This window comes from Haemaphysalis longicornis, unplaced genomic scaffold, assembly GCF_048455015.1.
Source record: "Haemaphysalis longicornis isolate Haplotype H1 unplaced genomic scaffold, Haemaphysalis longicornis Haplotype H1 scaffold_10, whole genome shotgun sequence".
Lineage (NCBI taxonomy): Eukaryota > Metazoa > Arthropoda > Arachnida > Ixodida > Ixodidae > Haemaphysalis > Haemaphysalis longicornis.
This window is the reverse complement of record NW_027526204.1, coordinates 133,929,394-134,173,186: the sequence shown is the minus strand read 5'-3', so window position 1 is coordinate 134,173,186 and position 243,793 is coordinate 133,929,394. Positions and strand designations below refer to the sequence as shown.

General features: G+C 47.1%; 1 protein-coding gene and 1 long non-coding RNA gene across 6 annotated transcripts; both read right to left on the bottom strand.

Annotated features, from left to right (window-relative positions):
* Positions 1 to 3,167: 3,167 nt before the first annotated feature.
* On the bottom strand, positions 3,168 to 229,210 carry LOC144159365 (peroxidase-like). Of its 5 annotated transcripts, XM_077690796.1 has the most exons (17): positions 229,181 to 229,210; positions 220,837 to 220,881; positions 115,748 to 115,833; positions 32,466 to 32,629; positions 30,719 to 30,860; positions 28,793 to 29,010; positions 26,205 to 26,402; positions 22,868 to 23,023; positions 17,004 to 17,105; positions 16,682 to 16,795; positions 13,444 to 13,576; positions 11,514 to 11,723; positions 10,127 to 10,255; positions 9,088 to 9,306; positions 7,869 to 8,038; positions 6,543 to 6,648; positions 3,168 to 3,532 (listed from the first exon to the last, which is right to left on the bottom strand). In XM_077690796.1, exons 1-17 carry the CDS (start codon positions 229,193 to 229,195, stop codon positions 3,475 to 3,477), a joined length of 2,265 nt encoding a protein of 754 aa, XP_077546922.1. In that variant the 5' UTR covers positions 229,196 to 229,210; the 3' UTR covers positions 3,168 to 3,474. The 5 variants fall into 5 exon arrangements, with proteins under 5 accessions (XP_077546922.1, XP_077546921.1, XP_077546925.1 ...); XM_077690795.1 differs by lacking the exons at positions 220,837 to 220,881; positions 229,181 to 229,210 and adding an exon at positions 118,408 to 118,616; XM_077690799.1 differs by lacking the exons at positions 115,748 to 115,833; positions 229,181 to 229,210 and having other exon boundaries at positions 220,837 to 220,859.
* Positions 135,114 to 169,907, bottom strand: LOC144159366 (uncharacterized). The gene is made up of 4 exons (XR_013320283.1): positions 169,643 to 169,907; positions 168,334 to 168,432; positions 164,720 to 164,827; positions 135,114 to 135,574 (listed from the first exon to the last, which is right to left on the bottom strand). It is a non-coding gene; the product is annotated as an uncharacterized LOC144159366 (long non-coding RNA).
* Positions 229,211 to 243,793: the final 14,583 nt, after the last annotated feature.

Here is a 243,793-nt window from a genome sequence, read left to right as displayed (position 1 = left end):
CAAACATCCGTCCTGTATGTTGTTTATACACTCAATGTACTACATCAATCCAGGCACCGAGCGCGGTGAGCCATAGCGCTGAATCGAGCCTCGTTCCGATTGTGCGACGGAAAAAAGAGACGTGTCCCAGTTCTGTTCTCTTCTTGCCACTGCCTTCTTCGATCGTTCGCGACACTATTGAATGGGACGGAGTGGACGTCCATGTGGAGGCGGCCAGATTTTGTCTAAATCACTTTTCCTATCATCTTGTTTTTTTTTTCTTTGAGGAGGAAAAATGGTGTAGCCAGCCGCATGGTGTAGCCAGACTAGAACGACCGTTGATTTTCCAGAGGATGGTGACATAAATGCATCATTCCCCCTTATTTGTTTTGCCTTGACCCTAACTTGGAACGGGATGAAGGAAGTGTCGAACTGCGCAGTGGTGGCGATAGCGACGACAATGTGAATGCTGTGACGTGCGTACGTACGGCTAATTTTATACTGTAGATTCTTGATAAACGGAACTTCAAGGGACCGAAAAAACTAATTCCGTTTAACAGGAGTTTTGTTTACTGAAATAGATGTGTGAAAGTGAAAATTCATGTGTGTACACACCCTTAATACCGTTTCATAGAACTTTAAGCACTAGAAGGCGAATGTAGATGATAGTTTTTTTGAAAGCAAGAAAACTACAAGAGGTTTAGTCACAGCGTTCAAAAAGTTGATTTGGCAACAATGAGTCGCTGTGCACTACAGAATGCATAAATTATTTTTATTTGAGTCCTTGCAGCTGCATCTTCACGGAGGCTAGAGGGCAAAACTTCACGAGTGCTTACGAGTTACTGAATTTAGAAGACAGCAACGCTGTAATGAAGCGCGAATAGCACCCCGATGGCACGAACGAGGCGGCAGGAGCTGAGCCCTGAATCCTCGGCGTCTTGAATCGAGACCGAACGACTGGAACAAGAACTGCGATGTTGCATTCGTTGCGCTAGCACGGCTCACCACTAACGAGACTGAGCTCACGAGGCCAACGAGGCTAAAAAAAAAAAAAAACGGAGGAAAAAAAAAAAAAAAACGAAACAGCCTGAACTGTAGATTCTCATGCCACTGGGTTTCACAAAAAGTTCCGTTTCTGGTTCCATTTACACGGTGACGCAGAAATTTTAGTTCCAATTACCGAGAGTTTTTTTTTTAAACGTTATCTCAATATTTGATTTGATTGATTGTAGGGTTTAACGCGCCGACGCAACGCAGGCGATGAGGCGCGCCGTAGTGGAGGGCTCCGGATTAATTTTGACCACCTGGGGATCTTTATCGTGCGCCGAAATCTCGTACACACGGGCGTTTTTGCTTTTCGCCTCCATCAGAAAAGCGGCCGCCGCGGCCGGGAATCGAACCCGCGACCTCGTGACCTCGTGCGTTATCTCAATACAAAACCAACCAACTTACAGGCTATTATTCCGTTTAAGCGGCAATTCGGTTTAAGCGATTTCCGTTTATCTAGATGCTACTGTACTCGAGACCAGACACGCATTTCATTGTACGACACACTAATTCAGTCACACTGAAATCAAAGCGGCCTTTGTTGGTAGGCAGCGGCGTGTTTGCGTGCCACGTTCTCTGCCCTGATTTCGCTCAACGCCGCATTGTGTTCGATGGTAATGTTGAAACAAATTTATTGTACCTGGATTTCTAAATCAGAAAAAATTCCCCCGCATTTCCCCGAGGGGGAGAATGTGAAAGTGCGAATGCACGGTTGTCGGCCCGCTTGCGGCGCTTGCGCTCGGCCCCCGCAGCCCACCGCCTCGCCGCCTTCTCTTCCATCTCTTCCATCGGGTTTGTAGTATCACGTGTACACCACGCAGTTATCAAGCCGCTATAACGCCGCTGAGTCGCCAACGCACGCCGCTGACGACGTAGTTTGAATGCGTTAAAGATATAAGGCGCGTCACTAACACTGATATCAGCGTCGCGTCCGTGACTTGGTCGGTAGAGCGTCGCGCTGCGGCCGCAAAGTCCTCGGATCGAAACCTGGCGCCGGATGCTGTTTCTTTTTTAAATATAGAGGAGCACTGCGGACGCCGCCGCCGCCGCCGGCGGTGGATGGTTTGGGGTCGCTTATAAAGTGCATTCGCACTTAAAAAAGTACTCATGTAGCTTAAGGTTTGCCTCTTCAGATGAGTCAAGTGTTATCCCGGATGCGTGCCTTTGAAGTACGTATCTTGCCTGAAAAGGTTCTTCCGAACCTTTTGCGCCTGAGCACAATTTGGATATGTTTGTATTTTAATTGAATGAATTTATTTCCACTTTTTGCCATCCCACCCGACTCTTAACCCTATCCACAACCATTCTCCTGATTAGTGGGAGTTCCTGCTGACCAGCTCGGACCGTACGCTGACCATATCTAGTTGGTTATCACCATCAGCGCTGCTGTCAAGGCCAAAAAGCACCTGGACTGAGTCTAACCCATCCCGTCGTGTGACGGCCCCAAGTTGCGGAATAAAACGTTCATTCTCGCTATGAAAGCTGCATATCTCACATAACTTCACTAATCTATATATCACCACCATTATTATGGTCGTCGTTGTCACAATCACCACCGTTTTATTTATGTCCGCTACGAGACGACGGCCACTCCCATCCAGGTTGCAAAATGCGGTAAACGATCGCGTGGGTTATTTCCTAACCAAGCCGTATTTTGCTCGCAGGCTCTGGTGGCGTGTCGCAACATGGTTGTGCAAACATCGCAAGCAACACACGAATGTATTATTTTGTAATGGTCTTATCGCCAAATTTTCAATAGGTAAAAAGTGCGAAATGACGTTTCTGTCAAGCTCGTTACGTTGCATTGCCGGACGGCTTTGTGGCGAAGGCACCCTTCAGCATTTCTCTTACCGTTGCGGTAAGGTCACGCCATCTATTCAAGAGAGCTTGAACCTCCAACATTCGTTGCCAGCAGGTCCTGTTGGATCTGGCTGGCGCGACATACAGCGATATTCAAGGTGTAAAATGCGCGCACGCAATGCAGCAGTAGTCGCCAGTACTTCCAAAACTTAAAATAAGCTAATTATTACATAAACCATAGCGAGGGACCGACAAGCGTTAGTGGCAGTTAATGTCAAACGCTGAGGATAAGTGGAAGCAGTTAAGCATAATAAAGAAAGACAACGTAAGCGGTGCAAACGTCTTTGGTTGTTCCGTTCATTTGTGATTGTAATTTATTCCAAAACGAACATGCGTGATAAAAAAACACGGACACATCTTTTGGCCGCGCTTACATGTAGTTATACGTATATTCTGTGAACTGAGACAATTAGGAATGATCGGTTCTTACGGTGAGAAAGGGAAGTAGTCAATAGTTGACATTTATAACAGCCTTTAACCTTCTGACAACCATGCCATAGCACTCATTTGAGGAGCATTGGAAGCTAGTTAATTTGTTCATTAGGCGTATTAGTCTTCCAGGTGGGGTCAGTTGCATCTAAAACAGCTTCAGAACCATTTAGAGAGGTCCGTTTGTGGAATGCTCACACAGTTGGAGACCGTATTTCTGAAAGAAAAAAATGGAAGAATGAGTTAGTAGAGTTAATAAATGTTACATGAAAAATGTTTAAGGCATGCTCAGACTGTTAAAAAAATAAGCATTTCAAGAGTAAGGTATCAGCAAACGCCTGACGGCGGGATTTTTGAAAGCGTTTTATATTTTTTACGCCTGCTAGCAGCATAGGAGAAATCCCGGGCCGTCTCCCCTAACGTGAAACGTGGGGAGGTGCGATGCACGTTGTGTATAAGTTTATTCTTGGCGCCTTGGCATTTTTGCCAATAGAGATGAAACCATTGGGGGTAGAGGTATACAGCTTGACTGCAAAAGTCTCTTGTCTTTGAAGCACGAAGCGCTCCAGCGAGAGGCGTAAACGAGTGTTCCGGTGTTTTCTCAGCACGCGTTGCGTTGTAGCGCCAGCGCGTAACGAGTTTCCTGGTGTTTTATTACCGTGGTTACAAGAGACGACGATTACTACGACGGCGACTGTGACGAGGACAACAGGAGACGCCAACAGCCCCAGCCACTAAGGCGCTTCGCCCCCTAAAAATCCCTAGCCATTACCGCCTGTGAATGCAGCAAAGCTTTTTAACATGCGACATTGATGTAAAACAGGGTCTAAACGAAAGGTATGAGTAAATTTTATTTTGTAGAGAGTTAGTGGCGGTCATGCCTAAGAGAAGCACGTACATTGGCGCCCGCACTTTTATTTGAACTCTATTGATATTGAATATTGTACCTGCTGATAACTAATACACTAATTATGCATATCCTAGCAGCGAGACGCATAAGGTTTGGATCTAAAACATGTTTTGATCAACCAATCTCTCAAGATTCATATCACAATAACGGGACGTATAAGTTCGAGGTCCAAATTATGCCTTGAATGGTGTGGAAATTTGGTGGTCGCTCGCTCACAGCACACACACGCTGCGCTGTTCTTTACCAAACCCCTCGCGCTTAAAAAAACGCGGGACGCCTCCGGAGCTGTTCTTCGTAGACATGAACACTACACAGAACCTTCGCCATATAAGCTTTCCTCGGAATCACCTCGTGAAGTCGAAAGCGATCCGGCTTCAACCACAACCCACAAGGCACTGCTGAAAACATTAATCCGCCTCTGTGTGCAATACCCAAGTGGAATATGGAATAAACAAGCGCTTTTTGCCCCAGTAATTAAACGAGAAGGACAAGTTTAACCGTTTCTATCCTTATCCTGTTCACACCAACCTCCCTGGGCATTCTACGGAGATGCGAAAATTCTACCGGCACTCCTAATATGGGGTTTTCGCAGGACACAGTAAATGGCAGTGGCTCCTTGCAGCTAACGTTTAAGCCAACTTTGCGCTATAACTCATAAATCACGGGCCAACTGCAGAAATTTCGTTTCAACCTAAGGAGGTGCTGGTGACCATTGCTGTGGCACAACACCGACTGCAGGGGTATACGCGTGGAGACGGACGACCAGCCCTTGAGAATAGCGATGCATACGCCAGAACGAAAAGAGCGATTTTTTTAAAGCTAAATGTTTCTTAGTGGGTCCGATGGAGTCCTGTCAAAAAAACTAATGCGTTTCCCGGTAGACCGGTTCGTCGACCAAAAATCCCAGATAAGATATCTCGACCCACGGCGTGGGCATAAAACCGGGCCTCCATTTGTTCCAAAACGGCTACTTGCATATCGTGGAAAACAAACGGTTCAATATAAGAAAATACTCGCATCGACCACGACGGAAGAGCACAATAGTATACCTTTACCTCATAAAGCACGCATTGGTGTACATTTAGGTCGTTCGTAGATACGGTTACTTAACGCAGGAAAAATGGTCGCGTGGGTGCGTTCTTAGTTTGCGATTTGGATCTTTGAAGGCTTGACGATTTGTTGAACGCACTTTCAGCGAAGTTTCGACGCTCTTTTAGTTTGAGCGGTTCTTTCAGGTTTCTTTAGGAAGGGATGCTAAATTTTTAGCAGCACAGACGTACATATTATCCTGTAGACAAAAAGGTAAGGACGACTAGTCCGTAAGATTTGCATTGCATACTTTAGGCCGTACGGAGAGAATGTTTTAACAGCAATGTTTTAACAGAATGTTTTAATGTTTTAACGTACATAATATCCTATACAGAAAACTTGGTCGCAAATTGCGCTTTTGAAGGAATCGGTAGTGACGAGTATGGCTACATGCGACGGATGTATTCGTAGGTAAGTCTCTCGCCGTAATTTGTTTTTTACCCTTGTAGAGACGGGGAGGCACACATTGTTCCATCTAATATCCCTCCTTTCGGGGAGGGGGATTAAGATACCTCTCCCGCAGAGGAACAAAAGTGCTCATACTGCGCACTCTGTTTTCTACTCACCCACTACTACCTGTCTCGTGACGCGCGGTCCACTCACTGCTCAGTAATAAACATCACTGCCGGTTCCGGAGGTTCATGATTCTGCACATTTCTGCTGCTCACTCTATCGGGTGTGGCTAATGATGAAGATTATGAGTGCGAAGGGGCGCCATGACGCACAGTCTCTGTCAAAATATTCTAGTCCATGCCAGGAGTTTCTGGGCCGAAATGTATTCTTCACAGCAAAACCTTAACGCTCAAACGTGATTGAGCCATTTGAAGATATTAAGCAAGATAGGGGCTTTTGAGAGCTTCCCGGACTTAAAACGTCTGAGATTAAACTAAGAGGTGACCTGGAATTTTAAAATTTTTCTGGAACAACCACTTTTGGCACGACCTAGAAAATTTTCACGAAGACTGTACTTAGGCACATAATGGGACTAACCATAGTGCAAGAAGTAAAGGCTTTTGCCCCTTTTTTCGACAGCCTAAAGCGGCAAGATATCGCTTCCTATCGGGTGTACGTCTGCGTCAACGAACTGTATTAACATGACGGAGTAGCCATGCAAACCGAGGTGCCTAACTTGTGTACCGCACCAGAAGATATCGCAGCAGATAGGGCTTCGTCTCATTTCTACACTTCGATTGTAAGAAAACGACCAGAGGCGTTAGGTTGGGCTCACCCTGAACCGACGGGGATGAAAACGTTCTTTGGCAGGGACGTTATGGAGTCACTGTTGTCGCACAAGATTCTGGCGAATGTCGTCTTTCGAATTTCAGTCAGTTGGGCTGCGCACAAAAAGCACAAACAACGACAGAAATTAGGGCATAAATTGGGTTATGTTCGATAATGCAAAACAAATACGCATGTCCTTTCTTTATGATGGGTTCTTTGTTAGGGGCATGGAAGGCGTATTCAAAGAGTACAAAAAGTGAGAAGAACACCTATACACACAAGCACCAAAACAAAAAAAATTAACTGCGTGCCGCACAGTTGAATTTTGGATTTTGTTCCTCTGTGGTCGTACAAATGCGCCTTCACACTTTCTGGGCCAATCTATTGATTTATTGCAATATTATTCCACGATAATAAAACGGATCACTTACTTAATGATTTTTCCCCCGGACAACCTCGATAGAAGCCCGCCGCTGGCTGTTTTCAATCAACGACGTCAACATGTAAAATTTCGACCCTCTCAGCCATTCATTGTTTAAGTGTTCTGCGGCTCCTTGCAGCCTTCCATTCTTGACCGTAACGCATGTGTCTTTAGAATCCGCCGATCAATCAGTAAATAAGTGAATCAAAATTGGCATGTTACAATGGCAACGTGATGCCAATTGTCAGGGTCAGCTCTGTGGGATAAGCCGTTGATACTGCGTTGTCATTTTACTTCGCAATGCGTTGATGTAGCGTCTTCATTTTACCTACTAAATTGTTAAAATTACGCTCATGTTGTGTTTTAGCAGAAGGGGGGTTCACACGGTCTTCCCGTATTACCCCAATCGGGCCACTTTTATTGGTTAGCTAGGCCCTTTTCCCTTTCTTACAGCTTATATTTATACATAAACCATCTGCTGTCCTTGCTATAAATGCGCTGATACGCTTGTTTGTAAAACTATGCCCGTAACATGGGCTTTATTTCTATATATCACGACCCCTACGCTGTAACATTGCAATCCGTGCATCTTATCGGATCAACCGCAGTTTTTTTATGATTATTTTGGATCGATCACAAATGAAGCTTCCACTACATCAACACCATGGGGGAGCTTCACCGCGTGACGTGCGAGCACGCAGTGAAGCATGCTTGGGGTTTTTTGCTTAAGTTAACCAAAACTCGAAGAATCCCTCAGTTCAGCTATCCCCCCGTCGTAAAACGTGTTTCCGGGTGCGCTAGTAAGAACCCCGGCTTGCCAAAATTAATCCGCACCCCTCTTCTCTAGCGCGCATCAAAGCACAGGTGTAACTCGGCCTCGTTTAAGGCTCGATTAGGCCTGTTTCAGCTTACCGGAGGTGAACGAGCCCGCCTGGTTTCCGTGCTCGTAGTAGAAGCGATCTCCAAACTTGGTCCTCCTGAACAGGTTGCCGAGAATGCAGGCGAAGGTGGGACCCACGATGCCACCGGGCACGTGGATTTCCGAGATGCCGGCTGAGAAGAGGTCGATGTCCTTCACGTTACTGCAGAAGCGGGAAGAAAACGCGAAACATTATTTTGAGATTAAGCTCTACCTTGTCATCTATTTCAACGACACGAAAACTTGTTTAAGCCAACGGCAACGTTGAACCGACTTGGAAAGAAGAGGAATGGAGCGGGATACTGCAGGATAGGAAAGGTTTACGTTCGACAGGATAGGCCTTGGTTCTGCAGTGGGCTTAAATATCATGACGACGACGATGATAATTTGGGTGGAAGGAAACGTTAGTAGACAAAATACCACAAGTGGGGGCCACGAAATGCTGAGCAGGAGGCAAGGAGTTTTATTTTAAAAGGTAGTGGGAAATCTCAAAATGTATCAGCGCTTCAAAACATAAAAACATAACACTACACACAAAGAGGACTAAATTCTGCTCTGAATCATATGAATTTAAGGTATCCGCACAGCTACTGCGGGTTACCACAGAAAACGTGTACACAGCCTGTCGCAAAGTTAAAACGCCACATGTTTTGATTGTTGGGAATTCCGGGAGTATTATTTTAACGATAAGTCAGCATACATTAAAATTATTAAACCACAAGGCAGCTGGCTGCTGATATGGGCTTTTTTTGTGTTGGAGCAATTCATTCCAGCTTTCAATTGCGCTTGCTAGACAAAGTTATCGCACTTCGCTTTTTAAAGCGCCAAGAACCAAGCGTAATGTTATTAAGATTCCCTGGCCTACTTATATAAATTAGGCAAATGTAACCTTTTAAAATTGGGGATTTATACCTAAATATATTTTTTGTTTTCTGGCACCTTGTCACCCGTAAGTACACACACACACACACAGAAGTATAAATATATCATATATACATCACATTATATAAGCTGTAAATTTTCATATTTCGTAATATTTTAAATATATTCCATTACTCAGAATACTTAACGCTCATAATACGAGTTAAAGAGGACACAGACAGCGATGGAAGTTTTCATGCTGACGGTCTCTTAACTTTACCATCGAAAGGTAGTGGCATCTTTTGGAGTACAGTATGGCAAAATGAAATTGGCCAGAGAGGGAATTCTTACGCGTAGATTGTCTTGTAAAGATCCACGACGCTGCCATCGATGTACTTCTTGAGGCCATCGAACGACGTGATGTCGTCATTGGTGCAGAACTTGAGGTAATCGACGTAAGGTCGTATGCCGTGCTCGCGTGCTCTTTGGATGTTGAGGGTGATCAAGTCGAGACCGAAGGACTCATTGCGAAGGCGGTACAGGTGATTCGACACGCCAGTCGTCACAAATCTGTCAAAGGGAGGGACAAGTTCAAGCTCGACATCGCGTCCGACAAAAAACTTCAGCCATACGCTACACGGCCGTTTTGAAGGCCTCTTGAAATCTTTCGAGCGCATCGTTTATCGAGTAGCGTATTGTCTATGCATGTGGCGCCCTTCTAGGTATGTAGTCGAGTATCAATTGAAAGTTTTTGAGCAGAACAGGTAGCAGTCAATACAATGGGGACATTTTTGAAATTTGATGGTTCGGAAAAGTTGTACAGAAAGTTTAAGAATCGTCTACTAGGACTTTTGCATTTTTATGGTGCATCGCCGTTCCAACAAGCCGTTCCTTTAATGGAAATAAATGAACACGTATTTTTTCTTTAAAATTTTTATATTTTTTCTTTAGTTGGTATGTTCTTTTTAATCATTTAAATTAAGGCGCTAGATTGCACGGACCTTTGTGAGACGCACGAGCCATTAATGATGCGCCCCTTCAACTGTCTTTTTCGACGCTTCGTAAGTGTCTACATGAAAATTTTCAACTGCACCGACTCGTTAAAAAGTTAACTACATCGTTTTAGATAATTTCTAAGTAATTAAATCTTAAAATATAGTGCGAGATTGGGGACGCCACCATAATTAATGATAATCTTAGGTTTCCAGAACATATTACGTTTCCAGGGCTTAATCTTTGGTCGATGGGAAAAGCTTTGCGGAATATTGGTGGTTTTTTTTTTTTTCAAAGTTTATTCTTTAACATCCTTAGCCTGGTATACCGGGCTAACTTATAATAGTTCCGCTGTGCCCAGGGACAAACATTTGGTGTTCAAATCAAGTTTTCTTACTTGTCGAACGTCTGAGCTCGCTGCTTGATGAGTCCCAAGAGAACATCGTCCAAATCACCATTGTAGAAGTTAAACGGGAAGAAGTAGTTTTCCTTGAGCTCGAACGTGAATTGGCCGTTCACCGTGTCTCTGCAATCAAAACAACAAAAACTTTACCATCCCTTCCTCAAGGAAGCTGAGAGAGCGCGCAAGCTCTCTCACATCAAAAATGCATCGAAAGTGCGTCAAAACATTCTCTAGAAGCGCGCCCGACCTTTGCTGTAAGTGCGTCCAATCGATCATCAAAGTTTCAAAGACCCAAAACACAAACGGCCGGCTGCGGTGATGAGGTGCAAGGACAACTTCCATCGTCGCTTCTAAGTTGTGCCTGAGTATTGCTTGTACTTACTGGCAAGGTGCGCAAGCAGGCAACCGTGTGAGTGAACCTTCACTCGTTACGTCGGGCTCCGCGGGATGGCGGTACTTGTCCGTGCTAAGCACATGACTGTGTTGCACGTTAACAAAATCTACCGCACCGAACGCAAAGTATTGCTTCGAGTCAAATGTGAGTGCGATTAAGAACAGCCCTGTTGACACCACCGTTGAGAATCGGGTTGAAACAGAGCAGACGACGCACGCCGGCGTTTTTTTGTTTTCTTCGGCGTGCGGGCGCAGTGGCCCAAGCCGCGCCATGTCCGTGGCGCATCGGCCATGTCTGTGGCCGTTTCCAGTGTTGCCAAGCGAAGAAATTGACAGCTCAACTTTTCCCCGAATACCACCTATAGCAATGGGGACACAGCTTTAAGTTCAAGCACTGTAACAATGCAGTAATGCTAGCCTAAACAAGAGAAAAAAAAAATTAGGCCCCCTTCGCCATTGAGCTGCCACGACTGTGGAAACAACGGAGCGAGTGGTCTTCACTGGCTTTAACTCGACTTTTCCTATGTCTGCCCCTTTCTTAAGAGGAAGGTGGGCAAAAAAGCGAAGCTTTCTCCATGCGAACTAAGTAAAGTCAAAGTCCACAATCCAACCCCCTAAATTCCAAAATTCAAACAGCCAAAGTCCACTTCAACTCAGCGAAATCCCAAAGCAAACGCCCGCGTTGCGAACCGACAGGCGGTGCGGTGCGCCCTGAATGCGATGATAGCACGCTCGAATAGACGTCACTTTCTTAGCGCGAGGGGCCAGGTTCGATTCCGACCGCGGGAAGCTTTTTTTTTTTTTTCTTGAAGTACGCACTCCCAACACCTGCTGGTGGGCTCCTTGCCTCCTCGTCACTTTCTCTCACAATTCGTGGCCTAGCTATTCCCCCCTCTCCATCTCGCCGAACAGAGTTTTGTGTTAACGTTCGGCACGGCCAGAACGCAAGTTTAAAAAGTTTTACAAATGTTAATATCGATGGTCTCACAGCAGGAAGCTTCCGTTGATGAGCGTATGGCCCAGGCGAAAGGCGGCCGCCGCAAACTCGTTGAGCATGGTGGCATCCACGTTGGGGTCGTAGGTCGTGAACCCAGACGTCAAGGGGTTGAGCTGGTAGGTGGTCATCGCCGCAGGCCCGATGACCACGGGCAGCCACTCCTTGTAGACAATGTGCTGGAACTGCGATTCCACAATGCGCCTGCGCACAACGTAGGATGCACTCTTGAGACACTTAGCAAACCCGACTGTCCAACATAAATAACACCAAACATGTTTGTTTGGCCTCGATTTACATTCAAGAAACTTTGCAACACGTTTCTTAACTTTTTTTTCCTCCATTATAAATGTTTTTAGAACGTGGTCAACATACACATTCAGTACTTGAAATAGAAGGTCAGAAAGTACCTCAGCCAAAAATTAATGCTTTGTGCCCATCAGAAAACCAAGAAACTTGCTCAAGAAAAGTTTCTCTCTTTCCTGGTCTTGGCGTTCTCTGAGCGCTCTAATGACGTCATTACAGCCGTTTAGCGGCTATTGGCCGGCTTTCTTCAGGTTTTAGCGATACACTAATTCGACAGACACTTTTAAAAATGAAGCCACAAAAGCAAAGTTGAAATGGAAGGCGGATCTGTTGCCCCGAGCAAATCAAGCAGTGTCGCTGCGCGCTGGCGATAATTATAGTTTCGCAGTGCTTCCAGATGTGAAGGAAAGAGTGGAAGCCTTTATCGGAAGTGTTGCAGAGTGTCTTTAAGTGCATTCATGATAAAAAACTGCTGCGATATTTATTTTTCGCGTTCATTTTATTGGATGACATCGAACTAACACGACGCTGTATCTAAACCCAACGCAGCAGTACTATTGGCGACGTAGTTATTTTGGCGTTAGTCAGAGAGTTACGCCTGTAACTCCAGATAGAACATCAAGAAGTATACATAATATTGTTTCGCCATGCTGAAATTATTCCATGTATGACTTTCACAGGTTTTGTAGGGACTTTACGCGATAACGTAGAGAAAAAAAAACGGTGGCTTTGTGCACTTTGTACAATATCACTTTGCGAAAACGTCTGGTGTGAGGACACACAGCGCGGGGTGACAAGCATGAACGGTCAAGTTCTTAGGCGATGTACAGTCTTCGCCAAAATTTCTAGGCCATGCCAAATGTGCATAGGCCACAAAAAATTCAAAGTACAAGATTACCTCCCCAGCGATGCCGAATCGATTTATTTCGTAAAGTTGGAGAGAACCAGTTCCTTTCAAACTTTAATAAAATAATTGATCGAACTTTAAAGCTTAAGCTTTCGTTAAACGTTAACCTTTCGCTTTGAGTTATCTGCGACCCAAAAACCTTCGGTATGACCCTGAAAATTATGACAAAGACTGCACATATATATATTGGTTCCCTGACCCTGCGTTCAGCTGAAACATTTTCCGGATGGTACGCATCAGCTTACACAGGCACCCCAACATTTCCTTTCAAGATAAAGGTATTGTTTTAAAACTAGCGGCATTTTCTCAGGACAAAAAAAAAACCTGTTTCCAGTACCTTTTAGTTTTGCATTACTCGCACCCCAACAAGCACTCTTCTTTCTACGCGTTAGCGGTATTTGTTTCAAAACCACCCGTCTGTTGCCGTGTCATAGACAGCTGGATGGAGATCAGATGTGTCGTCGAAAACGCCAAACTGCCAGGCGTCTCAAATCCAAAATGAGTCGTATAGTAACTATTTCCACTGCTTTATTCGACCTGAAATGACATAGCTTCCTTGAGCGGATTCGAAACAGTCGTTTTCGTGACGTACACCACTCATTATACCACCCCTAGCTGTTTAATACTATACTTTCGCCTTGAAAGCTACCGCTAACGCGTCCGACGTGTCCGCTCGACGCTGAACCAGCAATACGCTTTCAGAGTACTCACTTGACAACCTGGAACAGCGTCTCGTCGTTCAAGTTGAGGGTCTGTCCGAGGAAGTCGGCAAGCAAGTTGTGCTGCCTGAGCCACACTGTGTGCACCGAAGTGAGTCCGGGGTGCTCGTTTACGCGTTCGTCACCTGAGGGCAGGAGGCGGCACTTAATTGAGAAGGTAATGGAGGGTATTAATATGAGACGGCTGTAAAAAGGTAATAGGCAGCACTTAATGAAGCAGAAAAAAATGTTTTATTCGCGCAGAGGGTAGGGCTACGGAAGGATTTGAACGCCATGGAGTGCTTTGTTACGATTCAAATAGAGATACAGTAAAAGCTCGTTAATTAGACCTCCAAAGGGACCATAAAATTGTTCGAATTAGCGGGCGGGCGCTAGAATAAAGGTACATTGCGCCACGCTGCGCGGGCAGAACACAACGAAGGCGCCTCTGGACTCGTTATCGCCAATTAGGTGCTACTACACGTTTGTAGCGCCCTTAACTGCCTGGCGTGGGGTGTCGGCACCCACCGCCAGACAGTTTCGGCCCTTTTCTCCCCTCTTCCCCCCCCCCCCTTCCCCCCCTAAAAACCTCATCGCATCGCATCGCGTCCGCCACGTGATGGCAGGCCCAGATCAGCGACCGGGGCACTAATGAAACCTTCAAAGGCATGCGCCGTTGGAGCGAAATAAGCTATCGCTGCAGCGTAGCGAGCGCGCTACTCTGTTGTTTTTCTGTTTCGTTGTGTTGTATCTCTAGCAAATTTGGTTTGTTTTGGAGTTGCAATACATTGTAACCCCTCTGGGCCGACGTCTTCTGCAAGGAGCGATGGAAATCAAGGGGTCCGAGTTCGAATTAACCGTTCCGGATACCGCCGAGTTCGAATTATGTGGAGTTTTCCCCAATTGAAATATACAGGGCAATGCCGCGGCCACGACGTCAGTTCGAATTGACCGTAAGTTCGAATTAACCGAGTTCAAATTAACGAGCTTTTACTGTATTTGTTTGTTCATTCCGGTTGGAGAAGAAATAGGGCCGTCACTGCGAGAAAAAAAACTCCCACCTCCCCTCGCGGGAACCCCTGTGTAGATGCGACGCATAGGCGGAGCGGCGAAGGGAACGCGTTTTATAGCGCGCATAACGTTGAGAGGACTGCGTAAGCTGGTCCCAGTCGATGACGACGTTGGCGTACTTGTAAAGCGGCGTGGACTCTAGGTGTTTGAGCCAAGCGTGGATGTTGCTTCGCCGGAGAACGGCACACCGGTTATATGCGCAGCGCGCCCGAAGGAGAGGAAACCGCGGAAGAGAGAGTACTGCACATGCGCCGGCCCCAGCGCGTCTGCCGCGGCTATGACGCAACGTGCCGCGGCTATGACGCAACACAATCCAACACAATCCACTTTAATCCAATCCAATCCAAATCCAATCCAACCGAATCCAAGCCAAGCCAAGCCAAGCCAAGCCAAGCCAATCCAATCCAATCCAATCCAATCCAATCCAATCAAATCAAATCAAATCAAATCAAATCAAATCAAATCCAATGCCCCTCGCAAGAGAGTGTTCGTTATCGGAGAGGAGACGGGGTGAGCGGCGGAGAGCGGCGGAGAGCGCAGCTCGCGCGGCGAGGAGAATGGCAGAGGGGTGGACAACGCCGACAACAACGACGACGACGCCGGAGGGACAAGGCGAGTGAATCAGATGCTCTGCATCTAATAATCCGAACACGCTGCGCTGAGCAACAGAGCGCAGCGACCCCGAGCCACCATCTCTGAATCGTTCCCTGTCTTCGTTACAACAGCCAAGTCACCCGTAAGGGCTAACTGTGCTCCTACTTCTAGTGACATTGGGATGACTGTGAATATGGTTTGGAGAGTTCGTCTTTAATAGGCTAGTGATTAGAAATAACCAGCTCTTGAACTGCCTCGAGTTTTTTTTAATTCGAAAGTACAATCTTTCGAATTATTAAACGAAAAAAAAAAATTCGCGGCATTTCAAAAATTGGTTAGTTACACAATAAAGAAAGAACGACATTAATGAAATTATGAAGTAGGCAGGCAGCCGACTAGCTCAACTGGTCTCGGTAAAAATAGACTATTACAGACTTCTTCAAAAGACTGAAATAGGGTGTCTCCGTGCTAGAGCCTTATAAGCCCGACGTCTCGTGTTCGACTTCCTGATAACTAAAGCGCTAAGTTGGGCGAGTTGGTTACAAACTAGGAAATACATCGTACTAGCGAACATTAAGACAGGGACCAAGTTAAAGAAGAGACGAAACACACGCTAGAACTTCAACTCGGTTTATGCCACAGAAACAGGGAAGCACGGCGCTGTCCGCAAAGGAAATCAATTTTTGGGAGAGGGGAGTTGGTTGCGCATGGGAGATGGGTGAATTCTGTACAGAGGTGTAGGTTCAACTTATGCCACGTGATACGGGCCGGCGCTGTAGCATAGCTTGTGATAGGAGCAAGTGCGACGTTTGCGATATTGTTTTGTTTGTTTTCGTTGCGCTTTTATGGTTACCCTTTCCACGTATCATGTACATATATGTGTTTTATGTATTTCTTTGGCACAAACTGAGTTGCAATTCTAGCGCGTGTTTCGTCTCCTCGTTAGCTTTGTCCCTGTCTTAATGTGCGCTATTACGATTTCCTGAGAAGCCGGTTTTCTGACAGAAACCAGTAAAAAAAAAAGTCTGGCTGTACGTAAGGCATTTTGCGGCACGTTAAATATACACAAGTTGTTTAATTCTTTTTGTGGCTTTGCACCGTGACGCGCCTGATTGCCCAGGTGTAGTTTCCTGGCGTGAAAAAGAAATTTTAACATTTTATTTCCTCAATGACCGCGCCGCTCGGCACTCGCTGATCAGCAAGACAGTACTCAAGCTGTGTATCATTAAGGGACAACAAGGCAGCATTGTGGGCCCGGGAACAAACGCGTGTGAAGGACATATTAGTAGAAACTAAGAAGAAGCAATGGGTGTGGGCAGGACATGTAATGCGAAGGCAAGATAAGCGTTGGTCATTAAGGGTAGCAGAGTGGATCCCTAGAGAAGGCAAGCCTGGCAGGAGGCGGCCGAAAGTTAGATGGGCAGATGATATCAAGAAGTTTGCGGAGATAAATTGGTCACGGTTGGCACAGGACCGGGAAAATTTGGAGATTTATGGGAGAGACCTTTGCCCTGCAGTAGGCGTAGATAGGCTGATGATGATGATGATGATGATGATGACTCAAGCTATGGTTAGTTGATACTTACCGGCCCTGAAGCAATACTGGTTCTTGCTTGGATTGCTGCACCTGTCCCTAGTAGGGTAAAAGCTTCTAGGGAGAAGTTCCCCGGCGGCACTTGTCTGCTGGTATTTCAGGAGGCCTGCAAAAAAAGGCGCGAAACTTGAGTTACATTCTTGGGAGACAAAACTCTTCGTGTCGGTCGGTGAACTGTTGGCAGAAATACGCTGATGTGTTTCACATGAACGCATGAAACAGTAGAATTGTCGTGTTGCAAAGATTTGACGATTACGACCGCGGCCATGTTTTTTTGTGTGTATAAATATTCTTCAGCGGGGAAGCCTACTAACCTCCTTGAAGAAGGCGAAGTCGACGAGTGTCGTTGAGGCTGCTGCCGTAAATCTGGGAGCCGTCGAGGAACGACGTCAAAACGTCCTGCTGCTCGCGGTATCCTAAAAAACAACAACAAAAAACAAAGAACAATTACGACTCTTCAACTCAACCTGCTAGTCTTGATTGTACCCTCGTTCCCAGGTTGGCCTTAAAACTAAAACTACGAGGCTCGTTCAGCAGGCCAATGCATGATTTCGCGTACATTTGATAGAGGCACGAAATGTTAGTTAAACAGAGCGAAGCGTGGTGCACTCATATCTTCGTGCAGCTCTGTGATACCCCGGAAAAATGGCCAGAGTATGAAGTCACAAGTGTCTATGTGCAATCCAATTTAGTTTCCCTGAGCAACCACGGTGGTGCATTAAAGGAGTACTGACACGAAATTTCTCGCTTTCAGTTTTTATGCTGTAAAGAATACCTATTGGCCCAGTAATTACGAAAATCGAACCGAAAGCCGTCAGCCGCCAACACAGAATTAATTATAGCACGTTTATTGCAACCAATTTCAAATTTGGTCGCCGCGCGGGAAAATGGCCGTTCGAAGGCCAGCCTGCAAGCGGGCCAGCCTTACGTCACGGTCTCACCCGTGACGTCAGGGACGTTTTTCTTTCCTCCATGCGTTCGCCGCATCGTCTGCTACGATTGCACATGGTCCGCGACTCGCCCGCGCAGTCGACATGTCGTCTGAATCGTCAGACTCGGATGAGTCACTGCCACCCGACAGACAGAACAACTTTATTTGGCCAGGCGATTAGGCCGGCGATGTCTTCGCCGTCGTCCGTTTTTTAATATCACTGCGGCTCGAACCGGCGCAGACCGTGATAGCAACAGCTTGCCACCACTCTTCTAATCAATCTGATCACGAAAAAGAAGCTCCACATGCGAGAAAGTAGATGTTAGTGCGTTGAAAATTGTGCTAGGAGTTGTTATCAGCGCTGAATTTAAAAGTGGCGTTCAGATATTTGCCGCGATGGTAAGCCTACGCTGACCGGAAGCGGAGGTTCGGCGCTCCGACCCAGCACTGCCGGCACAGCGGTGCGGCGAGCGGCCGAAAGATGGCGCCACTTGCGCGTTAGAACCAAAACAGGCCGCGGCAGATGTCTTGGTCACCGATCGCCGAAACGGAGATTATTGCCAAAATAAAGCTCCATATGCGAAAAAGGGGATGATAGTGTGGTGAAAAGTTGTGTAAGGGATGTTCATTCGCAGTTGTACAGATACCAGCGATCAAATAGTCGCCACGATACTAAGTTCCCAACACCCAAGGTGACCCGTGCAACCCCGAGCCCGCTGGCTTGGGCGACAGTTCTTGCGGCCGCCGGCGCGCACGAACTCAGTCCACGTTTAGCGCTGCATGTCGTCGCGTGGAAAATAATGCATCTTGGCGTCGTCGTCGATTTGCTTGGACAGGCTTCTAGGAGCAGTACTTCGCATACCGCGAGCTTGCCATCGCACAACTTCGGCGAGCTCGGCGACGCGCACCGCCGCGTCGCCGCGGTGCCCGTCGACATCGCGCAGTTTTCGGCACCAGTGCCGAACACCATGCGCCGGCAACGAACTGAAGAGCAAAGACGTCGAACACGCAACGTTTACAAGCATTGCTCACACAGCTACGCCCACGTCTCCTGCCCAAACGAATACCACCGACAACAGCAGCGCAGGATATCGTTTCCGGTTCTGAAAACAACTATATGACGTCACCCTGAACCGGCCAGACACGCAGGCCAATGTTTCGTCACGCCGAAAGCGATTGCGCTAGTGCTGCCAATTTGCGGAAGCTCGTGGCCTGGACAATCAAAATCGATTTTAGATGTGATTCCGGCCTCGGATCGCTGCAAAAATTTCTGTGAGGCATCTGTACTTACTACTGAAGCCAATTATATCATTTTTTAGGTATCAAAATTTGGTGTCAGTACTCCTTTAATATGTCGATATTTGCTAGTTACACGTGAATGCAGAAAACGAATGTGTATACAGAAAGGAAATAAGAGTAGGTTACAAAACAAGACCAGACTAGCACTACATTAAGTTTAAAAAGAAATAGAAACTATAAAAAAAACGTATTAATAACCCATAAATAGTTGAAAGCAATTTTAAAACACAACCGCCTAGCTTTAAAAAAATATTCGTTTTTTTTCATGTCTACACATCAGCAACAAACCACAAAATAGACAGAAAAGAAGTTAAAGCGAATTTTAGCTCACGATGCTCAACGTGGGTGGCAGAGCATGTCGTAGAGTTAGGAATTGGATTGTTTGTAAATGGAACGCCCCACCACGTGGGCTAGCGCTCCCAAACACGCAAAAATAAGTCCGTAACCATTTCTTTGCAGATACACAAACCTTCGATACGGGTAAAACGGATAATACGCCCTGATGTTTCCTTGAGAACGCATTTGGCAACGTTATTTGCAAAAAGTGCTTGCCATCACTTAAAAACGTTCCAAACGTTCGCGCCGGGGCGCGCGAGTCATCAAAGGTTGAATTCTCGCGGGAAAGTAGCGTCATCTCTGGGGCCATCTGGCATTTGTCACGGCGACCCAGACACGTTTCCTTTGCACTCGTGCGGATAGGTGACGCCAGCTGTTCCCTCGCACGCGAGCACCAACGGCTCACTCGCCTTTGGTGGACAGAACAGACTCAAAAAATCTGAAGCCATTCCAATCTACCGAGGTGTATAGCCAGTGAAGCTGTTTAGCAGAGGCCCCAAAGATGACACAGAATTTGGAACAAATGCGCAAACTCATACATTCTGAACTAACTAAACAGACAAGAGAAATGAAACTCCTCGTAATGGTGCAGTTGTTATAGCGCCCAATTTTGATACACTAGCTGGTGGTAAAGTTTGGGTAACACAGAAGTTGCAGCCGTTTTCTGTAACCACGCTCATCCCGTATATGCCCACGCATTGACAGCAGGTGGAAAAATTTTGTAACATTTACAACATCATCGGGAGCTAACTAATAATGACAAATAATTGAAACTTAGAGAAATGACAGGGCAGTCTTGGCGGCCAATTGTTACATAATCGTTTTCGGGAAAGTTCTAGCAAACCAAGAGTTACTTATGCTGAGCATTCGCGATAAAGTTGAATTTGCCGCACGGTCGGTCGCGCACATTTGAAATGCACGAAATCTAGACATACAGAGCTTGGCTTAAAAAAAAAAAAAAAGCCTAGTTGACCAAGCTGCAAAATACTGCGCGCAAATTGGGTTTGGCAAATTCATTAATTAAATCCAATTGCTTTCTAATACTTGCACCGAATGCCAAAATAATACTACTTTGCCTGTAAAGGATGCTCTGCCTTACATAGACTCTGTGTGCTGTGAAGCAACCCATCAAGGGCGAATAAGCAATGCTTTAAAATCCGCAGACGGGAGGGCTGCTGGAGGGACCGTAATTTCCCACATTTAGATAGACGCAACACCAGAGGCGGGTTGCTTGAGAAGTGTTAGCGCAAGGAAACCGACTTTATGAAACTTCCAGCCTTAATAACGGTTTCAAGGACAATTTACAGTGGTATTAAGTGACACTTACTAAGAGTAAACTGGTGTTGATATACTTGAAGTCACTTAACCGTTAGCTCGTTTAAGCCTTTCTTCTGTCTTCGAACATTCGCGTTCGAGTATGATTTCCCATTCATGTCAGGACACATCCGAGGAAGTTCTTTAATAGGGATTTAATAGTACTGTAGTCTCCGCGAAAGCGTCATATTGTCAGGGTTCGTTTTAGCTGAGGCGGTGCTTGAGTAGCTAATAACTGGCTGTATTTCGTGCTTACTTTCCTGATAAACCTAGATCAGCTTTAAAGAACCGCTAAAGTCCTAAACCTAACCTTATTTGCTTCTAGCAAGTATGTTCTAGCGGTGGCGTTACCTTGGAAACAGAGTTCAATTCAAGGTGATACCTTCGAGAAGGGGAAGCGGTATTTCTGCTGTGGATATCACAGAGCGTTGTGAGGGGGAGAAACTGGGATGATACGCACTGTAGGCTTTCCAATGCTGTTTTTTGAAATCCTTATGGGGGGTTCGTTCTCTCCCTGGAGCAGCTACTACATGCAGCAAAATATTTACCCGGCGATAGGCGTACATGTGTCATTGTCGTTGAAATTATTGTGATCAGGCGTCTAGTTTTGGCTTTGCAGGGGGGGGGGGGGGGGGAGGGGGTATCTAGATTTTGTTTATCCTTCCAGCTGTGCCGCTTTGATTCCGTAACCATGTGCAACATACCATGTTTATGCCACCTCACCCTGCACTGAGCATTCAAGCGTTGGTACCAAACACTAAAAGTATTTTATTTGTTGCTGTTGAAGGTAAAAGCCACAGCAAAAGAAAGAATAACTGGATTTACTATTAGTTTAGGCTGAATTCATTGCTCCTATGCAGATGGCGTCTGAGATATTCTTCTAGTTCTTCTGTGGCCTCATAGCTCCCCCCGATTATTTTTTCTTCATTTCCGTTACTTTGCTGTGTTCGATAGAATAAAATGCATCAGCTGCCGCCGCAAATAGGGGAAACTCAACCTTACATATAAATACAGCGAAAGTGAAAGGCAAGTGATGTCTGTGTAGGTTGCCGCGTTTTTCTCAGTATATTGGTGGATGACTTTGGTGGGTGCAGAAAAGTTTGGTACGGGATATGAAATAGCCGGTGGTTTATGGTTTATACACCCCTGGAACTAACCGGTATTAGTTGCTTCCCTTGAAACTCTAAACAGTCCGTCTTTGCACAAATGAAGCCCCAACTTCTTTATGAACTTGTTTATCTTCGTGCGTTACAGGGAAGCCGCCGGGTATCCCCCCTTTCCACCAAACTATCATCATCAGCAGTCACATGATCCATGGAGGGGTGACAGTGACAATTTGTTGTAATTTGTCACAACTTTTGACGATGATGCAACGCGAACGTTTAATAACCTCATTAAATTCTAGAAATCATCGAGAAAACTATATTTATTACTTTAGACTGCTGCTAACTATCCATTAAAACGACACAGCTCGTAAACACGAACCCGACGCAGCGTACTATTCTTTAAGCCATTCAGATAGTTATACTCGCAGAACTAGAACCAATTACGGAAAACAAGTGTTATAATATCAAATAATTACACTCCTAAGTAAACTATCTGACCAGATGGACTTTAATGCCTCCATTAAAATACCAGTCAAATAAGAGATCTCCGGCTAAGAAAGAACATTCGGTGGTTAAGTCGAAACGCCCCATTTACATGTAATGCATTTTTCTTTTTTCCTTTTAAAGTCTTTCATTTGTTTTTTTTTTTTTAGGAATCCCACAACTAGAATTCTGTAAATATAACAATTGAGCAATCACTTGTCCGCAAACGCTATTAAATCCATTCTTACCTGAGTCTTTCGTATGTTTGCAATAGTTTTTACAATACAATACCAGTTGGTTTTAATCCCTTTTGTAAACCCTGCGTCATATTTTTTTATTTCTCAAAATCACGTTCGCGCAGTTTGTTGCGCGCCAGTGCTATATTGTTTGTCTAACGGTAGTGTAGATGAGTGTATAAAATAGTATGAGAGTTGCTTGCACATGTTTTTAATGCGCTGTACACCTGCCAACAGGGAGACCTATGACTCCGTCAAGCTGGTTTTCCTCCGCTTTTTCTGTAGGCCTCCAGCATCATGTCCCTTGCGATGCAAAATAAACACTTCTATTCTATCTGCTCTAGCTCTTCCTTTGCCGAGTTGTTCTCCCTGAGCTTGGACTGGGGAAATCTTGTCAGAAAAGCAACTGCCTAAAAATTGCACGCCCTGACTTGGCCGCACAAGACAAAAGGTAAAGGCGTCGTGTGGCTTACCCAGGTTGCAGCGGGTACAGGGCGCCGAGCGGGGCATGTTCATGCACGTCTGTCCGAAGGCAGCGAAGAAGGGATCGCCGGAAGGAATGGTGATGGAGAAGCACTCGGACATGTTGCGTCTGGACGGCGAGCAGCAGTCGATCGGGTTGTTCGGATCTGTCACGAGGGGGCAGGGAAATAGCTTCAGACATCAACAAGGCGTTGCTCACACCTAGCCGCAAAACCCATTGGAATGCAAAGCATGAACTGAATGGTCGATGAAGGCAAAACACAACGTTGCTCAGTTTGGTAACTCACTCAACTCCATTCCAGCCACAAAAGACGTTTTCTTAACCGATTAAATTGAAAAAAAAAAGTATAACAAAATTTTAAATTTAGCGCCACAGTGACGTAATATGAGCTAGCACTAAATACCTGCTTATCAGTGAATTAACTGCTTGTTAGTATTCAAGTGATATGATCAAAACGAACTAGAGGCTCCACTGCACTCGCCCAGTCATGTTTCGGGCGCTTGGCTTAAGTCGCCAGCCGCGAATTCTGTGACGTCATAGAGGGCTGATGTCAATTCTGTGACGTCTTAGAGAAGTCGCCGCAATGTGACTGGGGAGTACCCACTGCTTCATATGTTTTCTTTATTATCTCGATTATTTTTTTGAAATTTGTGATAACATTGGTAACATTGTTGACGAGAAAAGCAACCTGTCTAATAAACCAAACTTGTATTTTGCCTTCTGTCCCCGTTAAAAGGGCCATGCAGGCAAAACATAAGTTTGGTTTATTCGAAAGATTGCCTCGTAAGAGTCCTACTGACACCACTTTTAACGTAAGCTTTGCTCAAATAAACTACACAATTAGGAAAAAAAAAAAGGAATGGCTTTGCGAACCACTGGCTCATTTCCCGCAACAGAACCTACGATGTCATATGCCCAGCTCTGCGATTGGTTGGGGTCGGAAAACGCAAGCGCAAATTAGGCAGGGTTTATAAGTTGCCGAATAAGCTATTTGCGTTCATTGGATTTAGGGCACATTCTTTTAATAGCAGTAAGAATGGTTGGGTAAACAGTGGAAGTTACGGAAGTTCACGTAAACATAAAAGTACCGATGCGCACCGCACTTGGTACTGCGCCCACTGTGCGTGTTTTAGCTGCACACCCTCAGACAACACTGGGCGATTGGGGTAAGCGACGGTGTCTTACGTGACAATATTTGTCGAGCGAACCCCATGTTTCACGAAACGATTATTTTCTACCTTAACAGAAGCAAGCCCGGTACAAGTACGGCCAAAATCAAAGCAAAGGCGGAAAATATCCCGCAGCTGTATGGTGGCGCCATCTAGGTTGACAGACAGTAAACAAGGCTCCGCAGCCAACTAGGTTTAGCTTAACGACCTGCTCTTGTGATGTCAATGCAGACGTGAGGGCATAGGTCAGGGAAACACAAGATTTGGCGGGAGAGCCAACATTTAACTTCAATTAATTTCTCAGCGATTCAAGCATCGTTTGCTTCCGGACAAGCCATGGGTGCACTACAAAACACGAAATATTTCGGGTAAACCGAACTTGCTATTTGTCTGCATGGCCCCTTTACGGTAAACAACAATCGTGGTGCCCACCTACGGTCACATCTGACCGTTTCAGTTTAGGTCCCTTTTCCATTGTGGAGGAGTGACATTCTGGCATTCTGGCTCCCATTGTGACAAGGAGCCAGAATGCAAGCGATGGTTGGTACCTGGGCTTACTAAATAACGCGTTTCGCTACCACTACTACTTCTGTACTTATTTTAAACAGATCCAGCTTTAAAACACAAAACAAACGTGGAAACCAACTGTGTTCCAGTGATTGTCCATTGTTCAGCCGCTGTCCTTACAACATAGCTTGGGGCAGCATTTTCTCTCACTGTTTAGATATACAGGGTGGTACGACGATAAATGGAACACTTCAAAAATTTTTCCTGGGCGACCCGTCACTCTGTTCGTGTCCAAACTTCACACGGAGGTCGCCTTTTGTGGTCTATTTTGTGTGACTCAGGAAACATTGACGGTACTTACCTGTTCATTCTGAAAATAAATAAAATCAATTTTCGCCTATGGGAAAATGGCGGCCTATTTGAACCTGCGAGCCAATGCAAGCTGATCCTGGAACGGCGGAGCCACCCGGGGTATGCAGAGCGAAACGGACGATGGGGATTCACGGTAGGAAGAAACCAAGTGAGGTAGCAGACGACCAGAAAATCTCTTCCGTAGTTTACGATGGTCACAAATAGATGCATAACAGCTGATACCAATCACAATAAAATATTCCCAAGGTTCATCGTTGCCAATAATTTGTTTCCTCACCTTCTTTCATATTTCCTGATCGTATGCTGCCACATTTGGCTCCTTACTGCCGTGGAAAGCAGAGTTACTCAATATAGACAGTTGCGAAACTCCGCTTCAGAATCCGGGCGGCGCTAGCCCCCCCCACTCCGTGAAAGCTAAGGGGCAAGTCGACGCGCGCGGCACCTAGGAAATAAAAACGGAACTTCGCTAAACTATTATTATTCAAAATTCTTCTGTAAATTAAAGATTGCTTTTTAAATTAAAACACAACAATTACGTAAAATTTATTTGCGTTTTTGCGGCTTTTCTTTTTATGACTTACGGCAGCAGCCGCAAGCACTTGAGTACTGCTTCAACGTCCTGCCGACAGACGACAGGCTAGTCAACTTGCCCCTAAGGCAGGGACCTTACTTGCCCCGTGCTTGCCCCGGCGCAGGGGGGCAACCGAAGACCGGCTTTCGATACATGGGGCCTATGGGGAGTTTCGCAACTGTCTATATCCAGAACTTTTTCTTCCTCCATGATATCCAGTAACTCTGGTGGAAAGAGCGTGAATCCCAATCGTCCGTTTCGCTCTGCCTATGCCAGGTGGCGCCATCGTTCCAAGATCAGCTTGCACTGGCTCGCACGTCCAAATCGGCCGCCATTTTTCAACAGCCGAAAATTGTTTTATTTATTTTCAGAATAAAAAGTAAGTACCGTCATTGTTCCCGGTTTCAAACAAAAGAGATCACAAAATGTGACCTTCGTGTGAAGTTTGAGCGCGAACCAAGCGGCGGTTCGCTCAGGAATTTTTTTTTCTCCAATTATCGTCGTACCAACCTGTAGATACCATCTCTTGACTAGCACAAAGCCATCCATTAGTGCTTATTCGTGCCAAACAGTCCTATGATACTGACTGCATGCATAGAAAATGGCCAGGAAAGGCGATACAAGCGCTGGTTAACTAAAAAAAATTGGGATAAATGCCCAGAAATTTGTTTCGAGGAACTCCAGCCGCACCCAGTTGCCGAACTTACTTCCGAGGTTGACGATTTCCTGCGGGTCGGGTTCCAGGGGTGCCAGGGCGAAGTCGTGGTCGATGAACTGTCCCAGCTGCATGACCATGTGCGTGATGTCGGTTGCCGGGTTGTTGGCGTCGGGGTGCACAGTGTAGGATATGTACCGGGCGTTGGGCAGTGCCGCGCCGTTGGCTGCCACCCGTGGTTTGCTGATGCCTGCAGGCGACGACAGTTTTTTAACAGCGCATCGGTTGTATGAGCTGTAAGTTCGGTGTTGCAGGAAGAAATACCAAGAAATTGCAAAGTGCCCGTGAGCGTGTGCATCGCGGCTTTAGCAAAAAAAAAATAAATAAATAAAAGCTCCAGCGCTGTCGTCAAGCGCTAGCGCGCATGTAATGCTTGCATGAGGAACGCGGCGACATCGATGCACATGACGATCATTACTACTAGCACAATGCAAAGCAACGATGGAACATGTAAATAAACAAGTTAAAACTTGTACAAATGCGTGATGATGTGTCCTTCAGGTCTCACGTAGAAAGATATCTCGCAGCTTCGCTATCTTTCAAGCCTTGCGTGACTTAGTTCAAGCTTTGTAAGTTGAGCTGGTGAAAGTCTACAGTGCTGAGGATGACTGTGCATCCACCACTTGGCGAGGAGAAGACGACAACCTCTTCGATGCATATGAAGACGATTACTAGCACCGCAACAATTCAAATAAGCAATGAAACTAAAACTTAACATATATGTGTCCGGCAATGCGCCCCTACAACAATCTTCGCCATTCAAGTCTTGCGCGTTAGTGCTAGCTTCGCTGAATTTTTTTTCAGATAAGCGCCCCAATCAGGCTTTTGTCCAAGGCATGGAAAATGACGACGCGGTGCTGGGGAGCATGTCTTTGCTCCGAAGCCACACGCATAAACGGTGGGACACAATGTGAAAGGAATTGGCACCGATTACTGTGTAATGTGAACTTCACCTGCCGCACCATTCCGTTTTCACAGCTTATACGTAAATTGAACGTAATTAACAGCAGCGGCTTCAAAAGGTGCTAATAAAGACGGGAACTTCCAATTCTTTAAGAGAAAAGCAGTGTTAAAACTGCTTTTGCTCCATGAATTTGGACATTTCGACAGAACTTAGGTGTTGCTCATGTAAAAAGTGAACTATGCTTAATTCAGTTCTTCTCGGAATAGGGCACAATACGTATTCATAGCCGCAAGAAAATTTCAAAAAACTGTTTTTTTACACTTGTTGTTTGGGGGGTACCCGAAAGAAAGGAGCGAAGACAATTTAATAAAACTCGCTCTCTCGCTCACGAACTTTTACTAACTATGAAAGGGCGTCACGTTACAACATTAATGCGGAGTAGCAGAGCTTGCAACAGTCGTGTTAAGCCACGCCCGCGCAATTAGGTGACAGTTCCCCAGAGAACCTTATCCGACGTGTTGTCTTTCGGTAGCGACCAGAAGACTCAACCGCTGTCTCTTGTTAGACACAGGCAGCCGCTGGGCGACATACGCTTGTTGTTATGAACTTCGCAGAAGATGCTGGCGTGCGGGGCACTATTTCATTGCCAGCCTGAATTTACGTGCGAGAATTGGAAATACGGCGTTCATTCTGCAGGCGTAAAACCTGGACCATAAAGCTGTGTTTGTGCGGGTGTTTTTATGTGTGTGTGCGGGGGAGGGGGGGGGTGCAGGGCATACAACTTTCAAGCAAACAAAAACGTCCTATTTCCTAAGCCATTTATAAACCAATGATGCTTTGAGAAACAGTCCAGCGTAGAAAAGACGCATTCGCAGGGTATCTTTTGTTGCTTAGCGTGTCGTCGGAATATTGCTACTATACTAGGGTACAACTCAACTTAAGAACGGCAACGGAATTTGCCGCTGTGTCTCATTACCGCGCTGGATGTTACTGCGCGCAGCGCAAGTAGCGCGTTACTGGGAATATTTTTAGCATGGCACGAGCCATTTGACTGATATTTCTGGGCTTACTATACTTATAAACTGCTGCAGCGACGACAAACAAACTACGTGAGAAAAGGCAGACGATATCACGCATTCATAGCAATCTCCTTTCAAAACGCGCGCGCCCGTTGACATCCGGGTGCGTCGCTTAGGTGGAGTGATGCCGTACATGAGCTACTGCCATTCTTAACTTGTTCCCGACTATAATGGCCGACCTCATTTCAGTTGCTGCAGTTACAATTAAGGATAACTTTTTCAAAGCGCCCCGCCATGAAAACTAAGTGAGGATATTTAAAATCTTGTGGAAACCTCTGTAGCTGTGGCCCAATCACAGAGTGAGTATCGTTATCGCTTTCCCAGTGCTCCTGCTCGGTACCTATATCAATATATACTAGAGCTAATATGCCTGTATAAGTAATAAGTTTGCGTATTGAATTTATACTAATACGTTACGCTGTGCTCTGAATGCAATAAAATTTGACATTGCTTTTGCAAGGAGGAAAGAGACTAGGCTTTAAGTGAGCCTTGTTTCACCGCACGTTGAAGGCATGAAGGGGCCAAATAAGAAACAGGCGAGTAAGGCGCTGACAACAACGCATAAAGAAATCGGCCTCAGCGAAGCCCTTCACCCACCATCACTGTAAGCCGGAGGCAAGAGTCGGTTCATGCAGGATCCAGCACGTCCCCAGCCTGGGTTCTGTAGGTTGTTGCAACTGCCGTCGGCCTCGCGGAAGGGCTTCGTCGGGCTGCAGACGATGTTCGGCTGCGGACACTGATTGGACAGGGTCGTGCCATCTAGGCTGACGGCACCGATGTCGTTCGTGTCCTGGCGGGACCCCTCAGCTGGTGCGCTGGAAATAAAACCAGAAAAAAGTGCACTGCAACAGATACGCCTCTACTGGTGTTGTGACCAGGGCTACGGCAACCTGGACAGCGCATGGGCTCCTGGACTGCGGAACCACTCTCACATTATTGCGTAGTAAAGCTCTCTCTCTCTCTCTCTCTCTCTCTCTCTCTCTCTCTCTCTCTCTCTCTCTCATTTATAAGTTTGGTTCTATTTAATGTGTACAGTATAGACACTATGTACAATAATTGGGTTTTATTTGGTACGTTTTTTTTTCTCTCACGGTCCCCTAAAAATTTGTGACCGAAGTTTTGCTCTGTTAGTTTGGCATAAAAATGGCCTGCTCAAATTTACGCAAATACAGGTTCTCGTACAATCTGATTTAATTGAATGTGGGGTTTAACGAGCCGACGCTTCACAGGCACGCTGTATGAGGCACGCTGTAGTGGAGGACTCCGGGTTAATTTTTTACCACCTGGGGATCTTTAACGCGCGTTGCAATTTCCAATACACGGGCGTTTTTGCTTTTCGCCTCCCTCCGAGAAGCGGCCGCAGCGGCCGGGAATCGAATCCGCGTCCTTATGCTTGTTGCACGATTTGCTTCCAGAACAGGAGCTCTTTGTCGAGCAAGAATCGTTCGCGGAAAAAATAGAAACCAGCAAAATAGAGTGACAAGAAGGACCTCCGAGTATTGGACAAGGAATATATGAAGCATTCAATTAATTAGAGCGGGCGTAAAGACCTTTGCAGTGAGGGATCGTCACTCTCGTTGTACAAAAACAGCTGTTTGTGTAATAATTAGTATGAGCTAATCTCTACGAAGCTGGTTTACCTTACATCAAACGTCCTTGGACAAAGAATTAGGACGCATGAAAAAATAGCATACACAAAAAAAAAAAAAAAAGACCGCCGAACTGTGTGCCGAAATTACTAGCCGCAGTGGTGTGCATGACGTGACCCCTACCACGTCCGCAGCGCCGTTTATTCATATAGCGGGGAGGGCAGCCCAAGGCAGTTTGCTTTCTGTTTTTGCTAGTTCAGCTAAACGGCCGGATGCCGAGCACAGTTTATCAAACCAGTGTCGTTTAAACCAGCCGTATGCAGTGCCATTCAAGCCTAAATCGCCAGACGCAGTATTTTTTTTTGTTTTGCTTCTGTTGTGTTTGGCGAGACTCTCTAAAGTGCGAGGAGGAGTGTTTTTCTTAATCCTTTTATTTTGCTTTTCTTCCTCCGGCGTCCTTTTTCAAGCTGGGTTTTAAAATTTATTTTCGTAAAAACCGACCAAATGCGAATTTGGGATTAAAAGAACGTTGAAACGTTCATTCATGTATTTTTGTTTTGTCTCAAATATCTCTCAGGTATGCTTTGCATTAAACAATGTTCACATCTACAAACCGTGCCTCCAGAGTGGTCAGTTTGGATATGTCTTGTCTATACGTTTCGTGTTCGCGCTGTTCGGCACGGCCAAATGCCTTTGCTTTCAACGAAAGCGGAAAAGCACTTGAAAGGTACAAAGTGACGCCAAAAAAATCTACGCAAAAGCCCTGGCGATTCGACAAGAGGAACTTCGTATTTAAAAAAAAAAAAAAGAAAGAAAGAGCAAAACGTCGGAGCAGAAAGAGCAGGCGCCAACAATCGTGTCATAACTGTAAACGCGTAGAAAATATCGAAGACAAGTGTACGAGTCAAAGGCTATTCAACATCGGCCTACGTACCTCCTGAGCAATTCCCTGGTGGTCTCTTCAAAGAGCCTGGCAACCTCGGCGTGTTGCGCGGCTTCCGGGGTGGCGCGCCTTGTGTGGGCGTGACGCTGAGACGCGAATGGGCAACCGCTGGATCTCCCGGATACGGACGTTTCTGAAAAAAAAAAAAAAAAAAAAAAAAAAGGAAAAACTTCCTGGTAAGGCGTTTCCACTCGAATGGTTGTGTTCAGAGTAAGGATTCTACTGCAACACTAACATAGACACAAGTTACCCTGGCCTTGTTACGTTTCTAATTTAGGTACAATTACCCGCCGCGGTGGCTCAGTGGCTAAGGCGTTGCGCTGCTGAGCACGAGGTCGCGGGTTCGATTCCCGGCCGCGGCGGCCGCTTTTCTGATGGAGGCGAAAAGCAAAAACGCCCGTGTGTACGAGATTTCGGCGCATGATAAAGATCCCCAGGTGGTCAAAATTAATCCGGAGCCCTCCACTACGGCGCGCCTCATCGCCTGCGTTGCGTCGGCGCGTTAAACTCCAGAATCGATCGAATTTAGGTACAATTATCAACGGATTCACTTCAAATCTATGATTGGCAATACTATTGCCTCGATATCTCGTCACGATTAAAGGCGTAGCAAAATAGGATGCTATCTACGGAATGCTGCCTAGCTGGAGATCTGTTTGAGGGGAAATTCAGGCAGCGGAAGATGACTTAAAATATGCCCGAGTAGTGACAGTGCAGTTGATAAGGCATATATGGCTGAGCGCGCAAAAACTAAAATTATAATGAAAACAAAAAATAAATAAGGCCAAGACTGCCATAGTGAGTAGCATTCCTTGTTCTATCGTCTGTCACGCTTTTTCTTCAGGCTGCGCTTTATTACGGTGCTGCAAGGTTCTATAAGGAACACGCGACAAAAAAAGAAATGCGCAGTGAATATTTTGAATTATCGACATGTGCTAATAAGTGCACTAGCAACAGCGGTTTCGGTCATGTGCCTAGTTTGGTTGGGTCATGTTCGAGTTTGGGTGATGTGAAATTACAGCGCACGACAGTTTTTTTCTTTCTTTTTCTTTTTGCTCAGTTAAACGCCGAGCGGGTGGACTTGACCGGACCTCCGTGGATTAAACGAGCTGGACGAAACGGTTGCCACCAGTCTAGCCAACACAGCCAGGTGGCATCCTTTTATTCGTTTTGTTCTTGTGGTTGGCGCCCCTCGACACAGCGCGAGGCCCTGTTTTTCATCTTCTGATTTTGTTCTGGAGTTATATCGCGTCTCTTCGAAGCCGTGTTATTAAAATACTTTTTACTCGTGTTCGTGAAAATCAACCCGACGTGAATCTTAACGAAAGAACGCTGTAATTTTCGTTTATAAAATTGCGTTCTGCCCTATGTCTACCCATGGCTGACTGTGCGCCAAGAAATGTTAGCATGTCTGGTTAATTTATCGCACGGCTTGTCGTACTGGTTAATTTGTCGCACTGCCTTCTTTCTGCTGGAGCATCTCGTTCGCTCGCTCACTCTGTTACGCGGACACCACCGCCTTCGCCGCCGCCGCCACCGTCGAACGCCTAGGTAGAAAGGAGCAACGGGCACGGGCGCTGGCCAAAAAAAAATTCCCATCAAATCTGACATTATGTGCGTGGATGCGGCAGAATATCGCCATCACGACGCATGTGCCCTCGCTGTAATTAATATCCCGAGTGACCCCCTGTTAAGCCTCTAACCGTCCGCACTAAATCACGGGGTTTCATGGTCTCACCTCCTGCCTCGCGTCTGGACCGGATCCTGTGCAGGTCGGCATGTCGCTTCGCGCGCAGGTTCTCCCTGGCGCGCTCTGTAGCCGCGTCGATTTCGGCGCGGCTGAACTCCCGGCAGAGTGCGGCACACAGGACAGCGCTCAGCAGGACAGCCCCCGCCAGGAGCCTGCGAACAAAAAAGCGACGAATGGGTTGCTCGAAATGAAACTGATTTTGTGGATAGGCACGCGTTCTGCCAACACAAAACTTGTGCCTTGTCCGACGTTGTCAGTGTCGAGCGAATAACGGAGTGAAGCTAAAGAACGAATGAATGGATGATTTTATTGTTATATAACATGTAGAGGGAAGTCCACCAGCAGGCGTAGTTTGTCCCACCTAATGGTGGACTCCGAAATGCCTGCTGGTGTGGTGGATGGGGAAAACAGGCAAGCAGGAAAAGGAGACGAAAGAGTGAAAGATGATACATACATACAGGACTATACACTAAAAAACAAAAAAAAAACCATACAGAACAAACAAACAAAACACGGCCACGATCAACCTTGCTACCCGGATAGAAAACGCAACGCCGGGAGGAACGCCGAGGCGTCCATGTAAGAACTGAGGGCCTGATGGACTCCGTCTAAAGAATTGGGAAAAGTGGGAATGTAGCCCAGTGTTCAAAGTGCTCCCTGGGTTGTGCACGACGAATAAAGTTTTCGAGAAGTGTCAGGGAAAAGTAGGAAGTAGAATGACACGTAATCTGCAAAATGACACGAACTATGCCGTCCCTACGCAACGTTTTTTTTTGTTTTTTTTTTTGTGTTAGAAGCCTTCCAACTTTAAGAATGAGTTGTTTCAGAGAGATGCATTATTGGGAAACTTGTAACTTGCAACTCGTGACGTATATGATGCTTAAACATCCGCTGTCGGTACTGTTTGCTTGGTAATATTGGTTAGCGCCGTAAGAATACATAAAATTAGTGTGTAGTTTACTCCGTTGGTGTCTGGGGCATCTGAATTAACATGAAGACACCGACGGAGGAATAAACCAAGGGATAAAAAAACATTTGCCCTGCAGCCTAGTTCAAGCTATGGAATACCAACTCGCCCAGACTGCTGCTCCTGTGAATATTTAACTTATTAATTAGTCCGGCTGGTGCTTTGCAACTAATTGAACGCTGAAATAAATACGGCGGGCCAAAACGATAACGACACGTCGTGCCTCTGAATGGTGTGTAGAGGTTCGCCACGTCTAGGAAAAAGGTCACACGCAAATACACTGAAAAGAAAAAGTTGGCTATCGCTGTTTATGTAGTTGGCAGCATAGCGACGTAAATGCGTTTCTAAACGCGGAGTTGTTATAGGTGTACTCGCTCTTCCTTTAAGTCTTCAACAATTAATGTCCACCCGCCTTTACCCCCCTCCTCGCTCACCAAGTTCATACCAAGTTCATTTGATTGATTGATTGATTGATTGATTGATTGATTGATTGATTGATTGATTGATTGATTGATTGATTGATTGATTGATTGATTGATTGATTGATTGATTGATTGATTGAAGTTAAGTTGAATGCAGGTGTGCCCTCATATGGGCACAATAATATCTTTGGTTGAACTTTCCGTTTCTAATTTCTGTAGAAAATCACTTAGTACTACTACTCCCTTGTTTTTTTGTTTTTTTTTGGATGCGTAGATAGAGAAAAGTCTCTCCTTTACTCCCCACTTTGGCGCCCCCTCACCTGTCGGCCACCTGCTCACCCCCGGCGCTGCATATTTTGGTATAAGACGCGGTATTTTGCCGTTAAAAAGTGTCTTCCTAACGATAAATTGGAGTTTAGAAACGAAACCAACTACAAGATTGGTGTAAGCTTGGTCTTTGTAAGCTGCCTTTCCCACATTCTGAATTTCAGATTGAAGCCGACTCGTAAAGAAAAAAAATAGGCAGCAGTGGGCGCGAAAATGACGGAAGGAGTCCACCGACGACGATCGGGCCGCGACCGGCAGGCGTAAGCGTGATGCCCGTCGGGACCCCGAATATCGCGACGCGGAAAACGCAAGACAACGGCGTGGTTAATTAATCCCCCTGAACGCTTCCCGGTACGATGGCGGGGTTTAAGAGGGAGTTTGGTACCAACCAACAAACTACGAATAGCTCTGCTGGTCATCCACAAGTGCAATTGAACTGGTCTTTTTGTTTCTTTTGGAAGCGACATCAAGTTATGGTTCCGAATGAAAAAAAAAAAAAAACGCTCAAAATCACGTCACCGTAGGAAGAGACGACGGTCGTATTCAACTACAAACTCCCGTATGAGAATTACAGCGGGAATGTCGGTGTCGGTTTGAAAACAAAATCTAGCGCCCTGAATAGTGACAGTTAGGCCTCTCATCAATAACTTCTATCGGACGCAGGGCTGATGCTATTTTGTGCATAGCCCGGAAGGGTGCTGGGATTGAGGTCAGATGAAAAAGAATTCAAATGTTTTAGCTCATGGAAAAGATCGTGCGTCCTAACTTAATCAGCTCATTGATCGATCGATAGGTAGATGGAGTGATTGATTGATTGGAATATGTTTTTTTTTAATTTATACAGTTCCCTATTTCTATAGCCAGAAAGCTTAATGGATCACGTAAAATTAAAAGTTTGTACTTATATCAGTAATTTCTTCTATAATTCATAATTTATACTCTGCAAGTGATCTGTCAACTGAAAGGAACAAATTCTGACACTTTAAACGCGTTGTAATGGATCGCAAAGCAATTCCCTATTGATTGAACGACATACCTGGTGAACGAAGCAGCCGCCATAATTCAGCCGGTGCGTTACTCTGCCGTAGCGTAAAACGTGAGCCGGTATTTAAACCAGCGACACGTGAAGCCACGAGCCGATACTGGCTTGCGATAAAAAGTAAAAATAGAAGTCGTTTGCACAGTGACGCCGAAACAAATTTTACCTTAGTCAGAAGTCAGCTACACACAAGTGTCTGGTGATTCCTGGTATCTCGCGCAGTCGTTCATTATACCAGGCAAAAAAAAAAAAAAAAACACGTGTGACGCTGAACGTAAGGTGAACCCACTGACAAAACGGAAATATGGTCGTTGATTTTTTTCACGTGGAGATAAAAAAAGCTACACAGGCAATAATGAAAGAGATAAAATTTTATGTCAACTTTTAGGCGCAAGTGCATGGCACACACAAACAAAAAAAAAAACACAGAACCAACCACACACACACTCATACATAGAAAAGGCAAACTGGATCAGACCGGCTGTTCTATTGTTAAACAGTGTGAAATGCAGTGCACGCTCGTGATACAAGAAAAGAAAGCGTAATACTATTTAGGTTCAGGACTCTATGCGTAGAAGCTGAAAGTGACATTTGAGAACAATACCAACTGTAAGCTATTAATGAGTCTAGAATTCTTCCGGATAATTTTGATTGAAAGCAGCAAAATCAGTAAAGTGCTAGGCTGTGCGATTTCAACTAAATACCAGTTTCCGGAAGGACTATTTCGTATATTCGATCACCAAAACAAGCTGGAGAGAACCAACTTATAGGCCTATTCCCAATGACTCTGCTGCCCAACATTATACAAATTAGTTCGATTATTAAATATGCTCATTACTGAACTGATTTAAGAACACTGAAATTTAATTTACACAGGACCACAAACGCTATCAGTGTTTTTCTTTTGAGTTTTGTTAATCGGACTCAAAAAAATGCTCTAATCACATGAAGCAATTTCCTAGAAATACAGAGTGCTTCGAAATTCAGTTTAATAAACTGCATTGCACTATTAGAAGATACTGTATTGTGCTGCAACGTACTTTATTAAGGCGAAAGTCTTAAATGCCCCTTAAAATGCCCAATGATACCGTAGTCGTTATTCGTAGATACAAATGGTACCCTAATGTCCACCTCTGCGATGAGAAAATAAGCAAATAACTGAACACGCATGCTACTACCGCGATAAACGGGGTGGAGGTTTGCTGAAGTCAATCCAATTTTCCCGCGTTATACTGCTCGTGCGCTACCTCTTAAAACCTTTACTTACTTTTGAACTTGCCATGTTGCCACGAAGTGTAGGCTACAGTGGGAGCTTTCTTAGCATTCTTGGATGAAAATATTGTTTTCGTCGCCTATTTTTTATGCGCTATCACAAATATCAAGCGCAGATCAATTTTACATTAAAAGAACATTGCGAGTACCAGGTGTGTATTGATGTTATGCCGCAAATATATCGGATATTTTCTGTTTATTAAAGAATGTTGACACGTATTAGGTTCGTTTCCGGATTCAGTGGTTCGGGAAGGTTATTGCAACATAAACTTCTCGTTCGAGATTTCTTTTAGCATTTGGCCGGATGGCTGAACATACAGAGAGACAGACAGGCACAGACAGGTAGAAGGAAGGATGGACGGACGGACGGACGGATGGACAGACAGACAGACAGACAGACAGACAGACAGACAGACAGACAGACAGACAGACAGACAGACAGACAGACAGACAGACAGACAGACCAAAATTTTTAGGTTCAAGTAGCACAAAAAAGATTATCGTCTGTAAAAATTCAAAAGAAATCATGTCCCAAAGAAGTAGATGTCTACCGATGTATGGCGTTGCGCTCGCAAAAGATTACCAATAAAATTGTTCACCTGCGTCCGACTTCAAGGAGAGAGCACAATACCGCTCGCGCGACAGACACTTAGTTCGCGAAGCGGGTTGCCGCCGGTTCTAGCGCGTGCGGGCGTGCTCCACTTAGGAAGGAATGTGAAAGCCTGCGGACAAAATGATCCGGCCCGCCAGTCATGCACGAGGAAGACGACGATATAGATGGATATGACGGTGGCTATCACTACCACAGTGAAAAGCGACGACAGAACATGTAAATAAACGATTTCAAACCTAATGTAATGCATGGTGGTGTGTCATTCAGTGCTTACATAAAAAGAAATCCTCCGGATCCGCCATGGTTCACGCTTTGCGCAACGTATAGGGAAAACTTTGGCAATTCTTTTTTTTTTTTGCTTGCCGGGGGGGGGGGGGGGGGGGGGACACACGTGACACTGCGCTGTAAAAAAATTGTCCGTGCACACATTCGAGTGCGCGTCAAAGCACCGACATTGCCGTAACCCATTCCATAACCTAGGGAATCAAAGGAAATGAACGTCTCCTCCACACCTCAGTTACACTTATTTGGAACCCCAAAGCTGTGAGCAGGATTGAGGTTTTGTGGAGAAGCCGGGAGAGCCTTCCCCAAGTCTTCAAGGTGTGTAATAGACCGAAAGTAAATTACAATGCCACGTAGGTCACTAAAAGGAGAATGGACTGTTGGGGAAGGAAAAACAGGTAAAAAGACGCAACGCAGAACAGCTACGACCAGTTTTGGATGGTACTGTTAACATTGAGGAGCAATGCGTGGTTGGGATGTGGCCCTACTCCAACAGGTCGTTACAAATCGTCTTAAGTGTCTGATTCCTAGCAGCAGGTTATCTTCCCGTCCTTAACTATAGCTTCCAAGAAATAAGGATTTTAGACTTCAGCCGCTACCGCACTGAAATCCACGAGAAATCCTCGAACCTCGAAGTACCCCCCGAAGTACGAAATTCATGCGAATACTTCGCCTGATGCATTGTTTCCGCGAATAGAAGTCAACGGGTCAGGTAGTCAGTACCGGTGACACAGGCCTCGCGTCCTCAATAAAGTATTTCACTCACTCACATCATTACATTAGTGCAGCGGCAGTTTATACTTTTTTGCAATGTCGGTATTTAGCCTGTGAGAGATTACTCAGCTTGGGTGAGTTGGCATGCCGCAATTGGAAAATAGTGCAACCGGACGAATACACAAAAATAAAAATAAATACATGGCACTAAGCCAAAACAAAAGTTTATCTTTTCAAATGCAATGTAAATGCTCATGGTATCAACTATAGAAAAAAATAACCCCATAAAGACACAAAAGAGAAACACGTAATAACACGAAACATTGCAATGATAGCGGTCGGCAACGTTACGTGTGCGTCTGGTTGACACTTTGTAACCGCGCATCTAGGAAATCGGTGTTTGTTTGTGGACAAGGAAGTGAACGGTAGGGTGGCGCTCATTTTACCCAGTTCCGCAATTTAAGACTGCGTGTAGAGCAATAAACTTTTAGTTGTGAGTCAATGCCGTATTTGTGTTCTTGTTGTGGGTTGGTGCGATTACTTTTTTTCCAGTTTCGACTCCGCTGTCAGTGTAGGCAACATCCACTACCTGATATGGGCACACCCTGGCACCCAGAGCGTCACAACTGGTGCACTCTAAGCAGCCGGGCGGTTTCTAGCTCATCAGTCAACCTAGAGCAAGCGACTCCACGATATTATAGGCAGCCGCCAAACTTCGTCCGCGACGCCAGTTTAACAACATATACAGTAGCCGACCCCCCCCCCCCCCCCCCCCCTTTGTTTTGGACTCCGAAAATTCGTACTTGTTGGATATTGCGGACCGTGCCGAGAAACCACCAGTTGTCTCATCACAGTAATATATATGATCAACGGATATTTCGGCCAGAATAAAGCCAAAAGTTCCATTTTCGGGACAAAATTATCCGCGACAGAGCTCCGGCGCCACACCAGGACGACGCCATTTTGAGTCCTAAGCCACCTGGCTATCTTCGAATTGGATGGGGTTTCTCTTGACTCCTGCCAGGGTAACAAACTTTGATCTTGGCTGTCATAATTTTGCATTTAGTCTGCGGCGTAAGCAGCACCAAAAGCCGGAAACGGGCTGTACATGGGCGGTTTTTTTTCCTCTGGACGCCACTTTTTTGGGGGGCACCAGATGATGCTGACTTATCAGCAATAACATCATCAGGTTTGCCCTGCACAATTTGTGACTTCTTCAGTCTTATTTAAATGAACGAAAGTTCGTTTTTGCGACTCGCAGATTTTTCGGACTGCTCTTTTATTCGGACTATTTTTCGTTCCCCTCCAGGTCCAAAAAATTGGTCGGCTAATGTATTCAATATTTCCTGGTATACATGAGTGAGTACTCATCTTAATGCGTACGCAATAAATGGCCCGTTGGTAAAAAAAAAGCCGGCATCGGAGTCGGCGTCTGGGACAACTAAACTGCTACCTAGTAAGCAGTTCATCGCACGGGGCATTCCGTAGCGCGAGGGATTCCATAGCAGAAGCTTAAAAACCTCGGAAGTTGCGAAAAGCGGCCTCCACGCCAGCAAACCGCAGGTGATGGGAGCGGAGAATGCCGTGAAATGACCGACCAGACAAGCAGCGAAATTCACCGTCGTCGTCGACTATCCCATTGCAAGGAAGCAAGAATGAGCAGCGGCGTAACGTGTAGGAGACAGATAGAAGCTACTTAAAAGTATTAAGGCGGGTTTCGAAACAAAGTGTCTCCAATGGCAAGATTACAAAGCCCTTCTAAAACGCGAGGCAACGGAAAGGCGTCACAAGCATTCACGTGGGCATTCATGCTTTGCCCTTGACAATCCCTAAGCAGTGCTTAGGTTCCCTCGGGATTTTTTCTATTAATACAAAAGAATTCTGCTATGTCTTTCTACCAGCAGAAAGTTATCTGTCAGAAGCCAGGTATATCTTAAGAGTGTTACCCACCAAGGATTCGAATAGCCGTCATATTTTAATGTTTTTGAACATTCTTCTGGAATTTATATTACCGCTCACCTTGATTAGTTGAACCTGCGCTCAACCTATACTTATCCTACACTTAACAGTTGAAGCTAAACTTAACCCCACACCGTCAGAAATTAACAAGCTTTTGACGGTGTGGGGTTGTAAGCCTCTGCTTTGGAAGGCAAAACAAAATTTAGTGGTGTGCATCTCCCATTTCTAGTACAGTTGCATGTAGCAATGAAAAACAGGCGAAAACTTTCGTTGAACTGTCACACACTTTCTTGGGGGATGGCATGTAGATGTTCTATGAGGTTGCGCAGGATGAGTAGGAGGGCACGTGTGACCCACATTAATTCCGACCCCAAAGGGCTGTCAGTGCCAGCATGACACTCGTTTCCTGTAACACCACTTTGCGCGGTTGTGTTTTGACGAATTATTTTTTTCCAGGAACGGTCCCTACTGTAGGTTGCATGGCGGTTTGTACGGAAAACCAGCTGGAGTCGTTTGTTTGATTTAATACTTGCGCAGAACCTGCCAACTATGCTTACGTCAGCTACGATTTTTTTTTCACAGGTGTACGAATCATGCAACCGCTGCACAAGGTGCTTAGTTCCTGTACTTATGTATCGTGAAATAGTGTTAAGTAAGAAAGCAATGAACAGATTTGAAGGAAGCAACCATTTTAGGATGTTGTGCAGCCGGTAAGGTTGTAGTAACTCCGAAGTGTATGCAGGCAGATTGTGGCTATTGCAGCCATGAGCGGATAGAAGCGGATGTAAAAACAGAAGCTTGTTCTTGAAATACTGCCCGAGTATCTGCTCAGTTTGGCGATAATTTTGTCCGAATATGGTCTCCTGCTGCCCCTTCCACGTAAATGCCTCACTTTTCTAACTCGCCCCCCTCTTCGCACCTCCACTCCAATCTCGCTTCTCCGAAGATAAACACGGTGGATGTTCGTTCAAGTCAATTCATTTTTCCCGCGTTTACTTCTCGCGCGACATCTATTGGGGCCTTTCTTTACTGTTGGACTTAAAATTCCGGCACATGGCCTACGCTTGGGTGCGAGCTCTTTTTGTACTATTTGGCGATTGATTGTAGGGTTTAACGCGCCGACGCAACGCCGGCGATGAGGCGCGCCGTAGTGGAGGGCTCCGGATTAATTTTGACCACCTGGGGATCTTTAACGTGCGCCGGAATCTCGTACGCACGGGCGCTTTTGCTTTTCGCCCCCATCAGTAAAGCGGCTGCCGCGGCCGGGAATCCAACCCGCGTCCTCGTGCTCAGCAGCGCAATTTTTGTACTTCTTGGTGATAGTGTTGTTTTCAACGCGTATTTCTTTATTGCTATCGCAAATATCAAGTGCACTTTATTTTTAGTTAAGAGAAGACTGCGTAGCACCTGTTATGTTTTGATGTTCTGCCTAAAATATGGCTGTTGATTTTTTTTTGGCTCAACAATGTTGACAAGTTCGATTGACGGCACCAAATTAGGTTTTTCCTATATAAACTTCTCGTTCTAGAATTCTCATATTTTGGCCAGACTGCTGCATCGCGTGGTGGACGGACGGACGGACGGACCGACCGACCGACCGACCGACCGACCGACCGACCGACCGACCGACCGACCGACAGACAGACAGACAGGCAGGCAGACAGACAGACAGACAGACAGACAGACAGACAGACAGACAGACAGACAGACAGACAGACAGACAGACAGACAGACAGACAGACAAACCGACCAATATTTTCGGGTTTAAGTAGCCCAAGACTACGTTCTTTAAAGCAATCTTTAGAACGGTCTGATTTGGATTGAGACACCAGGTGCCTACTTAGGTCATCCACTACGCGTTGCAGCAAACTGCTTTTTACAGCGAAGCTCTGTATGGCTAGCTTCCAACTAAACTTCCGTTGGTCGACAGAGCCGTATAGAATACGAATTTGCCTCCAGAGCTAATGTAAAATGTTTTGTAGCTCTCATACCAACGTGGGTATGTTGAAAAGAAAAATGAGACTGGCCGCTAAAATGACTCAGTCACTAGGCCGAGTTTCATTTATACTTGTCATGATGAGTTAGTTCAAAGTAAAGTTGTAATCGTTAGAGTAATTACCGTCTGATGTCAATGCATGACCGTCTAAACAGATTGATTGATTTGATTGATTGATTGTGGGGTTTAACGCGCCGACGCAACGCAGGCGATGAGGCGCGCCGTAGTGGAGGGCTCCGGATTAATTTTGACCACCTGGGGATCTTTAACGCGCGCCGAAATCTCGTACACATGGACGTTCTTGCTTTTCGCCTCCATCAGAAAAGCGGCCGCCGTGGCCGGGAATCGAACCCGCGACCTCGTGCTCAGCAGCGCCCGTCTAAACAGAGAGTATACGGTTACAGAAAACGGGTGTACCTCTTGTTTTATTGAAACTATACCACAGCAAATGGTTTCAGTTTTTCAGTTTCAGTTTATTTTCCACAAGTGGATGGTTCCTCGGGTAAAAGCCACTTTTGCAGCTTGACAAAGCCCGAGGTATGACAATAACTCACTTAGACGCTTTAGCAGTAGGCCGGGTTTCACTTATTTTTCTTAATTAAGTAGTTCACAGTAAAGTACATTTTGTGAAATCCCCGCTTGCAACAGTACTTTGCCGTTGTCGAATTCCATCCGCACAGTAGTAGTGGAAGTGCTCTAAGTTTTTTTCAACGACGTCACGGGTTTATTTTCCACAAGGGGCTTTAAACTAGTCGCATCACTGCCTTTCCCTCCGAGCCCCAGGAATAGGTGACAGCAGACGCTCCGTAAACACGGCATCCACATCCGGTGGGGACGATAATAAAGGCGGGGAAGTGAAATTTACGGCTTCCAGGTAACAGCGACCCCTGTTTGTGAAGCCGTCGGTCTCGAAGCCATGCTACAACGCCACGTGCGGGGGTCGTGGGTGAGCCACGTGCGTCTGGCTGCCATTAATCATGGCGGAAGCCCTGCCCGGACGGCATAGCGTGGGCACACGCCGGTACACAATGCCTTGCAGCGTACACCCCAACGGATACATCTTTATTGGCAATAAAAGAACAAGTAATGTTCGACTGATTGAAAGTTAAGCCTATTTACTTATTGCACAACCCCCGGAAGAAAAAATCATGCACCCCTCAATGCAACGACGACGATGGTTGAATGGGAAGGGAGGGAGGAGGGAGGGAAAGCGTTTATTTGTATTTTTTAGTGGTTGGGCGGCACTCCACCGAGGGCTCGTGCAACGTGCGACAGTTCCCAAATTGGAAGCTTTCTCGAGGTGGCTTCTTTGTTTCGCCTATTCCCCACTGCGAGTATGTGCTACTCTGGGGGTACCCACCACTTGCTGTAGAATACCCAAAGCCACTCTCGGGTGTGCACTCCGTAGGCCTAACGGTTGGGTTTGGGGTGCACAGCGCGAATCGGTACCTGCTGCTTGGCGTTCGCTTCGGCCATGCCGAAATGGAGCAATCGGCTATAGACGCCGGCTTGATACCGCGAGGGACCCAGGTTAAATTCCGGCCACGGGAAGGGTTTTTTTTTCTTCCACTTCACCCACGATCTTTCATCATTATCGTCAGAGAAAGTTGTCTTTCCCGCAGAGCTCACTGGCGTACGACGGCATCAGTGAGGACACCAAAGCTTCGCTTTAAAATCTAAACCTCTTTCTTCAAACAAAGATGGTTAAAACACGAAGCTTTCTCTTTCCCGTGCAACCTGAGTGAAAGTACGCAATCCAAACTGGTTCGATCGTGCCGGAATGGCGCTGGCGGACAGACAATGTCGGCTTCATAACGCGAGGGACACACGTTCGATTTCGACCACGGGAGCAGTTTCTTTCTTGGGGCGCTTGATCTGCCTCCTCCTCCTCCTCCTCCTCCTCCTCCTCCTCCTCCTCCTCCTCCTCCTCCTCCTCCTCCTCCTCCTCCTCCTCCTCCTCCTCCTCCTCCTCCTCCTCATCATCATCATCATCATCATCATCATCATCATCGCTTTGTGAAACCCATTGCGTTAAGTTGGCTTTTCTGCAGATAGAATGCCATATGAGGCATACAAACCATCGCTTTATAACAACGGCTCCGTGGTACCTACAAGATGTCGCTCTTGACAGAACTGTCAACTATGTGTGAACTATCTTTTTACCGATACATATAACCACTGTGCGTGCCCTTGCCCTGGGGAGGTATCGGGGGCACCTGTTCAACTAATGCGCGCTTACCAGAACCTTTGGCTTAGATCTAAAGCTCGAAATTTTCGTACTGCCTAGCCGCATGTTGAATATCTGTGGTTCAAAACATATCACGAATTTATAGAGCATAAATTGTCAGCCTAGTCCGGCCGGTTTACATCAAAGCCGTTTAATTTGGAGTCATTGCTTGTACCGAGGAGTGCGAGAATTATTCAAAAAATTTCATGCAAAGTGCAGTACAAGGAGGTTGGGCAGCTTTACCAAGCTCAATTATCTAAAAAAAATTGGCTGCGTATCTGCTCCTTCCGTTGCAAATTCCGTCAAAAGACGATAGTCTTTATCGGCTTTTGCGAAGTAAATGCCTCCCTTCGCTTTTCCGCTCACCTCTCATGTTGTTCCTCTTGCGTCGCGCTCCTCCCAAGGTAAAGACGCCAAACGTTTGCTTAAATCCTTTTAAATTTCCCGCGTTCCACTGCTCCAAACCGGGTTTCTCGATGCCAACGCTGCCGTGCGGCGAAGACGCGCGTTAATCGAGGCGCCCTACTTCAACGTTTATAGAACCGCGTTTCCCTACTCCACGTGCGTTGCAAGCAGAACGTGGAACCTATCTAGTGGAACCTTGCGTAAATGTTGCCGGTTGATTTCTTAAAATGGCGCCAGAAGCTATAGTGGCGCGGGGGACAGCAGGCGACGCCGGAGTGAATTCTTTTTCTGCAGTTGATGAAGTATTTAATTTCGCAAAAGTAAAGCATGTTTCATTTTTTATAATGGAACACTGCTAATATCACTTCTGTATTGATTTGTTGTCTCATATTTGCGTAATGCCTTGTTCTTCTTCAACAATGTTGACAAGTATGAACATTACACCGGACATAGACGGATAGATTTAGCTGTGACTATATAAGACTATTGCGCAGGCATTGTTTTGCTTTGGCCGGGTGGCTGAATCGAGTCACAGACAGACAGACGGACAGAGAGACAGACAGACATACAGACAGACCAAAATTTCTGGGTTTAAGTAGCCCAAGAAAGACTATCGTCTTGAAAAGTCCGCCATATCGAAGAGCAAGGCAAACCATTCTATAGGGGTGCTTTTTCCGAGCACGTGTGTTGGCGCTTTTCAATAGCCTGCCAGTGAAGCTTGATATAGATGCATCGCCGCAGTCGTGTGGTGTTCAGCAATCGTGGACGTTGGGGTTCCGGCTACTTCGACGAACCCGAATTTGATGAAGGCTACTTTGATTAAGCCGGGTGCGTGTACGATCGAGCCCTGAGCCAGACCACGAGATTAACAACGTGATGAATAAAATTATCAGGCACTGAACCCAAGTAGAATTTAAGTTAATCTATGTTTTTGTGCATTCTCTCGTGTTTTTTTTCGCACCCCTCCCCCCGTTTTCCGGAAGCCTAGGCATATTTAATAAAGATACTTGTTAGTTGCTCTTCCGTGTATAGGTATTGCGAGTTTGTCCGTCCTTTTCATGGCTTTGCTTATTCATCGTATGTTCACACTGGAAAATTAGCAATAAATACACTGTTTACAGCCCTCGTAAAAAAGCAACACGTTCTTTTCTTTTTGCAGCAAATGCTCGCAAACGTTGAAAAATTGCTTCATTTACCACTTGATTCTTTTATGGCAGGATTAGAAGCTGGGGCAGAACTTCAGTATACGCTCGTACAGAATGCCTGACCGTCCTGAACGCCCGTGTGTTCGATGTTTTGACACATGTTAAAGATCCCCAGGCGGTCAAAATCAACCCGGAGCCCTCGACTACGGCGCGCCTCATCACCTGTGTAGCGTCGGGGCGTTAAACCACAATAAATAAATAAATAAATAAATAAATAAATAAATAAATAAATAAATAAATAAATAAATAAATAAATAAATAAATAAATAAATAAATAAATAAATAAATAAATAAATAAATAAATAAATAAATAAATAAATAAATAAATAAATAAAAAAAAATAAATAAATAAATAAATAAATGTCTGACCAGCCCAGAATAAATAGGTCGCTGTTAGTAATTCACCTGGACTTCTTTCGGGCTCACTATAGGCTCAAACTGCCTGCTGGGAACCTAAAACCAAACGATTTCGTTAGCTGTTGATGGTCCTCGTCTTATCAGCGACTTATAACTGGGGTTGAAAATGTAAACGGTCTTCAGGTGCTCAGCGAATAGCTCAACGCGTTGATGCGTCCGTTGGGAGCCGCGCACAATTCTGCCGTACGATTCCGTAAGAATACGGGCGTTGTGTTTTGGTTTAACGCCACTCTGATCCGTTGCTTGACTCGACCTGAACTCGCAGAAATTTTAAAAGGGTACTCACTATTCCGCGGAACGAAATTGGTGTCTGAAGACGTGTCCGGAGCCAGATTGTCGTATTTCGCAGCAAAACGGCGACATTTGACGGCAGAGTTTCTAGCAGACATCGAAGTAAACTTTGGCAAATTATGGCGAAGAACGAGCTTTAGGTGCAAAACGAAACGTTGGACGCTTCAGACTACGAATTGCTGCTTCGAGCACATTACGGGTGGAATTAAGAGCAGGCAGTTTCCAGGGGCGGTATTCCCGTGTTTTGTCCCTTTTGTGTCCCTTTCAAAACTGTCCCTTTTGAGCGAGCCCTGATTGGCTACAAGCGTACACCCTGATGTGACGCCATGCAAGCACGGCGGAGCTATGAGCCGTGGCTACTCGGAGCAGACGATTTGGAGCAGACGATTTTTCGTCGCCTTATTGTTGATTCGCTCGCGGAACAATAAACACATAAAATATACTCTGATACGGTTTTAGTTCTTTAAAATGCGTTTGCAAGACCAGTTACGGTATTTGAATCAAAGGCCCACTGCTTAACCGGAAGTACGTCACGATGAAAGGACGCAAAAGGGACGTTTTCAAAAGGGACAGTTACGAGAATACCGCCCCAGGTCACTGAGGCGCTGAGTGTGGTCGCGCGTGTTGACGCGAGTACGATATCGCTGTCAGTCCTTCATCGCTTCGAGGTAAAGTAGAGGAATACTTGACACCGTGGCTTGCAGGATTGCCGAGCAAGAGCCGGACTGGTGCGCATACAGCCACCCGGACTTCCTCAATAGATTGCTAGTCCCGTACGTCGTGGTTTGGGAACGCGTTGCAGTCTTGTTTGTGTTCGTGGAGGTCTGGACGCATTCTTGCTGTAAGGTGGGTCTTATTAATGAGCTGGATTTCACGGACAACTTCCCTGACATCGCGAGATGACGCTTCAAGACGGTTCGCTAGGATTCCAAGCACAGGTGCCGTCATTTCTTGTTACCATGCGCTCCATGAGGATCGAGCGCTGAGTCTTTTGATTGTTCTTGAGAGGTTTGGTGGTGACCTGGGCTAAGGCAGGTTTCCCTCCTTAACTCTCGCTTGAGATCGATTGATTGATTGTAGGGTTTAACGCGCCGACGCAATGCAGGCAATGAGGCACGCCGTAATGGAGGGCTCCGGATTAATTTTGACCACCTGGGGATCTTTAACGTGCGCCGTCTCGCTTGAGATCGCCGTGAGACCACGATTCACCTTACGGCTTAGTTATCGTCGTCGTTCTATCCTCCTCCCGGCGTCTCGGTTGAATTTGAAGAACGGAGAACACTTCAACACGGCCGAGGACGATTCTGATGATCATCCACAAATGAAGGGCGCGTACTTACTCAAGGGAATTGGCCTAGCCTTGCCGCTGGCACGCGTAAAGTGGCTACAAAGGGCGTCGTTTCCTACTGTTTTCACAACAACCAGTTTCAACCTTGTTAAATTATATGTCTTGCTATTGTCGTTAATCAGCGTTCGAAGACAGATTGAAAGATGGTCATTTATTTTGTATTCCTTGTGGTCGTCTGGAAAACGGGCGAAGTTTCATGCGCCACGGAGCGGATGAAAACCAACCAAGCATATATTTTCGCATTTTACTCATCTTCATCTCATGCCTGAATATAGTTAAAATAACTGGTACGGTGATGGTAATGATGCTCACATGAAGCTCGCTACTAATAAAAACATTTTCAACTCATTTATTTCCCTTCCACAGCATGGCTGCTGATGATTATTTACATAATCAGTTGCCGTCAATGGAGCATGAGAGGGCATTTTGAAGCGGAAAGGAACGTACGTGTTGAAAGGAAGATTAACTAAAATGAATGGTATTTTATTAGCGTCATGTGCAGCACTAGAAACATTTTAAGGTTGAAGGGAAGGTATCTAAAAAGGTACACAAACAAAAAAGTATGGTATTTGATTAGGCTATGGTAAAGAATAACTCTTACCATCTTCCCATGTGTCCCATCATTATCGCCATCAGTTCGCCGCAAAGCGCAGCGCAGCAGCCTCGCGGAGGGTGACCGCTGAGCCTCCTTCGCAGCCGCCCCTGCCAAGATCCGGCGAGAGTCGATATTCTCCATGCGACCGTGATGCAAGCGTCGAACGCAGCGCCTTGCGAGAGCGGCTCTCCGAGCGGCCGGATCTCGGCAAAGCTGGAATCCGACGGCGGGGAGGAGCTGGCTGAGCCACCGACAGGGTTAGGCCTAACGCTGGACAGCTGTCCCGGTTCCTCGGCGGAAGTCCAGGAATCTACGGCTGGCCCGATCACCCGTCAGAGAGCAAGGCTCAATCGAAAAGAAGTCGCCGAAGACGTGATGACGAAGGAAGAGGCGGTGACAGCGGGTTCTGGTCGGCAAGCATCCAAGCGCGCTCCTTCCGAGAAGACAGGCAAGGCGAAACCCGAACTCGAGAAGAAGGCCGCCGAGAAGGCAGCGCGTGGACGTAAAGCCAAGCGATCGTCGTCGACTCAAAGTTACAGCGACAGCGAACCGCCAAAGAAAGCTCGAAGAACTAGGCGTAGTGAGCAGCCCACTAGAGGACGCAAGAGCCGATCCTCCGACACGCCTCCGAGAAAGGATACGACGCTGAGGCGGAAGGCAACTTCAAAGAACACGACCACAAAGACTACCTCGAAATCTGTTAGCTCTCGGAGCCCCGCCGGGAAGGCGAAGACAGGACGTACGCCCAAAACGCCATCGTCAAACCGCAAGAGCGGGAATAGTGGGGTTATCAAGAAACCTGCCTCGGGCAGCGCCAGCGACGGGAAAAAGCGGCTGACTAAGAACTCCGTGGGCGGTTCATCAAGCAGCAAAGGAAGTCCAGCACAAGCAAGGAAAGGGGCGTCGGCGACGCCGAAACGTAGGTCTTCGAGTGGCTCGAACAACAGCGCAACTCCCAAAACTACAGGTAAACGAAAAGTTCATGCCACGTCGACTGGTCTTCCAAGTCCAGCAAGGAAGAGGACGAAACCCGATTCCGCAATACCAAAAGGCCTGAAGAAAAGCTCAAATGGTAGTAATTCATCTAGTTCAAAAGGACAAAAGAAGCCAACCAGAACGCTGAAGAGGCAGGTCGTTGACAATTCTTCAGCAAGTCGCACGCCAGTACAGAAGAGGCGGAAGACGAGTTCCAAGAGCGAGAAAGCCGAATCCGAGCGCAAATCCAGCAAAACCGCAGCTACTCCCAGGGCACAGAAAAAGCAACCGAAGACTGCGCATTCAAAAGTCGGCAAATCATCAAATCGGCCATCAAGTCCATCAAAAGAAAAAAATAAATCGAAGCTCACCGATTCCAAAACACGCGGGAATGTTAGCAAATCCGTGAAATCGACAAGTACCGCAAGAGCTAAGAAGACCTTGGATGCTGACCCACCGAAACGGCCCCGCAAGGTTACACGAACGTCAAGCCAATTGTCAGTTCGATCGAAAGAATCTGGCAAGAAGAGATCCGGAACCAAGGCATTAAAGAGCATTAAATCCAGCCGTGCATCGAAAAGCAACATCAAAAGCAGTAGTACCCGCCGGTCGGCTCCAACAAGAAGCATAGCAGAAAGCAAGACGTCGAAGAGCGCAGTACCGAAGGTGCGGCTCAAGATAACAACGACATCTAGAAAGTCGGCAACGCTGTCAAAAGAATCAGGGAAGAAACAATCTGGAGGCAAATCCTCCAAGAGCAAGAAATCAGGCAATACAGGATCTCCACGTGATACATCCAAGTTGACTTCAACCCGCACGCGGGAATCGACGATGAAAAGCAAAGCCAGTGCGACCAAGTCGCGACCTTCTGTAGGCCGCAAAAAGGCTGTCGTCACGCGAAGCAGCTCCTCGTCCAGCAACTCCGACAAGTCACAGAGCGACTCTCCGAAAAAGCGGAAGTCGGCTGTGAAAACAAGTTCAGCAAAGGCCACTCGCAAAGGCTCCTCAATGGTGGAAAATAAGGAAAACGTCAAGGGTCCAAGCGAGATCGAGAGGACAAACTCGAACCCGCCATTACAGCAGGCTGACGTAGCGACCTCGGCGGAAGCACAGGACCAAAATGACGGAACTGGCATTTTGAATTTCACTGAAGAAAATACCACCGAATATTTCAGTTGTTTTTCCCGGCATGCTGAAGAGGAGAATGAGGCTCCAGAGCGTGAAGAGAAAAATGCCCGCGAAAACTCTTCTCATCAAAATGATGAACGTAGCCAGGGAAGTCAACACAGAAAGGGCGATCATCGCAAAGGCGCCTCAGAAGATTTTAAAGATGGCGGCGCTGCCTGTAGGCAGCCAGAAGAAAAGAGCGATAACGCGTCCCCCCAGGGTGACATCCGAGGCTTGAAGAGCCAGGAAAATCGGAACGAACATTCTGATGGTTATCAGCAACACCCTAGGGATCACAGAAACGACACAACTAAACAAGAGCAAGAGGGCAGCAACGACTCTTCGCCTCAATATGACGAGTACGGCCAGGGAGGCGACGAAAAGAAAGAGAAACAGCGCGACGGTGGTTCGCGGGATACCAAGGAGGATGGCGCTGTTCTTGTGCAGGCGGAGGAAAAAGCTCGAACAAACACGCTACCTCGCGATGACAAGCCTTTCCAGGTACAGGAAGGAGGAAGAGGTGCAGACCGTGAAGATTCGTCACATCCCAAGCACGAGAGCACCCTTCCGGAAGAGCCAGAGCGGAATGCCAGCGAAGAGATGCCACCTCAAGACGACGAGCGCGGCCAAGGAAGCGACAGAGAAAATGGGGCGAATCACGAAGGTGATTTGCAAGATCCCGAGAAGGAAGACACTGTACCGGAGCTGCAGGAGCCAAAGACAAGCGCAACATCTCCACCCTGCGATGACAAGCCTGCTCAGTCAAAAAGTGATTGCCAAGATACCAGAAAGGACGGCACTGTGCCGGAGCAGCAAGAGGAGGAGGTAAGCGAGAACGCGTCACCACGCGATGATAAGCGTGACAAAGAAAGCAAAGGAAAAGGCGATCAGCAGGAAGGCGGTTCGCAAGATGCCAAGAAAGAGGAAGGAGGTAGAAAAAAAGCGCCATCGCGACAAGGTGGCGACCGTGGGCATGGGGGTTCCGACGACAAAGAACCTCCCCCAGATGACACGAAGGACGCGAAAGGCGGCGAGAGTTCGAAACACCGTGACGATTGCTTATTGGCCGTCGAAGAAGCGGACGAGTTCGAGGACTTCCCCGCTGATGAGGTGGAGCCTGGTGATGACTTGTGGGAAGAAAACTGGGAGGACTATGACGACGATTGGGAAGAGGACTTCAGCAAGCGCCTGAGCGCAGAGTACGACAAGCTTCGCAAGAAACGGGATCCTTCGAAGTGACCCAGGTTTAGAAGCCGTTCAAAGCGCTCGCAAAATTTCCGTGACTAAAGTTTAACCTTCTGGAAGCTTACGCAATAAACCGTCGACCACCGGAAAGCCTGGTAGAGGAGCAAGTTTCAAGCTGATTCGTTATTCTCACAAAATAAAACTGGACCCTTCTTCAGGATGACGTTGTTTCTGTTACTTCGCAGTTCTTAATTAATAACCAATCAGGCATGCCGTTGCCACGTCGGTTATTTTATGACGCGCAAGTTGAGTTCCCCTGTGGTACCGCCCGAGACGACTTTGTGCCATAAGTATAAGTACTAAGCTTGCACGCACTAAAGATATGATTTCGTACACTAGATCTACGATATGAGCTTTGCAGGGAGCCGCAAGGTCATATTTTAGCCAACGCTTTCTTCGTACCGTAACAGTATTAATAACTCAATGCATCTTCCGGAGCAAAACCAGACTCAGCCTCCTCCAATTGATAATGAATACAGAAAAGTGCTATGGGTGTACCCCAGGGTACACCCCTAGTAAATGATGGTGGGGGAGGCCGATGCCAACGGTTGGTTTCTACACTATTTGCCCTGTTTTATATAGTATTCAGTACGGCTTGAGGGCAAGCTGAACGGGCTGGAAAAGCCACTGCATGTACAATCAATTTTCAGAGCAATTTCGGGCACACCAGGGTGTGCCTCGGCACCGCTGTGCTGGCCTGATTGTCGGAAGCATGCTTACCGCAAGCTCAATTGTGTGTTACGTGATATAAGTTAGGAGGAAAGGGAAAATTGTTGGCTCTAGTCTATTCGCAGATGTGACATTCCTGTCGCCTGATGTCGCCCCACGTGACGAGAAAATTGATCAGTTGTTGTTGTAGTAGCCGGTGTTGCTGTTGTTGTTTGTTGATGATGATTTCTAATTCGCACGTGCTTTTCCAGTAGGGTCGACCAACGATAATTTTGACAGGAAAGCTGTTTAGGCCGACACAAATCCGTGCGGCGTGTACAGAAAACCCCGAGAGGATTTGAGCGCATGCCTCGCGGCGACTGCCTGGAGTCCCCATCGCGAGGCGCCGGGTACGACCTTCGTTCACTGGCTATAGCAAAAAAAAAAGAATACCGAGCGCACGTGAGCGCTTGCCTCGCGGCGACCGACCGGCATAGAGTTTCATACTAATATACACTAGAGGGAAATGTGGCGCCACTGTCTAGGGGAGCCGCGCTTCAGCGAGCGTTCCGTCACGTACCGGGCAGGCACGTTCCACTTGTCCATGACATGACTCATGAACAGGCTGTAAAGTTGCCTCTGGCTGCAAAAATGCAGCAATATTACTGCAGAAGATTAGTCGAATTTGTTTCATTATTATAAAATAAAAGCTCCAGAAAGATGTATTTGTCAGGGATTATTTAGAAGCTTCATGCAAGATGAACAAAGAAAAAAAACAATGTTATCCGTTTTTATTGATTTTGGCTTCAAGACAAAAAAGAAGCCATGTGGCTAACCAAGCCAAGGAGGCGAGGCACGTCGCTAGCTGCAATGGCGCCGCCCATTGCGGCCCGCGAATGCAGCGCCAGATTTCCCTCTAGTGTATATTAGTATGAAACTCTATGCCGCCCGGCGTAGTCCAGGCTTGCCTGCGGCCCGCGGGCTTACGCCACACGAGAGCCCCCGCTTTAGTCGTCGTCGTCGTGTAGCTACCGGCGCGACACAGGTTTGCCGCGCCGAAGAGAATGGCGGCGAATCTGTCAAGCCATGCCTTCACAATCCACACGTGGAGACGGCCGTCAGACTGCAGCTGACGAAGAAGTGGAGGTCTACCGAGTCGAGGACGCGCTACGAGAGGATTTGCCCAACGCGGCAGCGCCGTCGGAAGACGAAGACGAAATGGATGACGACGATTGCTACTGAACAAAACACTGTGCATACTTTAATAGTCTTTGCTTTGCAATGCCGTCTAAAAGGGCTTTGCACTGCTGGGGTCCCTCTCGTTGTCAGTGGAAGGAGAGGCTGGGTCGGCCCCCAGCTCCACTGTTTCTCCAGCCTTGCGCCGCTAGTGCAAGCTGCACCGATTTTCAGATGCAACTGCATCTCATTCACTCGCCTTGTCCATGCAGCGTCGTCGGCGTCGTTGTCGTCCGCCCCTCCCCTATTCTCCTCGCCGCGCGAGCTGCGCTCTCCGCCGCTCACCCCCTCTCCTCTCCGATGCCCCTCTCTCGCGAGGGGCAGTGGATTGGATTCGAATGGATTGGCTTGGCTTGGCTTGGATTGGATTGGAATAAAGTGGATTGTGTTGGATTGTGTTGCGTCATAGCCGCGGCAGACACACTGGCGCCGGCGCATGTGCAGTACTCTCTCCTCCGCGGTCTCCTCTCCTTCGGGCGCGCTGCGCATATAACCGGTGTGCCGCTCTCCGGCAGCCTTTCGGTCGACGGTTGCTCACCGCTTGCGCTTGAACCCCCCCCCCCCCCCCCCCCCCCAGCGTCGCATCACACCAGGGTTCCCGCGAGGGGAGGTAGGCGTAATTTTTATTGACTCTACTGTTTTTCGCTTTATTTTGGTTAAAGGAGCACTGACACGAAAATTTCATGTTACACTTTTATTGCTTTTATCGATGCTTAATGGTCTGGCGAACCTGAAACAGCACTTCAAATACTTTAGCGCGCGATAGTTAATTACATTGAACGGCGTGAAAATCGTTTGTTTCAAATTCCCGCGCTTTCATCCCGAACGGCGCATATGACAGAGTCCCGGTTTGACCTCACCGCTTTGTGCGGACGTCACTGGCGCCCGCTTGAGAGGGTGTTGTGCCCGCTAGCCGCTCGTGGGGCCGTACGCGTGAAGTGACGTCACGAGTTTTTGACCAGCGCTGTCGCGTCACTTCTTTTTCCTCTCCTGGAGTGATGTCACGCTGATGTCTATTTGCTGAGTGCCGCTCCGCGCGCTGCTCCGTCGGCGCGATAAATGAGATCCAATTGAACTATGTTCTTCGCGTCGCAGGCCGCTCATATTTCAGCCAGGGTATTCTGTTGAGTGAAGGAAGCGAACTGTGCAATAATATTAACGCCGAAAATTGGTGTCAGTGCTCCTTTAAGGTGCTTTCTGGGTTTGAGTTAGATGGCATATTCAGGCTTTCATAGTTGTAAAAGCATCGAACGTGATGTGTAACTGATTACGTACCTGCTTGAACATTTTGCACCCTTCGTCAAGATCGTGATCGCGACTCACTCCTGGATCTCCCACTTGTCCTCGTGCCATTAGAAAGACTTAAGAGATTATTGAGATCTGATGAGGGAATAAAGACATCTGCATATCCCCCTTTTGTGCCCCATTGCTTTCCTAACGAAACCCCGCGAACGCTGCCATCATCGAGTGCTACCACGTCATTCATGCAAATGCAAAGGCCAGTGTTTCTGCAGCATCAAGGCGCGAATAGCTCGTGGGAACTCTGCACTGCAAAAATGCCGCATCACCAGAAGAGTTCTCTGTTAGCAAAAAAAAAAAAAATGGTGATGCCTATCTTAGAGTAACATTGGTTGTGACGCTGGCATCACGTGCCTGGGACAGGCACACTGGCGCTGCTGGATTCTTGGTGCGAACGTGGCGTCTTTTGCTTTCGGTTCAGCACTGAGTATTCTCATTCCACGGACCAGCACGCTTGCTTGCATCTCACGGCCGGAGCAGCAGCCCCTGTGATGTAGTTCGTTCGTGCGCCCAGATGGAATACCTTAAACTTCGTGCGCCCGACTGAAAACAACGTACGCTGCCGGTGTTTTAAATTAAGCACGAAATGAGGCTTAAAAATGAAGGATATATTTTTTTAGCTTGAATTACGGATAATATGCACTGATTGGTCCACTGCAAACTTCAGGCACATTCTTCGATATTGTCAAATAGATGCACCTACGCCGCTGCGTGGTTGGTTGGGCCGCATCAGTATGTCATTACTAGCCAAATATCTTTAAAGGGACTCCCCCACCCTTTCGATAAACCCTTTCACTATTTCCTTTGCGTCCAGAAGCACTGCAGAAGCTAAGCTATAGTTAACGCCAGCACGGAGAAGCACTGCGTGATTTGCTCGTCGCATCAGATACGCCTTCCGTTTCTACTTCGCTTCTGTGGCTTTATTTTTAAAGTGGCTATCGAATGCGTCCATTGCTGCAACTGAAGGAAAGCCGGCCAATAGCGGCTGCACTACTGTCATGACGTAATTGCAGCGGTCGAAGAACCCTAAGACCGCGAAAGAAAAAAAATACTCTTTTGAGCAAGTTTCTAAGCTATCTGATGGGCATGGAGAAGCAATTTTTCGGTGTGGTTCTTTGCGACCCTCTCATCTAAGTACTTTATGTGTTGGTTGACCAGGCTCTGCAAACACTTAAGATTTAAAAAAAAATTTAAAAAGTGTTGCAGGGTCCCTTTAACCAAAAGTCCTTAGATTATTTCTTTTTCTGTCCCGACACATTTGCACGGAAATCATCGCCTATGGCCACAGGAGAAGAGCCATTGTAACTAACTCGCATCCCGAGCACAGTCCAAGGACTACTATGCTATTCTTAAGGGTTACTAATGAAAAAGCGTTATTGTGCAATTGAACGTGTTTCGTATTCGCACCGCGTTCTCCAAGGACGTGGTCCTCTTGCCGCGTGACACGATTTGTTTCACGATCCGCTTCCGCCTATACGCTTTCGAATGGCTTCCATCGGTCTCCTATGCGTTGCACCGCTTCTTGTTCCCTTTCACTACAGCCGAGTTAAAGCTCGTGTTATGGAATGCTTCGTTCTCTGAAACGCTGTGCGCTTCCAAGATACGTGGAGCCTAGGGCGCTGTATGAAAACATATCATAATACAGCTCTTCTGTAAGATCCTTCGGAGTTCTAGCCATCATCATCATCATCACCAGCCTATCTACGCCCACTGCCGGGCGAAGGCCTCTCCAATTAATCTCCAATTACCCCGGTCCTGTGCCAACTGCGACCAATTTATCCCCGCAAACTTCCTGATCTCATTTGCCCATCTAACTTTCTGCCGCCCCCTGCCACGCTTGCCTTCTCTAGGGATCCAGTCTGTTACCCTTAATGACCAACGGTTATCTTGCCTTCGCATTACGTGCCCTTCCCACGCCCATTTCTTTTTTTAAATTTCTACTAATATGTCCTTAACACGCGTTTATTCCCTGACCCACTCCGCTCTCTTAATGTTACACCTATCATCTTCCGTTCCATTGCTCGCTGAGTCGTCCTCAATTTAAGTTGAACCCTCTTAGTGAGCCTCCAAGTTTCTGCCCCGTAGGTGAGTACCAGTATGATGCAGCTGTCATACGGAGTTCTAGTACAGATGCAAAAATCTGCACCATTTAGCTCCCGCAACTGTTTACGTGTCTCAGATTTGTTATTCCGTCCCTCATGTGGCTCACGAGAGTAGAGGTATACAGACGGTAGTTGCAGTGTAGGGTATGCCAGGATAAAAGCCATCCCGCACATGTCCTGCTAGGTGTGGGCGAGAAGTTTGAGGACAGAGGAGGCGTGACATTTCGAGAGGAAATGCAACCGTTTTCCAAGAAGAGGCAAACAAATCCAGGCTTATATGTGTGCCACCTGATTAATAACCCTGTCGCGCGAGCGACAAGCGGTGACACTCCCATTTCCTCTTAGCTAGGCTTTGGCGGATGCAGTGTGGTGGTTGCGCGTAACTATAACTAGAACGAAACATTTGAGCTCGAGTTTTGTGAATTACAGTCCATCGGTCTTTGTACGAGACCATCGTAAGCACCTGTAGAGGAAAAAAAAAACCTTGATGGGACTTTTTTCCTCATCCGTCGTTTGCAGACACAACTGTTCATACTTCCCCTTGCACCGCATTGCCAAAGCATAGCAAAGATGACGCTCTTTGCGTGAATAATAAGACCGCTTCACACTTGCGGTGGACGAGCAAGGTTTTCAAGAAACATATCCAAGGAAGTTTGTTTGAAGTGTTAAAGACAAAACACAAGTTTGGTTGAATTAAGAAAACTGCCTCGTCCTGATAACAATGCTACAAATTTTCTCGATATCTCCAAACATAAAGATAACATGCTAGAGGTTCGCTCAAGTCAATTTAAATTTACCGCGTTCTACTACTCCAAGTGATGTCTCGGAGCCAGCTCTGCTGTACAGCGGAGACGCGCGTGATTCGAGGCACCCTAGAACCACGTTTTCCTACTGCATGTAGTACATTCCAAGCGGAACGTGGAATCTATCTAGTGGAACCTTTCGTTACTGTTGCCGTTTGATTTGTTAAAATTCCGCCAGGAGTTTTAGTGGCGTGGGCAACAGCAGGCAACGATTTTCTGCAGTTGATGTAGTATTTCATTTGGTACCGCAAAAACCAAGCATCCATGAGCGTTTTAATAAAGGAACACTGCAAATATCCCTCATGTATTGATGTTATGCCTCACATTTGCGGAATGTTTTGTTCTTGTTCAACAATGTTGACAGGTGTGAAGATTGCCACGGGACTGAGGCATTTACATTGGCTGTGGGTATATAAGACTATTGGGCAGCATCTGTTTCACTTTGGCCGGCTGTCTGCATCGAGTGACAGACAGACGGACATACAAAGAGACAAAAATTTCTGCCTTTAAGTAGCCCAAGAAAGACTATCGTGTTTAATAACCTGAATATGAAGGGAAACATACGAAGCAGTGGAGACTGTCAGTGACCCACCGTCTGGCTGTGTCTCTGTGATGTCACAGAATCTTGTTTATGAAATAGGCATCACCGCCACGAAACATGACTTTTAGAATGTAGTAGGGCCTTTACTTCCCTTTAATTAGATCACTTTAATGCTAACTTGCAGTTAAATTAAAACCCTGATAACCATTTTGTTGGTGTTCCCCATATTGCGTCGCCACTGACATCCGGTGGCGCGAAATTTGAAGGTTTCTCAATATTCAATGCGTTCTATCGGTCAAAAAACGTCTTCCGCGGCAGAAATTTGACTGAGTGGGGCAATAATACTGTTCACCAGAATCACCATTGTGGTCATCGCCGTTAACAGCCACAACGCTGCTGACATGGCTAGGTTGCCCTGAATGTTAGACGCGTTTGCCGTAAACAGAATAAACAGAAAGCGTACAAGGCGTTTCGAATGAATCGGTCATTAAACAAGAAGAAAATTCCAGGACATGGTGCGTATATGATGTGATCGATTTATAATACCCTACCGGCAGGGAAAACGAAACATACTACTCAAACCATCCCATACAAACCGAGGCGCAGTTAATATACGTACTCTTAGTTACAGTTTTCATATATAGACGATTATGAACGCCTCGTTATAAATTCATGCGCGTGCGCAGATTTACATAACGCTCTTTTTCACAATGCTCATAATTAGAAATCGGAAATATTTATAAACATTGGAATTAATGAAAGTGCAATAACTTGCGTATGATTTGAGTGTTAAAAGTGAGCGGAGGTTTCTGGGTGTCCGTCTTGTCTTGCCATTGTTTCTTGATACACTTCGGGGAGGTCCTCTTCCGATTCGTAGTAATGATGTTTTGTTATAAGTCTCCTGAGCTAATACTATGTGGCTGATTTGAATTTCTTGTTGTCGAAGAGGGAAGGGGCAAATGTCTTATACGTACGGTGACAAGGTGACCTTGGACAAGGTTACCTAGTGTAGAACTGTAACCAGTTCTGCTGGCCAAGCTGGTTATCTTATGTGACAGCTTCTTGCGTTATTTGGGCGATCTTATCTAGAGATTACGACTGGAATCCAGGTTTGTCCTACTACGTTAGCTGAGCCCTGCTTTCCCTCCTAAAGTGCGGGAGGTGGGTGGCCATTTTTGCGCAGTCTTGGGTCAACGCGAGCTCCTTTGTGGGTTTTACAGCGGCTCCCAGAATTACGTTGTCTACTAGATCATTTGGACCGGGTTCGTGGGTGATGTTTTCCAGAACTTCCGCCACTTTTCAAGATGGGCACTTCCTGAATTTTACATACCGACAGCGTAGCACATGCCAGCAGGGGGGTATTGGTCAACAGAAACGTATGCTGCTGTAGCACACAGAGGCTGGCGGGGCGTCCATTAAGCAATCAATGGATAAATTCATCAATTAGTCACAGGGTAACACTAGGAGGTCCGATCAGGGTGTCGAACCGGTATTTTTTCGGGTTCGGTTCGGGTTCGGGTTCAGGCCTTTCGGGTTCGGTTCGGGTTCAGTTCCGGCGCACCATTCTGTTCCGGTTCGAACCGGTTCGTACCGGTTCAAACGGGTTCGACCGGGTTCGGAGAAAAAAAAAGCAAGCGTGTTTTTTTCTGTTCATTTTTTGTGCTAGTGTTGTGTTTCCTTGTCAGGTTTCCTTGTCAAAAACGAAGCCATAATGTAGGTGTTTTTGTGCAAGTGTTTTGTTTTGACCAAAAATAAGTAACCCTACAACACTTTTTTCAACTTTGTTCGAAATCTTGAATGCTTGCAGAAAGTAGTCAACCAACACATCCAGTACTTAGATCAGGGAGTCGGAAAGTCCCTCAGACAAAAAGTACTGCTCTGTCCCCGTCAGATAACTTACAAACTTGCTTGAAATACTTTTCTTTCTTCCCCAGTCTTGGCGTTCTTCTACCGCTGGAATGACGTCATTACAGCGATGTAGCGGCTATTTGCCGGCTTTCCTTAAGTTGCGACATTAAAATGAAACCACAACAGCGAAGCAGAAACGGAAGGCGTATCTGCTAGGACGAGCAAATCCCGCACTGCTCCTCTGTGCTGGCAATAGCTATAACTTTTGCAGTGTTTCCAGATGCGAAGATAAGAGTGAGAGCGTTGATCTAAACTATTGAAGAGTTCCTTTAACTGTAAAATGTACTGCAAGTTTTCTATAGTAGGTCTACGATTACAACATTAACTGAAGAGAAATGAAAAATTCGCTCGGACACATAAGACTGCGTATTTGTAAGAATTTGAAAGCCCTGCTTTTTTTGGCCGCAAGTTTATTTTTATTGATTTAGTTTCTTTAATTTTTATAATTTAATTTAATTTATTCTTGGATCATAACGCTGCAGTTTTATACCCCGCAGTTGTTTTCTTGAGGAAGAAAATGACGGACGATTACGACACTCGCTAATGCGAAATTTGAGTGCAGCGCGAACTGTAGTCTTCTCGGCGACGGCGCATAGATGCTGTGCCTCAGGAAGTGGTCGCGTCATCAGCTAATGCACGACGGCGCGCGGCATACTCTGTCGTTATCTCGTAAGGGGTCGCCACTGGGAAGCACGTCTCGCACGGTCACAGAATTACACCCTCCCCCTTACACTTTCGTCATACTTGCAACCTCCGTTTTCCTGCCAGCTCTATCTTCGGTGGCGTTTTCTTTCTCTCGGTTACAACGAGTCCAACGCTGAGGGACTACGCGAAACCACAGGAGCGGGTGCTTAAGGGCTGCGCTCTAACGCATGGCTCTACGTAGCCGCTGTGCAGCCATGTGATCCACTCCCTTCGCCGACATGTGACGGGCCGCACATCGTCTCCAAATAATGCGTTCACGCCACAGTCTTCTGGAAGGCAAACAGGTAGCCTCCTGACCAGTGGGCAGCACACTGGTGCCTCCGACGCCTCCCCCTCAATGCATCTTCGCCAGAATCTTCTGGTAATGGGCAGCCTTCCTGCAGACGGCCTATTGCCCCGTCCTACTAAGCAGACGACCCGTCCGTCCACAATCGTTTTAACGCGTACCATTCTTTGCCCACAGCAAGGACCGTGTAACCCCCTTCATTTCCACAAAAATACCGATTTCAGCGGGAGTTCTACCTGTAATCGCTATAATAGCGTAAATGGAGATAACTGGTCGCACAAAATTTCTGAAAAACTAAAAAATAAAAAAAGTAATAACCGAAACTGGCAAACTGTGTGACACCCTGCATTTACACAATAATGACGATTATTGGAAATTTTCACCTGTAATCGTTATATAGGGTAAATGGAGATAATTAGTCGAACAAAATTTATAAATGTAAAAAATAAAAAACTGTAAAATAATTGCGGGAACTGGTGAACCGTGTAACACCCTGCATTTCCACAATAAGGCAGATTTCGCGAGTTACAAATGTAATCGTTATAATGGCGCAAATAGAAACAATTGGTCGAACAAAATTTTGAAAAACTATAAAATAAGAAAAATATTAAGCAATTAAGGAAAATGGGAAGCCGTAGAACTGCCTGCATTTCCACAATAATGGATATTTCACGAATATTAAATTTGTAATTATAGCAGCGTCAATTCAGATAATTGGTCGGACAGGATTTATAAAAACCAAAAAATTGGCTGTAGAAACTCACACTGAGGACAAGCGGCGTAGGAATGCTACGCATTAGTAGATAATTGTTTGAATTTCAGCAGAAATTTTTTAGTACCCTGGAGTGTCGCCATGGTACAGTATTTTGCGTCTCCGCCGCCTCCCCCCCTCCGCCCGGGCGTCTCGTGGCGGGCCGCCCCTCGTCCCGAAATCACGCATCCTCGCAGAAATCGCCTGCCTGGCAGGCAGCCAGGCAGGCAGGTAGTTTACTGGCGAGCGGGAAATCTTTTTGGCGCGCAGGAGAGCCTGAGCGCCCAACATCTTTTTTGGTTCTACCAAATGTCTAGGCACGCACGCGCGCATGCACCCCTGTTTCCACACAATGAGGCAAATAATTTTGCCTTTAAATAAATTGATTGGTCTGCTACGCTTTTCATGTACCCCTTGTTTCAACGGCGCTTTAGCTTTAACACGAAATCATTAGCACTGCTAGAAGTCGAAAACAGTCCCGCGTCGGCGTCAACCTCCGACTGTCAAGCGTGGCTGGTGGCGTTTAAAGCGATTTCCTTCTGCTCATCTTTCGTATGCTAACGTACCAGTTAGAAAGAAAGAACGGCTTTAATGACTCATTGGACGCCGTGTACAGGATGGCATTAGATAGGGAACCACCGGAGATAGGAACTTACTACATGGCACTTCAGCGACAGGTGAGAGCGGTTGGGCTCTACGAAAGATAATAGCTGAGTGAAGTCACAAGCAGCAGTAAATATCCCTCGCAGAGAGAGGGAAAATGAACTTTAAATGAACTTTATCAGCATCAACGCACATAGTCAATAACATTGCACGCGCTTCGCATTCTTTCTTCTTGTACCCGGTAACGCCTATCGAAGTCCGCTCAACAATCATTAATCTTAAAAATACCAGCCCCGGACACGATAAAATTCACGCAACTTGCATCAAAGAGAATGTAGATGCCATAAGTGATATCTTCACCCATGTAGTTAATCTTATTTTCAAATCTGGAGTATTTCCCCGTGAACTCAAAAAAAGTTTGATAATTCCTGTTTTCAAAAAAGGCGATAAGGCAATAATGAATAACTACCGCCCGATTTCAATCTTACCATTTTTCAGCAAAGTCATCGAAAAAATCGTAGAAAAACGCCTCTCATCATATCTAAATAGATTTAATTTTCTAACACCTAGGCAATTCGGTTTTAGGCCTGGTTTATCCACCAACCTTGCACTCATAGCTCTGACAGACTATATTAAACACAAAATTGACCAGGGCAAGTTTGTGGGGGGTATTTTCATCGAATTTTCCAAGGCGTTTGACACCATTAATCATGACATCTTGTTTTCGAAACTCTCCTTGTACATATTAACGGACCGCCGCTGCAACTATTACGAAGTTTCTTATTTAATCGTGAACAAATTATTAATATTTCTGGTACACTCTCTGACACTAAAACCACTAACGTAGGCGTTCCGCAAGGTTCCATTCTCGGCCCTCTTTTATTTTTATTATGTATCAATGACCTTCCTACCTGCCTCAAATTGTCTAATTGCCTACTCTATGCTGATGATACCACCATCTACTCGTCACACTCATCTATTGACATCCTTACTACAAACCTCAACATCGATATTAGTAACATTTGCTCATGGTCTCAGAGCAATGGTCTATTAATCAATCCTTCCAAAACTAAATTTGTCGTATTTTCGTCTCGTTTGAAGACTCTAACTTCTATTGCTCCTGTTTACATTAACTCTGATGCTATCCCACCGTCTGATCAATGCTCATTTTTGGGGGTTGAACTTGACAGCTCCTTAAAATTTATTAACCACATAAACTCACTAAAAAAGAAGATGGCTTATGGGATCAGAGTATTAATTAAGGCAAGAAATTATTTCCGCCTCACTACGCTTCTAACGCTTTACTATGCTTTTATTTACAGCCATATAAACTATTGCATTTCATCCTGGGGTTTAACTTACGATATTCATTTAATCCCTTTGAAGCGCATTCAAAACCAAGCCATTCGAATCATGACCTTTAGCTCTTTCAACTCCCATGTCACTTCTGTATATCGGCACCTATTTCTCCTCCCGTTGGATAAACTTATTTTATATAATCTTGGAATGACCGCCCATAGATTTGTTACTGATAAGAGTGTGCTTTTTATAATCGGTAGAACTGATCTGACTAACCACAACATGACGCGATTTGCATCACAACATAATTTCTTACTCCCAAAAGTTAGAACAAACTATGGTAAACAGACAGTTGAATTTGCAACCATTAAATTATGGAATAACTTGCCTGTTAATGCTAAAAATCAATTAAGTCGCTCATCTTACAAACAATCAATTCTTAAATTTATTCTCGAAGACCCGCACTTCTCATTTGATTAGTTCGCACGACTTCGATGTTTTTTTTCTTTTTGGTTATGCTCACTTTTTTTTCTCTTTTCTAATTCTCACCATTTTTTTTTTGCCTCTTTTGTCTTTGCACTTTTTTGTATAACTGAGACGTGTGCTTGCTTTATGAACAAAGTTATTCTGTGTCAGTGTTGTGTAATGTTGCAATAATCCTCGCACAAATTCTTTTTTTAAGTTCCTTCTGTTGTGATTGCTTGAACGTTATATTGTCATACTGTTCATTTACAAGAGGTCCCACCGCAGTGCCGCACTCCGGGACCTCTTTCTGTAATATCAATCACCATGCACTGTACCTTTGTTATCGATTACAATAAACTGAAACTGAAATAAATCGAGGAAAAGTTTCAGAGAGGCGTCCTCATTCGAGAGGTAGAGTCGACAGTCGTTTTCATCAAGAGAATCTCCCAGGCCGGAGCTGGCCAAGGCTTTCTCCCAAATCTTTATGGAAACGTGTAGGTTGGATGGATCTAGGGTGGACTTGTCGCAGCCGCCTACTGTGTGTGTTAGGTTCCCAGGCTCCCCACGGAAGTGACGAAATGGAGAGAATTGTGTCCCGTCAAAGAGGTGAAGACTGGTGATGTGTGGGAAGGTGTTAATCCGCAGTGCACGAAATAATCTTTCCTGGTTATTCGCTAGCGATTTGTGCGGGAAGGAATACGTTCTACGGGAGAGCCTATAGTGCTAATTAATTTCCTGGTGGATGCATGCGCTCGGGCTCGGCTACATCAGCGCTGGCTAAGCGGGTCAAATGTCCAGCCACGAGGTTGGTGATCCTGTCTGCCGGCGATGCCAGTATGAGCTGGTGCCCATACAATCCTGGCTGGTCTCGTTGGTGGTCTCTGCTTGTTCATTCGAAGTGTTGTAACATGCAATAGACTGTTGGCAAAGTTGCGCCACGCCTGATAAGAGTCTGTTATTAGACTTCTTGCGGCCCTTTGGCTAAGCGCACGTGCTATCGCCTCTTCCTCAGCTTGGAAGGGGCTGTGTTCGGGGGTTGAGATGCTACACCTGCGGAAGGCTGCAGAACGGTAGCACGAAGAAAGAGAAGGTATCGGAGCCTGCTATCGGGCGTCTTTCGCATCAAACCAGTTGATCGTTCCATTTTTTTTTCTTTCAGTTTAGTTGCTTCTTAGTCTTACCTCCTATATATACACATTTTGAGAACCTTTTGGTGAATATAAGACATGCATTAGGCAATTAGTTTTTAACTTCATTGCGAGATGTAAATCTTACGCGAGAAATAACATAAGAGCGTAATACGTGCATAAAAAAGGCCTTTTATAGCATTCAGGTGGTCGACACATAACTTTCCGGCTATTTTGTGCGTAACTAAATTTCCTGATTGGGCGAGAAAGAGAACGCTGCAAAATTTGCAAATGCCAAGGACCCCAAATCTATCATGTTAGGTCCAACCCTCTAATCCGCCTAACTGACCCGCTAATTCCTCTAATCCATATTAATCAACACCGCAGTCCCACTAATTCACATTAGTTCATTCACTCATCTCACTGGTGTTACCACCCTAGTCTACCCGCTAATCCGCGTTAATCGACTTAAATCCATGCATCGAAATGCTATCGCATTTACTTTAAAAGTGAAAATGAGAAGGCCCCAATTTTTTTTTTCAATTCTCATGTTCTCCTAGGGCAGTAACCAAAGGACACAACGGCACTGTACAAGAAAAAACATTCCCCGCATTTACCCGAGGGGAGGAATGTGAAAGTGCGAATGCAGGAGTTGAATTTGCGCGGTTCGGTAATGTTCGCGAAAGAGAGATCACACACACACACAACTACAAAGAAAGAAAGATGCATTTATTCACAGACACCTATTTATGTTGTCGTTGTACTTGATTGCTAGAGCGTATCTCAGCTTTGAAATTTCGTGTCAGTACTGCTTTAGGCGGGTGCATTAGCCCTTCTCACGCCCGATTCCTGGCCAATCCCCCACGTGGGTATGTGCCATGTCAGTGGCCAGGCAGCGCGCGCCCATCTCCCCCCGTTGCCAAGGAAGACGAGGAGATTCCTGGCCAATCCCCCACGTGGGTATGTGCCATGTCAGCGGCCAGGCAGCGCGCGCCCATCTCCCCCCGTTGCCAAGGAAGACGAGGAGCGCGCGCACCCGCAGCTGTTGCTATGCGGACGGCGGCGGAATGCGGACGGCGGCGGACGCTTCAGGCTCGCTTAAGAAGTGCATTCGCACTTAAAAGTGATGGTGACGTAGAGAACTGTGAGTGTTTGTGTCTCAGTGCTGTTTTTATATAAGTGCCCACTCAAACTAAAATAAGTGGAAGATACGGATTTATTGTTGATGGTGTCCCTGAAGGCCTTCACAAGCGGACACGGATGCATTCGAATTAACAACATGAAAACTTCACACGATTTTAAACACACTGCACATAGAAACCATAAAGAATACCCCATGATATGTTGCCACGGAATATGCGTTCTAACTTAAGTTATTGTAAATGCAAAAAGATAATTTGGGGAGATGGGCAATACCTAAAGCAAACTAATAGTGTATACGGACTTGCAGACGTAACTGCAGACTATGCAAAATATTGCGTGGTGCCGTCTGGCGAATGGTAAAAGTATCTTCGGATGCAAGGTAGGGTACCGAGATGGAAAACTAGAAATCAGAGTTTTGAGGCCCCGGAACCGGTTCGGAACGGTTCCTTCAATTCGTTCCGGTTCGGGTTCAGTTCCAAAATGGCGGAAAAAATACGGTTCCGGTTCAGTTCCGGTTCCGGGCAAAAAATCGGGTTCGGTTCCGGTTTTCGGTTCGGTTCCGGTTCCGGTTCGACACCCTGGGTCCGATACTATAAAATCTGTGCGGGTACTCCGTACCCTGTATGCATACTGGAAGGCCTAGAAAATGGTTACGTATACTCCCATAAGCGCACACTCCCCCTTCGTATAGCTGGAGTGTGTGCTGCTTTCACAGTATACTGCGTAATTGGCGCGGCAGAACCGTCAGTGAAGCCTTTTTTTTTTTTCAAGTCAAACAAAATTTTTCTGCGTATTTAACACTGGCGCCAGTTACGCGATGAAGAAGCAAAAAGATTCTGAACAGCGCGAGCACCATTCACCATCCCTGTGGCAGCCACGGTCTGTGGCCGGCGGGCCCGCTTCATTCGATGCCGGGCCTTCTCACGCAACGACCAATTCCCCTCAAAATTCCTCCATAAAGGCGCCATACCACTGAAGGACCTCGAAATGCTCTCGCTGGAAGATCTGCCGATCAACCTCGGCTCAATCCGGACTCCGTCCTCCGAGGTCAAGACCACAAGTGACCGACCCATGGCGGCAGGCAACAGAGGGTCCGTCGACGCTGGCTCCGGCGAGGTGTCGACCAAGACCGTCATCACCGTGTCCGTGGTTCTCGGTATTTTCCTCGTGGCGAGTGTCGTCGGCGCCGTGGTGACGTTCGTCGAGACGGAAGCCAAGGACGCTTCGAGGAGCCACAACCAGTCGGGGCCCGTAGTGGAGTACATCCACTTCGCTCCCAACGACACTTTGGCGCAGCACCCGCATGGGACATCAAATGTCACCCATGAGCCAATCGTCGCTGACCGACCGTCGACTAATTCTAGTTTTGCCAGCGGCAACGCCACCTTCTCTGCCGGTAGCCTGCTGGAGGTCCTGGTAGGAGGCAGAATGGCCAGGACGCCTGTGAAAACCGTGTAATGCTCTTGAACCCTTGTTTCATGGTGCTCGAACATCATCCTGGAGACGCCATCTACAACCTGGGACAATTCTGCGAGCATGCACGCTTTTATTCCGTGGCACCGTTCTTAGGTCACGGCCAACACATCTTCAGGCTCTGGCGAGCGTTGCCTTCGCCAGGCACCTACCGGGATCTGTGCCCTAAACCGTTCTGCTGAAGTGGAATGGCTACATTATAAAGCAAATATAACCAAATTACTCTTTAAAAATATGGAATAAGCTATGGCTCTTTATTCTTTTTTAGGGAGGCTTCACGCAGGAGGATTTATTCACGCAGGATTCCCGCAGGACCTCGGATTTATTCCGCAGTCACCTGCCCGATTGGTTGCAGTTTACAAGTACGAATGACTACCGATCGCCGACAACGAACATTTTATGCGGTATCCCTCAAGGGGCCATTTTCGGCTCAATGCTGTTTATTTTATGCATTAAGGACGTAGTACAGTGACGTTTAACTCCGGTTATCATAGTCTATTCCGAAGACCCTACAGGGTTTTTTTTTCATTCATTTTTTTTAATTTCCAAATCATAATTCGGTAAATTGGGCACTAGAGACTCCCAAGCCTGTTTCCAGGCGCTTAGCTGCACCGCGCCTCCACGTGACCTGTGTGATTTCACTTCAAGCGCCATTTTAGAAAATAACTGCCAAGAAAGGCCCGCTGTTCGAGCTATACACGGCTGTGAGGTAAAATGTAGGGTGCTGGTTTTCCTATGTCTGAGTCCCAGCGGTTCTAATTATTTCTTTGTTTCATTAAAACACATCTGTTAAGATCAATTCTACACGTTGTTTCCCCTAGAAATGGCTATTTGGTACGCTTTAGGCCGCTTTAGGTTCGTGACGCAGTCTACGGTCACGTTTAATTAACATCCCGCATCGCGCGAAGTGGCATCTCACATACCACGTGGGGTTGCCCTGTGAAGTGAGGCATTTGCATATACGCGCACGGTCCCCCAATTGGGTATGTGTCAAAACAAAAGGAACAATAATAACAACAGCAACAACAGCGGAATACCGCACCCGTTCTAATTCCACTGCCAATAGCCTTCTGCCAGAGGTCGCTTGAATTGCTGAAGAATACGTAATTAATGGGTAAATGGGGTTTTAATCGCAACGAACTTTCATTTCATTTCACTTTCATTTCTTTTTTCAGAAAATAAATTAGTATTTCAAGGTCCTATCGAATTGCAAGAAGTGAAATAGCTCTGGCCAGTCTATCCTTGTAGGTAGTGCCACAAAATCATAATAATAATAATAATAATAATAATAATCAGAATCATAACCATCATCCTCTTCTTTTTCTTCTTCTTCTTCTTCCTTGGCACAGCTGTCATCATCATCACCAAAAGGCCACAGGGAAGAGAACGCCGTGGGCTGGCGGAGGCCACCCCGGGCTGCCTTCGTCGCAGCTCCCCCCCAGATCCGGTGAGATCCTGGAAACCTCAAGCGCCTGAGCCACGGGGTGACTAGGGAGGCCCATCCTCGAAGTTCCCGGACCCTCACGAAGGGTGGGACGTCACGGCTGCACGCTGCTGCCGCAGCCAGACGATCACTTCAGCCGCCCAGAAGACAGTGCTCCAGGTTCATCTGGCGAGCGGAAAAGGACAATGGCTGGACCGACAACCCGCACCCGCAAGAAAGTGAGTGGTGAGCAAAAGGAAGTCATAGAAGAAGTGATCAGAAAGGACGTGGCGCATTTCACTGGACATGCTAGCCGGCGTAAATCAAAACGCGAGCCTCCCCAGAAGTCAGGCAAGTCGAAGATGGAGTCGTCGAAACGAAAACGCATGACAAGCTCCGCTGAAAAGACCACCCGCGGACGTACAACTAAACGAGCCCCATCGGCAAGGTCTTCTAGCCGAGGTGTAACCCCGCAGAAAAATCGCCGAATTGCTAAATATAAAGAACTGGGAAAAGGGCGCAAAAGAAGCCGGTCTTCCGAAAAGCCGACGAAACAACGTACCCCGAAAGCCCAGAAAGGGGACCGAAGCAGGATTTCAAGAAAGACAACTGCAGAGGGCCGAACTAGATCGGGTAGCTCGGAAAGAGCAGTCGGAAGAAAACGGAAGAAAACTAACTAATTCGTCGACTGTTCGACGTTCCGAATCATCGGAAAGTAATATTAGCGTGAAAACTAAATCGACAGCGACACCCAGATCTGGAAAAAAGGCCGAGTCGAGCCGCAAAAGCCGATACCCGTTCTCTACTAGGGACACAAGCCGGGTAAGCACGAACAAAATTACCCCAGTCACGCGGAAGCCGAGAAGCCCGTCTCAAAGTCTCTCAAACACATCTGCGCCACCGAAAGGGAAAGTTAAACGGAAAAGGGATGCCACGTCGAGTAGGTCGTCAAGTCACTCACGAAAGAAGACGGGACGTAACAGCGCAAAATCAAGGACGCCGCAGAAAGAGCCGCGGTCAAGCAAGTCATCAAGCGCAGCAAGAGGCAGGAAGGTCCATAAGCCGCTTAAAAGGAGGATCGTTGACAGTAGCTCTCCGACAAGACAGAAGAGGCGGAGTAATGTTTCCGCCGGCAATAACGCCGCTGCTCAACGCATATCCGGCACCGCCAGGACAAGTCGAAAGGCCCAGACAAAAGAATTCAAGGCTACAAAGCCAAGAGGCACGAAGAAAGTCGGCAGGTCATCGGGTGGGCCATCAAATCTATTGACAAGCAAAGGCAGATCAAGGGCAGCTAAATCGAATGACCGTTACAATCTCGGCAGAACAGCTCGTCCAGCAAGACCATCAACACAAAAGACGACTTTGAAAACTGCACCGCAGAAAGGGCGACGTACAATTACGAAAACGCCAGGCAAGTCGTCAACGCAATCGGTATCCTCCCGCGAGAAGGTTTCGGGAAACAGAGCGTCAAAAACAATGAAATCTTGCAGCGTATCAACCGTCACGAGCAAATCGAACTCCACTAATCCGAGAAACCGAAGTAAAATCAGCATGCGGAATCGATCTGCAAGAGGAAAGAAAACGTCTAATATTGCGTTAATAAAAGGGCGACGAAAGATTACAAAGGCCTCAAGCAAATCATCAATGTCATCAAGAGAGCCTCGCAAAAAAGGATTGGGGAATAGAGCTTCGAGGAGGAAGTCTGGCAAAACGGATACCAGCTTCTCGGCTCGGTGGCCGAGTAGAAAAAAGAAGGCAAGGAGTCCCGGAGAACCCAAAGGGAGACGTAGAATAACGCGTTCATCAAGCCTATCGTCAACCCGATCAAATGGATTCCGCAAAAAGACAACCGGAAACAAAACGTCGAAAACCAGAAAGTTTCGTAGCAAAATGCCCCTCACTGATGCATCAAGATCCACTTTGTCCACTGACAGCGAACCAAAGGAGCGCAACAAAGGAAGCACTAGAAAGCCCCGATCTCCTGGAATAATGAACAGGGCCGTTCTCCCCCGAAGCAACGTTTCTTCGACCAACGCGAACGAGCCACGAACTAAGAACAGACACCCACGAAAGCTGAAGCCTACCGAGAGCACCAGTTCACGGAGAACTACCAAAAGAGGCTGTTCAAATGAAGGCAATGCCAAGGCCCCGAATGAAAGCGAGGAGAAAGGTACGAGCACGAAGACACAGTTAGCCACCCTTACGACCTCAATGGAAACGCAAGCCAAAGCTGGCCAAGCGGAGACAAGCCGAGACATAAACGCAAATGCTGCCAACCGTACTGAAGGTTGTCCGGAAGATCCTGACGTCGGTATCGGCGGTGCGGGGCACCATGGGAGAAGAATAAACGAATCCGCATCGCACCAAGACATCGAGCACGGCCAGGGTAACGACAATGAGAAGGATGAACATCGTGAATTTTGTTCACAAGATCCGGGAAAGGAAGATTCTGCCTCGCAGGAGCGAGCGCAAGAAGTCAGGGAAGACTCGCCATCGCAGCAAGGTGACAACGCAAACAATGGGAGGTCCGACCTAAAAGAACCACCACCGGAGGGTACAGAAGAACCAAAAGGGGATGAATGTGGCAAGGACGATCAGGATTGTTCGGGAGACGTTGAAGTATTCGACGCCTACATAGACGTTCAAGCTGATACTTTGGAGGTGGCTGCCGATGGTTGGCAAGAAAACTTGGAGGGTGAAGTTGGTGGAGGCAGCAAAGGTTGTATGGAGTAACTCAGCAACGCCACTTGAAGCTGCGCACAAAGCAACATGCGATTTACCAAGTAGGTTCGACTGCAGCGCTTCGAAATTGCTTCGCCCGTAGACGAATTGCCAGTAAATTACAAGGTGCAAACTGCCTGTGAGCATGCGGCGCAAGAACAGCCCCAGGGCAATGTTGATGACGATTCGTTATAAGATAAAAATTAACTTCCTGCTTTACTTTAGCAGTCGAGGCTGTCGCATCCTGATGTATCTGAATAATATTCTCTTAATTAAAGCATGCCACAAGCACACCCGTTAAACCACATGACTCGCCGATTTTATGAACGCGGATAATCATGCAGAAATAATAGATGCAGGGTCGTCCACAGACTCAGCTGGTGCAGTAGATTCGAATTTAGCGTGGCATATCCCGAAAATTCCGAAGAAAGGCTCTTCAAACGAATGTGTAGGACTTAAGGTAGCCCTTAAACTTGAGGGCTAATTTCCTTTACATCAAGGCAGGAGAAGATAAGTACGTAATGCGTTGCTCCAGCTAAGACAGTGGACGACTGAAGCAACATGTGCTAAGTGAAATCGGCATGCCCGTGCCTGAAGCCACCCGTAATTTCCAGTTTATAGCTCACTTGCGCGAAGGTTGAGGCGCAGTAGAGGGACTGGACGCCGCGCGTAAGCGTCAGCCCGATATCAAGCCTACCGTCGCGCTTTAGTTTGACGTCGTTATTCGGTACCCGCAGCTATGCGCACGATGAGTATGACCACGCTTGGCTGATCGTAAGGCGGAACATGTTGGGATCAGCGCTGACAAATTTTTCCGAGATAGTTATATTCATGCACCTGCTCAAGCATACTCAATTGCGCATGCTTAAGGTGGTGCTTTCTACGTGTCTGTTAAACGTTATTCTCCTATTGACGAGGCTTCTGAGTGCAGATAATTTTGATAATCACATATCAGGCTTAGTAGATTGTTCTGGTTTCGTTTCAAGTGTAGAATTGACACACAATTCTATATAATAAGGATAAGTCCACCGCGAATATACGCGGTATTGTTCCCAATTATTCGTTTTCACTGCCCAAGAAACTGTTCAAACTGTCTAAAGCTTTCCAATACACTCGCTGCGAAGACTTGTCCTCTGAGTTTACCAAAAGCATATACTTACATGTGTGTTACCCTTTAGGTCTTACGGTAAATTTTCGTAGCAAGCTAACACTATTTTTTTAGTTTCCCCACCCGTTTTGCTTGTCGGCAAAAGGGCATGAAGTACTTCCCGCAAGATCCCGGGAGACCAGCCAGGGAGACCAGGGCATCCCGTAATAAGAACGCTTCCAACAGGGATAATGTCCCTGCACTCTGCACTAAATGCTCACTTAAAAAAAAAAGTTTATTCCTCGTCTCCGCAGGTGGCATTTACAGAACAATGATAGCGCACTTGTATTAGCTGCTTACGGTCATACTACCCAGATTATACCAGGCTGAATGGGAACGAAGACAGACGCGGCAGACATGCTCCTTATAGCGAACCGATTGCTTTATACCTGCTTTGAAAGAAAGGCTATCTATAGGGCGACAGTATAGAGTAGCGCATTATCCAGGCAAGCACAAAGGAAGTGCGTATGCAATAAACAAAGCTGCGCAGGAAAGATGAGCTGGAATGAATAACATTAACAAAATGCTCTTCGTGCTAAAGCACACTCAACCTTGGGCGGGAGCCTATGCTGATGTCTGCAAACAAATCGAGGCGCACGGTAGCCGCCCAAGTGCGGCATCTGCTTGGAGGCATACGGCCCCAATAAGCCATACCGCGAAGGAAAGAAGTCGAACTATCGTAATTAGTCTTTTCTTCTTGATGAAGGAGGAGTTAGCGTTATTTAATAGCAAGGCATTGCCTTATCCTATAGGTGATTTCATCATTCTGGCAAACCATGATTCCGCACTGCACGTCTCGCCCGCGTTCCCACGATAAGCTGGTCGTTGGAGTCTTTACTTGTAAGCAGAGCCTTCAGTTGGACCGCTGTCCCTGTTTGCTCTTGGGGAGTCTTGGGCTGTTTCTTGCATTTTAATACCACAAGGTATGAGTGTTAGAACGTCCGGGTAGTACTTGCAGTTTCCTGGGTATGCGCTCGGATACATCGCGTGCACAAATGTGCCATTGGGGAACTTTCCCCTTTGCAATCTTCTCCAGGTAACTTGCTCTCTTCCTCGGTGAGGTTCTTATGGTGAACTTGGTAGTGTTTTAGTCTCTATTGCTAATTCTCTAATATATCTGTACATTATTGTTGGTGTTCTCGTCGTCCTGGGAGGGCGGGGGTCGCAATCCTGCGGGAATGCCCAGCGTACAAGTCCTCGACCCTGCGAGGTACCCTTGCAGGGTTGTGTGACGGAAAAAAAAAATTGAGACATTACCCTCTGGCGTGCGCCCGCATTGCCAGCTGACAACTGACAGGTGCGTTGAATCCGTTTTTTCTTTACGAGCCTTTGCCGGGCATTGTTTTAACAGCGACCCCTTGGTAGGCCACACGGGAAAAAGACTTTTGTCGAATATGTTTCATTTTGTTTTGTTTGTTTTTTGCTCTGCCTTTAGCCCCGATATATGTTCCCGCATATTCAACCCTACTTCGTGGAGGAGTGAGACCGGCGCACTGTAAGTCACGTGAAAAGGCTTGCGTTTTGTTAGAAGCACAAGACAGCGCCAGTACACCAGCCTAATCGTTTTGCAGCAAAAAGGATAGGATTCCCCGCCCATGATCCGCACTTTGAACAAGGTATAAGATGTGTATCGACAGGTGAGATGTATAAGGTCAGGTAAAGAAACCAACTTTATTTTCCATTGTGCTTAATTCACACCCTGTATTTTTCTTATCATATTTATTATTTTTTAGAAAATGAGAGGTAAAATCTGCGATGTACGCTTCCCGCAAAAAGAAAAAAAATACGGGCTATCTCTACTGACATGAAACTTGGGGGTGGAGTGAAGCGTGCAATGTATAAGTGTATAATGCGGTTTCGATGTAGGATGCGGTTTCGAAGTTATGATGAAGTGTATAATGCGGTTTCGATGCTGAGCGCTCGGCGTCTTAGTCCTTGGGGCCTCGGCGTTTTTGCCCACGGGGATGAAACCGTTGGGGGTAGATGTATACAGCTTTGACGTAACAGTCTCGTGTCTTTGAATCACAAAGCGCTTTAACGCGAGGCGCTGGAAAACTGCGGCGGTGTTCGAGTACTGTGACTACATAAGACGCCGACAGCCCGAGCCCCTGAGGTGTTTCGCCCCTAAAAGGCTTGAGGCAACATCGATCTTGGGGGGATGATTGCCAACGCGATTAGCCTTGTAGTGGCATGGTAAATATGAAAACGCGGTCGTTACCCACAGTTGCGTACTTTACTGCTGGATGTAGCTTGCGTTCTACCTTGATGATGATGGTTGAATTCGCAAGCTAGGTCAGCTAGGGCAAAGAGCGCCAAACAACCGCTCTAACGTCTGTGGTCAAGCGTGCGATTGCTAGAGTTCGGGAGTGTTTGCGCATGCGCATTTAGCCATTTAACATATGATCCTATCCCGAAACATGGTGATCGTGGGGCGATCGGGCCGATTGATGCTGTTGAGTCTGCGATAGCGGCGCGATTGCGATTGTGCGAGGTATTCGTGCTAGCGAACTGAATTCACATGACGCTCTCCCCTCTTTCGACCCTTCCCCTCAACTCTCTTTCCCTCGTTCCCACTCTGTCCCTTTGCACACTTTCGGTAAGGCTTCCCATCCAGATGGCTCGGTGCAAGTGGCGAGACAGGAGCCTCTACCGCAAAGTAGGGGGAACAGGCCAAGACGGCTAATCGGATTTAAAGGCAAATTCACTTGTCGAGAAATCGCCGCCTTGGAAAACCCCGCGACTGATTAGCTCCATGCAAATCTCACGCCGCCTAAAACAGCGGAGCCTGTTGGCATGTACCTGCGTGAATTAGTGCTGTGGGTGTAGTGGAACCTTGTTACGCCGTAACTAGCTGAGTGGCAGTACTAAGCACAAAGCGTTAAAGCCGATTAACCGCATAGAAAAAAGGGCGAAAATTCCGGTTTAGGGGGATCATCATGACCACTTTATAGTCACAAGCTGCAGGTTTACTGGCTATGTACAAAAGAATATTCGCTGCCGTGTTACAATAGGTTGCTGTTCTTCGATAAATAGACAGGCTTCGGTCAAAGCTGGGAATTTTCATTCGAAGGAACCTCGACGACGGTGCGTCTAGATTATCATGGTTGGTTGCTTGCACTGAAGTCGCCCAATATAGCGAATAATTTTACCCCTTTGATGCCCAATGTTGCTCAGGAGCGACCACTCAAACACTATTTTTTTTATCTCGCACTTCGTGGTTTTTTCGACATTAAACAACATCTGTTAACACAAAAATATTCCCAGACATTGAAAAAAAAAAAAAAAGAGAGGGCAGCCCGTACTTCCGTGCTCTAAGAAAAAAGTCTTATTTATGCGTGCAACTCACATCGAGCTCACTGGGCTAGTGACAGGTAAGCGAAATTGTGCAATTCGGTTGTTATTACAAATGAGAGCAATACAAACTTTACGTTATTGTCTCCACTAGAACCACAAATTATGCTTATCAAGGTAGCTCTCTTGTTCAAGTGGGCAGCCAGTGCCCAGTGGCTCGTCCGTCCTAATGAACCAAATATTTTCCTGGCTTCATATCTGTGACGTCGGAAGTTCGTTTAGATCATAAAAATGTTTTAAAAATCTTAAGCGAAAAATTAAAGTTTTGGCCATTAAAGGGTTGAGAGGGTCGCCAATCACGTACTCTAAGTTCCATACGGAATCAAGTACGCATGTGTGTAAGGGAATTGCTGAAACTGCGTTAAAACAAATTTCTGAGACTGCGACCACTTGAAGAACGGGTTGTAACATCGTTGGATTGGATAACTTTCTGCGGGACTATTGCTGCACAGCGGTACGAGTGTGCGCAGTCCTTTCTGTCTGTTTTTTTCAATAGCGAGTAACACTTGGAGCGGTAGCGTTTAGTGTTTAAACAGTGTGTCGTTGCAGCAGGCACTACTTGATATCTATAAACGACAGCATACATTACTGTGAGTTTTTCATTGGGGCACTTCAATTCCCCTTAACAATGTTTTGCACAAATTTCACTGTTGAAAGGTATGCTATTGGGGTCGCATGTGTTTTGTGTGGGTTTTCGGCTTGGGTCAGTGAATTTGGTTTAGAAGCAGTAACTACTAGCCATGGTTTCTTCCCTCGGACTGAACCGCATTATTCCTTTGGGCACGTGTTGGTTGGAGATGTTGCGCGAGACCCATCTCACGACTTGAAACTTGCAGTCCTCAAGGAGGTTTATTGACGGCGACCACTATGAGGAGTGCTGCCTGCACGGACCGTGAGAGCCCAGCGGTCACAGGCGCTGGGGTAAGCGTTTAAAGGGGCTCTGTAACATATAAAAAAAAAACACTTTCCCCTTTCCATCGCACCTGGAAGCACTGCGAAAGCTGTAGTAATCGCCAGCACGGAGCAACACTGCGTAATTTGCTCGTCGCGGCAGATGCGCCTTCCGTTTCTGCTTAGCTTTTGTGGCTTTCTTTTTTAAGGGGCTATTGAATGCGATCATTGCTGCAAGTGAAGAAAAGGCGGGCAATAGCCTCTACACCGCTATAATGACGTAATTGCCGCGGTCAAAGAACGCCAAGACTTGGAGAGAAAGGAAAATCTTTTGAGAAAGTTTCTAGGTTATCTGATGGGCATACAGCAGTCATTTCTGGCTGAGGTACTTTGCGACCCCCTCAGTATAAGTATTGAATGTGTTGCTTGACTATGTCCTGCAAGCATTTAAGATTTCGAAAAAAAGGTGAAAAAAGTGTTTCAGGGCCCCTTTAAGGGGGTGCAGGCTACACCATGTTCGGGATCGCCATGCGCTGATTTGTACCGACAAAGTCAAACCGGAAACCGTGGCTTACTACCGATAGGGGCAAGCGGTGGAGTTTCTATTCCGGTGGGGTTCTGTGGTGGGAACAAGTGAGCGACGCCGCACTGAATTGCCACCCACACCAGACGACGGTCACAACATTATGCAACTAAGCTCAGAAACTCGGGTATCTGCGTCAGCGCACCTTGAATAAGATGGTATACTTACTGGACGCCTCCTGGTAAGATCTGTTTTGCGGAACTTTGGGGTTTGGGATTTTCCTTTTTTACTTCAAAACTTTCTTTATACTGACAGTACGATGGGTTTGGTTGTTTATGATTAGAATATCTCTGTTATTTATATAAAATGTTTAAAGCGGTGACCATACTCTGAGCATTTAGAGTATGTTATGCCGCCAGCTACAGTAGTTTTCATATACATAACACTGACATTTTCCACGGCGGAGTGGGTTAACGATGTGTAGCTTCACATGGCAGTGAATGAATAGCGGCTCGATTGATCCCAATATAGTTTGTTTGGTTAGTAGTAGGCACTCGGTTTACCCTGTCGTTCTGCCGCGTCCAATGGAGGTTTTTTTTACTGCAGTTGCTCTTCAATAAAGCAAGGTTTCAAGTTAGTCTTGCTCACTTTCTTTTACTCAGTTTATTTCCACAGATCACACCCCGTGAGCTGTTTAGCGATCGGTGAGCTGCGACGACAACGTTAGGACTTCAAAATTTGACAATAATGATGATGATATTGCTCCGAAGTGACCGAGAGGGATAGAAATCGTTCTCTTCCCTTTCAAAAATGACATCTTCGTGTATTCGCTTATATTCAAGTATCCCATATGCCGACTTGCCAAACAGCCACATGACCGCAGAAAATGACTAATATACCATGTTATTATAATTATAACAATTATATCTAATGCGAAGCTCGGACACGGGAGACTAGGAGCACGCGTTTAATGAGGACGCAACCTCGGCGAAAAGCCTTTTTCAAGGGAAAAACATGATGACGAATGCGCGAGACTGGGTGATAACATAATGGTGCATGCATCTCAGACTCTGATGATGAGGTGCAAGGCGGTATTGACCAGTTGAGTAGCCTGCAGGAAGCTATGACGCTTCCGGTGCTCATACTTTACAGACATTCCTGATCGTAATCATCGAAGCGCTACATGATATATGAGCAGGGTAAAAGCAGTATTTTTCTAAGGCTGTCTGACTTAACTGTCTCGATTTTTGTCGGTATGGCACAGCTGCCATCATCACTACCAAGAAGCCACAGGGTGCGAGAGCGCGTCGGACTAGGAGGGGCGACCCCGGAGGCGCCTTCGCCGCAGCCCCCACCTAGATCCGGTGAGAACCGGGACACTCCTAGCGCCAGATGCACGGGGCGACTTGGGATACCCACTTTTGAAGCTCCCGGATCTCATCAGGGGTGGCAACCCACGGCGGGGCGCTGCTGCCGGAGCCAGCGATCCCGTAGGCCATTCACCAGACCGTGTTCCAAGTTCATCAGGCGAACGGGTAACGTGAATGGCCGGACCGACGACCCGCAAAAAGACGAGTGATAAACGAAAAGTTCTACGAGACGTGATTGCAACTGACGAGGCGCATTCAGCTGAAAATGCTGACCCGTGCGCTCCTATTAAGAAATTAGCCAAGGCGAAGCCCGAGTCGTCTAAAGGGAAGAACATGGTGGGACCCACTGAGAGGGCAACCCCCGGATGCAAGAGCAAGCGAGCCGCGTCGACGCGTACTTCCAGCCACGATGAAACACCGAAGAAAAATCGAGGAGGCGGCAAAAGTGAGGACGCAAGAACAAGCCACAAGAAGAGCCGATCCTCTGAAGCGTCGGCGAAAAAACGTGCGCCCAAGCTGCAGAAGGGTGGCCATAGCGGTGCTTCAAGGAAGACAACCACCGCCCCGGGGGAAGCTAAATTGGAGAGTTCGGAAATACGCTTTAGAACAACGGTGAAGACAAAGTCTGTTGGTGATTCTGCGACCCTTGAGAATTCCACATCATCGGGAAGTACTAAGAGTGTGGAAACTAAGCGTAGCGCAAAACCTAAATCGGGAAAACCTAAAGATGGAAAAAAGACCAGGCTGAACACAAAAACGGCAAACCCATCCTCAGCGAAGAGGACAAGCCGAGAAAGCCCAAAGAAGCTTCCTACAGCCAGGAGGAAGGCGAGAACTCCGTCGGCAAGTCATTCAGACACATATGTGGTACCCAAAGTTAAAGGTAGGCGGAAAAGGGCTGTTACGTCGAGTAGGTCGTCAAATCAGTCACGAAAGAAGAAGAGACGCAACACCACGAAACCCAAGGCAGAGCATGAAAGCTCTAAGTATAGCGAGTCACCAAGCCCTGAAAAAGGAAAGAAGCAAGACAAGACGCAGAAAAGGCAGCGACTTGAGAGTAGGTCTTCAGCAAGTCCCGGACCTAGCGACAAGAAAAAGAGGGTTTCCACCAGCAAAGACGTCGAAGGTCAAAGCAGATCTTGCACATCCGCGACAAGACGAAAAGTACAAACAACAGAATCAAAAACCACGAGATCAAAAGGCAGAGGGAAAGTCAGCAGGTCTTCAAGTCGGTCAAGTCCACCGAATGACAAGAAAAAATCTAGGGTCTCTAAGTCTAACGGCCATTCCAACATCAGCCATACAGTTCGTCCAGCAAGCGCATCAACAAAAATGAAGGCAGTGAATACCGCGCAACAGAAAGAGCGGCGCACGGCAATAAAGGCATCAGATGAAACATCAACGCGACCAAAGGAATCACCCAAGAAGAGCTCCAGGAAGAAAGCTTTTACTTTGGAAGACCGGGGAAGTGTTACCAGATCGGTTCGGTCGCCGAGCACAGTAAGAGGAAAGAAAACATCGAATCCTGCGCTGCTTAAGGGGAGACGCAAGATTACAAAGGCATTAAGTCACTCGAAGCGACGAACGGAACACCGGCTTAAGATATGCGGAAGGAGAGCCCCAAAGCGTGCAAAGTCTAATAGCGCACAATCACTTAGTGATGCTTCAAGGTCCATTTCCAGCAGAAAGAGTGAACCAACAGACATTAGAAAAGCAAGCACAATGACGTCCCCTGAAATAAAGAGAAACCCTCTTCGCCCCCGAAGCAGCTCCGCTCCCACCATATCAGGCGAGCATCAAACTAATATAAGGCCTTCGGGAAAACGGAAGCCCGCGGAGAAAACCAGTGCCGTGAAAACTATCAGGAAAGGCACTCCCGAGGAATACAATGAAGTTAATGCCAAGGGTTTGAATGAAGGCAAAGAGAAAGGTACGAGCATAAAATCACAGAAGGCTGAGCTGAATACCTCGGTGGAAACGCTGGCCAAAGCTGGCGAAGCTGGTACCGGTAATTTCATCGATGCCAATGCCGCTGAACGTCTGGAAGGTCGGTCTCGGGATCCTAACGGGGACATCGACGGTGCGGATCACCGTATGCGAACAATCGGCGAACATTCGCCGCATTACGACTGTGAGCCTGGCCAGGGAAGCAACGGCGGAAAGGGTGCACACCGCGAACGGATTTGGCAAGATACCGAAAAAGCAGACAATGCCCCGGAGAAACAGGGGGATATGGTCAAAGAAAGCTCGCCAGTACAGCAAGGTGTCAAGGAAGACCCTTGGATGTCCGGCGAGAAAGAAACACCACCGCAGGACACGGAGACACCAAACGGTGACGAATGTCCGAAGGACGATGACGATTGTCCCAGCACGGCATCTGGATGGAGGTTTATCAAATGGCCATGGTCGTTTTGGAACCGTTGAACGATTCGACGACTGCGAAGCTGACACTTGGCGGGGGTTGTCCATTTGTCGCGACGAAGCCGAAGGATGTAAAGAGGAAAAAGTCTTTTGTAAGTGGCTCAGCGAAGGTCACGAGAAGCTGCGCGCTATACAAGATCCTGGAGGCGGAAGATGTTCGCGTGCAGTGGTCACGAAATTTCTTCGCGGCAATTAATTTCCAGAGCAGTAACTCTTGCTGCAATGTTCTGGACGATTTGTTATGGCAATCGAAAATAAATTACTCTTCCCTTTAAAGGCGACGCTGTTTACTCGTAATTTGTCCGAATGACGTGTCGCGGTGTAGGCCGCATACGCACCGGTTTAGCCTAATGGCGCTCCTGTTTTATGAACGCGGACGTTCCTGTGTGTGCCTTTTGGTGGATTTAGGTATGTTAATAAATCATAAATAAAATAATTCATTCATCTAGCAGCCCGAGGTATCCTTGGGCTTTAGTTCCCGAGGCCTTACTAATTACGATTCGGTGTGGTGCGTGGTATATCTGGAGTGATGTTCACACGAAAGGGTGGACGGGCGGAAGGAGCGCATTAAAGTAGGAGGTGGTGGCTCGGAGTATGATCGCAAGGATGCGTCCTTGGCACGCACTCTAACCTTGGTTATATAGAGTGCGCGCCAATGGGCTACTAGGGATTAGTTCGCTGCTGGTTATTATGCGCGTTTACATAAATGCGATAGCAGCTAGCGAATGCCATTGGTTTTTAACGCATGGCATACATTTGAGGGAGAGAGAGAGAGAGAGAGAGAGAGAGAGAGAGAGAGAGAGAGAGAGAGAGAGAGAGAGAGAGAGAGAGAGAGAGAGAGAGAGAGAGAGAGAGAGAGAGAGAGAGAGAGAGAAGGGAGGGAGGGGGAGAGGGAGAGAGAGGGGAGCTTTATTCCTGCCTTGGCCTAGGCAAGGCTAAGCCGCGAAAGGCAGCTCTGGTGGCCCGAGCCCTGTCGACCAGGGCGCCCCGGGACTGGGCGTCCGAGCGCGCGAGGGCAGACGGCCAGGTAGGACAGCCAGACATCCAGGAGGAGGAGGGGGAGGGGCGTTGGGTAGGTACTTGACCAATGCCTTAGGAAGACGCACCCCGCAAATACGGTCTCAGACGGTGGTAGGTAAAGATGGCCGATGTATCAAATTAGATGCGCTAGGAAATGCGATGAGATAATATCGCAGCCGGGTAAGCGGCCTTGTGGCTAGCTTTTTTTCTGCTGTTAGCTTCAAAGTGTAGATGCAAGTATGCCCTTTATCTTGACGAAAACGGCGAGATAGAGGCAGAACTTGAGGAGATCGGTCTATAGCCATTAGTCAGCGCATGCAGAATGTGCTTTGAATAGAGTCTTTTTAACCTGCACTCTATAAGCCCCCCCCCCCCCCCCCCCCTCCCTCCCGCCTTCCAAGGCGTCTTCCCCACAATGCTCTTGAACGACAAATTGAAATGACAGTGCGCAAATGAGGCGAATGGCGTGGCCGAGAGCTCAGTTTGAGGGAAAAGGGCATCTGTGCTGGGACATTGCATAATGCAGAACGCCCTTCACGCCTTACGTGTTGTCCCTGCGCACATGCTCTCTTCTGGTCAAATGATATGTTTGGCTTCGTCCTTCACCGAATTCCCACGCAAGGCCACTTCGATTGGGCATTGGGAGCATTGCGGTGAAGACGCCCTACGGGGACTTTGAATGTGCGGTGCAGGCTTTACTGGAAATACGGACGAATATTTTGATTGAAAAGAAGCATATTGTAAATGTTGCGCGATGACCTAGGTTGGCGAAACCACAAAATTCCGTTGGAAAGTAGTGCAGACCAGGTCGTTCCTGTTTCGTTCAGAATGTCGATGGACTGCTGTGCTCGCCATGGCCAACCCAAAAAGAACCGAACTACCCTTATTCACGACAACTGTAGGGGGCTGAGGTAAGATACTTCGTTTTAAAAATATATAAAATCACGGGAATTGGAACACAATTATACCAGTTTGTGGGGTTTGACAGCAGTCTGTCACCGCAAGGTCCAGTGACCGTACCTTTAGACAAAGGAGGGCGAGCAGCAGGTTACCTTTAGAAAATGCTCGAAAGAGCGGTGGGAATGTTCAAAGAGCCAGAACATGGCACTAGGCGCTTTGCTAAGTGCGACGACGATATAAGATGAAAGTGTTAAAGTAAAGAGTCCTGCAAAAAATGCAGTTTAGTTGAAAAAATTCCCTCGCACTTCCCCGAGGGGGAGAGTGTGTAAGTGCGAATGCACGGTTGTTGATTGCGCGATTACGGTGGATATCGTGATCTTGGAGTGGAGAGGAGGCGCCCAACACCCGCAGTCACTGATCGGAGAGAGGAGGAGGAGAGTAGCGCCCGCCGTTACGGCGAGGGCTACACGAGCGCCCTCACGCGTCGGAATGCGGAGCGCCCGCTACGCGAGCGAGAGCTCTCCCACCCGAAGTGGAGAGGAGGCGCCCAACACCCGCAGTCACTGACCGGAGAGAGGAGGAGGAGGAGAGTAGCGCGCGCCCATCTCCCCCCGTTGCTAGGGAAGACGAGGAGGAAGACGAGGAGCGCGCGCACCCGCAGCTGTTGCTATGCGGACGACGGCGGCGGACGATTCAGGCTCGCTTAAGAAGTGCATTCGCACTTAAAAAAAACGCACGAACGTGTAAAAGAATGGCTATAGGCAAAGCAGGGAAAAGTGGCTGCAGGTCAGCTCAGCTAGCCCTGAATACATTCACCCGCCGCGGTGGCTCAGTGGCTAAGGCGTTGCGCTGCTGAGCACGAGGTCGCGGGTTCGATTCCCGGCTGCGGCGGCCGCTTTTCTGATGGAGGCGAAAAGCAAAAACGCCCGTGTGTACGAGATTTCGGCGCACGTTAAAGATCCCCAGGTGGTCAAAATTAATCCGGAGCCCTCCACTACGGCGCGCCTCATCGCCTGCGTTGCGTCGGCGCGTTAAACCCTACAATCAATCAATCAATCAATACATTCATCGTTAAGCCAGGAATGACGGCTGTGCCACGGCCGCTCGATGGAAAGGAGGTCCTTTTCATCGACTAAGGAAGAGCGAGCCGTTTGCCTCGCAAAGCGCCGGGAGTGGGACTACAATGCAGCCACGGCTCGCTCTTGTTTAGTCTCCTAGCTTCGCGCGCTTGCATTCCGGACCCTGTCCAGTGAAGCAGATTGACTCGAGATCTTACTGTCCGAGCAGGCCCTTCGGTTACCCCTAACCACGGAGCGAAATCCACTCGAGATAGCCTTATTACGTACCCGGCTATCACCGCGCACTACCGCCTCCTCCGCCAGAAATAGCCCCCAGCCCACTCCTCTTAGTTTCTACAAAGGAAGAACACTTGTGGCGGCTCCTTCAAACTAATACCCTTCCGTGCCGCGCCAGCCTTCATCGCATATACCCCGATCAGTACCCATCACCCCTATGCCCCCACTGCGGAGATGTCTACACCATCTGCCACGCTATGTGGGCGTGCTCTCGAAACCCCTTACTCCTAATTCCCTCAGTTGATTAATGGGAGGCGGCGATGGGCGGCTCTGACCCCGGGGTCCAGAAATCCTTGGTGGAACGTGCTTCCGAAGTCACCGCTGGGCTGCGCCCAGTGGTCACCACCCGCCCCTAAATTGCATACTGCAATAAAGTTTATTCCTCCACCAGTGAAGCAGCTCGCCGGGTGCTACCCGTGGGGTGGTCAGACGCCGCTTGCCGACGACGGCTAAAAACGTCCAGCGCCCGCGCGACGCTCAGAGCAGACGGCCCGGCCTCGCTCTCATCAATGGCCAAGCGCATTCGCCAAGCCGCTGGCGGCGCATGCTCGGCGCAGCGAGTCACGTGATGCGCTCCCAATGCTAGGACGCGGCTGCGGTCAAATGGAGGTGAAATTGCTGGCGACGACGAAATTCGGCTCGACTAGGTTAGTAAAGCAAACTTGGTCTCGTATTTTCTCACTTCGCTAGAACATGTCGTAAGATGATAGTGTCCTGCCGCCCCTGCCACGTCTATGTATGCCTTCTCTCCCGGTCCATCAGTCACACTTTCCCCCTCCGGTTTCTCTCATCCCACGATAAGTTTTAGAGGAGATTTAGTTGCTAAGGACAACTCAATTTTCCTGCGTTCGACTGCTCACGCGCATCTATTGGAACCTTTAGTTACTGTTGAACTTGGAACACGCCTTGTTGGTCAGACATTGTATTTCAAAATATTGTTTTCAACACGTGTTTTTTTATTTTATAGCGCAAAAAAGAGCAGACATGTATTTTTAATTAAAACAACGCAGCAGATACTACTTATGTATTGATTTCTCTCCTCATTTATGCCGAATATTTTCTTTTTGCTCCAAAATGTGGACAAGTATGAGCTTTGGCACCAGATTTAGTAGTTGGGAAACGTTTTTCCTATACAAAAGTCCATTCAAGAATTCAGTTAACTTTTGGCCTGGCGGCTAAATCGACTGACTTGAATACATACATATAGACAAACCAAAATATCCGTGTTTAAGTAGCCCGAGAAAAAGTATCGTCTTTAAAGGACGGTGAAGCGCATGGACACTTAGGAGATGCTCGGTCTGCATTAGCGCCGTGTATGCTTTCTAACAATGAAGGCACTCAGCGCCACGTTGGCAACCGTGTGTGAGTTTTGGGTGTGGCACAAAACAAGAAATCTCGAGGGTAAGCGTTGGCCAATACACCTATATGTGGGTATGTGCTAAAGCCCCCTTAGGCTTAGCGCAATTTAGTCCTAACGTTAAGCCTAGCGATGCGCCACGCGACGTCAGACTAATGTATGTCGAGCATTGGGTACATGGTTAGCGCCCTTAGAGCTCAAAGCTTTACGTTAGGCCCAACCTATAGCGGTTCGCAAGCTTGCTTCCCGTCTTCCTGCTACCTCTCCACTCACGCCGCTTTCCGCCATCTCTCTGGCCGCTCTCCCCAGGAGGAGAAAGGTTTTACCACACCCACCATTTGCCCTCCCACCCCACTTTGCTACCAAAAAACCTTCCATTACCGCCAGTCTTGGCTACACTGTGGACGTCCCCACCCTTCACTCAATCTACACGAAGCGTGCATATATGGCGACGACTCCAAACCCATACCTTCTAGAATGCTCGCATCCTTCCCAACATATCCCCCGGAACGGGCACCTTCAAATACCCAACCTGCGACGACCAGGGCTGCACAGTCATGAACAAATGAAATGAGAACAGGAAAATATGAACCAGCACACGCAGAATCAAAGAATATGGACAGTGGAGACAAATAATGGCTCGCTAGTGGTATATTTGAAAAGACACATTTTCAATCTCTAATAAAGCCACGCTACAATTTCCGTTGCGCGGAAAAAAATCGCGCTATTTGTGTGTTCTCGTTCATATTTTCATCTTCGCGTTTTATTTGTCCATGACTGTACGCATCAGATCATATGGGAACCTCCCCCACCACCCACACCCTCTCCCCTCCGCTTCCCCAAAGCAGTGGGCGAGTGGGCTGGCCATCTCACGCCTTCAAGACCAGGAACGCGCCATATCAGCGGCGGCTAGCCCGCGGCCTTCTACAATGAGAAAAGCCCCGTCCTTCGGCCCTTTCCTTACCAGAAGGCATGGGAGGCAGCCCTGCTCAATTGTTCGGGGCTGGAGTCTCATAGGGCTCTAGCTCAACGGGCGAGAGCGGTGGCCTTGACCAATGGGGTCCCGAAATAGGGACGGCACCTGTGCGGCCGGCCACATGCCCTGACTCTCTTTTATTCTTATTATAAAACAAAGTTTTACTCCTCCTCCTCCTTCCCTACCCCCAGCCATGTTTATTCTATTTGTCTGGGATCAAACTTTTTCACCACCACCACTCGTACAGCTGTAGGGTCTCACGTATATATCTCGTCGCTGCGGAGGTGTACCGCAAGGCGCTGTTTTGGTGCCATGGTCATTACAGGAAATGCATCTGCTATATCTGTTTGGAGAGTGAGCTCATCTGTTCGGCTTCCGCTCGTCAATGCTGCACCCGGCAGCTGGACGTCGTCGTGATTTCGCCAACTATTGAGGACGAGGTTTGACCGGTAGGTGTTATTTTTACAAAGCCCGCATCCACTCGAAAAAGCCACGGAACGCTTTTTTCGTCACTCAGTTGCCATTTTTCTTGTAGGCTCGGACGTCTAAATTGGGATATTAAAAATACGGCTGGACGGGGGGGGTGTTCAGGACATTTGGGCATCCCCCGTGTATCGGCATGTGATAGTAATTGTTGACGATTTAGGTAAAAAGACTGAAACCTTGATTGGAAGAGCCCAAATTGGCTTTGATTTAGGCAATGAACAGCAGATAATGTGCTACTTGAGTGCTGAACTTACACCGACCCAAGGAGCCGCTTACAGCAGAACGTGGAATGCATAAAACCTGGACCAATTAGGCTAAGCCTTATACTTGGACCATGGCAATCTTTCTCCTTTGAGAGCAAAGTCCTGGACGCATTATTTGACTGGCTTGAAGATATTTGCGTCGCTACACCACTATGGCCCCCCGCAGAGCGGACAGTTTAAGTTGTATTCAATGCCCCTGAACAGGACGACTTCACCTCTTATTTTTTTTTTCTTTCTTCGGCTTCTCTCATTATTATTCTACTATTTCTCGCCATTCCCCTTCTTGCAAAGTAGCACGTCGGTGAACGCTTGTCGGAAAACCTCTCCGAACTTTCTTCTTTAATAAAGAGCTGAGCTTCTCTCTCTCCCTCGCTATCTCACTCTTTCGCTCTCTTTCTCTGTCTCTATGGGACAACGAATACCGAGTCTGATGTACGCAGACATGGTGTTACTAGCCCATATTGCTGAAGACTGAGAAACTGGCCAACATCTGTGCGGAAGAACGAAGCTATCTGGAGACAAATGTTTGCACACGGAAATCACGATTCGTTATGCTTAACTGTAAGGCAAATATCGCGACAGTAAGGATTCAACAGAAAGCCATAGCGTCAGCGAGGTATAACAACTTGTCGATCTGGCTAAAGAAAGGAAACTGCTACCTAAGTATCCACTAAAAACATATTGAAATACTTGAGAGCCAACGTTGAGAATCGGGTTGAAACGGAAAAGACGACGCGTGCCGGTGTTTTCTTATTCTTCGGCGTACAGGCGCAGTGACACAAGCCGCGCCATGTCTGTGGCCGTTTCCGGTGTTGCCAAGCGAAGAAATTGACAGCTAAACTTTTCAATTAATGCCACCTATAGTTTCTCGCTCAAAAAAACAAAACAAAAAAAACATAAACCATTGCGGCACAAACAGCATGGATGACCGGACCCACCAAAAATTACACCATCTTCCCGTAGGGGAACCCTGAATAGTATGCGATGCAGCCATGGGGTCGACTGAAGTCCCCATTAGTTTTCAGTTCGTCGTTTCCGTTGACGTTCAGCTGCGCGTGCCTTCGTTGTATCAGTAGCTTCTTGACGTTCTTTGAATGAGTGAAGGACATAAGGCGCGTTCGTAGCACATGCTCCCGTCTCGGTTTGTAGCGCAGTGGGAAGAGCGCCGCGTACCTCCCGTTGCAGTCAGAGAGTCGTGCCATCGAAACTATTTCTTTTTATAGTGGACTGCGCTGACGTCAGCCCAAACGCTGACGGGGCTGAAGAGACGCGCATGCGCAGTAGAGTGCGGACGGCGGACGACGACAACGACAACGAGGGAGGGAGGAACACAGCCCAGAGCATGAGATGCTTCGCATCTAAAACACCAGGTAGTGGCTAGCCGAATGATGTATGAAAAAAATAAAGCAGCTTCACTAAACATGAAAACTGTCACGTGTGGAGCAGTGATTAGCTAGCGGGGATGTGGTGCCCTCTCCTGACTAGTTTAAGAACCAGCCTGGTATTCATACCGCACGTACTCACGAGAGGGCGCCTCAGACCACGGAAAAAGTCTGTAAAAAGATACTAGATTGAGTTTTCATTAATTTCGGATACTTAATGCGTTAATTCATGATTTTTTGCGTATTTGGTATTATCGTGTACTTGTTTGCGGCCTAGCAACGGCCCCCTCTGTGTCAGCGGTGCAGCACAAAGGTCACCTTCGCACCTGAGAAACCTGTGCTTGTGTGGCGCAACGGATTGACATCGGCTATGTAATGTGAGGGAACCGGGCTAGATCCCGACCAGGGGAAGCAGCGGTGTTTTCGAAGACCCTACTTGGGAGCGTGACGCCGTGTTACGCGTTAGCTACGACGACAACCCGGGCCCCTAAACTGCTTTGCACTTAAAAAGTTGAAAGCAGCTCTGCTCAATATGAAAGCTGCCATGGGCGGACGTGTGATTCGCCAGAGGTGCTGTGGCGCCCTCACTCTCTTCCCCATCCTACCTCACTACTCTCTTGATGAAGTGAACAATGCTTTGTTCAATGCAATTCAAATTTTCCCGCCTTCGCAATGCTCGCGCGCTTTCTCCTGGGACGGCTGTCATTGTTTTATCTTCTGTTTCCCGTTCTGCCTGAAACAGTACGAGCAAGAGCTCTGTCCTTTTAGATGCAGAGCATCTGATTCACTCGCCTTGTCCCTCCGGCGTCGTCGTCGTTGTCGTCGGCGTTGTCCACCCCTCCCCCATTCTCCTCGCCGCGCCAGCTGCGCTCTCCGCCGCTCACCAACGCCACCTAGAGGAAATTCTAGGTGGCGTTGCGCTCACCCCCTCTCCCTCCGATAGCAAACACTCTCTCGCGAGGGGCATTGGATTGGATTCGATTCGATTGGATTGGATTGGATTGGATTGGCTTGGCTTGGATTTGGATTTGGATTGGATCGGATTGGATAAAAGTGGATTGTGTTGGATTGCGTTGCGTCATAGCCGCGGCACGTTGCGTCATAGCCGCGGCAGACGGGCTGGGGCCGGCGCATGTGCAGTACTCTCTCTTCCGCGGTTTCCTCTCCTTCGGGCGCGCTGCGCATATAACCGGTGTGCCGTTCTCCGGCGAAGCAACATCCACGCTTGGCTCAAACACCTAGAGTCCACGCCGCTTTACAAGTACGCCATCGTCGTCATCGACTGGGACCGGCTTACACAGTCCCCTCAACGTTATGCGCGCTATAAAACGCGGTCCCTTCGCCGCTCCGCCTATGCGTCGCATCTACACAGGGGTTCCCGCGAGGGGAGGTGGGAGTTTTTATTTGTGCTTGCTTTCATCTCGCACGTGATAGAGGCTTTGTGCGCCCATTTCGAACGCGTCCTGTTTTTCTTTTCTTCCACGGCCACTTTTTTTCGCTTACTATCGTAAAAGGCAACTCAACAAGCATTCGTAACTTAATTAACGTGGGGACTGCCGCTTCAGTAGATATATTTTGCCTAAAATGTACCTACGGTTGTTTTCTTTGCGCTAAATAATGGGAAGATGTATGACAAGCGCCAGCGGTTTCAGGAGTTTTGAACGATTCTGCCGATATAAACCTGTTGTTCCAGGATCTCCTTAACTTTTGCGGAAAGGATTGATCGAGGGACAAAGGGTGCCTTCTCGAAGCCTCTTTTTGGGTGCGTGAAGCCGCGTGACACCGTGAACGCGGACCAGCTACGACAAGCCGGCCTGCGTGTTTCCAAACGCTTCGCTGCACAGAGCACCCACGTGACATGTATGTTCGCGCGATGGCGAACGGTACAACAAACAGACCTGCTGGGGCTCGAACCCAAGCCGTCAGAGACAGTACTCAGTATTCTACACCAAGGCCAGAGAGCCCGAATGGTGGGCTCGTTTTAGCAGGCGCTCAAAAGAATAGCGCCCGCAGTGACATCACACACGTCACGTGGGTGTTCTGTGCAGCGAAGCGTTTGGAAACACGGAGCCGGGGCCGCTAAATTGCTCCGCGCTCACAGAAAGAGTGGTCGCGCATGTGCTCGCGTCGCTGCAAATGTCGTCGAAAGGCGATAGTCTTTGCCGTCCCTGCACGTAGCTGCCAGGGGTTTATGCAGAATTTCGATTTGGGGGGGGGTGTCAGTGGGATGTTTGGGGGGGTGTTGTATAAATCCCTAGGCAGGGTGCTTGTGGTTGTGGAATCTTTTTGGGGGGATGTCGAAGTCCTTCTGGGGGGGTGTTGGGGGGGGGGAAGTTGGGGGGGGGGGGTGTTGGGGGGGTTGTTAGGGGGGGGGTGTATAAATCCCTGGTAGCTGCCTCTCCTCTTTTCGCCCACCTCTTTCCCTGTTCCCCTTCTGTTTGTGTCCACCCATATGTGGATTGCTGAATTCAATTTTCTCAGCTTCGCACTACCAGTGTTCCCCGTATTGGGGCTGTTGGGAGCTGGCACTCGAGCCACAAGCACGAGGCGTGGCCGCAAGCTTGTTTTGTATTTTGTTCTTGAAACATTTTTTCCAACTCGTTTTTAAAGAGAAGCTTGAGCCTCCTCACTGAAGCCGTCGTACGCCAAGACGCACTGCAGGAAAGGCAACTTTCTCTGACGGTGATTATGAATGATCGTGGGTGAAGTGAAGAAAAAAAAAAAGCGCCTCCCGTGGCGGGAATCGAACCTGGGCCCCTCGCGTTCTGAATCCGGCGCTTATTCGATTGTTTCATTTCGACGTGGTCGAAGTGGTATGGAAAACTTAGACGACAACCAAAGTATTCGTCACGAGAAGAATGGCGTTGCTCTGCGTGCCGTAATGCTCTTAGCCACAAGACGTTACGCCTAACTTCCCAGTTTGAAGTTTAGGACGTTATGACTAACGTCAAATCTTGGGGTTTAACACCTCAATACCGGCAACCTCTCGAAAATTTCTCTCTGAACGCCAAGCAGCAGGTACCGACTCGCGCCGTATGTACCAAACCCAAACGTCAGGTCTATAGCGCAGCGCACAGCGGAGAGTAGCTCTGAGTATTCTTGAAAAGACGTGCGTACCTCCAGCGGAGCACATACTCGCAGTGCGGGATTGGCCAACCAAAGAATCGATCACGGGAAAGGTTCGCATTCATCCATCGTCGTCGTTAGACGGAGGGGTGCATGATTTTTTAGTTAGGTTTGAGCAAAAATCGAGCACTCATTTTTTTTTACCAATGAAAGAACACGGCAGGCACCAGTTAAGTATTAATGTTTTTTCTCAGATGCCTGATATTTTCTTTTTTCTCAACAATATGGAGACAAGTGGAGTTTGTTTCTAGATTTACTAGATTGAAAATGTTTTACCTAGATATACTTCTTATTCGGGAATTATTTTAATTTGGTGGGGTGCGGCTTAAACGAAAGACAAAGACACACAGACCGACAGACCGACCAAAATTTTCGCGTTTGAGCGGCTCAAGAAAGACTATTGTCTTTATAAAAATAAGGTCGTTTTGAATGAAGACATCAACAACGCCAGGTCTCCTGAATTATTAACACCGCCGAGCGAGCAGCGCGTCCAGACACGCCCATTTCCTCTTCGCCAAGCTCTGGCGGATGTTGCCTGTGCGACCTAGTTTTCGGGTTTAAAAATGAAAAAAGGAAATGTTCAATCGTGCATTATAATTATACCTTCTGTCGCCGTGAAAAATGTCATCCGAAGTTTGAGTGAGGAAGAAAAATGATCGAATACATTTCATTTGTTCAACATCCGGTTAAAGATGCACACCAACCGTACAAATGCAGATCGATGTGGTAGTACGAAGGTCAACCCCGCCTGCATGAATTGCAGCCCCTATTCTTGTCTTATTATTGAGCATAGAAACAGTTGATTTATTTCTGTGCTTCAATGTTATTCCAACTTTTGCTGTCTTTTTAATGTTTGTGTTCCTGCCTTTGCCCTTTTTAATCGCCATTATTGCCATTATTTCTTCTTCTTTAGCTCTCTTTAGCGAATCTGGAGAAGCCGAAGTGGAAGGAAGGAAGGGTGTAGAAGGAAGGCAGGAAAGGTAACCTGGCTATAGAGCCTAGTTTGCTATCCTGCACGTCGGAAAGGAAAAATAGGCAAAAAAGAAAAAAAAAGAATGAAGAGAAGTTGGAGTAGACACGTATGCCCAGCGCTAAAGCACTAACACTGACTGACACTGGAGGCGTTCAGTCTATAGTCTGGTATCCCCCATAGTGGTGCTAGTGGTGCTAACTTCTCCTGTCTTTAGAAAGCCTTCTCTCTTCCGTATTTTCCGGGGGCCATTTTCCATCTACCAGACCAGCGCAGTTCTCACGCACACAAACCGCGGGCTTTATTTCAGTGCGTAGGCATTTTTTGGTGACGCCCACGCCAGAAATCGATACGTCCTTCTGCCCGCCTGTAATGCGGGACACAGTGGTTCACACAGGATTTCATAAAACGTCTTCTAATAGAGGGCCCTTAGCTCAAGGGCCTCGGGCCTACAAGGCGAGCTTACGCAGAGGCAGGGGACTATCCAGAAGGGGGGGGGGGGGGGGTAGTTTTGGTGTCAGATCCCCCCCCCCCCATTTTATGAGCATCCCATCCCACCTTCCCCCTCCTTTCGCCAATTTTTTTTCCCATGCTGTTTACACACACAAGGAATACATTTTAATGGGAACGAAAAATAAGAATATCGTGGTTTTTATTAAAGCCGAGTTAATTTTTTTTTTCGGTGAGCAGAAATCTTTCCTTTTGTGTTTTAACCGGCGGTCAATAATAAAAAAAAGAGGGGTTCCTACTGGAATGGTCTCCTCGAAAGATTGCGCGTGCACTAACCGACAATTGCTGCTCGGGAGTTTCTACGACCTCTTCTCCCGAAACTTTTCCCTCTCTCCCTTCGTTCGACGTGGGAGTGTACCAAAAGCACTACGTGCATGAATATTTACAGGATAGGCATCACTGCCACTCGTGGAAACAGCGAGCTCCACGTGTTAGCCTGCCTTAGCAATATGGTCACAAAGGGCGCAGTGGTGGTAAAGTGAGCCTGTCAATAGTATACAGCTACCATTACAAACCACTGCGGGAAAATAGGCTAACAAACAAGGAGAACATGCAAGGCCGTACCACGCGTAACTGCGACTGTAACTGTACATCCCTAAGTTTGTAAACCATGTTCTTGTTTAAACACGATATTTGATTTGATTGATTGTAGGGTTTAACGCGCCGACGCAACGCAGGCGATGAGGCGCGCCGTAGTGGAGGGCTCCGCATTAATTTTGACCACCTGGGGACCTTTAACGTGCGCCGAAATCTCGCACACACGGGCGTTTTTGCTTTTCGCCTCCATCAGAAAAGCGGCCGCCGCGGCCGGGAATCGAACCCGCGACCTCGTGCTCAGCAGCGCAACGCCTTAGCCACTGAGCCACCGCGGCGGGTTAAACACGATATTTGATCAGTGCGGAAATCCCGCAGCAGCCTGTGACGGTATCTGCAAAAAAAAAAAAAAAAAAATTCTATTCGACGTGAGATATGGTAAGGCATGAGGCCGAGCGTGGGGCTTTCAGTTTGTTATCGGGCCTACCCGCTCCTCGTATCGTGTTATGCGGTCTGTTGTCTCTTTATGCCACCCTTTGGCGTGTTCTCCCTTCCCGGTCTTGCTGGTACATGTTAAGTTTCTTGTCTCTGCTTAGGAAGCGTGGTCAGTTTGCTTATTTGCCTTTCCAGGGAAAGCCTAGCACTATGTATTCTACTCCGCCAACAACGCCAACTCTATGATAGTTGGCTAAAGAAACCCTGAGGGAACGATAACGAAAGTACAGAATAGAGCGAGCTCTAGTTTACGCGAGACCCCCCCCCCCTTCTATTTCTTTAATGAAACGGGCAGCACTGGTCATTGTACCACTTCAGGCGCGACCAAGCTACCAAATCATGTTTCGGAGTACCATATTTTCGCGCGTATAACCCACACCAAAAATGCGAAAATTTCAGCGGCAAAGTAGGGATGCAAATAGTACGCAGGTTTTTTTTTTTAGTGCACCTTCACTGCAATGCGCGTTGTGCCGTGAAGAGGACCTTGTGTACAACAGCGAGGACTTGCAGTGACCCTGAGTGAATTGTGACTTATTCTACTCTGCTTGCAACGCACGTGGAGTAGGGAAACGCGGTTCTATAAACGTTGAAGTAGGGCGCCTCGATTAACGCGCGTCTCCGCCGTACAGCAGCGTTCGCATCGAGACACCCGGTTTGGAGCAGTGGAACGCGGGAAATTTAAAATGATTTAAGCAAACCTTTGGCGTCTTTACCTTGGGAGGAGCGCGACGCAAGAGGAACAACATGAGAGGTGAGCGGCAAAGCGAAGGGAGGCATTTACTTCGCAATAGCCGATAAAGACTATCGTCTTTTGACGACATTTGCAACGAAAGGAGCAGATACGCGGCCAATTTTTCTACTGGCTAAATATACGCTTTTTCTGTCTACATAGTATGTGATGTGTTGTTTGAGCAGTAGCTTTGGTGCAGCCTTTCCTGTATCAAATGTGTGGGCAAAAAAAAAAAAAAAGGATTTCTTTTTTTTTTCGGCAGTGGGGATGCGGAACATATGCAGGGACGTGTTATACGCGCGAAAATACGGTAACCACCACTCGATTCAAGTAGAACATGAAATTCATCCACAACAGCAGTCAGGAGGTTTTTCCGAACCTGATAAAATCTGCATGAGGGTCAGGGTCAACAACATCCGGTACCTTGGACGGGAAGCACGGCAGCCCATGTTGTCGCGCGTGGAAACACTAAAAAGGTCTGTGCCTCTCACATTTAGCGCATGTTCGCTATCTAGGTGAGACTCCAGAAAAAAAAGAAATATATTTAGCTGGGTTTTGGCCGAAATGTTTTTGCACCACAGACACATGTAACCGGTGCATGCTGCAATTTTTTTTACGTTTATTTTTATTCAATCTATTCACGGCGCAGCAACCGGATACTCCGACCTAAAAACGGCACGGGCACTAGACCTTTGTCGCTTTGTCAAGATAATTAGTTTCTAAAAGCGAATGTTTACATGGCTAGGGTTTCGAGCATTTTTTTTACGTGCGCGAAAAAATACTCCCGAGGCTCCACATGTCTGTGAATCTCGAAGCGCTTCATAGCTCACGCTTTGCAAAAAAAAAAAAAAAGTAATTGATATTAATAAATAAAAAAAACGTTCTGGTGTGTATGTTATAAGCACGCGGCCACCATCAAGGTCGCCAGCCGCTCAAAACATGACTTGTACCTGGCGCTTATCCGTCTCAACACTGCTTACGTGGGCACCGCCTTCTCTTTGCCGGCGTTCCAAGCGCTGGGGTTTCTATAGTTCATACCACAAGCTAGGTGCAGCACTGTTAAGGCTACATAGTTGTCAACAGTGCGCCCACTGAGGGCGCCTAACTCGCCGTGAAGGGGGCCCTGAAAGGACGTTCCTTTCTCCCCTCTCGGCAAGTGGAGCCGCGAGGCCCCAGCGCCTTTTCTCGCTTACTTCGCGGTGAGTTAGGCGCCCTGAGGGGGCGGGCTGTTGACAACAATGTAGCCTCCACAGTGCTGCACCTAGCTTGTGGTGTGAACTATAGTTTCCTCCGGTTCCGCAGACCGGTGGTCCAGTCGTCAAGACAAGTTCCCGCTTTCCGCTCTGAATTTCACGTCTCTTCGGACGTCGTCGGGATGGGGAGGATGCGTATAGCTCGGAGTCCAGCTTCGCTTGTCGTCCGCCTTCGTTCGCGCTTTCTTGCTTGCTCCGTACTCGATCCGTACTCGCTTTAACTTTTGAAATTTGCAGTCCTAGATTTCGAATTTCACTTCTCCTCCGTCTTCGTAACGGTGATGTCGCATATATCAGCGCGCGCCGTGTGGAAAGAGAGAGACTTACAACTTCGAATACACTTACACACTATAAGCTTTGCTCCTCCCCAGTTTTCACGGTAGGGGAGATGACCCGGATTTTTTTCCCTCGAGGCGAGCACTCACTACATCTGCTCATCGGCTCCTCGCCTCCTCGTCACTTTCCCTCACACTTCCTTGACCCAGCATTTTCCCTCTCTCCACTTTGCGGCGCCGAATTATGAGCGACGCCAGGCACGGATGGAACTCAAGCTTACACAGCTCCACGATTAATAAAGTACACTGAGTGTAACCAGATGAACCGCGTACATTCTTCCTTCACAGCTATTATCAGTGATAGTCTTCTGCTGCTTCTGCCACATAACCCCTTTTCCTCTTTTACCCTTCCTTTTCGCTCCTCCCATCAATGCCGCAATAAATGTTTGCTCAACGCAATTCAAGTTTCCCTTGTTCTCTTTTTCTGTCGTGTTTCCGTTTGTGTTCCCTCTGTTTCTGGTGAGCACAGAACAGATCGAGCGGACACCTTTTGTCTTCGTATTTATTTTTCATCTCACCTATGTTGGACACTGTTTTTAACGCTTTGTTTGTTTTCTATTTGCTACTGTAAATGGTAACCAAACGTGTGTTCTTAATTAATTAAAAGTGCACTTGGGTGCTCTTTTGTCAGCTGGTGTATTCTGCAAAGGGTGCCAGGTTTTCTTTGCGCTGATAATGTGCACATGTGTGGCTCATGGCAAGTTTTAGTACTTTGGAACGGTCTTGCTTAAAGTACTTCGGGGACAACCATTCATTTACCTGTTTTTTTACTGCGAAGCAGCTTAGGCCGTATTTACTGGTGTGGCGTGCATGCCGGCAACCATGTTTGTCACCTTCGCAAAGGGGACCCACAGGCTCCGGCATGGCGAGCTCAAAATGACTGCTCCCACAGAGCTCACAATCATCACCTCGACGGTAACTACTGTTTCGCGAGCGTCCTAAGGCCTACCGGTCGCAAGACATGAATGAAGTCCTAGGCACAGGTTTGTTGATTGCCATGCAGTTGCCGTGTTTTTGTATCGGCCACTGATTGCTCATATGCCGGCGAGCGCCTCCCATTTTGGCTGCTTGCAGATGGATGTCGCTAGTCTCCCAGCTTACAATGCGCGCACTGCTAGGCAGCCGTCATTGCTCGCGCCGATGCACGTGAGAATTCACAATTTCTTCGAAAGCCTTATTTGGCTTTTGTACAGAACGACTTTGCCATGGGCAAAATGCGGGCACACATGTGTTGATATCCCTGTTCACAGGCAACTGCGCTGCAGCGTATATATATAGGCATCTCGTACGTCGGGCCGCTTCCTTTCGCATACGCGGCTCCATTTTCCGGTGGTGATGAGGAGTTCGGGCAAGTAGAGCATCACCACGCAATGTGGCTGCGATTATCCATATCTGTTGCACAGTGGCCGATAATCGGATGATAACGGCGAAGACGACGGGCGCCTGGGCCTGTTTTTTTTTTCTGCGAGATGGGGGCGCATGCGCAGACACGGTGGGCACTGACATGACGATTTTCAGTTTTGCTAAAAGAAGAAATCCCGGTTAAACATCTATGAAAATACCATCTGTATATCTAACCCCACCCCGTTTTCATTCCGGCGAAAACGCTTTACTCGGTGCCGCTCCGGGGCCCCTGCTCGCCACCACCGACCCCTCTTGCACAAATGTTATTGATGATTTGATTGATTGATTGTAGGGTTTAACGCGCCGACGCAACGCGGGCGATGAGGCGCGCCGTAGTGGAGGGCTCCGGATTAATTTTGACCACCTGGGGATCTTTATCGTGCGCCGAAATCTCGTACACACGGGCGTTTTTGCTTTTCGCCTCCATCAGAAAAGCGGCCGCCGCGGCCGGGAATCGAACCCGCGACCTTGTGCCCAGCAGCGCAACGCCTTAGCCACTGAGCCACCGCGGCGGGTTCAAATGTTATTCCCGCTCACCACCACCGATGCATCTTTCACGAGTTTTGCAATCGGCTAACAATGGTGGTAGGGCCGTTATGACGTGACTGCAGAGAATCAACAGAAGCGCGAGTGGGCGTACAAACGACCGAAAGCCGCCGCTGCCACCGCCGAACATGCAGCCGCTGCCGCCTGAAATTCCTCCTCGCCGAATAGCTATGAATCCCTCCCGGTTGAAGAGAAACTTGCCAGGTTGGAACGCCGGCGTGAGCCCGCAATTATTCTTCAGCTTGAAAGGCCTTCCGAGCGACATTTTAGCCGGCGCATTTAGCGCCCAAGTGTACGCCCATCACCGGTTGCTGGTTTATGCATGCACGCGTTTGGGGTCGGGGGAGGGGGTCGTGTACACAGAAGTTGGCTTCATGCCGCTACCGATGACATGCCCGTTGTGCTGGTGGGAGATTGAAATGTGGAAGTCTCATGCCTCAATGCGCCCTGTCGGCTGTCCTGCGTAATCGAGTGGTCTGGCTCTGGGAATTGGTGGGCTACATAGACAGTAAGCTGCCGGCGACGGAAGCAGGAAACCGACAGTCACATGTTTGTCCACTAGAAAAAAAGCTCGAGGCCTTCCAGATTTCAACTCGCTACGGGACGGGGGCATTTCGTTCGTTTGGAGGAAGAAAAGCGGGAATTGAAGAAGCGTTGGCTCGAACAGAAGCGCGAATGGACGCGAAAACAACAGAAAGCCGTTACCGCCGCCGTTGCCGCTTCAAGTTCCAGCTCGTCGAGTAGCTGAGAATCCCTCCCGGATGAACAGCAACTTTCCCGCTTGGAAAGCCGACGTGAGCCAATATTACTAATTTAGGTAAGGGCCTTCAGATCTCCATTTTCGGCGGTGTCTTCTGCTCCTGGGCATGCGCACATAACCGGTTGTCGGATTATGCGTGCGCGGGTTGGGAGTGGGGGGGCGGGGGGAGCGCGCAGGCGCAGCTATAGGTTTCGTGCGTTTACTGATGGCATGTCTATTGTGCTGGCGCGAGGCTTAAACGTGAACGTCAAACGGCCCAATGCGACCTGTCCGGCGCCCTCCTATAGTGGTCGAGCGGATGGTGTTTGTGTGCTACACGAACATAAGATGCCTTCGACACGGGAGGAAAACAGACAGCTCCATCTTTGTCCGCTAGAATACAGCTCCGGTCCGTCCAACTTTCATTTAGCTCATTTGCTAGGAAGTATGCTCAATCGTAAATTACAAACAAAGGAGTTTTGTTTCGTGCACTACGTAGACTGCGTCCAGTTTCGCAGGTCACCTTTCTTCATAGAGTGGAACGTGTCACAAACGCCTGGCCAGAATACCAGTATATATTTGTGCCATTGCGGCTGCCTTCCCCGGACCCTGGGGGCTGCTGCGGTGCCACCAACCCGCAGTCCCTGCTAAAGTGGCCAACCAAGCCGCAATGGCGGACATGCCAACAAATATATACTGGCATTCTGGCCAGGCGTTTGTGACAGAACGGCAGTAATTTTTTTGGTCGGAACAGATAGACAGAGAGACCAAAATTTTCTTGTCTTTTAGGTTGCTTTAGGTTTTTCCTTTGGGTTGCTCAAGAAAGAGGTAGGGTAGAGGTAGAGCACCCGCCTCGCGTGCAGAAGGACCGTGGCTCGAATCCCGGGGCTGCACAATTCCCACCGGATTAAAAAAAAAAAAGAAAAAACCGCGTGTTGATGGAATTGCAGAATGAGGCTTGGGGTGTGGCCTGATCCCGGCGACCATTGCCGGTAACGCACTCCCTCACCAGAGCATGACCGGTCACCCTTACAGTGCAACCCGGCAGCATGGGCAAGCGAGAGTACAGGCATAATTACTAAAGTGCGAATTCAAGTGATACGCATACATCACAAGCATATGTATCAAAACAGTAATCACTATGCACAGCAACAACAACAACAACAACAACAACAACAACAACAACAACAACAACAACAACAACAAAAACGATAGCCACGAACAGCAGAGCACAAAATTCTTTTTCGTGGAAGGAAAAACATTAATAGGAAAGAATAACAATATAAAAGCTCCCAAATTGCTTCATAAATTGCTTCACCACCGTGTCGCCAGTACACTTTCGCGGAAACACGCTTCGCGCGTATTTCCAAACGCTTCTCTGCACAGAGCACCCACGTGACATGTCTGTTCGCGCGATGGATAACGGTAATTTGTCGGGGTCATTGGCTGCGCCGCTAACCTAAAGCGACCTAAAACGAGCCAAATCAACATTATTAACAAAAACAACGCGTAGGTTTGAGTCTAAAAAAATCAACTAAGAAAAAAAAAGACAATAAAGGAACTAAGAAATTGACGTGCTGGGGCCCGGACCCTAGCCGTCAGCGCCAGTACTCAGCACTCTACATTTAGGCCATAGAGCCCGAACGCTGGGCTCGTATTAGCAGGCGCTCAAAAGAATAGCGCGCGTAGTGACATCCCACACGTCACGTGGTGCTCTGTGCAGCGAAGCGTTTGGAAACACGCTTCGCGGTCAGCCACCTGCGTTATATGATGTAATTTGTGGACATAACTGTAAGAGCCGGCGTCATTTCCGGGGGGAGCGACCACGGGCTTTCCACAAACAACTCTTGCTGATGCGAGCTGAGTGCGCTTTCAAAAAAAAAAAAAAATCAAAAAACATTCGACGGAGTGAACTTGAAAAGCGTGGACACGCAGTGGTTAAGAAAGACTAGAAGGCTAACGACGAAATACGGAAAGAACAGTGGAGAATCCAAAACAGCCAAGGTAACCAAAAAAGAGGCAAGGCAGATTGAAACGAATAAATGGAGGGAAAAAAATGGAAGCTAAAACGTCGTTAGAGATGTACAGGACTGAGAAATTGAACATCAGAAAGGAAAATTTCTACGATAATTCCCAGGGCAGTGCTTTGCTTTTTGAGGCTAGAGCAGGTTGCCTGCGAACTAAGAGTTTTGTGGGGAAGTATTCACAAAATGATGGGGTATGCGTGGTCTACGGAAAAGAAACAGAAACTATGCGGCACATAGTGTTAGTATGTGAGGGTATCCATCCAAATCTACATTAAGGGAATATTGGGCTTCCAGAAGCCCTAGGATTTAAGGGTATCACAGAGGAAGGTAACTTCGAGGCTGTCGAGGGGACGAAAAGAAGATTAGAATGCTGGTGGGCGGAAAGCAGAGAGGGGAATATTGCCTAGGACAGTTACCACCTGTAACAGGGAAAGAAAAAGTATTTCGGGCCTAATAAGCTTTAGTGCCTGCCCTAAGCAGCGCTAGTATTAAACCAAAAGTGTAAAACATGATTATGTTAGTCCTTTTTGGTAAGATGACATGTCATCACCCCGCTTCAAAGGGGAGACCAATAGCAATCATCCTCATCATCGGAGAACAATGGACAAAATTGTGGTGCTTAAAACCCGACCAAGTTCGCCAAGATAAGTTTGGAATAAGAATACCTCGATGGATTCCAAAACACCACGCGTGTATGTGTCGTTTAACTCGCGGCCGTTAACGACACATTGGACTCATGTCAACGCCCTGCGACAAAAGCAAGGATGTTCACTTCACACGTGGACATTTTATTCCTTCCTGCACTTCTGAAGCCTTCCCGTATTGCCCTGGACAGATTTTTCTTTTTTTGGGCTCCGTAGCTGTTGTAGCGGGCTGAAATTGATTACCCGTGAAAATAGAACGTAAAAACATGGCAACCGGGTACCCAACTGTAAAAACATTAATGTTTATCTTTAGTTCAACTCTCGTGTCGCACACGCTATGAACGAGGCGTACGACACGCGGAGACAATGCCAGCACGCTTTGTCGGGCCATCAGAAAAAACACTTGCTCTCTTTCCTTATTACGTTTTTTTCTGGCAATTTCCTGTTTTCAACATGGTTTTAGTTGCAACGCAGGTGTTCGCTTAGAGAGCAAAATTTAACCGCAGTTGCTATGATTATTTTGTCTTATTCTCTGTCTGCGCCTGATGCATTAAAAAGCTGGTTCTGTCAGGCTGAACCGACTTAAACGTACCTAGAGTTGCGTGAGAATTTTGTGAGAGAAGTTAGCCACATTACTGCCTCCCTTAGGCGACCTCTTATATCTGATTACGTCCTGCGAGGTCCCCGGCCAAGCTCGACGCATGCGCACAAGTTGCCCAAGGCTGTGGGGACGTTTTCGGTGAAGCAGCGGCTTGGCAGCAAGATTGTTTTTCAAGCCCTGTCTTTGTAGATTGTTGTACATGGACTGTATATAGTATCGACAAACATGTTTTGTATATTGCCACGCCGTCACCTCTATCTCCTGTTCTTCATACGTGGAAGCTGGCGTTCTCTATCTACGCTTTTTAGGGCGGAGCCTCTAAGGGGCTCGGGGCCGTTGGCGTCTTATGCCATCGTGGTAACCATCGTCTCATGTTGTCACGGCACTAGAACACCGATACCCTCGCTTACGTTTCTCTCTAAAATATAACGCGTACAAAAAAACACTGGGACACTCATGTACGCCTCGCGCTGTAACGCTTCGTAACGCGTACTAAAAAGACACCATGACACACGTTTACGCCTCGCGCCAGAGAGCTTCGTGCTTCAAAGACAAGAGACATTTACAGCAAAGCTGTATACCTCTACCCCCCAATGGTTTCATCGCCGTTGACAATAACGCCAAGGCACCAAGAATAAACCTACACACGGCATGATTTGCCCCTCCCCAGGTTTAACATTCGTGGAGATGGCCCGGAATTTTTCCCCCTAACGGCGTGCAGAATACATCACCGAACGACGTGTATCAGACTGGCATCTCTACCCTCCAAATTACGATCCGTTCCTCCCTCCCTCCCTCCCTCCCTCCCTCCCTCCCTTTGAGAATTTAGTACAGTTCAGTTTCATGTTTTTGGGGCACGAAAAGTGAATCGGAGCTCTGTTTTGCCTCATTTGATTTCAGCGAGAGCTATGGTTTTGCAACACAGTGGACCCGTATAGCCGGTATTCAATTGCGTGGAATGCATGCAAGCAACCATAGGAGTGCGCCGCCATATCTGTGGCCAAGCGTCTGTTGCTAGGCGACGTTGTGCGCACGGCCCCCAGATCAGGCACCCCTCTTCTCCTCCATGCAACCGTGTGAGTGCGCCGTCACTCGTTACGTCGGGCTCCGCGGGATGGCGGTACTTGTCCATGCTAAGCACGACTGTAAAACACATGACTGTGTTTCACGTTAGAAACTTTTCCGATCGCAAAGTATTGCCTCGAGTTTAATGTGAGTGCGGTTAATAACATCTCTGTTGACACCACCGTTTAGAATCGGATTGGAACGGAGCAGATGACGCATGCCGGGGTTTTTTTTTTCTTCGGCGTGCGGCCGCAGTGGCCCAAGCCGCGCCGTGCCCGTGGCGCATCGGCCATGTGTGTGGCCGTTTCCAGCGTTGTCAAGCGAAGAAATTGACTCTAAACTTTTCAACGAATGCCGTCTATACATCGATAAGGGAGGGTTGAGTTGACAGACGGATTCAGCTTGCCTCAACCGTTCCGCGTATATATCAACTGTGTCCGGAGTGTCGAGGTGACAGGCGATCGCAAGGGCGTTTTGTTTTGTGGTAAGCTGGCCAAACGCATCTACTGGTTTCTTTACACGTATACATGGACTCGACTAGGGAAGGTTGATTCTAAATAGACAGGTTTTTCTACTGAACCCGCCCACGTGTAGGTTGCATTCACTGGCGTAGCACGCGTGCAGGCAACCATGTGTGTGCGCCGTCACTGGTTACGTCGGGCTCCGCGAGATGGCCGTACTTGTCCGTGCTGAGCATACGACGTGTGTTTGATGCTTCAAACTGTCTCCCACCCAAAGCAAAGTAATGCCTCTGCTCCAATTTGAGTGCGATAAATAACATATCTGTTGATACAACCGTTGAAAATCAGGTTGAAACGGGGCAGACGACGCATACAGGTGTTTTCTTTTCTGCGAGGCGCGGGCGTAGTGGTACAAGCCGCGCCATCACTGTGCCGAAGAGGCACAGACATGGCCGTGCCTATTGTTGCCAAGCGAAGAAATTGACAGCTAAACTATTCAGGCAATACCATCTATAAGCGGACGTGTTGAGGCGAAAAGCCGTCGAGGAGAGTCCGTTGGGCTCGTGGCTGGCTCGTCGGGCTGGCTTGGAGGGCTGTGAGGGGCTGAATAGATTGCCTTCCGCAAACCCCTCCGGTTCACACCTGCTAGCACCATTCTTAGTTGGCTGAATCGACGGGGGCGGGTTAACGTGACTCCATCCAAAGATTCGGGTTCGGCAGGTTCGGCATGGAGGGGTTAGCTAGATGGCATTATCATTCACCGCCCTTCAAAGGGGGGAGCGAGTAGGAAGGAAAGGAGGTATACAAGGAAGGTACAAAAACTGGTCTTCATCATGGTCTTCATCATAATCACAAGTATCATCATCATCACCATCATCATAGTCGTCATCGTCGCGAAACGTTGAACAGTCAAATGGGATACCTTGACCAGAAACTACTATACGAGCGTTTGCGCGTGATTCCTGGAAGTATTTTTTCTCGCTTGCATTGTTACCAGTTGCATACGAAGCGTTGAAAGACGAACCCGTATTTTCCATTCGTTACGGAAAATTCGGAGGAAAAGATTGGACTAGGGCAGCGCAGGATAGAAGCGGTTAGAAGTCAGTGCGAGGGGCCCTCATCCTGCAGTGGACTTAAATAGGCTGATAATGATGACATAGTACGCGGTTTCGTGTTGGATTAGGGCAACTGATTCCACGGCTTCGACTATATAGTGAAATCGCAGTTAGAATGACCGGACTATTGCAGCTGCGTGTGGGCGCCGACGTAGCCGCAGACACACAAAACGACTGAAGTGAAACTTTGCTTCATTCAAACAAACATTTCGTATTATTAGTTTTCTAATTGAAGAAATACTGCGCGTGCGCACTTCGTCAAACTGATTGCCTTTAAGTGTGCGGTGTCACGCATCAAACAGAGGCTTCAAAAAGATCACAGCTCCCCCTGGTCGGGAAAAACCTAGTTCCCTCGTGTTAGGAAGCCGACGTCAATCCCATTGCGCCACACGGGCACACGCTACTTATATGGAAAGTGTTGGGGGGCGATCTCTGCGTCTCGCCGTTGCTAGGTGGCAAATAAGTATACAATATTATAAAATCTGAACTAATCATGAATTAACGCATTAATTACCACAAAAATATTGAAAACTCAATCCAATGTCTCTTTATATGCCTTTTCGGGGGCTGCGGCGCCATTTCTTGACTCACTTGAATATTGAAGCGGGTCTGCTCAACGTGCAAGCTGTCAAGTGCAGAGCACTGATTCGCCAAAGGGGCTGTGGCGCCATCTCTTGACTAGTTTCAGTATCATCGTGCTGTTGATACTAAACTAATCAAGAGAGGGCGCCACAGCCCCTTTGGCGAATCACTGCTCCGCACTTGACAGCTTGCACGTTGAGAGGAACTACTTTAATATTTTTTCTTCTCGCCCCACCTTAGGGGAGTTGTTTTTGCTGTAAAAAGAGAATTTTCGGTATTAGGCACACTCCCTGAAGGAGTTTCTCCTTGAACAATCTCGAAGCAACATGAAAGAACGATGAGGCAGTCGACTTACGTCTCGGTGCTTCTTCTCGCTGCCTAAGACGATAGGTTGCGGTGTAGCAGTTGCAGTAGACAGCGGCACGTGAACACCTAATTAATCGCAGTGCCCATTTAGGATTGGCGTTGGCTTTTTTCATTCGGCTTGATATGTCCCACCTGAGCTTCACATTATGTCCACGAGGACAAGTGTAAAAAGTCGAATGTTAAAATGTAAAATCTACTTTTCAAATGAAAGCAGCGTTACAATTTGTTTTTATATTGCTTTCGTCTTTGCAGGATCCTCACTTACTTGCTTACTCACTCACCTGCTCACTGAGTAAAAAATAAGAAACGAAGTAAGGAACTAACCAATTAACCAACGAATAAAAAATAACTAACCAGCTTACTAATAACCCAATAACTAACCAGCTTGCTGACAACTAATCCGCTGACTAATCGACTGAATCATAACGAGATACCCACTTAAGTAACTACCTAACTAAATAACTAATTACCCGATTGACCTAATTACCCGACTGACTGAACCAACAAACAACCAACTAATTACCCATTGGAACACACTAAATAATCACTTAACTTGTTTACGAATAACCAAATATTTAACCGCCTATACAAAAATCCAGGAATTTAGCCACAAACAAAATAACTAACGAAGTTAGTACTGACTAATACCTATGTATCTAATTGAGAAAATATCTGAATACCTCAGATAAATAAGTAACGAACGTACTAAAACTAACAGAGTAACCTACTTAGCAATATATATCTTACTTGGTAACAAACTAACCCACTCATTAACAAACTACATAGAAAATAACTTCATTACTTTTTTCTTACTATCGAATAATTAACCAACCAACTATCTGACGAACAACAAACTATTTAACTACATATACATTAACCAACTGTGTAATATCTAACTCCCCAGTTTGTTAATAATTAAGAATGTAATTGGCTGACTACCTAGCTAACGCACAGACAGACAGACAGACAAAAAGACAGACAGACAGACAGACAGACAGAACGCCAAACAAAATAACCAACCGGAATCCTGCAACCTCCATCGCAGTGATTTAAACTATAAGGAACCTGCCGGTAGATGTGTTGAAAGATACTGCAGGAACGCAACGCCGCGAGGCATACTAGTCATACTTTGATCTTGGCCACATATCCCTCGCGTAACGCGCCCGAAAACGCTGACGAGGAGGTTACGCGCGGAAGCGCGGTTTAGAATTGCCCAGCGAAGTGCGACTTCTAGTTACGACGTAGGGTAACGTCCATAGTTCTCGCTCGCCTATTCTCGCCCACAAACAAGCAGGCTCCTCATGCCTTTCTGCGGCGTTCTTTATCGCCGAACTGGTGAGAACATAACTGAGGTGATTAGACCACGTAGTGTTACTCACAGAGCCTTCATCATCATGGGGTGGAGGGGGGGGGGGAGGTTTAGACTACAAAACAAAAATAGTACTGCGCACATCTATTTTCGGTCGCCCCGCACTTCTTTGCTTCCACGGCTGCAATCATGCCCTAAATATGGTTCTTCTCTGACAGCCACTCCCCTAACTTCCTCTAGTTGCTTGCTTTCGCTCACACGTGCACGCGAATGCAATGCCACCAAAAATAATGTTACACCGCCGCCATGTCCCCTCACATCAGTGTCACAACATCCGAAACATTTTTTTACGACTTGCGTGTGGAGGGGCTATAAAGAACACGTTCAGGTGAACAACCACAAATTTAGGTTTTCTTTTTTTTCTCTCCGATGTTCCGTTTTATCTATTTCCGGTGCCATGTTCGCCTGTTTGGTGACTAAAGCGTAGTGATATTGTATATGCGTGGTGAGTTCAAGGGCGCAGAACATCACATGCGCAGTGAGCACCTTTTCTAAAGCGAACGGGGCCGCGTTTCCGGCGCGTACAAGGTCCAAGACATGAACAAAATGAAGAAAAAGTTGGGAACAGGAACCATAAAGCTGAGCTGGCAGGGAGGCCGACTGATATATAATAGTAGCGCTCATTCAGCAGTTTTAGTAAACCGGAGCTCCTCCTGCAGTGATGGACTCCCGTTGGGGGTGAGGTGGAGAGATTTTCTCACGAACTTTTGTAATATCCTCACGGCCGCAATTTAATTCAACTTGGCAACGATCCTTGGTTAAATTTCGGAGCTATCGTTCCACGAGTACTTAGAACTTTTCATACCGATTCTCATTAATTGCAATCAGAACAACGGTAGGCCCTGCAATATCTTTTACGTGTCTTCAAAAAATTCGGCTTCTTCTATGAGCGTGGCTGTCACAAAAACTATTGAGCTACCAGTGAAAAATGAAAACTCTTCAGATCTTTTCATTTCAAACTACTTTTGCTTCATTTGAATTGAATTGGATAATCTTGATTGGGATTAGGAGGAGTTGGTAAGGTCAGGGAGTGATGATTAGGGCTGGTTGTTGATGATGCGTGGTATCTTCGAAAAGAAAGTGTAGGCCCCACGTTGCACTCGCCTATCCACTCCCTATCTTGCCACGCGCTTTCCATGCCACTCACAATGTCCTCGAAAACTAACTACCATAGATAAATGTCCTTGTTTCAAAGTGTGACCATTAGCGGCAGCGAGCCAAAATTATTTGATTCTTTATGCATCGCAAAATGTCAGCCAAAGGCAAGGGTAACTGAAGAAAAAAAGCAAAAAATACGTTCTATCAGTTTAAAAAAAAACACTAACTTGAACGCGTTTTTGTATTTATTCGTTCTTTTATTTTCTTTTGCCTCCTGTGCCTTGAGACGGGCTACAAAATTTGAACAAAAAAAAAAACTGCTTGCCACTTGCGAAGATTCATGAGGGAGGTAAAGTTCTTTAACGTCACTCCAAACGACGCGGCATCCTTATAATTTATACTGCCCTTTTCTGTGGTCCCCGGGACCTAACAAAGGCGACAACAATTCACTTATTACACAAATATGTTGCCTTTATGTCACGAGTTTTTGATGGAAAACGTCTCCGTGTGCGGTTTGAAAATTAAGCTTCTTGTGAACGAATGACTGGGTACTTTACACATGTAAAGACAAGTTAAGCCCAAGCAAAGAGAAAGCAGTATGGAGACGCTGGGGATAACATTGTTTCAGGGGGGACATAAAGAAACCGGCAAAAAGAGGACTGCGACGTACACTGGCCAGAGGAAACCCCACAAACGTAATCGCGGCTAAAAAAAAAAAAAGAGGACGTACTGTAAACCCTCGTCAACACGAGTTCGAATATCACAAAATGTCGGTTAAGTGTAAAAATTTTCTCGCAGCGTGTTTACCTTCTTTAGGCGCTACGTATTTGCCCGACTTTATATCAAAAAGTTTTTTCAAGGGACCTCGGATATCCCGAAATGTTGACAGAGCAGGCACAAGGCAAAGTTCGCCCCTATCTGGTCTCCGATACGGTCTCTGATAAGGTCTCCGTGCGGACGCTTCCCTCCCACTACGCGCGGAAAGCGGTCGTGAATGGCAAATTTAAAACTCCCGCCGCCGCGACGGTTTCCTATTCAGCGTGTAAAGGAACTCGAGAGCATTTTTCCGGGACCAAATGCGAACGCGAAACAGGCGAGCATCACGCAGTTCTTACTTCCATAATATCAAAAACTAATTTTTCCAGGGAATTATTTTGTCTTTATTGCGAAGACTGCCCCTTTCAGTGGAGCTTTTTGCCCCCGGCACTATGTCTTATTTCAGTGACCCGGCCACAAATTATTGACATTTTGCTTAGCTCAAAACTCTGCTTATCTCGAAATGTTTAGCGGATTTTACGACTTGGAGTTAACGAGGCATTACTGTACATGAATTATGGCATCAAAGGCCCCACAAAATAAATAAAACACAGGGAGAAGAGGGGTGTAACGACCTGCCGTTAAAAATATGCGTCAAACCCGTTTCACTCGTGCACACAATGCTCGATAAATGCGTCATGTGTTCAGCAGAAGTCTGCTACATAAAGTAGCAAAAAACTCCGAGGACACCTGCACACTCTTTATGAGTTGCATGTGCGACAGCATTCTGTTTTGAGTTTTCCCGCGGGTATTATAGCTCTGTTCTGGCATGACGGTCACTTTTCGTCACTACGAGGTTGAGCGGCCGCCGGCGATGTTTACGCTTAAAGGAGCCACCAAGACAAAATACAAGCTTAGTTCATTAAAAAGTATCTCTTGTTCGAAAGAAATGCACCACTTTTACTGCAATCTTTAAACAAATAACGGAGATTTTAAGGGAAACACGGGAAGAAGTGGCGACTCCCCGGCCACTTTACTGCAATTTCTTTGTGACGTCACAAAACCTCGTTTTTGCTATTGGCTGCCGGCGACGTAAACCATCGCCAAGAAACACGGCTGGGCGATCGTAGTGGAGCCGCTAGTTTCGTTTTGTTGCGTCACTTGCATGCTAACGTGCAGTAAACGCGCTGATAATTATGCCTTGACTGCTTTACCTTACTACTTCACTCTTGCCCACGTCACTGCAGCGCCAAATTCAAAAGTTTTTCTCCCACTTCTTGAGTTTTTTCGGTTAAAAAAGTGTCGTGGCTCGAATGAAGCTGAGTGGGGTGCTGAAGCGTACTTTTAAATTGAAAAAAGGTTGTATTTTGTCTTCAATTGAATACGTCCGGGCGCGTAGTGCGGCCTGGCTGGCTGATGACTGTTGCGCCGTCGGGTGGGGCGGTTAGGTACGTGCTGGTGTGTGGGTATAGAACAATCTGTGATTATTGGAACCCGCACGAACAGGACAATTCCGGGTTAAAGGGGGGGGGGGGGTGCAGAGCTGGTAAGCGTTCGCCAATTCATCCTACGAGGACGTGCTTTGGACCTTGCTTGGCTTAACTTTAGGAAACCCTAACGTTGAGCTTAACGTGTTCAGCAGCGTCAAACCAAGTATACGTCAAGTTGCAGGTATTTGTCAGCGTTGGTAGACATCCAATGGAAACTTTAGGCCAAATCTTTAAAAATCCCAAGAAACCGTTGGTTAATAATACACCTCTGTGGTATGTGTTATCGCCTAAGTTTGGCTTATCAATCAATCAATCAATCAATCAATCAATCAATCAATCAATCAATCAATCAATCAATCAATCAATCAATCAATCAATCAATCAATCAAATCAACGTTATTTGCCTTACAGATGGGTACAGGGAAACGTTGTGTATCCTTTACGTTAGGTATCCATAGCGTTGAGCCTAACGACGCGTCCAGCAACTTCAAACTTACTCTACGCCAAGCTGCGTGCACCTGTTTATATCGTTAGAAATTAGCGCGAAACGTAAGGCCTAATGCCAGGAAACTCCGGAAAAACCATTGGAAATAAAAAAATTGCCCCCACCTCCCCGACGGGAATCGTGAGGAAGTGTGAATGCATTTCTTGCGCCGAGAGTACACGGCGTAGTAATTGTGCCATCGCCTTGAGAGGCGCAGTACCGGCGAGGGGGAGCTGTCAGGCGAGGGGAGAGGCGCGCGCCGAGGGTGAGTGCAAACCTAACGGGGGGAGAGGCGCGCCAGCTGCAGAGCATGTGACGTCACGGCGCGAGGAGAGGGGGAGCAGACGCAAAGGTGCCAGCGCGCGGTCACGTGGGAGTGTGACGTCACGGCGCGAGGAGCGGTGCGGGAGCCGGCGCGGGCGCGCGCAGCCATGGCGCGGGAGGCGGAGCGCGCGCGGGTCACGTGGGGTGTGACGTCGCTGCGCCGTTGCTACAGACGCTCCTCTCCGCTCCTCGCGCCGTTGCTAGGGGAGAGGAGGAGGAGCAATGCGGACGGCGGATTCAGGGTCGCTTATAAAGTGCATCGCACTTAAATTATTTATTAATTCACAGTATGGTGCCTTACAGTCTAATGGTTCCTGGGAATCGCAATGTGATCACACGGGGGAGTTTACGTTAACTCACTGGCGAATGCCAACGGATTTTAACTTTACCCCCCTCATAGCATCACCCCGTGCATTCGCACTTAACCATGTTCACCCTCGGGGAAATGCCTGGGAGTTTTTTGACATAGAAGGTTCGGGGTCGCTTATAAAGTGCATTCGCACTTGCCCCCACCTCCCCGGCGGACGATTCAGGCTCGCTTAAGAAGTGCATTCGCACTTATTCCTGGCCAATCTCCCACGTGGGTATGTGCCATGTCAGCGGCCAGGCAGCGCGCGCCCATCTCCCCCCGTTGCTAAGGAAGACGAAAAGCGCGCGCACCCGCAGCTGTTGCTATGCGGACGGCGGAAGGTTCGGGGTCGCTTATAAAGTGCATTCGCACTTAATACAGTTCTCCGGGTATGTGTTAGGCGTCAGAGCCATAGGAATTTAAAACTCTATGAGCAACTCAAAGTAAAACTCCATGAAACGGTAGATATTTTGGTAGCCTTTTCAGTATTCATAAAGCCTTTCCGCCTCTCTGCTTCTCATATACCCGTAAAAAAGTTGGGCCTTTACAGTGAAAGCGGTCAATGGTATATCATACGGGTGCGTTTTCCTAGGTGCGTGCGTGTCTGCTGCCGTGTGTGTGCTTTAGAGTGTCCGCCGCTGGTATCCACACTATCAGCACGCATACGCCGCCAAGCACAGATGTAAAAAACATAACGATCGGTCAGTTTGAAAGTCCTGAGGATCGAAATCAGGCTACCTGTGCTTCTGAAGCCCAAATCATTACCACAAGTCCCCGAGTCTTTTTCTTTCGTCTTGTTCAATGACGAGCCAGCAAAAACACAGGGCAAACATCGTTATGCGGACATTACACCGAAATGCATCAGGCAAATAAAGATAGACACACATCCGTGTTGCGTCAAATTTCGGAGCGAATGCATACGCATCCAAGCAGTCATTGGATTGTTCTAGGCAACTACGCACACTCTGTACAAAGGCAGCCCTTCTCTCTAGTAATTAAAGCTTAATGGAAGGCTTTGTAAGGAATGCATTGATTAGTCATCTATTGTCCACTTTTCTACAATTATTTGCTTCATTGCACGATGGCCCATATCGCCTGACTTTGCAGACTGTTTCTGGGAGCGTTCATCGCCTTCGCCGTGGTGTCCACCGCCGGCGAATGGAGCCCAAGCGCAAAGCAAGTGGACGAGGCCATGGAAAGGGCTTTGGAGTCTCTCCGCGTGAAGAGGCACGCCGACCTGCACTCGGTACTGCGAGCACGTAGGGAAACCCATGGTGAGCATGGTGCGGCGCTTCCTTCGTGAACTTCTCGGGATGTCTCGGAGGCATCCCGTGGCTAGCTGTCCTCATGTCCAGTCTTACTGCGACAGCGTATTACATACCCCGTCAATTGCACTGAAAATTATTGATTGTTCTGTGGCGGTATTTTCGTGTTTGTGCGTTTTGAAAAGATTCGTTTTGCGTCCGTTTTATTGTGACGTACTTCCAGTTGTAGGAGGACTGTGGCTTGACTTTTGCGAAACTGCCCTTGTAAACACATTTTAAACTACTAAGCGTATTTGAACTATCTTTTATGTGTTCATTGTTCCGCCAGCGAACCAACAACAAGGCGAATAAAAATTGTCTGCTCCAAATCGTCTGCTCCTAAGATGCCGCGGCTCATAGCTCCGCCGTGCTTGTATGGCGTCACATCCGGGCGTTCGGTTTTAGCTAATCAGGGCTTGCTCAAAACGTACACTTTTTAAAAGGACACAAAACGGACAAAACACGAGAATACCGCCATGTAATGCCTTTCTCGGCTGTTAGAGCTGAACTCAAGTTAGTAGTAGCAGAGTCCTTCAATGCTTTAAAGGACTCTGGTAGTAGTAATGAAACTAGTAAAAATAAAATGCAGAGTGTGATCAACCTTGGTTTACGAGGACGCAAGTTGGCCCTCCTTCTAGGGCTCTTGTCACCAACGCTTGTTTCTGCTTTGTCGATGACTTCGTCGAGTGTTTGGCAATCCTGGAACCATAGACGCATCACTACTAGCGCCATCTACAGGCTTGCGTGAAACACTCGTTATATTCTCTTAACTTCGGCTTTGGTGGCGTCCTAATAGAGCCGCAGGCTTCCACGCCAGCGGTGTGGGTTTGAGAAACAGTGCTTAGTGTTGTTTCAAAAAGACCAGCTATTTTTTCCCTGTAACACGTTTACTTAGGCAAATGTACCGCATTCTTTAAGAAAATAAGAATGGTTCGGCATCTTCTCGCTCGGTTTAGCCTACCAACAGATTAAATAGCCCTGTTGTTCTTCTATTGCCACGCGGGAAAGAGGCGCTCGTGGGGTGCGTGCAGGCTACCAGACTTGTCAAACGCGTGACCTGGTCAGTGCGGGCTCTCAAATTCGCTTTTGACCAAACTTATGCAGCTCCTTCTAATCCACTGCTTACACGATTCGTCATTTGGATCTCACCACGTTCTTCGCAGAGGGAGGGCGTTCTGCAGGCTGTCCGCGCGCATCGATGCTCCACCAGCACAGCCGACGCGCCACCAAGGAGGCTGCGGAGCACGACGAAATGGCGCGGATCTTTGAGGAGACCACGAGAGAGCTGCTCAGGAGGTATGTGGTGACGAGAAAACCGTAAGAACGGCTGAACTTAAGGAGAAATCACCTGATCACATTCCTATTCATGACTCATTAAAAACCATCGTGCACCAATAAAAACCTTTTACCGACTCACGGAAATGTTCCTCCGGGCCTAGTTAGCTTATTTTAGCAATATATCACTTCTGCGCTGAAATAATGGGATAAATTCATGCTGCTGCTGCTGAAAAGCTTTGACTGAAGGGAGGGGGGAGGGAGGGTTGGTGGTGGGGGATAAACTTTAATTACAGAGAGGGGAAGAGGGTAGCAGATAAAAGAAGAGGTAGAAGATCAGGGGAAGAAGCACACGTCTAGGGCTCTTTAGACTAGGCCCCTAACCTTCACCCTCTCGACTAAGTTGAGCTGATCGCAGAAGGATGAGCTGGCCAGGGCCTCCTCACAGTCTCTGGAGTATTAAAAAGCGCCCGACCAGGTCGATTCCTCGTGTCTTCGTTCCTTTTCGCGAAGTAGCTTTTTTTAATATGTACTACACAACACACTCTCTGGAGCACTGTCGTTCCTGGGCAGAGTGGTGGGAGAAAAATATAAGCTAGTGCAATCTAATGCAAACTGGCTAACCAAACCTTCGTTTCTTGTTTATTTTTATTTCAGTATAGCGGTGATATGTTTCTGCAATAAGCAAGCTAGACCGTTAGTAATATTTTCATGGAGCTGTAAAACCTTTCGCACTGGAGCACGATGGTTTTCAAGCCGTGGGTCATGCATTAGTAAGTTCCTTTTGAATGTGATCCGGTCAGTCCCCCTTGGCGTGTTTAAAATGTTCGCCGTCCGCATGCTCTGTGAACATGTTAGCGTCGGAATTGTGAAATTTTTGAAAATTAATTACTTCGAAATTTTCAGTCGGCATCGAGCACTAATAAAAACTGAATAAGTCTTTTTTGTAAACTACATAAAAACATTGGCAGCATTAGGTTTTGTTGCTCAATTTTATAGATACCGCTTGCAGACAGATCAGTGAAAAGTAATTCACGTACTGAGTACAATTATTACTATAAAAAATAATTAGATAGAGGCATAGTCAAATAAAGGCATAGGCAAAGGCATAGGCAGATAAAGGCATTGTACATGTCGCATACAACCTATTCAATTCGGCTGTCGAAAATAAATGCCAAAAACTGATCCCCAATTCACGGAAGCACCTCTGAGCTGTTTCTTTTTGATATTTAGCATTATGATTGATATCTTGTATGTTAAATGGAGTTTCAAGTTCGGCCACCATGATGAGATTACCAGGAGGGGGATTGGCGCCCCAGAACAACAAAGCAATTTCTCATACATCATCATCACCATCACCACCACCACCATCATCGTAATCATCATCATTATAATAATCATCGTAATCATCGTAATCATCGTAATCATCATCATAAGCGACAACAACATTTTGATGATGCCCAGTGCATGACAAACCCTTCTTCCATAGCTCCTCACGCTCCATTTCAACGTATCCCTGAATTTTCTTCCTCAAGCTCTCCCTTCAGCTTGTCCTGACGGGAAGTACAAACATTGCAGCTACAGCGAAGGGGACTCTTGGAGACAGGACGAAGTGGAAAGGATGACCGAGGTGAATCTCAGCTCGACCGCCCTTTCCGGCTTCTGTCCCCTGACAAACGTCACGTGCAACGCCACGAAGAAGTACCGGGAGGCTGACGGACGGTGCAACAACCTCCAGAACCCGGGCTGGGGATCGGCTGGCTCTTGCATGAACCGGCTGCTACCCGCCGCGTACGCAGACGGTGAGTGCTCCGCCTTCCTTGCACAGTGCCCGGTATGTCAGAGGAACCGTAGAGCCTTGGAGCTTAACGTCCAAAGTGTTGATGGTGCAGAAGCCAGGCCACGTCATCGCTGTACTAGAAGTACTTCTCACACACAGCGCTCTCGATGAAGCAGCCTTAGGTTAGGATGACTTAGCCGCCCGACAGTGTGCAAATATGTGGACTGACATGAGTCATAAGCGCCACTGCGCCCATGATAGCAAAAATGCCATTTTTGAGGACTAAACCTAAAGACGACAGAAGGGATATTATGTGTGCAATGTAACTGCAACCTAATGCTGGATAGCACCACCAAGCTGATACGACTGTTCATTGTCATGACAAATATAACGAAGTCACCTTATTGTCGCTTTTTAAGCGCTATTTTCTCTCTGTAAGGTGTGACAACCGGCCGAAGTAATCAGGTTATCATCCTTCAGGTTATCATCCAAGGAAACGAAGTAGATCTTAAGAGATTATCACGAGGCCTGGTCGCGTACCTTAGCACGTGCTCATTGGTTGATATGCGTGACCTTTTCCTCATCATCATTATGCTCATCATCCTATTTAAGTCCTCCGATGAACGTAGCTAGGCCCCTCCAGTTCACCTCCAACCACTCCTATTTTGAGCTACCCTAGTCCAATCTTTGCCTCGGAATTTTAGTATTTCGTCCCTACACCTTACACCCGCCTCCCTGTAGCCTGAACCTTTACCTGAACCAAAGTGTTCCGCCGCGTCTGTCCCGCATACGCAGGCGTCTCATCGCCGCGTGTGGCTGCCGACGGTGGTCCTCTGCCCAACGCTCGCAAGATCTCGTACACCATCCACCCGAACGTCAGCAACCCAGCCACCAACATCACGCACCTGGTGATGCAGATCGGACAGTTCATCGACCACGACTTCGCACTGGCGCCGCTGGTGCCTGACCCGGGAGAGATCATCAATCTGGGAAGTGAGTCGCCCTTTCGTGGCTCACAGGGCTTCTGCGCCCCGTTGAATGTTGGCCTCCTTGAACGTGACATTCCCAGCCTATGTAGCCCCGACTGAGCGAGAGCCTAGGTTATGGGCATCGTCATTGAGAGCAAAGCGCGGCTGCATTTCATTGCGAGAGCTTTGTGGGCCTCAAGAATAAAACAATCCGGGGTTATTTGCCACCCACTGCGGATGTTGTTAAAAATTGAGGAGGCACTGCGTCTTGCGGTATCGAATGACCAGCGAAACTGTCGGGAATAAGGCCATTTAGTTACGCACTATTTAAGTATTAACGATGGTAAACAGCATGCAAGTGTCTTTGTGACTAACCCTTAAATGTTGGTTGCAAGTAGGTCGCAAACGCCCTCTAACGTTGCCCGGGTGGAGGGGGGTGGGGAGACGGAGGGCGTTGTAACCAGAAAATTTGTGATGCGCAGAGCTGTCCATTTTATCAAATCAAATCAAATCAAAGTTTACTTTAACATTTATTACAATGTTATGGCCTCTCTGGCAAAAAGCTGTAAGAACAGCTGGACGAGGCCACAGAGCCGTGATACTTGGGTAAACAGCACATGACGGCACTTTGAACTGAAGTGCATCAATAGAGAAAAAAATGGATTGCGGTATCAAAGTCATAGAATTAAGCACTCCCCGTCTCCTATGCCCTCCCATCTCTCGTTCCTCTTTCGTTCTACATTGGCTGCTCCGTTGACGCCCGATCATGTCCAAGAATCGACGGATGACTGTGCACGTGTTTGCGCGCGTGGTCTCAATTGAATTAACAAAACTTGTTGCTGATCTAGTTGGTACATTCTTTAAAGGAGCCATGAAGACAAAATACAAGTTGGGTTTACTAAAAAGATGGCTAAGTCCCGGTAACAATGATACCAATATCATCGCAATCTTCGAAAAAATAACGGAGATATTAAAGAAAACGTGTGAAGCAGTCGCGACCCCCTAGCCAATTTCCCGCAACTTTTCTATGACGTCACGGAACCTTGTTTGTGCGATTAGCGGCCGCCTAACTGACCTGTCGCGACGACACATGACTGGACGTCTGTAATGGGGCCTCTAGTTCCATTTGACCGCATCACTTGAATGCTAACATGCAGTTAACGCACTGAAAATTATGTTTTATTGTTGGCCCGTATGACGTCACTCTTGCTCATAACACGTCACTGTGGCGCGAAATTTGAAAGTTGTTAAATACTTCTTGCTTTTTTTGCGTAAAAAAAACCTCTTTTCGGGCTGTAATGGAGCTGAGTGAGATACTGAATCCTAGTTCTTTCAAATGAAACGAAGTTGCATTGTCTCTTCATGGCTCCTTTAAGAGAGAAGAAAACGCGGGGCAAACTAGACGTGGACGAAGAAAACATGGTAAGACATATACAGGCGCCTGTATATGTCTTACCTTGTTTTCTTCGTCCACGCCTAGTTTGCCCCGCGTTTTCTTCTCTCTCAATAGAAGCTGTGTTAGAGAGGCGTTTTATCAGACGCTACAAGTGGTCGTAGTCGTAGCTGCCGTCGTCGGCATCAACACAGACGGTACCAAAATGGCCGCTGCTGCGAATAAAAAATAAATTGGGTTCATTCGTGATTTCAACCCGGGGTCGGAAGAGGAGCATACAAGTGCTTCAACCACAGCGCTAATCCGGCATCCTGTCTGAATGGGACAAGAAGTAGCTTGATGCGTTCGCAACGAAAGGTGCACGTGCCGGCGCGTGAGTCGAACGGGTGCACGGGGAGGGAAGCTCTGACTGCGGGTAAGCTGCCGCGTGAATTGCGGCCGACCTGCCTGGCCGAGTAATCCACGTCGAAAGACGAAAAAAGAAATTCCCTGGCGATTACAATGCTCCCTAATGCGATATTTGGGCGCAGCGGCAGTGCGCTGAGGCAGCACTCACTCGTGGGTTCTCTCGACGGCAGAGATGATGAGCCACTGTGTCGGCGGCGCGAACTGCGTCTCAGGAAGGGACCGCGAACTGCGTCTAAGGAAGCGAGCGCACATCATCGTCACTCGCACGCCCCCCTCACGTTTTCTCCGAGCGTCGCGCCGTCGAGCGCCTCGTGCGGACACAGCATACTGCCGCATCCCCTCCCCCACTGCACACTTGTGGAGAGGAGAGCCCTGGCTCGCGCCGCCACGGCGAACCACCCTCCCCTCCCAATTTCACGACACTTTCCTCCTTTACTTTTTTTCATCGCTTTTTCTTTCACTCGTCGGTCTAGCCATCGTTCGCTCGATCACGACAACGGCGACGCGGCTCAGCCCACGAACGGGCGACAAAGGGCTGCGCCCTAAAAAAAGGGAAAGCCGCAAACAAGTTTCAGCAGTAAATAAGCCTTTGATAATTGCTAGAATTTTGTTTTCGATGATGATGGTTTGAGTTTAACGGCGCAAGGCTGACAAGGGCAAAGAGCGCCAAAATTTCGTTTTCAAGCCAGGTAAGCCGACTATATATCGCCCGAGAATTGTTTTATTGAGCTCGGAGACATTTTAACGGCGGAGCTGTTCAAGCCGTAAGTTCGGTGTGGGAGCCAAAAAATATCAAGAAAATGCGGAGTGCTCGTGAGCGCGTGGCTCGCGGCGACCGCCGAGCGTTTGCTGCACGCGCAGTGGCTTTAGCGAAGGGGAAAAAAAAGCTCCAGCGCTGTCGTCAAGCTATATCGCGCATGTAATGCTCTTCACGAAGAAGACAGCGATATCGATGCATATTGTTACGAGGACAGAAGAGGCAACACAATGTATTCACACTATTACAGTATTTACTGTAGATAGCAAAGCAAGCCGGAATCTGACGTGATCCTCGTCTTCCTTCCCGAGCACAAAAACGCCCCTCCTCGTCGTCGTCGTCGCCATTCACGACACCGACGGGTAACAATATGACGATGACTACTATATACTAGCACAGCCCAAATTAACGACGGAATATGTAGATAAACGATTTCTAACATGTACAAATGCGTGGTGATGTGTAAGTCAGTGCTGACGTAAAAAGAAATCCCGCAGCTTCACTAGGGTTCAAGCCTTTCACGACTTAGCGCAAGCTTCTCCAGTTCAGTTGGTGGAAGTCTGCCATGGTGAGGATGACTTTGAATCCACCACTCGCCGCGAAGACGACGACAACCTCTTCCATGCATGTGACGATTACTAGCATTGCAATTATGCAAATAAACAATTGTTCTAAAACCTAACTTAGTGTCCGGCAATGCTCACCTACAACAGCTTCGCTATTCAAGTCTTGCGCGTGAGTGAAAGCTTGCCTGAATTTTTATTTATTTCTTACTTTCAGCTTATTCCACGTTTTTTTCCTCGTTTCATTAGAAGAGTTTCTGCCTGCCCCACCTTTTCTGTCAGATGTTTGCGTGGTCTCCTTTCGGAAGGTCAGTGGGGAGGCACCCTGTATGACCCTGAGCGGCGCGTGAGAGGCTGTGTCGCGTTCATTGGCTTTGTTTGCTTGTTTTTTTTTATTTTGGTTTGCCCGATCGCCCGGGGCACATGAGCGACTGCGTCTCGTTCATTCTCTTCACTTCTACATCTTTCTGCAGACCAAGGTTACGAAAAACTCTGACCAATGACAGGATAACTGCATCGATTGAAAAAACAGTTTGCTTCATCGGTGCAACTACGCAACATCTATTTTTGTAAAGAAAAGAAGGCGCGGAATCACGCCTAGATAGTATACTAACGAGCTCGTTTGCTTCCTGCAGACCCGAACAATGTCATCGACTGCTGCTCACCAAGCCGTAGAAACTCCTCGGATTGCTTCTCCATCGACCTTGGTCCCGACGATCCGTTCTTCGCAAGGTTCAACCAGACGTGCATGAATTTACCACGGTCCGCTGCGTGTACCCGTTGTACCCTAGGCAAGTACAAGAGAAACCATTATCTCATTGATTAATTACAGAAGGGAGGGAGGTTAGAAAGCACTGCGAAAATGTGGATCAAGCTATAACAAAATAGTGAGCAGCTATTCACTTAAACAGGCTAGATAATATGCTCGAATGCTTAAAGGAGTACTGACACAAAATTTTGTGTTACATTTCTTTCGTGTCTCTTGGTGTCTACGAGCCAAGTAATCATATAACGGCACATTATATTATTGAAGGCAGCATAGATCATTACCTACAGCTCTGTTTATACGTGTCAGTTTCAATTTCGGTGAACCGAACACCGAGGCAGCCGCCATGACAGGAAGGCGCCCTTGACGTCACTGTTGTCGTTGCACCACAGATGGGGGGCGCGCGCGCCGTAGTCGCACGTGACGTCAGTCCCCCAAACTGTGACGTGATGCATAAAGCAGAAGAGCGCCCGCCAACAGCACCGCGGCCGCCTCGATACGTTACGGGAGCGCTGACGTCGGCCGTTTGGGTCGAGGCTCATTTGGCGTCATGAGCTTGCTCGATGGCGCGGATGAGCTTTCTCGTGCGCGCAAAGATTAAAATGGGTTTAAAATGTGTTCTAGTGAACGGTTACGGCTTAAACGTCCGAGGAGGTATCTCCATACACATAGGAAGCGTTACACGTAGGTGACGGAGCTTTGAAATTCCGTGTCAATACTTCTTTGAATGAGAGGTCGCTTTGACGCAAAACGCATTTTTTGTTGAACTGTACATGACAAGCACATGTGGTATCTAATGAAATTTTACTCCGTAAGGTCCAAGAACATTATTAAGCAGGGCAAAACTCAAGAAAAGGGTAAATGCGGATTTGTTAGAGTTTGCGGACTGTGTGTGACCCGACATCGACTGAACTCCATGAAGCGTCCCAAGACATCTCCCCCATATAAAATAAGTTCAATTAAGGCAGAGCGGCACACGGTCCCAGTTTAAATTTACTTGTAAAAGAAGCCTCAGCAGATTCTAATAGGAGTCCCTCTGTCGAAATCAGGCCTGGCGTCAGAACCTCATTCCAGAACTATGGCTCGTGCAATGAATTACTTGGGAATAATATTTCGCATTGATTTATTCAATAGTCCGTTTTACTGGTTCATTTTATAGGGCAGCGACAACAGCAGGACGCACTAACGTCTTACCTTGACGGTTCGCAAATCTACGGCAGCTCGGCAGCTGACACCCTCAGACTTCGATCAATGTCGAACGGTAAGTGAAAAGTTTTCCCACATGTTACACGATTCACCGCTATTAAGCTGCCTGTTGTCGAAAAACAAGATCGCTGGGATGAGCCCAGCAGGCACCAGGAGCTTATTATGATCAATGGAATGGAACTGAAGAGCAGTAGGTTAAGACCTGCGCTACACTATGAATTGATACACCCTATTTTTGTGTGTACAACCAGCCCCTGCATATAACAAGGTGCCGCATATTACATTTACAAAAAAAAAAATGCTGGTGATTACTATACTCCCTAATGTGAAATTTCTGTGCAACGTGAACTGCAGTTTTCTCGGTCACAGCGCATAGCTCCCGTGTCTCAGGAAGTGATCACGTGATGAGCGAACGCACGGCGGCATGCGCTAGTCTGCCGTTATATCACAGCGCGTCGTCGCCGCCGAGCATGTTGTTGTAAATCGTGTTTGAACCTCCCGCGCAAATGTCAATGATGGTAAGCCTCTGCGTCGGCGGCGCGAACTGCGTCTCAGGAAGTGATCTCAATCTGCGTCTCGGGAAGAGACCGCGAACTGCGTCTCAGGAAGTGAACGCGTCATCGCCGAGCGCACGACGGCACGCACTGCTATGGCGCCATCTCGCAGCGCTTCGCCACCACCCAGCATGCCTCACTGCCTCCCCCTCACACTTTCGCCATAGGTCGCCGCTGATGAGCGTCTCGGGGGGGGCTCAACGTACTGCCCTCCACATTACACTTTCGCCCCACTTTCCTCCGCCTTTTTTTCTGTCTTCGGTACTCCCTTTGTTCGCTCGGTAACAAGGCCAACGCCGCCGTCAAACTACAGTAGCGGGCGCCCAAGTGCTGCGTACTAAAAAAAAATATTACCACGTGTTCCACACACAGTTGACTATGTAATGCAGCCTTTCCGTCATAGAACGAGTTTTTGGAGAGGATTTGATTCTAGACGCCATCTTGCGTACTACCTTTAGCCGTGAGGTGAGCGCAATTAGGCTTAAAATTGGGCAAGTTAGTGACTAACTAAGGAATGCATCGTACTAGCGAACATTAAACTGGACGAAGCGAAAGAAGGAACAGGCAAACGCTGTTTTGTGTATTCTGTGCGTTCTGTCCGGTCCTTTCTTTTCATTCACCCGATTTGATATTCGCTAGTACGATATATTCCTCATTGAGAAAAATTCTTTCTTCAAAACTGATACCGTTGCATAAAAACAGCAGAACTGCCACTAATGTTCGGCTTGGCAACAAAAGTTCAAATTTCGTTCGCTTTGTTTGATAATTCGCTATACCAGTGTTTGTAGTAATAAGGTTCGACGTTGTAGGCATTCAGAGTGGCGGTCCCAGTAGTTATCACGCGAGAATGGCAGCGGTTACGAAAATGCAGGCATTCCGTTGGTGTCCGCCAGCGTGCATACAAACGTGAGGTAGGAAGCAATGACCAATACAGTTTTGTACCCACTTAGCCGCGCTTTTTCTCTGCACAGCTGTGTGCGCAAAAACTACTCCTAACATCTATCGCGGCAGCGATGGCAGCTGATCATGCCTTTCCCTGCAAAAACAGACCTTTGGCGTCACGCGGGCAATGCTAGTGTTTCCGGTGGAGGCGCGAAAAAAGAGCTGGACGAATGTTTCAAATCCTGCTTAGAGTAACTCACGCGGCGTCAGTGTAACCTAATGGTGTCACGTTAATGTTCGCAGGTCTCATGAAGAATCAACTGGACTTGGACTCCGGGGAACTGCTACCCAGGAGCTTCCACGTCAATGAGGACCGGTGTAGTAACCCTTCACTGGGGCAATATTGCTTCAGAGCGGGTGCGTTGCATGCAGCACTTTCTTTTGGGCAAGTTTAGTGCTAAACCAAGCCTGCGGTTTTGACTTCGGCCTATGTGGACAGAAATCATACAGGTTAAAGAAAAATTTACATATCTGTTCGGTTGACACAACTGTAGCAAGTGGTTTCTTTATTTTCGCGACATTCCGGTTGCCGTAAACTGAAATGATCAACTTTCTGCATCCACCAAGAAACACACGTACCAGTGATTCGAGCGTTTCTTCTCCCCCAACACAAAGGGCAAAACCTGCCAAAGATATTGTGGAGTCTGCGTAATATTAACGCCATGGCCTAATATGTGAATTGTCTCATAGAAAAGCTCCTATAAACACCTTCCGTGTAAAAATTCCTCGTCCACCTACATGTACGCCCGCCAGACTTTCCGAGTGTTCGAATGAAAATCACCGGACGGAACTACATGCGAGTCCCGACGTACGCCACACAAATCGGCATCAAGTTAAGATCCCCTTGAGCCTTTAACGTGAATTAACCATCGGGTGCACTGTTTTTATTCTTTCTTCGCGCGGGACTGCAGGCGCCAAGACAAACTTTGAGTCCAGTATGAACCTCTGAGACGTGTCCGTGTAATCTAAGAACTGATTTGATAGGACTTTCAGAATTACTGGCAACTGAAGCAAAGCAACCGCTTCCATTGCCTGACTTGTATTCTATTCAACGTGCGCCTGGTTGCTATGACAACAGGCCATTTGGCGCTACTGCGCGCCGAGTAATGTGCTAATTTTTGCAAGCACTTCTTTAATTATTCATGCTTCGCACCCCATGGAATGTTTTTTATTCAATAAGACTAAGTATATGACTAACCACCGCAGTGAGCGCGTTCAATAGTAATTTTTTGTTGCGTGTTCGCGCTTTACTTCCAGTGCATGGAGTATCGACAAGCGAACATAACAAAATATGAACAACACAAAAAATAAATGATGCAAGTGTCTGCAGGCAAGCATAACATTTCTAAATGCCGTAAAATTCTGTTGCGGACAGAGGTGTTTTTATATTTCCCGGCTACGTTCACCAAAAAAAGCTTTTTAAGCGTCGTGAATGGTGAATTTCGTTCGTAACATCGAGCTCACAAATTCATTAAACCCGATCACCGGGTGTCGGGGAATCAAAGTTATTTTTTTTTGCTAGATCCTACAACTCGGAAAGCTTGGTATTTCTAAAAATCAGGCAGTTTGTAAAATCGCAAGGATCAGGTTCCAACTGCGCTGAAATGCGCTGCTCTTGCGTTTCCTTTTTCAGGAGACGAACGCGTGAACGAGCACCCGGGTCTGACGGCCATTCACACGCTCTTCCTGCGACAGCACAACCGCATCGCGCGTCGTCTCAGGCTGCATAACTTCCGACTCAATGACGAAGAGCTGTTCCAGAGGACCAAGTAAGGCGATAATCTTCGCTTGAATATATTGAAAAAAAAAATTAAAGCAGTTCCACTCAACGTGGAATGTGTCTGAAGTGCGGAGCAGTGATCATGACACAAGTGGCGTTGCTCCTACTTTCCCATCAAGGAAGTCTGTGGCGCCCTCTCTCGACCAGTTTCAGTATCAGCCTGGCGTTGATACTGAAAAAAGTCAAGAGAGGGTGCGTAGCCCCTGAAAAGGCTCATAACAGGCCCCGGCTTGAGTTCTCATTAAGTTTTTGTGTAATTAATGGGTTATTTCATGATATTTTGCCTATTTTATGTTATTGTGTACTTATTGGCAGCCTAGAGACATCAGCGTCCGCGGCAACGGCGCAGCGCAAAGATCATCCATAACACCTTGCATACGAGTGAAGTCTGCGTCTGCGGCTCCCTGGGATACACATAAGCTTCGTAACGCGAGGGACGCACGTTATATCCCGACCAGGGGAAGCGGTTTTCTTTTTGAAGCTTCTGTTCTGGTGCGTGACGCTATGACACCGGACGAGCTACGATGATAAGCTGGGCCCGTAAAGTGCTCCGCACTTAAAAAGAGCGACATACAATAGTTCAGGTCATTTTCTCCCTTCCAATAATTATGACGTCTTAATGCCATGGTGCGCGCTGAACTACCGGGGTTTGCTTTTAATACAGCCCGCCATTTAGGCCTTCCCCTCGTTTCTTTATATAGCTAAATCAGGAGTCGGATCAACGCTATACCGCACCGGATTACTTAACTTCGGTCCGTATACTCCGTATTTTTACAAGCATGGGGGCGACATCAAATCTGCTAAAGCAGAACTATCATCGCCGGCCTGTCCCGTGTTTTTTATCAAGTAACCTAACAGGGCTTTCAGCATCCCTGCTTGCATGTTGGTAGCAAGTGAGCTTACAGTAGCGAATTCGACCGGAGACCATTTGATCCGAAAGATAAACAATGTTTCGAGTAAAGCTCTGAACAGTGCCGCCATGTGGAAGCCTAAACGTCATTTCAACGCCTTTTACTGATTTTAGATTATTTTCTTTCCCTCTACGACAATACTGATTGAGCGAGAGGTTGACTTAGCCAAAAGAAATCCTTACTGCACTTCGAACTGTTATCGTCTACTGCCAGATACGTTTGCTTAACGCGCAAACCACTGGAATAGGAAATCAATGCTTCAATCGAGCATTCGCCGGTGCTCATTGCTGTAGGTAGGAAAGCACATTCTACGTTCACCCGCGGTGGCAGCTTAGCGGCTTAGGCGTTGTGCTGGTGAGCCCAAGGACCGGAGTTCGATCCCAACCGCGGTGACCACTTTTAAGATGGAGGCGAAATGCGAAAACGCCCTTGCGTCAGGGTTCCGGAGCACTTTAAATATTCCCAGGTGGTCGAAATTAATCCCAAGAGCCCCGCACTACGGCGTGCCTCATAGCCCAGGGGTCGCTTAGGCCTTTTGTTGCCCAAAACTTTAATTTTGTTGCTTAAGATCACGAAAAAGTTTTTGTGATCCAAAAGGACCCCAGACATCCCAAATATGCAGTCATAAAAATTACGTTTATTGGGACGGGCCCAATGGAGGGTTGCTCCTGAGTAACACCGGACACTTGCTACTCCATATATCAGTTGAGCAAGAATGCTACCTTGATGTACACGCTCAGTTTGTTGATCAAGTCGAGATCACAAACATTATCTTTGTAGTGTTATCCTTTGTTATAACAACGAAATTGCGCAATTTTGCTTACTTACCACGAGCCCATCGATCCGCCGGGCTCGATGCGAGTAGGCACGCATGAACAAGTCTGGCTTTTTAGCGCGCAATAGTACGGGCTGACCTCTTTTTTTCAATATTTGAAGGTCCAGGTACCTTCGTCATTCAGCATATGGTGTTAAACGTTCGAAGAACCACGAAGCGATTGCAAAAAAGAACTTGTTTAAGTTATTTCTCCGGGGACCAAAACAGCCCACCCTCCCCAGAACAAGAACTGGCCTCCCGGTTTTAATATTCGGCTGAAACCGCTTAATCATCGTGAGGGGTCTTCAGCCAGCAGTGATCATAAACAGGCTGATGGACGAATGAAAGGAAGATTTATCTATGCGATACCGCTGTTTGGTGGCTGCGGCCGTATGAGCATGACTACACGCATGCTGTTTTCCCTCATACACCGTATAGTACCCGTTAAAAGCCATGTAGCAGAACCACAGTCACGAAAGTGCAGAACTGAGTACAGGTAAACCTCCTTTCCGCGCTTTCTAAAGCGAAAGCTTTCATAGCGGGACTGATGGCGTCCTGTAAGAAAGCTAATGCATTTCCTCATAGACCGGTTGGTCGACTGAAAAGCTCTGATAAGATCTCGGTACACACTGGGCGTGGGTGAAACAACCGTACTTCCATTGAGTCAAAATGGTTTCTTGAAAACCGCGAAAAAATAATGGTTCTAGATAAGACAATTCACGCATCGATCATGAAGAAAGAGTAGAATAGCATACCTTTATCTTATAAACCCCGTATCGGTATACATTCAGATCGTTCGTAGATGCGTTTGCGTAGTGCGCGAAAAATCGTCGAATGGGTTCGTTCTTCGCTTGCGCCTTCGGAGGTTTGACGATCGATTGGACTCACTTTGAGCGAAGGTTCAACGCAGTTTTAGCCAAGGTATGGCGCACTTTTGACGCACTTTTTGATGCGCGAAAGCTTTCGCGCTTCTCCCAACTTCTTTTCAGGAAGGGATGGTAAACTATTTTGTTGCCAATGATACGCAGGCGCATTGTGGAGAGCCAGTTCCAGCACATCGTGTATAACGAGTGGCTCCCGATCGTCATTGGGCCAGACGCCATGACCAAGTTCCGCTTGACCCCCCTGCCTACCGGCTTCACAGTGTACAACTCCAGCGTGGACGCGACCATGCTGAACTCGTTAGCATCTGCGGCCTTTCGTCTAGGCCACACGCTCATCGACGGCACATTTGAAGCGTACGTTGTGTCCCGTGTTTTCTCTGTACGTTCATTAGTACACGCCTGAAAACTGCCAACCTTATTTGCCGACCGACTGCGTGGAACGTCAAAAAGGCGACGGGTATACGTTGCACTTCATTGATTCACCAGTACTGAATAGTCTATGGGCAGTCCGAGGACATCCTTCCCACAGGGGTTACAATAGGAATACAGTTCAAACACAACTTAACGAAGTCACCGGGAACCGAAAATTATTTCGTTAAAATAGAAAAGAGTAATTTGCTCGGTAGCTTTTAGTGTCCACCATTGAGTGTTGAACCGTCATCGTACCTCTCGTCCCGCTGCACCAATTGTAAATAAAAAGAGAGTGCAGAAAAAGCACATTCTTTAACAGCCCAATTTTCGCGCCGGGTGGAAACGCGGCCTTTTCGTTTCAGAAATTACTTCCTCGGTGGCACCACGTTCGAGCTCCAGAACAACTACTTCTTCCCATTCGAATTCTACAATGGTTTCCTCGAACCTGTCGTGCGGGGACTGATGCAGCAGCGCGCCCAGACATTCGACAGGTGAGGAAATGAGTACACGGCTCAAAAACTGTCATCACAAGTCTCACAAGTGAGACGTTCCTTATTCTCTCTAGCACTGTCTGTCCACTTTTTTAAAACCTTTAAATAAATACGATCGCAGAGCAAGGTTGCGGATTTCCCCGCGATTTATTTACCTCTGGAAGGCCGCTCGAAGCAGCTCCCTATTTTTGCATTTTCATGCGCGCTTTACACAGAAACGCGCGCTTTGAACCGAGAGCCCAAGCAATATCGCTGCTCTAGCGTAGCATGACACCTCTCGCGTATAACTACCACATGACCACTAGCTTTGCGATGGTGCAATCTGCTGTTCTCCCCTTGTACCTTCTATAATGCGGCACCTTTTATTGTTCTTCAATGTGTTTTTTTTACTCAAGAGCACTACCCAAGAACTGAAAACTATCACCTTTCAATAATATGTAAACCTTCCCCCCCCCCTTATCCCCTTTTCCTCGCCAGGGCTTCTTGCCTCTTTCTTGTTAAAGCCTATCAATCAATCAATCAATTGTTAGAGGAGCAGTATGCCGGCGGTCTTCTGCGGAAATTCATCAAGAAATCTGCAAACATTTGTTGTGCAAACAATCCGTTTGGAATCTCCGAACTGTGCAGCATTTTAGGCGAAGCCCGTTAGGGGCTCGGGCTGTAGGCGTCTCCTGTCGTCGTGGTCGTGGACGTTTCACTTAGTCACGCTACTACAACACCCGGAACACTCGTTTCTCAACGCCTCGCGCTAGAACGTATAACGCGTACTAAAAGAACACACCGGGACTGTCGTTTTCCAACGCCTCGTGCTAGAACGCTTCGTGTTTTTTTCAAACACACGAGACTTTTACAGCAAAGCGGTATACTCTACCCCCCAACGGTTCCGTCCCCGTGGGAAAAAGCGCCAAGGGGCCAAGAATGCACTTATACACTGTGTTTCGCACATCCCCAGATTTCACGTTAGTGGCGATGTCCCGGGTTAGTGGCGATGTCCCTGGCGATGTCCTGTGCTCTATTTAACCGTCATAATTAGTTTACAGGGATGTTCTAAATGTTACAGAACTCCCGTCTGCTCTACATGGCCGCGCACGGGGAGTGCGTGGATGCAGAAAGCGGCTGTAACTTTCGTTTAATCAAAAATATACCGAAACAAATTATATGGCAATTAGCAGTGAAGACGACTCGAACATTACATTTTTTTTTCTGCTTTTTACCATTAAGTACTTCACAGTAAAGTTGGATTTCCCGCCTGCTGTCACTACATCTACGCGAGGAATACGGACAGCTCTTTGGTTGCCCGCTAGAATAAACTTTAGTTCCTCCAAGTTTCATTAATCTGATTAAGTAGGAGGTATACGTTCAACCACAAATGACAAACGACGCGTTTGTTTCATCCACTCCTTGCATTGCACCCTGCTGCATCCTAGTGGAACGGCAGTGGGCGTTTTTTGTTTTCGGTATACCCAGCACTTGTATTCACAAATGTAGGATATTAAAGCATTTTCATGTCGTCACAAGCAGAAAACATTTCAGTCCGCTGAAACATTTCACATAGAAGCGGTTAAAATTTCACTCTGCATCGTGTGCGTGTGCACGCTGTGGGGCCTGATCGGGGACCATTGCAACAACATATGGCATGGCAACCGCAAACTTGTTGATCACTACAAATAGCTATCTATAATAACTCTATAAACAACTTCCGAGAAAGTGCTGCTACCACTCTTCATGCTCGCACCATTCTTGAGGCGGTGGTCAACCTTTCGTTGATCGCTGACACACCTTAGTTTCAGTTGTCTCTCTAAGCTGCTGAGACAAGCCGACTTCATAGCATCATTGGCAGGTCTCTTAATTCATCAAAACTAACGCCCGCAAGAGAGTTAAGAGGAATTACGACAGCGGAGACACCCAGCCGCGCAAGCTCTGCCAAGTCATTCAGGGGAGTCGGTGCGAGCGGCCGAACCATCGGCTAGCACTAGAGTTCCTGTATATAGCTCCCCTAGGGGAGTATACAGGAACTCTAGCTAGCACCGCCACCTCGCGCCACGTTGCGGAGTGAGCCGCATTAAAATGTTTTTACTGGGGACGCGCCGAATGAGACGGCAGGAGCAACGGCACGCCGGCGGCAGCCGATCTCGGAGGCAATGATTAAGGGCCCGCCGGAGAGGGCGAAGTCGGCGCCCCTCTCGCTCTTACTCCGTGGCGGGGACCATCTGTACAACCTGGACAAATCCGAGTGTCCGCCGAGTGCACTTGTGCCGGCTGTATCGCACGTTTACGCACGGAGGCATGACGTGCGATCACGTGATACCCGGCGCGGACGGATTTTATCCCCCATGTGATTCACCCTTGAGGACCGCCCGACGGATCTCCGATTATTTTAACACGAGAGTGTTTTATGCCGGGATACACCAAGATTTCACTAACGTCATATCCGTCACGAAAATGACGCAAGTACACCTTTGCCGAAACGACCCGCCAGCACGACGTCGCTCGCCAAGCGCACCCACAAGACAGTCGCCAACCCGCAAATCATGCTCAGCTGCAGATTTCGCTGCACATTTCCCTTTCGTGTTTTATCGATTCCTATGACAGAGGAATCAGCATAATGGTTTTGTTGTTTCGACAGGGATGTGACGGACGGGGTGACCAACCACCTGTACCGGCTCCGGAATGACAGCTTCGGTCTGGACCTCATTACGCTCAACATGCAGAGGGCCCGGGAGCATGGCGTGCCACCCTACGTTAACTTTTTCCAGTTTTGCTCGGGAGTCAACCTAACGTCGTTCGACTCTCTCAAGCCGTACGTGGACAACAATGTTGTCGAGGCGTACAAGACGCTCTACAAGTGAGTAGGCCTCCGAAATAGTGAGAAGCATATACGTGACGAAAAGCGCTTGGCATGTGATATGTTCGACAACGTAGAAGAGTGATCCACCAAATTAAATGTTAATTCACGTGCTTAAACAAGTTTAGTGATGTGTCGAAGTGGGGTTATTTCAATTACTGATAAGTATAGAAGTTGATTACGGTTTGAATAGTGAGAGCACTGAGCTCTACGTTTAAAAAAAAGGATGTGTTGGAATGCCGTGTGGAGGCACCTAATTTCAAATAATAGCCACACATGCTTTCCTTGTGCTGAAAGCCTGAGGACACAATTTGCATTCGGGCTTGGCAAGGCCTCAGTTTTTCACGCAGGTTGGGCAGTGATAGTATCGCGGTAATGAGGATAACAAAAAAAGTCAAATAAAACGCGTGGGAGGCTTACAGTTTTACTGAGCAAACCTCGCAGCTTGTCACTCGTTGCATATACGCCGCGACTTGTGTATCTTTTGGCTAACTACGAGACATCCCTCGTTCCTCCGCCTGTTATCACATTAAGAGCTACTTTGTAAAGCTAGATCAGTTTTGTAGATAAGGTGACAAATTTGTGTTAAAAATGCCCCCGTATCTAAAAGCATCATTAAAGGTACACTAAAGTTTTTTTAAGCCATCTCATTTCTTTATGTCATGTAGCAAACTTCATATATTATAAATGACCTCGTCTTTAAAATGAATGTGTTATGCTTGGGAAAGCGTGCATTCTGAAGCAAAACTCTATAAAACGGCATTTCAACTATCCAACGGTATACTTAATTTCTCAACCCACAGTTTGTGCACGTTACTGATGCATAGCAATTTACAGCACCTTGGCCTCTGATGAAGCATAAAGGTTATCTGTCATTGTTCGAACTACACTCCACAGACTTCCCCGGTGAACGGCGCCGTGCCCTACCGCGCGCCGCTTGCCGACGTCGGCAGTATAGCTATAGAAACCTGTTTTAGCCGAGAACAGCGCGTTTTCTTTGCCGCAGAGCAAATGGAACCGACACCCATTTTTGCCGTCCCGCAGAGCGCAAAGGCCTGAGGGATGGAGGATGTGACGACACGCTGGTGACGCGTCACGTCAACCTGTTCTCACTTTCCCACCACCGTTTCCGCTAGCACGGGCCATCTAGATGAGAATACATTTTGCCTGAAAAAGCGGGAGAAGGCCACGGTAGAGATAGCGGGAAAGTTGGTGTGGCCTTCACCGGCCGTCTCCAAAACCGCACGGCAAGTTTGCCGCTAGTGTGCACGTAGATTTACGCACGCCATTTTCCTTTACCGTGCTGCCGCAGAGACGTCCGAGACATCGACCTGTTCACTGCCGGCATTTCGGAGTTCTCCGTGCCCGGTGGCGTCGTCGGTCCCACCTTCGCCTGCATCCTCGGTAACGGTTTCCAGAGACTAAAGTACGGCGACCGCTTCTTTTTCGAACACGGAGGCCAGGCGGGATCATTTACAGCGGGTAAGTATACTACAGCGGCGTTTCTTGGCAATGCAAGTCAGAACCACTAGGTCATGCACAAAGGAATAGTAATACGGTGGAAAAATCCCACCGCCAGATGTAGTCATATACACGCACGCACACACGCACAGACAGACAGAGGGATACAGATGGACGGGCGGGCAAACGGATGTACAGACAGACACACTGACGGTCAGGCAGGTTTGAGGAAATTGCTTGACTGACACGTCAGTTCTCGTCATGGCTATAAATGTTCCGACCGTTGAAAACATATTCCCGAGCATGGCTTTAGACAATCTTTAGCTCAAATCTCAAGTTATGCAGCAAGGCTGCGCTGGAAACGCATCGCGAAGCGGCGGTAAAGTTCGCGAATATCCAGACACCACCACGAGCCGTGTTTTGTTTTGGGTCATTTTGCCACAGGGCATCGAAGAAATGAAAAGATACATGCTCAAGTTGACATGTTTGTATAAATACAAACTAACTGAACAGGGAAAAAATGTTTCGGGTTGCGGGTGGCTTCATGCTCGACGGAATACCGTATAGGCCAGTCTCAGAATGACATTCTGCTTGTGGAGAGGCCCATGCGTCCACCGATAAATATCGGGAGGACGGCCCGGGCGATTTCCTGTGGCTATCGTGTGCCGTTATCGGGCTGGTTTGAGTCCAGGAGACGGTCCAATGTCACTTCCGCAGCGGAAGCCGGGCGTAAGGGGCAGGTTGAATGAGTCACTGCAGATGAGTTTCTGGAAATAAATACAGATGATGCACATCTATAAGTCACAAAATGGCGGCTGTAATGGCGTCGCTTCAACCTTTACCAGAGAACTGGGTCAAGTGTACTAGCGTACCAGCGGTACTCTTGTACGCTTGACCAAGTACCAGCGTGTACAAGCGTACCAGCGGTACGCTTGTACCCACAACAGTCAGGTGCTAGCATTTTCTGTTCTTTTCATTGTTATCAACCAGCTTAAGCTCTATGAAATCCCCCTTTTTTTTCGTCCAGGAGAATTAGAGGCGCTTGTACACAATCTACCCCCCTGAAAGCAATCTTGATTTTGTTGTTGTTGTTGTTGCTCTTTTTGTCGTCTGCGACTATGGTGATAAAATACCGTGTCCAGGTAGCGCATTTAACATCGGTGTAGAGATGACACGGAAGTATGGTATGTGAAGGAATATTTTCTGATTATTTGTACAAGTACAAAGCGGGCGGTGAGAGACATACAAACTGACATTTTATGAACTTCTAACGCTCTTTTTTACCATCGAGTGTACGATGAAGAGAAACAGCTGTGACGTTACCCAAAACTTTTAGATCGTCTTGTTCGACTAACTGAATGGGACAACTGATGCAAATGTTACGTGTGACGGCACCGCTAGAAAATGCAGATGCAACCCGAGATTTAATGTGTCAAACACGTGCACCCAAGACAAAAGTTTGCTTAACATTCTTTCGAAGCCACAGTTCTCGCTGCGTATTTATTTCGGTGTTTTTATTCTTCATTAGGAATAACATCTATCGTCTACCTAAATCTTGCTAGACACTCAGTGTTTACTTCAATTCCAAGAAGCCCATTTAGCTAATCAGCTCAAACTTGATGAAGTAATGTTTCTTCGTTGTTTAGAATGCACTCCCTGCGGGTCACTTGAATTGAACTTCAACTGAAAAGTGCAGGTCCCGATATATAAACAAAACAAACGAACTTTGCTGTGAGAACAATTAAAGCTCGCCTCCGATTTGATTGAGCATTTTACCATAAACGCCACCAAACTTGGCAGATTCCACGCATAAGTTATCTAGGAAAGGCCGCACGGCGAACTTTACGCAGCTTTTTTATATGAAAGAGCAGACCGTTATCAAGACCATAAATTGGACGTGCGCACGCATTCTCTTCCAGTCTCTTTGAATGTTTCTTTTAAAGGATTCGCTTGTTTTATGCAATGTTGATTCCATTGGAATACCTAGGGATCGTAGCTTTGGTTTTTTACTGCCTGAAACTGAAATTCTGCATACTTTTTCGGTCAGCATCAGCAGAAGACCTTTTCAATTTTTTTCCCCAAATTTTTATTCCATGCAGGTTTACTATTCAATATTACCATTCAGCGAACAATTTTCGAATTGTCCCTCTCTGTAGTTCGCGATCAGGCATAAAAAGAGGCCAGAACAGGTAATAAAGGCAGGGTTGCCAGGTCTTCAGAAAAAAAAAAAGCCTCCGGGAAATTGCCTAAAGTAGCTAAAGTCGCCACCTTAAAATGTGTGGTTGAAAATGAGCCAGAATATGGCATCATTTTCAGAAAGGCGATGCTAGTAAGTACCTTCTGATTACCATTGCCGAACAAATGCAGAAATTCCGAGACCTAGAAACCGTATTACAAATTTTATTCGTTTCCTGTGGTGCGGGAAAGAGGCAATGGTTCACTACTGTCTACAAAAATGTTAAAATTTGCAGGTTTAGGTGAAGCATTCAAAGAATAAGAATAACTTGGAATTAGCGTTCGCTGCGCTCAGTGTTTTACCACTTTCGCTGCCTCTTTACATCCCCAGGTCTATTATACAAGGTGATACAGACTTCCCACCATACTGAATGACATCTTAAGCTCCCGTGAAGTTGGCATTACACTTTAAACTGACTGCGTGGCTCGAAGGATTTGACGTTATTCGTACGGCATCGGGTGCAGGAGATTAAAAAGAGCAAATAAAATTTTGATTTCTTCCGTTAAGTAGCGCTGCACCGTGGTGTGTTTTAGTGACACAATTTTTGGGACCTATTCTTGACTTTGCCATATAACAGACATCTGACTAAAAGTTTGTTCTGGTCTGTTTCCTCAGTCTTTCTCAATGGATGAAATGCAATGAAGGGTCGTATAAGGCCCCCTTTGTGGAAAGTGGGGCTCCGGAAGGACCCGAAAATATATAGAATCACCAATGCCCAAAGGAGCCCCGGAAAGCAGCCAAGTCTCCCCACAAATTTTTGTCGCCACGAGTCTTGAAAAGTCGCCAGTTTGGCGACAAATCACCAGACCTTGCAACCCCGAAAAAAATTAATCGAGATCATGACGGACAGGCAGCATAGAAGGCGCACACACAAGTGCTCTCAACTGTCTTTTTTCCTCGTCGTCGTCATCGTCACCATCATCATTATCGACATCATCATTTTTCCCGACCGCGTCTTTGCCGTGCTCGTCGTGATGAGAATATACCAACTGACCTGCCAACAAACTTTGCAATAATTGTGAATTAGTAAGATGAGAAAGTACATTTTTTTCTTGTTCTTGAGAACTACAGTGTTGTAGAATGCGCACTCGTCAAAGTGTAATGGTCTGGCAGTTATGCCTATAGGTTCTGAAACATGGCAAAATGAGCTCAACTGATCACAGAAGTCTGTTTCTCAGATTTGACGCAGACGATGCCCGAAAACCAAATGTTCACGCTCCGGAGAAATAATCTAGCTCTGAAGCGCGACCAAAAGGATTGAATCTCACTTCTTTGATAAATGCGGGAATTGGTGCAAACGGATTAATGGCAGTCTCATAGCATCTATCCTCAGTACTGAATTAAAATACTACGCGTGTAAAAGTGCGGAGTTTCAGTGGGGCGACTGTCGGGGAAATTCATGTTCCTCATTACCTACTTCACAACGTCAAAGGTTGTCGAACCCACCGCAGAATATAAACTGTCTTCAAGGTTTGTGGTTTCTAGCGTACTTTTAGGTGGCTTTATACTTTTATGCTTCCGAGCGCGCAAATAAACCTTGCTATATTTTTCCGCTCTAAATGGATGACACGCCATTCTACTCACAAAACAAAACCGAACACAATGTAACGCTGTAATGGCTGCTTTGTGCAATAGGAACTGCCAACGGAGAGCTGCTTCATCCTTGCTTTGTTTTAATGTTTTTTTTTTTTCGTTTAGCCCAGTTGAGGGAAATCCGGAAGATCAGCATGGCCAAGATCATCTGCGAGAACAGTGGAGTGTTCTTGGTAACTCGGAACGTGTTCAGACCTCCAGGGCGCGGGTAAGCATTTACAACTAGTTTTCCCTTTGCTGGACAGCTGCCTTGACCAAACAGCCGCGCTGTTTTTAGCCGAGCTACGGGAAGACCCCATTTCTCGTTATTCTTCTTCAAGTCAGGCATTTCTTAGTAACGTAATACGCTCTGGGAAACAATTTTGCTGTGAGACTATGTGATGAGGGGGTTTGAATATGTTATTATGTGCGTACCTCCTTCTTTATACCCTTCTTTTCTCACCAGTGACCGCCGGTTCTCTTTTTACGAGTAAAATACTTAACGAATCATGTTTCGAGGGAATGGGAAGGTGTTCGCCGCTGCAGCACACCAAATCTGGCATGCCCTGTAGAGCATTATGTGATGATGGGGCGTTGGCGCTTGTCCTTGGAGGATTTAGATGAGTATGCCCATGTGATGTGTTGAATTAAGGCAGACGGGGGAGCATCACGGTTGATTTTGCGGTGTACACTGCTAGCTCACTGCTTAGTGAACTCAGTAAAGAAGTTCATAGCTTGAAAAACCTGGCTGTACTGGTTGACGGGATTTCTGCGTAGGTCTTGACCAGGTTCATGGTTTTATTTACGAGCCCGCATTTCTAACCGCACCTCCAGCCGGTTGTGGACTTGAAGCTGTGGGCGGCCGATGTGGTAATGTGGCCGAGCCCACGTTTATTACAGCAGCAGGACATGGTGTTAGGCGAGATGCGGGAAACGGCGTATTGTTTTAGTTCGTGTACTGACCGTGTTATAAGGGCGTAGTAACAATTACGACGATGAAGGTAATTACGCAATTATTGTCACGAAGCCAAAGACCACGCAGTTGTCTTGAATAAAAAAAAAGTTTTTTGGAGTGAACTTGTGCTCCCCTAACAACTAAAAGGATACACATGCGGTGAAACAGCAGTCAACAAAGTGACGTGCGCAGGCGAGTGTCGGCGAATCGCATATCGCGGCGTCTGCTGTGCAGGCATTTATATTTCGGCGCGGGTGATTCTCGAACCGTCGAATTACATCGAGAACACTGTAGATAAAAGAAGACCATTCTAGGCTAGTGGCGTTAGAGCGAAACATTCTCCCTATCAAATGAGATAATACGTGCGGCGTAAGAAAGAAAGAATGGAACATGCGCTTCACTCGGGACACAGATAACGCATCCCGGAGCAGCCGGGTGGTAAAATCAAAAACATAAATAAACAAATCCAATGCGGCAATATGATGACGCGGCAATATGATGACGCCACTGGAAAGCCATAGATCCAACACTGCGCTACCCCTACGTTGAAAAAGGGCCTGAGAAAAGACCAACAATTAGTAATCACGTATAATTTGCACTAAATTGCAGTCATTGATTTAACATTCAACAGTAAACACACAAGGGCACTGACATGTATTCGTTAGTTCAACTCCTGCTAATATTTTCTTGCTTTTCCGCCGAGTCTAGTTTGTTGTCTTCCATGAATTCTGCATGAATTTTCTTCTTCGGAGAACGAACGCTATGATGGCCGCCGCCAATCATCCGGGCGAATCTCTAAATGTCACCTTATGTCGGAGCTCTGAAGTATAATTGGCCTCTGTTGGAACTTATCTGTCCGGCCTTGTTGTTTGAGTGCGTGCTCACGCATAAACGTGAATTTAAAGCCCAAAGATGTCTCCTAGGCTAAAATGCTATTGTTTGAACTTTGAAGATTTCCTGTTCAATTCGCTTTAAGCTGTTTACACAGTTTAAACAATTGTGTTGCCATGCATATCAACGTGCATGTCTCGCGAATTAACTTGTTCCAAAACATTTGGTAGTTATAGTTGAATTTTTACCGCGATTCTGATCTGATGATCCTTCCTCGTTACCCCGTTCTGTCGCGTGTTGATGAATATTGAAAATTAAAATGCCAACACATTTAAAACAGGCACGTATAAGCGAAATATGTACTGGTTTTGTTCCACTGCTTTGACGCAAAATCTGAGAAGCCTAGTAGGTATTGTCACCGTAGCACGAGCCAATCTAAACATAAAAGAGAACTGTTAGAACACACCATTTGCCTTCTGAAATACGCTGAGCTTATTGCGCATAACAGCCTTTGGATGTGGCAGGCCCGTCGGTTGCAAGCACAGTGTTAGTGGCAGAATACGTGAGGTGTTTGTTTAATTATGTCTTTGGAGGCCGGCTTCCAAAGAAGTGAGTCAAGGCTCGAGTTGTAACGCGAAATGGCCAAAGCGCGTAGGCTATGTGTAAATTGTGCGTCACGCATTAAAAAATAGCCTTGGGTTTAGAAACACAGATATAACGCGGGTAAAGGGGATCAAATGGGCACAGAGACCGTTTATTTTCGCCTTAAAGCTTTATCATTTATAAACGAGCAAAAATACAGGTCGAGTGGGCAAACGGACTAGGCCTGCCTTGCACTTTTTTAAGCATCCATTTGCCCAAATAAACACTAGCAAGTAAATACTAACACCAACAGCAATGCTACCAGGAAGGGGGATACCAGGTAGCGTACCAGAAAGGGGATAGGCGGCAGCGACAGGAGGTGTCCTGTCCGCGTGCGGGGTTGAGGTTACTCATATTTTGTATTCCTTTGCGTATCGCCTCTTGAATGATGCTTTTTTTAAATGTAAGCGGGGCAGCTACTGTTACCTCCACGTAGCAGACGGGACGTCGTTTTGCAGCTAGCAGGGAATCTGAACAGTTTATTGAACGCCGTTTTAACAAAAGGGCTTCATTTAAAATTGTTTAGAACAAAATTTTAAGCTTTTCCTGTTTCTGGAAAAAAATTTTTGGGTGCTTTTTAAGTTCCTTTAAAGAAAATATACCCTCCAGAAGCTTTTTTTTTTATAACAGCTCACGTATATGACAAGTTCTGAGAGGTCGTTATGTCGGGCGTAGTGTCATAAAAGAAGGGAGAAAACCCCACGTGGCCACCTGACTGGCTCAATAAAGGTTTCAAACGTTTGGTTGAACGGACGGACGCACCGGCTGCCAATTTTTGTATAGCCGAATTAACCAGCTGTTAGGACACTCCTGACTTTCGTCGTAACTCCCGCCTGCAAAGTTTCAATCACATATTTCGCAAGGTCCTCCCCCCTTCCCATTATCATTACAATAATATAAATAAAGGAAATATTTTTGATATGAGGCAAAATTTGCTTATTCGAATTTATTATACTGGGAACTTACGTAGTAGTGCTGCATTCATGGCTGGTATTTATTTGTTGACGTCATTTTATAATTATGGGTTTTTCAACAGCCACATATGTGGCGCAGAACTTTTGTCGACGCTTGCGTTCACAAGTGTATTGATTTTTGTTTCCCGTGCAGAAATTCCCAGACACTGTGCGCCTTCATAGAGGACACCAATGTCGGCGTTTGGGCTTGAAACATCTCTCGGAAAGAAAAGTCAATTCAATAAAGAGCGGGTTCTGTAGCCACAAATGCGTGTCCTTTTATTATCGCAACTTAATCCCTGCTTGAAAGTTAAGGGTAGGCTGGATCGTGCCCCAGTAGCCACAATACGCAATTTTGTGCCACTTTCGTAAGAAATTTAAGAATTTGTCTAACATGTTCTGTCCTTCACGCTACTTATTTCCATGCAGACGGGGATCTACAGCCCGTCTCTACCAATAACAGTTACAGCAATTTTGGTTTCTTCAAAATAAAAAAAATTGGGCCCATCTCCCCGCGAGGGGGACTCGAGTAAATGCGTCGCATAGGGGGTGGGTGTATTGCGTTAACGTTTAGTGTTTGGGGAGTTGGTGGTAGTGAATGCGTTGTATCAGCAGCTTCTTGACGTAGTTTGAATGAGTCAAGAATATAAGGCGCGTTCGTAGCCTCCCATTCTGTGTCGGCTTTGTGGCGCAGTGGGTAGAGCACCATGTACGTTGCGTTCCGCCCGCAGGGTCGAGGGATCGAAACCAGGCGCCGGATAGTATTTTTTTTTATATAGTGTAGGAGGAGGGGTGCGGACTGCGACTATGGACGTCAACGCGGGTGACATCGTGAGTTACTGAAATGCTCTGCATTTAAAATGACGCGGACACTTAAGCAATCCTGAAGACAAGGCCATTGTATAAGCTTCAGTGCATAATTGCTGAACCTGTCTTCTCATTGTTATGATGATGATGACGATGGTGGTGGCATTGAAGTGTTTGATACGTGCCCACAAGAAGGGATGGGCCAGGACCGCTGTTCTATTTGCATCTTTTTTTTTTTCTTTCTGGGTTACTATGACTAGAAACATACCCACGTTCGCATCCCCAAGCAAATAGGACATTTAGCAGGAACATACTTGGCTACCCCGAAAGTAACAACAATTTATGAATCTGTCATCCTCTGCCCCAACCCCCCCACCAGCAGGCGTTCCGGTGTCCCCCCCTAGGTGCGACTATTTACGCCTGCTGGTGGACTTTCCTTTCCCTTTATTTGACAATAAGTTCATTCATTCATTAAAAACTGACACTGGCCATAAATGTTTGTAAAAACAGAAATAGACGTTTCGGCTCCCGCACGGAGCAGAAACGTCTTTTTTGGTTTTTATAAACATTCATGGTCGGTGTGAATTTTTATTGTTTTCATGCGTTTTCTGGACCAGACCGGCTTCCCTCCAACCCTTGATTTCATCACACAGCCGAATTACATGTCTCAAGGCGTGCTTTTATACCGGAGTGCACAACGCATTAACTAGGTCCACCTTCACAATTTTTCCTGGGTTCCAATAAAGTTCCTTCTCTCTCTCTTCTCTCCTTTTTCGATCTTTTTCGTCTCTCTATGTGTTCTTTCTCTCTTCTGTTCATCTTTTCTCTCTCTCTTTCTCATCAGCGAGCAAAGGGGAAGTTTAGAGGGAGTGAGCTTTGCCACCCCTCTTATTCCTAATTGTGTAATGAGTAGGCTAAAATTACTCATGTCGATTTCAGCGCATGTCTATAACACACGATTCTAAGTAGAAGGCAACAACGCAATAAAGTCACTAAGCTGCGGAGGTGTTCGGAACCCATGATCGCCTCGCATGCCGGAGGCCACGGGTTAGGGAGCCACCTAGGCCGAAATTTTTACAGCAAAGCTGCATATGCCTAATCTCCTAGTGCTCGCGCCCGTGTAAAGTAAAACTCAGGGGCTTCAGTTCAGTGTAGGGAAAAATTCACAAGAAACACAAGGAGGTCTTAGGGCCTCCACATTTTCTTGATGACTTCCTGTGTTGTTACTAAATGTCTTCCCGGCAATGCAACTGTGTTTAAAGGTGAAGCCTCACATTTTGTGTTGCGCGTTGAAGCATGGTCATGTACGGATGGAGTATGGTTACAGCCACACTTTATGCTCTTTTCAAACACGGTCGTTTTTTTTTCCCGAGTCGTGTATACTGCCCGCCACGGGAGGCGTTTATCTCTCCGCTACCATTTCGACGAGCGCAATAAGAGTGGGGTGGGGGGCGTGCCCGCGCGGCAGGGTTCACGCGTCACGCTCTTACCGCCGGTGGAAGATTTGAGCGTGGTTATCTCACGGCCCGATGCGACCTGACTGCTGTCCTCCTGTGGTAGATCGGTTTGGTTTAGTGCGTTACACAGAGACAGTAAGAGGGCTAGTACTCAGGAGGGAAGCGAACCGCCCTATGTTTGTTCACTAGAATAATGATGTCGTCCTTCCATTTCATTCACCTAGTTGCTCAATCGCCAATTACAAACAAGCATGTTTTATTTGATTTGATTGTAGGGTTTAACGCGCCGACGCAACGCAGGCGATGAGACGCGTCGTAGTGGAGGGCTCCGGATTAATTTTGACCACCTGGGGACCTTTAACGTGCGCCGAAATCTCGTGCATACGAGCGTTTTTGCGTTTCGCCTCCATCAGAAAAGGGGCCGCCGCGGCCGCGAGTCGAACCCGCGACCTCGTGCTCAGCAGCGCAACGCCTTAGCCACTGAGCCACCGCGGCGGGTATGTTTTATTTAGCCCGCTTGTTCCATGCGACCAGCTTCACCGGCCATCGTTCTTCACAGAGTAGAAAGGCACAGATTTTTTTTTTCATTGCAATTACTTAGTTATCTGCTGTAGTTTCTCTAGAAAAATGGGCCGTAATCAGATATACTTTGGCTTGTGTGTATTTGTTGAGCCAGTGCCCAATTTTTCTCGCGCCTGGATCCACGGAAGCCGCTTTTCGACCTATCGAGCTAACGCTTTCCCAATAACATTCACCTTCGCCGGCAGGCAGTACAACACGCTTGTTGCAGCAATTCGTTTCACAATATACGGAACATTTCCCTCTGAAATGGTCGTTTTCTTTTATGTGCACGAACAATAGAAGTTCGGTGTTATACTTCATGGGAAAATGAGCTGACTTTAAACATCGGTCGACAAGGAAATTATTAGCCGAAACCGAAAATTCATGCATATTTTTTGTTTACGCAGAACAGGAAGCTATGATAACCTCTGCATATTAAGACAGAGATGAAACCCGGCAAATGTTTACTTAAAAAACAGTCTCCTCTGTGTTTAGGTATCCATTTGTAAGTGAACCCACCATGAAAATAGTTTTTTAACTGGTTGTTGCTTGCGCATATGCATCGTATGGAATCATTCGCCCCCAAAATTTGAGGCGTCGCGGCCGTTACAAAGCAAGAGAATTTCTGTTTAATGCTATTTCATGAAAGCTCAAAAATTTACCGCCATCTCAAAAAATCACCGATACTGCTGCTGCAGCAAGAAGGCACACCAGTCACCAAGCGCCAGACGCAAGCGGAACATTCATCCTATGCTAGAGTAAGTTCTTGAAATTAAAAGATAATTTAAAGTGCGGGCCCGGGTTTTCGAAATGCCGCCCACTCGTGCTATGATACGCAGCCATGGCCGCGGCCAGCCTGCCGACCATCTGATCGCACACATCACCCGCCAGACGGGGCAGTTCGCTGGCAAGCGCCTTCCACTCTGCCGTCTTTGTGATCTCCAACGCGTTCGCGACGATGAAATCGATAGCCGCCGCTTTCAGACGATCGGCCCGTCGCTTATCGGCGAATTTCAACATCCGCACTGCTGTTTCAACCGATAACGAGGAGCAGAGGAATTCCTCGCAGGCGTCCACTAACTGGTCCAGTCCATACTTTCGGCCAGCCACCAAGAGCTTCACCGGCATCCTGTCGATCCTGTTCGTCCGTCCCGAGTAGATGAACCGGAGAACTTCGGAGAACACCGCCGGGTCGTCAGCCCCGATTCTTACTCGACGCTGATTCTTGTCAAACGTGCTTCGCTCGACGACGGAAGCCAGAACGGGACACCGAGATTCCAGGACCGTCTTGTGGGCGTCGAACTCGCAGTCGTCGAAACAGAGTGTGACGTCGCTGAATCCTGGACCACCCGGCAGGGGGACTAGGTCTACACACGACTGGGTGCGGGGAATGTCGGTCGGCGACGTTTCGATGGTGCCGCGGACACTTATTTCGGCGTACAGAGTTAGTGTGTTGTTGAGGAGAACCCCGTTTCTGCTGTCGAGTAGGAACCTGGTTCGGACGAACTGCTCGAAGCCCCTGGCGCATCGCCGTGTGAAGGGTTCGGCTCCTGCGCTCTCTCGGACGTTCACGGCCTGTCCACATGCAGAGAGAATCGCAAATTTGTACTCGGCACACACCTCGCTCTCTTCGCTGGTCACGAGTTGGAGGTAGACGGACACGAATTCCCCTTCCCCCTCGAGGACTTTAGCGGGATGCAAAACGAGGCACCACTTGGTATCGGCGTCGGAGTGCACGCAAAAATCGGGGCTTTCGATTTCTTCCCCGACGAGAGATCGGTAGAGAGAGTAGTTGCGGAGTGTCCACGTGAAAGAAATTACTTCACGGCCCGTTCCTGCGAGAGACGGCGTTTTCACGGCAGGCCACTTCGCCTCGCTTTCGGGCGTAACGCTGGGGCAATCCATGCCGTGCTGACCGCGTTAGCTGTCGTGGTGCGGAAACTTGGTCCCGGCGATGTCCACGGCGGCGGGAACGTGACGGGACCCCCCGTGAATGTCGCCCCTTTCCCCTGCTTCCGAACAGCAGGGAGCACTTCTTCCCCTTCTTCAACCTATTTTTCAGACAGTGGAACAGTGCCAGCCCAAGGGAGATTGGCCATGGCTCCAAATTTCAGATCGGAGAGAGATAAAAATAAATTTTCAAATCACCTCCCAGTCCCGAGTCGTTACACAGACATCTTGTACCACTACCGTCGAAATCGCCTCGTCTACCCTCCTCCTCATCCATCTCAGAAAAACGACGCACGCCTTTGGCGACGACTACAAACCCAGACATACAACAACACAACAATTCTACACAGCATATCACCAACCATGTATCCCCTACGAATGCCCATCCTGTAAAACCCCCAACACCACATACCACCTTGTCTGGGCTTGCTCCTACCACCCAAATCCCATCCCTCCCCCCTCCCTGGAGTAGTGGGAGTGCGAGCTGACCAGCTGCCTGCTAAAGACGCAAGTTAACCTCGTGTCTCGGGCAAGAGCAGCTGCCTCGACTCGCGGCTATCCGGACTAGGAAGGCCACCCACAAAAGCACTTTCCGCTCCAATAAACGTTTCTCTCCTCCTCCTCCTCCAGTGAAGCTTTACTGTCCTCACTGATGCTGTTGTACGACAATACGCCCTGCAGGAAAGCCATATTTCTTCGACGATGACGATGAATGCTCGTGGGTGAAGTGAAAGAAAAATAAAACGCTTCCAGTGGCCCGAATCGAACCTGGGTCCCTCGCGTTATAAAGCTGGCGTTTATCCGATTGCTCCATTTCGACATATTTTTCTCTTTACTGCGTGGAAAACGGCACTTATTACAGCCTACAAACGCTATCAGCCATCCAAGAAGATGCGCATCACTGCAGCTGAAATAAGCCGTCCGTCAAAACTCCGGCAAGCGGACGCACGCGTCCAACAGATGCAGCCATTCTGGAGGGTCACTTCGCGCCGAAAGAATGCTCCGCACCAACGCAGCCTGCTCCCGAAAAATGGACTTTGTTTGGCGAGGGGGTTCCGCGTGCCTGTCCGTCATGCGGCACTTCCACAAGCTGTACAATCCCATCGCAACGAATATATCATAGGACACTCCAGTAGCATCTCGAAAAGGCAAGAATCGGATTTTATAAGGGGTAATGTCGATGTCTTTTTTTTAACAGTTCGTTTCAAAAGATCCTAGAAAGACACCGCATCCCGGCACAAAACAATGATCAATTGTTTGAGGCAGATTACATAAGCGGAAATTGTCAGACCAAGGAAAAGACATTTCGTTTTTGCGCAACCATGTTTTCACTAGGAGTGTTGATGTACGCAGCTTAAAGAAAAATATTTGGCGAAAGACACATACGTGTGTGTGCTTCAAAAGACTGTCCTTATGGTGGCCAATGTAAGGATAACGATAAACTGGCACTGGGAACAGACTCTAATAAAGTGTTCGTCCAAGCCTTTCTAAAAATGGTTAACAGATATTGCAGGGAAAACTTCGCAGTAAGAAAGAGAAAGGCGTCGACCACCTTAAGAATCCCCATGGTGGCTTCGTACTAACTTCACCCGTGAAGACAAAAAAAAAAACGTAAATGAAAACTAATTCGCTGTTGAATAACGTTTAGCAATGCCCCATTTCGACGTAATCGCAGCGAACGCGAAGCAGGAGGTACCGATTCACGCAGTACACCCCAAACCTGAATGTTAAGCCTATACTAAGTGCACACTCGAGAGTTTGTGTGGGTGTTCTAGAAAAGTGGTGCGTACCTCCAGGGTAGCAAATGCTCTCAGTGTGGGATTGGCCAACCAAAGAATCCATCACGAGAAGAGAGAGAGAGAAACAACTTTCGCTGAGCCCATTTAAGGTGACGCTCGCAGGCGTCAGACGGGGTGGAACCCTAGTCACGAGTCTCATATGAGTCCGATAGCTCCTGGCCCCTGGACGCGAGCTCTTGCTGCGTCGACAGGTCGGGGCTGGACATCAAGATCTCCCATCGGTCGGGTAGGGGGGGAAGGGGAAGGGGGAGGGAAGGTAGAGGATTCTTGAGCTCAGTACACTCCGCCAGTATGTGCGGCAGGGTGCCTTCCGTCTTTTTGCAGAACGGGCAGATGGGGTCGTGTTCTGCCGGGAACATCTTGTTCAATAAAGCTGGGTGCGCCAGTGACCCCGCTTGTGCTCGGCGCACTATTGTTTGTTGCTTGCGGTCGAGTTGCTGGTGCGGCACGGGAAGCCTGCACCTGGCGCTCCTGTACAGCGTGGTAATCTCGCGGTAGCTCGTGACTGGGTGCGGTAGCTCCGACTCGTCCTCGGCCCGGTCTGCTAGTTCGCGGGCGTAGTGGTCGGCGAGGGCGTTGCCTTCCACTGTCGAGTGTGCCGGAACCCACACGAGCTCTACGTCTCGTCCCGGTGGGCTGCGCTTTGCGAGAATTGCCATGGCCGCGTGGGAGACGATCCCCTTGCGGTAGTTGCCGTAAGCCGTCTTGGAATCAGTGACGATCGTATGCACGTCTCCGTGCGTGAGGGCGAGAGCGATGGCCATCTCTTCTGCTTGGCTGGCATCGATTGATGATTGATTGTGGGGTTTAACGCGCCGACGCAACGCAGGCGATGAGGCGCGCCGTAGTGGAGGGCTCCGGATTAATTTTGACCACCTGGGGATCTTTATCGTGCGCCGAAATCTCGTACACACGGGCGTTTTTGCTTTTCGCCTCCATCAGAAAAGCGGCCGCCGCGGCCGGGAATCGAACCCGCGACCTCGTGCTCAGCAGCGCAACGCCTTAGCCACTGAGCCACCGCGGCGGGTCTTGGCTGGCATCTGTCGTCCGTAGCGACGCGCTGGTCACCAGCTTGTCGATGGTCGTGACGGCGGCCACTGCTTTGCTGCTGTGCTGGGGAAGTGAGGCGTCCACGTAGAGGACCCGGGGGTCTGCTTTCAGCTGTCGGGCGAGTGCCTGTGCCCGCGCGGCACGCCTCTCGTCGTTCCTGCCGGCCTGCATATTGCGCGGCAGGGGCTTGGTCTTGAGCGCTTCCCTCCACGGCGGAGGTAGAGGGTGCTTGGGTATCTGTGGTTCGATGGGCCAACCAATCTTCCGAAGGACTGCTCGGCCGTGCTCAGTCTGGCTCAGTCGCACTCTCTGGTTGGAACGATGAGCCTCTATGAGCTCGTCTACCGTATTATGTGCCCCCATGTCCAGCAGCTTCTGCCTGCCCCAGTACTCGTCTACTCCATCACGAGAAAGCTTCTCGTTTAAACACCGTCGTCATTAGACGGAGATGTGCATGCTTTCTTATTTATTCGTCGAGCAGAGGCTGATCTTGTGGGCCTGGCCCCGCGAAAGGCATCCCTTGTCCGGGATTCCCTCGCTTCGACTAGATGTACTTGCTCGGGTCACCAGGTTGAGCGGAGTATCCGGGTTTGCACTGGTCAGGAAGCCCTCCGCTGCAAGAAGGTTGGGTTGGGAAGTGGGGGCCAAATCTGGAGTGCGTTGGCACGCCCATACTATATGGTATAGGATGCCAGGCTGGGGACAGTAATCACAAAGGGAAGATTGTTGGGTAGTAAAGGTGAGGTGGAGGGTCGGACGAAGATAGGTATTAAGTGCAGAGCATTTTATGGGCTCGCCTTGTCGTCTTATTTCACTAACGGTCCATGCGACTGCTGCAATCAGGAGGCACAGCGAGATAGCCTTCTGTACCGGGTTCAGGGAGTCACACTGAGGCTTTGAAAACCATGCGGTTTAAATAGTCATAACCATTCAAACCTCGTGAACCGCTGGCGCTTGTCATACATCTTGCCATTGTTTAGCGTTAAGAGAACTGCAGGCACATTTCAGGCAGAATCAGTGTATATAACCGGCAGCCCCCACGTTCCTTAAGTTAGGAACGCTCGTTGGGTTGGTTTTTACGATAGTAAGCGAAAACAGCGACCGCGCAAGAAAGAAATGGCGCGTTCGAAATGCCACAGAAAGGCTCCAGCCGCGCAAGAAAAAAATGGTGCGTTCGAAATGACGCAAAACAGCCCCAGCATACGAAATTAAAGCAAGCGCAAAAAGAAGAGAACTCCCGCTGGCGCAGTTTCAGGCAGTCGGTGCGCGAGCACTGGGAACGCGGGAAATTTCAAATGCATCAGTGAGCGAATAATGGGCTCTGCAGCCCATTATGGCGAATCCCTACTCTGCACTTCCGACAGCTTTCCCATTCAGCGGAACGGCTTTATTATTTTTTTTTTGTCTGGAGTCGCCTTTAAGGTGTAGCTTGCTCTCGGGTGATCGGAAAGGTGTATTTTCGTGGTGGTAGGTTATGCCCTGTGGATACTACAGCGGGATAAACACAGCTTCCAGTGGAAAAAATCATGCACCCCTGCGTCTAACGACGACGATTGTTGAACGCGCAAAGCTTTCTCGTGGTGGATTGTTTGGTTGGCCAATCCCACACTGCGAGTATGTGGTACTCAAGAGGTGCGCACCTCTTTTCTAGAACACCCGCAGCAACTCTCGAGTGTGCACTCTGTATACGCTTAACGTTCGTTTTTGGGTTGTACGGCGCGAATCAGTAACTGCAACTTGGCGTTCGCTGCGAATATGTCAAAATGAAGGAATCTGATAGCCACCAGCTCCATAATGCGAGGTACCCAGGTTCAATTCCAGCCACTGGAATCGTTTTTTCCTTCACTTCCCCCCCTAGCATTCATCATCACCGTCAGGGTAAGTTGCCTTTCTTGCACGGCGTATTGTCGTACAACGGCCCCAGTGAGGACCCTAAAGCTTCGCTTTAAAATGTCGGTTTTATTCCTGTGGCTGAACTTAAGGACTGATGCACCATATAACACGTGGACAGGCTTTGCAAGGTCGCAAATATTTCTCACTAGCTTGTCGGGGTGACGTTGGGCACGCACTCTGAAAAGATGAATGAATGAATGAATGAATGAATGAATGAATGAATGAATGAATGAAATCTTTATTGATAACAACAGGTGCAGTTTTTTGGGCACCCGCCCGGTGGAGGGGATCCCTAGTCCGGGATACCCTGGCTGCGGCTGGCTGCGCGGGCCCTTTGCACCAGGTCAAGCTGGAAGACTGATTCTGTTCGGCTCGTTAGAATACAAACGACAGAAACGGTACCAGCAACCATATCTTCTTCTTTTCCTTTCACGGAGGATAGCGTTATTGCTCTTCTGAGGTTGCGGGTGCGACGTTTTTCAGAGTGGTGGCGCTTACCCTGTATGTTAACCATGGACGAGTCGTAGGGAGCATTCAGGGCGGGAAAAAATGACTGCACGGGTTACTGGTTTCGGTATTATCGACGAGTCTGTTTTGATGGGGCATCTGTTGCCACATATTATAAAAAATTTCTTAGATGATGTCATATTATTTTTCTAAAATAAATGTTTATGGGCTGTAAGTTGTGAAGTCAGTTTCTACTGACAATTTCAACAGCCCCATACATAGAAATTGTTTCTAAACATTCCGTGGAATTAAACTAACACATTGCTGTATAGATCAAATTTTAAACAACTTCCTCGAAATCAAAGAAGAAAACGTGGCGCAAACAGGACGTGGACGAAAGAGAGAAGAAACGACAGATATAGGCGCCATGCAGCGTCGTTTCTTCTCTCCTTCGTCCACGTCTAGTTCGCGCTGTTTTCTTCTTTCTTTAAGTATGTACTAACTAGCTCAGCAGCAAGTTTTGTTTCCTCGAAATATCTCTAATGGCACTTTAGGTTAAGATAGTCATTTATTTTAATAGTACGGAAACAACCTTTTCCTCCGCCTGTAGTTGTTGCTTTTTGGTGTGTTTATGTTTGGCTCTGCGTTCGCGGTTAATTTTATTCTAACTTCTAACATTCTGTTTTTCTTCAATACCAAATATTGTGTGAATTTTTATGAGGGCTTATGAGTTCTATGAACAGAGCTCTTTTGGTCACATGCTGTATCAGATAGAACTATCGTGTTACTTTTCAACACGAGTTATTTGATTTCTTAGAATGCCACTTACAAGGGGTTAAACGTATCTTTTGGCGACGCTGGCCGACATTCGTTGCTGGTATTTTTCCCTGCTGCGTTACTTAAAATACTACTATTGACTGCGGACCACTTTAAGGCCCCGGGGTCGCATCCGTCCGATATCATTGGGCGCCACGCAAGTTAAATGATGTATACCCGCTTAGGGGAATTGGCATAGAAGAATTTGTTTCAGTGGTGAAAACGAATGACGTAATGCAAAATAGGGGAGCAGAATAAATGCTTTTGTCGGGAGTTCAAGAAAGAGAAAAAAGAAAGAGGAGTGGGAAAACAAAACAAAATCCAACCTGATCCGACTACTTCTAGCCCGGCAGACGAGCTGTCTCTGCAACGAATGAGTGGACGGCGTGACGCACATTCCTACGGTAGTGGCCCAGCTTCTTTGTGCACCCGAAAGACAAAAGCATTGGAAGAGACAATGACAGCCCTAGGCGTCTAAAGTGAGTCTCTAGCAGCCTTCTCTGATTATTGTTGTTGTTCCTGGCTTCGCGGAGCATACCCATGTGGGAGGCTGGCCATAAATCGGGAAATTTGAGGGGTTATTACCCCCGCCTGCGACATCTTGCGGCGACGGGCCTCCGCGTAGACGACGCATCTGCATACAACGCATGGATACATGAGCCCCGCGAAGAGAATATTTCCGCGAACATTCATCCGCGAAGCGAACATCTTTATGTTCATCTAATCAACTTTCGTCATCATCAACTCATACCCTCTAATCTATGCCCTGTGGTAAAATAAACGTTCTAAAAACAAATAAACAAAAGAAAAACACCGAAAAGAACCTTAACGCATTAAAAGAAAAGTAGCACACACACACAAAAAAAACAAGACACAGAAAACGAAAAGGGAATTACAGAAAAACAAAAGCGAAACACAAATAAACACAAGATAAACACAAAGGACTAACAACATTAACACAACGGAAAACAACTGGCGAATCATTTCTCCGTAATTCTGACAGTTCCATGTAGAGTAAAACTGCATTCACTTTTTTTTTTCATTTTAACTATATAGGTCAGCTCATTTCAAGTTACTACGAATGGCTTCCATCACAGCCGCAGATAAATTCGTTTCGACGGGTGAAGGGATGCTCAGTGGCAGTAAAATATCTTTTTCTAGTGACTAATCCTAGGTAAAGGTCCGCATGGTCTAGAAACAAACCATTCCCCCGACCGCAATTTTTCACCGCCCTTTCTCGGCCCTACCAGCCCTGTGTATACCCACAAACTTTCAACACTAACACACGCACCCTCGTCGCAGTTTTCTCCTTTAAAAGCGGTCGAGCGCAAGGGCTGCAACGTTAAGTCTACTCCTGCACCAGGTCCGGCCATCAAAATTCCCTTAATCGAGTCCTATAGACTATAATCTGCTCTCTAGGGCAACCCCTGGCTGCCACGGGTCATACCACCCACACCCTACCATCCACGGTCTAGAGCCATTCCAGACAATAAAAGTTACAACCCCCTACCCCGTCTCCAACCAGTAACGGTAGGAGGAACACGAGACAGGGCTTCGTTCTTGAATGAATGATGACGCTGAGAGGGAGCGATTAATTATCGCCTCCATTATATGTGCGTAAAACTTCCTCCATGGCCTAAGTCTGCTGATGTTCTTTAGGTTAAAAAGCATTATGGCTCTCCCTTGCGATACACCGCTTGGGAGCAGTGAAACTCCACAGGTTTCAGTCTTCTCCCCGTTTCTGTTGAACGTAGCCTTCATGGCGTTTCCCGACATACTCAAACAGATCGATGGCCCCCAACAAAGTTTCTATGTGGAAGATGTCATGGGTACATGAAGGCAGTGGCAGGCACATTCAGGACATTTTGAAGAAGGCATCGAGGTGGTCTAGTGGGGCGTATATTTCCCTGGGGCCTCAGCAGCTCCTCGCAAAAATCAGAACAGTTGCTGTACAGGCCCACTAGTAGGGGTAGACGTACAGACACGAACCTCCCGGCTGTGAAGATTTTCGAGAATGGAATACGACACATTCCCGCAGTGTCCTAAGGGTTCTCGGTTTTTGAATACAGGCCAATGAACACAACTCAGAGACCGCCCTCGCGCTAGAAAAAAATCGTGCATCAAACTACTCGACTCATATCGCGAATCACTAACCGGCCTCACGGTATGAAGGAGCACAATCTAGCGCTATTAGTTGAAGTCTCTGTCCTCAGTAGGATAACGTACGTCAACCCCTTTCATACACTTCAAGAAGGACGAAGAACTCAAAATTGACTCCCTCGTTAGGCGGGTCTACAGCCCGCCGTAGGAATCCCGATCACTGCTCCGACCGAACGTCTTGAGGCACTGGAGCTTTGCAACGCCATCAGTGAATTAACAGAGGCTGAAAGGCTGGCTCAACGAGAGCGGCTTAGCTACAGCCAGACGGGTCGGCTTATTCTCGGCTACCTGGGGATCAACCATCCGTGATCCGGCACACAAAAGGTGCCTTTGGCTCCCGCAGTGCGCAAACAAATTCACACCCCACCGATCCCTAAAAACAAGCACCCGGTCCACAATGTGGAACACAGACAGACAAGGGCGAAAGCCCCCACAAGCGAAAGCCCTGCACAATAGGACGCAGCCGATTACCGAGGACGCGCGATGCCGTGGTCCTTGCGATAGTCAATCTACAGGGCGTGACAGCCTCCAGAAAAATCAAATTCGTAGTGAGCGACTCAGTCTGCTATTATAAATTACGCAAGGAGAGAGTCTCTCGAGAGGCGTCTAAAATTTAAAGGACTGGACAACATATTCAGCGGTCTGGCAAGATATGTCTAATATGGGAACCTGTTCATTCCGTCCTGGCTGGGAACAAAGGCGCTCAAACGCCGCTCCGTGATTTTCTGACGAAGCTGCTGGCGACCGCAGTGCTCATTCGCTAAGCTGTTCTGGCAGGGATCGGCTTGTTTCTTACAGGGACATTACGAGTCACTAGTATGGGCTACAGCGAGCCCGCTTTTCTCCAGCTCATCCTACCCTCAGTAAATGAGAATCCGCAGCTTGGCGACTTCTGCAAACGAACTCATACCACAACCCTGTTGCGCACAGTTAGTGTTACCCCGGGCAATATTCTGACAAGAGCCACCGGTGCAAGGACAGAGCACTCCCAGTACGCATGCTGTGGTTCCGTCAACAGGCGACGGCTTTTGGTAGCGACATAGGTAATGTAGAGCAATGGGAGACCGTATGCCTCAGATCCCACCCAGCGGATCAAGTCTGGGCCATTCAGCTGAGCGAATACGCTGCTCTTCGAAGACGCTGCCCGATGCCTCTTGGCCGACGTCTAGGATTACTGGCTGTCAACACAATAAAGTCTCTCTCTCTCTCTCTCTCTCTCTCTCTGTCTCCAGATTCCATGTTTCCATGAGGCTATCATAATACAGAATCGCAGCTTCTCAGTAGGGAGTTCGGAATAGTATGCCGCCTGGTAAGCAATCAAGACGAAGGATGGGAAGCGAAGAAATAGACGCAAAAATGACGCAAGTTTTCTCAACTACGCAGTATGGAACCACGACGGGCGCCCGCATATTTTGAGTTATCCACATTTTTCTTTTTTGCAGTGAGATGAGCGTGCGATTTGCACGTATTCTTCTGACATTCGATTTAAATAAGGCTGGAGTTTTGGAACCCACACGGCGTAAAGGGTTTTTGCCTTAAAGGAGTACTGACACGAAATTTTCGTGTTACGTTTTTTTCGCTGCTATGGGTGCCTATTAGCTCCCTAATCATACAATGGCACATTAGGCGGTTGATCGCAGCGTAAACAATTATTTACGGCGTCGTTTATTCGTGTCAGTTTCGGCTTCGACAAAACGAACGCCGAGCTGCCGCCATGACAGGAGCTAGCACCTGACGTCACCATTCTTGTCGCACCGCTGCCGGTGTGGACGCGCGCGCGACTCAGCGCACGCGCAAGCCCAGACCGGCCGAGGTGTCCACCATCCCCGCGCGCTCGGGCAGCATGACGTCAGTCCGAAAACCATGACGTGTCCAAACGGTGTTTGAAGCGCGCGCCAACCACCGCCAGCTCGTCGGCTACGTCACGGGAGCCCAGACGTCGGCACTTTGGGGCTAGTAGCAGATGATGTCGTGCTAGCCCGCTCTGGGCTTTCTCGTGCGGGCAGAGATTAAAATGGATTTAAAATATGTTATGCTGGACGGTTGCTGCTGAAACTTGCCGGGAGATATCTCCTGTAAAAAGGAAGCATTTTAAATACTAACCTCAGCTTTGAAACTTCGTGTCACTACTTTAATATCGCTGGAAGTGCCAGTTTTCACTGAACATGCGATACGGCTTCAAGCAAACGATATGGCTGCATGCACTCAGCTGCTTCATATGTATGGGGGCAGTTCTGTTCTGTGCCAATTTTAGGAGGTGAAAAAATGACAACATAGACGCGGTGACCTTTCTGGAATGTTCGCCTTATGAGCATGTTTCTTCGAAAACTGTCGCAAAAATAGTGGATTCGCGGGAAGCGAAAGAAATGTTGAAACAATAAAATCTGTCTAGCAAAATTCCGTGAAGCTGAGACGGACCGAAAATGGAATATTTGTCTCAACTATATAGCGTTGTGCTTCAGTTCAAGCGAGGAGCCGGCATTCACATTCAAGGTAAGACGTATTCGGAACAACGAACACTGCTCGATGACCACCGATACATTTAGACTAAAATGAAGTAATGCGTAGGTCAGTATAAATATTTGGAGCAGGGGAATAAAACAAGAAAGAAATGTACAGAAATTTGGGGAGTTCTCAACTAATGTGTGAGCATTTTGCTGCACCACTTCTCTGTTTGGCAAAACTTATGTTTTCATGGCAGCACTGTCTGCGTTAATCTTCTTTTTTTTCTTTCCGCGTTAATACTGTGTGTCGTGTGGATTAGACTGACCCCTGAGACTTCACAACTTTATTTACAGCTTTTATAACCTCATTTTGGTTTGAATAGCCAAATTGACATAATTTATAGCGTTTTAGTTCATGTTAGGCTATATTGAGTGATATTAGGCTACACTGGGAACTTTTTTGTTTTGTTTGGTTCCATTTTTTACTTGCTTCGTTTTTGCGTGTATTCTACCGAGGATCGGAATTTACAATTGGCTAATTATGCATTTTTGCAGGTGTACGCCGTTGCAAGGTTGGTTCTTTTTCACGAATTCCTTTTGTTTGTGCTTGTTTTCTCGCTTTTTTTTATTTTTGCCTATTTCGCTAGGGTGGTGGATTTGATAAACTTTTAAGATTTTGTTAGTACACTTTTAGGTTTCTTACCGTTCGTATTTTTTTGTTTCGTTTTTATCCGCAAATAATTGGTTGATCTAGAAAGCTTCCTTATTATTTACGATCCTGACGTAACAATCCTCCCCGAAACAGAGATAGATAGATAGATTGTAAGGTTTAACGCGCCGACGCAACGGAGGCGATGAGGCGCGCCGTAGTGGAGGGCTCCGGATTAATTTAGACCCCCTGGGGATCTTTAACGTGCGCCGAAATCTCGTACACACGGGCGTTTTTGCTTTTCGCCTCCATCAGAAAAGCGGCCGCCGCGACCGGGAATCGAACCCGCGACCTCGTGCTCAGTAGCGCAACGCCTTAGCCACTGAGCCACCGCGGCGGGTCCCTCCCCGAAACATTGCTTCAAAACAACCTTCCTGACTAGACAGTAATTCCTATCTCTCATGAAATTGTTCGTCATGACCGAGGGGCAAAGTGAGGTGGTGTAGTGATAGTGCTAAAAAAGGGCATGAATTTTGAAGTGTTGTCGCATGAAGCGTTCATCGAAAGTATTAAATTTGAGCATTCTCACTGGTGCTATTTACAGGCCGCCCGATTCGGATATTGCGGTACTCGAAGCTTTGGAATATTTTTTTTTGAACAAAGCAGACGTTAGACCCATATTATCGTAGGTGGTGATTTAAATCTGCCAAAAATAAACCGGGATCACTTTTGCATTATACACCCTGCCGGCACTTGGAATGGCTACTTGATGTAGCCTTTTCCTGTAACTTGACCCAACTTCTAAAGAAACCTACGCGTGCCACTGCAGGCGTGAGTTCGATTCTGGGCCTCATTTTTGTTTCCGAGGCTATTTTCCAATTTAACGGCACAATTTAGGTTCTACCTTGTATATCGGACCATGAACTGGTACTATTAAACACCAACGTTTTGTTTACACTCTTGGCTACCAAAGTTCATAGATTCCTTGATTTCAATGCGGCTGAGGATGGAAGCATTTTGGGCCTTCTCGAGGAAGAATATAACAAAATTTCAAATCAACATCCACAAAATCGCTGTGACATTAACCAGCTATAGTCGCACTTTAAGACAACTGTGCATTATTGTACCAGTTCGTGCGTTCCGTATAAAATGAAAAAAAAAAAAAAACACGCCGATGTCCCTAAATTACGCGCGATATACTGCATCTAAAACGCAAGATGAAACCCTTGTCACGCTCAAAAACACGACTACACGGCGCTGTTCTGACATGCCACCGCACCGAATTGCGAAACAAAATTAAAAGCTCCAAACATAATTTCTGTATAGTAAAAATCCACAAATTTCTCAGTACTAACCGAAGGAAATTTTGGATGCACCTCTCCTACAAAAAAGAGAAAGTATCGAAATTAAAAGCAAGTACGTGCGGTCACTGATACCAGCTGCATAGCGATAGCGTTTAACGACTGCTTCTCTTCTGTATTTGTGCGAACGGATGACCATCCTCCTGATTTCCATGCGAACAACCTCGAATTTGTAGATTTGATCATAACTTTGGAAGCCATCTTTTCATTTTTACTTCACCTGGACACACACACACACACAAAAAGCTGGGACAGATGAAATACCTAAACCTCTTCTTTTTAGGCATGCCAAAAAGTCGTCAATCTACTTAGTCTTAATATTCGGGGAAAGCCTGTTGCAACAAGTTTTAGAGGACTGGAGAAAGGGCAAATTGGTGTCCACTCATGTTTTTGCTACATTTGAGTGATTACCACTCCGTTTATGCTTACCAAAGCGACGACCAAAGCCTTTTGCTTCTGCCGTGCCCACAGTCATTGATTGCCACGATTTATCATTGATGGAACTAAACCCAGGGCCATCAATAGAGGAAAGTTTCAAAGCACTGACGGATGTGCTCGAGATAAAGGAAGGCTTGAAATAATCTGCAAAGCAGTTGACCGAAACAAACAATGGGCTGACATCTATCGAAGGGAAACTTTCCGACTTGTCATCTACAGTCAACCACAACGTACAGAAAGTGAAAAACTTGGGAAACAACTGTTGATAGATTACTTATGAAAATGGCTGGCCTAGAGAACAGGAGCAGACGAAACAATTCGATCATCTTCGGCGTTAAGGAAGCAGATGAGACGGCACAGCAAACCCTCGATTACGTCGTTTCAAAAGCCATTCTCAAAGACAAGTTAAACATTGCAGACGTTTCTATTGAAAGGATCCACGGAAAAGGCAAACGAAACGTAAACAAGGACGCGCCAGTAATGCTAAAGTTGCTTGATGAAAGGGGAAAAGGTAAAACTCTTAAAAATTGCTATACCTGCAGAGAAGTGGGTTCAGCGTAGCTGTTACGTCCCGCGTTCGGCAGATCCGGAAAAAGCTATGGGACTTTACAAACATCATCGCGATAAATGCGATAAAGTAGTTCAGCCATTCGACAAAATCAAGACAAACAGCAAGCTCTTTCGTTGGGACGACGCACTGGACAAAATGGTCCTCATGAATCCGCAATGCCGGCCTCCCCCGACACACGACTGCGCAGCCTCCGCAGGACGACAGAAAGTTTGATCTGTGAAAGATTCAGCCTAATCTCCAAAGCCGTTTACTCTCCTGAACATAAATGCCAGGGGTATCGTGAAAAAAAAACTGACGATATACAAGATATCTTTTTCGCACGATCCTGACGTAATGATTGTTACTGAAACTTGGCTTCGTGGCGATAATACGGACGAGGACATCATTACCGACTCTCACAAAATAATTCGTCATGACAGGGATTCAAGAGGGGGCGGCGTTGCAACTATTGCAAAAAAAGGGCTCCAACTATGCAGTAGCCAACCATGATAGCAACGTCGAAATGGTTTGGATTGCTTTCAGGTATGCAATAAGCCTTATATTAAGCCTTAAGAACCAAGTCCAAGAGGGGTGAGATAAAAACACGCACCGGAAAAAAAAACATGGTGTTTCAGGCTGTTCCAAGAACAAACAAACAGGAGTTCACAAGCGATAGCGCGCGAGCAGGGCGAATGTGGAGATTCATTTAATTGGCCATACCTCCTTCAAAATCACTAATGGGGGAGCCAGAGTGAAAAGTAAGAGCATGAGGGGTGGGAGGTGAAGAGCGGAAGGTGTTTTACGTTGCAGATGCGGCAGAATAATAGCGTCTTTAGGCGACATTACCCGCGAAGCAGTAAGATACGCGGCCAATGTTTTTAGAGGCGAAAACCTTAGATCACTATTTTTATCAGGACGTGTGAAGTACGAAAAAAATGTTGTGAGGTACTGGAATTGCGCACCCAACCCAAGCGCGTGCAGGGAAAGGGAGACAGCAGCGAAGGGGCTAGGTCGCTACCGCACGCGCGATACGAGCCGCCTTGAAAGATTATGTTGCTGATGGTGGTCAACAGGAGGCTCCTGACAAGAGAGTTTTAGCTTACCGTGTGTACCGGGACCTGACTGCGCCTGCGCGTGCGGACGCGGCGAGGTGGGGGCCGGCCATCAGCGGAACTAACCACAGGTGGCATTCTGAGTCCTTCCTCCACTAGAGCCTCCAGTGGAGGAGAGCCTTGAAATCGATTTCCTCGTGCATTAACAGTGCGGAATCCTCTCCTCAGCCGAGCAGTGGGAGCAAATGGAGTGGAGGAGGGACTCAGAATAGGACCATAATTAACTCTACCGGAATGAATCCTCACATGCCCAGTCGGGTCTAGGTACACACGGACTCCACGGTACAAACGGACCCCACGGTACACACGGTATCTCTCTGATATCGAGCTAGCGAAGCGAGCTTCGGAAGGGGCTGTCCAGGGGGCTGGCCAAATGTGGGCGGGCGCTGCCGCGAAGTGCAATTCGAAGTTCAACAGTAGGTCATTAGAACGTCAACCTAGGGCTTTGCCTTTACATCCTTCGAAATTTCTAAGCATACCCCCCCCCCCCCCCCCCGTAATTTTCTTTTAGATGCGAAGCAGCTTATGGTCGAGCCTGTTCCCTCCGACGTTGTGTGGGCGCCGTTGTGCGGCGTCCACACCCCCAGTGCGCATGCCTGGCCAGGCACAGCTGATGATGATTGTAGATTGGCCAACCAAAGAATCCATCACGAGATAGCTTCGTGTTCAACCACCGTCGTCATCTTCCCGTAGGGGTACCCTGAGTACCCCACCCCCACTGCGCATGTCTGGCCAGGCAGCGCTGATGATGATTGTGGCAGGATGCCCCTAGAGATTGGCCAACCAAAGAATCCATAACGAGATAGCTTCGCGTTCGACCACCGTCGTCATCTTCCCGCAGGGGAACCCTGAGTAGTATGCGAGGCATTCCTCCTCTCCTCTCCGACGCTCCTCTCAACTCCGAAGCTCCTCTCCTCTCTGGGATTGCGCAATGAATGGCAACACCTGCGGCTCCGCGCGCGATAATGCGAAGCAGCTTAGGGTTAGAGACGCGACGGCAGCCGCTGCATACTCCGCTGGGGGCGCCACTGTAGCTCCGCGGTATAAATGACGCGCGCGCGCACTCCGCTCCCCTCGTTCTCCTCCCCGCAACGCCGCGATCGAACTGAAAACTAATGGGAACTTGAGTCGACCCCATGGCTGCTTCGCCTACTACTCAGGGTTCCCCTACGGGAAGATGGTGAAATTTTTGTTTAAATGACGGCCAGGACACGCGGATGTTTCCAGCCATTCGATGTAGAATACACTGGATGTTTCTACTCATGAGGCAAACAAGGGTCTAATAAAGTATTCAGCATGATAAACGCCTCAAATCAGTGCGAGAGGTGCAAATATGTGCGTGTTTTACAGATTCTAAGGTTTTTGTTTTGTCGCAAGTGTGCTCATCCACGCGCATGTTCTTGGTCTGCACAGCAGAAGTGGTTTTATGGGCGATTCTTTTTTAACCATGCCATACATAGCACTTTAGGGAAACCAGACAAAAAGTTTGTTAAAATACAATTTTGGGCGAAGTTCACAGTATGTCGTGAATGCTTGTGCATCAACTTAATGGCATTGGCTGGCCAAGGGTTAAACATTTAATAACTGCGCTGCGTTTTCCCTTCGTCCCACGCTATTTTCGCGGAATTGTTTCCGTACAAGCCACACTTTTGACATTCACACTGGCATCCGCTGTTTTTGACAGTAAGGTGTGTAAATAGGCATAACGTCTTTGCCGGCGTTCTTCCTTGCTTCGTAGTGACGCACATGTGCCAGTATGTCAAAGAGGGAAGAAGGAACGCAAAGGAAGAAAAAAGCAAAAAAAAAAAAAGGAATGAAATTTACCGGCGAGATGATGCCCTATGCGAAGGGAAACCTGCTCATTTTATTCCACGTGTTCATTTTCAAAAGAAAAGCATGTTACATTGTTTCCATGGTAATGTCTTTGTACCAACGTAAACATTTACAATAGCCCCGTTTACATTGACCCGACGAGGGAGAGTTGAGTTTAAAAAAAGGGGTTTTTTCGCTCAACGCACCAATGTATAAGCGGACGGGGTGAGTTCAAAAGCCGCCGGGGCGAGTCCGTTCGACTCGGAGGCAGGGGGTGGGTTGACGCGCTCGTCGGGCTGAGTCGGCGGGCCGTGGGGAGCTGAATACCGTATTTGCACGATTATATCGCGCCACCGATTTTAACGCGCGGGTAGGTTCCCGCAGTAAAATTCGAAAAAAAAAAAATTTGACGCCGGCTTTAGCGCGTTCATGTGAGTGACTTGACACCACGTATCTGGAAGGAGATTTTATTTTACGCATCCAACTGTGGCAGCCAAAAATAATTGTGCTTCGTAAACTTGCTTATACAGCTCCTGGAGTAAATAAACCTATAGCGGGGAACATTGAAGCTGTTTGCGATTTCAAGTGTCTTGACCTTCATAATTCTACGTGTGACGGGCTAATTGCAACGGTAGAAAAATGTGTAACAGCTGACCGAGGGATGTCATTGAGGAATGAGTGCACCGAAATTCACTCCCGTGATATTGACGGATTTTTTTATTGAATTGACTTGGAGTTTGGGAGGACCTCGTGCCTATGGCAATGTTGCTGGCTGATTTGGAACCTGTTTCGGTTGTTTGAGCCCGATTGTAACGCGCACACAAATTTTAATGCTAGTTTTAGCAAAAGAAGGTGTGCGCTAGAATCGTAAAAATACGGTAGCTCCTCCTCCGGCAGTCCCCCGGCCCCCTCGCCTCGACTCTTTGAATGGAGCTCATATATACGCGTGAGGGGTTGAGGTAACTGAACCCGCCAGTCGACTCGACCCTCCCTCGTCGGGACCATGCATCCGGAGATAATGATAACGCTTGATAAAAAATAAATGATTTCATAAGGCACATCTGTTGTTATGTTTAGGACTTCGCGTTTTACATCTAAATTAACCTCGCTGGCATTCTACCTACTCATTAGGTGCCAATGAAATGTCTGGGAAGAATGGTACTACGTGCAAACAAAAAAGTTGCTTCCAAAGTGTAATACCCTCTCTTTTTCATTGTGCTACGAAAATAATATGTTAATGTTCTGGATCTGAAGGTAAATTTAGCGGTATGATAAGTAAGGCAGAAAATTGTTCATTGTTCCAGGTAGAAAACCGCCTGCAAAACATTAATAAAATTGTAATCACGAGCATAAAAAAAGTCTTCGGGTTTCATAATTGAAGCAAAATATACTAAAATTCAACGAGCTGAACTCTTACCCGAGCTTACGTACTTTGTTCTCCACTTGAATTCTCCATAGCAGACAGAAGGGCAGGGTAGTTCGCCCACGTTCGCCTGTACAGCCTATCAAATATTTTCACGAATTTCTGTGTAGGAAAACGTAATTAGGCTTACGGGAACCCTTTTTTTATAACAGCATAGAGCACAGCTGTGCAGAAAGTTTGAATAGCGCGCCATAAATACATCCGCTGAACCACCTTGAAGAAACAGTACCTTCAGCCGTTGCCCCTCAACAATAGCGTCAATGATGGAGGTAAATAGAAACTGCCCGGTCACCTTCGTTTCTTTGTGTGTGAAAGTTAGTGCACGCTGAGACCACGGCCTCCAAGATCGAGAGTTTGTGTTTTCTTAGAGCTCCGTATCGGCACTGATGACGATTAGGGCCTGCTGCTCCGAGGGACAACCGATAGCCTGTACCAGGGTCTTTATCTGCCAGCCGCTCAAAGCTGGCTGTCTTAACATAAAGTGTTCATTTACGGTGCTTATCGAAGGCGTTAACACTTCTGAAGAAAATCCTACAGTGAAACGATCTTATCATATCAGCAAAACGCCGTGGTCAAATGGCTTCGGAAATATCGAATCCTGTGCTCCATTCCGACAAGTAAACAGCCGGCAATGCGCTTTGTTCTAACCTGTGCTAAACAATGACCACAAGCAGGATCTGTCAGTTAATGAGCAGGTTGCGATAGCAGCTGACTTTCCTTGACGGTTTAAACTTGTACACAGAGAAATATAAAGGGCTGAATAAAAAAAAAATAATTGGAAGTGCACAAAATGAACCTTGTTTCTTGCCTGACATTGTTTCGGCATCAAAATTAGTTTTTCTAGTTTGATTTCTGCATGGGGAATATATTCCTAAAACCTATGAAACCGCGGGGTGATAGCACAGATAAGCACCATTCTTCGTAGAGCGATATCACGATTTCGCTAAGAGGAAAGGGCCCCGAATTCATCAAAACTCAGATTATTACGGTCAACTTTTCGGATGAAAACCGATATGAAAAAAATCCCACAGAATGTGTGTAACAGTTAGAACGATGGTGGTACCCGTTAAAGCAAAAAGTTTCATTCTCGAAGCGGATAAAAACAGAATTCACAGAGAACTTCGCGAAAAATCCCTAATGGCAACTGTTAAATTAATGCTGAAGTTGCTCTACTATACCCGGAGCCTCTTATAATACGGTTTAAGTGAAATATACAGCAATGCAGTGTCGAGAAAATATTCTTTCAGCGTCATATAAGCAGTTTCGTAATAAAGTAGGTAACATCTAGGGCTTTATATTGAATACCTCCATAAGACCCCAAGTACACGTACGAAGCGCTAGACATTTAATTTTTGTAAATGCGGGGGAGTATACGAAGATTTAGGGGCAATATATCAAGTCCTTTGAGAATATGAACGCCCTAGGCCTTCAAATACCTACATAACACCACATGTATCCAATGCAACACTATCCAACGAGCCCAACTTTAAATTCGGCTTTGCTACTATGCGTATAAGCCACTCTGGGAAAGCATTTTTTTCCAGGGAAATACAAGCGGTTGCATGTAAGAATATGACAGCACTCCAAAGGCCCCTTACTCAGTGGCATTTTCAAAGAACAACACGTCAAGCGTTATAGACTGGCAGAAGGGTTTCCACTTTGTAGTCCAAATAGAGATGCTTAAAGCGGCCACGACGATAAATTACAGCATTGTTCGAATTCAAATAACTAGCCTTATGGTAACTAGGAAAATCGCTGGTGTTAGGCGGGACAAAAACAAAGAAGTACAAACACAAGTGAAGCGCACACTTCCAACTGATTTTTTAATCACAACAAACACAACTCGATGAAAATATATTCAATATTTTTCATTGCACATGCGTTGGCCAACGAACGAATGAGAAATATTGTATACATTTTCATCGAGAATGATTAACCTTCCCGTCACGCTATGTGAATTTTTCCTTATATGTTGTGTTTGCTGTGAATAAAAAATCAGTTGGTACTGTGCGGTTCACTTGTGAGTGTAATTCTTCGTTCTTGTCCCGCCTAGCGCCAGCAATGTTCCGAGTCAGAAACCAACTAGCCCTTTTCCAGAGCTCTTCGATGTAGGCAGTTGCGAAACTCCGCCTCAATAAACGGCCCGCACCTGGACCCCCCCCCCCCCCCCCCCCCCTTGCTTTGGATCATGCGTACGGTGGCGCCACTGCGGCCGCCGCATGCACTATCCAAAAAAACAAAGTAATTATTCAAACTGACAATTTAACATTACATTGTGTTTTAAAGTGAATCATTCTTTATTTTTGGGCTTTCATAAGTGATTCATTGTTATCTTAACTCCGGTTTTTAGGTTGCGATTGTTTCTGCGTCCGCGCAGCTGCCTCAACCCTTAGCGCTTGTGCGGGCACTCCGGCACAACATAGGTCCGACCTGAAATACTATATTTGCAGTTATAGTTTGGCCGACAGAACATTCTATGCCAAACCTAATCCAGTAGCCGATCAAGCGGCTCTAAATAATCATTTTCAGCTTGCATAAAGCCGTCGAAGCGACTCATTTATTTTTGCCGCCAGAAGACCGAAGAGGACGCACAGCCGACGACAGTGCGCAAGTGACGGTTGACCCCACGGTTGCATTTCTTTTTACTACTCTTGCTTCGTATGTATATAAAACACTTGCACAGTTGAAGACATTGGGCTCCTTTGGCATAACAAATTTACGTAAGCACTCAAATACCATTTTTCGCCCAGGTCGTCGAGCGGCGAATCAGGCTGTATAGTTTATTTTGCCACCAAAAGATGGCGCCACTGTAAAACAAGATCCAAAACAGTGGACAAATCGTAGGGCCACTTTTTGATGCATGGGGCCTATTGGCAGTTTCACATCTCCTATATCAAGTAACTCTGGCTCTATTCGAAGCTCTGGTTATCTTATGGTAACTGCATCAGCTCCTTTCTAACCGCCAAAAAATTATTTTAAAAAATTCCGGCAATATTAAATACCATTCAAATCTCGCGCTACAGTGGCAACATGGGAAGGTGTGACGTATAATGGGCCAGCACTGAAACATAGTTGTCAGTGTGTTAACTGCGCCTTGGCATTTAAGGGATACGACCACGCGAAACTAGAGGTGCAACCACAAACGCTCAGTAATGTACCTTGGAGGTGGCTTATGTTGATGTCGGCGGCTGTCAATCACGTACAAACAAAATTCTCTGACGTCATAGAGAAATCGTCAGAAAGTGGCTCGGGAGTCAGCACTACTTCATGTGTTTTATTTAATGTCTCGGACATTTGTTCCAAGTTTGAGATAGTATTCGCATCATTGCTATCGGGACAAAGCAGTCTTTTTATTGATCGAAACTTGTATTTTGTCTTCAAAAACTTTAAAGAAATTTTAGGTTGAGACGTGAAAATGCTCCGACAGTTCGCTTGCCTACTCTGAAGCGGTAGAACAGCATCAACGTACATGTAAGGGAAATTGAAGGGCGTTGCTGAAATAAAACCATGTTTTGCACTTCTAAGTAGAAATTATGTTCAATAACGTCACTCAAACAAAGGGAGGCTGCAAGAAGTCCCAAAATTTTCGTACAAGAAAGCTCACTCACTTTCAGCTGCCGCAGGTGTTTTTAAGTTGGGGTTGACTGGTTTCACATTGTTGGACGTATGGAACAATGCCCGGCTCAAGCGCATTCCGTGGACAATGGCTGGGAAAGAAACATCAGTTATACGCTCTTGTAAAACAAAATCTGGGCATAGAATGCCGTGTTGATTCACTGATTGTAGGGTTTAACGCGCCGACGCAACGCAGTCGATGAGGCGCGCCGTAGTGGAGGGCTGCGAAGAAAAGTTTGACATCGACCTGAATGCAGCCTTACGGCTACAAAGGATAGCTATGCAACTTTCTCAGAAACTTCACAGTTGAAGAAAAATTCATCCTGGTCCAGGATTCGAACCCGGGACCACTGCTTAACCGGAGCAGTCGCTCTACCAACTGAGCTAACCAGGAGGCTAGTCGTTTGCAGTGAGAGAGCGAATTGATCAACAACTCGAAGTGAAGGACAGGTGTTAATCGACCAGATTTAGGGGAAATCCCAAAGAAGGAGTAAGTTTCTGCGAAGGAAAGTTTGACATCTACCTGAATGCAGCCATACGGCTACAAAGAAAAGGTATACAGCTTTCTCAGAAACTTCGAAGTTGAAGAAGGGCTCTGGATTAATTTTGACCACCTGGGGATCTTGAACGTGCGCGGAAATCTCGTACACACTGGCGTTTTTGCATTTTGGCTCCACCAGAAAAGCGGCCGCCCCGGGTGGGAATCGAACCCACGTCCTCGTGCTTCAGAGTGCCGTGTTAACGCTTATGCAAGGCGCCAGCAAGATTTGATTACCATGTTGCAACACCGCGAAATTGAATTACGTTTAAGCTGCTCGTTTTTTTATAATAGCGGCGGTGGTAAAATTCCTGGAGGCGGTGCCAGTCCATTTCATTCGAAATAATTTGATAATATCACCAAAAAGCTTCACTTCTCTGTCTGGGAGCACGAGTAGTGGTCGTCAGATTTCCATGTACGTGGAAGCCAGCGCTTCCCTTAATGTGTTTTAGGTGAGTGTTTTGAATACTCCGCTCATTGACGTGAGTAGGCTGTCCACGCTACCGAACAGGCATCTTTAATAAGCGTTTCAATCAACGTTTAAACGAAAGCTTTTTTAGTGGGATCGATTGCGTGCTATCGAAGGCTAATAAATTTCCACAAAGATCGGTTGGTCGACAAAAAACCTCCGATAAGATCTCTGGACCCAAGGCGCGCGCGTGAAACCGGGCTTACATTGTGGCACAACGGTTGCTTGAAAATTGTTAGAAAGTAACGGTTCAAGATAAGATAATACACACATCGTAATGAGCACATTAGCATACCTTTATCTGACAAACCACGTATAAGTATCCATTCAGATTGCTCATAGATGTGTTTACATAGTTCACGAAAAAAAGTAGTAGTGGCTTAGCTCTGTTATGCCAGGTTATACGTAGCGTGAACTAAGCATCAGGAATCCAGTCCAGTCCAGTCTAATCCAGTCCAGTCCAGTCCAGTCCAGTCCAGTCACTGCTCCTCGTGCACGCTCAGCGCGGCTCTTCATGAGCCACGCGAAACGGCTATCAAGCGGCTCCGGTGCAGCGTCTGACTTGGCTACTGCGCAATTTGAGGCGCACACCTGGGAGCGCGCCGGCGCTAGTGCGTCTGCCGCGGCTATGACGCAACACAATCCAACACAATCCACTTTAGTCCAATCCAATCCAAATCCTATCGGATCCAATCCAATCCAATCCATTCCAAGCCAAGTTAAGCCAAGCCAAGCCAATCCAATGCCCCTCGCGCTTGCGCAGAACGGCCCTTCACGGCATACGCGAAACTGCTCAACCTCGGCCAGTGCAGCTTACGCTACGAAATCGTCGCATGGGCTTGTTCTTCATTGGCGATTTACGTGTTTGAAGGATTGACTATCGGTTGGACGCACTTTTAGAGAAGGTTTTGATGATCGTTTGACGCAGTTTTTCTGTGGAAGAGCTCTCTCGGTTCTCTCAACTTTCTTTTGGGAGCGATGGTAAGGTTCCCTAGGCCACACAGCGTATTAGCCCTTTCTTCTGACAGAGCCGCACTAGGGCTTTGGCGTTGAACTTTGATTCCGCCCCCCTTTTGTGCCGAACTTTAGCCCCAGCGGTTTTCAAACCCGTGATTTCTTGTTGGTGTGTTATAGCCCGGCTACTTGTGTCCCCTTCTTTTATTTCTCTCGTCGTCCAGGTGTGTTTCCGCATGGGTTGTGTTCTTGCTTCCATTGTTTACCGACACTTGTCGAGCAGCGCAGTGATTTATATGAATCAAGCTTCTCTACCACTGCAGCTAGCAACTTTGGCTCCAGCAGACAGCTGGTCTTCAAGCTCGGGCTTTCCTCTTGAGGTACTGTAGCTTGGACACTTGTGCTCTTTTCTTTGCGCTACTCAGTATGTTCTTAGACCAAAACCAACACGCCCAGCAACAAGTTCTTCTGAGTCTATATATGTTTCGACAAAGCTTCTGTTTTTACTTGTGGTCGACGTGTGGTCGGCATCGCAGCTTATCTTATACAAACGACATATTACTGCAGCTAGCCATTTTGTTAGACCGGAACTACATGCGATTCTTCTGATGGTGAAACAATCTGAGCTTGACGATCATATCTGATGATCATGGAATGTTAGAAAAGCGTCTGACCAGCGCGCCCATCCGTTGTGGTGTCAAACGTCCCCATTTTAGTTCCGCCTACGTAATAGTACGTTAAGATAAACGCCAGAATTACCGAATATAATTTTGCTAATAGCAAAGAGTCTTCCCGTATAAAACTTCATTCAGAATGAACACTCAGTCCACTAGGTCTGCATTAATAAAACAAATTTCTGTACCCCCATTTCTGGTCTTCGAGTATCAGGCAAAATACCTGTGTCGACAGCGCCACTAATCTACATAATTTGTTGCAAGAAGACACACGTTCCCTGTCAAGAAAAATTTACCACCCCTTTCCAAAGAAAGTTGAGAGACCCGCCGCGGTGGCTCAGTGTCTAAGGCGTCGCGCTGCTGAGCACGAGCTTGCGGGTTCGATTCCCGGCCACGGCGGCCGCTTTTCTGATGGAGGCGGAAAGCAAAAACGCCCGTGTGTATGAGATTTCGGCGCATGTTAAAGATCCCCAGGTGGTCAAAATTAATCCGGAGCCCTCCACTACGGCGCGCCTCATCGCCTCCCGCGTTGCGTCGGTGCGTTAAACCCCACAATCAATCAATCAATCAATCAATCAATCAATCAATCAATCAATCAATCAATCAATCAATCAATCAATCAATCAATCAATCAATCAAGCAAGCAAGCAAGTTGAGAGAAACGCGAAAGCTAAAAGTGCGTCAAAACCTTCGCAAAAATGCCTCCAATCGATCGTCAAATCTTTCAAGGCCGCAATCGCAAACGAAGAACGAACTCGTACGACGATTTTTCGAGCACTAACTAAACGCATCTGCGAGCGATCGGTATTCCGACAAGTGGTTTGCTAGACAAAGCAGGTATCCTATTGTCCTCCTTCTGCATGACCGATGCGTGTGCTGTCTTATCAAGCAGCGTTCCTTTTTTGCGATTTTTAAGCAACCATTCTGACACAATGGGCACCCGGTTTCACGCACGCGCCGTGTGTCGCGAGATCTTATCCGAGCTTTTCGGTTGATCCACCGCTCTATATGGAAATGCATTATTTTTTAAGTGCGAATGCACTTTATAAGCGACCCTGAATTCCGTTGACCGCCGTCCGTCCACATAGCAACAGCTGCGGGTGCGCGCGCTCCTCGTCTTCCTTGGCAACGGGGGGAGATGGCACATACCCACGTGGGAGATTGGCCAGGAATCTCCTCGTCTTCCTTGGCAACGGGGGGGGGGGGGGGGGGGAGATGGGCGCGCGCTGCCTGGCCGCTGACATGGCACATACCCACGTGGGGGATTGGCCCGGAATCGGGCGTGAGAAGGGCTAATGCACCCGCTTAAAGGAGTACTGACACGAAATTTCAAAGCCGAGATCCGCTCTAGCAATCAAGTACAACGACAAAACAAATAGGTGTCTGTGCATGGCACATACCCACGTGGGGGATTGGCCAGGAATCTCCTCGTCTTCCTTGGCAACGGGGGGAGATGGGCGTGCGCTGCCTGGCCGCTGACATGGCACATACCCACGTGGGGGATTGGCCAGGAATCGGGCGTGAGAAGGGCTAATGCACCCGCTTAAAGGAGTACTGACACGAAATTTCAAAGCTGAGATCCGCTCTAGCAATCAAGTACAACGACAACACAAATAGGTGTCTGTGCATGGCACATACCCACGTGGGGGATTGGCCAGGAGTCTCCTCGTCTTCCTTGGCAACGGGGGGAGATGGGCGCGCGCTGCCTGGCCGCTGACATGGCACATACCCACGTGGGGGATTGACCAGGAATCGGGCGTGAGAAGGGCTAATGCACCCGCTTAAAGGAGTACTGACACGAAATTTCAAAGCTGAGATCCGCTCTAGCAATCAAGTACAACGACAACACAAATAGGTGTCTGTGCATGGCACATACCCACGTGGGGGATTGGCCAGGAATCGGGCGTGAGAAGGGCTAATGCACCTGCTTAAAGGAGTACTGACACGAAATTTCAAAGCTGAGATCCGCTCTAGCAATCAAGTACAACGACAACACAAATAGGTGTCTGTGCATGGGACATACCCACGTGGGGGATTGGCCAGGAATCGGGCGTGAGAAGGGCTAATGCACCTGCTTAAAGGAGTACTGACACGAAATTTCAAAGCTGAGATCCGCTCTAGCAATCAAGTACAACGACAACACAAATAGGTGTCTGTGCATGGCACATACCCACGTGGGGGATTGGCCAGGAATCTCCTCGTCTTCCTTGGCAACGGGGGGAGATGGGCGTGCGCTGCCTGGCCGCTGACATGGCACATACCCACGTGGGGGATTGGCCAGGAATCGGGCGTGAGAAGGGCTAATGCACCCGCTTAAAGGAGTACTGACACGAAATTTCAAAGCTGAGATCCGCTCTAGCAATCAAGTACAACGACAACACAAATAGGTGTCTGTGCATGGCACATACCCACGTGGGGGATTGGCCAGGAGTCTCCTCGTCTTCCTTGGCAACGGGGGGAGATGGGCGCGCGCTGCCTGGCCGCTGACATGGCACATACCCACGTGGGGGATTGACCAGGAATCGGGCGTGAGAAGGGCTAATGCACCCGCTTAAAGGAGTACTGACACGAAATTTCAAAGCTGAGATCCGCTCTAGCAATCAAGTACAACGACAACACAAATAGGTGTCTGTGCATGGGACATACCCACGTGGGGGATTGGCCAGGAATCGGGCGTGAGAAGGGCTAATGCACCTGCTTAAAGGAGTACTGACACGAAATTTCAAAGCTGAGATCCGCTCTAGCAATCAAGTACAACGACAACACAAATAGGTGACAGTGAATAAATGCATCTTTCTTTCTTTGTAGTTGTGTGTGTGTGTGTGTGTGTGTGTGTGATCTCTCTTTCGCGAACATTACCGAACCGCGAAAATTCAACTCCTGCATTCGCACTTTCACATTCTTCCCCTCGGGGAAATGCGGGGAAATTTTTAACAGAACACCGTCGGTCCCACAGAGAAAGCTTTCGCTATAATAAATCGCTGTTGACTTGAACACTAACTGCACACAGAGTGGCCTTCGCTGACAAAATCTGTGGACCCTTTAGATCTGTCAACGATTCACGCCTGCACGCCTTCGATACGTAAAAATATGCAGACTGTTGCTCTGTGTAGTTCTTCTTTGGCGTGTGTAAAAAAGTATGTCCTATCGGTCCGACGAAAACCAACACCGTAATTTATAGTGTTACCTTCCGCAAAGGCCAGTTTAGAGCAGCAGTTACTGGTTGAGACTGCATTCCCATGCTACCACCGGCGTGGTCGTTGTAGCAGCCATTCTCTACGTGGCAGCAAGAGTTCGTCTGGCGAAACGAAGATGTCGACGCAAAAAGTATGTCGAACACCTGGTCATGGAAGCAGCAGGACCCAAAGAAAAATGGAGGAAACGCTTATCCTCTTTAATAAGTAAATATGACAGTTACTTGACTGAAGAAATAGCAGGAATCGTGGAAGAGTTTTTTGGCATTGGCGAGACAGTCGCGGCTGTTGTGATCACGCTAAACAAGCGATACAGGTGAAATAGCACAGAAATATCTGCCTATGCGCCAACAACCAGCCATGATGACGAAGCCCTAGCCAGCTTCTACGAGGACGTCGAATCGGCAATGAAGAAGGCAACAATGCAGTTTACGATTGTGATGGGAGATGTTAACGCAAAGGTCGGTAAGAAGCAAATGGGAGAATGGTGAGTGGGAAAGTTTGCAATAGACAATCGCAACAGTCAAGGAGGTACGCTGGTGGAATTTGGAATTGTAGCGAGAAATAACCTGAGGTTGATGAACACATTTTTTTTACAAACGAAAGAATAGAAAATTGACATGTACAAAATGGAAAGAATAGAACTGGACAGGAAATGGACAGGAAAAGTAGCGATGTTGCAACAACAACAACAAAAAAAAACGAAATTTGACTTCTTTTAAGCGACAACCCAGGTATTATGCAAGACGTAGAGGTGCTAAGTAACATGCGGAGCAGCGATCATGGGATAATTAGATGCAAACTAAGGCTGAATCTCAAAAGAGAAAAAAAGGAAACTCGTGCAAACTAAGAAACCCAGTGTGGAGTCAGATCCAGATCGCAGGAGTTTAAAATAGCTCTTCAAAACAAATTCGAGCTTCTAAGCGAGCAGAACGAGGTCAGTGTAGACAGACTGAATGGCAACCTAACAACGGAAATCAGTGAATCTGCAGCTGCTGTGGGAGAAGCAACATGTAGGGAACATGCTGGAAAACTAAGAAAACGAAGGAGCTAATTGCGAAACGTAAGAACACGAAAGTGTCAAATACGGCGGGCCGGATTGAATTACCCGAGCTGTCCAAACTGATTAACCTAAGTAAAACAAACGACATTCATGCATATAACATGTCATCGATCGAGAAAACGCTGCAAATAGGGGCAAGCTTTACAGCAACTAAGAGAAAGCTAGCCATGGGCAAAGGCAGGATGTACGCACTAAAGACGATCAGGGTAACATTACGCACAACTTCGACGAGATAATAAAGGTAGGAGAACGATTCTACACCAGTCTGTATGCCAGCGATGTTATACCCGGGGAACCTACTGAGAGTACAAGCTCAACTTGCGATGTCCCACTAGTAACTAAAGAGGAGGTAGGAAAGACGCTCAGAGGCATGAAAAGAGGAAAGCTGCAGGTGACGACGGCATAACCGTGTACTGTACTGGAAAAGCTTGCTGTACTATTTTCGGAATGCTTGAAGACTCGAAAAGTGCCCATAGCCTGGAAAAAAGCCAACATTATTCTGATTGATAAGATGGGAGATTCCAAGAATCTCGAGCATTACAGACGCATGAGCCTAATAATCAATGATTATTAAGATTGAAGTGAGAGTGGTAAAAAGCGATCGGTCTTTGGGGAAGAAATGAGAGGCAACGGCGTTACCGGGTTGCCGTAACAATAGCTTTTAAAGACGATAGTCTTTATTTGGCTACTTAAACCCAGAAATTTTGGTCTGTCTGTATGTCTGTCTGTCTGTGACTCGATTCAGCCACCCAGCCAAAGTAAAATTGATATTGCGCAATAGTCTTATGTACTCACAGCCACATATACACGTCTAAGCCCGGTTTATATGTTCATACTTGTCAACTTTGTTGAACAAGAACAAAAGATTACGCAAATATAAGACAGGAAATTAGTACACAAGAGATATTTACAGTGTTCCTTTATTAAAAAATTCATGGATGCTTGGTTTTTCGATAGCAAGTGATATTCTACATATACTGCAGAAAACCGCCGCCTCCTGGCGGCATATGAAAAATCACGCGGCAACAGCAACGAAAGGTTCCACTAGCTAGGTTCCACGTTCTGCTTGGAACGCACGTGGAGCACGGCCACGCGGCTCTATAAACCTTCTAGTCTTTAGTGTGTTTACCTTTGAATGAGCGCGACGGTACAGGAACAGCATGACAGGTGAGCGGGAAAGCAAAGGGGGGCATTTCCTTGGCAAATGTCTACAAAGGCTATCGTCTTTTGACGACATTTGCAACGAAAGGAGGAGATACGCGGCCAATTTTTTTGAACGCAGACTCGAAAGACTTATATGACCTTTAGTTAAAAAAAACAATTAAAAAATCCCACGAACAGGTGGTAATTCACGTGAAGCGAAGCTTTGTCGAGTAGCAATCTAGACTCTAAGCCTGGATAACCTCTCCGCCTTGCCGTTAGTTTTTGTCCTCCTTCTCCTCGATTGCACTCCGTTACGAATTTATCCCTCACAAAGGGCGTTCGGAAGTATTTTTGTACGCCGACAAACTAGCGCGCTGCTTTCGTCAGGTCAGAAGACGTTGCTGGGATTTCCTCTTGCGGTCGTTAAGTTCACCCCACTGCTGGTCTCTAATGGCGTCGCATACGTGGCCAGCGCGCTGTTTAGACGTCAGCGCCAAGCACTTGCTTCAGTTATGCGCTCGCGTCTGCACCGCGATTCGGTTCGGCCGGTGGCCGAAGGGTTGTCGGTGGCGCTTCCGTTGGCGCAGCGAAACCACACGGGGAGTTTGCTTGAGTTTGGCTAAGTTTGAAGGTCGCATTCGTATTGACGTCAGCAGGCTTTTCTTAGCTTTGTAACTGGAGTGACATGCTCCGCTGGAAAGCATTGATAGTGACAGCTACCTGACGCAGCTGGATGACGTGTTCCATCACTTCGATCCAAAATAAAACCTTTTAGCCATAATCAACCACTTCATGATCGTCGCCGCTTGGGTTGTTTGTTCGCCCCCGTTCGGCACGGACGGGCACGCTAGATCTTTTGCGTCTGCAAAACATTGGAGAGAAATAGCATTGTTTGGTTAATCAGCAACGCACATTTTTCCGTCGACCAGTAGCGGAACGACCTACCAAGGTTGCGACCTTTTAGTTCGCATATCCTGCTTCGGCCGCCCGGACAACCTGACATTTCTGAAATTGCTTATCTGTTTCTGTATTCTACACTGACCGATTTGAGAAATGACTTCAGGTTAAAAAGCGTATTGGTCTTACTCGGGGAATGTTCTTCAAGCAGCGACAAGCCTTGCCCACCAACTCGCCATTGCCTTTAACGGCCAGCTCTGAAAGGATACTATATAAAGCCCGCGCTCTCGGTTGTACTCCTGCATACCATAGGTAAAACATATAGGACCTGCATAAACGATGCACTTGTTCGAGCACGAAGGCTCCTATACGGCTCCCCCCCCCAAAGGACTTTTAAAAGTCCGACGAGCTCCTCTACGCCCATATACAGGACTGGTATGAGCCGAACTTCTCAATATCTTTATACAAGACTTGTAATAGCGCAACGAGCGCCAGTATATCGCCATATTAGAGCTGTGTTAAGATCGACAATTCCTTCCCCCCTTAATGCAGGATTAACGATTGGGTGTAACTTTTTATATGATTCAAATAGGTCCCATAAAGTTCGAATACTGTGCCAATATAGCCACATATGGAAAAATACGACATGAAACATTTCTGTAGTGTGTCGTATTTTAGAGTGTCGTACTGTCGTCTTGTCGTATTCTCGTCGTGTCGTGATTCCGGTGTTCTCTTGTGTGTCGTATTCCTGTCCTGATTTTTGTCTTCCGTCGCGCCCAATTCCTGTCATGTCGTGATCCTGATGTTGCACCAGTAGTTGCACATGGAATGTTATTCCCCATTGTAAAGAGTAGCGTAAATGGCAGTTCTGTTGTGACAACAAGAATTTTTGTCGTCGAGAAAATTGACTTTGTCGTTACGACAGAAATGTGTGTAGAAACAACATGTAGCTTTGTTGTAAGAACAGGACTTTTCTTGTCACAACAAAGTTTTACTGCAAAGCAGTATATGTCTCCCCCTCCCCCTTCCCCCCTATTTTCATTCCGGTGTCATCGATTTACTGGGAACCGTTCCGGGGCTCATGCCCACCACTGATGACACCTCTTTCACGACTATTTTCCCCCTCGCCTCCACTTTGGCAAGTTGCGCAGTCGGCAGCTAACGCCGGTATGCGGTTATCAGATGATTGCGAAAAATAAACTGAAGCACGGACGTGCGTTAACAATGCACTGACGGTTACTACACTAACTAATATGAAATTCTTCTCGGTAATGGCGCATTTCTACTCCGTGTCAGGAAGTGTTCGCGTGGTCAGCGAACGTACGGCTGCGTGCGCTACTCTGCTGCTACCTCGCAGTGCGCCGGCGCCGCCGGCCTGCACGTTGCAAGTTGTGTTTGAACCTCCCGCGCAAATGTCACGTGGTTCGGATCAGCCCCGCATAAGGGAAAGGGAGCAGGAGCATGTTGTTGCATATCGTGTTTGAACCTCCCGTGCAAACGTCACGTTGTTTGGATGAGCGGAGAATGGAACAGCGTCTGGGGAAAGTGTTAGGGAGAGGGCGCTGCTTGGTGGCGACACATGAAACATGTGTGAGGGAAAGGCAGTGAGACAGATGGCACCGTAACCGCACTGGACTTTAAGCCGCACGCGTCGTACTCCACTTCACCCTTCGGTAGATGCTCCTTCTCGTTTTGTTTCTCTCGTCGCTGCTGCGATCGGTCACTCGGTTAGGCGGGCATAACCAGACGTCCCGCGAAGCCCAGGTAACGGCTGCCAAGGGGCTGCCCCCTAAAACGACCGAAACCCGCCGTCGCGGCATCTGTCACTTGTCTAAGTACGCGCACATGACCGGTTACCGGTTTATTGCGTACGCAGGTTTGTAGTGAAGAATAGTGGGAGGGAGGAGGGGATGCGCGCACGCGCAGCTATAGGTTTCATGCCCGTACCGATGGATGGCATGCCTGTTGTGCTGGTATGAGATTTAAACGCGGACGTTAAACGGCCCAGTGGGACCTTTCGAGAGTCCTTAGTGGCAGAGCGGATGGGGTTTGTTTGTTAGGCAATGTTCAGATTACCGACGGAAAACCGTATCGTGATCTATGGATGTAAAAAAATGCCATGTCTCGCAGTGAGCTTGGCTGAGACGTGAAATAACGTCATTCTTTAAAGTCATTACGACAGTTTCGGTAACAGTCTGAACCCGGCATTACACAAACAGTAAAATGCTTACGACGCGGGAGGGACACAGGCAGTTTTAGGTTTATCTGCAAGAACAAAGCTTGGATCCTTCAGACGTTCATTCAGCTAATTGGCTAGAAAGTAAGCTTCATCGCAAATTACGATAAACGTGTTTTGTTTCGTGCACTCCGTCGACTGCGTCCAGCTTTGCAGGTCATCCTTCTTCACAGAGTGGAAGGGCACTAATTTTTTTTGTCGTAAGACAGGAATTCCTGGTAGCTTTTTGCGGTATCCCTGTTGTGATTTTAGACTGGATAAGCCAGTACTGTCTTACTTGCAAGGCTGTTTGTTTTATTAGGGTGATTCAATGGAGTCCTGGACTGAGGGCCCCACACCCCATTACGATGCTGTCAATAAAATTCACCCTCCTCCTCCTCCCCATTTACCTATGCCCTGCTTTAAAAAGCATGCCAATTTGTTGACTTCTGGAAGTCGTACCGAAGGATACAGGGAAGATCCAGCATTCACAGTACTTGTACTAGGTCACTTGAGGTGAATAAATGGCTGTTTTGTGAAGTGTATCCGAATTCCTTTGGCAGGTGTCATTGTGGGAATGATTTTCATGGCCGGTGGAGGGTAGGGAAAAACTTCGACGAAAGGAAAAAGTAGAAGTGCAGGTAAGATGGTTGAATGTGGCATGTGTGCAGGCATTACAATAGGGGAAGAATGAGCGGGGAGGGGTTGGGTGCTAACCGTCTGCGAAGGGTTCCTGGTGTGCAGACGGCGTAGAAAAACAGTTATTGCTGGCTATTTTACCGTATAGAGGAAGCGGATATCGGCCGCGGGGTACCCAATGTGTGTGCAGGCAGCCGTTGCAGAGTCCATGTCGAATGAACTAAAGAAGAAAGAAAAGGAGCAGGAACAGTCTCAGTCCAGCTCCCAGAAGAAGGAGCCCATTGCAGTGGTGCCGTACATGCACCGAATTGCTCATGGTCTGAAGAAAGTAGGCAATGGCGGAAATGTAAAAGTAGTGTTTTCAGCTCCCCTGAAACTGTCGAAATGTTTCGTAAAGTTAACACTCGTCCCACTATGCGTAACGAGTGTACAACAAAGCATCAAAAACAGTTTGTTGCCTGCGCAGAAAAAGTTGTTTATTCTGTGCCGCTCTCGTGCGGCGAGAACTACGTCGGCCAAACTGGCCGATGCCTAAATGATAGGCTGAGGGAACACCATTACAATATTTCAAAAACATTCAGTGGTCACCTCGCCCAGCATTGTCGTGATTGCGACAGCTAATGCCAGCCTCTTTTGGACCAGAGCGTAGTGATTTGGTTTTCCAAAATTCTGTCCGACCAATTATTTACATTCAAGCCATTGTAGCGATTACAGGTGTTACTTTCGCCAAACCTGCGTTTTTGTGTAAATGAAGAGCGTTACACGGTCGCCATTCTCGAATTTGTTTTCTATTTTTCTTATTCCTGGTTTTTATAAATTTGTTCGACCATTCAGTTGTCTCTAATTACACTATTATCACGATCAGACAAGTTACTTTCGCTAAATGTGCAGTTTTGTGGAAATACAGGGCGTAACAAGGTTCGCCATTCTCGCTATTCTTTATTTTTTTTAATTACGTCCGATAAATTATCCCCACTTAGTCTATTATAACGATTAAAGGTGTTTCTTCCGCCGAATCTGTATTTTTGTAAAAATCCAGGTCGTTACACGGTTCGCCATTCTCCCTATTTTTCTATTTTTATTATAATACAGCTGAATAAATGTTTATTCCTCCTCCTCCTCCTCCTCCTATTATTTTGTTTTTTTGTGTGTTTATTCTGTCCCATAAATTACCTCAACCAAGTCTATAGTAAAAATTAAAGGTATTACTTCCACCAAATCTGCATTTTTGTTGGAGGGTTCATAGTAACAGCGCTTGCGACACGAGACAAAGAGAAGAGGGCACAAACACGGCGCTAAAAACTGAGTTTTATTGCTTAGACCAGTGGCTTTTATACGCACATGGGCAAAAACAACAAAAAGGAAAAAAGACAAAGAAACACTAAATTAGCACGTGAACATTTGACAGAGCGCGAGCGTGGCATCATACTGACTTTACGTTTATTTACACATTAATCTACTTACGGGGCGAGATGTGCAATCAACACAAAACACAAGCCGATTTTGTAATCGCAAGATCAGTTTGGAAACAAGACAAAGATTACCAGGGTGGGGCTTACTGCACTAGGAATCTACATTCTTTGTTTGTGAGGGCGATAGATGGGGTGCTTTTTGCATTGATCACCTAACTTGTTTATTTCTGTGGCCTCTAAGATTTCTCGCACAATTTGGCTGCCATGCTCGCCCAAAAAACTGGCTGTCAGGAACTCACACTCTAGACATGCGGCATAATAATGCTCTCTCCGCACAAATGCTCTGAATTTCTGCAGAAAGCGAAATCTGCAGAAGAATCTGTACGAATTCCCTGTAATTCTGAGGCCCGAGGTCAAGCCCATCTGCCGTAATTTCTCAAGAGTACAGCATAAAATGAGAGCTAGAGGAACGGGTTCGTTTTCCTTTTTACTGTTTAAACTCCGGCACGAGTTCAGCGGCAGAAATGCTCCTAGAAAAAGATCGTTGTCTCGTGACAAACCGCTTGTGCTAGTGTGAAAAGTTCAAACCATTTAGCGAGCGAAAGCAGTAAATGTAAATTTTAACAAGATATTTTAAATTGACTTCCTTCGAACTGCAGAACGCTCTCCGTAGAGTAGAGGAAAAAATGCAGTTACCCTTTATTCGACTAGCTTCCACGAGAACGACGAGCAGACTACCGAAGCAGTAAAGAGGCAAAGATATGAGAGCGTGAAGGACATAGAGCAGGGTCAGCTGGCGAACGAAGGCTTATATTCTGTTGACCGCCGCCAGGATGAGCGGGGCGCAGTCGTAGTCGCGACCAAACGGGATGGAAATTTGAAATTACAATTCTCTTAAAATTAAAATTTAGCCTACTTCCGGGTTATCTGGGGTATCACCATTACACGCGGATGGTTACAGCTTTAGCTCAGCCGAAAATCCTGCTGAATACAGCTTGTAAGTGGAAGTCCATTACAATTCGCCTGACCTTCTGTGGTATGAAATTCAGTAAAACATATTGAAGGGCTAGTTGGTTTTTCGGGTTTAAATGTAAAACTGCACACACGGTCGGGACAGTTAAAAAGAAGCGACAGGACGAGCGCAGACTCACCGAAACTGAATTTCACAATTTGAGGTTTTACGCCAGAATTTGGTAGGAGCGTGACGATTCTGAAAATCACTTTCCGAGTTACCTTTTCGATTATTCCCCGCTTGCGCTGAAGGACATGGGCGAGATTGCGGTGACGATGCTGCCATTATTTGGAGCCTACTTATGGTCGTGGCATGCGTGGGCTTCTGTTCCGTTGAATGTGTTGGCAGCAGCTCCTTTTAAGTGCAAATCACTTTAGGCGCTCGCCTTGTCGTCCTAGCTCGCTCGCTCGACCCAAGTATACAGAGCACCAAAGCGGCGTCCGGGGTAACGGTGTTGTTCGCGGCGTACCCCAGAGGCTTCGAAAGTTAGAGGAGTACTGACACGAAATTTCAAAGCTGTGATAACTATGTAAAACGCTTCTTTTTTATCTGGAGAAATCTCTCAGCAAGTTTCAACAGCAACAGTTCAGCGAAACATATTTAAAATCCATTTTACCCTTCGCCCGCACGAGAAAGCCCAGAGCGGGCCGACATGACATCATGTGCTACTTGCCCCAAACTGCCGACGTCGGGGCTCCCGTGACAAAGCCGACGCGCTGGCTGTGGTTGGCGCGCGCTGCTCGGGCGTGTGTACACGTCATGGGTTTGGGACTGACGTCATGCTGCCCGGGCCTGTGGGGACGGCGAAAACCTCGGCTGGTCTGGGCGCGCGCGTGCGCTCGCTCGCGCTCGCTTCCAGAGAGGCAGCGATGCGGCAAGAATGGTGACGTCATGTGATACTTCCTGTTATGGCGGCCGCTCGGCGTTTTTCAGTCGAAACCGAAACTGGCACGAATAAACGACGCCGTAAATGAATGTTTACGCTGCGCTCGACCGTCTAATCTGTCATTCTATGATTAGTGGGCTGGTAGGCACGCATAGCAGCGAAAAAAACGTAACACGAAAACTTCGTGTCAGTACTCCTTTAAGCGGTTTATATAGTCATAAGCGTCCGAAACTCGTGAAACGCTGGCGCTTTAGCGCATAGAAAACTATAGGTAAATTTGAGGAGAACCGGCAGCGTCCGCGTTCCTTTAGTTAGGGACGCCCGTTGGGTTGGTTTTAAAGACGATAGTCTTTCTTGAGCTACCTAAACCCAGAAATTTTGGTCTGTCTTCACGCCCGCCCGGTTTCCTTTTTTCTTGAGCCGATGCGATACGCCATGAATATACGCGTATCGCATCGGCTCAAGAAAGTAGGAAACCGGGCGAGCGTGAATGTGGTCTTCTCAGCAAAAAACAAGTTGGGTAACTTGTGTGGCAAAGTGAATGCTGAGTCACATAATGAAGATCGAAGAATGTGCACCACGAATCATGCCACACGCTTCACGGAGTGCACCAAAGAAGTTGTTTACGACATTCCCCTTCGTTGCGGTCGATCGTACATCGGGCAAACTGGAAGATGCGTGAATGACCGGCTGCGTGGACACGCCAACTCGATGAAGACACGCACGGGAAGCAACCTCGCTCTTCATTGCACATTATGCGGCTGTGTGCCCTTTCTGGATGACTGCGCCATTTTGAAGCGGTACAGAGATACAGACACGAGGGAGATACACGAAGCGTTCGAGATTGCGGTGAAGAAAGAAAAATGCGCCAGCAAGCCATCGGTGGCTTTAACACAAAAAGAGATAAATTACCTTAATGGGTAAACGTGTGGTTGTAGATATGACAAAACGTGATTACGTTTTCACATGATTGTGTAAATCTTGTTTTTTGTGTATTTTTATGTGTGACAAGCGTATTTATAAGCGAGCCGCAATAAATTACGCTCAGTTGTTTGTCAGCGCTTGTCTGTGCTTCTTCCCTAGTCCTTGTCTTTTGCGCTGTTGTTTAAGATAAGAACAGGACATTACGCAAATATAAGACAGAAAAATTAGTACACAAGGGATATTTACAGTGTTCCTTTATGAAAAAAATTCATGGATGCTTGGTTTTCCGATAGCAAATGATATTCTACATCTACTGCAGAAAACCGCCGCCTCCTGGTGGCATATGAAAAATCACGCGGCAACAGCAAAGAAAGGTTCCACTAGCTAAATTCCACGTTCTGCTTGGAACGCACGTGGAGCACGACCACGCGGTTCTATAAACCTTGTAGTCGGCCGCCTCCATTCACGCGCTTCTCCGCCGTACTGCAGCGCTGGCATCGAGGAACACGGCCTGTAGCAGTGGAACGCGGTAAATTCAAATCGCCTTGCCCAAACCTTTAGTGTGTTTACCTTGGGATGAGCGCGACGGTACAGGAACAGCAGAGAGGTGAGCGGGAAAGCAAATGGGGGCATTGCCTTGGCAAATGTCTACAAAGGCTATCGTCTTTTGACGACATTTGCAACGAAAGGAGCAGATACGCGGCCAATTATAACGATAGTAAACGCAAAATGAAGCAGTGCAACGCCCGCACGTGCGGGGAGAAACGCACAAAGAGAACAGAACTCCCGCTGGCGCAGTTTCAGGCAGGGGGAGCGCGGGCACTACGAAGGCTGGGAAAATTTCAATTGCACTGGGTGGTGGTAGTAAGCGGATAACGGCGGAACAGCCCATTACGGCGAATCACTGCTCTGCACTTACGACAGCTTTCACATTGAGTGGAAAGGCCTCAATTTTTTTGTATGTGGCTGGCTCTGGGCTAGGTGTGTGTCATGATGACCGATACCATTCGATCGAATGTGCTAATCCTTTTGACTTTCTTTCGTTGCATACAGGCCGGTACTGGCTTCGTATCCGGTCACTGCTTGCTGAAGAAGAAAGATGCTCAGCTTCTAAACGCTTAAAGCATCATCACGGGGCAAATGGCGCGCTGGTTGCGCGTACGGTTAACCTGCGTTGACTTGGATGTAGAATGTAAAAGATCACGCATGTTATGTGTTTGTTTACTGCTTCGTCGCACGAGCTGAGTGTCCTAGGAAGTGGGCATTTTCTCTCTGCGGTAGGCGTGTCCAGCAGCAGTTTCGGCACGCTGCCGAATCGACCATTGAAAAGATTTCCAGCGTGCCGGTCGTCCGGAGACCTTCCACTTTTAACGCGTAGCATTCTTTGCAGAGTACCCCGACAGCCAGGACCGTGTAACGCCCTGCATTTTCACAAAAATGCAGGTATCGCGGAAGTCACACCCGTAATCGCTATAATGGCGTAAATGTAGATAACGGTTCGCACAAAATTCTTAAAAATTACAAAAAAACAAGAAAAATGTAAAATAATTACGGAAAACGGGGAACCATCCAACTCCGTGCATTTCCACAACAATGCAGACTTCGGGACAGTTCCTCCTGTAGTCATATAATAGCGTAAACGGAGATAATTGGTCGAACGAAATTTTGAAAAAAAAAAAAAAAATGAAACGACAATATCATGAAAAGAATACGAAAAATGGCAAAACGTATAACGCATGGAATTTCCGCAATAAAGTAGATTTTGCGGAAGTTCCAGCTGTAATCGCGTAAATGAGATAATTGGTACCGGATAATTGGAACCGGAAACACTATAAATATACGAACAATATATAAAAAAAACACGGAAAACGGCGAAGCGTGCAACGTCCGGCATTTCCACGAAAAAATGCAGATTCCGCGAAGCTTTTCCTTCAAATCGTCATGATAGCGTAAGTGGAGATAATTGGCCGGACCGGATTTATAAAATACAAACAATTTGGCTGCAAAAGCTTACTCTCACGACAAGCGGCGTAAGAATGCTGCGCATTAGTAGATAATTATTTTAATTGATGCAGACGTTTTTTGTCCTCATTAGAGCGCAATGCTTCCTGCGTACAATCGTGTGACATTTTGGGCGGTTACGTGAAATTCCTGTAGACAACTCCGTAGAGCTGGATCCTGTATGATTTCTTGTCGCCTGCAAATATTATGAAGGCCATCCCTGCGTTGCAAAGAGGGCGGGTGCTGATGACACGGGGACTGCGGTGCGAGAAAGAAAGAGAAATATTTATTTTTTGGAGAGGTTAGCTATAACCAAAAAAGGATTTGGCCACTCTAAACATTGGAGTCATAAAAAAGGCTTAGTGACCGCTTTAATTAATTAGTTAGTTATTAATTAGTTATTAATTAGTAACCCCATTAGCAATAATAACCTGGGAAGCTTCCACGAGGGCTGTGAGAAAAAACATGCTATGTGAAGTATATACACAGACATAGAGCAACACTGGGACAATAGTTTGTATGCACCTATAAGCACGGGAATGTCATGCCGAAAACAGGTATTGATCTATGCACAAACTACACAAAATTGACATAATGAAATGTATACGCAGATATTCATCTATACAACGCATAACTCCTATGTGTTTTGCAACACTCGTCCAGGGGAACGTACATTCATTTAGCAATGTTCGCATATCTGCGTTGCTTGAAAGCAATCTCTTATGGAACGGAATGCTTTGTTCTGACCTCGTAGATCGCCCCACGGCCCTTATAGCTTTCGCAAAGAAATGGGTGTCCCACATGACCCGCTCAGCTTCGCCTACACCAACAAATTCCTGGGCTTTATTCGCTTCGCTTAGGACACCTGCTGCACCTGTCCACATCATTCGGAAGACGTGAGTCTCGCACTACTCGAATAATCCCTTTGTGCGACCGAGTGAAAAAAAAAAAAAATAGGGCAGAAAATTTTGTACGTGCCTGTCGGTCCACTGGTGCGATATGACGTGGCCTATAACTTCGTAACTGCACGTCTTGTCCTCCCAGACATACATCATATATTTTTAATAGGTGATACCGCATGTTCACATAAGTGACATCAATGCGAACCTATTAAAGGCACCCTGCAACACTTTTTTCAACTTTTTTTCCGAGGAGAAGGAGGAAGAGGAGGAGGAAAAACTTCATTGTGAGCCTAGTGATGTGGGAGTGGATCCTCAGTCCAGGAGACCATGGGACGACCGTGCTGTCTCAGCTCTGGACACCAGGAGGTGCTGTGCATCCAAGCCGGCGCTGGTCGTCAGGTTCTCCCACAGCTCAGGGAGGGGAAGGGAAGTGGGTAAAGGTGGGAGGGCTGGGTTGTGTGCGCACCCCAAGTCATGTGTATGAGGGTACATGGGTGCTTGTAGAACGTAGTTATTCAAACCAACACATCCAATACTTTGATTAGGGGGTCGCAAAGTGCCCCAGCAAAAATTTACTGCTCTATGCTCATCAGATAGCAGAAACGTCGCCTCGAAAGATTTTTCTCTCTTTGCCGGTCTTGGCGTTCTTCGATCGATGGAATGACGTCATTTCAGCGGTGTGGCAGCTATTGGCCAGCTTTCTTTCAGTTACAGCAATTCCAGACGTGAAGGAAACAGTGAAAGCGTTTTTCGGGAGAGTTGCAGAGTCCCTTAAAATAGGCTCTGCAACACTCCCGATAAATGCTTTCACTGTTTCCTTCGCGTCTGGAAGCACAGCAAAATTTATAGTTTTCGCCAGCACGGAGCGGTACTGCGTGATTTGCTCGTCGTCGCAAATACGTCTTCCGTTTATTCTTTGCATATGTGGCTTTCTTCTTGAAGTGGCTATCGCTTGTGTTCGTCTCTGAAACCGGAGGAAGGCCGTCAATAGCCGCTACAGCGCCGTAATGACGTAATTCCAGCGGTCGAAGAACGCAAAGACCAGGAAAGGGAGAAAAATGTTTTGAGCAAGTTTCTGAGTCATGTAATGGGCATAGCGCAATAATTTAGGCTGGGGTACTTTGCGACCCTTTAAAGGGGTCCTGAAATACCTTCCGCCGATGCGTGGATGTACATGTAACCAAATAAAGCAATGTATTAGCAATCTCCTCCCGCAATAATTTTGTTGAAGCGATGAGTATTAGCTGAGAAATCGTAAATCAAAAACCGCGCATTATCGTCGCGCCGCGTTTCCTCCTCGTTTCAACTTACTCTCCGCTGTTGACGGCGAGCGAGCCTTCCCTCCCATGATGCTGCGCTCCTCCGCGGTGACGTACTTCCGCTATTGCGCTGCTCACACAGCCGTCTGCTACGGGCAAGATTTGTTGACACCATGAATCCCGCACTACGCTCAAGGCTGGAAACGCAAACGAAAAATCTGGCCCCATGTGTGCGGCGGCCTGGCCTTGCCCTTTCGCGGTGTACGTTGCTGCAGAACTTTGCTACCGGCGGCACGCGACTTTTTATCGGCGGCGAACTCGCAGCCGCACGGGGAGGATCCTGCGCTCGCTCCCTTGGATGCACAGCGCACTGTTTATCCAAAAAGCGCCGTATCAGATGTGGCCCCGCTGGTGCCGGGTCTTATTTTGTGGCGGTGGTAATTCCTGCCGGCGGCATGTGAAAAAGACATTTTAAACCGATACAAAACCCGTGCACAAAACTCCAGTTCAGCTTGGGACGACGCGTGGTGGAGAGCGGCAACGTTGGCAAAACATGCTCCGCCGTGGCTCTGAGCTTTCTAGCGCTGGAGCGAGCACCATTTCTTTGACAATATCAAACATCGGTTGCCCTGGCAACAAGGCACAAACCGCTCTAGAAGTCAGTTACGGTTGCGTGATCCCGGTTCAGCTTGGGGCCCCACCTCGCGGCATATGGGCACTGCAGGCATACTACTCACTCCCATTTGGAAGTGCGAGATGCGTTTGGCATTACAGGAGGCGATGGTGTGTGTGTTGTGGACGCCTTTGTTTCGCGATGGAATGCGACGTTGTGCTTCTGCGGGTGGATAGTGCTTCCCATGGTCTGGATTATCTTTCTCAAGCGGCGTACGACTCAACCTCGCATGGGGTATGTGCAGTGTGCGTGGCTAAAAGCCATCTCGGCTTGTGCGCCAGAGTTAAGTGACTTGCTGTTCGTCCCCGCAAACCGCGCGCGAGGTGAGTGCCGAATTTACGAGCGGCGGGAGGAGGCAACCCATCGTCTGTCAATCGCGGTTCGGACTTGCAACGCATGTTGTGACGTTGTGTTCGTTCGAAACGCATCTCTGGATTGTTTGGAAGTTGAATAAAATGTATCCGTCAAACCCAGGCATTCGGCTCAGGGCGTTCTCTGCGATTGCAAGAAAGAAGTGCCACGGGGCTTCAACGCTTTCTTTATGGAACGTACTCAAGTAAGAGAATATTCATGTCGTGTTATGGCCTTGTTGCATTCAATACAAACGGTTAAGCGTTTGTTTACACTTCTTTCGTTTGTCGTAAAATATCCAAGCACTCCGGCACTCCGCTGGCAGATCAGCCGGCGAGCCGACACTGAGCAGACGACTCATCTATTTGCCGGAAGTGCGTAAAAAAGCCGCCCAATGGCAGGATGTCTAGCTCATGACGAACATCTGGGAATTGATGATGTAGACATGTGAAGATGGCGGCGTCCAAAAACACGAAGGAAAGGGTGAGAAAAAAGCGACAAACTTTGCAACAAAAGTGTGAGCTTTCCGCTGCGCGTAAAAGAGTAATACTTGGCACAGATGATGACGACTCAATCTAACGATTGCGCTAGTCAATTTAGTGTGCTCAAAACACCTTTCAGGGCCCCTTTAACCGAAGTACAAACGCGTGTTAAGGACATATTAGGAAAAATTAAGAAGAAATGGACGTGGGCAGGGCATTTAATGCGAAGGCAAGATAACCGCTGGTCATTAAGGGTTACAGAGTGGATCCCTAGAGAAGGCAAGCGCTGCAGGGGGCGGCAAAAAAGTTAGGTGGGCAGATGAGATCAAGAAGTTTGCGGGGATAAATTGGACGCAGTTAGCACAGGACCGGGATAATTCGAGATCCATGGGAGAGGCCTTTGCCCGGAAGTGGGCGTAGATAGGATGATGATGATGATGATGAACATAAGTACTCGATGTGTTGGTTGACTACTTTGTAGGAGCCTTTAAGATTTCGAAAAAAGTTGAAAATGTATTGCAGGGTCGGGGAACCTGTAATGCCTGCGGTCACGTTTTTTCGCTAATAATCGGCACAATCGAATTGGTAGAGAATGGGAACAGCACCAACGTCGCCTGGATGAGTTTTCCTGAACGAATACTGTGTGGCCAGGTATGGCGGCGGTACCTGTAATGTGTTTCGTCATCTGTGTTAAGGCTGTATTCTTGCAGCGTCAACCCTGTGCTTACGGCCAGCTGTCGTATTCATCTTCGTACCGTCTTGAAGCGAAGCTCAATTGCTTCCTTGCTAATAGAATTGCTCTAGGTTGCTTAAGAAGGGAACCGGAGCCGTCCCGTTCACCTCGAGTGATTCAAGTTGCCAATAGCGTTTGAAGGTTTCTCCTTATAAGATAAGCTTCGTTGGGGTAGTGCCATGGAACGTACTTTTGACGCATTTTAAAGGTCGAAAAGTGCGCAGAAAAAATGTTTACCGAGAAAGAATAAGAAGGCAATAGCCAACACGTAAAGTACATTGCCTTTTTCAAACAATGTGTGGTATGCTGAGCGTGGGCACGTAAAATTACTGTCGAGGCAAAAATGCCTCAGTAAAGGTCAGCCCAAAAATAAACACATACGCTTAAAATAAAGCGAACAAATGAGAAATGCTAAAGTGCGAACTTCCGGAGAATAATGTGTTCTTTGGAACTTCTGCATTTCAACTAGCATGCGGGCATAGCGAAACAGCGGGAAAATCCTCGCTTTTTATAACCGGGAGTAACTATTTTTATCCCCGGTAGTAGCAACTTTTATCCCTGGGAGTAACAAGGGAAGACTGCTGTTGATATTTCGGCTCCTTTACGTGAACATTCGAACGTATGTTTGTTTCCGTTCACTTCCGATAAGCTGAGGACCATGACCAGTTTACTAAACAAAGTTGTCTGCCTTCCTGTCATACCGCAATATCAGAGGAAAAAATCCCGGGCCATCTAGATTAACGTGAAACATGGGGTAGGGCGAAGCTTGCAGTATATAAGTGTATTCTTGGCGAGTTGGCGTTTTTGCCAACCGAGATGAAACCGTTGGGGGCAGAGGTATACAGTAAAAGTCTCTTGTCTTCTAAGTAATAAGCTTTCTAGCGCGAGGCGTAAACGAGTGTTCCGGTGTGTTTATTTACGCGTTACGTTCAAGCGCGAGGCGTACAAGAGTTTCCCCGTGTTTAAGTACCGTGACTACATGCGACGATGCTTACGACGCCGACATGAGACGCCGACAGCCCCAGCTCCTAATCATTCTTAACGTTACTGCAACCTGTAGCTAGAGAAGCAAGTCAAAGTCACAATGGGCAGTTCTTTAAGGGGACTACGAAGACAAGTGCAACTTGGTTCATTAGAAAGCTTGTAAGATTAGAATAACGATCGTGCAAAAGCTATCGTGCACATCAAGCAATCGGATTCCCAGTGCAGCAAAAACGGATGACGTATAATGGCAACTCAGCTGTCACTGCCGCACTACTTCGGTGAAGTCACAGGGGCTGTCGTGAACTAGTGGCGACCTTCTACGGAAGCTACCATGATCGCGGAGCTGCGTTGATGTCTCTGCTTTCGTTCTATCGCTACACTTAAACGCTAGCACAGAGTTAGTACACTGGTTTCACTCTTTTAGCACCCCTCCCCCCGCTGCCATTCCGCGGCTGGAAATTTGAAATTAATTACCATTAGTGATGTTTTTGCTGCTTCAAGCAACGTCCTTCAGCACCGTCTTGAACTGCAGTGGCTCCTTGTTACCTCTTTATAATAAAATGCGGATTTATAACTTTTTTTATGTTCCCTCCAACCGAATGAAAGAATGCCGGGAAACCTTCGAGCAGTCATGTTTAATTGCTATTTCGAAGGCTTTAGGGAGAAAAGAGATTATGATTACACTCAATGGTCTACTTTCGCTCACTAAAGACACATAAACCACTCCCGAATCTCATTTGCGCTAACGTCGGAAATAGATAATACACATAGTCCTTTTTATGGGAAATAATCATTATGCCACAACTGCTTCCGCTGGATGATCAATCAGTGTGTCTCATAAGGATTTCTAGAAAGACCCTTGCATGCGCTTCTGCTCTCATAAGGCACTATTACTCATGACCAGATGACTTACCATTACCTCTAAGAAAAAGGCTGATCTGGAGTTTAATAATAAATGTGCTCTCAGCGTTAGTCAGGAGGTGTTTCTAAACCAATGACTACACACGGACGACCGGATGATGGTTCTGTTGCTTGAAGCAGGGCCTACATAATGTTACACGATGAAATTCTCCAGATGGCACGTCAACTTACAACCCTTGAAATGAACGTTAGAAAAGTCCCACGATTTCTCTTTCTATAGCATGGCATAAATAATGAGGAGCACTTCAAGTCTTTGCATGTTACAGCTAAAAATAATTTTCTGGCACATGCCTTTTAAAGACGATAGTCTTTCTTGGGCTACTTAAACCCAGAAATTTTGGTCTGTCTGTATGTCTGTGTGTCTGTATGTCTGTCCGTCTGTCTGTCTGTGACTCGATTCAGCCACCCGGCCAAAGTAATTCAATGCCTGCGCAATAGTCTTATATAGTCATAGCTAAATGCGCCCGTCAAAGTCCGGTGTAATGTTCATACTTGTCAATATTGTTGAAGAACAACAAGACATTACGCATATGTAAGACAACAAATTGATACAGAAGTGATATTTGCAGCGTTCCTTTATAAAAAATCGTACATGTTTGATATCGGTGTGATTAAATACTTCATCAACTGAAGAAGAAAATATCACTCCGCCATCGCCTGCTGTCGCCCGCGCCATATAGCTTCTGGCGGCATTTGAAGAAATTAAGTGGCAAGAGTTACGCAAGGTTCCACTAGATAGGTTCCACGTTCTGCTTGCAACGCACGTTGAGTAGGGAAACGCGGTTCTATAAACGCTGAAGTAGGGCGCCTCGATTAACGCGCGTCTTCGCCGTACGGCAGCGTTCGCATCGATACACCCGGTTTGGACCAGTGGAACGCGGGAAATTTAAAGTGATTTAAGCAAACCTTTGGCGTCTTTACCTTGGTAGGAGCGCTACGCAAGAGGAACAACATGAGAGGTGAGCAGGAAAGTGAAGGGAGGCATTTACTTCGCAAAAGCCGATAAAGACTTTCGTCTTTTGACGGCATTTGCAACGAAAGGAGCAGATACGCGGCCAATTTTTTTTATCTCGCCACCTTTGTAAAAGCAAATGACATTTATTTTAATAAGGCACGACACTGACGTTAGCTACGCGCTTGAAAAAGATATTTCGTAAATAACGCTCGCGTGGAAAGCCTGCCGTCAAACAAATTAGTATTTCAAACGCTATAAAGGGCGAGAGTGTTCGGCCCACAAGCTCTGTCGGTTTGAAAAGCAGCCATACCTGCGCACTTTTCAAAGAACAGGTACCGGCAGTGGTAAGTTAATGCTTCATTGCGTCTGTTCGCCTACGAATCAGGGGTTAAGGGGACTAGGAAGTTCTGCTGCATCTTACAGCACGCTGCCTGATAAGGTAGCATCACCTACGAAGTATTGCGATAGATTTGTTAATGTGCGCCTTATTGTTTTTGGCGTGTTCCAACCATAACAACTTTTCTTCTACATGCGTCTATTTTACGTGTGGCTGTTCTGTGGCGACAATTTAGCTTCGTGGTTTTGGTACTTTTCTTCTCACAGCTGAAATTCCTATTCATATTGATTTAGAAATCTGTCTTCCTTATTCCACCCATTCACAACAACGTGCCTCTTATTTGTAGAGTGGTATTGCATCACATGCATTCGTCCCTGTACAGCGTGTGAAAAGCTTGCCTATAACACAGTTTTCGTACTTCCAGACTTATCCTGCGTCGCCCCAGAGGCATTTTAAGATTAAAACTATTAGGCATTCTAAAGTCTTAGCCCACCATTATGTTTACAACATGTTTGTAAACAGTATCTTTTGGCAGTTTTCAGATTGAACTAGTTGCAATCGCTGTTATACACAAGCGTTTTACCGACTGTACCAAATCGTACGGCGTGTGGTATGCGTGCCACAGAGCCCCACTCAATGTGGGAATGCCCCCTTTTTCCTTTCCCTTTATTCGCCTCTGACGATTAGCGGGAGCGAAAGCTGGGTAGCTCTGACTCTGGAGTTTAAGCCTCGCTCATGGGTAGAGCCCTCACCGTAACCGAAGTGACTCCTTCAGGTTAAGGTTTTCATTCCTAGTGACACCTTAATTAGCTTTTGCTTTCATTTATCGCGCTCCGCATATTTGTATTTCTTGCTCTAGATACTTCGCCACTCTCTATTGGCACGGCGACAACGCTGCTGTTGTTAAAAATCCTCATCCCCGGCTTCTAAGTGCTAGAACTTTACTTGAGGTCTGGACAACGCGAAATTTGTCAGCTTGTAAGTATCTTCAATATATACCCCTGCAATGCAGGTACAGCACAGTCTTCCCCCCTGTTCCTTCCCTTACCTGTGGGAGACATTGTTGATCAGCTATCGACTGCAGGAGCAGACTCTCCAGGTGACCACGGAAAGATGGTTATGGCAACATGTCGATTCCCGGACTAGGGTCCCACTCCATTTATAAAGCTCATGAAAGCGTTCCCTCCCTCCCTGCCTCCCTCCCTCCGTACCTCTTGGCGGCTTCATGGACACAAATATTTATGAAGTTTTGTATATTCGTAATTGCCAGCCAAAAGTGCTATTACGCGTGCTATCAGGCAGGAGGAAAGCGATACTTTAACGCGGTATGCAATTCCGTGTATACGATGTTATACAACCTTTCATTGCTGACCGTGCGCTAAGTTCTACTCTAACTGACTTTGTTTCAGATTATTGAGTATTATTTCAACATTAGACTCAAATCGCGTCTTTGTTTCATTCTGGTGTTGGTGTTAACCTGCTGTGTGCATTCCTGCCGTCCCCGTGTCAAGTGATCGTATATGTACCCTTGACTGTATGGCACCGTCATCTCAGAATACTTCATGGCAATTCTCTCTTTACATTGTCGCAACGATGTGCAGCGCCATGTGCCCGCATTTGGGATGTCTGGACTTAACGTGGCCATGATTGGCCGCGTCATCACTATAAATAATTTCTAGGACAATAAATCTGTTAGCGACAGAGTCAATAGGATGATTTATCTCCCATCAGGAGTAAGCGTCTGAGGAACTCTGTCACCTCTTTTTTCAATGAAGATTCTAAGCCTTAATGGGCTCAAACTCAAGAACCGAAATGTAATCCATACAAAACAGTTTCCCGCCAAAAAAAAAAGCTAGGTGTTGTCATCTTTAGCGGCAACGTCAAAGTTATGGTGATCATTGCGATTTTGGTGCTTACGAAGCGCTTGACATTGCCGCTATATGTGATATGATTTGTGATCGTGAACAAATCCGTTGGTTAAACCTTTATAACACGTGTGCAGAAATGTTACACTCGACACAATTTCCAACATATTTCAATCTGTTTCCTTGCTGGTTTTGAGGACAGAACTGGTCTTCATCCCGCACGCAACTGACTTCGGTCGGAATTGGACTAATTTTAGTGCTTGGCGAATCCCAATCAACACATACGACGAGGATAATCATGATGATAATCTTTTTATGATCCCTAATGATCAATGAACACGGACATCTTCGGGCGTATTTTGTGATGGTCTAAATTTGTATTCCTTCAGAATACCCGCTACATGAGACCGCTTTGTTGAAACTGTTCTAACACATCACAGACATTCAGACACAGGGGTTGTTTAAATCGCTCATATACTGTCATGCATGCAGGTTGGTGTGAAGTGGACAACAAAGCAAAATCCTCATGACATCTTCTATGTTGTGGAGGTAAGCCAAAGCGTATGTTGCTTGGTATTGAGGAGAAAAAAATTATCATGACCACACCGGGGCGATGCGACTTTTAGCGTGAGCTGAAGTATTGATGATTGTGGTTATTGTTCTGACCAACGGATCGTTTCGTTGAGCGAATAAAGGACTAATTCAGATCACTTAATAACTGTTATCAATACATAAAATAATACGATTAGCAGTTTTGACAAGCTTTGGTGAACCATCGTAGAAGTAAGGTTTTTTAGTCAAAACTATAAACACACTTCTATTAATGATAATCGATTGGTTAAAACGTTTCCTTCATCCATTTGCGTCACAAGCCTTCCAACGCATACCGTCTCCAATCCTTTCCCACATTGCTGTATCCAAAATTTTTAACAATGCGCAAGCGGAATTCAACCAGGGTCCCGGGTTAAGCATATTATATCCCAAATCCACTTTTACCCCGATACTCGCTATAGCGACGCCACCCCCTACGCCCCACGACAGGCCTGTGCTCTGGCGGTTGCCTTCTCTAAAGGCACACTTCTAACTCCCTTACGACTGGCTCCACATCAGCCACCACTGCCGAAGAAATTGCCATATCCCTAACCGATCCCACTGCCTCCGAATGCATTACAATTCTTGCGGATTCTCAGTAAGCCTGCCGTAACATGTTACGTGGACACATCTCACATCAATAAATCCCCCCTTGACTTCTACATCATCTGGACCCCTGGCCCTTCTTTCCTCGAGGGAAATGAGACGGTCAAAGCTTATACTTGGGCGCGTCGATGTTCCGTACTCATGAATTCACAACACAAACAATAAACAAGGACGACACGCACAGCGCGACACACAGGCGCTGACATACAACTTACGTTTACGTCCGGCATATAAATAGAGAAGAAATCAAAGCAACAAGAAAATCTGCAGCCCTTGACACGTGAAAATGCAGCAAGAAATCTGCCACTAAATCACTACCACCATGGGCTTACACACGTCACAGACGTCCCATACGTCACAGCAATAAACGTCAGTTGTAAGTGAGTGAGGTGAGGTGAGGTGACTGTGAGAGGGAACGAGGTTCCCAGCCTGCACCACATATGTATCGCGGGGAGAGAAAGGGAAGGGGAGGGGGTAGAAATATGGGTTGAGGTAGTGGTACAAAGGTGGTTGGGGCAGGAAAAGGAAGGGGTAATGGGGAAGAGACGATAGATCAGCGACCACGCCCGGGAACGGGAAAACTATCAGCGGGCTTTTTTTTTTGAACATGAAAGGAAAATTTTCTTGTTTGAAAAGAAAAATCAGAAAACTCTACAAGTATTAAAAAAAATAACAAACACTCAACCTGACTTGACCGGGTATATAGATCTGTTACGCCTGATGGTTTGTGATTATGTGTTGTTGGTGTTCTGCTTGGTTTCCTTGTGTTGTTATGGTGTAAGAAGGGAATGACTGGAGATGTGGGCGGAAGAAGCCTCACCAACATGTAGTTTCTGCTCCATCTTCGTATCATATGCCATCTTTTATATTGTCGTGATTTATCGTGTTCTGTGATGTTTGGTCTATTCTTATGCTTGTAAAATGAATTCGTTAATTTTTAAAACCATCTCTTCTAAAATTAATCTTGTTTCCTCTTTCTTAATTATTTCCGGTTTTCTGTTCTCTAAGTGCTCTCCCAGTTTTTTAACAAGTCTTTTCGTTTCATTTATTAAGAGTGGGCATTCTGTTAGATACAGTCAAACCCGTTTATAGCGAACTGCAATATGCACCGCGATTAGTTCGATATATCCAAAAGTTCGATATAGCCGAACCCACCTACAAAGAACTTATTGTTACGAGTTCGCAATCCGCCGTAGTACCCCCCCCCCCCGCCCCCCGCCAACTCCGCTATCCGCGTATGCAGAAACGAACACAGTACAGTAGCCATTATACCATACCAAAATAATCCATTTATTGCAAGTAATAAAGCTAATTTCCGCCTTAACTGCCAACGTTGCAAAAAAAAAAAAAAAAGCGGTGATTTTTGTTTTCACTTTCGTTTTGGCGGCTTCAACAGCATTCTCTAAACGAAACATTGTTTGCACCAGTTCGAGTCCGCGTCCTCAAAAATCTAAGAAGCATTGGCGGAGCACATCGACTGCCGAAAGCGTTTCATTAAAGCGTCGGACGGATTTCACTCGCGTCATCATCGGGAACGCTGGCGAGCTCTTCCAACAGTTCACCGATGCTGCTGTCTTGGTCCGGACTCGCTGACAGGGCGGGTTCCGTCGCGAGTCCCGCGCGTCGGAAACAGTTACGGAAGGTATTGGGCGTCACGTCGCTCCGTGCTAGGTGTAATGTCTCAGTCGCGGCTCTTGCTTCGTGGTCGCGGCCAATCCACATCTCAATCGCCGCTCCGAGATCATGCATTGCGGCGGCCATTCTATGCGCCCAGAGTTGGATATATCGGACGAACTTCGTTGCAAGGAATATGTTTCCCATGTATTTCCGTAACTGAATTATTTTTGTTCGATATTTAGCATAATTCGCTTTATCCGGGTTCGTTATAGCCGGGTTTGACTGTAATGATCAAAGTTCTCTACATGTTTGCTACACTTGCATGTAGATGTCTGTGTTATTCTGAATCTTGAAAAATAAAACGGGAATCTACCATGCCCTGTCAGGGCTTGGGAAGAGTAGAAGTTTGTAGGAAAGTGGTCCGGAATAAGATTTACGTTCTTAATCCACCTATAAGTATAACTTCTTTTTCCATCTTTATTCCACACCTTATTCCACTCCTGGTTTAACTTGGTATATAAATGTTTCGTGCCTATGTTTGTCGATCTCTCTGTCGTCTTTGTTTGTTATTTGCGCAATGAATTCAAGAAAGTGAGGCGGCTCACGCCGCTGCCCGCGCCCTTCCACACGGGGCATTTCCCTCGGGGTCAAAACACATGGCCTAGCATCCTTTACCTCCCGCTGTTCTATCATGATACCATGATATTCTCCACCATTTTAGCAACTTTCGCCTTACCCTGCCTCCTCAACCCCATCCTCACATCACCAGAAATTAAGCAATAATCTGGCATCGTTTACAAACCAACACCTGCTACAACGCACCCATCCTCCATTCTTTTTCTCCTAACCAATACCCCCTAACCTATCACTTCTGCCCCTCTCTTATACTAACTACCACATGGTGTGGGCCTATTAAAACACCCCATCGCTCAACCCCAATCCCAGCCCTTCCCCTGATCAGTGGGTGGGCCTGCTGACCAGCTCCCATCTCGCTGACCTGATCTTCCAGCTCACTCGTGGCAGGGCTGCAGCCGAGGCCCAGGGTACTGAACAGAAACGAAGCCACCCCACTGAGTGACGGTCAACGACCACCGTTTGCTCAATTAAACGTAAATGTGGGAGGAGAAGTGGCACCCTACGATCGCCCAGTGGAAATGCCGGCTTTATAAAGCCAGGACGTAACAAGAAGCAGCTGCAGACTGTCGCGCAGCGCCTCGCACGCAGATTTTGCCCGCAAAAGGGCGTAGATGGGCTAGGCGGCCCCATCTACATGACGCAATATATCCCCCAGCGCTAGCGAGCACTCGCCCGTCGTCTGTATCCAGTTAAACTGAGAGCCTTGGATATCTCGTAACGTGATATGGGCGAGAGAGAGAGAGAGAGAGAGAGAGAGAGAGAGAGAGAGAGAGAGAGAGAGAGTTTTAGCGTACTGACGCCGCCATGAAAAAGGCATTGGCAGACAAAGTTCAGTTTCATGGCCAACTCCTCTAGTTGACGATGAGCACTGCAATAAAAACTGTTATTTGTATTTAGCCCCTTGCCCAAGCTATAATGCCCAAAAAGACAACACCAAGGAATGCGGCTTCGGAAAGGGTACCAGTAGTGGTAGAAAACTTCTATGCAAGCGCATTAAATGCCCTTTTAGTGCTTTTTACCTTCGTTCCAAAGCACTTTCGCGATACTTTCATCCTTCGATTTCACGCGCGTTCTATCTATTCTGTCTTCGGTGTCCCCTTCGTTCGCTTGGTTACAACGAGGGACATCGGTGCCGCGGAACCACAGAAGCGGGGGCTTAAGTGCTGCGCAATGAAATTGTTTGACTGGCTGGCATTCTAGCAGCGGCCGCAAATGCCCGAACTAAAAAATTGGCCGCGTATCTGCTCCTTTCCTTGCAAATGTCGTCAAAAGACGATAGTCTTTGTAGACATTTGCCAAGGAAATGCCCCCCTTTGCTTTCCCACTCACCTCTCATGCTGTTCCTATACCGTCGCGTTCATTCAAAGGTACTAAAGGTTTGCGCAAGGCGATCTGAATTTACCGTGTTCCACTGCTACAGGCCGTGTTCCTCGATTACAGCGCTGCAGTACGGCGGAGACGCGCGTAAATGGAGGCGGCCGACTACAAGATTTACAGAACCGCGTGGTCGTGCTCCACGTGCGTTCCAAGCAGAACGTGGAATTGAGCTAGTGGAACCTTTCATTGCTGTTGCCGCGTGATTTTTCATATGCCGCCAGGAGGCGGCGGTTTTCTGCAGTAGATGTAGAATATCATTTGCTATCGAAAAACCAAGCATCCATGAATTTTTTAATAAAGGAACACTGTAAATATTCCTTGTGTACTAATTTCGTGTCTTATATTTGCGTAATGTGTTGTTCTTGTTCAACAAAGTTGACAAGTATGAACATATAAACCGGGCTTAGACGTTTACATTTGGCTGTGAGTATATAAGACTATTGCGCAATGTCAATTTTACTTTGGCCGGATGGCTGAATCGAGTCACGGACAGACAGACAGGCATACAGACAGACCAAAAAATTGGCCGCGTATCTGCTCCTTTCGTTGCAAATGACGTCAAAAGATGATAGTCTTTATCGGTTTTTGTTTTGCGAAATAAATGCCTCCCTTCGCTTTACCGCTCACCTCTCATGTTGTTCCGCTTGCGTCGCGCTCCTCCCAAGGTAAAGACGCCAAATGGTTGCTTAAATCATTTTAAATTTCCCGCGTTCCACTGCTCCAAACCGGGTGTCTCGATGCGAACGCTGCCGTACGGCGAAGACGCACGTTAATCGAGGCACCCTACTTCAACGTTTATAAAACCGCATTTCCCTACTGCACGTGCGTTGCAAGCAGAACGTGGAAACGATCTAGTGGAACCTTGCGTAACTGTTGCCGGTTGATTTCTTAAAATGGCGCCAGAAGCTATAGTGGCGCGGGCGACAGCAGGCGACGGCGGAGTGAATTCTTTTTCTGCAGTTGATGATGTATTTAATTTCCCAAAAGTCAAGCATGTTTGAATTATTATAAAGGAACACTGCAAATATGTATTGATTTATTGTCTCATATTTGCATAATTCCTTGTTCTTTTTCAACAATGTTGTCAAGTATGAACATTACACCGCACCAAGACGGGTAGATTTAGCTGTGACTATATAAGACTATTGCGCAGGCATTGTTTTGCTTTGGCCGGGTGGCTGAATCGAGTCACAGACAGACAGACAGACGGACAGACAGACATACAGACAGACCAAAATTTCTGCGTTTAAGTAGCCCAAGAAAGACTATCGTCTTTAATACTCTAGATCTAGGCACCGTTTCTGTCAGGTGTGGTGGTGGAAGTAACATGCATTTTTGTTTACAGAGGGTACACAGATGTCATGCGACGCTTGCTAAAACGAATAGCAGTTGTGTTCAAATCGAATCAGTAGATGGCGCTACGTGTGACAGGGAGTGACGGGCTTAACTTGCATGGAAACGGATTTGCGCACGCCGGGGGCATTCCCCTTTGACGTCAAGCCTGACCTGACGAATTGATACTTAATGTCGTCAACCGTACCCGCAGCTTGAAGTACGACGAATTTGACGCTGCTTGGCACGTGGTAAGTCCCAGCGTTACATTTAAGCAACGCTCACCACAGACGTAGGCTTAACGACGGTGATTAGCAAAGGATTTAGTCGGAGCAACGCAAAACGAAAGGACGCGAAGGGAATGGGTGATGGTGATGATTATCAGAGCAAATGGTCAGCAGTCAGAGTCAGAGTCAGAGTCAGTGTTTATTTCAACATTGGATATGCTGATATACTAAGGACACAGGCAAAAAGCCAACTTGGGCTTGACGGGGTCTGTATCCCTTTCGCAACAACGCTTTCGCATTCCCTACATCATAAAGAGTGCCTGGGTGTCCTAATGGCTTTTAATGAGACTAAATCCTGCGAAGTCCAGATTATGTATAAAATTCAGTGGCGAGTGATGAAACGAGGTTTTTTTTGCGAATTGCACGTCGTCAAGAGTACTTTTTTGCTTCGACAGACACTGTCTGCCCTGCTTCATTTGGCTCCTTGTTTGGAAGACGTCCTCAGCGGGTAACTCAGAAAAGTACCTGGTGAAGGGCTTTGACGGTGATCTGACGGCTGTAGCTGAGAAATTGAAGTACTTCCATCTACTAGCACGCAACGGAGACGGATCGGAAGGTAGGTTGTATATCCATTCACTTCCCAGCTTTTTTTCTGCGACAAATGCGCCTGTGCAAACCACTCTTCGCTTCTTTTAGAAGAAAAACAGTGCGTAAAGGATAATACTAAGACAGAGGACACAGGACGGGCTCCATCTTAGTCCCGTGCATCACGCGCACGCAGATCTTCTTTGAAAGATGCAACAGCAACTAACCCAAGAACCTGCTGCACCTTTCGCTTGTTTAGGAATTTCGTCTATTTGCGCACTTTGCCTGATAAAGGTTGTATTTTGTATAACATGGCCTTTACGTAATGGCGATGAGTTCATGGGAACATTCCGGCCTAACAGAGATTACTCAGGCATCTTGCGATGGCGGCCCCCTTCTAGAAGGACGTCTTCTTCAAGCAGCAAGAAACCTAGAAGTAATAAACGTGCTTGTAAGCTAAACCCACTCTTAAAAAACCAAACAATCATTACTTTCGAAAAGACTGCGCAGGATTGCACTAACAAAACATGTTGCAGTAAAACAATTGCTCGTCTTCTGTGAGAAATAAAATGCCAGCATTAGGGCCTGAACCAAGCCCGTCAGCTTGAAAACCCATGGTTCTACCGCTGTGGCACAGACTCCGCGTCAGCGGTTGCTCAAGAGAAAGAGAGCAGTGTTCCGAAGTGAGCTACCCACGACTTTTTAAAGCAAAGCGTTGTAGCTCTACCAGCCAACATTTATTTCGTAGTGTGCGGGACAACAAACTCCCAACGCGGCGGAGGCGACGGCGGGGGAGAGGAGGTTATCACTCACGTAGCACACTGGAGATGGCGCAGCGAATTAGCCCAGCGTTCCCCGCGCGGAAGCGCCTGCTCGCCGGCGGCGGTGTCGACGGCACGGCTTTGTCGTCTGCTTTAGCGACGGTTGTTTTGGGCCTGCTTTGGTGCAGCTTCACGTCCATTGCGCGGCTTGATTAACTTGTTCGACAGCACCTCCACGGTAACCCGCACCAGACGGAATGAAGTCATCGTACGGCAAACATACGTTAAGGGTTGGTTTGCAGAGCGGGAAAACAAAATGCACAAACCACATATAGACTGCCGAATCACTAAGCTCACATGCCGAATTGTTTCGGTGTCTACGCTTGTGTCGTGCGGTGGTGTAGCCCCAAGCTAGCACATAGGATGGTTAGGTTCCGCTGTCTCACCCTTCGAAAGACGCTCCTCTCAGTTTTTTTTCTCCCGACTCGAGGTCGGGCTACAGCGGCGGAGTCCGCGTCCACAGCGGCGTGCTTCTTTCGCCAAGAGTGCAAAAACCTTGGCGAGAAAGGGCCCAGCATATGTGAAAAAAGGCTGTTGGAAAGCCATACGCCCTTTTTCTTGAATATGAACACACTCATTCGTAGCTCTAGACACTTTTTGTGTGGAAAAGAGGATGTTGACCAGCTTGACACTCTTGGTTTTTGGTACGGTATTGAAAGGGTGTGGAAAAGGTATTCAGCTACTGATTGATTAAGGCACTGCATGCAATTATAATTGCACTGCGAAGTTCATGATATCCCCAAATACACTCCTCCCCACCTCGTAAGAAATATTCACAAACAAAAAAAATTGTTTGTCTGCAATGATCGCTCCTTTCCATATACAGTGTGCCGCATGGCCAAAGTGTAGCTTTGGTATGTGAAACTTCAATTTGACCTTTAAAAAAAAAAAGACTATATTTGTGCGGTGAAAAGGGTGTTGGCCGTCTGAAACACCTTTGGTTTTCTGTAGGCTGTTAAAAGGGTGTGAAATAGGTGTTCAGTTAAAAAAAAGAAAAGAAAAAAGAAACAGCGCAGCTGAGGGTCGACCTAGCTTCTTCGGGTGTTGCTAAATTTTTCTAGGTTTCGCTAGGCTTTGCTAAGTTTCGTTAGCTCTTGCGATGTTCTTGCTAGTCTAGGTCTTACGCGTGGAGCAGTCGACGTCACTGGGTACGCCCTCACCACATACCGAGACATCACACAACACTACCGCCTCACCCGCAGAACACGTACTACCCCCACCCAACGCCGAACTTACGATAGAGGAAGCACAGATGTGGCGCACTCTACAAACCCAATCCTTCCCCCATCGCACGCAATTACAGCACTCCCACCCACACCTCTTCCTCTCCGCAGAGTGTCCGAGATGCCGCAACCTCGACACGCTGTACCACTCTTTATGCGAGTGCCCCGCGGACCCCTACCCCCCCTTCCCCACCCCCACCCACTGGGAGCAGGCCTTGGGTAGCTCTTGCCTCGTGGATCAACGGACCCTGACTCAACGGGCACTACAGGTCGCTTCGGCCATTTGGGCTGAGGCCACCCCCCCAACCTGAAGCCGGTGTCTCACCAATAAAGTGTTTTTCCCTCTCTCTAAGTGCTGAGGGGCGAGGCCAAGCTTAGCGGGGTTTTACGGGGCTGTTCTAGTGTGTCCCTCAAATTGATCAAATTGACAGCGGATCCGAGGGGGAAACAAGGCAGGTCCACCCCCAGCTCCGCTGTTTCTCCAGCCTTGCATCCACAGTGTAAGCTGCGCCAATTTTCTTGCATTTTAGTATCCCAAAGAGACTATAGTACTTTTTAAATGGTACAGTAGGAGGTGCGCATACGCATGTTCCCCTTGTGCTCACACTTGAACAAGCTCGAAAGCTGACTTCACTGTTATAATACCCTATCTGCGGTGTTCCACTCTTTAGAGACTTCCTGCGGCGTTGTTCTTTATCATGGTGTTTTTTTCCTTACGCCACCGAACCTAGCTCAAGATTAAACAGCTGCGCTGGTTATAAATTATGCCCATTCATATTGTTTTAAACAACGTGAGGTAAAAAACATCTACCCGCTTGTAGAAAATGTTCAGTCCGCCCGTGTAAACTGGTATAAAATACCTTCAAAGTTGGAGGTCTTTTAAACCTTTTTTTTTAGTTGGCGGTCTTTCACACCCCTATTCTTAGTTTCCAAAACCACAATTTGTAGCTTCACGCCCTGGTGGGAAAAAGGGTATAGAAATAATGAACACCCTGTTTGGTGCGTGCTGAAACGGCGTGGAATATTGTTTGGTATTTAATAAGATTCTATGGTTTATGGAACGCAATAACCACTTCACGATTAAACGTTTTTGTAAATTCGCATGCTGACTGTATATGTTCACACTGAAATGCATCTTTCGAAAATTAGCGCTAAAATATTTTTTGCGACAACCCCATTGACTCTATCAGAGGCCTTTCCTCTGATGGCTATAAAGGCAAGAACAGATGTATTTTTAATGTAAGTATGTACTCGCTTTCCCCATGCATCCCGTTGGTTTACTTAATTGATCCATTCATTTGTGGTCCAATTGTGATTTCTGGGTGCTGAATGGGTCTATATGTCGTGCTGCGCGCCCAGGCGTTCGGAGTTGTCACGTGTAGCTGCGCTGCCCACACCCTTATTTTATGGTGTTAAGCAACCTCCCACCAATTTTTAGGATGTTCACAAGAACACCGTCTTTTAAGTCTTGCACCTTTTTTTTAGCCACAATACTTTTAAAGGTGTGCGCCATGGCACAAGATTTGTACACCTTTTCGGCCAAAAAGGGTGTAAAAAATATAGTGTGTAGATTTATCAGTCAGGGGTACATGCCGGGGTGTATTGGCCGCCTAACACCCGGGTTCTCCTTTCATGTGAGTCAACCCTTAAACTGTGTTACGCAACCACAGAGCATCCAATTTCCACAGCGGCACATTGGACAGCGCTTTGCACAGTATTTTCCCTTTCTAGCGATCGTGCTTAAACTAGAAAATGGGAACAACATAGCCCCAACACACTCGCTGATGCTGGAGCCCGACACCATGCACGATGACATCGACAGTGCGGGTTCCTGTGGTGCAAACGCCAGTGACGAAATGCTAACCTTCTCAATTTACACTACATCTGGGAAATCCAAAGCCGACATCAATTCATAAATAAGCAATCTGCATAGTTGAGACAAAAACGTGACACACCAGTGTAGTTTTTTTACCATTGTTTATGCTCGGCGACTTTTGTATTGACCCCTCCATGGTGTTGACATCGCGAAACACGACACAAAGGACTGGCTGTTGGATTTTTTATAAATAAATTTAGAATCGCATGCGACTCCATTCAACCACATAACCGGTAGCTGATGTTTGAAGGTTGTCTCGGCAACAAATCGATTGTTAATGCTATTACTCGAGTCAATAAAACCCTGCATATCCCCGCGAGCATGTGTAGGATTTCTGCAACAGCTTGGATGAACGCCGTCTATCTCTGGGTCGGGATTTCGCACCAATTTTTAAGGTGTAGGTAAAATATAAGGACGGACAGTGTTTTCATCTATTCTGCATCACGAAAACAGTGTTGTAAGTAGCAGTAACCCGTCCAAGAGAAGATCATTTTCTTAAGCCAGGGTTCCCAATCCAGTCAATCTCACAAAAACATGTAACCTTTTCATTTATATCAAGACACCAACTTTCTGTGAAATGTTCTCGGAGGTTACTGACTTACTGGTGGGTTTTGTGAAAGGGGATATGGTTGGCCGTGAGACTTCCCGAGCGCCCTGCTTGAGAAGTCTAGATTGAGAACCCCTGCTAAACCTCCTATTTGCGGACCTCCTTCGAGAGTCTTTGCAGGAGCCACTTTAAATATAAGTCTTGTCACAAAGAGTGCTGAAGGGGGAAGTAATAATACCATCCCCGCCATAACAAAACTCCTAATAAGTGGCCGCGCTGAATATAAGATGCAGGTTTTCTACGCATCTTTATGATCCTACATCCACCATTGGTTCCGAACCACTACGTTAAGCAGTTCCTAATAGTGATATAACTTCCAGCATGTCATGACAACGGCACTTTATTTCTGTCACTTTTTGTACACCGTAAAAGAGGACTAAACAAAAACGTCCAAAAAGCAAATACGACCACTTAAAAACTATTCATTTATCAAAAGCACACAGAGAGCCGCCAAAAATGAAAAACAGCGTTTCTTGAACGCTGTTAAAAGTTTTAAGCATTCCAGTAACTTACATTCCATTCCAGTCCCGGAAATTCTGCTCAACAAATTCGTGAAATTAGGGATAGCTACTGCGTGCACCAACTGGCCCAAAAACGAGACTTGAAGTTAAAAGTTTTTACAGCATCATAAGCGCGAGCCTTTAGAGATACAAAGGCACCGCGGTGGAGGCACCATTTTTGCCTGTGGCTTTTTTCTGTCATGCCGATTGATCCACAATACGTTGTGGGACACCAAATGTCTAGTTAACAACGTTGGTTCGACTGCGCTGCTTTAACACAAAAGGCGTACTAGAAAGGACACATACACTTGACGTATAAGCTGTGCAGTCTACACGTCAAGTGTATGTGTCCTTTCTAATACGCCTTTATTTTAAACCAGCGCAGGCAAACCAACGATGGATAGCCAACAAGCCCGCCACCAGGCGCTACTCAAGCTAGTTAACAACTATTATATGAGGCTTGCTTCCTGTGGAGCGAACACCGTAATTGGGAAGTTAGAGAAAGGTGGTCATAGTTACCGCAATTTTACAATAACAATCGTTTGTAAAGTATATTGCCTTTCTTTTCACTGAAACCATTACCAAGAATTTACAACATTATTTTTTTATTTCAGCCTCCACCGAAGCAGTTGCGGGATTACCGAGCCAGTGCCCATTTTTCGCCGAGCTCGAGAGCAAGCTGAAAGCATTAAAGGAGGAACGCGAAGAAGCAATTAACACAAGCCTGAGTGCCATCCGAGATCTTGTAAGGTAAACGAATGTTTACCGAATTCTAAGGCTGCATATGCTGTGTGATCGAGTAAGAAAATGAATGGCAGTTTTAGTTCACTGACATCGTCATGCTTGAGAGAGAGAAAAAAAGAGAGATAGATAATTTATATAGAACCAACAGTGGTTCAGACTTCCAGACTACAGGTCGTATCCTTCTAAAACTAAACTCTGCTCCAGTGCATTTTTTAATTTAACGCCCTAGATCTAGCTGTTACTCGAAACAGGAGGCAAGAGTCAGCCAGGCTGGATCAATTGGATATGACAGCTGCGCTGGTGTCCGCATGTCAAGTACACTGGGAGTATTGTAATGACATTCCCATAGGACAAGTTCTATAGGGCTTATCATGTTATCAAGTCTCATTGGATTTGATAACTTAAAGACAAGATAGGCCATACAACGCACATATATGTTTTTCAACCATCTCCTAGGGAGCACTAACAAATTAAACCTTCATGAGGTCCTTAAACTCTGATCTGCATATGCTTACCTGAACTAGAATGACATTTTCATTCTGTACGAATATTTTTCTCAGTTCGTTTACCCTGTTGTTCAGATAGGTCACTTATGGCGGGAAAGGGCAAAAGTCGGGAAAAGAAAACCGTGCATTTCACAAGCGCTTCCGTACTTAGTTCAAACACCTTGGTTAACTCATTAGACTGAAAATCGAGCGCTATCGGGGCAAAAAGACTGCGCTCAAAACAGCGTACGGGTGGCGCACATAATCGCCGATGGTTCAACGAACAAAGAACGGGTCAGAGTATGCCTGGATTTACGCCAGATTACAGAGTTTTTGAAATTTCATGGGTCCTAAATATCGAATACCCCCTTTTCGGGCAATTCAGACACGAGGGAACAATGCCACAGTACGACGTGCCAATCAGTGCAGGCCGCGTGGAAGGGGGTTTACTCTTGTACCGATATGTATGACGTGCTAATGGCCGGTAAATCAAGGCCGGTCCGCACAGAGTACCTTAAAGGAGCCATGAAGACAAAATACAAGTTGGGTTTATTAGAAAGACTGCTTAGTCCCGATAACAATGATACCAATATCATCGCAATCTTCGAACAAATTGCGGAGATATGTAAGAAAACGTGTGAAGCAGTCACTACCCCCTAGCCAATTTCCCGCAACTTTTCTATGACGTCACGTAACCTTGTTTGTGCGATTGGCGGCCGCCTAACTGACCTTTCGCGACGACACATGACTGGACGTTTGTAATGGGGCCTCTAGTTACATTTGACCGCATCACTGAAATGCTAACGTGCACTTAACGCCCTGAAAATTATGTTTTATTGTTGGCCCGTATGACGTCAGTTTTGCTCATAACACGTCACTGTGGCGCAAAATTTGAAAGATTTTAAATACTTATCGCTTTTTTTTCGTTAAAAAAACATATTTTGTGGCTGTAATGGAGCTGAGTGAGATACTGAATCCTAGCTCTTTCAAATTAAACGAAGTTGTATTTTCTCTTCATGGCTCCTTTAAAGAAGCCATGAAGAGAAAACAAAAGTTTGTTTTATTCGAAAGATTAGGTGTTTTATAGTACCCCAAGCGCTTTCCCGGAAGCAAATGATGCTTTATTCACTGAGAAATAAGGCAATTTAAGCCAAAATTTTAAATCTCCCGCTAAAATTGAACATTCCGTGACGTGTACAATGGCGTCATAGAGCCGGTCCATGAAACAGATACTTAGTATGTCGACTCCATATAGCACCCACACGCGGGAGTCGATCGAGACGGCGGCCATTTTAAAAATACTAGTAAAACCTAGTGCACCCGCAGCCCTAGTCATGGAATCGCCTGATCCGGAGAACAAAACTCTCGCCGAGGAGCTCGGGCTTGCATTTAACAACCTCACACCACAAAAACGCTCAATGCTTCTCAGTGCACGAGCGGCAAGAGTTGTGGGATACGCGGTGAACGGGAAAGCGACCATTCCGCGATAGCCACAACAGACGAACGCCCAGCCGTCGGCACCGCTGCCTCGTCAGCCCCGTCGCGACGGACGAATATAGACTGGTACGTATGTGCCGTATTTTGATTACGGTTAATAATAGTTCAATTTCAGTAGCAGTATCACTTATGCCAGTTGGCCGGTGTCGTGTATGGAAAGCCGTTCGCGCGAGCTCTGCTTCGACCAGAAAGATACGAGCGTCAATGCGCGGTGTTTACGGCATTTTTTTCCCCAAGGTCAGAGCGATTTCACGAAGTCGGCGACGAGCGCCAGCATGTCCGAGGAGTGAGCTAACGTAAGGGTCCCTGCCGTAACTGAACAAACTGAAGTTTCCAGTGGTTGTAAACTGGAAACGAGCTCGTAACGACAGCAGCAAGCCAACACCATTCGAAACTTACGCGACGACTGGCATATCTCGTCGCTTCTTGCTGTTCCTTACTCCCCTCGTTTCTATTTTTACCTTTGCTGGTTGGCGATATGACGGCCAACCTCCTGTGAAGGGATTACGATACGAAGCAAGGTCGCGGCTGTGCGTGCTTGAACGGTTCGTTGGCCCCGAAGAGCCTCGAACCCGAAAATTCGTCTGCGCGACGGCGAGATGTCGAGCTCGGCCGGCGCTAGTTTCGTCAGTTTCGTACGCATTGGCGCACACGCTTGCGAGTTCGTTCGGACCTTCAACCGTTTACTCCACCGTTCTTTGCCATAAAAAGAATGTGCAGTATGTTTCACGGGCATTTAGCTCGCTATGCAAGCTGTAAGCCCTGCCTAACATGCGTTTGCTTTTGCCGGCCTCCGCCAATCGCAGAGCATTCCCAAGTGACATCACAGGTTCTGTTGCGGAAAATGAGCTGGTGGGTCGCATGGTCATTTCCTTTTTTCCTAATTATGTAGCTTATTTGAGCGAAGTTTGCGTTATAAGTGGTGTCGTTATGGTTCTAACGAGGCAATCTTTCGAATGAACCAAACTTGTGTTTTCTCTTCATGGCTCCTTTAAGGCTATCATCGCAACATACATTTTATCGCCGCTTTCGCTAGCAGCGCGCATGACTATCAATAGCGCAATTTTCTCGCACACTGTGATCCCCTTTCCTGCATGCGGAGCTTTCGTTTTCGCCAAGAATTCTATTCTGACAAGCTTGGGCACGGGATCGGTCTCCGCTGGCCCAGCAGACGCGCGCCTGGTATCGACCATTTCTAACAGCTGGCACGAATACTGCTTCCCCTGTTACCACCGTTTATACCACAAGTTTATACCACACGTTTATACCACACGCCATAATGAAACTTGGTGCATACCGCACGCACGTACTAATTATGGCACCCAGATGTTGAGCTACGCCTTACCATCGTTACTAAATTCGCTACAACTTTGAACGTAAAACTTCAGCGTTACCTGTAGGAACTTCACCTGTATTTTTGATTATGCAATTTTTCGATGTGTTATAGTGCATTATAATTTCATATTCGCCAGGTTAGTATTATGTACAAAATGTGTTAAAACAATTTTGCAATGCTCCAGTAGTGCATTGCCCAATTCGCTTGTTCTAAACATTGTATAATAACCAGATTGAAACAATTCTTGTTGCCAATTGCTTTCTTTTTATTTGTTTTTCTCTCTATGTTCTGTTTTATCTCTGTTTTCTCTCTCTCTCTCTCTCTTTCGGATCCATCACCATTTTTTTCATCTCTCTTTCTATCTTCCTACATGATGCAGCAATGTATACCATTAAGGGGGCGCAGACCTTTGTCAAGCCGCTTATCGCAGGCTTTTTGTCTGCCCTCTGCCAGCTGTATGAATTTGCAGTTGTCAAATAAAATTGATTGATTGATTGAAAAAAAAGTGATAGAGGAGATCATTTTTGTTATCGTTTACTGCATATGTTGAAAAAAAAAAATTAAAACTCGTCTCCGCATTGCAGCCCCGAGAAATTGGCGTGCGACAACATCACTGAAGTGAGAGACAAGGTCTTAGAAAAGCTGAACGCCTCATTGACCTGCGAGGCTCCGCCCGTGTGCAACGAGTCGCTCCCTTACAGGCAGCCTGATGGGAGCTGCAACAACATCAAGAATCCAGAATGGGGAAAAGCCGACACCTGCTTTCGAAGAATACTTTCCCCGGCCTACGCCGACGGTATGTGTACGGAATTCAATGCAACTGTAAAATTTACAATGTCGAAAGCGCTTACCTGCTCATTTTCTCCTCCTTGCTGGTTGCCTTATTCCAAAAAAGCTCACGGTAAATGTTCAAACACGGTCTTCCCCTAGCTTAATAGATCTGGAAATGTATGCCAACCGTAAAATGCACAGTCTGCTTGGTTTGAGTCAAAAAAGAAGGGTTATTTGTTTCACGCAATGTCACTCCATCATAAAATCTCTGGCGTGTGCACTTTAATTGTATTTCAGTGTTAGAAGCATTATTAGGCATCCCGGCAAAATAATTTATGCGCCTGCCAGCGCGTTTTATTGTCAGGCACGCCCCTGATAGGGAGTGCGATTCTGATCCCGATTCCAACGGCCCTTTTCGCGTCGGTTAGGTCTTACAGGGTGCGATAAGGTGTTAGGTATAGTAAAGAGTCACGGCCTTATAAGGTGCGATGCATGTCAGTGCATTCATACACCCCTGATTTTGTTATTCTGGGTAGCATGAACGTCACACTCTCCAACACTACAAGTCGTCATTTCTTACCTCTCAAATCTCCGCGTGACGATTTCGGTATTGCGTATAGATGTTGATTAGGGATATGTTAAAGCCTACGAATTTGCGCCGTATATGGCAGCGTGTCGGGCAAGTGCGCTACAAAACTAATGAGCCACCGGCACCATGCACTGCAGGTGTGCGTCCCACACGCGTCATAGGTCTTGCTAACAGGTGCAAAGGAAAGGTCGGAAACTACCGCGGATTTGAAAGTCTAAAAAAAACTGCAATTTCTCTTAACAGGACAAACAAAAGGAGATTTCACTGGAAAACGATAATGACATTGCCATTTACAAACCCCTGACCGCACTTCTGAATGTAAAATGAGCTAACAAGCACTAACACCTGTTCCAAGTATCCCTCTTCTAAATACTAGACGTACGCCTTCTGCAGATACTTCTGCTACAGTTTTATGTACAACGTCACATTATACACATTGTAAAAAACATTACCTCAAGTGTTTGTAACGTGCTTAGTATTATATAAATAAATGATGCCAAGTTTAGTTCAGGAAACATGTGAAGCATTGGAAAAGAGTGATTCCTAAATACTGGAATTATTTAATGTTCCTTTGAAGTTGCTTTTTATCGAGGCATTTCTTGCGTTTCACGTCCCAAGTACTAATTATTCCCTCTGTCGTTCTCGTACGTCTTCTGGCCGAACCGGAAGTTGCAGCATTCCCAGTAATGCCATACGGGGCGACGTCCCGTCCGGTAATGACGTCACACAAGTCCCTAAGCAACAAGCTTCTCCAGTCATAGCGAAAGTCTTCTATTAGGTGATTTTAAATGACCCTGCAATGGGCTTTTAATGGCCTTGCAATGGCCATCCGGTGGCGTAACGGTGTCCTTTAAATTTCCTCGCTATGGGTTCTTCTAAACTGAGGTTTCACGAAGCCGGACTGCCCTGGCTCAAAAATGCTAATATCACTTAACACCACAGTTACACGCAGCTCTGCTTTGATCGCTACAGATTTAGCTCGTGGGCTAGTTTGGGTATGTATCACACACAAGCAAGAGAGGCATGGAGGGGAACGAAGTAGTCCAAACCGCCAGCACTGAAGCGCAAAGTAGCAGCTGTCACTTGAATGTGTTTTGGGCTTTGGGGTTTTTGTACTACGGCTGAGCTGTCTTATCTTGTTAGAAGCTTCTCTCAGGTCTATCACAGTTAGCAAGCCGCTGCCCAGGATCTCTTGTTTATGGGCAACCTCTTTCACGGCATCATTTGAAAAGTGTAGGACTGGACAGACTGAAGAGTAACAAACACAGGGCTGTTGTTGTTAATCGCGCGTGTTTGTTAGTCTTCACTTTGCCCCGTCTAAGCGCTGTTCAAATTACGCAGTCTACCAACTAGTCCAGCTACAAACTCTCTTCAAGTCTCGTCCACAGGCTTAATTTAACGAAGTATTTTTTTAATGTTCTTGCACGAATTCCCCTAAAGCTGTGCCTACTTCTCTGCAGGTGTTTCCAAGCCAAGAGTTTCCTGCAACACCTCGGAGCTGCCAAATGCAAGGCTGATTTCGATAACACTACACAATGAGGTGAACAAGACGCACGAGAACTTGACTCATCTCGCCATGATCTTCGGCCAGTTTCTAACACATGATATAACATTTGTGTCTTTTGCTCCGCTTTCGTCCATCGAGTTCGAGCTCGGTACGTAATCCTTTAAATAGTATGGCCTCACAATGTTTACGATGGTAAATATACCGCTGTTCCGCGATGGAAAATAGGAATGCCTTTACCACCGGATAGGCTGTGCACTCACATAGGGGAAGAGGAGGCGGTTATTGACCGGTCGAGCTTAATTACCTGATCGTTTTTGTTTTTGCTGGCTTAGAAACTGGCATGGTAAAACACATGCAAAAACCAAGTGTGGTCCTTGACATGCAATGTACAACTACTGGCTCAGCGGCCGCACACACGGAAACGCTGCGTCTTATTTGAACTAATTTCCTATACCCACGTTAAAAGAGCTTTTGGCAACACATGCGACTCTCGTGACATACAAACAGAAGCGACCTCCAGGAGATATTTCTCGTAGCTGACGCATCACTGACGAGAGGAGCCAGCTGTTTCACTAAGAGACATGCCGAGTCAGAAAAATAATGCGTGTATCATAAGGGAATTTTTTTTATTTGCACTGATGTACATACATGTGTGCGAATAAAGTGGCGGGGCTAAGGAAAACAGTAACACAAAACAAAGACAACCTGGTCAGTATTCTGCATTTCCGGTAAACAATTACAAAACCAAGCAAAAATATACATGAGTTACGGTGTCAAGTGGCCAGAAAGCTAATATAATCTTGTGTACTGGAATTCATGGTGCTACGCCAAATTTTATTAACTTGTTCCCTAATGAGGGCAGAAAAAAGGACAATTTCTGTGAGTCATAGTTCGTTCGGGGCACTGTACGATCGATTTACGACGGTTCATAATAATGGGTATGAATTATTCCAAGCAGTGTCCATGCGTTCTGGCGTTACTTAGGCAAAAAAATTCCAGGTGATTTAACGTTTTTAACCAGGTGATTAACGTGATGTCTGTAATCAAAGGTTTTTGAAGCCAGCGGTCGCGGGTTGATTTTGTAGCAATGTACGCATGTTTATAAGTTCATCTATGTACATATTAGAGTTGCGAAGAGAGACAGTGCGTGCGAGTTCCTGCCAGTCGCTTCTATTATTCTTAGGTCCCGGACCATTCGACCTGTGTGAGGACAACGACACAGCCTGCATTGCAATACAAGTTCCAGAAAACGACACGTTCTATTCGCAGTTCAACATAACGCGACTGCCTATGATGCGCTCCTTGACGTGTTCTGACTGCAAGCTCGGTAAGTCACATGCCTGTTTTTTCATTTACGAACTTGATTTCGCTGTCCCAATTTATTATGTCCATTTCTCGTTTTTTTTGTTGGAAAATATTGATTTATATATTGAGCCTCACTTTCGATCCCAATATCACGCTTATTCGTACATTACGCAAATGTGCTCCCTGATTTGCAATTGCTGAAGAAGCAGCTTTGCATTCTGTTACAGGTTACAAGGAGCAAGTGAATTCGCGCACCACCTACATGGACCTCTCACAGGTATATGGAATCAAAGCCGACATACTGGCCACACTGAGGAAATTCGAGAAGGGTACGTATACGTTTCCCGTCAACGACGCTGTCGCCGAGAAGATTGAGGGCTTACATACATACATACATACATACATACATACATACATACATACATACATACATACATACATACATACATACATACATACATACATACATACATACATACATACATACATACATACATACATACATACATACATACATACATACATACATACATACATACATACATACATACATACATACATACATACATACATACATACATACATACATACATACATACATACATACATACATTAAAGTAAAAGTAGTTTATTTGCAACCTTCACCAAGTCCTAAGAAGGCTGTGAGAGTACCAGAAATCTTAATGCGGGAGAATTTCTGGGCAACGTCAGTCGGAAAATCCCGTACCCGTAAACTACCGCCTTGTGCCTCATAGGGATTCATGGGGCCCAATTTGATAACAGGCTGCACGGCCTTCACATATTGCTAAAATAGTGCTCAGTATATCTTCCCTGAGAAACCCTGCTGATTTAAGCAAATGAATTTTAGCGTAGCACTGGAGCGTTCCTTTAAAAAATCGGTGTATAGCAGTCAAGCCCACTATATAGCGACTTGGTCTTTCTAACCGTTGCATTATACCATTGATTTCGTTTATAGCAGAGAAGTCGCACGACAGCAGCCCCACTTCCGCGTTTTTCGTGTGTTTTTATAGATGGGGACTAAACGGCGATGAAACACGTAACCTTTAACGTCCCTATCGTTATAGTCGGAGTCGCCATCGATGAATTTTCGGGCCCCCCGGATGGCTTGCCACCGCTGCTATCCCGCGTTATCCGAGTTCATTCTATGCCCCGTATGTATGGTGCCTTGAATACCTAACCATCCTGTATCAGGGCGCCAAACATTATTTGAAAAGTGCCTTAATTTACACATCTATACCTCCATCTTATATTCGATGTTTTTTTTTTTCATGTAGTTGTTGCCGAATTCTCCGAGCATGTTACGGTTATTCAGGATCGCTCGAGTACACAGGCTCTTCAAACATCCGAGATGCCACAGCAACTTGACGAGCTTGATCTTCCCTTTTACGAGACTACCTCTGCTGCGTTTTCCCTGCAGGACTTCTCATCAGCCAAGAAGCTGAGTGCGTTGAATACCCACCCGACAGCCCGTTCCCTTACCTGGACAACTGCAGCCTTCCCAATAAGAACATGAAGTGTCACTGGACCGGTACGTACCCAAAATAGAAGCCAAGTTCTGCAGCAGTCATGGATTCTTGTTATTGACACGCCGAGCAACACAGTTTTTCTGTAATAGTTAGCTTAAACTGATCCCCTACTAGTAGTAAGTGTTACGTAATCGCAAATGATACATTTAGTCGTTTGTATCACCGGCTACATACAAAAAACTGACGAGTAAGTGTTTGCTTCACAGCAAATGTTGCCGAAAGGCGGTAATTTCCTGCCGCCCCTGCCATGTAAATCTTTATCCGACGTCCGCTCCCACTTGTCACGCCGTTCCTCTTCCCTCCGGCCGCTCCCCTCATCATGCTTTCAATTGAGGCTTGTTCAATGCAATTAAAATTTCCCGCCTTCTCACGCCTTGAAAAGCATATGTTGGCATAGCGGGCATCGTTTAAGCGAAGCTCTCTCCTCCATGTAAAAAGCGAGGAAACGTCTCATAGTATCTCGCTGACCTTCAAGCTCACCCAAGGTCAACCCGGCGCCTCGCGCCGTCTTGACCCTGTGCCTCCGTACCCGCGATCTTGCAAGAATGCGTGTTCGGTTGGCTTTCACAATAGCAAGTAAAAAAGAAAACGCCTTAAAAGTGGCGCAGAAAGGCTCCAGACAGTGCGAGATAAAAGCAAGCACAAAGAGAACAGAGCTCCCGCTCGCGTTGTTCCAGGCACAACAACAAACCAAAGATAAAGAAAAAGATGCGGGATGTCCCAGGCGAGCAATCAGTGTGTGAAGGTGGAGTGGGTCCAGCAGACGACTATCGTGTCTCCACGACATTTGCAGTGAAGCAAGCATATTTGAGGCCGTTGTTTTGATCTTTGGCTTGGCGGGCGAACTGCGGAACAGACAGAACTTGTATGGAGACGATAACCATGTCGATGAACAGTTCGCCGTTTGGGATGCGCCGGGGCTACACCTGGGGCTTTGTCGCCTCATTGGAGAACTAAACAGTTACGCCGACCCTTCCGTGTTCTTTCACGTCCATGTAAATATTCGTATATTGCCTAAATAAGGACATGCACTGCGGAAGTGGGCCTAACCAGGAACGGGATGTGTCGGGAATGAGTCGCCGTCACGGCTCATGCACAAAGGGAAAAATATACAACGTGCTCCCGGGCCAAATTATGTCATAAGGTAGTTGTAGTTGATAAAACGGCTTGGAGTCAAATTCATGCGTTCTTCACCCTTGGGGAAATTCTGAACTTGATGGTTGTTGTGACGATGACGTTTTTGCGCGCGAGCGACGCGTGCAGAGACAAGGATCATCGAAGCAACTGCGGAACTCAAAGCTCAGAAAATGTTAGGCAGCATTACCGCTCATAGTTGCGAAAGCAACCAGTAGCCAGAGCTTGAAATTACAGAACAGAAATATACGCAATGAGCCGCATTGAACCGAACAAAAAAATCAGGACTAATCGGGTAACATGCATTTTGTTTATCTCCATATCCCTTTTTCCGCGTTTTTCTGATAGGAACGTGTTTCTTAGCTGTCACCTTACACACTTTTCCCGAAACACGGAGCGAACAAGGAAATGTTGGTGAGCCAAACCATTAGTAGGTGGTCGATCACATATACAAAGGCTGTTTGGATTTGATTCTGTTGGTAGAATCACGAAATAAAACACGGTCAACCGGTCCTATAACAAAGGAGTGCACGAAGCTGCTGTGCCACACCCTCTCGCCCTCTTCTCAACTCTAAGCGGCACTAGCGCCGGCGCCACACTCTCTCCATCCTCTCCCACGCCGCAGCTACGGCCGCGCCCTCTCTCTCTACCCGCATGTGTGATCTCGGGCGCCGATTGACTGATTATGAGGGTTAACGAGCCGACGCCTCACGATGAGACACCTTAGTGGAGGGCTCCGGATTAATTTTCACCACCTGGGGATCTTTAACGCGCGCCGAAATCTCCAACACACGGCAGTTTTTGCCTTTCGCCTCGATCAGAACACGTTCTCTTCGCGTGTCGGCTTATTAGCTCTATTCGCGGACATTGCCCGACCACGGCGTTCGCCCTGGGTGAGAGGGAAACAGCTTCGTTGCAAAAGGGCTCTAAGGTTATCGGCTTGGCCAAATTTTTCTTCACCCTGTTGATTAATTGATTATGGAGTTTGCGTCGAAGCGGAGGGTTGCGGATTAATTTCCGTAACCGGGGGTGTTTAGCGTGCCTCAAAATCTCCACACACGGGCGTCTTTGCTTTTCGCCTCCATTCAAAGAGCAGCCACCATGGCCGGGTATCGAACCCGCATCCTTGAGCTAGGCAGCACAACGCCTTAGCCACTGAGCGACCGCGGTGTGTCTTCTCCGCAGTGTTGAAACATGCTGTAAAACTGTCTCAGTCAATCTGCAAGGCAGTCAACACGCGTGTAGTTTCTTGGCATTTAGCTACGTAGTTTTGTGTTTGTTCCAGTTATGTAGACTCTGTTTTAGCGTGATTAAACTATTCATTGAGAGATTCGTTGCATTAATTTGGTGAGTGATTTTTTATGCACTCTATAATATTCTCTGAAATATTTTAGAATAAGTGTAGTGTAATGAGGAATAAGTGCCGCAAGTTGCCAACCAGCCCGTGTGCCCTCTCGTCAATCATTATCATAACACGCTTTAACGAATCATCGGCCGCAGCGGCGCGAGAGTAAAGAACCTGAAACTGACATTGTCCGACATAGCTTTGCGACCAGTTTGAGTTATTTGGCCTTGATTGCTTCGCTGCCAATTAACCACCTTTCAGTTATAGGTTGCCCATAAATAACCAAGCCATGACAACCGGAATGTTTAGACCACCCGATGATGTCACGGCTTGCTTCGGTTAAAGGGGCCCTGCAACTCTTCAAATGAAACAATTAAAGCTTTACATTTCTGTGGGAATCTAGACGCCCGGAACAAAGACTTCATGCAGAAATCGACGACCATGGAGATATCAAGCTTTCATTGTGACTGAGAAGGATGAAGATGCTCGAAAAAGAGCCGCCGACTTGATGGCGGGAGCCGATGATGATGATGATCTGATCGGCACAGCGACGATGATGATTCATATATATTTTTTTAATCTTCGATAATCTCTTTTTAAAGAGTTTATTTTGCCGGATAGGGCATGGATGAGGGGTATGACAACATGATGATAAGGAAAGATGATTAGATAGATGAACATGAAAAGCTCCGCTCATGGATGAAGTTTAGGAGGCAGATGATGCTGTCCTAGCTGCATGCACGCAATGTACTCACGGATGCATCGTCTGCGCGGAGGCCCGTCGCCACAAGATGTACAACCTGCATCCGATGAGAGGCAAGGCAGAGAATGGAAAAAAGACAGAAAAGAAGGTCAGATTCAGTGCCAAAGAATAAAAAAAAATAATTTGATTTCGACATTTGCTATTGCAGGAAAATTAAGCGCGGTGCATAACCTAAACCTCAAAATTCTCAACCGCTTTTGATATTCGCCACGATGACTTGATGTCGAGCAAGAAAGAAAAACTGAAAACAAAAGTCCCGGTGAAAGTTCTGAGCGCATGGCTGCCTGACTCAGCAGGCTCTGTTGTAAGATACCGTTCAAACTCTTAACTTATCTAATTGCCGACTAATGTGATCGTTTTTCGCAGGTGATCTTCGAGCCCCACAGCACATCGCTCTGCTATCCACGCAGACGCTGTGGCTGAGGGAGCACAACAGGATCGCCAAGAATCTCTCTTCGCTCTACCCCCATTGGGACGACGAGCGTCTCTTCCAGACGGCCAGGTACGCTGTTGCAGCGTCTCCAACCTTGTTGTCTGCACCACTCTGGCATGTAAAGGAACTCGGGATTTGTACCAATGAGCACTGACAGCATAGAGTTTCGTACTAATATCTATGCTAGAGGGAAATCTGGCGTCACTGTCTAGGGGAGCCGCGCTTCATCGATCGTTCCGTTGTGTACCGGACAGGCACGTTCCACTTGCCCTTGGCCTGGCTCATAAACAGGCTGAAAAGTTGTCTCTGGCTGCAAAAAAGCAAGATTATTACTGTAGCAGCGTCAATTTGTTTTATTATTATAAAATTGAACGTCCAAGGAGAATAATTTGTCAGTAATATTTATAATCTTCATGCAGAATGAACAAAAAAGAATGTTACCCCTTTTTCGTTGATTTTGGCTTCGAGACAAAAAAAAAGTCATATGGCTAGCAAAGCGAAGTAGGCGAGGGACGTTCTAGCGGCAATGGCGCCGCCCACGGCGTCCCGCGACTGCACCGACAGATTTCCCTCTAGTATATATATTAGAATGAAGCTCTGTTCCTGACTACCAAAAAAGCAGCACTGTTCTGACGCACATCAGGACTTGCCGTGCAGTACGCGCAGTAAAAATGTTTTGAGTAGGCGCCGTTGGTAACTATACAGGACCGATGTAACTTTTTGTGGTGCAGTTGTTAGCTTCTAGTTGTTTTTTTAGCTATCCTCTCGCAGAGCAGCCTATCTTCGCTATGATAGGTTGGTCGAATATGTGACAATAGGCTTAACACCACACTTCAAAACTTAACGACCTGAAGCTTGACGAACAACGTGTTTGACGTTGCTTGGTACGTCGTTAAGTCCTGCGGTTGCCATGACAGATATCCGCAGATGTGTTTTGGCGTAAACTCAACAGCTTACCACCGGGAATTTTCGTTTTGTGCGAGTCTCCATATTTTCAAAGTGTTACATACCCAACATTGATGCCCGGGAAGTTGGATTTTTAGCATCTTGAAGGCTGCGGCTATACGCATGGCGTCGTTACTTTACGAAATATAAACACTCTTTTGACGCTCGCTGTGTCGACAGCGATCTAAAGGATCCACCCACCACAGTCCCACAAAATACTGCATTCAAAAGGGATTACTTAGGTGATTAGTGGGAGAAGAGAGTTTCCTGAGTGCAGAGCTGTGGTTTAGGTGCCCTGTACCGCAAACGGCCTAAATCGCGCTCCTTTACTCAAGCTAGAAAATAAGAAATCTGAAAGACATAGAAAAATTGACTGATTGCGTAAGTAAAAGGTTGTCGTAAAAAAGCCAATACATTTAGAAAAAAGTAAAAATAGTAAGGGAAAGATAAACTAAAACCATGCATGAGCTACGATCTGAAACCTGTAGCTTTTATGCAGAAGTCGGAGGCTTCACTTAGACACCATGAGGTCAAGCAAACGCCTCATGCGGCGTTACTAGCCTCAGCTTTGTAACCGATGGGAACATATAGGGTCGTGCGTATATCCATTGACCGCTGACTACCCAACATCGTGCGGATAGTCACAGTCATCCTTAATTCTTAGAGAAACAAACAAGGACCACAACATCCGTTTAACGGCATGTACTTCAGAAAGTTCTAAAAATGTGGAACGACTGATTGATTGTACTAGTAAACAAAACAACAGTGCATTTATTGCTTATGTTAATCTTATCTTCACTTCCACGCAGGAGGATCGTCGAAGCCCGTTACCAGCACATCGTCTTCAGCGAATATCTTCCGAAGATGATCGGGGAAAATAACATGAAGACATTTAACCTGACGCCGCTGGAAACTGGTTTCACAACATACGACGAAAACGTCGATCCCACGCTTCCAAACGAGTTTTCCGCTGCCGCATTCCGTTTCGGGCACCCACAAGCCAACAAGGACTTTTGGAGGTAGGAAGTTCAGCTGTTGCTCTAAAATTTTCCTTGCACAATGACAGACGGAAACAAACTGCGGAATAATATTTGTGAGTATTGAAATATACTAGGATACATGGAACATAATTTTGAAGTGTGAGTTCATTCTTGCGCCTTAATATGTTGTATACCTGTCTGTTGTTCTGCCCGCCTGTACGATGATGTATTTGGGCGTGTTTTTGTTGTAACTCCTCCCACTCGTGCTTGGGCCAGTCTTATTATGGCCTCCAGTGCTTTATAGATAAAAATAAATATTTTTTACTCTTAGCGTATGGTTTATTAGTGGAGCTTCAGTTCGTTTAATCGTTACCGATGTTCCACCGTCATCATCTTAAGCCGCCTGAATGCTTGAGTTTATTTTTGATCGTGCTTGATCTAGTATTTTCCGAAAGAAAGATGTGAGGGGAAAATAATTTCTTCTTACATCATTCCTTTTAGCATCCTTTCCAGGAAGAAAACAAATTTAAATTGGGGTCCCACTCACCGAAAGCCGCACCTGGGCTATGGGCGCGTCGTAATGAATGCCTCGGGAGTAATTCAAGCCACCAAAATCTCGACCCACCGGAATTTTTGTTTTCGCTGCACCAGAACAAAAATTTTAGAACAAATGCTTAAGCCCCTCTGCTATACAACAAGCCGTTCATAGTCGGCTTCCCTGCTCCACGCGAGCACTGCTACAACGGCATTTTTGTCACCATATACACACTCCGATACCAACAGGACGCATACTATCGCGTCGCTTTCTGAGGAGTCTGAATATTTTAACCTTGCTGTGGATAAAAAATTAAGAAATTTTGTGAATCTGGACGTGATGAAAGTCTCATTGGTAGACTGCAAGTCCGCAGAAATCAAGGATCTCCAGCGCGAACTTGATTATATGATGCTTTTCATGGATTTCATGAAGGAGGAATTTGAGGCTGTCAAGTCCGGAAATGCCAGCCTTTTTGCCTGCAAAAAGTTACAGGGTTAATCCGACGATCACCATTCCGAAAATGTGGCTCAAGACGAGTAATATTCACGTTTAAATAGGGTCGAGATTAGGGGTGCACCTGACACTCAAGGCGACAGCTGTTCTAATAGGAGAGAAAGTCGGTTTCCCAGTGCCTCCCAGTGATCTTGATACTGTGATCGGGTTCCCACACAAGTAGAAAATCAACTGAACATTACTGCCATGTTTCGGTCACGAGAAAAGGGTTCCAGTTTCCTTTCTGAATCCCGCAAAGGCCGCCTTACTACCTCATCCCTCGAATTGACTGATCGCGAGGATCCAGCCATTTTCATGAATGAGCCCCTTTTTCCGGAAAACAAGATTGCTCGGATATGCGCGCACTCTGAAGGAAGAGAAAAAGTGGATGTTTGTGTGGACTGAGAACAGTGTTCTCAAGGCGCGGAAAACAACCAACAGTCGTACCTCTCGGATATTGAGTGATTGCGACCTTGCAATTTTCTATGAGTGGGCTAATTTTCTCGGCTTTGTAGCCTTCTCTCTCTTTCTGGTGTGAATTGTGCTTAACCAGCAAAGGCAGCTAAATTTTCAGGAAACGCGAATGTTTTCAGCACAATTCATTTCAATGCTCGTAACGTTAAACAGAACTCTAACAATATTTCGCCACTTCATACTTCGAACCATCATTTCTCGATCCCTTGCTTATCTAAAACATGGCTTAGCAGCGATGATCGCGATAATTCTGGTTTCGCCGACAATGTTTGCGAATGGGATCATCGTTGTGATAGCCATTAGGGGAGGCTCTGCCTGCTGCGTTTCAAAACAGCTAGTGTATTGTCGATGCAATGATCTGAACATACATGTTCCCGAATGCAAATTTGTCCCTGTTCAGCTCGATCCAATCAATTCTTCCAATCTTCCAGCTGAGAGCGGTTTCTGAGCATGCACTTAACATGCACCTGACTTTGCAACTTGACTTCCGTCATACGGTGCGGACGCCAGAAAATTCGCCGCTCGCGAACGTCAGTTGAAGATTTGACCGACTGTAAATTTATGAACACTTCTTTCGCTCCTTTCCTACAGAAGTTACTGTTTGGTAACATCTTGGAATAAAAGATTTAGAGGAATTGACGGTGTTTTGGCCATTAGCTTACACGGCGCCTATTTATATTCACAATTTAAAGTTTTCGTTACCTTCAAATGACAGTTTTGACTTCAATCAGAGCTGTGCTTCTGATAAGTTTTGGTCGCTTTTTCGCAGGTTCTCCGAAAAAGGAGAATGGCTTGAGCCCTTGAATCTGTCAACAGGATATTTTATTCCACACAACAATACGGACGCAAATCACAATAGCGTACTTCGGGGATCTGTGAAACAGCTATCTCAAGAGTTTAACAGGTGAGTATTGTGCGCAGTGTGGCAGAAACTAAATTCGGGGCAAGAGAAGGGGCTTGGTGTGTGATTAGCAAGTAGGCTCCCGAATCAGCATCCGCATACAAGCAGAACTTTATTTGACATTTTTCACAGAGTATCTAGATATGCTTTACTAATCTGGGTGGTTTTGATACCTACTGAATGAAATACAACATTGCTAATTCTTCGACGGATTTCAGCATATTTTAGAAACTTTGTTATTTCGCATGCATTGTGAATAAAATCACCACCGTCGAGAGGCGAATCAAGTAAGGCAACGATGGGTTACAATGACAGGATTTGGTTTTAATACGCTTTCTCTGAGATAGAATGCTATGAACTCGAAATAATTATTCCTACTGTGTTGCTATGAACATTTGCCTACCGACTTTCAGCGGTCGGTGCAAGGAGAAGGTTGGCTGGGAGTTGATTCGCAACAGTCGCTAACGAACATACGAAAAAATCCCGTTAATTAGCCTGATGTTCTTCTTAGCCAGATCAGGTCGATTGGGAGCGATTTCCGCCCGTACAGCAGTGCACACGAGTGTCGGAGCACTTTTAAAGCAAAGCTTTACTAATCTCGTCCAGTGGTTTCGGCGTCGTCCGCAATTTGACCTTCATTTGACCGGAGCTACATCGCATCCCCCCTGCAGTGCATCACGTGACTCGCCGCGCCCGCTTTCAGCGCTGCGCCCAAGTCTCCGGTTCCCGTTGAGGCCCAACCACACGCACGCGTAAAACCGACGTACTCGCGCAACGACGTAAACCGGCGTAAGCGCGTAAGGAACTGGCGTACTCCGGCGTACGCGAAATGCATTGCCACGTGCTTGTTACGCCTAATTCAGAGCCCGCCAGACATCGACGCAAACGTTCGGGCGCACGGTGTTGACGTAGACCTCTGGCGGTGATGTTGTTGGCGGTCAGGTCGCATAACATGTCAGTGAATTGATAAATAAGCGAACTTCACTATTAATTATGCGATAAAACGAAGTAATTTGTAAAACACGGAGACCGAACAACCGGACAAAACATGCGAAGCAGCGTGCAACTAGAGAGAGAGAGAGAGAAAGAGAGAGAGAGAGAGAGAGAGAGAGAGAGAGAGAATAGTCTTTAATGATACTGGTGAGGTTAGCCTGGCCAAGGCGCCTAGCTTGCTACACCAGGCGTATGAAAAAATGAAATCAATGAACAGATGATGATAATGACTGTGATGAAGATGACGCGCACATTAAGAGAGTCCTGTTTAAATAGTCTGATCAAGTCCTGTGCTTCGAAGGAAAGACAATAGAGCTTTTGTCGCCCGAGATGCTCGTTTAGAGTTCGACCAAGGGCCTAGCACGTCACTTAGAGTTAGTCTTCTAGAAAGCGGACGACCCAAGGACACTAAAAGGGACGTTCTAGCTGCTCTATACCGCGTACACTCACATAATACGTGGTTCAAGTCCTCGCGCACGTCACAAAGAGTGCAGAAAGGGGAAGCGGCCTGTTTCATCTTGAATCGAAAATAAGTTGTGTAAGCGGCGAAGTTTACGCCAAATGTATACCGGAGGGTTTTGTGCCTGCCAAGTATGCATACTAATCCTTAACGTTTTTTAATGTCCCAAGAACTGTTTTAGTTGTTTGTGCAATACACGTACTTTTGTGAGAATAGGCATTATTTGTTTTATTTCAGTTAAAATCTAGTTAAATTGGTCGCCACAATGCGGAGTCCGGAGTAATCGAGCCACACTGCGCGGCGCATTGGTTTACGCGCGCGCGTTGCGGCAATATGTGGTTTCCCGCCCTCTCCGACGTCGCAGGCGTGCATGTAGTTGGACCTTTAGTTCTTCACAAGGGAGCGGCGTCGGGTGCGGCTGGCGCCAGAGCTCAGCTGATAGGCAACTGACCACCCCTGCAGCTGTTGGCACCCGCATGCGCCGCTGGGGCGGCATCCCGGCGGCGGCACTCGGGATACTCCCTTCGTCCTTCGTGTGTCAGCGCCGCCGATTCTTGTCGAAGACTGAGGAAAAGGGCCGCGGCGGCCGCTTTTCTGACGGAGGCGAAAAGCGGGAACGCCCCAGGTGTGTTCGGGATTTCGGCGCACGTTAAAGACCCCCATGTAGTCAAAATTAATCCGGAGCTTTCCACTACACCGCATTTCATCGCCTGTGTAGCGTCGGCGCGTTAAACCTCATAACCAATCAATCTAGACTGGAGACGAGCAGGCTCAGAGAAAGCTGGAAGCAGGACCACAACCGTAGACAAAGGTAGGCTTTGGACGAATAGTATAGCAATTCCATCTAAATCAACGTTTAGCCAAGTGAAGCCAAATATTAACCAGACTAAGTCAAGCTTTCGCTTTGCATATTCAGGGTTAGCTCAGCTAAGCCGCAGCCATTTTTTCCCCGCGCGCTAAGGAATCATTTTCAAGTTTTGAAAATCCATTTTGCAAAAGTGCGTACACAGTGAGCATGTTTTATTAGGTCGCCTGTTAGTACACGTTCCTGTTGTGGTTAGTCTAGCGTAGCATGGCGTCTTTATTTCACCATACCTTGGCTCGTATACTCCTTGCGCCCAAACACAATCTGGCGATGCACATTAATTTGGCCTTAATTTGGCCTTTAATCTGCCGACGAAACATCTGGTCTACAAGTCACACCGTTGATTCATTAGCGGACTGACTTTAGAGGCCGGGCAGTTTGAGCGTACACACAAGTCTCTCACGAATGGGCCATTTTTCTTGCCTCCATAATAAGGATAGCCTTCAACCAAGGCCGGGAGCGAAAATAGTGACCTCGGGCTTAGTTCAGCAGGATACCTTCGTCATTCATCTCCTGCAATGATTCATGCCTGCACATTAGGAGATCGAAGAAAAAATGCCGGAAGCTCACACTAACGCGTACGACTTTACGCAGCCTTCACGACCATCACGACGATTTAAAGGAACCCTAAATGGTGGATTTAAATGCACCATTCTCGAAACTAGCAGTTGTTTAATATGACAGAAAATAGCAGAAACGTGAAAACGGGGGACGACGCCCCGTACGCTGTTGTGAACCACAGTTTGTGACGTCACAAAAGTGGGGACCGGCGAGAGCTTGTTGGAGAAGCGTGTATGGATGTTTTCTGAAATAAACAGTTGCGAAGTGGTTGAGCGCGTGAAATAAGCGTAAATCAAATCTTTCTGTGAGTTCATCGTATCTAAAAAAAAAAAAAACACAGCCTACAGCTTTTATACACTGCGAAGTAGGCTGCTGCCCTCACTATTCCGTCAGCTATTATGCTCGTTTTAGAACAGCATTGGCGCGAAACTAGCGAAGTCAATAACATGCGACGGTGAGTGCCCGAGCTTCTGCAAGCAATATACCCGGCAGGAAACAGCTAAAGTCTCTTCATTAGTACCAGTAAAAGGAACAGGATGCACTGTAGGTGGCTAATCGAGCCGCCCATGCTTCCAATCTCCCAAGTTTTCGCGCGCGGTGTATGAGGTACGGTAGAAGAAGAAGTAACAGTATTTAAAATGTTGCTATCGGTAAAGTACACCCTGTTCGAACATAATCGCCAGTGAAACCAACTTACTGCGAGTGGTCCCATCCGCCCTTTTGCCTCGAGCCACCGTTGGTAATCCGTAAAGCGTGCGTCACTCTGTGCGGGCAACGACGATTATACTGTACACGGCTACCGTGAAGAGGGTTGATTTCGCGCCAGGGTCGCGTTGCGCAGGATCAGAGCTGACCGTTTTTGACGCTCCGCTATGCTCCCGACGGCCCGCTAAGCACAACCGGAGCGTCAGCGGCAGAAAGGCTTTTAGCTAAGCGATAACCGTATCTCCCTCGACGGGAAATGATTCGCGTCACTGGTCGTGCCCTGTCAGGGGCAAACAAAAACGTGATCGCAAGATACGAATTGTAATTTGGCCGCTCAAGTAATGTAAAGTGCCGTTTACTGCCCACCTTTTTAAAACGATGTAGTCGCTTACATAATGGTTCTAAATTATTTTAAAGAAGCCGATAAACTTTGGAATAGCCAAGCCAAGGCTGCCTTTCTCGGCGCTGCATAGAAGCAGCCCCGCGCTTCGGTCGACGTTTTTCGCCTCCGTACTCAAGCTTGTTGAGGAGTGTGGCACCTTTCCCTATTCGGAAGAGCTTTCGTGATTTCGTAGCTCGCGTTTCAACTAAAGAAACGATGTTCGCGGGAGCGTGCTCACATCGCGGGGCAGCCATGCTGATATTCCGCACGGTAACGTAGGCGCCCGCGACGGTCCGCTAAGAGGCCCCGGTTAGCGGAGCGGGGTCCCGCTCCGGTATCGCCGCTAGCGTCTTTGCGCGCCACGCATGCGCAATGGCGCTCCTGCTAGATATCGGAGCGGAGCGGACCGTCAGAAACGGTCAGCTAAAAAAAAAAATTCCCCCGCATTTCCCCGAGGGGGAGAATGTGAAAGTGCGAATGCACGGTTGTCGGCCCGCTTGCGGCGCTTGCGCTCGGCCCCCGCAGCCCACCGCATCGCCGCCTTCTCTTCCATCTCTTCCATCGGGTTTGTAGTATCACGTGTGCACCGCGCAGTTATCAAGCCGCTATAACGCCGCTGAGTCGCCAACGCACGCCGCTGACGACGTAGTTTGAATGCGTTAAAGATATAAGGCGCGTCACTAACACTGATATCACCGTCGTGTCCGTGGCTTGGTCGGTAGAGCGTCGCGCTGCGGCCGCAAAGTCCTCGGATCGAAACCTGGCGCCGGATGCTGTTTCTTTTTTAAATATAGAGGAGCACTGCCGACGCCGCCGCCGCCGCCGACGGTGGATGGTTTGGGGTCGCTTATAAAGTGCATTCGCACTTAAAATTCTCTGTCAACGCCAGAATAGGTGATGTAAAGACGCTAGCCTGAACGGCGCCAGCTGGGAGCCCAGGACGCTGTACTTGATATCCTAAACGCCGCGTGCTGCTTCAAAAGTGGCTTCGCCGCAGCTCTCCATGATCGCCGCAGGCCCAATGGGGTCTGGGACGCCGAAGTAAACGCGTTTCTAGCACTTGAACGCGTTTCTCAATCCGTCGGTGAAAAACCAAAAGTACAAGCCCGCCACTTGGCCAAAGAAACGTTGCCTTAACCTGTGCGCCATCGAGCCGCGCCGCCGCCGCAAGCTGTTTTGCTCGCGCCGCTCTGCGCCGCCGCCCAAGTCCCCAGAATGAGCACGCCGCCGGGGACTGGCTCCTATTTTGTGACGCGATGGGTACGTCACGAAAAAATGAAAGGAAAGCGGTTGAGAAAAACGCCAGCTTTATTTACTTACTTCTCAGCAAATAACGCATCGTTTCTCGTCGAACAAAAGCCCAGAGAGGTACGAAACTTATGATCTTTCAGTTAAAACAAAACTTCATTCAGCCTTTAGTGTTTCTTTAATCCCACAATTGCAGCCGACCCGCCGCGGTGGCTCAGTGGCTAAGGCGTTGCGCTGCTGAGCACGAGGTTGCGGGTTCCATTCCCGGCCGCGGCGGCCGCTTTTCTGATGGAGGCGAAAAGCAAAAAAATCCCTCGCACTTCCCCGAGGGGGAGAGTGTGTAAGTGCGAATGCACGGTTGTTGATTGCGCGATTACGGTGGATATCGTGATCTTAATGAGTAGTCGAGAGATTACACACACGCACACAACTACAAAGAAAGATATTTCACTCGTTATTGCTGGTACCGTTGCCCGGTCCGCCATCATCGTTATCGAGATGCAGGACCAGCGACCGCTCTCGACGACGGCGCGCGCTCGACTAATACCCTCCCGCGCCACGCGGCCGCTACACGAGCGCCCTCACGCGTCGGAATGCGGAGCGCCCGCTACGCGAGCGAGAGCTCTCCCGCCCGAAGTGGAGAGGAGGCGCCCAACACCCGCAGTCACTGGGCGGAGAGAGGAGGAGGAAAGTAGCGCCCGCCGTTACGGCGAGGGCTACACGAGCGCCCTCACGCGTCGGAATGCGGAGCGCCCGCTAAGCGAGCGAGAGCTCTCCCGCCCGAAGTGGAGAGGAGGCGCCCAACACCCGCAGTCACTGAGCGGAGAGAGGAGGAGGAGAGTAGCGCGCGCCCATCTCCCCCCGTTGCTAGGGGAGACGAGGAGCGCGCGCACCCGCAGCTGTTGCCATGCGGACGACGGCGGCGGACGATTCAGGCTCGCTTAAGAAGTGCATTCGCACTTAAAACGCCTGTGTGTTTCCATATTTCGGCGCACGTTAAAGATACCCAGGTGGTCAAAATTAATCCGGAGCCCTCCACTACGGCGCGCCTCATCGCCTGCGTTGCGTCGGCGCGTTAAACCCCACAATCAATCAATCAACAATCGCAGCCGATTTGCTTCGTCTCCGCTGTTGCAACGACCTGTACTCCATCATTGTTGCTGTAAATGTGAGCTTCCTTCATTTTTCAGCTAGTTATAACGTGGGACATCATCTTGGAGGGGCGTGCGCTATGACGCGTTTTTCTCGTTCCGAGCAAGTGTTGCCACGATTGCGGGGAACGCTGGAATTTTCTTTTTTTTGGCCAATCCTGGCCAATCTCCCTAAATGAGTATGTTTGGCTTAACAAACATGCGCCTGAGGCGCTGGGTGGTCGCCGCGAGGCACGCAAACACTAGCGCTCGGCATTTTCTTGGTCTTTTTACCTTCCAGACGGTCGCCGCGAGGCACGTGCTCACCCGCACGCGCTCGGCGTTTTCTTGGTGTTTTTAACTGCGTACAGGGAAAATTACGATTTGGTAACCAGCATCGCGGTTAAATAATGTTTATTTCTCGGTCATCTACAGACAGCTCCAGATTAACATATTTTTACATGCTACATTACTGCACTCAATACATCCGACATTATACACATACACTTGTAAATTCAGCATGCACTCTTTAGCATGGCATGGCAGTACCGGCGCACACCATCTCTTGCCCCAAATCTCTCATTTGAGCAGTGGCACGGTCGGTTGACCAGCTCCAACCCGCATCACCAACATCTGGTAGACCACGTGGCGAGTCTACCAGACCCAGGGCTTCCTGGACTAAGGAGGTCCCCCACCTAGAGGTCAACCAAGGAAGTTTAACTGGTCCATTAATCGTTTGTTTCTCCTCCTCTTTTTTTGTTTTTCTTCTGTAGGCACGGTGACGTAAGCGTCAGGGGAAACCTGTTCCGTCTGGCGGAGTTCCAGTACGGGTTCGACCTGTTTGCCATTGACATACAACGTGGAAGGGAGCATGGTTTACGGCCGTACGTCGACTACGTGAAGCACTGCCGCAACATTACGGTGCAGGACTTTAAAGATCTAAAAGTTTTGATGGCAGAGGACAATGTCACTGATATATTTCAAAAACTCTACACGTAAGTAAAGCTCTCTTCTCTGGCATAGTTGCTCTTGCATAAACAATACATTGGCAATCTGTAATGGACCGTGCTGAGAGTTTCCGGCACTATAAATTTTTGCGTTGCACAGAAAACTGCGAACGTCGGTTTGGGTTCGTTTGCAGCTTTTATCTAGTAACATATGTTTCTCAGGTTAGTTCACGTTGGCAGGCGTTTATGAGCAATAACAGTGAGTTTTAGTTTCACGTGCGTACAGCGTTCACGTTCGCAAACGTCTAAAGTATACGCTGCTTACGCGCATGTAATTTGAAACCCTTATAGGTACAGGTACGCCGCACCCCGCGCGAAGGGCACCTGGCTGAACGCGCTCTCCGCCCATAGCCGCGCGTTATTACCGCCATCTACTAACAGACATCGACACTGATGTAGCCTCTCGTCATCTGGCGGGACCGTTGCTATGACGACGACAAACGCTACTTCATGAGGCTTAACAGCTGAAAATTCACCATTCTATTTGAAAAACAAGAGCCGTTTTTCGAATAAAACTTTGGGTGAGACCGTGATAGTAAGGGGCAAGAATGGAAAAAATAAAGGCAAAATTAACAGCTTAGAACACTACATGGCACATAGGGAATAGCGAAGAAGCTGTTATCGCTGCGAAGCGGGAGCGCAGGGCGCCGCCTTGTTGGTCAACTCTACGTACGGAAGCAACGTAAACACCGCAACGTAAAAATTCGGATCTCATGTACGTCGTGAGACTTACGGCGACCCTTTGCGTTCTGCGCATGCGCACTCGTAATCCGTGAAAGCTCTACGTACGTCAGGCATTTATGTACGTGAAACTAAAACTGTCTAACGTCTTGGCAGCAACACGAGGGAATGTGAACACAAGCACTTCCTTCGTTTCTGTCCTCTTCACTGCGCTGCTGCCAAGATACCACCGTATTAATTCGTGACAATTTTGGCAGCTGACTGCACAATTTGTGTAGGTTTTCATGACTACTAAAGGAGCTTCTAGCCTAACTGGTGGTCAACCACATCGTGTGGGAATTACAATTCCCTGTCCCAAGCCCGGGCACTGTACTTGGCTTTGAAGTTTTTCTCGCTGTTTTTGTAAAAGGTAGAGGAACGGTTAGAATTAATCAGCTCAGTCAATAATTTTTCAACCGTATACAATAGTTCGCCGTCATACCGGGCTGCCTAAAGGCGCCGTTTTGCAGCTTCAGGTGAACGCTAGCTTTTGTATCGGTAGAGATTATTTCTGGGAATGGTATTCATAAAAGGAAAAACTTTCACCAGGGGAGGAAATGCGATCAACCAGCAACACTTAAGTTTTGATCAAATGAAAAAAAAAATATGTGACGCCCTCGGCCCTTTAAGGATGCAATAAAAGAAATAAATGAAACAGAATTCTCTTTTTATGGGGATGCTTTCCCGAATATTTGGGACTGAAGCCACTGCGGTCAGTTTTCCGCCTGGAAGACAGCTTGCAACCACGTCAAGAATTTTTGCATAGAAGGTAGCCCAACCCTGCGGATTTTATTTCGCTAGTACTGCATTTTCGGTATGTATGTCTTGCGGAACCTTACTATTTACTCTACCTTAGATATATGACTGCATTGTTAACTTTATACACATAGGGGAAAAATACATATATTTTTTTTCCAAACTTTGAGGTTGTAAATTTTTATTACTAATATCTTTGATTGCAGAGATGTTCGTGATATCGATCTGTACTCCGGCGGCCTCTCTGAAAAGCCAATTGAAGGAGGCCAAATGGGCGAGACCTTCGCGTGCATCGTAAGAGAGGCCTTCAGGAGGCTCAAGTTCGGCGATAGGTTCTACTACGAGCACAAAAACCAGTCCGGCTCATTCACAGAAGGTACTTTCTACGGCAAGACAGCGCCAATTAGGATAATGTGTTTGAAGCGTGTAAATGGCGGAACAATTCGTCAAAAAAAAAAAAAACCCGAATATTCCGTTCATGCAAGCGGGTCTTATGTAATAGCTGTTTGGATAACTTTGTTTGAAATTCTATTTTGTTCTAAACTTATAACCACCTTATTTCACGCATAAAAGTGAATGGGTCATAGGGGAGAGACGGCCTCAAGCGGACCCAGCTATCAAAGCAGTTAGATAACTGGAACATAAGTTGCCGACCTCGTGTTCGTTGCATCAGTCTCTTCATTTCGCGATTTCGCTTCTTTAGACATGAGCAAACGACCCAGGGAGTCCCACATTGTGTCTGACGAATGGGGTGGGTATGCCAACGGTACGACACAGGGTGTACTAGTTTGATGAATCCATGTCCGTGTTTCCGGCTCATCGCAGTTATTACAGCGAAGCTGCTGGCCAATCGTTGGTTGGAAAATCTCGTGTCATTAACAAAAAAATCCTAGGCAAGAGCATCGCCTTCTGTATTTTTACAATGCCAAACGCATCGCGCGCTTCCCAATGGTACGACTGGTACGCCTGCAGTGCCCACATTTCGCAAGGTGGGGCCCCGAGCTGAACCGGTATCACGCAACCGTAACTGAATTCGAGAGCGGCTTGTGCCTGGTTGCCAAGGCAACCGATGTTTGAGATTGTCAAAGTAATGGCGCTCGCGCCAGCGCTAGAAAGCTCAGAGCCGCGGCGGAGCATGTTTTGCCAACGTTGCCGCTCTCCACCACGCGTCGCCCCAAGCTGAACTGGTCACATGACTGAAGCGCTGGGAAGGCTACTGATTGGGGGAGAGTGGCCGCAGTAGAAGGAGAGGGCTTGGTTGGCCGGTCCGGGCTGATGCGTTTGGCTTTGTAAAAATACAGGAGGCAATGGAAAGAGCCAGCAGTTATCGTACAAGACGCCGAGCGCATGCGTAAGGCTAATCAGTAGAGGCCGGATTTTCAGGCACTAAAAAAGCACGTTTTAGGCGCCAAAAATAGGCGGCAAAAACAACGTTTTAGGCACTAAAAAGAATAAAATAGGCGCAATAAAATTTTAGATAAATACTAATAATTTCAAGTGAAGACATGGGCGAATTGTAAGCACGACAGGAAATTCAAAAATGTCATTGCTATGAGGCCACAATGGCAGTAACAGTTCAATTCAATTCAATTCAATTCTTTATTTTTCTCTCATAACAAGTTCTATACATTGACCTTAGACGTGGAATTGCCCCGTAATACCTCTGGGCTAATGGTGATCAATTGGCTTAATTTCACAAGCGCATTGCTTACATACATGTTCAGATGCGAAAGTCACTCAAGCGTCGCATATTGTGAAACAGGCAGGAGAAACAATACTTGAAATATGGTAATACTCATTTATAAAAGCGCAAAGTTATGTCTGCCTGACGCAATTAAATTACAATAAAGCAAGCAAATAATAAATGCAAGATAGACAAGGTTTGTTAAGAAATTAACATTTCACGTGAGAACTTACGTACAAACTTTAGCAATTTTCTACAGGTACCTTAATTATACAGGCAAGACCTTTCAACACTGCCAAATACACATACGCTCATTCGAAATATAAATATTAAGAATTGTGTTTGAACAGAACGCGGAATCTAGTTTAAGAATCACTATGAAAATTATAGAAACAATAGGTAACTACCAGCATCTCCAGATTTCCGGGTTCAAAATTGTGCCTCTTGTCGCTGAGAATGAGTTTGTACGCGGAGAACGAACGCTCGACGTCGACAGATGTGATTGGTGCGTACTTATACTTGGGAAGATTCGATGGGTTAATTGACACTGGAATCCTACAGTGCTCACCAGCAAGGACTTCTGAAGCTTCTTTAAGGACAGAAAACCCCTTGTTTTTGTCCAAGACCTATTGCAGCTTTGCACGTGCCTTTTCGGCGACGGGTCCTTCGGGAACGGTGGCGATTCTTTCCTGTGCGTGGAGAATTAGCGCAACGTTCGTAACAAGAGTTTCTCCCGCACTTTCAAGTTTTTTGATAGAATCCGCTAAGAACGTGAAGTTGGCGCGAAGGTACGCGAGGTCTCCTGGAAGGCTATTCACGGAGAGGACAGCTTGAGCCTTTGTGACTGCAACACTCTCGTCAATTGGAAGGCCGTTGATCACGGCCTTGATGTCCGAAAAGTAGCAGTTGTAGTACTCAACAGATTCTAGCCACTTTCCCCATCGTGTGACGACGGGTTCTGGCGGAAGGGGCACATCAGGCAGCATCTCCTTGAAGACGGGCACGCGAGATGGTGCCTTCAGGAACACGGCCTTGGCTGAACAAATAAGCTCATTGATGTCAGTGAAGTGCTTCCTCAGTTCCTCGCAAACACGATGAAGCGCATGCGCTAGGCAGGTGACATGGAGCATCTGCGGGTAGAAGGCCTTCAGGAGATGAGCGGCCTTGTGCATGTAGGCTGCAGCGTCTGTGTAGAGCAACAGAACCTTGGTGGCCTCGACTCCTGTAGGGTAAAGAACCTTTAGGGATTCGTTTTCAAATAATGCTACAGACTCCCCATTTGTTCTCTCCAAAGGTTTCGAACACACGAGGAAAGCCCTTGTCTTCTCGTGCGCCGCAAGCTTCCCAGCAAGAAAGTGAGCGACAAAGCGCCCTTTGACGTCTGTTGTTTCGTCTACGGAAATCCAAATGCAGGAGTCGCCAAGCTCTTCTCTGATTCTTGCTAATGTCTGTTCATACAAAGGCTGGAGGTAGTTCTTCCTCAAAGTAGACTCAGACGGAACGTTGTGGTTGCAGTATTTCTGTAGAAATTGTTTCAGCACGGGATTTTCGATTTTGGTCCAAGGGATGTTTGCGGCCACCAGGGCCTCGCACAAATCAACGTTGAAAGCGTTCGTCCTGTCGTCCTGTTTGGATGTTGAGGGCTTGTCCCGCTTAAGGTTTGCCAGGTGACCTGCCGTCTTCTCATGCTCAGCCAGGTGGTACTTCTTCTCGCAAGGAATCTGCGCAAATGCGTTAGGATTTCTTAAATACGAAGCGTATATTCAACATCACAGCGCAGATAAACATGCTAGCATACTAAGCGTCTTGACATGCTAACAGAAGACAAATAAATACGATAAGCATCAATAAACATTCTAACTTCCGCAGAGAAGCGCTCGAACACCCCTGCTGCGTCCTATTTGATGGTATAACTGCACTTGAGCGCCGCGCTGCTACGCGTGTCATACCACCAAAACGTACTTGAAAAACAAGAAGGTGAGATTCCATTGACGTATGTTCAACTGACTCGGCGCGCGCCATCAATACCCTAAATTTCACGGTGGCACGGCGGGGGAGTAAGATACCAGATTCAATTGCGTGTTAACTTAGCGTGGCGTACTTCGGTAGTTCTAGCTAGCGTCTGCATGTAATTAACCGAGTAGCTACGAGGTGGACTTCGATTTAACGGATGTCCAGTGCATATCTTAAAAACACGCTCCGTTCATCTGCGCTAGTTTTGAAACATCATCCTTCAGTACCAACCGATCAATTGCTCGTTTGATTAAGAAATTTCTGGATTTTCACTTAACGCAGCACACAGGGACGGTACAAAAAAATGTGAATCTCCTTCTCAAGGTATCTAAAATATTTCATTTCAATCATCTCAATGGTATTGCAAGTTTAGAACTTTTATTATAAACAACGCTAGCAATCAAAATAACCAACGTTTGAAAAAATGCAGGCACCGAAAGGAACGCTGTCTGCCGCATTCAAAATACACAGGTGCCTCCTTTCTTTTCTCAGAAGAAGGGGCAGTATAAACAAAAAACAATAACAGCGAATCGCGGCCATGACGCCCAGGCGCCAACCAAGGCGGCGCAATGAACAACTTTGCATAGTTTCGAGTTCGACCACGGCCCCTGGATCAAGCGCACTTGATCGAGGGGCCGTGGTTTCGAATAACACATGAAACACTCACGCGACGTAAAAACTCGTCGGCTCACCTTTTTTCCGCACGGTTGGCAGAACACGGTCTCTCCGTCTATTCTGTAGCACGGTGAGTTAAGTGTCCACTGTCGGATTAACGCATTTCTGGGCGTCTTGCGTTTCGGCATGGCTGAAAAGGGCAGCGGAGAAAGCCAGACCGTGCACGTTGAAAGACCGGACTAAAAGGGAAGGGTGCCTCCTATTGGTCGGGTCGAATCGCCTAGAGCCAATTTCTCCCCTGGTGGTGAACCTTTCAACTAGTAAATTACAAACAAGATAAAAGCGTGTACGTCACAGTGTTTTTACATGCAACGCATCTCTTGCTCGGGGCCATGTCACTCCTACCTCTGTCCGGCGGCGGCGTCCGTCTCTCCTCCACTCTCCTCCTCTCCTCTCTCCGATAGCGAACGCTCTCGCCTAACAGCGGCGGCGTCGGCACAGGTGCGTCTCTCCTCCACTCTCCTCCTCTCCTCTCTCCGACAGCGAACGCGGTCTCAGTAGACGGTCGTCCGCGCTCCGTTTGCACTCTCTCGCAGTACTCGACGATTGCTTGATGCGACGGTTCCTTCAGAGAATCAACCCAACGGAAACACCAATAGAATCACCCAGATGCGTTGCATCACACCAGGATTCCCGCGAGGGGAGGTGGGCGTAATTTTTCCCCATCACTTTCTTTGCACCTGACGGTATCATAGTTCCCCTGGGGAGTAGAGTTGTGCGTCCACCGCCAAGTCCTGCGGGAAAGCCACCCGTAAAGCATGCAGAAGCCGCCGCTCCGGTTGCACCGGCGCAAAGGGAAGGGGGGGGGGGGGTGTTAAAAAGAGGACCAGGTTGAAACCCATAGAATTCAGAACAGTAAATATTTCCAGGTAGAATGAATAAAGGTATCAAATTGCACTCGAAAGCGAAACTTGACGCTACATAGTGCTGATTTAGGCGCCAATTTGAGACAAAAGGCATTTATAGGCATTTATCGGAGTTTAGGCACCAACACCCAAAATAGGCATTTATAGGCACTATAAAACCACCATAAAAGCCATCATTGACCTCCAATTCGTGCTCATATATCGAAATGGGGCGATAGGAACGCAAGGAAAAAAATAGGCATTTGCCTAAAATCCGGTCTCTACTAATCAGGCATGCAGCATAGAGCTCAGTATTTGTGAAAAAAAACAAAAACACAAAACAAGCATCGAAACCGCCGAATGAATGATAAGGCGCCTATAAACAATGCCCCCCCCCCCCCCCCCCCCCCCGCCTCCCCGTGTTCTGTTAAAGATTAGGTTTGCAGCTGCTTTAGGAAGGGGAGGGAGGTTGACGTCATTTGAGGGCTGGCGCATGCGTCAGGCTAGGCAGAATTCAGCAGTTCTCGCCCAAGACGTTGAGCGCATGCGTCAGAATCCAGCATTTGCTCCCAGAGAAGCCTACTGCAAGTGACAAGCCCGCCGAGTCAAGGAGCAACATTTCTTACCCTCCCCCACCAGCATATGTAGTGGTTTAAAACAGCTGCGCTGGACATCCACTTTTGTTTCAGAAGTGAGCACTCTGGGGTTATTCACTGTAATGCAAGTTGTTTTGGCACAGTTAATACTGAGTAAGAAGCCTGCTTTGTACCCAGTTTGAAGTTAAGCACGTTGCTGAACAAGGTTCTAGAGGCACGGAATTTGTCCCATTGAATTGTATGGGCAGCAACTTTTTAAAACGAAATACACAAAAAAACTGTTTAGATTTCTCCAAAGTATTTTCACGGTGCTTATATTCAGGTCCACTGATTGCTTTACGCGATATATCGCTTTGCTGCGATAGTTTTATTAACTTTCTGAAAGGTTAGAATTATGAGCGATAAAGTGAGGATGATGGTAAAAAAAACCAACAGACACGGAAAACAAGTATTTGATTTCGAATACTGTTGCGTGTGTAGATGAATTTTATTTTGTGTTGTTATGTATTCAGGCACTTAACTTTATTCAGTATTTTTTATCTTGTCTTTACGTTCAAATTTTTACGTTCGAATGTCGCGACCGGTGTTCGAAACACGTGATTTAGCTGTGTGCGCGCTAGTTTGCACAGCTGTTGTTTCCTGGAGAAACGTTTGTCGATCTGATAAAGTGAATAAGTTTGCACAACGAAGTGCTGAGAACGATTTCATTCTGCAAAGCTCATTTTGTTACCCCTGGCCTATTTCCAACAGAGCAGCTGAACTCGATTAGAAATACCACACTTGCATCCATCTTCTGCAACAATATTTACGGACTTAAAAGTATTCAGAGGGATGTGTTTCTCAAAATTTCAGACAACAGGTGAGTACGATATGTCCGCGAGATCTTTTTTTTCTTTATACATTCCGTTTTAACTTTGTGCGTTGCCCTCCACTCCTATTACATTGCACAAACATGAATTGGTAAGTCCCGGGACGCCTGGATGTTGCTTTTGAGCGTTATATCAATTTTGTTGTGTAAAGCGTTTGTTGTGTAAAGCAGCGTCACGTGTGTGCAGCCTCCTTCTTTGTGTCCCATCTTGAGCGCTGTTTTTGTATGAAAATCTGAAATTGGCTGCGAAGAGGTTGACGACGCAGGTCTTTATACTGGACCCGATATTTTAACGTAATACATCTGCTATATGGCCTGATGTGATTGACGGAGTCAACTTTATTGTAAACAACGAAGACTATGTTACTGCAGCCGTCCAGGGATAGGCTTCCTCAGTCCACGATGTCTAGGCGTGGCCTGCCCGTGCTGCCCTCTCTACCAATATGCTCTAAGCAATGGGGTCAGCAACTCCGCCCACAGTGCTGTGGGGTAACGTTGGAAGTGGTTGCTGGTTGGGGGTGTTGGGGCATTCTACGGTGATGTGGTAGAGACTGCCCACGTGTGGGCAACACTGACAGGTGGCTGAGTATTGGGTGGGGGACATGGCGTGGTAGAGTGTAATGGGGCGAAAAGTGTTTGTCTGTAGTTTGCGTTGTGAAACTGCGCCGGCCCTGGAGATAATATGATGAGAAAGTGCGTCTCCATGTCGTAGATTAAAGTGGGTGAGTATATCGGCGTAGGCGAGATGGGGGTGGGGGTGGAGCGAAGGGTAGAGGTGACTATGGCGGTAAATTACGGCACTGAATATATTACCGCGAAACATACTTTCTGTTTTGCTTATCTATGTGGTTTGTTGCAGGCGCCTGGCCGCGCCCGCCTGTCTTATCTGTTTTCAAAGCGAAGCGCGCGTGTTCCTATCCCTTTCTTTCGGACGCCGCACAGACTATTTTATTAAATTCAGCTCGCCTTGTCGTCCTAGCTCGCTCGCTCGACCCAATTATACAGAGCACCAAGGCGGCGTCCCGTGGTGACGCTGTTGTTGGTGGCGTACAGAGGCTTCGAAAGCCAAGCAGTTTATATAGCCATAAGCGTTCGAAACTGGTGAAATGCTGTCATACATCTTCCCTTTGTTTAACGCAAAGACAACTATAGGTACCTTTGAAAAAGTTCAGAGGAAGTACATAGAAGTTCGTCGTTCCATAGAGGAGCAAGACATGCGCAAAAATTTGAATCTCCCGCCCTGAGGCCGCTTCTACGAGTCTCGCGGAGAAGCATGCAGATGGCGCCACGCGGCCGCCTAGAGGCAGAAATGCTTCCAACTCGTTCGCTCCTCTCCGAACACACAGAAACATCCCCTTCGCGAGGGGGCACGATCAAATGCAGAGCATTTCCGGGTGCGCACGACGTTAAGTAGTTTGCGTTACGTTAATGTTGTTAACTGCTGACGAGAGAGCAGTAATGTGAATGAGTCAACGATATAAGGCGCGTCCGTAACGTCTCATTCTGTGTCGGCTTTGTGGCGCAGTGGGTCCATCCCCAGGTTCATTGCGTTCCGCCTGCAGTGTCGAGGGATCGAAACCTGGCGCCGGATGGCGTTTTTTTTTATATAGTAGGGACAACGACGGTGCGGACTACGGACGCCAACGCGGGTGACATCGTGAGTTAGTGAAATGCTCTGCATTTAAAAAAATATACGTAATTAACCGGCAGCCCCCCCGTTCCTTTAGTTCAGGACGCCCGTTGGGTTGTTTTTACGTTAGTAAACGCAAAATGTGGCAGTGCAACTCCGGCTCGTGCGGGGAGAAAAGCACAAAGAGAACAGAACTCCCGCTGGTGCAGTTTCAGGCAGGGGGCGAGCGAGCACTGCGAAGACGGAAAATTTGAATTGCATTTGGTGGTAACAGTGAGCGGAGAACGGCGCTACAACCCGTTATGGCGAATCACTGCTCTGCACTTCCGACAGCTTTCACATTCAGTGGAACGGCTTTAATTTTTTCATAAGTAGATTGTTTCACGCTGTTGTCACTAGAGTAGAATGTTCTTCTTCTGATTCTCATGTTATTCAGTGTTCTCGATCTGATTGGATGGTTCCAGAAAGATTAACGCGGATAGGTAAATACTCGCAGGGCAAACGCCGCGGTATTCGATTCACCCACGCCAGTCTGTGAACGTCATTCTGTCGACTGCTCCTTCGCCGCTTGTGTATTTCCTGCGTTCTTATCGGAGCACAAGTTCGCTCCAATAGACTTTTGTTCCTGGAAAAAACCTGCGTCGTCTTTGGTTACGTGACAATACCATCGCTGGCCGCGGTATGAGCCGCTTCGTTGCCTTCAAAGCCTGAAGCACATAGGCTGTGAGCGACAGGTAAATGGATAGTCTGGGTCGAAATTTTCAGTGTGGAAAAAATAAACATAAGAAGGGACTTCCATTATTCTGCGGGAATGCTTTTGTTTGAAACAAAAAAGGTAAATTTTCTATTGTTTTCTAAAGACTAAGTAGGGGTAACGGTGAGGCATATACCAAGCCCTTGCATAGATTGAAATGTTTTGTTTTATTAGTTCACAAAGCCTTGCCTGAAAAAAAAATATTTTGTTGTAGTACGAACGGTGGCTTTACCTGGACACGCTGTCAACTGTGATTTACACTTTAAAAATTAATGAACTGAGAACCTATCTCCTCTA

Excerpts from the sequence above, each read along its gene's own strand:
- LOC144159365 (XM_077690795.1), bottom strand. The coding sequence starts at position 118,584 with ATGAACTGTCCGATCTGCATCACCAGGTGCGTGATGTTGGTGGCTGGG. Across the intron at positions 10,256-11,513 it reads ATCAACGGAAGCTTCCTGCT|AGACACGGTGAACGGCCAAT; the intron begins GTGAGACCATCG and ends TTTTGATTGCAG. Across the intron at positions 9,307-10,126 it reads CGAGCTCAGACGTTCGACAA|ATTTGTGACGACTGGCGTGT; the intron begins GTAAGAAAACTT and ends TCCCTTTGACAG.